A 280,678-nucleotide genomic window follows, 5' to 3' on the forward strand; every position below is an offset into this window, starting at 1 on the left:
CATCTGGCTGGGTTTCCCCAGCCACCCTGGGTGGCTCATATAAATGTTAAATGTTAAATAGCATCGGGGCAAGATGAAATCCAGTGGGACAGACACCACAGGACACCTCCCATCATGCCTGACTGTAGGCCCCCCCCTATTTACTTTCTGGAATCAGCTCTAGAGGTAGTAGTGCAACCAGTAAAGCACAGTGCCCTCAAGCCCCACCTCCTCCCTGAGATGCTCCAGAAGGATACCATGGTTAATAGTATCAAAAGCCACTGAGAGATTGAGAATGAGCAGGGTCATACTCCCCTCACATCTCTCTCCTGACAAATGTCATAAACCAGGAGTGATCAAAGCAGCTTAAGTGCCACAAGCAGACCTAAAGCCAGACTTGAATGTTTCCAAGTAATCAGTTTCCTCCAAGCAGGCCTGAAAGTAGACTGCCAACTCTCTATTCTCCATGGCAATAACGGTTAACACTTCTGGGTCCAGGGAGGTCTCCTTAAGGATGGGACAAACCACTGCCTCCTTCATCTACCCCTTCTCAAGTGAAGTATTAATCAGTCCCTGAACCCACCCAGTCTGCTCCCTATGACTAGCTCTAAGAAACCAAGATGGACAAGGCACAAGGAGGCAGGTGGTTGGCTGCACTTTTTAAAGCAACTTGTCCACATCCTCAGGCTGCAGTAATGTAAACTAATCCAGTATAGATGGAACAGACAGTACTGTACTCTAGACATCCTCATTGGACTTGCTCAAATTGTGGTATCCAATTTGTCCAAATCTGAGCAATTCTGCCTCTAAACAGCAACAATAACTCTTCAAATGCTGGTGACTGATCCCATCTCCCAAGATCCCGCTTGTTTGCCACAAATTTTGGTCTCCACAACCAATCCATGGGTAGCATTCTGCTTACTATTTAGGGTCATTCTGCTTACTATTTAGGGTAGCCCGCAATTTATTTGTCTGTTTAGGTGTATATTACATCCTACATACCTATTCATTATGCAAAAAGGCAGACTCATTCATTAGGCAGTCTAAGAGTCTGACTGGTGGTAAATCTGGAGCATACAGTACTAGATTTGGCAATCTTTTAGTACATTTTCCTTACTAGAAGCAGGTGCAAATTTGGCAGCGAGGAGGAAACACCTATTTGCATGCAATGCAGATACAGCACCAACTTGGAAGTCTTCCTTAATCACAGCTAGAGAGAGGCTAACCATATGCACTTGTGTAGGGTTGAGAAAGACACAGCCAACTCAGCGTTATCACCTTGCAAATTCTAGATTAAACTACTGAGTTCTTACTTTATTGAATATGACTGCCTGATAAGGCTAGTGCCATTTTTAAGGTGCTCAAAACATGAATAGTGAAGCCGTTCTACCTATGTAACAATATATAGCTTTCTCCACTTTTTATTCTGTTTACTCTAAATTGCTAAGGGCTGTCCATTTATCTTTAAGCATAGGGGTACCCTAGGTACAATTAAGGTGTATTCAGCATGCATAAAGACATGCATAATTTGAGCAGTAGGCTCACTCTGGAAACTCACTCACTAACTTTTGTTCTGTGAAAGGTACAATTTTCACTCCCAGATCAAGCTCAAAGAAAATTCATCATTGTTGTACTCTCCTGGGTTAAGGGAGGTCTTCTTGAGGAAGGAGTACAGCACTGCCTCTTCCAAAGCAGTTGGCACATTCCCTTCCTGAAAAATGGGAATTAGCCACCCACAGTCATTCCCCCTTGACTAGCTCTCACAAGCCAAGTGCAAGGGTTGAGATTTCAGGTGGTAGGCCAAACACTTTAAAGTATCTTGTCAACAAACTTGAGCCTCATAAAGGGAAACTCATCCCAAACCAGACAAGAGCAATCTGGATCAGTAGTCTAGACCTTTTCAGGCCCAGGACCCAATTTAAACCCAACATGCATTTGGGGACCCATTTCGTAATCTTGCACCATATATTTGCATGGTGGTAGAGTGCTCCTGCTGCAACCCACCTTGGAACAGGTTGAAGACCAGTGCTCTAGACACACCACTAGACCTGTCATAAGCTCAGCCCAGATGTGAGCAACTTTGCCACCAAATGCCTAGCAAACCTGTCTCAACAGGAGTCAAAGGGTTCCAGTCTATTGCCCTTCAGGGAAGTTCCCACCAACCCCATCACCTCTAAGAAAAGTTCTGTTGGACAACTTCTCAAGGACACAGTAGTATCAGAGAAGTAGGCCTCCTTCACTGCTATGTGGTAGGCATGATTATGCAATCTTGCATCTGCTTGGTTGCATTTTATACAATATTTGTACCACCTTAGCCACCATCCTGCCCTTTTTAATTGTCAGAGCTCCCCCACACTGCTGGAGAGGGCACCCTCATGAGCAACTATGTTAATGTTTCTCTTACCATTACACAGCAAGACCAGGGCCAGTCATGGAGAATCCTCCCATAGCATTCAGCAATCCCTTGGCTTCCACAAGTTTCTGGGAGCAGCCAATCCTCCACACTGCAAGGGGGAACTGCTGCCATCAGTCCAAAACTTACTAGGAAATAGTCGGTCTATGACACCAAGGTAAAACTTGTGGTAGAGCACCCAACAGCTGCAAAAGTGAAATACAGTATACAACTCCCAGCCCACCTGTTCCTCTGAACCTCAGGTGAAGATGGTTTTCAAAGCTATGGTTTTCAAAAGCTATAACTTTTGAGTTATGGGAGGAGAGGATGCACCCAGCCTACACCTGTCCTTCCCAGGGAGAAGTGGAATTGGCTTCCTCTGCAGTTCTGCTGTGACAGGTGTGCAAAGCTTGAGACCAAAGTGATCCAGGCACAGTGAAGGGAGAAAAAACAATCTCCCCTGAGCTGTCACAAATGCACACCAGACCCCAGCAGTCAATTTAAGAGTGTTTAATATTAATCAGGTCTAAGCGAATCAGGGGTGGGGGTGGGGGGGAGCCTATTGCATGAAAGAAAAAAAAAACATTTAAAATCTCTATCCCAATGCAAACAGAAATGAATACGACACAGCACTGGGAATAACACTAGCTGAATAAGCTAGCTCTGGGGTTCGGCAGTGGGTGCAAGCTTTCCACCCAGAGTCTCTCTGGATGTAGGATTCAAATCAAAACACTGTGTGACATTTCCTCCTGTAGAATAATGCGGAAGGAGCAGTTAGTTCAGGTGCACTTCTTGGTGGAGGGCATGTAAATGCCATCCTTTGCCCTGCTTGAGTTACTGGTGTACTTGCAATGTACAATGATAGGGGTTTTTTTTGGTAGGGGTCACCCCTCTAGGGGAGGAAGCAAGCCCCTCGCTCTTCTTTCTCCTGCCTCAGCATGATAAAGAAGTGGAAGATGACTCAATTTTTCATCTTCATCTTCTGGTTATCTAAGTCTTGGAACATCTGAGGGAAAATACAAGTCCCTGGGTCCCTCTCCCATCCCAAGGAACAGTATGTGGTGGAAGAAACAGCAGTCCAGTCTTAGTCCCAAGACCCTTTGGACTGATTGCTTTATGAACAGCAACAAGTAGAATCTCAGCAGCAAGGTTTGGAACAACACAGATCTCTGGGTTTTCTTTGTTTCTCAGCCCTGCGAGAGTCGGAAGGACCAGCACAGTCTGTATCAGATGCTTTATTATCATCCCTTTGCTCCGTAGCAACAAAAACTTGATCAGTAGCAGATTTGGGAGTCACATGAATTGGGATCTATTAATGAAGGGGACATTTAACCTTTAAACTTAATTTTGCTTAGATAGAAGAAAATTTTGAAGCGTAAGATAAAATGACTATAACAAAACATAATTACGACATGCAAAATTATCAACAATTTCAACTTTTCAGCTCTTCTTTGACTTACCACCTAGCACTTCCACCTTTCCAAACTAGTTATGAGCTTTGCTATGCTATGGCTCTACAGTAACTTACCCTAAATAGCAAGGAAAGAATTAAAAAATGAATTTTAAGGCTACCAACCAAGCAGAGGTTCAAAGGAACAGGTTTCTGTGGACTCGGAGGAGTGTTAAGAGATAAATTCTAGATACTTTGATAGGATCTAGATGAATCTTTTTTTTTGGAGGGAAAAGGTGAATAATAAAATGTTTATGTTTAAACCTCACCAGTCAATAAGCAAAAATAAAATAAGAAAATTGTGTATATAAAGCTTAAGACGGTTCATAAACCAAAGCCCCAGCCTCAAAGGACTAGTTTAGAAGGTAAATGGCCACAAGCAGCTCCGAGCCTGAAGAAGGGACAAATTTAAAGCAAGAAATCCCTTTTCTTAAAGAGAAGGCAAAATAGTAAATGAAAGGTCATGGGGCAGACACCTGCAGAAACAGGTTTCCATTGTTCTGAGGAACTGGCATGTCTTCGAGCCTTATCAAGGCACAAGGAGACTTGTGAAGGTCACTCAGAGCTGGTAGCTGCAACTGAGTAAAAAATATTGTAACTTCTTCACAATGGTGTATTTTCTTAATTTGACTAAGGCCTTGTCAGCAATTTCTATTTCTTAACATTGCAGAAAACAGGCAGAGGACATTTCTGCCCTTAAGACAAAAAAAAAATAAAAAAAATAGGCCTGCTTAAACCATGAACCAGAGTTTTCTTGACCAAGTTTTGCCTCTACTACACAGCTTTTGGGAAAATGTTGGGATAAGGCCTGACTGGAATCCTAAAGAGATAAACCACAACATTTTAAAAAGAGGTCCCACTACTTATTTAGGAACTTCATAGAAAAGAATGAACACTGTAAAGGAAAAATTAGTATTATATATTATAAGACATCAAATATTATGCTAAATATAAGATTTTTAATCGGACTCATAGACTATATTGTTTTAAAGAAATGTAATCTGAATCCTGATATACTGTTCATCGGGGGAGGGGCAATTTATATTTATATTTATACTATAATCAATATTACTTTTGTAACACAGTTTGGTTGGGAGAATTAAATTATTAAATAAAAAATATTTAGGAACTTCTATCAGTCAGAATTGTATCACCACAACAGTAAAACTGAGGTGTGGAGGGAGGGAAAGAGCTTGACTAGTTAGTTAGTTAGTTAGTTAATTAATTAATATTTATCCTGCCTTTCCTCCAAGGAGCTCAGGATGGTGTCTGTGTTCCCCCTACTCCACTCATGTAATCTTTACAACAATCCTGTGAGGTAGGTCACCCAATGATGGCTTCGTGAGTTCTTCCACAGTTAGCTGAGAAGCAAGAGAAGGTTATTAGCCCCCTTCAGCATTGGCAGATTCAGAAAGAGACAGGAGTTAGCCAGGATCTTGCCCTCTAATTGCTGCAGAAGGGTCAATAGGGTTTGTGCACTATCTGGTTCCATAGAGACTTTTAGAGGCCTTGCTGCTGTAGAAAATGTAATTCTTAATCATGGAAGTCAGTAACTCTGCAGAAGTTCAGTTAGGGTGGGCTAGACTCTTTTTTTTTGTCCTGAAGGCAACACAGAGTGACAGCATGAAGAAATACAGCAGGCAGTTTTGGCAGCAGCAAGTAGAAAGCTAGTCTATTAATCAGTAAAATAACCCTGCAAGGCTTCTTTGTTGGAGAGAACCCAACAGAGCAAGCAATAGAGAGAAAGGGACCTGGGAGGCAAGTGGGACTAAAACAGCTCAAGTCTGAACCATCAGCTTATAGTGGCTCCAGCCCCAAACCTCTCCATGGGCCCTTGGTTTGAGTTATTTTCATGGCAAAAGAAAATGTTAGAAAGTGTGCACAGGAGTTTGCTGTGTTGGATTTCAGTGTACAAGGGAAGGAACTCTGTTAACTCCTGAAAAGGCTTCTGTTTAGAATATGCTATCTTTGTTAAAAGATGCTAAATATTCAGTACTTACCTTCCTCTCTTGGGTGCACAATCTCCTATCTCAGACTCTGGGGCAGCTCTTCTAACGTTAGGCAATTATCTAAGCCTACCCACCCCTTTCATTGATATTTGGTTTCCCCACTTCCATCTCTTAATAAAAACGCTGGAACAATATGGAAGGAAAGGTGTATGAGGAAAGGCTGGAATGCTAAGCCTCATGCACAATGTTCACAAACGCTGCAGCCAAAGAAAAAACTGTTTGGGCCTTGTTGCACCATGTAACTACTACAACACAAAGGTAACACAACTGGCATTCTTTGCTCTTGGCCCCGGGGCCATCAACAGAAATTTGGGAGTATAGCTAGTCTACCTTCATATTTCACTGTTTCCTCAACCTTGAGCTTCCTACTTAGGTTTCTGCACCCCAAAACTTTCCTTGATAAGGAAACCATCTCAATTCCTACAAGCCAGTTTAATGCTGTTTCTTCCTTACCTGGTATATATACACAAGCACACACCATTCACTCTGAAGGGAGCTAGTTTACAGACATATCCACACTATACATTTAAAGAACATGGCTTCCATCAAAGAATTCTGAGAACTGTAGTTTAGCTCTCATACAGCTACAGCACCCTTAACAAACTACCATTCCCAAGATTTTTTGGATGAAGCTATGTGCTATAAATGTGTGGTGTTGTGACCTGGAAAATGGTGTTGGTGCTTGGATACAGTAACAGTGGACATTATAGAGAAGAGGGAACCAATTGCATTATCATTACATAATCAGCTGCAGGCTGGACAATAGGTTTGGGAATAGATGCAAATACTATGCACTTGAATAGGTCGCTAGATAGGAACAACAGATCTCTCTCTCTCTCTCTCTCTCACACACACACACACACACACACACACCTCTGAATAACTATTTGTATCTGCAGATTAAGCTTCCTCAAGCAGTTTAGCATTTTGCAACAGTCCTCCATCTCATTTATCCTACCCAACCATCTCTCTTCCTATCTGATTTGTTATAATTGGACATGGAGTGCTGTGTGGTTAAGGGGGAGGGAGCTGAGGCAGATTGGTCAAGTTTGTGGGGTACCATCTCCATGGAGACTGCATTCTTTGTTTAATGCTTCTGACACACTTCAAAGGGCTTTGGGTTTGGAGCAGGCCCTGCTATGGCTCTCGAGATGTGGGAGGGGAAGATGTTCATGTGCATATCGGTGCAGCTGGAGTCAGAATAGCAACATGTGGAACAGGCTCCATGGAAGCTCGCTGGTGCTAACTTTGAGAAACAGGGAGTCTGACCTAACTTGGGATAATAAGAGGGGCTGGGGCATGTATACCCCCACCCATGCTTAACCAGATCCATGAGGACTGAGCTTTGCAGTTACCTGGCAACTGTAATACACATTCCCTTGCTGGACAGCACAGCTTCAGAAGTCAGTGACAGTCAGGACAAGGAAGGTGTGTGTGTGTGTGTGTGTGTGTGTGTGTGTGTGTGTAGAACTGGGAAGAGTAGAGACCTAAAGCTGAGGATGGGTGCAGAGCTATTTTTCCTCCAGGGCATTTAATCCTCTCAGGCAAGCCCTGTCAGATGCTCAGGACTACTATACTCCCCACAGTGGATCTATGAACTATTCCTGCCTTACTGATTATGGTGGGTGTCCCTGTCTGTTCCAACCAGAATAAAAGAAGAAGGGGGGGTCACTGAGGATTTCAGGGTTGAAAGTAGGAATGTCAGGAAAGCAAAAAGCAAGCTGAAAATAAGAGGCTACTCTAACCTCCACTTTCAATCAGAACAACAAGCTGCTCATATTGAGATGCGGCCAATGGATTTCCATTCATTTATTTTGAAATTTTACATCCCGCTCTTGGTCAGAAGATCTCAGAGCAGGTTACAACACTAACAAATAAGAATGAATGAATTTATTATTTCAGTCACAGACCAGTTCCAGCCCACATCACTAACATATAACCTAAAATTACCATTTAAGGCCTTAATCATTATGATAGTACAGCTTGTTCCCTAAGTTTTATGCCAATCGCACAGAATTTGGCTACCCTTAACGTGATTTCAGGATCCTTGTCCTCTACCAGGGATTTTAGACATTGAAGTTCGGATTCATTTGGAGATTTTTGAATAGCAGGGGTAATAAATACCGAGTGTATATCCCCGTAGATTATTGCTCTAGCTTTCTCACAACCTACAGCTATCAGGGCCTGTGGGGAAAACCCCAAGCCTCTTAGCTTTTCATGCAGTGTAGCTTTCCATTTGGATTGGTAGGAATCCAGTAGGGTTAAGGGTGCCAACCCAACAGGGAAAAAGATAAGTTTTAACCAATAATGGATCTTCAGAATCCATATCTGAGCGCTAACAGGGATTTGCCCAACCTCCAGGCAGACAGCTATGTTAAACACACAAGAAGGGATCCCTAGCAGGCAGCGATAGAACTTAGTTTGGAATGATTCTAAAGGAGCAAGGTTTAAGAAGCTGCAGATCTGAGAGCCATATGTCAGTTGTGTTAATATTTTTGCAGCAAAGACCTGGGAGGCTGCTGGAATATATTGGCCCCCCTTTTCCATAGAAAAACCTTATAATAGCTTTGGTAGATCTTTGGGCATTTGCAATAGTATTTTTAACCTGATAATGCCATGAGCCCTTTTCCTGGAAGGTTATACCAAGGTATTTAAAAGACGATACCTGTTCAATAGGTTGATTGTCAATTCTCCACTTGTGTCTCATTCTTTTTTTAGAGAACACCATAACTTTGGATTTGCGATAGTTAATTGTTCGGCATTACAATAGACAGTGAGAGATCTTAGAAGTTTTCTTAGGCCTACACAGAAGGAAATAAGAACTGCGTCATCCGCATATAAGAGAACCGGGAGAGGTGTACCAGCCAATTTAGAGGGGTGGGCATTTTCTTTCTCAATGTTTCCTACTAAGGAGTTAATATAGAAGTTGAATAAAGTAGGCGCAAGGATGCAACCTTGTTTAACACCATGTTAGATTTGGATTTCCTTGGATAAATGGCCCTGTCAGTCACACCTAACCTGGACCCGAGTGTTTTCGTATAAACTGCGGATGAGACGCAGTAGATGTTTGTCTATGTTTGAGGCGCTTAGTTTTTCCCCAAAGCCTATCTCGTGATATTAAATTGAAGGCAGATTTAAAGTCTATGAAAGCTGCGTAGAGAGATCCTCCTTTTCTTGAGGTATATTTTTCCACAAGATGTTGGAGTACTAGGCCTTGGTCTAAAGTTGACCGGTTTGCAATGAAACCAGCTTGTGCTTCTGTAAGGACATGTTCTCGCTCCATCCAATCAGTGGGCAGCATATAGTTTACTGATAATGCTTAGGAGACTAATTGGCCTATAATTAGCAGGGTCCGATCTGCTCCCTTTCTTGTATATTGGGATGATGATTGCTAGTCCCCAATCCTCTGGGATGGTAGCCGATTAATCTATGCTGGTGAACAAGGTAGCAAGCACTGGGGCCCACTAATCAACAGTTTAGGGGAGTTAGAACAATAAAACAATGAGATAAAACAATAAATTAAAACAACAAAATGAAGCACTAAAAGAAGTTAAGAAGTAAAATGGAAGAGAGGATAAAAACAAATGCTAAGGGTTGGTTATAGAGCAGAAACTTGCCTTAGAGTTGGCCTTAGAGCTCAAAACCCTGCTTCAAGCATTCAGCAGCCATCTTCCTTCCAAACTATCAGAAAACTATAGACCAACAACTTATTAATGACTTTAATAGGCTTTTGGGTTAGTAAGTGAAATTGAGCTTTTTGTCTATCAGTTACCAATTTTGGATTGGATTATTACAATGTAACTGGAAACGCCTTCTGTAGAAAAGCCAGCAAGCCCTGCCAGCTCAGAGAGAGGTCTGGCTACCATTCACTGCACATACTGCACATTTTTCCACTAGGCTAATCCATCATTGCTTCCTCATGTTCAACTTTCAACATGCATAACAAGTGGATCACAAAACCTCTGCTTGTGATGCTTCATCTGGAGATAATGAAGACCAAGATCCAAAAGTTGCTGAATAACAGTATTAGTATCAAATAGCTCACATGCAGATAGATTAGACACAAGTAGAACTGAAAGTCACACAACACAGCACATGTTTTCTACAGTAATGTACCTGGCTGTAGATCACCAAGTCTTGATTGTAGCTATAGACAAGTGGCTTGTTACTGATTTTTTTAAACTCATGATTGAAATGTCTTTGCCACTAGATGGTCTTTGTGAAAGAATTAAGATTTGCTAACCTTTCAGTGTTTTCTGATGCAGGAAGTTTGGCAATAGCAACACACAGATGCAAGCTTAACCAAATAGTTAAGTATTTAGTTGGCGTGGGGTGGTGGAATAGTTTGAGTGCTGGACTAGGTCTGGGAAGATCCGGTTTCAAATTCCCATTCACCCAAAAAGCAGATTGGATGACCCTGGACAAGTCACTAGCTATCTCTCAACTTAACCTACCTCCAGGGTTGTTGTGAAAATAAAATGTGTAGGGAGAGGCACTGAGCAACTTGGAAGGATAGAATAAAAGTGTCAAAAGCAATTATCATATGGAACTAGATCCTAATGAAAATGAATGTAATGAAATTAATATGACACACCTAGTTTGAACAAATGAGATTATTTTGAAAATAGTGTGTTTTGGAAGACCAATTTAATGCTAGAGAGAGTAAATGTAAGGGCAGATTTCAGACAAGTTCTTTCTCAAATGTATTGTGTACTGTGCCTTGCCTTGCTTTTTCATTTGCTTCACGCAAGACCAGGTACCTGGATCTGTATTGATTGATCAAATCCTTTATTCTCCCACAAGACTAACATAATTCAAAGAGATCCTCAAAAGCTCTGAGCCCATTTTCCCCGTCCCACCAGTCATTATCCACACATTTACCCCTTAGTGAAACCAGGCACCTCCTCAATTGCTTTTTATGACAGAAGCAGAACCTTGCTTTCATATTCAACTAGGGAAGTTCATTATTCCTCTCATGTTCCTGGCGGAGGCACAACAATTAAATTTTTCACAAATTCTAGTTCTCTTCATAATTTATTATAGAAATCTCTTCCCACCATTCCTTTCCTACAAAGTCTCTTTATAGAAGTTTGAGATGTGTCATTACAGGACTATAATTTGATTGCTGCCTTAATGGAATACATCAGGTTCTACATTATATGCCATTAGGAAAGTAATTTCAACAATCATTACTGCTATTCATTTTTTGTCTTGTTACACCAGCACCCTCTTGAGGCTGGCAAAATTATTGCACACAACGTTCTCCATAAAGCATGGGAGCCCTCCAGGTGTTGTTGGACTATGAGCCCCCACCAGCAGAGGCAATGATCAAGAATCATGGGAGCTGTAGTCCAACAACATCATGAGCGCCACCCCTGCCATAAAGAGATACGGAGATGGAATTGTAGCCACAGCATCCAAGATGGATTCTGAAAGTCTCTCTCCTGATGAAACAACAATGACTGAGAAAACTCAATGAAAGGTGTGGCTCAAAGTCCTCTCTTTATTTGCAAGGCCCCCTATCATAAGTTCTTTGTGTAAAAGGTGATCTCCAAAAACTTTGACTTACAGCTACTAACGCAGAGAACCAGAAGATGTCAAGGAAAAGCATCTCTGAGCACTTGTAAGCAGCATGGTATGTGTGAGAAGGAAGACCAAATAAAAGGGGCTAGAAAAAGCAGGACTTACCTGAGACAGGGATCAGTTCTAGAGTCTTTTTTCCAGTCCTAGGCCAAGCCTTGGAACATGTGGCTAAAACACAAAATGAGTGCTGTACTTGCAGGATAATTTCTCTCATCACCCTGAGCTCAGATATAAACAAGACTTCCAGCTCAGAATGTGCAGCTTCCACAGCTCTTGTTCACACTGACAAACATGTTTTAGCTACCACATGAACCTCTTTGCTTTATGGCTATAAGGTGTGGCATATTGTGTACCCATGAGAAATGCAGAGGAAGAAAAGTAGGTAATAAATAGCAGAAAGGCTCTGGGCGGCCCTAGAATTTGGAACCCCTTTCCAAGTGAGACCCATCTTGCCTCCTTTCCAATGGCCTCTAACCACTACGGGAAGACTTCCTTTCTAGCATTTGGCCTGCTGTGCTCTTCATTTCCAGGTTAACTGGGCTCAAAGCCTGTATGGTTGCCACAACTCCAGAACAACTTCTAGAAGTAATTGTCGTAAAAAACGGGCCGATTCAGTGTCAGACTAGTAATATTTGAGAACACCAGTTAGTCAAGTCACAAAGCCTGAAGACCACTCCTGCCATTTCCTTAACTTACAGGGCTCTACCCAAGACTTATTGCCTTGATATAAGAGCAGCCCTCATGCAAGTGGGCCATGACAATTATTGCACTCCTGTTTTGGGGATAATGTTGCTACCAATGCTAATTATTAATGTTTACATGGCAATACAGGCAAAAAAGGCATAGATTTGTTCGTGTCCTGCTGGTTTCAGAGACAGGCAGAGAGTACATTTTTTGAAATATTACTCATTTCCAGCCATTGGTTGCTGATTCAACATGGTGGCCAACAACATGTGTAAGTGTGGAGGTGGAATTTACATATGCCCTCGAAAGGTAGATTAAAAGCATTCATAGTAGCTGCTAAATACTTGGATTTCCGTCACCTTTAGTTCTGATATTGTCAAGTCAGAGGACACACAATACCTCCCCCTTCCAATATGGCTTTATTCCAGCCTTTAAAGCCATCCAGAGTTCCATAATGCAGCACATTTTTGGTTACAACGGAAGCCTATTTTGGTCGTAGCTTATGGGATTTGTTATTCGGTCCTACCAAGGGCTTTCACAGTTGTTTGGGTAATTGACTGTAGCAGTCTCCCAGCCCAGAGAAAGTATTTATTTGTAATCTTGATTCTTAGTTTATTTCCTACGGGCAAAAGGAAAGATCCCACCACTTGGGTGGCTCAGGAAACTGGCTTCAACTGCAGGTACGTGGACTTGAGATGGTTATTGTCCTGGAACCCTCAGAGACTCTTATTACAATAGCTTTCCTAACAGATGCTGCAGAATGTGCCAGCTATTCCCCCACCGCATTCTAGCCATCGTTTACACAAAATGGATCAAATTCCACACACATGTGACAAATTTGTGGGAATTTGGTTACTGTTCCATGTAGAATCTCGAAGCCAGAGACCCTGTTTGTACTCACTGTTACACTTTCTTCCTCTCTCTCCCTTTACTTGGAGAAATTCATTATCCCTCCTCGGGGAAAGAGTGGGATAATTTACTGCTTATTAGGCTAACTTTCCACTTGCTGTTGCCAAGTATGTCTGGCATATTTCTCCATAGTGTCAAACACTGCAGTTTTACTGCAATAAACTCATGCCTCTTTGGAGAGGACTTGGTTCCCAAGGGTTTTTCCTGATTGCCTTGGCTCCCGGAAGGAGGCAGGAAGGATTCAAAAGGAAGTACACTGGGCATTGCATTGCTTCTCTTCAACTCCATTTGATTTTCCTTTGGATAGAGCCCACCAAACCCTTTCCCTGGCCCGACAAGAGAGGGAGGCATAATAGTGGTCCTGTCCTGCTTTATTGATAGAGATGCCAAGGAGTTGTCTTCTCTGTATTTATGGCTAGCTAGAAGGTGGTCCTGGGATGGGAGTCATTAATAACTGCTACAGGGCTGTTGTGTTTCATCTGCATCAGGAACTGCATTACAGCATGTCATCGGGTTGGTGTGTGGGCCCCATTTTGCTAGGCTTGAGGAATCTGGAGCAGTTTGCAGTTTGTATCAAGTGAAGGCAATGGAGAAAATAAATCACAGGGCCCCATCTGCTAAAACAGAGAAAACTGGCCAAATCAAGAATGAGAATAGCAATCCATCACCTCTCATGTCACAATCCCTTTCACCTACCAGCTGATCATGCTAAGGTGCGTAGACAGGAAATCACAAGGCATGGATGATCAAATAGCTCCCTCTTGTGGCTCTGTAGCAGAAGTTTTTTCCTCTCTTTCCCAAGAATAAAGTGCAGTTTGCTTGGATTTTAATATCGGAGAAAGGGAATTGGCAGATGAGTATCAGGTCCTCCCACCCAGTTATAGACAGACACTTGATTGCATGGGAAGGCAACCAGGTTTCACACCCTATCATCACTGTTGCCGTGACTTTTCAAACTGTCACAGAATTTCATTTTCCAGGAAAAATAGCTTTGGGACCTTTCCCAAGGTCAGTCTCCAGGGAAATAGTTTGAGTTCAGGATCTCTCTGATTCCCTCAGTTTTGACTATCAGCACATGGCAACAAATAACTTCTTTGGGTTTTAGCAATGTTAATGCTTCAGAAGTAGCATTGCCTACATGGGTTGGCAGAAGGTAGTTATTAGTAGCTTGCTGGATGATTGCAAGGCATAGCCTCTTCCCCATCACTTTGTTCTGAAATAACTTGGATGTAGATTGGTATTTCTATGCACAGGTTATCCCAAGGCATGGCACATTAAGCAGTTTGCAATTCAGAGCTGATTGGGAGCTGCCTTGAGCCAGAGAAATGGTGCAGCTAGTCCAGCATTGTCTAGGCTGACTGGCAGTGGCTCTCCAGGGGTTTTCAACAGGGGTCAATGCCAGCAGGAAGCCTAACTATGCCTTCCCCTCTAATTAAGGCTTATGGAGAAGTGGGGTGGATTCTGACTGCATTGCTGTCTTGGTTCTCTACTCCATTAACTCAGTCCATGGGAAGAACCTTCTTTCCATAGTGATCATCTAACACAGGCTCCCTCTTTTCCCAAATGTCTTTTCAGATGCCCTTCTACAGCAGAGATGGGAAACCAGTGACCCTTTAGCTGTTAGTGGACCACCATGCCCACCATCCCTGACCACGGGCTGTGCTGGCTAGAGCAGATGAGAGTAGTCCTCCAATAACAGAATGGAGGGCCACAAGTCTGTCCATCCATTTTACAATGTCTATGAGGACTAGTGTGATGCCTACTTTCTATATCATTGTGTAATGCTGGGCCAGTAATGGGAAGAATACAGAATCATGGGAAAGAGCAAGAGGAAAAGAAGTGGGTTGCTGATAGTTGGAAGGGGACGGGCACAGGAGTCCCCTGGTCAAGCCCAGCTCCAGAAGCACACACTTTTAAAGTCATTATACTTATGTCACAGACTCTCCATCTCTTAAATCCGATCTCCATTCTGCATAAAAAATAAAATTAACCAAGAGCCTGTTAAGAAGGCACCAATAACCACCAGTATTTAATGTAGGATTTTCACATTAACAGAGGGCAATACACCACAAGAAACAACATATTATTTTACTTACCGGTACATTACTACATTGCATAAATAAGTAAAGGTTGTCCACATACGGATAATTTAAGAGAACAGTAAAACATGAAAAAACAATGGGGGCAGTCCTGCTTTCACTTACAATACCACTAAGATTTGAATGACCCAGGCTTAAGATCTAGAGTAGCTGAAACTGGTTTTGCCCACTATGATTGCTTCCCCTGACATTTATTTATTTTTTGGCACTTTTCAGTCTTGCCTATGACCTCCCAAGTGTTAGCAGCTTTCTACTTCTTTGGCTGAAGCTACATACCAGCTTGGGGGTTGGGGAGATGAGGAACATAGAAGCAGCTAACCTGTGAGTCTCCAGGTGTGGTGGGACCCCAAACTCTTTATCAGCTCCAGACCATATGGCTACTTGTGGGTGACAAGAGGTCGAGTTGAACAACACCTGGAAAGCCACAGGTTCCCCGTACCTGCTTTAACAGGGGTATATACATCTCTACACATCAGAAGGCCATTTGACAGGGTCCCTGACACAGATTTAGGACTATCTTTTAGAATAATAAAAAGAAGCTCAATCCTCGTATATTTAGGAAATTCAAATATACCGTGCCTTTGCAAAAGCCTTTGAGCCAAATCTCTCTGAGACTAAGGCAGAAGCCAGTTATCAAGAATAGTAAGTGGCCTTCCAGATGTTGTTCAACTCAGCCACATTAGCTGGGGCTGATGAAAGTGTACTGGTAACAGGTGGGAGTTTTAATAGGCATTTTGTCCAACACAACTTGGAGGGCCACAGGTTCACCACCCCTGACCCAGACAGACACTTGTTCCTTTAGGTGCAGGGGATAGCTTAGCAAATACAGAGCTGCAAATAGCAGTATTGCTATAACCTTGCACCACCCTCCCACCTGCCCTCTTCTCGTTGATGGAAAGAAACAGGAACATTTCTTTTATTCATCTTGACAGCCTCTCCTCCTTTCCAGGGAGCGAGTCAGTTAGCCTTCTGCATTTGCAAGTTCCTCTCTTTCAGTGCATTTTCAGCAGATTGTTAGTCATTAAACTGTCATCCCCCTGTCCTGCCTGAGCAACATACATCAGAGCCTGGGCCACAGACAATGGGAATGTGACAGGCAGGGGGCAGTGAAACAGACTCCATCAGGCAGAGCCTCAGCCAAAACGCTGTCTTGGCTATCAGCGCTGATGGAAGAATAATCGTAGCAGGCGGAAGGCAAGTGTCTGTGGCAACAGAACTGGCGGCCTTTTGAGGGAAGAAAGATGTAATCACATTGCAGGTGATTCACCAGACATGCTAGAATTCAGCCACGGCTCTATTCAGACTTGGGCTCTATTTTTTTAAAGGGGCAGTTTGCAGAAATTATTTCCTGCTACCGCTGCTCTTAAATGAGGGAACTGTGGCCTTCCAGATATTGCTGGACTACAACTCCCAATCATCTCCGAGAATAGGACATGCTGGCTGGGGTAACTGGAGACTGAATCCAACAAGATCTGGAGTGCCACAGGCTCCCCGCATCCCTGGTTTAAGATGTCTAAGTTCGGATACTTCCGACATTGGGATTTGTGACAGATGAGCCACAGGCCTGAGAGAGATCCCTGCAATCTGGGAGATGCAGCTAAGAGCACAGCTACTTCTCAAATCCCATCAGTAACCACAACAGAGAGACTTCCATACAAAGAGATGCCGAGATGAGCCTAGCTGCCAAGGGGATCTGAAAGCTTGACTCTACTGTGGATGCTAATGGGAATTGCAGAGGTAAAAGAAACAGTGTGCGTACACACAGCCAAAATCAAAAAACAAACACCAGTCACAAAACAGGACAGTGTAAGCCAAGTCCCAAAGAATTGTTAGAAAGATGGACAGCTGAGAGAACAAGGCATACAAAGCAACCTCTCCAAAGAGAGGTTATACTGCAGATAATGTCCAGTCCATTCTCAGGCTAGACAAGTGGTTGAATAGTGGTTTCCTCATGTTCAATGGAAGAGTCTGTTATTCTGGCAGACACACAGTTGTAGGCCAGGCTCCAATAAGTGAGGTTAGAGGGATAAGCGAGTCCTGACTCACAGCTTGGGAGTAGCAGGCATTATCCACAGAGCTGCAAGTCTTTGCTGTGTGTATATATATATTTATATAAAGAGAGAGACCGACCATTGAGTGGATCTTCAAATGGAAGACTCCTTCGTCAAGGAACCATGGAATCGAGTATATTTACGGGAGTCCTGTACCAGAAGGAGAATAATTAGTACATTTGTACTGAGCTGTGCTTGCAAGCATTAGGAAAGAACAGGAAGCCACAGATACATTCCGCCACATTACACCTCTACGTCCTGTTGAGAAAACGTTGAGAAGACCATATTTAAGGCTAAGGATCATTTTAACCCAGTCTTCTAGCTTAGTTGCTTCTCTGCACATCTTCCTTTCATTCAAAGATGCTGCCAACAGAAATAGCCTACTCAAGGCAGTTTGAGGACTAACATTAACACTTTAACTCTATTCACTAGTTTTATCTGCCAGATAAAAGTTAACCATCCTGACAGCAGCTTCTTGGTCAATTCTTGGCAATGATTTTAGGCATCAAGCTATAGACACACATCACACACTAAAAAAGAATCTTTGCAGCCTCTGTGGCGCAATGGGTCAATGTGTCTGGATGTTAATCAGAGGGTTGATGGTTCAAGCCCACCCAGGGGTTGCTGTGGGCAGGATGCCTGCATTGCATGGAGCTGGACCAGATGACCCCTTGGGATTCCTTCGCACTCTACAATTCTATGATTCTAAAAGGCAGGTCTGTAAGTCCATAGGCTTCATACCAAAAAGGAGATTGCAAGCTGCTGCTGCTGCTTATACATGGTAATGTATACATATAGAATTGAACTCCCCTTTCCTGTCCTCAAGGGACCTAAGACTTGCTCAAATCACATTGATGGCTGGAGAGGAAGCAGGTTTCTGTAACTAGGGAAGATGAGAAAACTCTAACCTCTGAACCTTGCTGTCACTCTCTAAGATAAGATGATTCAGTTGCCAGCAACTGGCCTGCCTAAATTCAAGTCAACTCCTAACATGATCTTACTCATGCTGCATAGATTTACTAGCCTGCTGTGTCACACACTTCTCTGCCAAACTTCTGGAAATTAAGCTGCTCCAGAAAAAAACACGGAGCCTGAATTCAGAAGAAAGGAGCATCCAAATGCAAAAATGGCCATCAGCCAATAGGGGCAGAGGCATCAAGTTCAATTCCCCAGATTTGGAAAGGAAAGAAACAGCCTTTCGTTACACTGGGAAAGAAATAGTTCAACTACCTAAGAGCAACAGGGCAGATGGGCTTAGGGCTCAGTCATACACTGGCTCAGGGGTTACAGGATTCAGTTGAAAACCTGCTGCACTGGAAGAATGCCACATGTGTCATTGCCACAACAGATATGCTGGCAGAACACTCAGCCAGTGACATATCTGGAAGGCGTCACAGCTATGGGCAACAGAGACACTTATGCTGGATCCCATACCTCTTCAATACACATCCATGTCAACATCATCAACAGTACATCTTTATATCAAACATGGCACAGAAAATTTCCCTTCCAGTTGCTCCTCTGTAGGGTTGGCCACTCAGCTCAAAAACCTTGCTGGGATGACTGGTCAGTAACCATGTACATGCCTCTTTCTCTTTTCAGATCCACTCTATCGGGTGCCATTCAATAAAAAACATCAATGTTCCATAAGTGTTGAATCAGGTTCAAGTGGCCTTAGGATGCAACTCTTGGAAGGAGGGTGGGTAGGGAGGTTGGATGTGACTTGGGTTCCCCCACTTCCTGTTTCCTCTGGCTCCACAAATGGATCACTGAGAATGCACCAGGTGGCTGAGTATTGCTGCCAGGGGAAATGAGGCAGTCAGTGAGGGATGGGATGCTACCCAGAAGGCAGAGGCCATCAGGCACAGGGTGGTTGGGGTTTGGTTCTATGGGCTACCAGGGATCTGAGGCTGGTGTGCAACTATGTGGGGTAGGGTATTTGAGATGCTGGATCCCTTCCTTATAAGGCTGCCTGGGGCCTCTTGGGAGCTGTGCTACTGAGGCTTACATGTTGGGATGCTGTGTATTGAGGAAGCATGGTGGTAGCTAGCATGGCTCCACTCAAAAGTCAGCCAGTGTGGTTTGGCTCCCTTTGTTTCTGGGCAACGTGGGAGGTATCATTTCTACCACATTCTGGAACTGGTGGACAACAGTAGTGTTTCCAAGGAAGTTGGGGTCATGGCTGGTGTGTCGCCCCTCCATTACCCACTCATGTCCAGGGTTGAGCATGTACTGCATTTAGTAGCCATTCCACTCACATAGTAATGACATATTCCAGGCCCCAGCATCAACACAGCTTAGGGCTGCTCCATTAGCCATGCGAGTGATGCATCTAGAGCTTTGGGCTTGTTCCCAGACTTCCTGTTGTGCTCACGATAATTTAGGAAGCCACATCAGTGCAGACAGATATGAACTGCAGGCAACCCCCTTCATGAACCAACCCCATTATGAGTGCACGGTGACTGTTCTTCCAGCTGGCCTTACCATGCTAACATTCTCCTTGCTGCCGTGCTTCTGCTCTTTCACGCCCGCCGATTCCAAAACTGCATCCTTCCCTTTTTTATCCAAGGACCCTTGACTCCCCAGCACCTTACGCTGTATGAAAAAAAGGAAAACACTGGGGCTGTGACTGGGGGAGGGAAAGAAAAAGGCAACAGAACAAGAATAGGGCTTATTTATGGAAGCCTGAATACCATCATGCCACCAGAAAGCTTATGCATCTGGACAGCAGACAATATGCCCGATATGTACACCGGCAAGAAGTAACGAGCAGCACCACTGCAGCAGAAGTTAATGCTAATGGTAGAAAAATCCTTACCTTGATTAAGCCACTGAAGGAACGAGTGCGAGCCCGCTTCTGGGTCCGGGGTGTGGGTGCACCTGCCTGAGGAGTGAGAGCTTCAGGGTGCTTCTGAAACTAGAACACACACTTTATAGCATGATTAGTTCTGCAGCATTGCCCATCCATCCCAAAGATTGATCCTGGTTCCCATTCCAAGCAAACAGCCCCATTCATGCCTCTTTGCTCCAGTCAATTACTCAAGTTCTACCTGTTGAATGAGCTTCTTTTTCTTGGCAGAGTCTGGCATATTATGAACATGGTGGAAGAGCTCTTTCAGTGCTTCTTCTGTATGTTGCTGTGTGTCTTCTTGGTGGGCAGAGGGATCCACCAGTCCTCGCTTCTTGAATTTCAGAAGCTGGAAGTCTTTGAAATTCCGGGGCACAGGCAAGTCCAAGTCATCCTGCAAAAATTCAGAAGAACACTCTGCACTTCAGGCTGTTTTGTCCTATAAAGACCATTAGCACCCCACACCCAATGATAGCTATCTTGCCTTTCATCACACTAATAAAGGTAGTCTGAGCTTCATATCCAGTAGCAAAGCCAGACCTGGGTACACAGCCGAGGGCCTGATCTTTTCCTCTCTCCCCAAAATATGCATGTGCTATACTAAATGTTGTCCTATTTTTGACAGTTAAATGAGAATTTGTTCCGTTCTCTAGAATTTTAGCATAACTAGAACACATTTTATTAGAAGGGATATGTACCATCCAAGTAGCAAATCTGGGGTCTAATTAACGTCTTTTCTGTCTTCCTAAGGAATGGATTCCCCCCAAAGAATCCCTTATTGGAATTTCTCATGAACAAGACTGTTTTAGTCATCAGTTTGCTGACCTGCTGGTGCCCATGTGGAGTGCTCCCTTCCACGACCAATGTCATGGACTGCTCTTACCTTTGAGGCATGTGTTCTGGAATCCAAGTAATGCAGCCTTGCACATTCCCGGATATATGAGGGAGCCTTGGAAGGAGAGTGAAACAGAAGGAGTCAGACACAATTAAGCCGAAGTCTCCCCAACTATGAGGTTCCATTCTACAGCAGTTGCTCCAGGCACTCACCCCACCAGACCAGCAACTTCATCTTAGAATGTAATTCATGCAAAATCTTCTGAAGCGTGCTTCCTTTATAGGTAGGAGGGTCACCCAGGGCAAACATTCAGTCCTTTATCCTCTCAGATATGTTGCATGCTACCAGATGCATTAGGGGTCTTACTTTTTGACAATCAAATGTGAACTTGCCTAGTTTTCTAGATATTTTAGCCATTCATAGGGAGGTTTATTAAACCAAATGGCAAAGAGGGACAGAGAGCAGCCTCAGAGGCTATGATAGCAACTGATCAGGAAAGGGACACTGTCTGGTTAAGGAAGAGTTTGGCACAGTAACTACAAGGACACTCACATGTGCAGGATATCTTGCCGTTTAGAATAGGAGGCCTTGTTTTCTCACATCAGTGCCACTTGTGATCTACCCAGCAAGGGGAGCAGGCACAGTACATAGCACCTCCAAGGAAGTAATAGATTTTTTATCATCTTTGACATCTTTTTGTCAGACTTGACAGTGTTAGGACTGTGCACAAAACATATTTCCCCCCAGGAGGGGACAGCCTGAGACATTTACTAAGCAGATACTGAAAGAGAAAGATTGTCCCTTCTTTCTGAAGCACCTACCTTGAAAAGCTTCTGTGAGTGCTTGATCATAAAAGCCATCCCGTTATTTAGCTTGGGAATGTTTTCCTGTAGGTCACTGGCAGTCACCTGGCAATAGTGGGAAACACCAAAGCAGGATCGTTAGGAGAGTGTAGGTAAGATGCAAGCTCCCTGGTAGAGGCAGGTTTATTTTCAGGAGTCAGGACACAGTAGCCAAGCTGGAATAGGACAGATGAACTCCTTCCCAGCTTAGTTTTTTGTACTGCTGCCTAAAAATCTAACACCACTTACATTCCGAGGCCACAAAATGTGAGGTGAAAACATAAGAGCCAGGTTATGAGCTGACATCTTGTTCCTGTCCTGCTTTTTGGCTGTCTGATAAAGCAGATCCAACAGCAATTTGAGCAGGCTGCGATTGGGGGCTGGTAGGATCAAGAAGAGGAGCTGCAGTGCTTCAATCTGACGCTGCTTATCGGGTATGTTGGTCTTGTTGCCCTTGTCATCAAACTGCATCAGATCTACGGTATTAACAGGAAAACATCTCAAGAAACTTCAGCTGCACACATATTTCAGGAAACTATACACTATTTAATCAACTGCCCCTTCCCAACTTGCCATCACACTCCTTTGCACTCTTCTCTTCCTCAGCACAATCAGAAATCCCAAAGGTTTCTTGCTTATATATTCCTATTATGACATGGACAGAGAAAGTAGGCCTTTCCCTGATCTTAACCCAATAGCTTTACCACTGAACAAGACAAACCCCACGTTATTGATGCTAACATCCTGTGGGCCGGTTCCCACTTCCCTCCAAGGCTGACTCACCTGAAATTTTGAGGTGTGCATGGAAATGTTTATGGGTCAACAAAGGCTCTGGTAATTCGCCCAAGAACATTTTCAGCAGAGTGGCCACATCATTGGAGTGAAACTCCCCTGAATCCAAGTCAATTTCTGTCCCACTGTTCAAGGCTTCTTTCAGGGTCTGCTGCCTGGTACTGTTTCCTGGCACTCGGAACAAGCCTTCCACCCGCAGATCTGCACCATGGGAAGAAAGACAAAAGGGGTATCAAGAATATGTTAGATAAAATGTTGTCCTTTTCTAGTATATTGACAAAGCTTCTTAGCCTTTTTATACTTTCCTTTTCTTCCTGCCACATTATCTGAACACCCTACAGAAGTCTAGTACAAAAAAAATCACTAAACATTTGATATTGGGTGGGGTGGGGTGGCAGGAAAAGGTTAGTGTCTAGAATCACATACCTCCTAGGACTTCCTCAGCTCAGAAGTGAGTTAAATCTGTGCCCCCAGACCAGCCCACTATCCTTGACTAAACACAGACAGAAAGGAAACCACAAATCACTTACTCTTATGCAGATATTCTATCAGTTGAGATATTTGAGCAATACCTTCTTCAGTCAGTGGAGTTCCAAAAACCACCCCTTTCTCTAGAGATGAAAAGGAGGAGATAATGAGTAGCCAACATCATCAACTGTTGTGAGACCCAGAAATGTGCAAGCATTTCCATACTATACTGAAAAGACAGAATTAAAAAGCCCCAGTTCACACTGTGTGTTCACTTAGACCCTTTCTCTTGCAAATGCAACTCCTCATCTCCTCAGGTTAAAAAAAAAAGCTAACAAAAAACTCTTATTGTGATCTGGAAAGGAAAGTATGCTGTAAAACAGATACTTGGGTTTTCTAAACTTGGATCTGTTTCAAAGGAACAGATTCCACAGAAGGATAGGCAATATATAAAAACTAACTTCCTGGAGCAAACCCAAAGTCCATCTTGACAAGCATTCTGTTTCCAGCAGGCCTAATTGAACATTTCATAACAATTATGGTCTTCCCTATTTGTCTCCATCATCTGGAATTCATAGGTACACAGCCTCAGCACATGGAACTCCATTTAGATACCTGTAGGCTGATATGTTTCTGCTATCAGCTCTAAGCCAATGTTTCAGCTTTAGCCAAATGTAGGGCATCCTGAGTCAGCTAAGTGCAACACGCCAGCTTCAGGCCATCTCTTGATGCCTGGTCCTTTGCCAAAGGCAGCATATAATCCCACAAGTTGCCCAGCTATAAGTTTTCAGCTACATAAAGGATTGCATCACACCTTCTTCCTCCATACTGGTTGGAGTGGCTGCAATATTTACTTCTGCAAAACCCAATGTCTGTACATGAGAAAAAGGTAAAAAAAAAAACTTGTCCCTTAGACCCAGGTTTCACAATTAACCCACAGCCCAATATCTGGAAACTCCTATGAAGCAGAAGAGCACATTGAGCTGTGCAGAATACTAGTAAGTATTTTTGTAAGCTTGTAGAGGCTTGCTGTATTCAGCCAAATTTATTATTTGTTCAGGGGGAATCCTAAAGCAGCATCTGCAGAAGCCAAGGAGGTGTATAATCAGACAATTAACAAGATTGAGCTGCAATAACAAATATACTTAAGTGAGGTGAGATGAGAGGTAGAGGGATGCAGGCACCACATAACTGCTGTGTTATCTGGGCTTCATGTTTTGCTGATATATTTCATGAGCTACATCATGAAAGCAGAGCGCATACTCGGCTTATATCTTTAAACACTGTGTGAATGAATCCTGTGAATCTAGGAGCACAATGATTTATTATTACTGAAGTTACTGATCAGCTCCTGAAAATAATTGTGTGTGTGCACACACACACACACACACAAACATCATGCCATGGCTTTCTAAGAAGGTAATTGCCAGGCCAATCGGAACCATCAAAAAACTGAAAATACAGGATTCAACTATGAGAAAAAAAGGACAAGATCTTAGACATTTGTTGTAGAATACACTCTAACTGGCTACATTAGATATGCCAAAGGTCCTGTCACAAGTGCAGAGTTGAAATCTGAATATCTGCCCAAGCCAGACACAGCAAGCAACTCCTGTTAACCAAGAAATTAACTGCAATCAGGACTGACTTTATTGTTTTCCTCCTCATAGTATTGGTTCCCTCCACCTCTCATCTCCCCGCAGTTGAATATTTTACTCTTGCTCTTCAAGCACATTAACCACCAGCTCTATTACCTTATAACATGAATATTCAATAAAACCTGTCAGTTACAAACCAGCTTTAATTGAGCATTGCTTTTCTTAGTGTTCCATTTACTTCTCACCCCACCTCCTCTCACTTTCCCAAATCCATGCTGGTTTCAATAGCAACTTGAGCTCTTATGAGTTTTAAAAACTAAAGTCTAGCTTGCTGTTTTTGTATCACTAAGTATCTTAAGATTTAGTGTCAGGAGTATAACGTATTCCTGGACACCGCAGAGTTAGACGCAGACTTTTCTGGAAGCTTCTGGCTGTTGTGTAATTGACTGGACAGCTCAACGCAGGAACTCAGCAACTCACTGGATAACTATATACAGTATTTATTGATTGAAGCAACTAGCATCCATAAGTTACTATTTACAGACTATACAGAATAAAAGAAACAAAACATAAAATCTTTTCCTCTCCGTCTCTCTCTCTCTCTATACTGACCACTTTCTCCACCAACACCTGCACCACACACTAACCACACACTAACCAGCTCTCACACAGAGCTCACTCTTAAGGAACTCATTGACCAATCACAGGTCGTTGCTAAGGGTCTGAGAGAGAGCAGATCTGGGCTTTCTGCCAACTAGTTAATTGCTTAATTGCTTGGAGATAGACAGCACGTAGGCAATTTGCAATCTCTAACAAAGTATATGTATTGTTACAAAGTTACCTGAAACTTCATACATCTAGGCTGAAGCTATTATTCTTTAAGGCATACTATTCGTTGCAAAATTAGAGTAACACTATGTCAAGTGATTTAAAAGAAATCATTTAAATGAGGGCCAGCCAACACTTTTTCCAAATAAACGTTTATTGCTGATAATTGATTCAAGCTGATCAAAAGCAAAATAAATAAGTTTGTTGGATAGAATCCAACATAGCGCTAAGGCAATTGTTCATTCATCACAAGGATTTTTGCTTGTACAACACACTATTCTCCCCCTCTTCTCTCCTCACATGCCCCAAATTCTGTTCAATGTATTCCCTCAATTCTCTGAAGCAGTTCTGGGGAGGGTGTGGGGAGCATATGGTGGAGAGGTGGGAGGATGCATTAGCAGAATACTGCCATATACATTTAGCAGCTTTAAAGAGGAATGGAAAAACATGGTAACTTCCAATATGTGATTGACATTAAAGTCAAAATGAGTTTTGATACATGGCCACAAAGGGAATCAATTTGACAGTCCCATGACATTCTTCCTGCACAAGGAGCTAGACAAGAAGGAACTGGAGGGGTCACCCTCCCACTGGAAGGTATGAGCTACCTCATTTGAATAATTCTGCCCAGTGGAGCAAGTGGGAGGGACAAGCTATCCAAGGATTCCCCCCCCCCTTGCAGGAAAATACCCCAGAACAGGGTGGCTAACTTTATTTGGCATTGAGGGCTGTGCACCCCTTCAAGGGCCACATGACATCTGCGCACATCCAGTTACACACCATGCAAAATTACTGCTCATATCTAAAATCCTTCTTCCACCCAAATCTTTATCATTCACCTTCCAGTAATCTCCTCCAAATTCATCCCTCTTCTCTCCAGCATTATACATCACCCTGCCTGTTTCCATCCCCCCAACCCGAAAGATCTTCAGTCTTTCATTAAATCTACTCCCTCCCACCCCAATATTCCTAGGGCATAGAACATCTGTAGAAAAACTACATCTTAGATATTTGGGCTGGTATTTGTAGTCATATTTAGGCAGGTAAAGGATTGTTCAAGCAATCTCACATTTCACCCTTTAAATGTGATGCTAATTACCTTGTTGCCAGGGCAAGATGGAAACCTTTGTAAGTTATAGTGCAGTGGGAAATAAGGGCTGCATATTTTAATTCAGTTTGGAAAGAATATGTCCCTAGATGATGATGAATAGATAAGAAGAAGAAGAAGAAGAAGAAGAAGAAGAAGAAGAAGAAGAAGAAGAAGAAGAAGCCACCCATCTGACTGGGTTGCCCCAGCCACTCTGATCATCTTCCAGCAAAATTAATTTGCCAGAAAAGAAACAAGTAGAAAAGCAGGTTGAGAGTCCAAGGCTGGTTGTCTACCAGATCAATAGAAGCAATTTCTCCCAACTTAAGTGTTTCCTTGTTCAGCATCTCTAAGCAACACCATGGGAACATTGCTCTTAGCAGCTACATAGGTCTAGTTAAGACTTTGAAGAGGAGATACAAATAAGGTTATCTTCAAAGGGAACAGAGACTAAGAGCCAGCTGAAACAGGAGAGTTTAGCTATAGGAATCCTCTTGCCTGCTAGTAGCACAGAATGACCAGCTGACCAAAGAATTAAACAGAAATGTTTTACAAGTATGGGTGGGAGCACAACATTCATCCAAACCTGGCACACCCAAAAGTGTAGGCAGCACAATGGGAGGAAGAGGGTACACCAGTTTACAGCTGAACTAGTGATTGCTTCTCTAGGGGAGATATAAGGCATAGACTACACTGCTCAGACTATTTGCTCATCTAGATCAGAGTAGACTATTTGTCTGGCTGGCAGCAGCCGTCCAGGATCTCAGGCAAACATTTTTCACATTACTTTTAACTGTAGATGTCAGGGATTATATGTGGAACCTTCCAAATGCAAAGCGCATGCTCTGCCACTAAGCTAAGGTCTCTCCCCAGCTCTCCTATTATAGATGAAACAAGAGGCACAGGCCATTACTATTGCAGCTGTATGTGGTAAACTACCCCCAAAAGTGGATCTCATGTTGTGGGCAGGCATCTTTACATACCACACCCTCCTCACTCTCTGCTGCTTTCCACCTCTTCTTCCCACCCTCCATAGGAGCACACACCCATGCAGTTTTTCCCTTTCTGTTTTTTTTTTTTAACCACCTGCTTTAAAAAAAAACCATAAAGATGCATATACTACCTTCTAGCATGGGTGGTATCATTTTGGCTACCAAAACAACAGCTTTGTCCTCTATAAGAATGGAATTGAAAGGGATTATAAAGAAAGCCAGGGGTGGAGAACCTGTGGCCTTCCAAATATTGATGACTACAATTCCCATCACCCCTGATTATCACTGGCCATGCTGGCTGAGACTGATGGGACCTTGAGTCTAGGAGCATCTTAGGGCCACAGGTTTCCCACCCCTTGTGTAAATCAAGTATTTAAATAAACATTGTCATTGTCTTACAGGCAATGACCAATTTAGCAGTGTCCGAATGACGCATGATCATGCACACAGCGCCAAACCCAGAAGTAGCCCTGAAGCATCATAAAGATGTCCTGAAAAGGGGCAGAATGGGGGTGGAACGGGGTGGGGTAGAGTGGGCTTATGCATGCTCTGCCAACATGTGCAGGGGTCCAGAACTGAACCCCTGTGTAAAATGAGAATTGCCTGTACTGCCCTTCTTATTTTCTTTTAATAAGGGTCTGGTCTGCACTGTACTTGGACCAGAAAAGTTTTCACATGCTTTCTTGGAGTTGTTGTCACATATGTGGGACAATTAGCAGAGGCTGTACCCAGGATACCAAGGCTTAACATCAAAAAAAATTAAGGGGAAAATGTTAGCCAACACATCAGGCTCACCTTTGCGTTTCAGAGACATCAGGGAACGGAAAAACCCTGAGGATGTGCCAGGCAACTGAGGGTCCTCCTGTCCCATCAGCTGGGCTAGCTCCGCTCCAGGCAGGTCAATCAGCCGGGTGATGTTACTGACCACAAGCTCTGTGAATGCCTCAGGTTTCTCATGTCGCAGCTTCTCCACAAAGAAGTCTGGATTGAAGATGAACTGATGCCGCTGAAGGGAGGAGTCATTGCAGATAACTAAACTGCAAATGGCATCACTAGGGAGAGAAACAAAGATACATTACTTTGGGAGACATACCTGAACACAAACTAAAATTCAGCTACGCAGGAGCTACCTGCACATCTGGAGTGGGGAACCTATTTCAGCCTGAGGACAGCATTCCCTCATGCACAGTCTTCTTGGGAGCCACATACCAGTGGAGGGTAGAGCCAGAGGCAGGTATGTGACTTTTTATACAATAAGGTACAACCACCACGTAAAAGTTTCTAAAACACACACACAATGCCCTGCAGCAAGACAAGAAAGTGATGTTAAAATAATTAAGAATAGGTTCAACCCAGATAAAAGCACTTGAGGATGCAGGGCTGGTGACGGGCTTTGGCAGTCCTGAGAGCTGAATAGAGAGGCTTGGAGGGCCACATTTGGTCCCCGGGCCTGAGGCTTCTTATCCTTGCTGTAGATACAAACACAACATGTATAAATCAAGTCAGGTGGGCCTGACCGGATAGCACATCATCTAGCAATCAATCAATTACAACCTGCAGATAGTCCTTCAGCATGGTCTATTAACTGTTTGAGGGATGCACTCACCTGTCATATTACACATTAGACCCTACAGATGGCCAGACCTTATAACTGGCCAAAGTTTCCTATTAAGATCCTAATCAAAATACTTACCGGTAACAAAAGACTAACAATTTAACTTACATTCCAAATTACTAAGCATTTATGAAAATAACCTAGAACAGATTTGAGGTAGAGATTGCATCATCTTCTGAGATGTGACATTCTGTGCCAGGTTTATCTCTATGCAAAGAGAGCAAATTTCCATTTTATGAGGGTGTTCAGTTGGACTCAACAAATATAATTATCTGTTTTCTTAGAGGTGAAGTATTATGAAAAATTTGTTGCAAGTCAAACATTTAAAGGCATTTCTGAGAGAATGTACCCAACACACAGGAAGACAGGCTGTCACATGAATTTAACCAAATTATCTCTTATGCACTTGAATGCGGTGATGCAGTGGAATATTTTTACCAAGATTACCTGAAAGCCACCCACTGGTAGGTAATACCCTGCTGCGGTGCCAGCCTAGGGGTGAGTTGTAACTGGACAGTAGGTTCTGAATAATTGGAGCAATTACGTTGACAAAATCACTCCAAAAGCAGCAAAGAAGTACCACTTTCTCCAGCCACTTGGTGAGTTGGCTGCCAAGTGCAGTCTGATTCCAGTGCTGCTCAGTAGACTTCCCTGCAGTTTGACGTGCTTAACAAGCCGAGGACAAGATGGAGCAGTTCAGCTCAAGCAGCTGGGAATGACTGTCGATTGACCTCCCACTTGCAGCACATTCTGCTGTCTTATGCATGTCAGCCCAGGCCAGCTCCACCACTAAGTACGTTTTGTCCAAAACACATTGTAATCTAATTAGATCCAACTTCTCTCTACTTGCCTAATGCAGTAGTTACCATCTTCACCCAAGAAAACTGATCACTCCACAGAATAGCTATGCCAGTTATTCACCCTTCCCTCCCCAGTGTCCCAGTCATGATCTAGACATTAAGGAAAATCCACTGAACTAAATCTGTCATTCATGCAATACCTGCCTATTTGTGGGGTTTCAAATCTAAACTTCTAGGAAATCTGATAGCCCCTATTACTTAATAAACACAGAAAGTCAGATCACTTACACAAGTGCAGAAAGCTTCTGATGAGGCATTGGGAAGCAGAGACACAGCAAGAAGAACTTGCTCCTTGTTTTCAGAAACAGATCTGCCTGCTCCAGCACAGCCTATGCAAATTCCATGCACACTAAACAACACAAAGACTCATTTATTAGCCCTCTTGGCACAAATGCATCAACCCTGATATGGAGCCAAAGCAGAACTCAGGCTAACCAACTTCTTCTCCACTTTTCCTACCCCATGGAAAGTGACAGATGGAACGCTAGGCATGTCACCTGCATCAGACTTGAACACTGAATGGAGTAAAGTGTCCTTGTCATATTCATTGACAGACTTTGCCCATGGTTTTAAACAATTACTTTTAAGATTTCTTCAATTTTAAGCAAACCCTCACAATAGTTTAGACATCGCATTTGAAAATAGCTCTTGGACTCATGCTGGTACATTCCCCTCATTCATGTCCAGTATATTCTGTGTGTGTGTGTGTGTGTGTTCACACTATATATAAACTCTCATCTCTACAGACTTTTCTGCATAAAATTCTTGCCTTTGCCTTAGTGTCTTCATGACTGTGCCCTACCTACCCTACCTGGGGGATCTGATGTCACTCACTGCTGGAGACTTCCAAAAGCTTGCAACCTTAGCACTTAACTGCAAAATATTTTACTTCTTTCATTGACTTCACCCATTCCCAGTTACTAGAAACCTTTCACACATCATATCCGTCCAGACTTAGCACACATCTACTTTTCTTTAAAGAAGTCTTATCACCAAAGAATTGATGCTTTTGAATTATGGTGCTGGAGGAGACTCTTGAGAATCCCATGGACTGCAAAAAGATCAAACTTATCCATCCTTAAAGAAATCAGCCCTGAGTGCTTACTGGAAGGGCAGATCCTGAAGTTGAGGCTCCAGTACTTTGGCCACCTCATGAGAAGAGAAGACTCCCTGGAAAAGACCCTGATGTTGGGAAAGATGGAGGGCACAAGGAGAAGGGGATGACAGCGGATGAGATGGTTGGACAATGTTCTCGAAGCGACTGGCATGAGTTTGGCCGAACTGCGGGAGCCAGTGGAGGATAGGGGTGCCTGGCGTGCTCTGGTCCATGGGGTCACGAAGAGTCAGACACGACTAAACGATTGAACAACAACAACTTTTCTTTATGCAGGCCTTTGGTTGAGTGGATATCCTCCATCCTCTTCAATTACTATCCTGTGCTGTTGTTTTGTCAATTGCATTACTGATAAATTTTGTGGTTATATTTTTTGAGGTTTTAATACAATTGTACTCTTTTAGCTGTGATATTTTTTCTAACCTGCCCTGTTTAGAAGGGCTGGTGAAAGGCTGGCTACAAGTAAATAACAATATAATTAATGAAAAGAAATATTTTTAAAATCTCCCCCTTTCATTTTTTTCACTCCCCAGTGTGTAACTACATTTGATGTAGGCTACATTGCATAAGATCATGGGGCAGCCCGCCTCCATCATTTGTTGTCTTTCCTCCCCCCCCCCCCGCCCGCGCACAATTTTTTAATTTTATTTTAAGTACTCTCAAAAACCTAACAATCAAAAGAAAACAATACCATAAATAATTAGAGGTTACATTCCATCTCTTCTTGTTGCCTTTTTCTCATCTGAAACCAGCCTGAAGGATCTTTGGAGTACAGCTTTCACCATGTTTTAATTCTTTAATCCCCCATGCATTTGGAGCATACTGTAACAAAGAAATGGGCTTGCAGGCCATTTATTGTCTTGCCCTGACAACTAAAATCCAACCCAATTTTATTAGAGACCTCACAGTTGGAAACAGCCCTAAAACCCTTTAATCCGTGCTACATTTTACTGGGCTTTGTAATTTTGAAAGGTCACTTTATCAGCAACACTCCCCCGCACAAAAATATGCCTGCCTATTATTAACGCTAATGAAATGGAAATGTGAGACAGCACATACAATCAGAACCCTTCTCAGACAGCCCAATCGTGCACAATAGAAAAAGCCCTGTACTGCAGCCATGTTAAAGGAGAAGGAGGATGTGTACAGCCCACTCCCCCAGTTTGCATAATATTAGAAAAGAGCAGCTACTGGTGTGGGTAGGGGGAGCAATCTTGTTTGCTTTGCAGCTTGGATTCTCTGCTTTTATCACCACAGTATTGCAATCACCAGTGCAATAACCTTCAGTGTTGCTGCTTTACCCCCTCTCTATTCTTTCCTTCCAATTAGAAAGCAGGTGTCCAGGAGAAGGAAGAAAATATTATTTGGTTTTTGTTACCAAGATTGAAGAAAAACCAAATTAGCAAGGGCAATGTTTTGCTCATGAAGGGGTTGGGGCGGCGGGGGGGGGGGGAGGAGGAAGGATGAGTGACAATGACAGGAGTGAGAAGACTTTTGTGAATGGAATACAATCATCAAGGACTTTAATCTAGTGCCATAGCAATACAAAGGGGAGCTGGGCTCAATAGAAAGATTAATGGAATTATGTGATCGCTTTAATTGAAACAACATCTAGGCATCTTTTAGTAGCATATAATATTTTTTCAGTCATGCACAAGGCTGAGCCTCTGACAGCTTCCAGAACTTTTAACTTGGTGCTTAGGACCCTATGCATAAGTACCTAATACTTGGAGCTGAAATATCTGAAGAGCACCTCTAGTACGTACTGACTCACCTGGGTGTTAAGGTCTGCAGTGTACCGGTAGGTCCTAGAGGTGGTTTGGGCCATGACAGAGTGTGGGAGGGCCTTCTCTGCTGTGGCCCCCAGCTTGTGCAATGCTTTTCCTCTAAGATGCATCTGGCTGTATTATTGTAACTACATTGTCAGTGGGTCAAGACACACTTCTTTGCACAGGATTAGTTAAGAATATGCATTCCACTGCAGTCTTGTTACTGATGTTGCTTGCTTTGATAGGCTTCAATTTATGGCAAGGCATGTTACTTATATGTAATTCAACCTGGGATTACAGGGTGGAGTAGGCTATAAAATACTTATAAATAAATATAAATAAGGTGAAGAACACCCACATGCATTCGAGGTACGGCCACACAGTAGAAGATGATTGTTCAGTCATGGCAGGTACAGAGGGATATTAATAAGTAGAACACTTAATTTAACTATAAAAGATATTGCAAGGAGCAATTGGCCTAGGGGAAAAATATTGATAAGAATTGATTAAGCACAGAACAGTGTCTGCTTAACATATAAAATATTGACAAATTGTAATCTGTGGTTTGAACCATGGTATATTTTTATCAGTGCTAGGATGCTTGTGCTATAATCAACTACTGTTTGGAGAATGAGAGGCTAATAATTATTATTGTTCATACTTTTTGCATTTCATTTTCCTCTGATTTTAATCCTCACCAACCATGTGTACATATACCTGCAACTCTGGATAACACATCATGCATCTGAAGGATTGCACCCCTTTAAGGTTATGCCATAAAATAAGTGTTAAGAAAACTTTCCTCCTGTAATCTCCAACTTCTAGAGGGTCAATATCAGAGCCTTGTAGCACCATAAAACTATTTCAAGGAATAAAGGCATTAAAATGATTGCAAAGAAAGTCCTTTTAACAGTGAAAAGTGGTCAGAAAATAAACTATGGAGGAACCAACTGCTTAATAAAACATGCCTGTTGTGAAGAAATGAATACTGAGCATTCATTTTGGCATTTCTTACAAACAGAGCCGTAGTCATGCTGTCTGTATCAAAGGCCTAAGCTAATGGATGACTTTGAAGATTACATTGTAAGATCAAACATAATTGCTGCAACTGCAGCTCCTAAAAAAAGAAATGGTGCTCCCTGAAAAATACAGCAGAAAATAAACTATTAACTCTACAGCAGACTCCATCAAGCTTGAGCAAAGAAGCCATTTAACCTACAGGATGCGAATAAACATGCTGAAGCCCTGAAAAAAATCAAAAGGTCACAAAGCAAGGAGGATGTTTCTAGAATAGAAACTTTATTTTATTACACAAGGAACTTACCACCTTTCTTCTAGTAGTGGTACAACTACTCATAGCAAGCAAGCAAACAAGCAAACAAACAAACAACTTGATCATCTACACACCACACAATGGAAACAGAATATGTATGTGGACACTTGCTTTATCTGAGAAACTAACTAAGACTACACGACCTGAATGATGCAACCAATATTTTGTTGCGATATGGCATCCCATTATAAAATATTAAAATAAATGCCCTGATGACTGACACCCACCAATTATGCATATAGATTTATGGGGAAATTTGATACATTAGTATTCTATTCTGGGCGAGTGGGGAACCAATTGTTTTGAAAATGTCTTCTGGAAAATTAATAAAATGTATTTTAAAAAAGAAATTTTATTCTGACTTATTTCTTGCATAGTATTGAAATTTATCCTTCCAATAATGGCTGAAGTAACAACGGTTGTATTATTAACCCGTTAACACATTGCTTTTATTTCTTGATATATTTACATCCCACATTTTCTGCAAGGAGCTAAAGATGGCATACATACTTCTTCCTTTCCCCATTTTATCATCACAACAAGCCTATGAGTAGGTTAGTGCTGAGAGAGGTTGACTGGCCCACAGTCACCCAGTGAGTCAAGCAGATATATGAAGCCTGGTCTCTCAGATTCTAGTCCTACACGAACCAGTACACCACATTAGCTCTGTATTAACACATTCCTTTGAAATTAGGGCAGAAAACCACTTTGTACTTTAGGCTGGCACACTGGCACATGGAAAGACAGTGTGGCATAGTGGCTAGTGTCACACAAGAACCTAGGAAACCAAGGGTTCAATTCCTCACACAGTCATTAAGCTCAATGGGTGACATTGGTCCAGTCACTGTCTCTCAGCACTAACCTACTTATAGGCTTCTTGTGAGGATAAAATGAGGAAGGGGAAGAACCACATACATCACCCTGAGCTCCTTGGAGAAAAAACTGGTACTGTATATAAATGCAATAAATAAAACAAATATCTAGAAGAACCACATGTCAACTGGATTGGAACTTTGACATCCTCTGCATCTCTCTTTCATCCCACCCAACAACCACCCCAAAACCTTTCCCAGTCCCAAATCACTAGGATTTCCCTTCATAAGAACATAAGATGAGCCTGCTGGATCTAGTCCAGCATCCTGTTCTCACAGTGGGAAACCACTGTGAGCTGAGCACAAGAGTAGTCTCGCCTCCTGAAGTTTCCAGCAACTGCTATTTGGAACCATTGCTGCCTCCAGCTGCGGAGGTATTGCACAACCACATCATGGCTAGCAGTCATTGACAGCTCTCTCCTCCATGAATTTGTCTAATTCTCTTTTAAAGCCGTCCAGGTTAGTGCCCATCACTGCCTCATGGCAATCTGACCAAGTGCCTCGTCTTTCATCTGTCCTACATCTTCCAACATTCAGCTATATTGGATGCCCACGCGCTCTAGTGTTATGAGAGAGGGAGAAAACCTTCCTCTATTATGCCACCCGTAATGTTATCAGATTCTTCTGTCAATGTATTCGCCACTTACTCACTCCCGTCTCTGCTCCACCCCAGACTTCCTCCTCGCCCAGGCGCGTCTAGAGGGAGAAGGGAGAACCCCCCCCCCCACTCCTTAGCCCCTGGGCAAAGAGCAAGAGCAGACGGGGTGCTTCAGAGCATTGCACCTGCGCTCTATGAAACAGCTTGCCCTGGAGGCAGGACCACAGGCCTCACGTCCCATGGCGGCTGGCCACACAAATGCTTCAGGCACCACAGCGAAAGGCTCGTATTCCTTGTGTCTTGTTTCTGTCTCAGACCAGCAGCTTTTCACTGAAAGCGGGCCGCGATTCCCTAATGCAGGCACCCCCCCCACTTCGGCCCTCCAGATGTTTAGGGACTACAATTCCCATAATCCCTGACCACTGGTCCTGTTAGCTAGGGGTGAGGGAGTTGTAGTCCCAAAATATCTGGAGGGCCGAGTTTGGGGGTGCCAGCCCTAATGCTAGCACAGCCCGTGCCATCCCCGCCCAAAGCACGCTGGCGGGCAACTCTCCCTCTACAGCCCATCTCCAACCCCACCCTCACCTGACCCACTTCAAGCTTCTCAGAGACTTCTCGGCCCGGCCGACCTACCTGGCCACTCGTTTCTCTCCTCCTCTTCCCCTCAGAGCCGACTCCGCCGCCATCTCATATCTGCCGCCTTGCCTTCCGATTGGTCGCTTCAACTGTAAAAGCCTATTGGCTGTTTACAACATAGTCCCGCCCGCCGCCGCCTCGTGGCCGCGCAGCCATTGGCCTGTTCGAACACGGCAAACGCCTAACGACCATCAGGTTTGGAAACCGAGATCAGAGGAGGAGAAATACCCCACAGAGACAAGTGGGCGGGGGTGGCGGGGAAGCCAACCCAGTATGGGACGATAAGCTTTCCGGGGCTTGTATTCTCGGCGACATTTCCAACGCCTTCTTGACAGCTACGGTTTTATGCTGTGACCCGGTAGGCGAAAGGAAGCGTTTTCAACCCTTAGAAGGGACAGCTCTCTCCCTGCCCCTCGTATATTTCCTGCGCCCTTAACGAAATACTTGTCGCCATGGCAGGGAGATGCAGAGCTGGTGTGGCAAAAGGTCCACTTCTGTGCGAGCTCTCTGCCCTTCCAAGTTGGTAGGTTTAATAAGGTTGCCAACTAACCATTAAAATAAGCAGACCAGGACTGCTCTTACGCCTTCCCTAGTAAGTCCAGACACAGAAATCAGCTGAGAAAGCACAGCTACATAGACCTGTTCAATAAATTTGTATTCTACCAGAGTTACGGTCTTTCTCCCAAAAGCTGAACATATTTTAAAACTCTGTGCAGTGCAAACCTATTGCTACTTGCACTATAAAAAGGAAGAGGTTCTCCGCCCCAAAGATATTTACAACTCCACATCAGCTAGCAGTGTATTTGAAAAAATAACAAAATAGCACTAGTTAATTTGATTTCAAATGCCTGGGGAGGGGAAAAATTGTGTTTGCTGAATGCATTTGTAGAAGATGTAACTTAAATGGCAAAAAAATTACCATGTGCTGCTAGTTAAGGCCTACTGAAGACTCATCTTTTACCCAAACATTAGAATTAAAATAGTGTAAACTGGTGTGCTTGTTTCTGTAATGCCACTGGAACTATTCCAGGGTTTTATCTTTATAGTATAGCTTTTAGGATTAATTCTTTCATAGAATCATAGAATTATACAGTTGGAAGGGACCCGGAGAATCATCTAGTTCAACCCCCTGCAATACAGAGATCTCAAAGCATCCACTACAAGCTTCTACAAAAAGGAGGGATTCTCTCCTCAGCCCTCACACCAAATCTGCCTGGCTCTGCCTGCTTTGAAAAATGCATTGTCTTAAATGAAATGTCACTGTTGCAAACTAGATGTTAAATGGCAACCCCATCCCTGACTCACATGCATCAAAAATAGTTTGGTGCATTATGGTTTTTGTAGATCTTGTCAACCTTTGAAATAAGAAAGGGTTGAGTGATTATTGCTCTCGTGAGTGACTCATGAACTGCCATGCAAACTTTTGCTGAGGTTTTTCTCCTGACATCTGCCTTGCCAGTGTACTCACAGTCCACCCTCAGCTTATATTGACAGCTTGTAGATAAGGAGGTAATGGTTCCTGTTGCTTTGTCCCTGCTGCCGCCAATCCAGCAGTTCGAAAGCATACTAGCTCGAGTAGATAAATAGTAGCAGTTTAGTCATGCTGGCCACATGACCCGGAAAAGCTGGCTGTGGACAAACGCTGGCTCCCTTGTCCCAAAAGAGGAGATGAGCATCACATCCCATAGTCTAATTCAACTGGACTTAACCATCCAGAAGTCCTTTATCTTACCTTTACCTAATCAGTGAAGTTAAGGATGTTCTGTGCTTTGTGTTTTGTTGATCAATAAGACTTGTGAGTAGCAGGTGGGGATTCAAACTCACTGTGTGTGTGTTGCTGCCTGAGCAACTGGGACTGATTACAGGAACTATGGCATGATTTTGCATGTGTGTGGGGTGGGCATTCTCCTCATTATGGATTCATTGGCTCTGTCCCTGTGCATGTGTTGTGACTGGTACACTCCTTGACTGGGGTGTATGTAGCAAGAGAACATATAAAATGGGCACATAGAATTTGGTTCAGAATTTCTCATAGCTTTCTGCCTCTGACTATAATACTACTATTTTCTAATTTTCACAAATACCAACCAGTCGCTTTCCTCATAGAATAAATCCTGAAATGCAGAGAAATATTAAATTTTCTAGAATGTTTAGCATAGTTCCCAAAAGCACAACTATGTTGCTAGTTCTGGCACTTTTCAAGCCAGAAAAAGTAGACAGATGGGGACAGCAGCTTTTACACAACCAACTTCCATTGGTTGCATTTATTACTCGGAAGTTCATTACACTTCTCTCTCTTGCACCAAGTTCAAGGCTAGATGAAGAACACATAGTTGTGCAAAAAAACATGGCAGTAGCATCTGGTGAGAAGAGCCCTACTGCGAAGCTCCATAAATAGTAGAAGGGAGTCTTGGCTAGAATACACATCTTCACCATTTTTTAGCTGAGAAAAGTATACACTGCAACTGTGTGGAATTAGTGGTCTCATTCCACTTCCAAAGAGCAGCTCAGGTTGTGATGTGGCAGCAACCAGATCCAGAGTCAGGTTGCCTTGACAGGATCTGCAGCCCAGAGGAATTTCGAGGGGATCTGTCTTCTTCAGACATGGGGCTGCTTCTTACGATGCCTCTTGCCTGCCTGGGCACCACGCTGGGCCCCCTTCATCAGGCCCTTATACTGTCCCTGAAGTTTTGCATTTTTCCTGCCAGAAAGAGAAAGAAGAGGTTAGAATGAGTACTGCCACAAGCACAGCAGGTACATGTGTAGTTCTCCTATAGAGGCATTTACCGTATTTTTCGCTCCATAACATGCACTTTTTTCTCCTAAAAAGTAAGGGGAAATATCTGTGTGTCTTATGGAGCGAATGGTGGTCCCTGGAGCTGAATTGCCCAGGGGCCAAAAGCAGATTCTGCTTTTTATTTTACAAAGAGAAAAGGGGGTGTTGAAAGGATCCCGCTCAGCAGCTGATCAGCAAGAGATCGGGAGAGAGATAAGAGTCCTCGGCTTCCTTTCAGCCCCACCCTCCTTTGTTGAATGTGCTGCAGAGGGAGGTTGTTTGTTTCCCCAGCTACATGTGACTGGCTGATTAGATTATCTATCTGGAAATTGTAGAAAAGGCTCCCTTTCCTTTAGAAGCTGCAGAAATGTGAGTTGAACCCCATAAAAACAGAACTTTTCCTCTTTGCTTTTCCCCCTTTGCAAAAAAGCTGCAAAACTTTTAGCTGATCCTCAAAAAACAGGGCTTTTCCCTTTGCAAAAAAGCTGCAAAACTTTTAGCTGATCCTCAAAAAAACAAGGCTTTTCCCTTTGCAAAAAAAGCTGCAAAACCTTTAGCTGATCCTCAAAAAAACAGGGCTTTTAGAGGAGGAAAACCAGAAAAAAATTTTTTTCTTGTTTCCTCCTCTAAAAACGAGGTGCGCCCTATGGAGCGAAAAATACGGTAGGTGCCCTGCTTCTGCAGCAAAAGCAGGTCTGGGATACCAGTGAAAAAGGAAGCTTCAAATCTGAAGAATATCCAGCAGAGTGCTTGAGATAAGAGAACATAGCTGGTTTCAAGCACACACAACTCCATGGCAGCATTTTACAGATAGAGGGAAATCCTGAACAGTGACACTGAGTTGCATCAAGTTAAGTTCTACTCTTAGTAGACCTATTGAAATTATGGGCCTAAGTTAGACAAGGCCATTAATTTCAATGTGTCCACGCCAAGCAGAACTAACAATGGATGCAACCCATAACCAGCACAACTGAATGTCTCCACATTCCACTTTCCTCCTGGCTAGGGATCAATCCAAGTGATAGAGGACATGATCTGCCTGCAGAAGGTGCCAGATTCAGTGCTTGACATCTCCAACCAGGTAGCAAGTGATGGCAAAGACCACCCTGAAGAGCTGTGATTGGTCATTGTGGTAATAGTCAGCCATTTAAACGAGCAGTATGGCCTAGTATAAGCAGCTTCCTATGCTCTCCCCACAGCATCCCCATATCATACCTTCTGTTAAGTTTGGCTCTGTTCAGTGGGATGTAGGCATAAGGATCCAGGCGGCCCTTCTTGATATCACCTTTGCCTTTCTGTAGAAACAGAAGAGAATCAGTGCTTAGTGACTGGAAGCAAGACATGGAAAAATGTAGACTTCTGCCAAAATGGGCATTCACATCAGCTATCACAACATCTATCAATGCCTCACATTCAGATCAATTATTCAAAACCGGATCTAGCTTAGAGATACAGAGATTTGTCTTTAAAATGTAGCCAGCATGCAGCCCTGTGTTTAGGGTGGGAGTTAACAGAATGCTGTGCTATGTAGAAGACTGCAATAAGTAAGTCAAGGAAATTTCCTGATAGGAGACAAGAAATCTTCAATGTCTGTACCAAGACATCTTTTAACATACTTTGATACTGTGAATCTGTACTTGAGTTGCTTGGTAAGTCCAATAAACAAGGCTTCTTATGATGTGGGAAAAGTGGCTCTATACAAATAATCAACTTCTGGGATTTATGACAATGCCAGGTCCTAACTATTCACATCACAATCTTACCTTTGCCTTGTATGCTTGCCTAGGTGCTGCATTCTTGCCAATAGGCCGATGGATTCCAACACCTCCAGCTGTGAAGAACAAACAATAATGGAATAGTTTCTAGGCTTCTCTCAACTATACAAAAAGGTTTCTGCCCAGTCTGCCATTGGACTGTAGGCTTCTTGTAGCCAACAATGCTTGAAGTGCAGCCAGCCTGTTTTAAACACTTCCCCCACCACATTATTGTGCTTCAGCAGCACGAGAAAGCATACTGTGGATGGGCTATCTGTGTTAAGGTTTAACTGGGAGCAAGACATAGCACTGAGTGGTTTTGTAGAATAAGCACAACACGTTATCCCATGTTTCAGAGGCCCAACTGGACTTGAGTAGAAGTTGGCCATGGTGTGGAATTCTTCCAGCGAAGATTTGGCAGGTATCCTTGCTTTTGACTTTCAGGCATCTCTCAAAGACCTACTTATGCCAGCAGGCCTATACAGCTGATTGAAATGATTGTTTTGTACTCTTTTTGATGGTGTTTTATGTAAACATTTCATTGTATACCATCCTGAAATTTTCAGAGATGGTGGTATATAAATTAACCTTAAGCAGCATCTCATTCTCTTTACCTTCCCTATTACAGGGATATGTATCCAATGTGATAAGGCAGCTAAGTGCACACCACCAGCCAAGAAAAAAGCACTTACCCTTATACTGTGGTTTTGCATCAGTGCCCAGATCAACTGCTTCTTCCCAGAATCTGCGCTTTTGAGCCTTTTTCTGCAATGAAGTTTCCAAGCATCAGCACTTGCTACATAAATTAGGCTTCTCACTAGGGTCCGAGGCCTTTTCCCTTTCCTGCATTATCTGCTTGGTAACAAGAACTGTATTTGACAGTGAAGCTCAGTTTCCTTTTGATTTCAACAAGCAATTCACCTTGGCAACTGTGTGGGCCTTTAAAGAAAATACTTAAAATTCCTATTTCCCCCCTCCTGCCATGTCTCAGTACAGTGATACCCTGGGTTACGTAAGCGATCCATTCCGAGTCGCAGTACGTAACGCAGGCGTGCGTATCATGAACACACGGGAAAAAACAAAAAAAAACAGAAGAAGCACGATTTGAGCGCTTCTGTGCAAGCGTGAAGTGCGCAGAACGCTTCTGCGCACCCAGGGGTTGCACGTGCTCCTTAAACACTTCAGGGTTGCGGGCGTTCGCAACTCGAATGTCCGCAACACGGGGGTACGTAACCCGGGGTTCCACTGTACTTACACTTCGGATCCCGACTTCCTGCATAAGATCTGCCATCTCTTCATCCACTCCTGTAACAGAGAACAAAATTCAGCGTGAGAACAATACATAAAACATCTTTGTAAAATCAGTTGCATTTATAGTTAAAAGTATGCATTTCAGCTGTTCAATATGTTTTTACACGTTGAAATGATAAAACTTTAATCAGAAGCAAACACCAGTGTTCAAAGGAGCTTACTCCCAGAAGAGTATGGACAGGACTGCAATCATGCCACAAGCACACCAGAACACTCTTTGAAAAACTGCTAGTGCTTCATTTTTGTAATAATCCACACGCATTTTGGTTGCTCTTTTTTATTACCAGGAAACAATGTAAGCTGTGTTAACATTTAACAGCTGGTAAGCCCTGAGCAACATATTCTAGATGTTCCTTTAATATATTTGGAGGAGGTGCTGCTGATTTGTGTTGCATCCTATGGAACTAACTCCATTTGTGATTACATGGAAGAGTGCTTTCTCTGTGGTGGCACCTACATTGTATTGTATGTTTGATGTTTTATTGGACTGCTTTATGTTTCCAGTAAATTATTATATTATTACATTATAATTATTAAATTATTTTAATGGAAGGGCAGTATAAAAATAGTTTGAAATAAATATATATTTAAGCACATTATAATTTTATGTGAAGACAGTGAACAGTCTTAATTTGAAAGGGCTAAAAGTGTCAAAAGCCCTGGAGTGAATCACATGTTGAAAGTAAAACAAATAAATCACATGTTCACCAGCCTACATAAAGCCCTAGTTATCTAACTTCAAACAATTCCATCAAACAGTATCGGGATTAATAAACGTATACAATGTTGATATTATCATAGTGGAACTCGACTTCACAGCTGGTTAACAGAAACTATTGCTTGGATACCAAGCCCAGGCATAGTTTGTAGACCACCAATGGCCAGTTTTCAGCTGAATATATTAGGCCATCCACCAGTACCTTTAGCCCCTTCTTCTTCCTCCTCCTCCTCTTCACATATAATGAGACGACCATCAGCTGATACCTTGAAGTCATGGCTGGTTTTAGCAGCCTGGCCCGTGCCTGGTTTGGTAGCTGCATAAAAGAAGATCACAAAAGACTTACAAGGAGATAGGACAGCCCCTCTATCCCAGCATAAATGATCTCTCACTTTCCCCAAACTGAAAAGGCAGATTGTGCCACTGTCAAACTGCTCCTTACCCAGAACCCTTTGTGACACATTAGGGTCCAAGAAGTTGAGGGGCTCATCGCCTTCTCCCTCCTTAAGCCAAGCCTGGCTTTGTTGCCGTAGCACTTTCCTGGTTTCTTTTCCTTTGTGCTGCTTGATGTCACCTTCAAGGTCAGAGTCAGAGTCTGCCAGGACCTCCTCCATACTGTAAACAAGAAGGCAGGAGGCAATGCAAGTAGTACTTACTGAGGGTGCAGAGGAACAAAAAGAACACTTCACCTTCTAATGCACTTGCCATGGCAGACATCCCTCCTGCTCTAGCCTTGAAAAACGGTAGCTTTTAGGTTCAACAATGGCATGACATGAAGACAAAAGACTAGCACTACATCAGTACCTCTCCCCCATGGGTCGTTGCGATGGTCCTCCTTCTTCTACAGAAGTGGCTGCTGCCCGTTTCAAAGCTTGCCGCTTGCGGTTCCTTGCCTCAGCCTTGCGGATATTCAACAGCACCTTGCGATACGACTCAGGAAGCAAAGCCTGCAAAGGCTCAAACCTGGGAAGTAAAGATGGAAGGCCAGTGTCACAGAAATCAGTTTCTCGCGTATCCCCCCACTACCAGTCATAGAAGTCAGACAGGCATTAGACCAGGGCTTAACCTGTGGCCTTCCAACTGCTGGGACTAAAATTCCAGCTAATCCCAGACCTTTGGCCATATTGGTTAGAGCTAATGTCAGCTGGAGTCCAGCAACATCTGGACTACTATCAAGTGCTTGGTCATCACTCTCAAGATATGTTTTGTGTGCATGAAGCTGTATCCAAGATGGCACATTTCAGGACAAGCACATCTAGGAAGCAAGTGCTTTGAGTGAGCAGTGTATGAGCAAAGTGATATAACTGTAGATCTTAGAACTTTTCCTTCTTGAGCATCACAACACAGGATCTCCCCGGTCCTCCCTCTAACCCCAGAACTAACCCAAATTTGCGGATCATTTTGGAGAGGAGGTTTCGCAGCTTCATGCGGAAATGGCGTCTCATGTCGTCTGTCAATCCTCCTATGGCTTCTAACTGTAAGCAGAGCACAAGCTTTAGAATTTTGATGCCCCCCCTCCAACCACATCTCCAACCACACCTTGCATGAAATAAATTCCCTTGGTTCTCTCTCTCTTGCATGTGTGCAAACCTGCCCCCCTCCCCGGGCTCCTATTGCTTCCCAACAGCACTAGAAGTGGCACAACACCTCACCAAAGCTGGGAAAAGAGTGGATCATTAATTCCAATATATAACCATGAACTGTTGAGTCAGGAACTAGACCAGGGGTCCCCAATCTAAGGCCCAGGGGCCTGATGCGGCCAAACCGCCTTCTAAATGCGGCCCGCAGGCGGTCTGGGAATCAGTGTGTTTTTACATGAGTGCATCTCTGGGTTATTTGTGGGGCGTAGGAATTTTTTCATATTTTTTTTTCAAAATACAGTCTGGCCCCCCACAAGGTCTGAGGGACAGTGGACTGGCCCCCTGCTGAAAAAGTTTGCTGACCCCTGAACTAGACAGACAGCAGGCAGAAAAAGTTCCAACAATTCAGGCACCTTTCTGCGTCACTCCCTTTAAGTTACGCAAACTAGGCTACTCTTATTCTCAGAACCTTCCTTCCTACAGGCTGCCCTAGTGCATTTCCTCTTCTCACCATGGTCTCCAAGTGCCGACTCAACAATGCTGTGTCCAGGAGCAAGAGTGCGACCTTGAGGAAGCCCAAAGCTGACTTGACGACATCCCGCGTCCGTGAGCCTACCATGAGGCACACATGCTGCATGAGCTGCTCCAGGGCATCTGACCCAACGTGTTCTGCAGTAGAGTAAAGCTAATCTTAGACATACTTCAATTCTTCTGATAGCCAGACAACAGAGGCCTCTGATTACTTTCAGCAAATTTCCTGCTCAGCAGCAATGCAGCACAGGCCTCAGTGCTTACACCTGGTGTGGTGATTGGAACCCCAAGGGCACAGAGCTCTCTGCTCAGGATAGTGAATACAACCATTCATGTCACCCTTAGACATATTTATTAGCATGCCCATCCATGCAATAAGCTCAGTTCAAATGGCAGTCTCCAAATGCTGTTTGGTGCCTCCCAACTTTTGGTGCCTGCAAATTGCAGGAGAATTCTGTACTAAACTACTGAGGCTATCAACATCATCTGGCAAGTTTTTGGCATTCAGATCTCTCACCTTTGAACTCAAAGAGCAAACGGGCAAGAGCGAGCACCGTGCAACTGATCATGGTGACTGAACCGGTCAAGCCCGCATAGACCAGGAGGAGATAACGCTGCATTCCATCTGGAGGGAATAAATGCTGGGGGTTATTACACCGAAACTGCTAAAAGTAAGATACCAACTATACCACACAGGTGGCATTGGGGCTGAAGAGGCTCCCCCAGAAAATGACTACAATGATGCAGAAAACCCAATGTAAATGAAAGGTTTTCAAAAGAGGAACCCAGGCACTATGGAGACAATGCTAACATCCAGGTCTCTGAGTAAACTGGAATATCAGAGACAAAAAAGACAAGAGTACAGATATCAATAGTAGACAGGCAATATTGGGAAGTGAACAGGCAAGTGTTATAAGACACTGAATTAGGAAGGACAGAAAAGCCCTCATGTTCTGACTACTGAAAACCCTTCTTCTGAAAGCAGGTACCAATCTGAAATGTTAAATATGTTCTGCTTTATACAGTGCAAGGGTAGAAGACTGGGGTATTCAAAGCCTCAGGCTGGGCTAAGAGAATCCTGCATTTCTTTAATTAGTGTGGAATTTAATATCAGTTGCCAAATTCTAGTACTGTACTTATGATTCAAGCATAATCTGAAAAATTTGTAGGCATTGCCTGATGAGATCTCTGAAACAGGAGATTAAGGAGGATTTCTAGTAGTCAGGTGGTTAGACTTCAGTACCCTGCATAGATTGCCCTTTGCTAAACAGAATTACACAAAAAAATCAATATGTACAGATTTTCAGTTTGCACAAAGTTCATCCAGGTCTCAATTCAGCAATTAAATGCAAAATTTGGCTAATTTGGAAAAACTCAGAAGAGGTTATATGGACCAGTGATAAGAGGAGAGTTGACTAAAATTACTGGAATAAATGAAGCAGAGATGGAAAGCAATGTAAGGTAGTCAAAAATAGAAGGGGCGCACATAGGAGCCAAACACAGCTTTTGACAGAAAGATAGGAGGCACAGGGTAAAAAGGTCCATCTCTTTTTGGTAACAGCCCAATGTGGGCAAACCAGGACTCACCGTTTGGTGTGGGGCCAAAGCGCAGGAAAGCATGACCAATCTCTACAAGTAAGTTGTAAGCGTTCTTGCGGGCACCCACCGACACCTCCTTGGTGCAGAGTATGACCTAAGTACAAAGGTACCTGTCATCATCCCATACCACCTCTGCCCCACAGTTTTCAACATCACTGTATTATCAGCATCAGCTTTCAGAGAGAACTGAAATATAAGCCAATGGTGTAAAATGTATTACCACATCAGAGCTCCAGCCAATCTATGACTTTCCCAAGCACAAAAACTACAGCCATCAAATTGACTTTTTTTTAAACGTGTGACAACAGACAAAACACTTTCAGCAGTAGGGAACTTCTTGTTCTGAAGATTCCACAAAGACACTCACTATCTAATCCAGATTCAAGGAGGGAGAAAACATTTCTAGTTCATTGCTTTTTTAAAAAAGAGAGCAAATCAGGTGAACCTGAAGATGGAGCACTGCAGAGCAGGCAGGTCAGAAACTGACAGTAAGTGCCAACTGTCAGGGACTAAGGCAAAACTGCATAAACCCCGCCTGTCGGAGTAAGTGGGAGAAGCAATCCACTACAGGGCATCATCCTCCACTGATGGGAGAATATATTTATTCCCTCATTGCAAGGTAGGAGAATCAAAATTCCTAATTCTGAATTACAACAGCTTATTCACAGCATGAGAACAAGATGTTTGTAATGCAAAAGAAACAAGGCAAGCAAGGAATGAGAGGATTACCATGCTGCATAGCTACATTTGCTAATGGGCTTGAGTTTGTTTGCAGCACGCAGGAGAGAAGTAAATTCCATTTATGGGCCAGAAAGATGTGGGGATTCAGAATATAGCGGAACTTGTACCGTAACTTGGCTCTGTTTGGAGATGAAGATTTAGTTCCATGCATGCTCCCATGTCTAGCCCCAGAAGTACTATTTCTCCCCATCTTCTGCGCACATAATGCCCACCTACTTTCCCCATTCCTTCAGCACCCTGCCTGCCACTGCCTTTTCTGCTCACCTCTGGCACCAGGGCAGTAACGAAATCCTCATGCTCCACTGCGAGCTGCTTGACAACATGGAAGAGGCACTTCAAACGGGGCTGGGAACAAAGAATGGGAGTGTGGAGTTAAGAGACAGGCAGGCAGAGCAATCTCTTATTTCTATCACCACCCGTGCTTCAGCACCCTACCCACTACAGGGGGGGAAAGCAACAAGTGTCTTCTCCCCAGACACCTTCCTTACCCTCTTGGCAGGTGAGGTGGCACTGGGCAAAGAGCCTAGTAGGGCACTCTGTAGCTCCTCCAGATGACTTCTAACAAAGTTCTGACAGGCAGGCCTGTCAGAGGCACATATTTCCTCCAGCACCCGATAAGCCTTCTTCTGTATCCTGTGGTCTTTGTTCTAGGATTATTATACCAGACAAATGAGTTAGCAAAAACAAACCGCATGCACACATGAACAGAGGATCTCAGCCTGCACAATATGGAAGTGGGCCACATCTATAGAATCATAGAATTACAAAGTTGGAAGGGACCTGAGGACCATCTAGTCCCTTTTAGATATTTTAGTTGCATAGGAGCTGAATATCTGTCAGTGGTTTCCATGTGGTTGAGAGACTGTTTAAATGTCACAAGCGTATGGAACATGAGGGTCAATTACATGAGTCTTTCCCACAGAATCAGCCTCAGTTGGATCATCTGAACATTCTCCTTGCTGCACAGAAAATGTTCAAGGATAAGCAGCTCCCACACAGCTGGGAAAACACCTAGGAGGTTACCCCGGTGGCCACAAAAATGCAAGAGGATAGGCACTCAACATGAAACAAGGACCATAGGGTTGCCCAAAGCAGATAGCTAAGTTATTATCTGATTATGCCTGACTGGGATAGCAATGGATCATAGACAAGCATGCCCTACTGCTTCCACACAACTGTGGGGAGCAGAAGCCAAGTAATATGGATAAGGTCAAACAACTCTGCAGCCTCCTTCTGAACAGATTAAGACACTGTCTCCCTAAATGTAATAGCTAAACTGATTTTAAGGATGTCAATATGGCACTCTCAGGAAGAGCAGGGATTGTGGTAGTCAAATCTAGCAGGCCTGGAGCTTGCGGTGTTCCACAGCATACACTCCAATAGCCAACTGAAAGGCAGCTCACCTGTAAGGAGGACTGGATGGTGCTATAGAGATCGTGCAGAGATGGCTCATCTGCATAAGGGGCCATGGCTACAACAAGGTCCAACACAGAAAGCCTGCAACAGGGAAGGCACAGTTAGCAAGCATGAACACAAAAGCTAATCTTTAAGACTCTGCTTCTCCCTGGGAATAGTACAAAGCCAACTACTTATTAGTGCAAACCTACCAGATTCCACAAACCTACCAGATTACTGGGGCCAGGAATAGAAAAGCAATGTGCACCCCACTCTCTCCGCCTTCTCTGACTTGCAGGGAGAGGGGAGCACCTGGGAGGAACAGGGGGGAAATCAGGCCTCCAATGAGGTGCTCTGGAGCTTAACAGGTGTGGGACAGAGAGGGGCTTACTCCACAGACAGATGAAAATAATACTGATTTACATAGGCCTATGTGACAGAAAAGTGGGCAGCACAACCCATCTGAGGATACTCTTCTCCACTGTATGGAAAAAGATGGATCCAAACTCTGGGGTGTCCTTACCTAGTGAACTCTGAACTATCAGAGCTGATCAGTTTCTCACTAGCTTTCTCTAGGAAAGCACGCACCATCTGCAAGAGAGATACAGAGTGTCATCCCCAGAGCTTCCCTTTTGTACCACACATACATTGTTTTATTTGTACGCTGCCTTTCCATAGTTCAAACCACAGGCAAGGCAGCTCACAGCATGGGAAAACACATAATTACAAACATAACCAAACGTAGTCATAAATAATAAATAAAACATCAAAAAGTACACAAATGGAACAATTTCCACATAAATCATAATAAAATCTTTAAAAGGATACAAAAAAAATCAGTATCAAGAACAGTAGCACCCTGCCCCAACAAAAACCACTAAACTGAGCAGCCTCAGTTTTTGTAGGTGTAATCAGTCAGGGCCGCATTCTCCTAGGCCTGATGGGGGAAAGGCCTGCCCCCCCCAATGTTTGAGATCCATCCAGCTACAGACACCTCCCCCCCTCTCTCCTAGCACTGGCAGACCTTAGAGATGTGACCAGCTTGTATCCAGTTGGTCTGAAGCAAGCAGAAGTGCAACCATATTGGATCTGACAAGGCCTAAGAGAACCCGGCTATAAAACCTCCTGCGTGAACACTTCAGGGTTAAATAGTATTTTGACTTGTGCTTTCGGAAGCCATGCTAGCAAACACTGCAGTCTTTCAGTTCCCTTGAAGAGTGAACACTCCAAAGCAGCAGATGAGAAGCCTTTCTAGCAAAGGGCTTTTCATTCTGAGCTGATAGTCAGTGTTCTGCACACCCACCCACCTGCTTTTATATTAATATGTGGGACTTTTAACAGAAAAGGGAAATGTCTTTTATGTGTATAGACTGTTGCCCATCGATCCATCCTGTTCTATCACTACAAAAATATATTAATTACTAGTGGTTTAAGCCCATTAAGATAATGGGCGCTAGAACATATGTGGTAAACATGCATGCTTACTCAGGAGTAAACAATAGGACTTAACTGCAGGTAAGCATACATGGGATTTTCTATTACGCAGTGCCTGCAAACCTATGCACACTTACAAAGGAGTAAGCCTCATTTGAACGCACTGGGATTTCCGAGGAAGCCTGCATATGAGCAGACTGCAGCGCTATGAAATTTTGTATTTACCGGTAATTACCAGCTGAGCAATATGCCTCCCTTGAGGGCGCAGCGACCCACCCAACCACCTTTGAATGCAAAAAAGGGCTCCCCATTGTTGGATGTTAATTCAAGGTTCATTATTGTTCCACAGGGATATCTCTTTAAGAGAATGAAAGAAGTAAATTGACCTAGTTTTCCAGCTGTGGGACAGTGCAGCAGGTGATGCTGAGTTTGTCTTGATTTGGGCGTGCCAGTAATCGGGTACGGTATATAAGGAGGTCTGCGTACCTTCCTCAGTGCCCTGGGTGGTGGGTCACCGTATGGGTCATGTTTCTGTAATGTAATGTAATGTTAGCTGATGTAATTTCTGTTATTTTTGCTTTTCATTAAACCACTCCTAGTTTTGCTCTACAGTCTCCTCAACCTTCTTGTTGTGCAGCTGCTCTGCTCAGCTTAATATGCCAACATCTGGTTATGGGCCCAGCCATTGAGTTGATGACTGTAGAGTTTTGGAGTTGGAGAATAGCTTAAGAAAGGTTTTTTTCTTTTTGCTGCTGCTGTTGCGGTCCTGTGCGTTTGAGAAGAATGGTGGACCGGGTTTCTGAAGTTGAGAAGGCTTTGACGTTTCCACAACTTACTGATGATAATTATAGTTTGTGGTCATTTCGGGTGGAGGCGCTCCTAACTTCGCGAGATGTTTGGAAGTATGTAGCTGAAAGCCCTCCTGACCCTATGACTGATGCCTGGTCAAAAGGAGATGCAAAAGCCAGAGCATTAATTAACTTGGCTGTGAGTGACCAGCAGGTAGTCTATATAAGAAGCAAGAAAACTGCTAAGGAGATGTGGAACAGCCTTGCAGCAGTTCATGTCAGAAAGGAGTCAGCGTCTGCCTTAACATTCTTTAAGCAGCTGTACCAGACAAAGTTGCAGCCTGGTGGTGATTTGGCAGCACACTTGAGGCGTCTGGAGGCGATACGTGGCGAATTAATCCAAAGAGACATGGTAATACCTGACATTCAATATGTGTTTATTATTCTCTGTTCGCTTAACAAAGACTTTGATGCTATAGCTAGCCAGATATCTGCCGTTCCACCGGCACAACTAACTGTGGAAGGGGTAACGGCAAGATTAATGGGCGAGCTGGACAGAAGGGAGGCTTGTGAGATAAGCACTCCTATTTCTGGAGATAATGAGGAACGCCGTGGGCAAGTTTGTGGAGATTCAGCTGCGTTTAAAGCTGGCAAGCGTTGCTGGGTCTGCAATAAGCGTGGCCATGTTGCCAAGAACTGCAGATCTAAAAGGAAGCAAAATGCTCCCAGGACTGTTTCAGGTCGTAATTCACAGGCAACGCCCCAGCAGTCAGCAGCGTATCGTAAAGATGGACACGAGCCCCAAGCCTTTCATGCTCGGACTACTGGTCATAAAAGAGTTAAAGGGGCCACGTGGAGTTCTTTTGTTGTCGACTCGGGAGCGACGACCCATCTCTGTAATGACCGGAGCCTGTTTATGTCTTTTGAAGAGGAGATTGGCAAGATACATTTAGCTAACTCTGACGTTATGCAGTCATTTGGCAGAGGTACTGTGAAACTTGACTCTCTAAACATTACCATAGCAAATTGCACTTACTGCCCTTCAGTGGACAATTTATTATCAGTAAGTTGCTTTGCTCGACAAGGCATAACTGTGCGTTTCACTAAGAAAATATGTGAGTTTTTCAAAGGAAATGAACGTGTGTTATATGCCCGGGAGTCTGGGGGTTTATATAGACTGTATTTCCAAAAGTATTCACAACCACCTGTAAATTGCAAGGTAATACAGCCAAAACAGGGGTTGAAAAATGTAAAACCACATTCTGGATGTATTCATGAAGCGCACAGACTTCTAGGACATTTGAACTTTACTGATGTGCTTAAGACAAAAGATATTGTTGATGGACTAAACTTGAAGCCATGTAAATACTATATGCAATGTATATCCTGCTGTAAGAATAAGATAAAAGTTGCACGCAAGGGTAAATACTCAGACAGAAAAGTAACGGACGTTTTTGAGCGTTTGCATGCTGATTTGGTCGGGCCACTCCCTAAATCATTGGGATTTTCACGATACTGGCTCACTTTGATTGACCAATTTAGTAAATATGTTTGGATTTTTACAATTGCTGATAAATCCCAAGCATTTGAGAAGTACAAAGTTTTTTGCAACTGGGTAAAAACCCACTTTAACAAACCTATAAAAAACCTATTTTCTGATAGAGGAGGGGAATTTATTTCTGAGGATTTTGAGAATTTCCTGGAAGCGCAGGGGACTACTCATGAGTTATCCTGTCCCCGAAGTCCCTGGCAAAATGGGCTTGTTGAAGTAGCACAGCGTGATTTGCAGGCAGGTGTTAAAACTTACCTGCATGATGCTAATTTGCCTAAAGAATTTTGGGCTGAAGCACTCCATGCATATTGTTATGTCAGAAATCGCTCTTATCATTCTGGTCTAAATGTCACTCCCTATGAAATGTTGTTTAAAAAGCGCCCTAATCTAAAATATCTACGAATTTGGGGTTCAGATGTAATTATGCACTATCCTGCTAAGCATAAACTGGATGAGCGAAGTGTTCAAGGAAAATTAATGGGCTACCAGCAGGGGGCGTACAGAGTTTATATACCAGCAACTGGCAAGTTTCATATAACCAGAAGCATGATACAAACTGTAAAATGGAATAGAGTTGCTGTTTTTCAAGATGATGATGGTAGAGATGATACTGAGGAGGAAGCAGCAGATGAAGAAATAGAACCTGCAACAGGGGATAGTGGTGAATTTGAAGATGAAATGCCTACTGGGTCTAGTGATTTATTTGAAAATTTAAAGTCACAGACACCTGAGAAAAAATTAAGCTCTTTTGAATTTCCTGATAGTAAGCAAAGTCCACAGGAGCTTTCTCAGTCTGACGATAATAATTTAAAGTCAGAAGCTAGAAGCCCAATTAGTTCCACTGATTCTGAAGGGTCTAGCTCTTCTTCAGGACTGAGACGTTCCCATAGAAAGAGACAGGAGCCAAAACGGTTTTCAAAAGAACAGTTTAACACTGTGTATGCCAATAAGGCAATTTTTGAACCTAAAAGCTACAATGATGTTCAGAAGTTACCTAAGCATGAAGCTGTGAATTGGTACAAAGCCATGGATTCTGAGATAGCTTCTTTAAAAGAGCATAACACTTGGTCTCTTGTACCACAAACCCCAGAGATGAGAGTCATTGATTCTAAATGGGTTTATAAAGTGAAAATGAATGACAAGAATGAAGTTGCAAGGTACAAGGCTAGATTAGTAGCCAGAGGTTTTCAGCAAGTTCCAGGTGAAGATTATGATTTGTGTTATTCACCAAGTGTAAAGTATGAAACTGTTAAGCTTTTGTTGAAAGATGCATCCCAACGTGGACATTCTGTTTATCATCTAGATATAAAAACTGCCTACTTGTTTGCAGATTTAAAGGAACAGATTTTCATGCGTGTTCCTGATGGTGTATTGGCTACTGAAGGATTAGTATGCAAACTGAATAAGTCCCTTTACGGTTTGCGGCAAAGTGGTAGAAACTGGCATCAGACTTTGGCGAAAGAATTGTTGAATTTTGGTTTTTCACAAGGAAAGGCAGATAACTGTGTGTTTATAAAAGAAAATGTAAATTCTGTAACAAAAATATGTGTATTTGTAGATGATATATTAATTTCTACAAAAACTAAACGTGAATATAACCAAATAGTGTCATACCTACAGAAAAAGTTTGATGTGGTAGAATTAGGCAAAGCTAAAAATTACCTATCCATGCAAATTGAAGAAGGCAAGAATGGTTCTTTTCTGATTCATCAAACTGTGAAAATTGATGATCTTATTGAAATGTTATGCTTAGAAAATGCAAATGGGAAAGAAACACCCATGGTGTGTGGTTTCACTTTTACAGACAAGGATAAACCATTCCTTAACAAAACCTTGTATCATTCTGCCATAGGCAAGCTTAATTTCATTCAAAGAATTTCAAGACCAGATGTAACGTACGCTTTTCATTTTCTGGCAAAATTTGTAGAAGAGCCTACTACCCAATGCTTCGCTGCTCTCAAAAGAGTGGTGATGTACCTTAAACATACCAGACATTATAGGTTGGAGATTACACCATCTATTGAGAAAGGTTTAGAAATATATTGTGATGCATCTCATGCAGTAGAACAAAATAGTTACAGAGGTGTATCTGGTATAATTATGTGTTATAATGGATGCCCTTTTGAATGGAAGTCACAGAACCAAACAATTGTTTGTCTCTCCACAACAGAGAGTGAGTTGTGCGCATGCACTCAGGCCATTCGTGATGTAGAATGGTATCTACAAATATTTGCAGATTTGCAAATGCAAGTCACACTCCCAGTAAAGGTTTTCCTTGATTCCCAGAGTGGACTTGCTATTCTGTGTTCAGAGACTAATACACAACGTACTAGAGTCTTAAGATTACGTTTACAGTTTGTAAAAGATTTGATTGCTGATAAAACAATTGAGTTTCAGTATGTTCCAGGTGACCATCAAATGGCGGACATTTTTACTAAGGCACTCCCGAAGGTCACGCATGAAAGACATGTACGAAATATATTGAATGTTTGTGTTTCACACTAATGAACCGCAGGGGATATGTTGGATGTTAATTCAAGGTTCATTATTGTTCCACAGGGATATCTCTTTAAGAGAATGAAAGAAGTAAATTGACCTAGTTTTCCAGCTGTGGGACAGTGCAGCAGGTGATGCTGAGTTTGTCTTGATTTGGGCGTGCCAGTAATCGGGTACGGTATATAAGGAGGTCTGCGTACCTTCCTCAGTGCCCTGGGTGGTGGGTCACCGTATGGGTCATGTTTCTGTAATGTAATGTAATGTTAGCTGATGTAATTTCTGTTATTTTTGCTTTTCATTAAACCACTCCTAGTTTTGCTCTACAGTCTCCTCAACCTTCTTGTTGTGCAGCTGCTCTGCTCAGCTTAATATGCCAACACCCATATGCCTTTCAATTCGAGAACTACAGCCCCACAACCCCTTGCGCCAGCGTGGAACGCTTCGGGAGGCCGGGGTCCTCCACTCCCATGGCTTTCCCACCGTGGCTGCCCGTGGTGCCGCCTGCTTCCCTTTCCCTTCATGTCCTCTCCAAAACAGCCTCCAGCGCAGGCAACAATCTCCATGTAAGAGGGGTCGGGGGAATACTTCGTTTTTAAATTCATATTTAACCCAGGAGCAAAAATGAGTGCTTGTTCAGCATAGAACAACCCCCTACACCCCCTCAAAAAAGATTATTACATGATCCACTGAGATTCCCTGCAATGTTTTGCGTTTGTGTTGGAACCCTCGCCCCTTGGTGAGGTCTTGATGCAACCCCTCCCCGGCCTCCCATTAGTTGCCAACGTTTTAACCAGCCCCTGCTCCTGTGCCTTAATTTAAACGGCAGCTTGAATACCAAGAGCCTGCCGGGGAGTTTTCTTTCTTTCTTCACAACATGGAGATCCATCAAGGGCAGGATGATCCTCAGACATTGACAGATCTCCACGCTGTCGAAAACTTCCCGAGCTGTTTTCTGTGTACTGCTGCCGCCGAAGGCACTAAAAGCAGGAAAGGCTGTTCAGTTGACGACGCAAAATAATCTCGTACCGTGTGGTCACCGGACAGAATCCTATATTATATACAGTATATTTTTCTCTTTCCCCACCCCCAGTAAAAACCAACCATCAGCACCCCTAAACACGCGCCACATTCTTTCTAACCTTACCGAGATCCTGCACGCAATTCTGCCTCCTTCCACTGGCCAGTTCAAATCTCCTGGCCACGCCCCTTCGCCCGCTTCCCATTGGTGGACTGGCCTACCACGCGCGCCTCTGGACTTCTCCTAATTGACTGTTCCTAGAGGCGGGCGGCCTTTCGCTATGCATGGTGGGAGTAGTAGTTCCGGTTAGACTTTCGGGTTATGCAAGGGAACTACTGAAGCTGGCTTTTCGCTGCAACCCGTAGAAAAACAGTAGCACAGAACCTGGTCCCTCCCGGCTCCCGTAGCGCGGCGGTGGCGGCTGCAACGTCGCCCTCTGCTCGCTCCCCCCTTACCATCTCCGAGCAGCCGAGTCCTCCCCCGCCAGCTCTGGGCCTCAGCCGGGGCCTGGCCGCCCCCCACCCCCACCCCTTCCCTCCTCCCTCCCTCAACGCAAGGCCGCAGCCACCGTAGTCAGGCAAGAAACCTCAATTTTCTTCCGCCTCAGGTAAGTGGGAAATGTAGTCCTCGGACCGTCTTTTTGCTACCCCCTCCCTTGGCGGCTGCAGCAGCTGCGGGAGTGCGGCATCCCTCCTCGTCCTCTGGAGCGTCGGCGCTCCGCAGGGCGGGCTGCTCTGGGCCGCTCCCGGGCCGCTAGGCCTCGGGGCTCTCGTAGCGGTGGCAGCAGCAGCGTGACCTCCTTCATCGGCCTCCCCTCTCTTGTGGAGCGCCGACGTTCCATTTCAACCGCCCCGCTTCCTGGCCCGATCTCTCTGCTCCAATCCCTGTGTCCCTGGGGCACATGCGCAGTAGCGCAAACCCAGAGACACACGGACTGGACGCAGAGACACTTGCATTTTATATATATAGATATTAAGAGGCTAAAATAAGGAGAATGGCCCTTGTCTGAGGTCCAGCTTCGAGGGCCTTCTGGCAGTTCCCTCCCTGCAAGAAGTAAAGTTGCAGGGAACCAGCAGAGGGCCTTCTTGGTAGTGGTGCCAGCCCTGTGGAATACCCTCTCATCAGATGTCAAGGAAATAAACAACTATTTGACTTTCAGAAGACATTTGAAAGCAGCCTTGTACAGGGAAGTTTTTTAAGGATTGATGTTTTACTGTGGTTTTATAATTTGTTGGAAGCTGCCCAGAGTGGGTGGGGCACCCAGTCAGATGGGCAGCATACAAATTATTATTATTATTATTATTATTATTATTATTATTATTATTATTATTCCTGGCAAAGCTGTTCACTTATAGAGCCGGCCCACATGAGATTATTGTTAATTATTGCTATTACAATCTGTTACTCACCCTTCATTCCAAGGTCCCGGGCAGGTTACAACAATTAAAACACAATATTAAAGAAAGTTTAAAATAAGCCCTGAAAATCAAGTCTTGAGAATTTGGAAACTAGTAACCCTGCTGGCATCCTACTTTCTAGAGGAAAGGTTGCCACTCAGGTAGAATGACAAAGCAATTGGTGATGATCTCAGAAGTCTGGTCTCATTCAGAGAGCTTTGCTCACCTCTGGCTCTGTCACAGTCAAGTAGGCCCGGATAGTGTCCAACACAGAGCGCCGCTGTACAGGGCTTTCGCTGGCTCCACCCTCCTGGCTATAGGCATTGAAAAGAATGGGCAGGAAGTTCTTTGCAAAACGGCCAACTTCAGCACGCTCGGCCTCTGCAAAGAGAAGCAAACAATACATATGTGGTGGCAGTGTGAGGAAATTAAGAAGTTCTGGTCAATAGTGAACGAAGAAATGAAGAAGATGCTGAAAATATCAATAATAAAAAGATCAGAGGCATATCTACTCAGATTAATAGATGAAGAAATACCCTCTCGGTAGGAAAAGAATCTTTCTCTATGCAAGCATAGCCGCTAGAGTAGTAATAGCCACAAATTGGAAAACACAGAGGGTTCCATCAAAGGAAGAATGGATTTGTAAATTAAATGACTATCTAACCTTGGCAAAATTAACTGCTATAAGAAGAAACCAGTCAAATTAAAAATTAAAAAGTGAATGGAAATGCTACAAGGACTATATGGTAAAACGCTGCTCAAAGAAAGATATGCTATTATGTCCAGATTAAAATTATGAAGTATACAATATAAAATATAAATAAAATAATTCAGTAAAGAAATATAGAATCAATAATGTAAGTGAGGAGATATTTGGAATGCAAGATCATTGTAATATAGATATTAGAAGGAAGTCGAGTTGGAGGCGGAGGGAAGTAAGTCGGTGAAAATTAATCAATGGAGTTAGAAAGTATTAGAAATGAAGGAGAAATGGGAACTGGTGGTGGGACAAAGGGATAAGATTGTGAAATGAGTAATACAATGTATTATACGGAAATAAGGTGTAATATGTAATGTAATACAAAATTAAAAAGAAAAAAAAGGAAAAAAGGGAAAAAAGGGAACAAATATAGAGAATGGAAAGAAAGAAAGAAAGAAAGAGAAAAAAAGAGAAAGATGCTGCTGGTGAAGCATGCTTCAAAATGTTGGAATCGATAGCATGGCTCCTGCCAGGCTTTCCACCCCTCTTTCTCCATTCTTGCATCCTCAGCAAGAAGCAGAACTAGTGCAGAAACAGCTCCAGCCACAGTGACTTGGCTAGAGTAAACTGAGCAAGGGTCACTTCCACAGACAGATCTTACCTGTTTGACAGCCTTTGTTAATTAGCCTGCGCAAAGCTTGGCACACGACGAGCCGCAGATCAGGGCGATTGCTGATGGCCATGCCCAAAGTACGTGCCAGTCCTTTGAAGGAGGATACCACATCGGTAGGCTGGCTACAGAAACCAGGCAGAAGGGTCCAGATCTGAAAGACAGAGAAAGGAGCATTGCTACGAACCACACAGTTACACTCCAAACCTTATAAGCAGAGGGTCCCAGTCCTAGATGCAGAAAACAAGCAAAGCAAAACTTGTAGGGGTGCTGCCTCACCTGCCACTGCAGTGTATCGTAGATCTTGGCTTCTAAGTGCCGTTTAGCCTCAGCAAGCTCTGTGGCTGGAGAAAGGTAAGAGAGAGGTCTGTGACTGTAGCTTAGTATATATGAAGAAGTTAAGCTAAGGGGAAAATCAATACACTCTGCCTGTAGGACACCTGGAGTTTGCATGTTATACAAAATCTCATGAAATTATCAGGCAACTGCTGTCATGATGTACTCCATACAATAGTTGACCCATATATTTGTGCAGATCTAATCCGTATCCAAAGCCACAATGGGTGCAGACCCAAAGGATGAATTTCTGCTTGCTGAATGCAAACAGTACTGTTGTGCAGCAATAGACTATAACTAAATCCCAAGACTGAGACTTCAAATGTGGAGCTTTAACATCTGTATTTTTCCATTCTGTATGCTCAAATACCCCAAATCTGATACTTGCTGAGGGGTAGGGGAAATCTCATTAGAAGCTGGATTTTGTTTTGGGAGTCTGGTATAGTAGATTTTCTGATGGATTCTCCAGGCGGAATGTACCACAGCTCTACTGCAATCTTAAACCCTGGAGATGGAGCTGTTGTTGTGCTCTTTTAAGGTCCAACACTCAGGTCTGCTTGTACGTGCTCATGGTCTTGCCCATCTACACTGTCAGTTACCTCTGTGTTTTAGAGTGGCAGCCAGTGGCAGGAAGTAACTGGAGAAGAAGGCAAGGGGTGCATCTCGGATACTGTCTCGGAGTACAGGAAGGAGCCAGCTACGGGGGAAATCCAGTGTCTCCCTTGTGGAGGAAGCAGAAGAGAGAACAAATGACAAAATTAAGATGATTGGGGAAGCAATGTACCTGGGTATGCTGGATTTTGGTGCCAATGTGCCTTTGCGAGTACTTTCAGCCACAACAATGCTGTAAGATAGTGGAGATGTGAAAGGCCCAAGTAGTAAACACCCAGTTCAGCCTACAATCCTGTCCAAGAAATCCTGGTCTTGGAGCATCCAACTAAATGGCAAAGGCAGATTCAAATGCGATTTTGCTAACCCCTTCTAACAGTGTTTGCAACATGCAACAGTGTTCCTAATAAATGGAAGTGTATGGGATCCCAACTTTTTTTTCCATATGAACCCTGATGCAGATGTCTATTCAGACAGTCACATTTCTATCCTATTCAGGTGGTAGCGAAGTCTGATTTGAATCTGCCTATGGCCACTGTGAGAATAGGATGTTGAACTAGATGGCTTGATCCAGCTGGGCTTGTCTTATAAGAAGGTATAGAAACACCAGAAAGGCAGAGATTATACTCACTCTGTGCCATCAATATCTAGGGGCACAGCCTGTAGAACAACCTCGGGGCCCATAGTGGTCACTGCAGCTCCTAGAGTCTGGTCGAGCAGCACGGTGTGAGGAAAGTGTGGGGAGCCACGCAAATCAGCTAAGGACTGTAAGCACTGCAGAAAAAGTAAAACGAAAGAGAGCATCACACAAGTAAGCATGTGTTATAAAACAGCCTACCCTCTTATAATGACTCCTTTCACTGACTTCTTTATATCCAAAGTATAACACACATTTATGCATCCAGAAATCTCCAGCTCACGATCCTAAGAGCTCTAGAAAAGTTTAGCAACAATGCATCTCAGAAGTTTGCAGGGCCTCAGTGTCCAAATGTTCTTTTGCCATGGAGATCCCTTCCTGTCTCTTGTGGAACAGGGCTCAGTCACCACAGAAACTCCTTTACCTTACACATGGTGAGGTGGCACTGATGCCCACACACTTCAAAGAAAGTCTTCAGAACCTGCAACACGGAGGCCCATGCCGCATGGAACCGGTATGTCAAGCCCTCTTCCACTGCCCTACAAGGAGAAAAGCAAATAGCTATTCAACACGCAGCCTTTCAAAACCAGGATTCTGACCTCTTTCCCTCAACCCACTGGGCCACTTCTTCTACCTGAACATCTTGCAGACGTGCGCAGCTGGTCCAGAGGGGGTGGCAGAGGAAACCAGCCCCAGCTCTGCCATGTGGGGGCCCACGCATTCATTGAGCAAGACCTACAACAAGAGGAAAACACACACACATTGAGCTTTAGCACTAGCCCACTATCCTTACAGAAGGGGTGGGCAAAGTCCAGCATGTGTCCCAACTGGGCCCACGAGGCAGTTTTCCTCAAACCATGCCCTCTTGCCCACACGGTGACATAGATGCCAAACAATCAGGAGCATTAAAGTGCTCCAGTTATTCCTTGTCAAGAGAAACTTGCTGTCAGCTGACTGGCTATGCAGCAAGCCTGCAGTGATGGACTGCGCTAAGGAGTCCCCCACCAGCACAGCCGATGCCTGCTTCAAGCAGGATTTCAGTGAGTGCCAATCAGTGCTTGCAGCAAGCTGGCTGTAGGTCCAAGTATCCTGTTACATCACGGGGTTGAACTGAAGCTGGCAATGCAAAAGTTCCCTGTAGGTGTGTATTCACAAAGAGGACTTTTGGGGAGAGTCGGGTCGCTTACTTTCACTGAAATGCCAAACAAATCTTTATTTCAGCAGCACACAATTCTTGACAGCTCTACATGGTACACTTGGGAGTAAAGATAGGACAGTACCTTTAGGGTTTGAGCAGACGCCGCCGCCACCTGTGTGTGAGGAGAAAGGAAGCAGTTCATTGCCGCACTGAAGAGGCGGGAAAGGTGAGCCCAGCAAAGATCCCACTGCAGCCTAGAGAATGGAGAGACCTTTTGTTATGGACCAGCTGGGGCGTAGACCCAACACCACCCATCCATCTTTCCCACTACTCTCCTCCTTACTTTGCCAGATTGACATGTGCCCGCTCCATGACAGATAGCCAGGCCAGCAGAGGCTGCAGGTCATTTTCACTGGGTAAATAGTCATATAGGGCCTGGTAAAGCGGAATAGATAGCGTTATTGGTTGTTTACTGAATCTGCATTGTTAGCTTGTGAATTGCTTTGAGAAGGGTTTTTGCCTTGAAAAGTAGGATATATATGTACCAAAATGAATAGCTAAGTATTTGAGCCTCCAGGGCTGGTTATGCACCCCCCCCCCACTCGTCTAGTCTGACTCTTACAGTACTCACCATGATGATCTGGGCATTGAGTTCAGCTGGCAGGCAGGATGGGGGCGGCTGTGTAACCAAGAGGCTGTGGAAAGCTTTCATAGCACATGCTGTTACTAGCTGTGGGGTGGAGAGAAGATGTGTAAAAATAAGTTCTTTTAAAAGCACCAGACACAATGGCTCTCCCACAAAAGCCAGTGTGCCAAATATGGTAATGAAGTGTCCCTCCTAAAGTGACACGGCAATTATTTCCCATCCTCAAGAGGGACTTTAGGTACATAGGTAATTCATACCAAGCCCTCGTTGGTAACAAACAAAGACTATTCATGCTTTCATTCTTACTGAAGCATGTTGGCTCTCCCCACTGGGCGGTGTGGCATCCCCAGAGCAGAGGCAGCACCACAGAGCCACTGTTAACCAACGGAAGAGAGCTCACCACATGGCTGAGGGTCATAACTCGAAGGAGGGTCTCACAGCAAGATTTGACAGATGGGGCAGGCAGGCAGGGCAGCAAGTCGCGCAGCAGAGTGAGTACATGAAGAGTGGTTGTGGCCTCTTTGGCACCTGGAAAACCAAAGAGGTCTAGCACTGCTACCTTCTCCTACACAGTTTATTATTATAAAACTCACAGCCCACCCTGTCCCAGAGCAGCTATGCAAATATTAATAAAACACAACTCATGAATTTCCCGTCTCCAATACCTCCAGCTTTCTCAATCTCTTGCACACAGAACTTGGCAGCAGAAGATGCAGCTGGGTGATGCAAGGGAGCCCCATCCCCAAAGAGGAATTCGCTACCTCTCAGGATGGAGCAAACACCATGCTGAGCAGCCTTGCGAACCTGCAACCGAGGAAAGGGGAGGGAGAGAGAGTGGTGAGATGGGCTGTACTTCATGCCCAATTCCAAGCAGTTACATACTGGAAATGAGTGACATCTCTTATGATACTTTATTGTTAGCCCCCATAGGCATTCCACATGGAAAGGTGGGACATACATAGAACAGACAAAACAAAAGCAAAAGTTACTCTGGCAGCGTTGGTGTGCATGCTGCCAAGTGCAGTGAAACTGACTGGTTTGTGCTGAGCAGGGTAGGTGATGTGAACTTACCTTGGGCTTGACATGGACAGTAAAGCTGAGAATGCCATGAAAAACTTGCATCGTCACAGGGTAATTCCAAGCTACCAGGTTCTGTCTTCGCAGCAATGTAGCTAGGCAGGAGAGCACCTGAAAGGAGACAGATTAAGGATGGACATAGACTGCTATCACTATGCCAAGAAACATCCTTACATATACACTAGTGAGTCCTTAAGCCAGGGGTTCAGTTTAAAATTTCTGATGCATCTGACACCACTACCTACGCCCTTTATCTTTGAGCCTATCAACAGGATTTATTCAACCCAGCACTGCTCCACACACCTTGCTTGTGGGGGTGATGGGGTGAGAAGCAATAAACCAAGAAGCTATGTAGAATGGCCCCTGACTCCTGGACATGCATCCCCCCCTTTCTGCATTATTTCCCATGAAGCATCTCAAAGGGATTTCACAATACAATCACAATTGCACATCACACTACATAAAGGGTTCCATTAATCACAAGAGCTGCCCACACTCAATATCCAGATGTCCCTCCTGCCCCACGGTTAGTCCTCTCCTGAAACACTTACCCAGCGAAGGGCCGAGGTGGAGTCTCCACAGGCTTGGGAGCCTAAGATCCCCATAAAGGCCTTTGATGTATCAGAGAACTTCTTGATCAGCACAGGACCTGGTACCCTATTTGGGAGTTAAGAGATAGGAGGAGGCATCAATGTGAGACAGAAACAATAGCAAGTACAGTCGTACCTTGGAAGTCGAACGGAATCCGTTCCGGAAGTCCGTTCAACTTCCAAAATGTTCGGAAACCAAAGTGCGGCTTCTGATTGGCTGCAGGAAGCTCCTGCAGCCAATCGGAAGCCACGGAATCCCCGTTGTACGTTCGGCTTCCAAAAGAACGTTTGAAAACCGGAACACTCACTTCTGGGTTTTGATTGTTCGAGTGCCAATTTGTTCGGGAGCCAAGGCCTTCAAGAACGAAGGTATGACTATATTCCACTACCCTTTGCTTCCAAGGAACTTTACTCTCTTGCAGCTAGGCTTAGTTTGGTAGCACCCTGTACTTCTAATCTCCCAGTCCATGAATCACCCACTCTGTTTCAAAAGACAAGAGAGTCACCAAAGGCCCAGAGCAGCTCTTGCACTTGCACCACTTGCACAGTTATCCATTGTCAAGTGTAAGAACAACATCCACACTTGGGTCATGGTGGGGAGTTCCAGTCATCTTATCTAAACAGAGATATAGTGAAGTGGTAAATGTACACAGAAGTGCTTGAGTGATCAGGGCTGCAGAAAAGATACCAGAAAACAAATGTCTAAAAGATTCAAGATTATTTTTTTTTAGCATAAAGGACAGTTTAAAAGGTCAGGTGCAAAAAAATGCTAGGGAACTTTTATTTCAGTAACACATCATATGAATGTGTCAATCGGTTAAACAGCAACATAAAGAGGAAGGATATTTATCTTGGGGACTCATTGCCAAAATACAAGAAAAAAGAGGCCAAGAGTGTAAATGGATTCACAACAGAGAACAGAGCCCAGCACATTCAATAGCTACATCCTGATCAGCCTTTGTCCGGGAAATAGTAAAGATAGCATTGAAGGTTATGCTTGCATCCTCAGTTGTTCTAATCCTTTTCTAAAGCATCCTGACGTGGGCCACTGGCCTGGTCCAGAAGTACTTTTCTCATGTTCTTAGAACTCACCTCTTCAACACCAGATTCAGCAGGTAAGCAACAGCAGCCAGGGACTCTGGAGATTCCACAGCTTCCAGCGTAGTCATCTGAGGAGACATAGTATGGTGCAGGGAAGTAATCAGAAAGGATGTTGGACTCCTTGCGATTGCATCTTGAAGTCTAAAGGAGCACCTTTAGGTTATTGGTTTGTTTTTCCTCTTATTATGTTTCGATTATGTACTTTGTGGTTTTATTCTGTATTTTTATGCTATGAACCACCCTAAGATCTTGAGATGAAGGGCAGTATCCAAATTTAATTAAATAATAATAATGGCAACAACAACCTGGCCATATGCTGGTTCATGTGACAATCTTCCCCCACCTCCCATATTGTTATGATAAAATGCAGGATATGCTGCAAGGAGACCCAATCATAGCACGCTACCACCAGTATATGCATGTCAGAAATATAGAGGGCTGTGTTGTGGGGCTCAATTGTTATCATGAGTTCATTGACTCCCTCTGCAGTTGCTACCATGGGTGAGCTATGGATGCACCATTTCGCAATTTTCTTAGTGGTTTAGTTCCCTGTTCCCTTGGCTGAGTGCATATCAAGTGGAACCTTCTTCTCACCACCATCACTCCAACTGGTGTATGGAATTGTTTCATCCAGTGGGATTGGTGTTGGTTGTGCTTACTAAGCTTCTCTGGAAATTTTCCTTGAAGGGCAAGATGTAAATGTGGTAAAAAAAAAAAAATTAAGTAAAAAGCATGAAGGGAAGCAAGATAAACTGTTCATGCAAATGCTACAAGGTCTTAACATTACTTCCTGTCTGCTATTTGCCCTATGACGGTCAAGTCTGTCTGTTTATTGGGATTACTGACGGGTACTGCAATCACAGCAGTTGTTGGTAACCACACTCAACTGTACATATCAGTGACCTGAAACCTGCCTGCCTCATTTCACAGTACTGGTACTTACCAATGCACCAAAATACTCTGTCTCACTCTCTACGCCACCCTGTGCTCGGATCACCTCGGTGACAGCAGCCAATACTGCACATATCTATCAAAGAATCCAAGTGTGAGAGTTAAGATTAAAGCCCACCTAATAAATTTAACATTCCCTCACAACATGCCACCCCAATGCCTACATGTAAGTATTGTTGTCCATCCCTATGAATGCTTCCTGGAGAGACTGAAAACTCCACCAGTGATTACTGGTCAGCATGATTTCAACATAGATAAGCAAATAGCTGGAAGAGCAGACCAGCTATCTATACCCACTGTGCTGGGCTTTCAGCATCTCTTGAGCTGACATGAGAGTAGGAGGGTTGTGTCTGAACTAGAGATCCAGGGAGATGAGCGGTAGATTGACATTCATTTCACTTGCTCCTTCAATCTGGAGATGAAGGCACAATGCCCACTTTTCTCATTCTTGCAATCTAAGTATGAATTCAAGTTCTGCTTTAAATTTCCAAAATGGCATAGCAAGTCTTTCTCCATTTCTCTCAGAACAATGAAGGCGTCAAAGTGCCCCCAATATGTAGCAGGAAGCCAGTGCATTCATAATGTGCCTCTGAGGATCCATCTCTTACATTATTACCAGACAGCCATCAACTACAAACGGTTCAATCCTGAATAACAAATATAGTGCACACAGTTCTCAGTTATGAACGGAGAGAGGCAGACTGGCAACTCTTATGAATATGATTATTACTTATTAATATTGTAGCTTTAGGGCAATTAACAATAAGCTAACAACATAACTGCTGCTTATGTGACACATTGTCAGTTGACTGCTGTTACTTCTTTTAATCTATCACTTTGGTTGCTTGGTATCCACTTTTCTCCGTTCCTTCTAATGTATTGTTTACGCACTTTCTTCTCTGCTGACCTCTCTTCCATTCCAACTCCTCTCACAGTCACAAACTGACTTTTTCCTCTGCATGCTTTCCTCCAATATTCTATGCCCCTCCCTTTCACTGCCCTTGTGACTTCTTAGGAATTGGCATTCAAATACCTCCTTGTGAGCAGCAGAGTTGGACTCCCAGAAACGTTGCACTTTACTGAAGGTGAGGCTGGTGCAGTCACTCAGTCCACTCAGGAAAGTGGCTGAAGATCTGTGGGTCTTAGCAGTTTCGGCATTGTCATCCTCCTCCATGCGCAGCTGACTCCCTTCCCCATCCCGTAAGGCAGGCAGGGGTCCTGATGACTGCAGTTCATTGTGCAGTTTCAAAGCACCCTCAGTAAGGTTACTGTTTTCTGTAAGGGAAAGACAAACCTTCAATCAACACTGGGGAGGGAACACACTTCATAACAGATTGCTATGAGGTTTCTGTCCATATAAGGCCTACCAAGAGAGTCGCAAATGATAAGCCAAGTTGTTTCCAGGCAATCCAGAAAGGAGATTAATCCACAACAGGCTGGCCACGGCTTTAGATAGCTACTCACTGGCTTGGTATCAAAGTTTGCACAAGTATCCTTCCACAACTATTACTTATTCCAATTTAACCATCAATGAACAAGCACTACGGGCAGCAGTACTTGACCCATAGCAACAAGGGTCGCTGTGGAAAATGAAATGTCACACTTAATAGGAGAAAAGATATACTTCTTGTATTTTGTATTGTGTTACAGGGCACATAAGATGCTGACACCAGCTATATCACACAGGGTGGGTACAGGAATTCATTCATGCCGGGACAGTTCCATGGTTTTAACGTTCAATAAGGTAGGATAACTAAACAAAGTACATTTCTCCGGGTGAAGAATGCTTTTCTTCAACCCCATGACGCTATAAGCCCTTGTAGCAGATTTCACTCTCTCTGAAGCCCTTCTATTCCGATCCCCCCGCCTTCTATAAGTGCATTCTATTTCCCCACTTATCCTGGCCGCACATACCGGATCGGGGAGCGAGCAAGCGACCCCGGGCAGCCAGGCGGTAGCGTCTCCCCTCCGGGTTACTGTCGCTGCTATGCCCCTTGCGCCAGCGCTTGAGTTTACTGGCAGAGCCAGACCGCAGCTTGCCCGAACGCCCCATTCCGAACGGAACAGGCCACGAGAAATCACACGTGCAGCTCCTCAGTTCCGCCTTGTTTTCCAAGTACTTCCGGTTATCCGCCTCCGTGAGGAGAATCAACTTCCGGATTACCTCAACGTCTTCCGCCGCTATCCAAAGAGGTAAAGAAAAAAAAATACAACATCCACTTCCGACCCCGTTAATAACCCATATGCGACGAAAGGGTAGTGGACGTAAAAGGCCGAGAATAGAATCATAATGTTGCCACAGTCCTTTACTCACTAGATGAGTCTATTTGTCTGTTATGGCAGCAGAAGGTGTTTTCTTTCTTTTTTTAAGGTGATTAAATTGTTCACGAGCGTGGTGAGGATTTATAGCAAAAAGTAGATATAAAGCAGATTTCGAACTTGTTTTTTTTTTTAATTAACTAAGAGGTAAGAACTAGTGTTTAATGCGTACCCGTTGATCCAATTCCTCCTTGACAATTATTCGCAGAGAGGCATGGGTTTCAACTCCATCTCTGCCACGTATTGGTGTATTGACTACAAACCCCCAAATTTAGAATCCCCTCCATACCAGTGCCAATGTTTTGCAATCGTTTTGCAGTTTTTCAGCCCAAACCTTACGTTTTGCAGTGGCCCCCAAAGTGAGAAATTGATACATCAAACCTGGGGTCATGGGTGTCACCCCAAAACCCAATGTTGTCCAATACTCTCCAAACCAGTGCCAAAGTTTTGCAGTCGTTTGGCAGCAGAAACCCCAAGATTTGCAGCACTTCCCCAAAAGCATAGTAAGAGACACCAAACTCTGGTTCCTAGTTAACATCACTCAAAATCCCACCTTGTCCAATTTAAGGCATATGGATAGTTTGACGTATCAGTTTAACAGTTTGGGGGATGCGGCAAAATGCCTGAATAACGTAGGCACCAGTTTGGAGGGGATTCCAAGTTTTGGGGTTCATGGTTAATGAAGCTAGATGTAGCACTTTTGAGTTTTGGGTAACCTGGAGGCACAGTTCCTTAGGCAGCATTGATTAGTGCCAACACTGTGACCATGTGCCTTGGAGGCCATTTATGGAAGAGTGTGCCTTTGGGGATAAAGTCAAACTATTGGAGAGTTACATCACCTGCTGTGTCTGTAGATACCAATATAGGAAATACATGTTTTATTGCAGGTGGGGCAAAGGAAGCAGGAGTGCCAACTTGGACCTGTGACCATGGGTGCCCGGGGCCATGTGATTGCTTGAGATTGTTCCCTCCAAAATGTATCCTTTCTAGCCAGTCTTCTGTCCCTATAAATGTAGCTTCCCTCTCAGTTCCCCAGTCTTGTTTGCCTGAATAAAGAGTGTTACATGAAGAAGCTGTCTCCTGCCTGCTATGTCAGAGAGCTGAAATCACTTGCTGAAATCATTATCCCCATGCTACAACATTCACAACCTGTCTGTCTATCTCCAGGCACTGTGATCGTCTGCAAGGGATTCCCACACTGCAAGATTAATGTTGTCCTGCCTGGCTGGTCATGTGTACATGACCAAGGTTGCTAAGACAGAAGTGCAAATAGGCTGGGAATGTGGGCTTGGGAGAGCACATATTTCTTTGAGACTCTGTCCTGCCATGTGATGCCCAAAATCTTCCTAACGCAGCACATATGGAAGACATTGGGGTGTCACTCCTGCCCACGATTCACTTCCACAAAGCAGCACACTCAACATGCAAGCCTAGAAGACCTTCATTTTGGTATTGGTTGTTAGCATCACATTCTCTCATACACTTTTGTGAAGATTTTTTCAGGCCAGTATCACTTTAGCTGGGGGGGGGGGGGGGTGTCAGATATCTGTCCTGCTTTGAGCACAATAGGAAGAAAATAAAGTGGGACTTTCATTCATTTACACTCTAGTTTTCTAGAGGCAGAATCCCCTGCCACACAAGAGGAACATTCAAGCATGCAAAGTTGCAAACCCCTGTTGTGTGAACTGGCTATGAGCCTGTGCTATAGGCGTTAAGTGTCTACTGTTCACTAGTATGTGGCGGTTCTAAGGCATTCATCCTAAGTAAGCTGGTGCTCATTTTGAAGGATCCAATCTGTAATTTATGGCTCCCCTTATGATACAACTCTAACCTGCCCAGTCTGGCTCATTAGGGATCTATCCTCCTTGCTGTGTTAAATAACATCTTGAATTAAGGGTGAAATTTAAAAACAGAGCAGTCCACGGGGATGAAGGGGTAGCACCAGATAAAACTGAGGTGAGGGGGGCAGAAAAGGAGCAAAGTATATTTCTGGATGAGCAAGTTGTGTCCCCACGTTAAGATCTCTGGCAGAAAAACTACAGTAGTGTTAATGACAGGTGTGTAGCAGCTGAAGGGCGAGGGCGAGCTCATTAATTAGGGGGGCACTTTTCCCCCCTGCGCCCCCTCTAGCACCGCCCGTGTGGGATGCCCAGACACTTTGCAATGGTGACCATCCCAGCGGATGAAGGTCGCGTTGCCCTTCGCGTGCGCTTCGTGAGCGCCGTGCCGGAGGGAGCGACCAGACGCCTCCTTCTGGACGCATGCGCCAAACCTTCATAGTTCCTCCTAAAAAACGCACGTATGAATTCCAGTTTCAGACACAGATGGCCGGACCGAAAATCAGAGCATGCGCAATACTGAATCCGGAGGGAGGGGTTGAGTGGGGCTAGAATGCCCATAGAGATTGTTAAGGTACAGACTCATAATTCAAATATCTGGAGGCAAACTTCCTGGCTCCTTTAGAAGTAGTTTTAGTTTCTCCTGGGTCGGAAGAACTGCTCAGAGAAATCAGTGAATGGAGACATTCAGAATTTTTATGTAGCGTGCTCCTTTGTAATCCAGATCTTATTTGGTGTAGCAGGTGCTATTTAACATAGTTTCAATACACTGACAAATTGCTCGGCCATTAGCCAGTTATTTCATATAACCCCTTAGGAGCCCACTTGCAAACTAGAGATGGACCTGAGCCTGGTTTCCAACCAAAAAAAGCCCCATAGAAAACACTCTTAAAGGTTGCCACAAATATACAGTACTTAAATTATCCCCTCCTCGGACTTGTTTACAGCCGAAATCGGCGATGCGGTGCGTAAAGATGACTTTCACACGAAAAGTTCTGCACACCTATCTTGGTTGCTGCGTTTGGCGAGAGGGAGCTCTGCTGCCCAATCACAACTAAGCCGAAACCTTAGATTTCTTTCTTTTTTTGATGGTCAACTCTCATTTCTCTTGGGTAGAAAAACGTTATGCGAAAAGCGAGCCCGGAATTTGTCCGCTGCCTGTCTGTGGGGGATGGCTAAGCTGCTCCAACACGTCTTTAGGCGCACGCCCCTTGCCTGGCCGAGAGTCTCCCGGTCGGTGGCGTCGCAGTGTGCAGAGTGTATCCGCCGCGTTTGCATCGCATCCCAAGCTTCTCGGTTCCCATCATCATGGCTGCTGCTTACAGGCTAGTTTTGGTTCGGCACGGCGAGAGCGCCTGGAACCTCGAGAACCGCTTCAGCGGCTGGTACGATGCAGACCTGAGCCCGGCGGGGCAGGAGGAAGCGCGGCGCGGCGGAGAAGCGCTGAGAGGTGAAGGGGACCGGGGTGCGGCACGGGGGCTAGGGAGCCGGGAGGCTGCAGCAGGCGGAGCGCGATGGGGATGCTTGGAGGCTCTCATCTCGGGGGAAACGGGGAGGCGGACCAGAACTCAGAGTCAGCGCAGAGGTCGGGAAGGTATCCGAGCAAGGCCAGAAGATCTTGCGGGTAATCTTTGGACCACGGAGGGTCCCAGTAGCGGGCTATGAAAGAGGTTTGGGAATGCGGGTTCCCGTTCTCCTGCTTTAGCCACGTGGTGAGCTTCCGCGGTCTCTCCGCTCAAGAAGTGGGTGCCTTGCATTTTTCTGGGACGGGTCTCCCGCTAGATGCCTAACCACGTCTACTCGGAAGTAAGCCCCGCTGAATTCCGTTTCACTGGCTCTCCAGTAAGCGTGCATGGAATTGCCAAGGATGCTCTCTCCCCCCGCCGTGGGGGGGGGGCTTACTCATGTTGGGAGGGGAATGGAAGGCCAGAATGGTTTCTGGGGTTTCGAAGCGAAACGGGGAGTTGGACACGTTTCTGGAGGCACACGTGTGTTCTCGGGCTTTTGAACGGCAAGTCTCTCGCTCGGAAAGATGTAAAGTAGGACAAAGGAGGGGTTTCCTGAAGCTCGTGCATCGGTCTCCCCGCTGAAGAATCGAAACGCAGCTCTCTTCCGCCGGTACTGAAGCGTGGGGCGGGGGCGTCCTAGGCTAGCCGGAACCCCGGCCTTACTCCTCTCAGAGTTTGTGACGCCTCTTGGCCCCGAATAGCCTCGGGCTAAATCTGTGCCAAGCATAACACAGATTGCATCTGACTCCTCTGGGCGGCAGGATGAATTGACTGAAAACGTGCCGCTTGTTCACTCGCCAAAGGCGTCACGGCCTACATACCGGTAGAGAAGGTGGCATAGGCTACTCTCCCGCTGTGAAAAGGGGGCAGCTGCCTCTCCAGCTATGTTCCCCCCACCCCACCCCACCCCGCTCTGGCTGTGCGACCTTGGCTAGGTCACTTTGCACATTTTGGGGTCACTGTTTCGGGCTGGATCAAGGCATGCCCCCCCATTGCCTCTCAAGGAAATCTCCACACAAAGCTCATACCAAGAACAAACTTAGTTGGTCCCTAAGGTGCTACTGGAAGGAATTTTTTAAATTTTTTATTTTGTTTTGACTATGGCAGACCAACACGGCTACCTACCTGTAATTGTTTGTTTAATTTCATCTAATAATTGCTTCTCATGGAACATCTCAAAGCAATAAAATTACTTTAAAGCAATAAAATTACAGCAATTTAAAATGCCAATTAAAAAAAAAAATTACGGGTCTGATACAGAGTGATACAGAGTGGGATAAAGATAAAAGGCTTGCTGGAAATGGGAGAAGCCTTAATATGGCATGAGAGTATCCCTTCCCTGCATTCCTTGCACATGCACCCTGCGCTTGGCCATCCTGCAGGATTGCATTGGCAATCTTGTTGGGCCTTTGATATGGAAATATAACAGGAGCAGCTGAGTCATTCTGTCTTGCTGAGAGAGAGAGCTTGTGCCCATTCTTGTTACAGGAAATGTTGCGGGGGGGGGGGGGGGTTAGCTCCAGGAAGCAACTAGGGACCGCATGTCTTTGCAGGCTCAAAAAACAGCCCTCCCAGTTCCAGTTTTTGTGCATTATCTGTCTGGGTGTAAGGAAAGAGAACAGAGTTCTGCCCTTCTCTGAGAATTGCGTAGAGCGTTTGATGTAAGCTAGCAGAATAAAAAGCCCTGCATTAAAAAGTGTCCGTTATTGTTCATTTCTAATGCTGTTATTGTTCATTTCTGATTCCCTCTTAAGGGGTCATCTTGGGTTGGGTGGGTGTTATTTGCATAAAATACATTTGCATGCAATGGTGCATGGCTTGCCCTTTGCTTGCCTTTGTCCCTTTTCATCTTCCGTGTTGCACAATTACTGTTTTCCCCACCCTGACATTGGTTGGCATTATTGCACAGAACCTCTCTTCCTTTCTACAGAATGGGGCAATTGGGCACATGGGAGCAGACAAATGATTGTAAGGATGTGTTGTTAAGGCTATACTACAACATAACCTCTCTTTTTTTTAAGATAGAGGTGACTGGTTGTTTCCTCTCCTCTTGGTGAGTGGAGACAGCGGCTGCTGTTCAGATTCCTCCCCCGCCCCAATGATTACATAAGCATTTCATCTTTCCACTCTACTGGGTTTCAATGTAGCTGGCCAAAACGAGCCAGCTACATTGTAAAGTGGAAGATGTGGTGCCTAATATTTAGCGGAGTTTGCTGCCAATTTCAGCACTGGAACTTGGTAATGGTAACCTCAGGGCTTTCAGCATATGAATAGTAAACGTACCTGTTTCATTAGAGTTTGTTTTGTTACCCCTGCTATTTCATCTTCACTTTGTCGGGGGAGCATTTGCTGGATTCTCCCCCCCACCACCACCTGGATTTGGTAGGTGACTACCTATGTCAGTGAAATATTGAGTGAACAGATGCCGGAAGGTGGGGCTTCCACACGAAGGCGTTAATGTGTTACGGAGCATTTGGGATAAAGCATGTTTAAAATCAAATGAACAAGCATTGTACTCTCTGGGCCCTTCCAGATGCTGGTTATGAGTTCGACATCTGCTTCACATCTGTGCAGAAGAGGGCAATCCGCACCCTCTGGACTGTGCTGGATGTCATTGATCAGATGTGGCTACCTGTAGTGAGGACCTGGCGCCTCAATGAGAGGCACTACGGTGGCCTGACAGGCCTTAACAAGGCTGAGACGGCAGCTAAACATGGTGAGGCCCAGGTGAAGATCTGGAGGCGTTCCTTCGACATACCGCCACCTCCAATGGAGCCTGATCACCCTTTCTACAGTACCATCAGCAAGGTGAGCTGAGAGACTCTCTAGACCATTAGTGGCGTGTGGGGCAAGGGGGGTGGGTCATTTGGAAGTTGTCAGGCAGCAGTACCCTGTGACCAGGGTGTAACTTCCACACTACCTTCCTGTTTCTGCCCATTGTTGCCCCAAAGTCATGGATTCATTGGACTCCCATTTTCATCCAACTCCATGCATTACTTGGACTTCTGCCCTTACATTACTCTCCCTTTGTCCAGTTATTTTGGGAGTCCTACAGTTGTCCTTGCTAATTGCTGGTTTTATATGGGATGTCACTCCTGCGCTGTTTTGGCAATTTAATAGAACTTGCCCCTTTCATGCAATTAATCATTTACATTGTGCCCTTTCATGGATGTTTGTACTGCATGGTGACAACAGTCAAGGTTATTCATGGAGGGGCTGGAATCTTCCATCTATACAACAACATGTTTGTTAATGGTTTTACCATGTGAGATGGTCAGATCATAGGCTATAGAACTTGTTTCTTCTGATCACAGTAGTGTGGATTTTAATACCATATGCAGGCATTGAAAAGCTAAAACAGCTGAGTATAATAGGTAATGAAATTGGTCTGATTCATTTCATTGCTTATTTTCAATCAGGTTTAGTACAATATGCAATGAAATTGTGATTATGGCTGTTAAAGTGGCAACTTCTGTAGAACAGGTTGCTGAAGAGCACAAGCCGTTTGACATTGCAACAGTTTGCTATGGGGAAGTGCTTGATTTGCATACCCTGGAGGCATTTAAGCAGAGGCTGGATGGCCATTTGCCAGAGATACTGTAGTTGTATCATATATTGCAGATGCTGCAGTGAGCAAGAACTAGATGTACCCTCCAGCTTGGGCCCTGCAGGAGGCAGTGAAAGATAGGGGTGCCTGGCGTGCTCAGGTCCATGGGGTCACGAAGAGTCAGACACAACTGAACGACTGAACAACAATAGTTTCATACCACACTTGGGAGGACGAATAGAAAATGTTGGTTTGGGCAAACAATTATTATTTAAAGCCTAGCATGCTGTTGATATGAGAGGTAAGGAAGGGCCACTGACCAGAGCCCAGAGGAAAAACAAATGCTTAGATAAGACTCCTGTAAAGTGCCTATTTTAAAATGTCCAGTAACACAGGCAACCAGCGAGCATGGTTCACAGCTGGAGCATGTGGTAGCACAGGCCAAAGAACCAATTCTTCCAAAGCGAAGGTGCTTCATTGATCTCCCTAGGTAGGTGACTCTGAGCATCTCCAGGAAGCAGAAATCATGTCTTAAAAGGTCACTCCATATTCTTCCGCAGGATCGCCGCTATGCTGACCTCACTGAAGATCAATTGCCTACATGTGAGAGCCTGAAAGATACCATTGCTCGGGCCCTGCCCTTCTGGAATGAGGAAATTGTTCCTCAGATCAAGGAAGGCAAGCGTGTGCTCATTGCTGCCCATGGCAACAGTCTCCGAGGCATTGTCAAGCATCTAGAAGGTGAGTCTGCTTGTGACTTGAGACACCCAAGGCAGCACAAGCCTGGTCAAGTCTAAAGGCAAGCTCCAAGAGGGTTGCCTTCTAATAGTCCTTGGTAAGGGCACTATAATCAAGCTCCTGGTGTGATTCACCCCTTTGCTCTTTGCAGGAATGTCTGAGGCAGCAATCATGGAACTGAACCTGCCCACTGGAATCCCCATTGTCTATGAGCTGGACAAAAATCTGAAGCCCATCAAGCCCATGCAGTTCCTTGGGGATGAGGAGACTGTCCGCAAGGCCATGGAAGCTGTGGCTGCCCAGGGCAAGGTCAAGAAGTGAAGGCAAAGCCACGTACTCAGTAGATGATCTCCCCCTCCCTCATCCCTTCCCTTCCCAGCACATGCCTGCCACAGCCTGAGGGACTGGGCAGACAAGCCAAAGGAGGTGAAGCTTCCTGGGGCCACGTTCTTTCCTTCAAGACCAACGTCCTTCCACATTCACTTTCCCCCCAGCAGGATATGGCTAGATACACTAGGGATGTGGACCACAGTCCAGCACAGGGGTCTGGCAGATGAGGAAACCCTAGCGCCATGGGATGTGATGCTGCTAAAGTGAAGGGGGAATCCCCAAGCATTCCGAAGAGAGAGCCCCTCCTGCCTTCTTTCCATTTTATGTGGCAGCTGTAGTAGTATTGCTCGATTTGGTTTGGTCACTCATGATTAAGGCTAGCTAGGGGTGCTTCAGACAGCACAACAGGGATGCTCAAGGACCATTTATTTTTATGGGTCTTTTTAAAGAGAGCATATAATTTTGCTGGAGTCTTTTTTTATTTTTAGTTGTCCCTGGAGTTACGTCTGATTCTGTATTAGGTAACAATAGCCAGCTCGTTACTTCATTGCCTTCAAAACGATTGTAGGAAGGAGTGAAGCTAGGGGAAGAGAAAAGGGAACAGCACCCACCCTGGAATCTCCAGCTGCGATCCCGTAACTTTGCTGTGTAGTGCCAGTAAGCCCAGATACTGTGTATCATCATGTGTTGCTTTTCTGCCCCACAGTCTGTGTGGTATCCCTGCCTGATTTAGGGCAGGTTTACACTGGAGCTCACTTCACTGTACAATGGCTGCATTTGCCCTAATCTCAGTAAAAATAAAGGAATTATGTGCAATAGCTGCTGTGTCTGTACAATCTTATTGATTCCAAGAAAGTGTTACTGTACTTGTTGCCCCCTATGCTGACTCTTCCATCTCTCCTTTCCCATTTAGTCACAGTATCCACTCCAAGTGGGTCTGAAAAGTAATAGTAATAATTTATTATTTGTACCCCGTCTATCTGGCTGGGCTTCCCCAGCCACCCTGGGCTGCTTCCAACAAATGTTAAAATACATTAAAATGTCACAGATTAAAAACTTCCCTAAACAGGGCTACCTTCAGGTATTTTCTAAAAGTCAGGTCGTTGCTTATCTCTTTGACCTCTGATGGGAGGGCGTTCCACAGGGCAGGAGCCACTACCGAGAAGGCCCTCTGCCTGGTCCCCTGTAGCTTTGCTTCTTGCAGTGAGGGAACCACCAGAAGGCCCTCGGTGCTAGATCTCATTGTCCAGGCTGAACGATGGGTGTGGAGAGTGGAGACGCTCCTTCAGGTATACAGGACCAAGGCCGTTTAGGGCTTTAAAGGTCAGCACCAACACTTTGAATTGTGCTTGGAAACGTACTGGGTCTGAAAAGGACCCAGGCATCTTTTGTTCCATCTTAAAACTACTGGCTGTGGAGCCCAAGTAGGTAAAGTCTATATAAGGACAAGTCTTATGTTCGACTCTAGCTGATCCCCAAACCACTCACAAGGTGAGCATTGCAGGTGGTTGGGGTCCCTGTTGGCTTACACACACACAACTACTACAGATCAACAGAGAAATACAGTTCCCAAGTATGGGACTCCTCTTCCACGTGGCCCTGCTGGCAAAGAGAGGGATTCAAACCATTATGTTTTCAGATTTGGTAACTAGTTTACATGGGAATGTCAAAACATTGCAACACTGTGGATACTAAACATAAGCCAGTACTGTATACATCAAATGTGAACACAAGAGTAAGAGGAGGGAACACAAAGGTTATTCCTGGTTTACTTACACTCAAACATTTATGTTTAGATAGGAACAATATCAAATTTACTTTGTTTGTGACTAGGCATTCATTCTTTTGGTTCTCCCCCTCGAGTGCCTCGGAGCTATCTACTTCAGAGCTTGGGCACTGCCTGGGATCCTGCACACCTCATCACCACCCTTGCTTCTCCAATAACATATCCTCCAACAAGGGCAGGGGGGTCACTAGATCAAACTATCTAGGACTCAATGCACCCAAGTTCAAAGGAGGAAGTTAACATTCTCTAGAGAAAAACTATTATATCGCCTATAGGTGGTATTCCTTAAAGATAAAAAACAGTACTACTTATAGCTCAGAAAGGAAGAATGGAAGGCAGTTTTATTTGTCATTTACCAGGTGTTAAGATTAAAATCAGGCAGAAAAGACAGGGACAACAGGGAAGAGTTGGTTGGTTTATAAAACAGTACAACAGCAATATAAAGTTAAGAGGAATCGGGAGTTGTCATCAACTTTTCTTTCCCAGACCATTCCAGAAGCCAAAGTGGCCCAGCTCTGTTTTGCACAATCATAAGGTCCATTCACAGCAACAGCAAAAGAGGCTGCTTCCATGCCCCTCTAAGCTTGCAAGCTGTAGCAAAGCCTTTCATGTACTTGCTGTGCATCTTTTGGCATACATCAGTAACTACGTCTGCAGAAACTGGGGCTGTACTCTGGCTACCTTGCGCAGTTCCTTGCTATGTGTACTGGGGCACTGCATTTCACACCAGCTGATTGGCACCATCTGTACTCCTGAAATCAGAACAGAAATCCATAGTTACACAGACACCCTTCCCAGGGAAAGAAAGATTCCTCCACTCATTAAAGGTGCCTTGCGACCACCCTGAGACCCCCAGATATAGGGCGGTATATTAAATAAATAACCACTACCTGGCTCTGAAATTTAGCTACTGCATCCATAAACTGCCCTTTTCACTTTACACAGTTAAGGTAGAATAACACCTAAGTGGATATTCTATATTATAGAATGTCTCCCCTCAACAGTGATGTTACTAATGCTTCTTCCTTAATCCCACATTTAAGAGGTCCAGAGGCACGTTCAGTAGATTTCAGCATTATGTACAACCTGCTTGGAACGGGACTGGTCTTACCTGCTTCACTATGAGCCACCACTACCCCCAGCTCATTTTCTGCTGTTGTCAGCAAATAGTTGGACTGTGCATCACCCAGAGAGATCTAGCCCCACAGGTTGAGTTAAGGTGTAATGCCTAAAGAGTTCTCTTCCAGCTAGCACATACATACATACACAGCACACGGAAGGCAGAAACAAGAAAAGGATACAACTTTGGCCAAAACAATATCTCCTGGGCGGAAACTCTTGTAAACCTCTACCTGTCACCATGCATGAGGTGGGAAGGAAAGAGAAAGGGTGAAAAGCAAAATGCTGAGACAACTTCAAGGGAAAGTGTGCAGCGAAACAAGGCCAATTTGAACACGAAGAGGACATCCATCAGATCTTGTGCTCAGATATCCTTTATCCAGAAATCACAAGCCTTTTCTTCAACAAACGTACAACAACAACAACAACAATAATAATATTATTTGTACCCCGCCCATCTGCCACAAAAAGAGGCATTGCTAAATGTCCTCTTGCCCCCTACAAGGTTTTGCTCTTCCTCAGTTTCCCCAAGAGCAGTAATGATTTTATTATTATTATTATCGCACCGTTTTCTCCAATGAGCTCAAGGTGGGAAACCCACTTGTCCCCCTCTCCGTACTGTCTTCACAGCATCCCTGTGAGGTAGGTTAGGCAGAGACGTGGTGACTAGCCCAAGGTCACCCAGTGGGCTTCAAAGTCTCCCATGTCCTAGTCCGCCACACACATGTATGTTTCGTGCCAGGAAGAAATGCTCCTGGCTATGCACATTAGGTATACTACCTATTCCCATCACATGTAACCAAAATGTTTATTCCACTGACCTTGTCTTTCTCTGTAGCTCTGACATCTTCTCTCCTGCAGCAGGAGAAGAGAAGGTAAGAGTTAACCCTAGTCCTCCTCTCCCTCCCCTAAAAGAAAACTGACTATACTGAACCGGCTATGAGCGATTGCCAAAGAAGAAGAAGCTTTTAGAGGAAGGGTTATCTAGTTTAGATGAAAAACCAAGAAGTCTGAACATGAGGCCAAGCACTTTACTGAACGAAGTAGATCTGGGTCTTGCTAGTGCCCAGATGGATGACTGCCTGGGATCCAAACACTGCCTTGGGTTCCACAACAAAATTATATAAATGAAAGGAACATAAATATAATAAAGCAATTCCCACTAGCGCTCAAGTGCTAATGATGAGAGTAAAACAAAATATTTATAAGGGCTGGCCTTATCGCCTCTCTAAAAGGGCAGACATCCAACACCTCAGAAGAAGCCCCCACAACCAAGTTGTCTTCCTACCGGATAGTTCCACGGAATGGGGATTTTAATGGCGTAGAGCCAACATACAAGATGTGCACCTTGGCAAAACGAGAGTTAATGCTGCAAACCTGGGTGGGAATATTGGGGGTGGGAAAAAGGGGGAGAGAAAACCATAATGGAATTTCAGACTAAACAAATCGAACAGAGTAATCACGGAACAGTAACTTCAATGCCTCAGCAATTCCCCCTCCCCGCTTTTTCTAAGTAACAGAAGTAATTTTAGGATTGAAGTCGGTGATGCTTTCTGCTCTGCGGAGGAGAAAAATCAAAGCTAGTTTTTGAGATGAAGTGTGTGCTTCTTCCTTTCCATCAACAACACTTTGTTCTAGCGAGGGCAATGCTTGCAGGGTTTATACTGGACCTGCTAATGAAGGAACTTGGGCTCTGGTATTCGGGGGCTGAACAGACCAAGAGCCCTGATATTTATTACTAGGGGCTGAGCTCCTGCTCACTGCACTTGCCAGCTACACCCACCCACTAGTCAACCCCTCTCCTCTTATGCCTCACCAAGTCAACCCCTCCCATTAGAGCACATCAAACCACCATTTCCTGCTCCCATTAGTTTGCCATCAGCTCACCTAGGCTTCCCACCTGTCTCCCTCCTCCAATTCTGTTATCCTCTGAAGTTGCTAAGGCTGAAATGGTGTCACTGGAGAGACAGGCAGCAGCAGAGCAGGATGGTTGCTGGGCTGCTGCCTAGCTCTTCCTGGCCATTCTTCCATGGTTCAACTGGGCCAGACACGTACCTCCATCTCTCTCCTCCTACCACCTTTGGCTCATCCCCCAACACTGCTGTGATGGGCAAGTAGCTCTCAGAAGTCTGTTGTCACACTGTAGTTTGCAGTGCCACCAGCCAAGCAAACTGCTGCGTGAAAACATCCATACCATTTTATTATATATCAAGACATCTCTATCCCACTTTTCCCCGCAAAGCTAGTCAAGGTGGCAAACATGGTTCTCCTCTCCATATTATCCTCATAAGAAACCAATGAGATAAGGGAGGCCAGGAGTAGATGAATGAAATACAATTTTACTGTGCCAAGATAGAAATGAGGTTACCTTGCACGTCACTGTAGCTCCCACATCAGGAAGAAGCTGAGATTCCACGTCCCGCATCACAGAAACCACTGGGAGCTAAAGAGAAGCAAAAAAGACTAGTCATGATTTATTTGGTGCATTGCTTTAGAGTGGTGCTTATCAACCATGGGTCCTCAGGCGTGGATGGACTAAACTCCTATCAACCCCATCCAGTTTAGCCAATGGCTAGGGATAATAGGTGTAGTTCAACAAATCTGGGGGACTCATGGTTGAAAACTACTGTCTTACAAGTGTTAAGATGACACTATAAGACAGGCATAGGCAAACTCAGCCCTCCAGATATTTTGGGACTACAACTCACATCCACTGGCGTAGGAAGGGCGGGGCACCCCAGGCAGCGCGATCCCGGTAGGGTTCCATCTTGGCTGCCCCCCACCCGCGCCCCACCCCCAGAACGCGCACCACGCTCCTGTGGGTGGCGCGCCATGCCCCCGAATGTGCGCCCTGCATCCGCCTGCTTCCCGCCCCTGGTGCTGGAGTATGAAGCTCCGCCACTGCTCCCATCATTCCTCACCACTGGTCCTATCAGCTAGGGATGATGGGAGTTGTAGTCCTAAAACATCTGGAGGGCTGAGTTTGCCTATGCCTGCTATAAGATAACCATGTCTCAAAACTTCTTCTGGATTACCAGCTGATCATACACTTGTTGTTAATATTTATTAAATTTGTATACTGCCCTATACCCACAGGTCTCAGGGCGATTCACAGGATAATATAAATGTAAGCATCTAATCACTACAGGTGCCGCAGGATACATTTCAGGCTTTATAGGGTGTCATGATTATGCACCATCCAGTTCACATGACATGAAGCTCACCTGCCTTCTTGCACAGACCCACCTCCAGTCAAGAATCTGTGAGACCCAGAACAGCTCCACAGCTATTCACAGAATCATACTGTAGAGTTGGAAAGGACCCCAAGGATCATCTAGTCCAACCCCCTGCAATGCAGGAATATGCAGCTGTCCCATACGGAGATCGAACCTGTAACCTTGCCATTATCAGCACCATGCTCTAACAAACTGAGCTATGTTGACTCATCCAAGGTCACAGTTATGCACTCTCCACCTCTCTAAATCTGTGACTTGGTTCCTCACTTAGTCCTACACTATGAACTAGCACTGCTCACATCAAAGCATTCAGTCCTTGCAATTCCCACTACACCACCCCCTCATACTGTTGCCCAGAGGTTGCTTCAATCTCACCATGCCATTCTCACTTTTCTTCATGAGACTGCCAGCCAAGGAGGCATAGATCGAACCATGACGGGTATAGGTGCCGCTTCCGGGGGTTCCTTCCTCTAAGCTGCAGAGTCTCTCTCCTGCAAGACAGAATGCAAGTCAAACATCTCATTGCCTAGAGTTGTCTGTCCTCTCAGACAGTACAGTGGTACCTTGACTTATGAGCGACTCGACTTCCGCATTTTATGACTTCCGAATGACCTCCGGAAGCGAAAAAATGGCCGCCGCTTCCGAAATTTTCGACTTCCAAAGTGAAAGCAGCGGCACAATATCTCGACTTACGAAGATTTTAATGCACTTTTTTCAAGGTACAAATTTCTTTTCCGTTCCGAGATGGCGGCTTTGACTTGCAAAGATTTCCACTTATGAGCGCGCCTTCAGAATGGATTAACTTCGTAAGTCAAGGTACCACTGTAATAGACACAGCAGGAGAAGCTGTCGACCAACTCATTTATTGACTCTCATCATGCTGTTAACAAGTGCATATCAAACATTAAAAACTTTCCTATGGTTTAAAATGGGGGCAGGAGGAAAAGGAGGCACAAATCCTAACATTACCCAGCTGTGGAACTCCGTTGCAGTTTGCCACTGCTGCTATCCTGAACACGGACTGTCTAGATACCTCTCCCGTTGAGCTACCTGGAGTTATAAACATGGACCACTTATAAACGCCATCTCCAACTCCTCAAAAGATTCCATCAATGGTATCTCTGAAAATTTTTACACATCATTTGGGAAGACAGGCGAACTAATGCCAGTGTACTGGAAGAAGCAAAGATCACCAGTGTCAAAGCAATGATTCTTCAACATCAACTTCGTTGGACTGGTCATGTTGTTCGGATGCCTGATTATCATCTTCCAAAGCAACTGCTCTATTCCGAACTTAAAAATGGAAAGCGTAATGCTGCCTGATCAACAAAAGAGGTTTAAAGACTCTCTCAAGCCAAATCTTAAAAAAAAGGTAGTATAAACACCGACAACTGGGAAACACTGGTCTGCGATCAATCCAAATGGAGAACAGCCTTTACCCAAGGTGTCCTGGTTCGAAATCAGGACGAAAGGGAGAACCGTGCTAACCCTCACATTGATCAACTCCCGCCTGGAAACATATGTCCCCACTGTGAAAGGACGTGTGGATCCAGAATTGGCCTCCGCGGTCACTTACGGACTCACTGTTAAGACCGTGTTCATGGAAGACAATCCTACTCGGCTACGAGTGATCGCCAAAGAACTTCAATAGCGCGACTTCGTTTTTGCACCCAGCCATGACGGCTCCCTCCTCCCGCCCCAGCTCTCCCAGTCACCCACCAGGGACGCAGTACCGCGCGGGAGCCATCCTGCTCCGGGCGAGTCTGTGCGGCTACCTCCCTCCCTCGCGGGAAACGCGCCTTCCGAAGCAAGTCTCCCCCACCGAAAACAGGGCGCTGAGCCGCTGTCTCATTGGCCAGCTCTGCTGTCACATGACTTCCTCCCCGCGCGCATGCTTTCCTCCCTGGGCGTGGGGGGCACACATAGGGATAACCATAGGCAGACGGCGCGAGGAGACCATGCGAAGCGACGCGCAGTGGGTGACGGGAATCGTAGTTCCGCTTAGCTCTCGCGGCGTGGAGTCGCGCATGCGCAACGGTGAGAGTAGTCAAAGACAGGGAGCAGGATGCCTCGGTGGATGCGGTAACGCGGGGAGCGGGTTGTAGTCTCGGTATGACTACACCCTGATCATGGCAGTACCAGGTAAGGCGAGGGGGATCCCTCTGACGCGCGGTGGTCCTGCGGTGCATGCTGGGGAAGACCTCGTTTCCCCTGTACGCTTCGGGAGAGCCTGTGCTCCTTCGCCGCCGGGTAGCTTTCTCTTCTCCATTGCTGCTTAAGGGCTTTGCCTGCTTGCTAAAGCTCCCGTGCCCTGTCTGTGCAACAAAGCTGGCGCTAGGTGCTCTTCGCTTTCCCAGATATTGCTTAGCAGCGTCTCGAATGACTGCATCCTTGGAATGCACGTTGGAATGCCTAGAGCAGGCAAGCTGGGGCTCACGCGGAGGTGTAGTTTTAACCTCAACTGATCTCCTTTATCTTAGAAAATATAGTGGAGACAAAATCCCTTCCCCCCACGCCACTGGGGGCCCATTGACTCACCCACGCAGGTCCCGCTGTCTGATAACCATCTCAGTGGTTAATCTTACCTTGTGTGACTTCTGCTGTTGCTGCCATCTGCTAGACTAGAGGGGCAATGCTGCCTTCAGAAATCACCCTTAATCCGTGCTCAGGAAGGATGCCAGCTCTGCTCAACTGGCAGAGAATGGGCCGAGTTCTGGGTGCATGTGATTACTGGCAGAGACAATGTCTCTTTCTCTCTCCCTCTTTCTCTGTGTTATTTTCAGCTGTAATGTCAACACAGATGGGCTGCTGTGTGTGAACACTTTTATCATCTAGCTGCATATGAGCTGGTATACTTTGCCTGAAAGCTCTAATTTTGTCTCTAAATATATTGCCTCATGAAAACGAATTATGTGATATTATTATTATTATTATTATTATTAAATAAATCTCAAAGTGGTTTGCAACAACGCATTCTGTTAGGAACCAAGTAAAATAATCTGTTTGCTTTGGGGGTGGGGGAGAGACTTGGAGGTGTTCTTGCTATTTATTTGGCTACTGGGTAGAGCGCTGCAGGAATTCTGCAATGTGTTGCCCAATTTTACCAAAGTTTCTACATCAGCAGAATTAAGAAGACCCAGAACTATGCTGAAACACAATAAAAAAATAAAAAAATTCCTTCCAGTAGCACCTTAGAGACCAGCTAAGCTTGTTGTTGGTATGAGCTTTCGTGTGCATGCACACTTCTTCAGAGCCAGTGTGGTGTAGTGGTTAAGAGTGGTAGACTCATAATCTGGGGAACCGGGTTCGCGTCTCTGCTCCTCCACATGCAGCTGCTGGGTGACCTTGGGCTAGTCACACTTCTTTGATGTCTCTCAGCCCCACTCACCTCACAGAGTGTTTGCTGTGGGGGAGGAAGGGAAAGGAGAATGTTAGCCACTTTGAGACTCCTTCGGGTAGTGATAAAGCGGGATACCAAATCCAAACTCCTCCTCCTCCTCCTCCTCTTCTTCTTCTTCTTCTTCTGGTATCTGAAGAAGTGTGCATGCACACAAAAGCTCATACCAAGAGCAAACTTAGTTAGTCTCTAAGGTGCTACTGGAAGGATTTTTACTTTATTTTATTGTGTTTCGACTATGGCAGTCCAACACGGCTACCTACCTGTAACCAGAACTATTCTGGCCCTCTCCCGTCCCATCCCTGTGAAAATACATTCATGTGTGAGAGCCTGTGAGGTATTATTATCCCTGCTAAATGTGCAGCTATAACTTACCCTTAGATGAACCAAAATAGGGTCACTAGGTTTGTGTTCAGACTAACTACAAGGAATGTACTCTGCTGAGAGCACCAGGACACCTTTTCGAGGCAAGTAGAATTTGAGTGGGGTGAGAGGTTGCTGGTACAGCAAGATGTAAGTGGAGATTGGGCATAATGGTTGCTGCAGAGTCAGCCATAGGCCTACTTCCCTAAGTTTCCATACGCTAAAAAAAATAATTTGATCTCTCGACAGTGGTGCCAAATTCCTTTTTAGGTCTCTTTGTTTCATTTCTGCACCCCCTTACTAAGTTCCACCTTGCTGGTACTGTCACCACCCCTGAGGGGTTCATAGGGTCACATTCTTGGTTAATATTAATTGGCCAAGATCAGCTTTCTCCAGAGCTGGCCTAGCTCAGGTTCCCTCTTGCTCTTAGATTAGCTGCAGCTTGATGCTGGAGTTCTGCGAGCAGGTAAGTGCCATCATTTTGTTCCTCCTCTTTTATCATTTTGGCCTCCTTAGCCCTGCTATCTTTAGTAGACAGGTCTAAATTGGATATTTTCCGCAACTGAGGTAGAAATGTCAAGGGGACACGCTGAACTCTCTCAAGACCAGGACTAGGTTTGGGAAGGTATCACTGTTGGTTCCCCACCCCACCCCTCTCGCCAGTCAATTCTTTCCCAACCCAGAAATATTTTGCAGAGATGAAAGGATGCATGGGAGCAAGGATTCAATCCTCTCCCTCCCTGCATGTCAGCTCTCTAAATCTCATAGGTGCTCAGCTCTATATGGGCTTGTCTTCTGTTTTGGAAGGGTCCATCCCTAACTCAAGGTATCCGCCCTACCCTAAAAATTCTGGACTACACCACAGCAAACAACTTTGGGGAAAGGCACTGTATCCCCGCCACTCATGAGATGCCTGGTTTCCTCAGTCATTCTTTCTCTCCCTTTGCTATGAGAGCTGAAGTTAGGAACCTGCTGGATCAGGCAATGACCTGTCTAGTCCACCATCCTGTTCTTACAGAGGCCAACCAGATGCATGGGAGGAACCTGCAAGCAGGACCTGAGCACAGAAGCACTCTCCCCTTCTGCCCTTCTGCAGTTTCCAGCAACTGGGATTCAGAAGCTCCCAACCTTGGAGGCAGAGCATAGCCATCCTGGCTAGTAGCCACTGATAGCCGTTTTCTCCATTATGTTGCAGTGACAATTGGGAAAGGAAATCCCAATGCAAACTTCATAGATGTGGCTCTTTGGCATTTGGGGTGATGTGTGTGCTCTGGGCAATCTCTTGCCCTTTGAACTCAGTGTATATACATTCACGCAAGGAGCCTGGGTATTCCATTTCGGAAGACAGGCAGGAGAATTGGCAGAGCCACAGAGGGGACACTTTCAGCTCTGGGTGCATTCTACTCGCTCACACGGACAGCAGTGGGTGAGCAAAACCTTTCCACCGATGCTACACTGGAGTCGTCTGAAGTGAGAGTGACTCCTCACCCTCAACACTATCCTATGATCAGCCGTGACTCTTCCACCTTCCTACACCCATTAGCATCGTGATGCTGGAGCAGTAGACACAACCGCTGAATATTTGGCACCAAGACTTTGTCCAGTATCTACTTAACACTGCTTCCTCTCTCCACAGGCTCTGAGCGGCAGGGATGAGGAGCCGCCAGAGGATGTACTCCGCTGTCATGCGCTTCTTCCTGAAATGCCTGCGGATAGGTCAGCGGCGCCGGTTCTGGCTGACTAAGCATGTGGGGCAGCTCTGGCTGTACGGGCGCCTCTGTTTGCGCTCCCTGGTGTACAACTCCTTTGCTAACGGCGACACTGCTCTCGACGCCCTCTTTGAGCCCATCTACTGGCTGGTGGATCACGTCACCCGCTGGTTTGGGGTGGTGAGTATCTCGGGAGGAAAGGCAGTGGAGTGCAGCTTCAGGCCCGCTGGAGACATGTTCAGCTCTAGGAATTCAAGAGCTTGAGCCCCGGGCTTCAAGCCACCATCAAACATCTAAGCTGGGCAAGAAGATACATGACCTTGCAGATGTGGGAGGAGATGGCGCTGATGCTTCACTGAATTCTTTGGTGGTCCCCCAGCGCTGCTGTTTTCTTCAGACTATGGGGAGACCAAGTTGGGTTTAGCGTGGGGATCCATCCACCGGAGACATTCCTCCATCGAAAGGGCTGAGACTTGTCTGCAGTGTGTTGGTGGCTCAGACCCTTCCCTCTTCCCCCTCAACAGGTGTTTGTGGCTCTGGTGATCACTCTGACCAGCTCAGTGGTGGCCATAGTGTATGTCTGCCTCTTGCCACTTGTCTTGCGAACCTACCCCCTTCCTTGGATCTTCTGGCATTTCATCTATGGTCACTGGAACCTCGTCATGATTGTCTTCCACTACTATATGGCCATCACTACTCAGCCCGGTTTTCCTCCACAGGTAGGGTAGAGGCACCGATATCTCTAATTTCACTTTTATTAAGTTTATTTTTTAACACCGAGATCCATGGTAGGACATGATTTCCTACCACTTCTTGTCACTGGTGACTCTTACACAGAACGTTACGGACAAAGGGCTGATCTTGAGTTGCCGCTGTGTGCAAGCTCCAGAGGGCCCATGCCCAAATATGCTTGACCCAGTGTAATTTGGGTTTGTGTAAGGGCAATGGCACTCTTGCAACCATGCTAAGGGCTATCGATGTTCCTTCCAGCAGCAGTTGAAGAGCGATGTCGCTGCTGTCTCCATCTGCAGGAAATGTATTGCCCCGAAGCCTGCCCGGACCCACCACTGCAGCATCTGCAACAGGTGGGCATTCCCCTTGTATCAGACCAGTGTCATGTATGAAAACCTGAACCCTTTAAAGATGCTTTATGGGCAGGCAGATAAGCAGGGTCATTTGTCTTTACATTGTATGTGAGCATGAAATGTCTTGTGGTAGCTGGTGTAGAATCCTGTGTCTGGCAAAGACTCCTGAGAATTTTAGAAAGCTTTCTGAACTCCATGTTCCCCTTTTGGCATATACTTCTCGTGATTCTCTTATATTTTCCCCAAATATCCAAATATTTGTTTCAGAATAAAGCATGAGAATGCAGGAAGCATACCGTAACTACTTGATTCATTGCACACTTTTGTGATCTTCATAATTTTGGATATGGCGTGAGAGTTTCCTCTGATGCAGAATTGAGAATGACAATAATAATCTGGACATAGATGAATTGTTGCCTGTTTCTCATGCTGAAGTCCTGGAGTCCCTCTAACTCTTTCAGCTGAGATATAACCTGTAAGAACATCAACATAGTTTCTCGGCACTGAAAAAGAAAGTACAGTAAATAGAGGAAGGGCGGCATGGGAGGGGGTTTTTAATAAATTAGGCAAATATGTTCAGTCTGCATATGTCTGTTTTGCATAATGTCTGCTACCTGTGGGATTAGGGACTATGTAGGACTATGTAGAACATCAGAGCTTTGGAAATGCTGCTCAGTCCTCCTCCTCTTTGAATTTTCTTTGCTTTCTCCACTCACTTTAAACCTTTGGTTTTATTTCCCAAGCCATAAAGGTTAGAAACTTGCCCTTTTTTAATGAAAGGAAACATGCTCAAGAAGCTAAATTCTGCCAAATGCTGTGTAGCCTTGGGGTGCATCTGCGTATCTATAGACTATATGCATCTCTACCTTTAGGAACACCTGCAAGTTTGTGCAGAAGTCTCCTTACACTAAGGTAACATTGTCAAAGACGGCAGAGGGCTTTGTATTAAGGCCAGTGAGCAGCCAGTACCCAGCTCTCGCCAAGCAGCCTTCAGCCGGTCTCTTGCTTGCATGCACATTAAGGGATCGAATGGTGACTTGTTCTTGTTTTTCTTGCCTTGTGTTGCTGCACCGTGTCATGTTCCATAGCTGCATCATTTCCTTACTATTTAAGCTGTGCTGCACTGTCTCCTTCTGTCTCACCTCCAGTGTGCAATAGTGCCCTAATGCAAATGCTATTTCCCTTCCACAGGTGTGTGTTGAAGATGGACCATCACTGCCGTATCCTTCTGCAGGCCCATAGCTGGACTGACTTGGGGGGTCTCCTGTAAGGTCACTTGTCCCAGGAACGTGATGATATATGCGAAGTGATAATATGTATCTCCAGGGAAAGTAAAGAATGTCTTGAGATTAACTGGTCCAAGGGGGTAAACTTGCAACATCGAAGAGGAAAAGGAAAAGTATTTGTGCAGATCTCCTGTAAGGCATGTCTCAGTAAATGTTTTAGGAACAATCAGCTGCATTTCAGAGGCGGCATTCCTGTTTCAGCACCAAAGCAAAATGGTTCTTAGGCCAGAACTGCTATTCCTCCTATGTGAAGCATCATCCCCTGTTCTCCTTGCCTGCTGGGTTATGGCTTTATTAAAGTGTGTCCTGAGTAAACAGATCTCCTCACTCCCCCAAATTGAAAGGAGCAGCAAAATTGGAAGGAGCCCCAACAGGTGGCATGGCATTAGGTGGATCATTTAAATCGCCAGTACGGTTTGGTTGGGAGCTCCAGAATTGGCTATCCCGTTACAGGGTGAGGAGGGTTGGAGATTTTTGCCTGTTTTTACAGACCTTTAACCCCAAGGGACAGCATGGCTGAACAACTGCGTGGGGCACTTCAACCACCGCTACTTCTTCTCCTTTATGCTGTTCATGACCATGGGCTGCATCTACAGCAGCGTCAGCGGCTGGGACCTATTCTGGGAGGCCTACGCTGCCATTGAGGTGAGGTTTCTGGCTGAACTGGGGTCTGTCTGGGCACATGGTGGCATGGGAGGGGGGGTGCTTTCTCAATGGAGGGGGAGGGGCTCTTCCTCCTGGCCTGGATAACTGCACGAGGAGTTACATAGGCCGAGGAGAACTGAGTGTGTGTAACTGGCAGCCTCTTTTCCATCCGATAGAAAATGAAACTGCTTGACAAGGGGAGACTGCACGTGACAGCCAATCAGGTGGGGTACCTGCTGCTCCGCTGCTCAAGTCAGGGACAGGGACAGGGCAGAGCATGGCAGGGGGAGCTTGCTGCTCTGCCCCAGGAATTGACTCTACAGCCGTGGCTGTGACTGCTCAGATTCCCTTTCCTGGGTAGAATCACTCCTTCCCTTCTTCCCCCTAAGGGAGCCCGAGCCCATTCAGCTGCAGTTGGTTGTGCCATGGAGGGGAGGAATTGTTTGCACAACTGGCTTCCAAAAGATAATGTATGTAAATGGGGAGTAAGGGAAGTGAGTATTGAACCCCAGTACCCATGCTCTGCCCCATCGCTGATTCATGATCAAGACCCTTGCCTCTCAGGAGGTGTCTGTCTTGTGCTGTGCTGTGCTGTCCGTCCACCCATTTGTCCTTGAAAGACCTCCACATCTCATTGGTTTGGGGTCACAGCATCCTCCGCTGCATCCTCGCATCCCTGGCCACCGCAACATCTGCTTTTTCCTTGCAGACTTACTCTCAGACACCGCCACCCACCTTCTCCTTCCGCCAGCGAGCTTTCCACAAGAGTATAGTGTATGCCTGGGTCCTCTGCAGGTAACTGATCTGGTTGTTTGGTGCTCATGGGGAAGAGGAGGGGCAAGTCTCTCCGGAATGCTTTGAGAAAGCTGCCAAGTCAGCCTCCGGAGTACACAGCTTTCTAGCTGTCTTATTCTCTGCTCTCTGCAAAAGCCTCATCCAGCTGTCAGTGAGAGATAATAAGCGACTTGCTCCAGCTATTTCAGCTACTTGGTGTCTGCCCATCCGCTGCAACATTCCTCTGTTCATTTCCCTGCAGTTCAGTAGCCTTGGCACTGGGCGCTCTCATGCTCTGGCATTCTGTCCTCATCACTCGTGGTGAGACCAGCATTGAAAGGCACATAAACCGCAAAGAAAGAAAGAGACTCCGATTGAAGGGCAAGGTGAGGAGGGCAAGGCTCAACCTTCAATGGGGTGGGGGAGAAAATGGAGGCAGAACAGCTGCGCTCACCTATTTGCTTGATGTGTGTGTCACGCTAGATTTCCATCAGTTCAGGGTGTTTAGTTAGAAAAATAGCTAAAACAGGGCCTTTTCTCTTGCAGCCCCTTCCTCTTGAGTTGACTCTGTTATTCTCCGGCTTCCAGAAAACACAAAACTATTTTTAATCAGGCATGCATTTGAATATACTTTTTTCTTTTAAAATTTTATTTGAATTAATTTTAATACAGGGAGACTTTTTTCTTTTAAGGGTATGATTCCGTCGCACTTATTTTTGACCATCTGAATAATTCTGAAGTTTGACCATAGCCAGATTTCCCCAAGAGGGGTTGCTATGCAGAATGGAAGAATGAATGAATATGCTAGAACCACCTAGCAGAATTTCATGCTACTTTTCCATTGGCTCTAGGTCTTCCAAAACCCATACAACTATGGTCCTTTGGGAAATTGGAAGGTTTTCCTGGGTGTGGAGACACAGAGGTGAGAACGGGAAATGTGCAACTGGTATACTCTGCCCTGTCTTTTGGATAATAGGGTGGCTGGGATTGGCTGGATCTTGACGAAGCAAGGTACTATTAGCACAGCTGAAGCTGCTTATTTTGCATTCCACAGTAATGCTGTAGCCCTCTAGGTTCTCTGTAATCTGGAAAATGCTTGGGCGGAATATACTAGCAAGCCTGTAAATGTCTTCCTGTGTTCCATTTATTCATTGAAAGATGTTCTCTTTTCTAGGCACTGGGTCACCCGAGTTCTACTACCCTCCACACACACCCCCTATGGATCTGGCCTGAGTTGGGAGACTCCACCCTGCATTGTGGAACAGAAGACTCCTCTCTTGACAATTTGAGTTCGATAAAGGGCAGAGTTGACCAGCTGCCGGAAGACTGGAAACCACAGGCTGCTCTCAGGGGGCAGCATAATGGACAGCTCAGTTCCCCGAGGTGCTGGTGACCTCACATGCCACAATTGTACCAGCTGCAGCAAACTGCTCCAGCAGTCTTAGGATGAAGGTGGAAGAGCCCCCCCAGCTGCAGGCAGCTGCGGTGAGACAGCAATGTCTTGCCCACATAATCCAGCCTATGTAGGATGAAGTATTGGTATTCCTGGTAGTGGAGGAAGGAGCAATATGACCCCCTCACCTCAGGGTCTTGTTACTCTTCCACTATGTAGGCAGGGATTTTTTAAACGAAAATAAAAATCATTTTAATATGGTGTGGCATCCGTTCCTCTTTAGCAGAAGAGAAGGGACAATGGTGGCAATATCTTAAGAAACTGATTGATCTCCCTGTAGCTCACAACTGTCTTTTCATAACAGATTCCAGGCAGTGTACAAGACAATGCTGCTTTTACAGATAGCTGTAGGTCTTAAGAGATTTTGTTGGTCCCGGCCATTAGGCCTTGGGTTGAAGTCTAAAAGTATCTTTCAAAGGCCACAGATTGTCCCTACTCTTGTATATGCACCATTGCCAATTTTTCCACTCTGCTGACCTCTCACCAAACTGCAGATTTCTGTAACCCTTTCAAAGCAGCAACATGAGAAGCTGACACTACCTCTCAGTGTTCCGCCCTTCCATGTTTGTACAAATCATTTATGAGTAGTCCAGAGCTAGTGGTACATAGTAGGATTAAGGGGGATGGGGTGCTATGCAGGACTGGTTTTGTTTGACTACCTGAAACTCAGCTATGGAGCATGTATGAAAAGCAGCTCTGAGAAGTGTATGGTGAGGGGTTCCGTTATAATAGCCATGGGACATATGCCATTAAGCACTGCTTTCTTTGCAACCATTTATTAATAGGAATAATTAGGCCTTCAACACAGCCCCAGGCCCCACCATTAATTCAAGTTAAGGTGTGGTCAATGGCTAGACCAGTGTTTCTCAAACCTGAATCCCAACTGTTGTTGGACTACAATTCCCATCATCCCTGACCATTGAGCCTGCTAGCTAGGGATGATGGGAGTTGTAGTCCAACAACAGTTGGGATTCAGGTTTGAGAAACGCTATTCAACAGTAGGCACCTTGCCAGCATAAGTCTTACACCCAGGAAGGGTAAAGCATGGACTCTCTACTACTGAGGCTTAGCAGGTACAACAGTCTATGTCATGGCCAGTCATGTACTTTCATCGATTTTCAACCTCGGGTTGCACACGCTTCAGGTTAGACTCCGCTAACCCAGAAATAGTACCTCAGGTTAAGAACTTTGCTTCAGGAGAACAGAAATCGTGTGGCGGCGGCATGGCAGCAGCGGGAGGCCCCATTAGCTAAAGTACCTCAGGTTAAGAACAGTTTCAGGTTAAGAACGGACCTCCAGAACGAATTAAGTTCTTAACCCGAGGTACCACTGTATGTTCATTAATGAGGGTTGCCACTGCAAAGACACAGCAGAGGAACTAGGGAGCTGTAGCCTTTAATGCCATGTATAAAATTCAGATGGGCAGTAGTGGCACTCTTTAAAAACTTTATTTGTAGAACACTTTCCAGACAAGCAAACTACCACCTCATTGCAGAATGCCACACAGGGGCCCAGGTGGATTTCTAAACTCATTTTACTGCCAAGGCAGCTGCAGCTTCACCAATTTAATACTAGTGGCTGATAATCAAGAAAGTAAACCACCAGCAGCCTGCACTTACAGAAAAAGGCATACCAGATCAGTCAGTATCTTCCTATGCTAGTTTGCTAGATTTCTCCAGCAGGTATCACATCAGACAGAATGTTCCTAGACTCAGCTCTTGCAACTTGTATTCAGAAATATTCTGTATTAAAGTAATTCACTGTATGATCTTTGCATGAGAAGTGCTAAGTTCATGCAGTAGGCTTTAGTTCTATTAGCACATGAAAAATCTCTCTGTACACAGACACCATTATGGCAGGAAGGTGGGGAAGCTGGACTTAATATAAGGTGAAGGCAAGGCCCTTATTTCTACTACTTCCCCACAAGAAGCACTTTTGCCAGAGGCTGTTAGCAAACAAGTTTTTATTCTTCTGGCCCCATACATACATAATATACGGGGGTCCTGCCACCTCCACTCACTACTGCGCTGCAGCAGGAACAGGGGCCGGCTGTTCCTTCCTACTGAACGCTGATGTTGTCGTTAGGAAAGGGCAGTCTACAAAAAAGTCCTCTTCTGCCCAGAGCCTTGCTGCTTTGCATGGAAATCTAGGCCCCAGGACATCAAGGCCGACAGCTTACCAGGTGAGTGGGGGCAGGTGAGATTGTCAGTCAGGATTTGCAGTGTGAACCTTCACCTGGCAGGTGTCCCAAGCAGAAACCTGAAGAAAAAGAACACCACAGCGGGCTTTAGCAGCAGCAAGGCTTGAACAAAAGGAACCCTTTATTTATTTATAAATAAATAAATATTTATTTATTTATAATTACCATTTTCATTTTTTTGCAAATTTAAACACTTTACATCCAAATACAAAACCTACGTTTATCATTGACTTCCCTCCCCCCATCCCCGGTTCATTTTATTAACTCTTTTCTGCTACATATTCTATCCCCCCCCCCCCAATTCTCGTTTTCCCGGTTTTATATCAAAATATTTCTTACTGCTGAATTTATTCCATTGCTGTTAACATTTTAATGTGTTTACAATAATTCAGATATTCTACATTTCTTTTCCAGTCTTCCTTATACATTTCTTCCCATCCTGATTGCTTAGTCAGAACCCAAGTTATTAATCCAAACCTCTACGCTCAATCAAAATGACTTCATCACATCTGTACAAGGATGTGTTAACCTACCTCCAATTTAATTACAGTGAGCCTCAAGGACAGCCAAGTCGAGCAACTACAGTGTATTGAAGTTGGGACTGTTTTTTTCTACACTGTTCCCCCAAGAGAAAGGGTCCTGCTCACCATTCTCCTCGTGCTGCCACAGCTTCCTTCCGCACCAGCCGCTTCTTGTCGTCCAAGGGTTTGGCCAGGGCTCGAATCACGCGTGGCTTGTAAGGTATCACCTGGTAGCAAGCAGAAGCCACCATCAATGAGGTCCCCACAGTTCCCATGGAGGTCTTAATAGCTGTTTGTGCTAGCAACAGGAGACAAGTAGATCTTGGCACAAGTAAGGCAGATGAACTACCCAGTTGGAGCATCTGGCAAGCTATCGGGCAGATCCATTACTTACCACCGGAGTGGGGAGGGAGACAAGTGCATGGAGGCACTGTAGCGCAGCAATGCGGATTGCCTGCAATATAAACGGTACGTTTAGTCTTCCACTGACCATCCAGGAGGAAACTGGGAGTATCCAGCTGCATAAAAGAGGCTACCCAGTACTCACCATAGCAGGGTTGTCTGTCAGGCTGATAAATTTGCCCACGAGTGTGTCGATGTGCAGGCTCATGACGTGTGGCGCCTCGAGCAACAGCGGCTGTAGGCAGTGCAAAGTTGAGAGCTGCACCACAAGGTCAGGACACGACAGAGCTTCCAGCAGGAGAGGTAGCAACTGGGGGATAAGAGGGTAGAGTCATGGAATCAACAGAACTGAAGAGTTGAAAGTGACCCTAAGGATCATTTAGTCCAACTCCCTGCAATGCAGCTGTCCCATACAAGGATTGAGCCTGCGACCTTGGCATCATCAGCACCATACTCCACCCAACTGAGCTATCCTAGCTGAAAGAGGGGGGCATCATTCTTCTCCATAATGCGCCCCACCCACAAAATAATTCCCAAGAGTTCTTAGGGCCTGGTGCTCAGCACTGCTGCACACTCACCGTAGGCAGCTCTGTCACTAGCACTGGTTTGGGCAGGTGGTTCAGTATGTGAGACAGGCCTTTCAGGTAATTCGCCTTCACATCTAGGAAGAACAGAAGGGCAAGGCTTAATCCTGTGGCTCCGAGGAGACTCATCTGAAAAGGTTATGACCGTTTAGAAATTGAATAGCAAATGACCTCCACAGAGCCTACAGTGAAGACCACCTCTTGCCAGCAAAGAAAAGCCATTTGTTTAATCCCATTTCTCATGGAAAAGTAACAGGCACAGTAGGCGAGCTCACAGTTTAGAGCTCTCCTACCCAAAATCATCTCCAGAAACTCCGAGGGGTCCGGGAAGAGGAAGAAAAAGGCGAGAGGCTCGGACTGCTCCTCTTGTTGTCGAGGGTTCAGAAGCTCCTACTGTCCAAAGAGGGCTACAAAAGGCAGGTCATGCAAGGAGTCCACAATTTCTGCAGACAAAAAAAATGCTAAAATGCTGCAGTAGCTTCCCCATTTCAATTTGACCATTATTCCAACTGTGCTCCTCCTGTTAATTCAGATGCTTTCTGTAAGGAATGGGACAGAGGAAATTCTTACCAGGAGCTGCTGTGTGGAAACCCTGCACCAACTGCGGCACACACTCTGTAAAGAAGCGCTGGCGAAACATGAGGCGCACCTCAGCGTGGCAGCTCTTGCCCAGCACATCTGGGGAGTCGGCCATGAGCAAGGCAAGGCCATCGCCCACCGCAGGGCCAAGGACCGTGTCCCCCAAAAGCACGAGGAGCTGCAGGGTAAAGGACAGGAGCCATTCAATGTGGTAAGGGCACAGTGGCCTCCCTGAGGGTCCCAGGCCTTTCCCAGAAGCTCACCTTGTCCGTCAGGTGTGTGGTTAGCGGGTGGTAGCGTAGCAACAAAGCCTTACTCACCTGCAGGGCAAAAAGAAAGGCACATTGAGCTCTGTTTCTGGCAGAGACGGGAGGGATGGGGGATGGCAGAAACTCACCCACAGCAGCAGAGTGAGGGCCTGGCTTTGATGAGGACCCTCATTCAGGCCATGCTCCAACTTGTTCATGGCCAACTCCAACAGCTCATCTAATTGAGGCCCTGGATAGGGTAAAGAGACTTGACTGTTGTTCCATGTAACTTCTTGCATAAGTCAAGCAGGGCATCACTTAACACAGCCCAGCTCTGAGGTTTCACGAGCCTCTGATCAACACCCCGAGCCCTTCAGTCCTAGTACTCCGTCGGTTACCTGCTGGGTGCTTGTTAACCAGTCCTGCAAAGCATTTGGCAGCAGCTGTGGCAGTGAAAGGGCAGTCACAGGAGCAGCTCAGGGCTAGCAGTTCACGTAGCAAGCGGTCTTGCTGAGGAATTGGAACCTGAAAGGAAGCCAGAGCGTGGGGAGGCATGGAGGCAACAGCAGAGCTTTCAAGCTGCTGGCTCCCAGCATCACTTGCCTAGCGATCAGGCACACAAGGCAGGATGGGCAGATCCATTCTCTCAGCCATGAGGCAACCTCCCCCCGCCCCCAAAATCTTTCCCAGGACTCACATTCCTTGGCAGTGAGCAGACAAAGGCCATGAGGAGTGCAACAAGCCTTCTCTGGGCTGCCATCAGACACTGCCCATCCTGTAAAGGAAAAGAAATATTGTTTCCACTACCAAAGTCTCTGGCCACATTTCCCCATATGCAGCAGCAGCAGTAGCGCCTCACTGATACAAGATACCTGGAAGGGCTGGAAAGTGCTGGGAAAGGTGTTTCCAGGTTGGAAGGAAAGCTCTCCATCCAAGAAGAGGGGAACCACTTTGGAGACACTCTGGGCAGCCTGCCTGCCAAGAAGAAGAAACAAGAACACTGGTTTACAGCACATAATAATATAACAATTCATTATTTATATGCTGCCCATCTGATTGCGTTGCCCCAGCCACTCTGGGCAGCTTCCAACAAATTAAAACATCAAACATTAAAAACTTCCCTATACAGGGCCTCCTTCAGATGTCTTCTGAAAGTCAAGATATCTATTTCATTTTCTTGACATCAGACAGTAGTATAAAAGCACCAAGGAGGGGAAGGGGAGACTGCCTGCACTTCTGTTCGCGGAGGCATGCTAGAACCTGACCTTATCCAAAAGCACAAAGATTATGCATCACTACTTGTCAACTCTGCAAGGACAGAGATCACAGGATGGCAACAGCTGCTACTCACTCTGGTCTTAAGTGTGTACACGCACTGCTGATGACCGATACCATGGCTGATAAGGCTTCTTCCTTCAGCAGCACACTGCTTGGCAATGTATGGGAATTCTCTGAAAATAGTCATGAAAAATGGGGGGGAGGGGTAAATGTGAGGGGGTGGAGACAGTTCCTGGAATCCCATCAGCTCCAAGGTTTGCCTTTCAGTTTGCCACCTGCATAATGGACACCTGACAGTGACACAGAGATTGGACCCAAGTGGGTAAAGGCCAGCCCAGCATAAGGGAAAGGTCCCTCCCTTTCTCTCAAGGTTTCAAAGTATACAGAATCCCACCTGAGCTATGGGTACTGGCCTGGTTCGGAGAGCACAGGGTCTGTGCTCATCTCCCCACCTTACCTTGCATTGCAGCCTTGACTGCTAAGCCCACCAAGCAGGGCACCACAGCCTGGTGGAAGTACCAGTAACTCTGAGCATCTTGCTGGCACTGGAATGCCACCTGCTGCAGACTTTGGCACACGGACACCACAGAGTGGGTATCTGCAGGTATACTCTCTGCAAAATAAAATTTAAAAAAGTCAAAAGAGCATTCAGGGTGGAGACTACCAGTTCCAAGGTGTTTTTCTTTTTAAAAAAATTACTAATACATTATCACCATGGCCATTTAAAGGCATCACATTGTGTCAGAAATGGGTTATGGGCCAAAACAGTCAAAGACTGATGGTCCTAGGCTTCCAACAGCAAGCTGTACTTCTCCCACTAATGATAGAATTATGGGACTGTAGGCACCTAAAGGTTACCAAGGCTGAGCCTCTGCCCCGAGGAAGGTTGTGTACAAACAGCTCTCTACTAACCCCTTCCATAGGAACAAGGAAGCTCTGCCTTACAAGGAGTCAGGCCCCTGGGTCCACCTAACTCAGAGCTGTCTACACTGACTGGCAGTGGCTCTTCAGTGTTTCAGACAGGAAGTCATGGAAACATAAACTGTAGGGTTGGAAGGGACCCTGGGGACCATCTAGTTCAACCCCCTGCAATGCAGGAATACGCAGCTGTCCCATTCAGGGATCGAACATGCAACCTTGCCATTATCAGCATCACACTTTAACCAACTGAGCTATCCAGTCTTTTCTGGAGATGCCAGGGATTGAACCTGGGGCCTTCTCCATGTTTAGCAGACACTCTACTACTGAGTTCCAGCCCCTCCCAATCTTACACATTCTATTAATGACACACAGATGCTGAGCCCTTCTGTTATTGCTGTCCCAAGCACTGGGCTAGGTTCCTCGCTTACGAAGTATCAATAGTTTATCGCATACAATTCTTACACTACCTTGCTGAATCTGCTGGAAGTGCTGCAGGAGGACTGGAACTGTTTCCCTCACTATACTAGGGTGTGTGGACACAGCTGCTAGAGCCTGCAGGCGACGTTCCTGCTGGGATGGATTGCTGTCCTCCTGAAGCTCTGAAACAGCACACAGAACACAACAGCCAGTCAAGTAATTTGTCCCTAGGGACAGGGCCATGGAGCTCCCACCTTCTAGCCCTCCACATGATTTGGGAATGGTTGATTCTTGGACCTGGAGCTAACCTAACAGTCTGCCCATTTGGCCTTACTCACGTTCCTCAAGGCACAGAGACTGCGCAGATTCAAGTCAAAGCCCCCTGCAACAGCTCTGCCTACAATGCAGCTAACACTCAGGGATAGACGCTGTGAACTTCTCCACAAATGCTTAGTAAAGGCAGCATAAGAGAGGACACCCACTTCCCCACAACCCGCCCAACTTGCATGCTGTACCTGATTGCAGCCCTTCTGAGAACTTCTGAACCAAGCACTTGCTGAAGGCTTGTGGATAGAGGGGAGCCAGGCGTCCAGCCGCCTCCATAGCTACCATGCTGCAGGGATAAAGGAGTGTGCAAGGATGGATGAACTTGTTGGTCACTCAATACCCTAAAGCAACTCGCAGCTCTTTCCATGGTAATCTAATTTTATAATTGTAATATCGAGCTGTGTGTGCACTACATTTTATAAAAATGTTCCCTTGATTACAGGAGCTCTTCTGACAAGAACGCAGGTTAAACAGCGATGCAGACTGCCCAGGTTTTGTTAAGCTCACTCTACCTGGGTTCATCTAAGAACTTATCAGAAGAGGGTGGGATTCTCACATCACTATAGAAACTATGAAAAGGTATCACTGGATCTGTTTGGGAACTGTCCTGTGACTGGCAGGTTTGGATGCACAGCACACTGAATAGGAAGTGCAGGCCAGAGGAAAAGATACAGCGCTTGAAATCTTAAAACAAACAACAGGATGCTACCAAGCTAGACATTTTTTAAAAAGGATTTAGAGACTATTACACTACGAGGGCCATTTTTTCGGAAGAATGTTTAACTACACTATTAGGTTCAGACTGAAATGAATCTGTGCTAAGAGAATGAGGATATGAGCTCTATTCGCACATTAGAACAAAGCATGATAAACCAAAGGATGTTTTAGTACAAAACTTAAGGTTGAAAAAAGATCTTAAAAGCAGTATTAGTAAAGCCCTTTTCTTAATTAATACACAAGCAAACCTTAACAGATCAGAGTAAGACAACACCAAACAGAAGCAGAATTTTGGATTAAGAAATGAGTAATTCATGAGACTGTATTAGAAACCTTGTCATTTGCCATTTAAAGGTAGCGAACTAAAAGAATGTAAACATTTTCAATACTGTATTTAGAAAGAGATAAGCCCAAAGACAATTCTGGGAAGTTCAACAATGCCTGCTGTTTCCCTTGCACCCACAGGGTCCAGCCTTGTTTCTACCCCTCACCTGGTCTGGGAATCATCCTCATGCAAGATTAACTTTGTAAGGTGATCCACAAACATCTCCACATCTGAGAGGGTCAGGAGCCCTGAAACAGAAGAGAGACTGAAGTCCAAAGCCTTTCCTTTCCCTGGTAGTAACACTCTGCTATCAGTGCCAGTTTTACTATATTGCATTCCACTTCCTAGAGGCTGCCTGCAGCCCATATAGTCCAAGTTATGCAAGGTTGGGTGGGACAGTACCTAATCTGATTCAAGTCCAGCTGTCTGGCTGCACACACATGTTGGAAACAGCTCTGTGTGCACGCTAGATTGATTGGATCTGTAAAGGAATGCACACCAAGGGAAAAATCTCTAAACAAGCCGTAATTCTTCCCCGACTTCTGGGGGTAACCCACAGATCAACACATACCTTGCAGTGATCCTAGAAAGGTCAGAACCCGGATGCCAACCAACTGAAGTTGCACACTGGACTCAGAAAGTGCAGAGAACACCACGGAACACAGGGCATCTTTGAAGCAAAGCAGTGGACTCTTGTCTGCAAGGGAGAGAAACAGGCACACAGGCAGTGTCATTAGACTGATCATCCTGGGCACGAATCGCTAGAAATTACAAAGTCCTTGGTAGGGGTCTGAGAGGATTGTGATCAGAATTTAGATAGTGAAACATGAGAAACTTCCTAAAATTCTGAGTGGTCAGCAATGGTACCTGGATAAGAAAAAAACACAGATGGCTTGCAGTCATCCACCAGGGTTATTCAACTGCAGCCACCATGTCATCCTGCAAAAAGCATTTCTACTTGGTCACTGAAAGCCATGCTCAAAGAAGCTTTGGTTCTGGAATATTTGGCTGGGGTTCCAACTGCATTGCATTTAAAGCATTTTCATACCACTTTAAACAGTCATGGCTTCTTACCCCAAAGAATCCTGGGAACCTTAGTTTGTTAAGGGTGCTGAGAGTTGTTAGAACAGGGATTGATTGTTAAACCACTCTGGGAATTGTAGCTCTGTGAGGAAAATATTGGTCTCCAAACAACTATCTGTTGTTTAAGGTGATATGATACTGCTTTAAATGTGTGCTGTAGTTGGAGCCCAACACTTTTGCGAACATTTTCTAAGACTTCTCTCACCGACCACAAGGGCTAGATTTTTTTCTAGGAAGCTATCCTGTCAAACTCTTTGTTTTTCAATTCTGTTGTCTCCGCATTTCTCTTCTCCCTATTACTGCACCCATCTCACTGCCCGCCCCCCCCCCTTCCCAAACAGGCCATTGCTAAATCCCATATATTAAGGCGACTCTTCTCTGCCAACAACTGCTCTGGGCAAGACAGGAACATTGGAAGCCCAGGATGCTTCAGAAGGGCAGCCTTGCTAGCAGGAAACAAGAAGAATGGAGAACCATCTCACCGTCTTCCTCAGGCCCCCACTGTTGCCGCAGCTCCAAGAAACCAAGCAGCACTTCCAAGATTGTCCTGTGCTGGCTACTCTACAAGAGATCAAAAAGGGCAGAGGATGGGTTGAAGGGACTAAGACACAGAAGGAGAGACAAGATCTGCAGGCCATTGTCCTACATGGAATTTGAGCCCAAGCATATGCCTGGGGCACAAGTTTATGCCACTAAACATCCCTTAATATGAGACTGCAGTCACCTAAGCCCATTTCACTACTCTCCATCACAAGCATATTCCACTCCCATTTGTCCTCACCTGCTCATGTTTGGTGTACTGTTCCACCAGCAAGGGAAGGACACTGTATGTGATCCGGTAATAGGCTCGCAAAGAGGCCCCTGCAGCCGCCTGCAAGAGTTTGGCACTTGGCCACACCAGCTTCATGTCAGGCTCACACAGATGGTGTCTGCAATCTGAAACAGGTAAGAGCGCTTGGGAGAAACAGTATCACTCCCAATGCCACTGCAGAAATCCCACTACTGAATTCCACCAGCTTGCAAACAATTTCAAAGCTTAGTGGAGAACTTGCTGCCTTCCCACAAGTCAGCTCCAGTTTCCACCCCTTCCCTCCAGTCCTGTAAACCAAATCATGGCTGCAACAGCATGACGAGATTTTTTCCCTTGGGGAAGTAGTCATTTCCTCCAAGCAGCAGTTTATGAATGAGAAATGGAAGGTCTTTCACAGGATTGGAAAGATGCTAGAAATGGGAAGTTGCTCCAAAGGTTACCTTGCAGAATGCTTGTAAGGAAAGAATCTAAAAGATCCTCATCATCGGAACTGAGCACCAAGCGGGACAGACATGTTGACAGAGCACGCAAAGCAGACAGACCTTCTGCTTCAATCTTCTCGCTTGCTGTCTGGAACACCTGTTGAGGAACAGGGAGGAGAATCAGCTGTACAGTGCAGACAATCCTGCAAATAATCCAGTCAGTGATCCCGCAATCCAGCAAGTAATCCAGTGATCCAGCCAGTGATCATAATGAATGGGAGGGGGGAGAAAGGGGGGTTATTTGCTTCTTTACAGGTCCGTCAAATATTACAACAGCCTGATAATTCACTGTAATAAAACTACTGTATTGGCCTGAATATAAGCCGCACACGACTATAAGCCTCACCTTTAAAATTCAAGGGAGGGGGAAAAGGAAGGGGGGGAAATACCCAAATATAAGCCGCTCCCTTAAAATTCCACAGGCACTCACACCCGTTCCGTTTTACCGTATATCTGTTTCAGCAGCAATATCGTAAAAGCCAATTTTTCTAAGGTCGTGAATTTAAATTTAAACAACACTTTAACTTTTCACAGTCAGAATTTGGGGAAAAAAGATGAGGCTTATATATTCAGGCCAGTACAGTATATAATGTTTCAAGCAGTCCCCAGATACAGAGAGCAGGAACAATGTAATGGATGCACTTTCACAGGACACCAGAACCACCTCGCTTTGGGAATCCTCGCTCCTCTCACCTCCCTGCGCAGGGATGACCAAAGGCTGGGTAGGAACTCCTTCAGCTCCTTCTCCCCATAGATCATGCAGGCAGCATTCTGCAAAAGAAAAAAAGGTGTGGGGGAGGGAGGGGAAAGAGCCAGACATGAGTCATCTGGGGTGTGTTGTTAATTTGCAGTCAAGATGCTGCATTATCTAGAAGCAGCACCAGAGCTGCTGCCACCCCTTAAATCAGCTTGAAGGGCACATAAATCCCAATGCAGGGGAAAGAGAAAACTGCATGCTTGCTTTGAGGAAAGCTGCAGGAGCAGAGAGGGCTGCATGGCAACCTACTGCGGAGCCTTGATACCTTTGCTCAGTGCTCTTACCAAGGTTTGCAGGGAGTCCAGCTTGGCACTTTGTACATCAGAGTCCATTTTCTCAATGAGCAACGGGATCAGGAACTGTAAGGAGAGAAGATCCTGGAAATCTCAATATATTTTGCTCAGCATACCAGTAATTTGGGGTTATAACATACCTCAGAAGATCAGACCAGAGCCCAAACCAGCAGGCCTCACAAAACAACGTAAAACCCATATAAAGAGTACAGTGCAATACTCCCCACCGACACTACCTTGGTGGTGACTGGGTATTTGTGTTAGAATACTGCACAGTCTGCTATCATCTTAGCCAAAGTGTGCTGCTATTTGTGTGAGTGGGAGGGGAGTGTCCATCACTGTAGAGGGCCTAGGTTCACTCATGCAGGCAGGAAGCCACCACTGGTGGTTTTGCTGGCTCTGAGAGGATCACCAGGCTCTCAGCTGCACCTGCCTGGAGCTAATGTAGCAAAAAACCAGGAAAAAACACTCCCCACCTTTTGCCTGGCAGTGCTTTGGATATGATGCTCAGGTGCTTCAGCTCTGCCCACTGCTCTGGCAGTTTCATAACTTCTTGACTTTATTCTATGATGGACAAAATATACCTACCATGGCAGCAATTTGTGTAGCATATGAGCCATTTCAGAGAGCCATTAATCCCAGCTTTTTTATTTCAAAAAAGCAAATATTTATTTATATCTATAAATCAAGCTCTCTGTCCAAAGTCTGATGGTAGCAGCAGTTTGAAATATCAGTGTTGGGAAATGCAAAAGGACCCGAGTGTAAATTTACTCCCCAACTCATATCTGCAATAGACTGAACTCTCAAAGTTAAGGGTAAAATTATCTCTACAATATGCTTGTTCTGAGATTAAATGCATTGGCTTATCTTAACAAAGGCTCTGACAATGTGATGCTCCTATCAAGAGAAGAAGGAATTTTCACCTTGCAACCTCTTTGCCCTTCAAAAATGTTGTGCAGAGCAACCTGAGAGGTGGTGCAAGGGGGAGGGAAGATCTGCAATCGATGTTCCCTTCCCCAACACCTATATATTCTCCCCCCCCCCCCAATTTTATTTCCAAAACTTATATCAATTACAAATCATCAAATAAAGTTTCAAACAATCTCAAACAGTCCCCAAATCCACAAAGAATACAATTAACATATATCCTAATCTCCCCCCTCCCTCCCTCTGCTTCCCCTCACCGAGTGTGATTTAATATTTTAATTTCATTTCTTAATACTTTCCAGTTGCTTAATTATAATACATCATTTCACAACACTTTCCAGTTGCTTAATTACAATAAATAAATCTATTTTGTTTCAATATGTTTCTTGTCTTTTTTTCGCGCGCTTTTGACTTCCCTTATTCCCATTGTTTTAAATCGGGGCAGTGCTTTCCCATATATTCTATAAGTCCTTCCCATTCTTTAATTAATTCTTGATTTGAACGACCCCTAATAATAGCTGACAATTTAGCCATTTCAACAAATTCTACCAGTTTACATCTCCACTCTATTATAGTAGGGATCTTATCACCTTTCCAATTTCTTGCGATCAACAATCTTGCTGCCGCTGTAGCATACAGCAGAATATTTTTCTTGTCCTTAGGAATATTTTCCGGTATTAACCCTAACAAAAATAAATCAGGCTTTCCCCCCAACACCTATATATTCATAGAGGGCTTTTTAGGATCCAAATTGTTGTGCACTACTACAGGATAAACTATTACAAATGGCTGCATCATGGGCCCCAGTAAGGGAAGTTTTTAATGTTTGATGTTTTATTATGCTTTTAATTCTGTTGGGAGCCGCTCACAGTGGCAGAGGAAACTCAGCCAGATGGGCAGGGTATGTATGTATGTATGAACCCCAACTCTGTCAATGGATTATTGCTCAACATGGTATATCAGGATGGGAACCAACTCTGCTACAGGGTCTCAGGAAGAACCCACAGGGCACAGAAAACAGACTTCAGCCATGATACACAACAGCCCTACCTCAGCAAAAATGGGAGTGGAGGTCAGCACTGCCCGCAGGCTGATGATCAAGTCTTCTCTCTGGATTCCATGAGGATCATTGGAGGGCTGGAAGAGAAGCAAAATCGAAAGATTTAGACATGATTGTGCTGAATAAACCCGTCTCCATATGGACACCCCAGTTCCAGGCATTACACAAACTATCCTGCTCCAATACCCATATCCAAGCATTGTGAAGGAGGGACAAAGCACCAGATTTACTCACTCACAGGGGTAAAGTCGATGGGGAAGTAGCAAGAAGTCACCTCAAACAACTCCTCTGCAAAGGGCCCTGAGAAGTGAAGACAGCAGTATGAGTTCTTCGGGTGACCAAAACAACCAGTCACAAGTCTGGACATGGACTATTTATTTGTATCCTATTTAGTGCTACCATTCTCACAGGCCACAAATTGAGAGAGAGAAAGGGAGAGAGAGAGAGTAGACCATGGCCTCGACAGCAGGTATAACCTGTGGTTCTATGTTCAATGATTCCAAAGCTATGCACGCTTTAACAAGCTCCCCATGCAGCCTGCATCCTCACACACCGCAGGCATAAGAAGTTAAACCAACCAACCCACCGCTGCCAACATGGGCTTCCCCACACTGACAAGGACTTGGACATACCCAATGCATAGCCTTTCACAATGATGTCTCGTACAATCTGGAAAGCTAGTAACAGGTTGCGTGGGTCCTTCTCTCCATCCATCACCTGGATGAACCCGAAGGTGAAATCGGCACCCAGACCTTTCAGTTCTGCAGGAAGAAGCGGCAGGTAAGGAAATTCCCAGGGTTTTCCAGTAGGGTGTCCAACTCAGCCCCTTCCACAGCCATCCATCTCACCTGCCTCTCGACTGCTCATGAAGTTAGTAATGATACTGTAGATTGTATGGCGATCCGCTTGCAGCAAAGACTGGAAGATAAGAAAAACATAGCTGGGAAATAAAGCAGTATTACATGAACTTGTTCCAAGCCTTAGAGATTTATGTTTTTGTTATGATCCTCTCCAGTTCATGTTATCATACTCTGTTGTATAGATTTGGGTGCCTAATTTGCCAGAAAGACAATTAAGATACTGCAGGCAAGTCAGAAATTTACACACACCCAGCTGAAGGCCAGGACCTTCCATAACATCCTCTCTACCTTTCTTTTTAGTCTTGCTGAGAGTAGCTCCAATTTCCTTAATGTTCCATGTGAAAATCAAGATACTGTATACACATTCACATCGGAACTAGAGACATTTCACAGCAGAATTTGCATACATTACCACACACAAAGGATACATGTGTCCACTCCTTTTATATATAATTACTCAAGGCTCAGAGAAGTTGCCACAATTTCATATTGTCCACCCACCCAACTACTCTTTCAAATAAGGTTATTAATAAGGGCAGTGAGGAGTAGGGAAAGAATGGCAGCTAATATAGTTACTTGCCAAAGGCAACTTAACAAGTCATGATAAACTTGAACCTATATCCAGCTCCGGTGCACTATTCCCCCAGGCCGTGTTTCATAGTTTTATTTATTTTTTAAAGAACTATTTCTAGCCTGCCTAGAAATGGCCATCCAAGATGACTTACAACCAAGGCCCATTACAAAATATCAGTAATACAACCATAAAACAATCAAGTCTCAGATTTCCTAATATTGTTTGGACAGTGTCAAAGAGCAGGGGAGATGATTCTCAGAACTTCTGCCATGACCCAGTGCTTCAATTCTCTTGACAACAAGAAAATATTGATGAGCAGGTCTTAGCCAAGAGAACTGCTGTCTATTGTCCACCAAGCGGGACCACAGGAGGTACAGGATACTTCAGGAACTAGTTTAATAATAATGAGAACAGAAAGGCTGAAGCATGGATGTGGAACACAAAGGCCAAATTAGAGAGTCTATCAGGGCTTCTCATACTTACCTGGACATGAACCTCCTGGAAAATGGCTTTGAGAACAGACACTGCCAGGCCTGGAGCCAACGCCGCACACATACTCTAGAGACAAGGAAAGTAATGGTGACAACTCAGTACCCATCTACATGTAAGGATGGCTACTGGTTAGCATGCTTAAGGCCTCAGACTGCCCTGTATGGCATATTATCAGTCAGTGCAATGGAAACAAACAAAAGGAGCCCATCATTTAATCAGTGTGACAGTGACCCAATCATTAAGAGAGAAAGGGGGAGAATTCACTGTTAACTAATCCCTATAAATCCCAAGTACCGGTATATTGAGAAAAGATTCTTTCTACACCAGCACCTACTACCTTAATCAGCCTGTCTTGTAGCAGCTTTCACTGGTCTCAGTTAAATGAGCCAGAGCGGTCAATCTGCTATCCTAGGGGCACCCCAATTTTCTACCACTGAGCAGATGAATAGAGACTGTCCCCAGTTTTGCCACAGATTGCTATCACTTGATTATTTCTTCAAGGCTTCTTATGAAAATTGTTTGCTTTTTTGTAATAATCTTATCAGGTGATCCACTCTGTATTTCTGTTTCTTTAATATATTTTGCTCCGATTTTATTGTGTTATGATGTTTTGGTTTTAACCAAGATCTAGGGCACCACATACATATACTTTTATATTAAGTTGCAACACAGAAATGAATAAACAAGAATGACTACCATGAAAACAATTCTCACCAGAGCTTTGAGTCCCTGCAGTACAGAAGAAATGACTAGGTGATGATCTTTCAGCCGGTTCTCATAGAACAAGACCAGGTGGGACACTGGAACAGACAAGCATTATCAGAAACTAGGGCTATGGTGGTAGTTGGGCTTAGCTACCACAAATAGAGATATCCATGGGGCAAATTGGCATCCACATCAGCCTCAGCAGATTTGAAAGGATGAAGGAAAATGCAGAATCATTACAGGTCACTTGGCAATACAGGCATTCTCCCCCTACTCTTGGCTCCTCAGACCTATTTTTAAAAATTCATCTGACGACCGATAAGTGGTTGCACACACAAACACAAAATGCCTAACACTATGACCAAAGAAACAGCAAGAGGATATTCTTAAAGGGAAACTGCACAGTAACTGAACACTTAAGATCTCCCATCTCATAGGACATTCTTTGGTGCAGAACCATAGCTCAGACCGCCTCTGATCATGTGTTCTTGGGATTGCAGATATTATTATGATTATTGAAAGTTAACAATGAATATGCTGCCCACATAGCTCTGGACCACAGCATGGTAAGGAGGTTCCTGTGAAGCCACTCAGTGATGGGCACTGCCAAGGGTCTGAAACTAGCTTATACACATCTGGGAAAACTCAGGCAGGAGTCTCAGTATTCCAGGAGAGTCATACCATTTGCGTGTCGAGACCCCAAAGCCACCCTCCCGGGAATGAAATAAAAACACCAGGACACAGAATATAAGGTTAATGTGATTGGGTAAAAATTTGGCCACAACTTTATTGGTTACAGCATGTGAGCGGTATTGGCTTAGGCATTGAGTGGACCTGACTATATCTGACTCCTGCCCGCAGAGCAGGAAGTCCAGTAAGGGTAAACCACTGATAAGGGGAGCCCCGTCGATTCAGACCAACTCGAGTTCCCCTTGGGTTCCAATGGGGTCGTGGCATGGCCCTAGCCCCGCCCCGGGCTTCGGACAAGATCCCACACCCCCGGATTCCTTTAACGGACTACCCTTAAGCTTGGAGGGGCAGGCGATGGCCCGGCCTCCCCTCCCCCAACATTAGGTCACTCAATGCCTAACCGCCACCTTACAAAGTTGTGACGATTGCTAAGTGGTAGGCGAAAACCAAATGGCCCAGCCAATCTGCCAAGTGGAAAAATTCCTACCAGGCCCCCGACAAGGGCAGGCGACCAACCGAAGTCCAAAGCAAGGCCATAGGGTGAAACCTGCCTACAGGGAAGGGAGGGAGGGTGGGAGATCCGAGGAAGCGAGCCGAAAGGAGGTCTCTCGGCTCGCGCCTCTCCTTTTGAAAGGGAGCCCCCGGCCACGCCCCCAGCCGGCTGATTGGCCGGTTGCCTGCTGACACGGCCGGGGACTCCTCCGAGCAGCGAGGGACGAAGTCCCCCGCCCACAGGAAGTGTGGAGAGCGGCTCTGCGGTCCACCGCAACTCCTCCCCACGAGGAGGTGGAGCGGATTAAGTCAATCCCTCCCTCTCTGTGTCACCCTAAAATCCATAATCCTCTTGAAAGTACAAAATACATTACTCCTCACTGCTTCAGTAAGGCATTGCCTTCCGTCTTCACTCTCTTCCAAACATTTAACCGCTTTCTAACGGAAAGTTAAGAGCTTTCAATAAACCTGAGTTCACCCTAGTCACTCAGCAAAGAAGCATATGGCATGTCAAAAACCACTGAGTCATGGAATCCTGCCGGCCTAACCTCCTGCTGCTAATCACTACCTCGGGCATGATCCCTTGAATGCTGAGGCCAGCTCCTGAAGCAGCACTCTCCATGGTTGCAAAAGAGCGAGGACTGAGCCCATATGCCCTACCTTCCTGCTCTTGAAGGAGGGAGTAGCATTGCAGGAGGACTTCAGAAAGCGTTTGGATGCCCTGTGCACGCATTCGAGGATCTGCATTCTTAAGAGGAGACCTGTATTTATAGACACAAAATGAAGGTTTTGCAGGCCACAGAAGGAAGAGAAGACAATGAAATATGTTTTAGCAAATTTGTTGGGGGGGGGCAAAAGAGAGACAATATTCTGATTTAATTTGACGATTCAGTTAAGTGATCAGTTTCCCTTCCTTTTGCTCATTATGGGCCAACATAAAAGTGATTAGGAGAAAGGCTGTAGCTCAGTGGAAGAGCACTTGCTGTGCAAGCAGAAGGTCCCAGGTTCAATCCCCGGCTTCTCCAGGTAATGCTGGGTAAAACTCCCTGCCTGAAACCCCAGAAAGCCAATGCCAGTCACTGTCAACAAAACTGGGCTAGATGGACCAATGATCTGACTCTGTCCAAGGCAGATTCCTATGCCCCTACATTATGTGTTTGGCTTCTTCCCTTTTGTCCAGGGCATCATGATTGATTGGCTGGTTTGGGCTAGTTTAGCGTTAGGGAAATGGAGCCTAGGCCCCACCAGGCTCACATGCTCCATCATCTGACCACCGTCTGGGCAACAGGAGTTCAGAAGCTTTGGCTTCTCTTCTTGATTAACTACAAGCGTGCTGCACCACTTAAACCTTGACAAACTGTGGTTAATCTACACTGTGAGAAGTGGAAACAAGCCAGCTTCAAATCACAGTTAATGAAGTTGGCTTGTTTTCACTATTAAGACTAACTACAGTTTTGGGTTCACATGACATACTAAACCATGATTAATCTAAAACCAAGTGGTGACTGTGCTGAATGAGGCATGGGGGGGGCAGGTAGTGTGAAATTTGTGGGGAGACTAGGCTCAATCTAAATTGATTTGCTTATTTATTTTTAATTTGTACTTATAGCCATTCACCGAATGGCCCCAAAAGTATCGCAATTAAAGCAATATATGAATGCAACCTATGACTTGGATTTTGTAGCCAACCACTTTGTCATGGTAGCCTGTGCTGATGTCTAACCCTGCCACAATATGCTCAGCATCAGCTACTGGCACATTACTGCCGATGGAAGACTGCTATACAGTTTAAGAGTGCCCTGCAGTTTATCTGGTTGGCTAAATGGAGGCGCTAGAAACTGCTCTGCCAACAAAATGTACACCTAACTACCATGGAGGTACTCTCCTCCCAGACTGCTAGGGAAATACTAGGAAGACCTGAAAGCATGTAGCCCCAAACCTTGAGTTATGCAATGCAGCTGAAATTCATCCCAATATCAGGGTAGCAAAATGCTACACGTTATCACCACCAAACCCACAATGCTATTCCAAATTTTCAGGATACCCTAATCATGCAAGTCATTTTATCAGAATGGAATTTTGCCCAGCATGGACAAAGGGCACCCATCAGGCAGGCATTAAGCACTGAACAACAGAATTCTAATGTTGTTGCAAAGTCATCCTGGACACCGGCACACATACATCCCAGAGAAGTAAGCTGTTGCACAATCTTCTACTTACCCCAAGTTTTCAACAACATCTAAGATGGTGCAGGTCCCAGCTTTTACTCCTAAGAAAAAGGAAGTATCAAAAGGTTAAATCATGATAGGTAGATTGTTACACCAAACTAAGCAGCACTTCTTAAAACAAATTTAGACATGGGAATCCATGTTTCAGGTACAGTGAAACTTGCCTTTCTTGTTTGCCCAGCTCAGAGGCAGAGCACATGATCTGCATACAGAAGGTCCAATTTTTCCTTCCAGTTAAATGGAGCTTTTGCTTGAGACCTGCGCTCAGAGTATGGAGCAATGACTCAATTGGTATAAGGCAGTTTCTTATACTTCTCTATCACAAATTGAAAAGCATTTAATCTACAGGAAAAGGAGTGGGAAGCTGCATTTGCCCTCCACATCTCTGCTTCCCCACTGCAGTGCTCTTCCCCCACCATGAGCAAGCAACACAGTGCTAGTCTGTCTGTCCTAGTCTTTTGAAAATGGAAGGGTTAACTAAGATTCCTTGCAGTGCTTCTTCCAGCCAGGAAAATGATAGCCAAGAAGCATACTGCCTCTCTAGGCTAGCGGTAGATAACCATGTGGTCTCCAAATGTTCTAGACTAAAATTCCCATCACCCCTAACCATTAGGCATGCTGGATGGGACAGATGGAATCCAGAAATTTTAGGAAGTGTCAGGGTGCCTACCCCTGCTCTAGGCCCTTAGTGAGACAGGCAACCTTTCCCAACTATTTGTAAAGAGGTCTAACTGCAAAAGTGAATGGCAAAGGAACATCAGTTCTCAAGCTAGTACTGACACATCTCTGATATACTGTGCAGTTCATTTAGTTTATATGCCTTGGATCAAGTAAGACTTTAATTAAGCAGGTGCTCATACAGCTACTTAAAAGCTTATTGAGTGCTACAGAAATCACAAAGACAGCATACAGAAGCAGAGCAACAGCTGCCAGCAGTGAGCAAGGCACAGTTGACTTAGTTAGCTTTTCGTCTGGGGATGGTGCATTCTCCAGGGAAAGTAGCCTGCCAGATCACTATTCAAACAACCTCTTACACAAGCAAAAATGCATGTATTTGTATACAGCTGTTTGAAAGACTGGGATACACAGGTGACTCATGGCAAACACTGCTTAACCCTGTCCCCAACCCTAAACAGTGGCATAATATACTTTCTTTTTACACCAAAGGAAAAAGCACTGGTCAGCTTCTGTCCTAATCAACCTTGTGATTAGCAGTTCATGGGTGGCTGCCCTCCTTTGCTCAATTCACTTGAGCACTCACCTGCATTCCCAGTGACAAAGAGGAACTGGCACCTGTCATTATACTGCACTGTGTTGCTGCATCCCTGCTGGCAACTCCAAACACAAGGACTTTGCATCCCTGCAGGAGTCCAGGAGCAGTGAGTTGACCACATCGGGAGAGCCCTTATCGCAAAGGGCTGTAATGAGCCTGAAAAGGCAGTGGCTGCTTGGGTCTGTGGAGCTGTATGTCTTTGCCACTTGAGTGCTCACTTAAGGACAACAGTGGCTTTACCTCAGATTATGGCTGTGATGATAAACACACTTATTAGGAAGTAAACCCCAAAGAGTCTAATGAGACTTATTTCTGAGTAAGTTTGCTTAAAATTACCCTATATAGCCAATACATTTTATATCTAAAGGTTCCCCAAATTTCAAATGACTTTAGTCATCTGCTCCCCTAGTGACACCATGTATGTATGTATGTATGGACCATTTGCCTATGTTGCACAGACAGCTTAATTTGTAGAGTTGCACAATACATTTTAAATGATGCAAAATTTCATCCAGATGCAGAAGATTTATTTATTTCATAACATTTATATACCACTTGATGGCAGAAAAATCTCAAAGTGGTTTACAAAAAGAAGTTCTACCACTGAAATTTAAACTGCCACCCACATTTAACAAATTTCAATGTTTAAATTGAATTTTGAAAACTTATTTTAAGTTATTCCAAAGTTCAAGTTCAGAAACTGCAAATCAAGAAGCCAGTGGCAACCATCCCATCCCTGCTGAGCAGTTCTCAAATTACCTAATTAGCAGTGGGGAGAGCTGTCCAGCAGCCTCCTTCATTTTCCCTAGATAAAGGTATGAAACAACCTGTCGCCTGAAAATACTATCTCTCTTACAATTAGAATGGGGAGGTGGGAGGAGACAGCATGGGAGTGCAGAATATCTTCAATCAAGTTTGGCACAATTTGTTAAAACAGCTGATAAGAGTACTGAAAGAGCAGCGTGAATGAACCAATTATAAATCCTGCATTCTATTCTTTTTATCAGCATCTCACTCTCTAAAGTACAAGGCGTACTAATTAAAGGGCTGCAAGATTTATTTTCTTAGGAAGCCGTTCTGAAAGCCAGGAGAACCATATTTCCAAGAACACATCTATACAGTACTTTAAGGCTGGTCCAAAACCTAATTTGGAGCCTGTGTTGCTTAAAAGGTTGTTTAAAAGTTACTGCACTCCTGTCCTCTTCTCAGCTGTTCCTGGGGCAAGTTCAGATGTGTTAATTATGTTCAGTATATCATTATTCCCATTAGTAAAGTTGGTGTCCCATATGCATACACATTGGATGCCAAAATGAGCCCAAAGAGAAGGCAGTGACAGGTTCTTATAGACTGGGGGACCCTGAGATATGAAGGCCAATACTGGGTTTGTCTTTAGAGATCCTCAGCTCTTCCAAAACACAAGCAGGGTTCAAGGGCTGCACATGCACACTGCCCTCATGCTGCTCTGCAACAGTGGCAACAGAAAGCAGCACATAGAAACACAATGCCCTCAAGCCTCTGGAGTTAGAAGTTAACTGAAGATCTATCTGTGCAAGCATAATTTCCTGGTTCATGAAGTTGGAATAAATAGTACAAACATCTAAATGCAGATGACATCTATATGTGGATGTCATTTCATTCACACAGTCCCTGGTCCAGTGAGAGTTAGAGATATCCATGTGGATCATTGTTTCCATACACAGATCTCCTTAAGTCAGGATGATGAAGCATGGTTGATTGACAAGAGAAAAGTTTAAAACTTCACTCTTTGTCCTTCCATCTTCCATTTCCATGAATGTTTTTCAGAAGGCCACAGTGAATATTTAAATGAAAATGTGTTGAGTTTGTTTTTTGGTCCCTATTTATATTACATGCCTTACCATAAATCATCAAATTTTGTTGCAGGTCTACACTTGCAATACCTATTATGAACCTCACCAATGCTGCTAAAGTTTGCAGCATTGGCAAAAGCTGTAGCTGTGATACAAACAGCCTTACAAGTACAAATAAAGTGAAGCCATTTTCAACAGCACATCAGAAACTAACACCCACCCACTCCTCAGAAATCTAGGTGTCTTGAGTTCCAAAACTCAAAGTTATATGGGTTAACTTGCCTTCATGTGGAAACATGGTAAAACAGCTCTTCATGATGAATTCCTAAGTGGCTACCACATCATAAATAGTCATCTGAATTATGACACCTGATAAACATTAAGTAAACAAGCCGATGTTTCCAGGAAGAAAAGTATGCCTCTTCATGATGATGGAAACTCAAGAACACTTCAAAACCCTTTAACAGTCTTTAAATGATTCGTTCTTCTCTTGTATTTTTAAGGTAGCTTGGGTGATTAAGGGTTAGGTTTCCCTATCTTTTCATAGTTTTACAGTACAGGCAAAGGAAATAGATTAATGAATGGCAGAAAAGAACAGATCAGGGAAACAGGAAATTATATTGGGTATGCCCAGGTGCATAGGCTCTCTGTTGATCTGATCCCCTGGAAAAGTACATTCCTGCAAACACACATATGGTTTTATCTCTAGCCAGCCTTGCCCACAGCAGCCTCCTCATAACCAACCTCAACACACGCGTCCAGCTCATCATCGTCTCTGAAATAATCTTCAGGAGGCGAAACAGCTCGTTACTTTGCCCCTAATTAATGCCGTGCGTCACACTGCCTCGCCCGATCAACACCCTGCATGCGTCCACCGTTACCGCATGCCCTACTAGCCCTAATTAATGCCAGTACGCCTTATCTCGATGTGGGTGGATGGAATGAAGTTAGGCAGAGGCACTCTGCACACGCCCAGAGAATCTCGTTTGCATTCCTTTACACACTCCCCCCCGAATGAATTCCGACAGTGAATTCCGATCCTGGGCACAAATCCAACTGGGCGATCTTTCTCCCTGACACCTAAGCTCTCCTCCTCCTCCCCCCTCCGTCCCCGCAGGCTCCTGACCACCCCTCGAAACGCCGCTTCGGTTCCCCTCTCGCCCAGCCCGCGGCACTGCCGGAGCCCGCCGCCTGCTCCCCGGCCCTGGCCTCTGCCCCCATCCCCACACGCACCTTCCGCCGCCTCTCTGGCCGCGCCTTCCCGCTCCCAGCCCGGCAACAGGGACGCGTCCGCCCCCACGTCCACCTCAGCCCCTCCGGCCGCCATGATAAAGCGGAGAATAGCAAGGCAGGCGAGAAGCGCACAGCGCGCGTGCGCGTCCCCTCTGTCACGTGTGGAAACGACAGGGGCAAAGTGGGCATCACGTGGCAAGAGGCCACTCTAGCGACGGGCGCAGTTCGCGGGGAGGGCCGCGAAAAAGCAGGGGCGCAGCCCGAAGAGAGGCGGCGGGCAGGCCTCTCAAAGGTCAGGGCGGGAGCCTTAGGCCGGGTCACGGAAGGGGTGGGTTTTGCTTTGCGTTAAGAGGGCGCGCAACACGCGGGAAGCGCAGAAGTGAAGCTCGATGCGGCTTCACACAACCATTTCTCCGATGCGAACAGGCTTCCACGCGCTCGAAGGAGGGGGAGGAGAGCGCTGCGTTGCGTCTGTTGGAGACTACTGTGTAGAGGCTCTTCCTTCTCGGAATGCCATCCCCGGATATACAAAGAATGCCACCCGCACTTTATGATTTTGTTATTAGAAACGGCGCTTAGTGCCAAGATGCAGAATTGTTTTCCATTTCCTTTAGGAGGCCTAAAAATACCAGGCAATTGGGCAAAACACGTGCATCCAAGGAAGGAAACACTCAGACCTCTGGTTTCTATGAGGAAATCGTTTCAGCGATCCACGCTCCAAGTATCAATTATGGCAGCGGTTCTCACATGTATCCGCCCACCTACCCGCGAACTGCAATGCACTTGGAGGAGGAGGAGGAGGAATGCAGTGATCATCAGGACAGGGATAAATGTGGTTTGGTGTTAGTGGTGGAATGAATAGATCTCAGCACCCCACTCCACCTATTTATCTTTCAGAAGTCTGCTGTCTTTGCTGGTTATCATTTTGTACTTTTGTTATACAATTCAACTTTCAATGCTATATCTGATTATGGATTGTTATTATCTGTTTTCTGGTCTTTGACAGTAATAAAGATATTTGATTTGATTTGCTGGTCATCATTGCCACCTTCATAAAGAAGTCTCATCTCCAGTGCTAAAGAATGAACAATTACTGTACATTTCCAGTACAGTACATTTAACGCTTACAGTGTGCAAATGGTTAGGTTATTTTTCAGTAGGATAAATATGCACATCTAATCTTTTTCCCCTGAGCAAAGGTCAGAGAAAGCTTGCCCTCTGAACTAATAGAAAGCACCAACACTAATGTTGTCTCTGCATTTACAAAAAACTAATTAATTTTCTCAGGCCTTTGTTGGCTATTTATATATGTCGGTTTTATTTTAAAGTTATGTCTGCCCTGGCCTATCAACTGCTGCTTTATTTTATATTGTAATGTATTTTTCATGTATTTTTTAAAAAATACACACCATCTTGTGGTTTCAAATTAAAAGCAGCATGTAAAGATTTTAAATAAATAAGGACATTTGTTGCTTTTAAAATACATTATCCTTTTCTACAACAAAACAGTGCTGATGCAAATGTATTCTGCATCAGGGCAACACTGTATTCCTATAGTTATGATGGTGCTATGATTTAAGTACTCAAGTTTTCAAAAAGCAAAACTCTGCATTCTCTTTTTTGTTTCTTTTTAGTATCTGGATTAGCAAAGTTTTCTCTCTCTTGCTTCAACATCATAGCAGTTATAAGGCACTGGTGGCAGTTGGGGTGAGAAGCATGTTAATTGTGTACTTCAACTGAGGTACACACAACTATCTAAACCACACACACACAACTCACACATACTCCAGAAAGGTCATTAAGTCCAAAAGGTCTAAAATTACCTAGCTGCACCACTCACCAACGCAGCATCACCTTCAAAGGAAGAGTTATGAGATAAGAGATATAATGGCAGAAGTAGGATAGGTATGACATATCCAACACTCTTGATGGGACTAACAGCCTGAAAAAGCCACACCTGGATTTGAATGTGTGTGACCCCATTTGGGGTTGGCCAGAATGGTAATTGACACCAGAAGATCAGAACAAAATCCTGAACTTGCCATGTCCTCTCTTCATAGCATCCAGCATTATGATGTAACCATGGTCAAAACAAAATAAAAAATAAGAAAATTCCTTCCAGTAGCACCTTAGAGACCAACTAAGTTTGTTCTTGGTATTATGAGCTTTTGTGTGCATGCACACTTCTTCAGCTAACTACCTGTATATGTAACCATGGTCAGCTTTCCCAGTGGACACCTCTGCCGCACTAAGGTGGCTTCCCAGTGATAATCAAGGACTAAGACTGACAGGTCTGAGAGAGTATTAGTTCTATCATAACCCCTCAAAATCAGATACACAGAACCTCTCCCCCGCCAGGCTGTAGCTATCTAAATTGTTCAACTAATACTAAATTATCGTTAATATGTACATCAATACAACACACTGCTTTACAGAGTAATAAAAGTAAAGGTGCACTCTTGACTGAAGTATTTCCCCAGCCCCATCATAGTAAATAGGGGACTGAGGGCTGAAAAGCTTCATGAAAAAGGCAGGTCTTTTTAAAACAAAAACAGCGGAGGGACTGGAAGGAAGGAAGGTGACTCCCTTTCATGTTTTGAAAGGGAGTCTTATGCATGCAGGGCAAAGGCAAGGCTCTTCCACTGCCCATAGGGTAGACTGCCATGTCAAGTCTTGCTAAATCCAACTCCATTTCAGTACAACATCGCCTGTTACAGATTATTGCTGGGCAAACCAGCTCCCCTGCAAGGTAACAGGACTTGGGGATGCCAACCCCAGGAGGGCCATCCGACTGCTCTGGCATTTGTTGGCATATAAAGAGCCAGCCTTTGCAAATTATTATTATTATTATTATTAATTTCATTTCTATGCTGCTTTATATTTTTAAGAAAAATCTCAAAGCGGTTTACAGAATATTAAAACATCAATAAAACAATCTGGAGAAAGTCAAATATAGAGTACACAGTCAAAGCAACATAATTATCAGAAAACTAAAATATTATCCTAAAGGTTTCAAAATAAAACATTACAAATCTGGCTGCCCTAAATTGGGCCTGGAAGTCGCGCCTCGTGAGAGTTCTAGGAGGCGACTGAGGAGCAAGTGAGCGGGTGGCGACGGCTAGCAGCCGTGCGCTACGAGCCCAGGCCAGCTCCCGCTGCTCCCGCTGTCGGGGGCGCTCGCCCTGCTCGCTTTCTCCCGCCCCCGCCCCCGCCCCCTGCAGAGTGGTAGCCCGGGTCACGGACGATCCTCTTCCTGGGGCTGGCAGAGAGAGGGCGGAGTGGAGGCCGGGCTCCTGCCGCCGAGTCACATGCTCACCTGGAGAAGGAGGAGGAGCGCGAAGTGTCTCCCAGGGCCGGGGGATCCTCCCCGGCTCAGATCCCCAGCTCTTCGTGGAGTAGCGGCTGCGGCAGCGGCGGCGGCGGCAGACATTGGAGCCGCTGGGCCGGCCTGGGCTGGATCCAACCTGAGAGGGCAGCAGACCTTAATCGGCGCCTCCCGTTCCGCAAGACTCCAAAGCCCCGTCTGGAGGGAGGCGGAGGCGGCAGCCGCGCCGCACAAAGTTTGCGTGCTCGTCCGGAGGGCGGATTGGGGATCCGGCCCCATGCGGAGCGGCAGAGCCCGGAGCCGGGCTCAGGCGGGTAGATCCATCGCAATCGCAGCCTGGGGTTGTCGCCATGGGCAGCTGCGTGGGGAGGCAACACCGAGAGCGGCCGACCACCCCGGGGCACCCGCGCAAGCGAGCAGGTGAGCGCCGCCGGTCAGGCACCCTCTCGGTGCCGTGGCAGACGGAACGGGCAAGGGAATCTGGGCCGCTGGAAACACAACCGGGCTTGGGCCCCTGCAGACACTCCCCTGGGGGCTCTTTGCTGGAGAATTAACTTGTTTCAGATCCTCCACTCCCAACTCCCACCATAATCGGGCACCGAGACCACTGCCAAGACTGGGAATAGGGTACCACTCTGTGATTGTCTTGAGTGGGCATCTGATGATCTTTCAGGATTGGGCCCGGATAAGGGCATAGGGGAGCGGACGGTAGTCTATGTGCTTCCCCTCCTGTTAGCGATGGGAAGATTCGGTTTGGGGGATTTTTAAATGACCTGGATCTACTGGGTGGTCTGTACTTCCTCGGAGGAGCGTGTGGGATGTGTGTTGGTAAATGTATTGGTGGGTTAAGGCTCCCTGGAGCAATCTGGGTTTCTACTGATCCCTTAACTCCGTGTTTAGGAAGAGTGTGTGGGATGTCCCAGAAACTCGCCTACCGGATTTATGTAAGAGCCAGTCCCGCCCGTCTCACCAGATGGGTTGGAAGTGCAAACTACTGTTTCCCCACTGGCTCAGAAGTACAAGTTTGGGCTTGGGGCTGCTCTGAGGTCAGTGGGCTGCCACCTCAGGTTTCAAATCAGAGTAATTTTATTTATTATTACAGATTTACTAAAAGCACTTTTATGCAGCTTTATGTGCTGTTGCGGAAACAAGTAGTGCACAAATAGTAATAAGATGCATTGTAAGCCATACAAAAATAAAAGAGCAATATAAAATCCAGATGATACAGTGTGCAAACTTGTCCTGCAAACCATCATCAGGTACTCTGGTCCATGTGTGAGCTCCAGGACAGACACCTTCACAGCATGTGCTAAAGCCACATTTGCTGCTAGAGAGATTGCAGCCTTCTCTAAACCTAGGTGCAGAAATCCATGGTCATTTCCAGGTTCAAGGGCCCTCCCTGCTAAGTCTTCTGCAAAATGATAAGAATTGAGCTAGCTTAGGCTTTGCTGCCTGAGTCTGTGCATGTGACCCTGTGTGGTGTGTGCCCATGTGCGCAAGACCTGCCCTGACTTTTCTTAGTCCAGGTCAGTCAAGAGCACAATTGGTTCCCACCCCAGACGGCTCAGATCAGTCTCACTCTGCTGGAGCTGCATTAGTTGGATCAATAGCAGAAACCGCTTTAACCCAACAAGCTCATCAGCAGTATTTGGCATCGGCGGCTGTGCACACACACACTGATGCAGAGTTTCTGGAGACAGAACAGTCGACTTCTCAGCAAGAGAGAGGCCTTTGTGGACATGAGAGCATCTAAGGTACAGTCTCTGTGTATGGCTGTTGATTATGGTTTTTCATAAACTTGCAGATTATTGGTGGTGCTAGAGCCCTGATTTAAAACCATGCGCTTGCACTGCCTAAAGTGATAGGCGACACCTCCTCACATGCTTCCTATAAATGGGTATTTTGGGAGGTGTTGTTTAGGGGCTCCCAGGCAGCCACTCTGCGGTTGCTACTCTGATTTCACAAAGAATTGTGTCCTGAGGTGTCCCTACATGAAGCAGTGAGACTGGATTTAACTTTGCTGAGCCCTGCATATACACCGAGACCGGAACCCACCAGCAGCACACACTGTCTGCGCTGATCTATAGCCCATGGTTGTCTGAACAGGGTATGCATCTCTGCATGTTCCCCCTGGAGAACTTGACCCACTCTAATAGAGATTGGGTTAATAGGACTCCTTGGCAGAAACCCTGAAATGCTTTGGCACCATAGTGGCTATTTCAAGGTTCATACTTGACACCCTGCTTTATATGATACTTGAAGTGCTCACTTCATGCCTTGGGTATAGGAAGCTGTTGTCTATGAAAGCACAATAAGCTAGTCTTGAAAGTGCCATGGCACTATATATATATATATATATATATATATATATATACACACACACACACACATACACACATATCAGTGCTACTGACCTAAATGCTTCCAACTACACTTCTGGAATTTATTTCTTGGAAGACCTGAGCATGTACTTTAAAACCAAAAGTAAACACTTGGCACAGTTTGTAAGCCTTTCTTGGCAAATCGCTCTGGGCAGGAATGCCTAGCTTGTGCTTGTGGGGAGCACTGGCTGGAATCTCTATTGCTGTTGGGCTGGGTTGTGAGAAACAGGAAACACTAGCTTCCTTGTAGAGCTCATGTTTTGCATGTAGAAGGTCCCAGGATCAATCCCTGCTATCTCCACAAAGAGCTGGGAAAGCCCTCTGCATGAAATCCTGGAGAACATCTGACAGTAAGTGTAGACAATAGTGAACTTGATGGAGCAGTGCCTTGACTTAATACTTAGCTCCATGCTGGGAAAAGGATTTAAGATTTTGTTAGTCTAATATCTTATTCAGCAGGGAGCTGGCACCAGGAAGCAGTGTATCTGGAAGAAGTGTATCTGGGAAAGGATACACTTTTCAAAAATAATAAAGTTTACCCTAATGCATTTAGTCCTTTTATTTAACTGTTTTTGCAAGCATGTCGGACTCCTGCTTTTGTTGGGCTGCAGTCCTACACACTCTTACCAGGGAGTAATCCATACTGAGCACACATTGGGACTTGCTTTGAAGCGAAAATGCACAGAATTGTGATCGTTAGGGAGCAGGCTATCTATCTCCCTGCTGCAGAAATCTTGAGCTGCTCTGAGGCTTTGTGGTGGTGTTTACCTTAAGTGCTTATGAAAAGTTGGGCTGGCACTGCTGGTGATGTATTGCTGGCATTTTGCAAACGCAGGCAGTGTGAGCGCAGCTGAGTCTTCAAGAAACAGCAAAAACATGTCCCTGATCTACTCATCCAAGAGTGTGAACTGGAAACTGTGCAGTCAAGTGCAGTGCAAGCGTTTTGGCTGATGGGATCTGCTGAGTTCTGGACTAAGCAAGTGTGGAGTTTAAAAATATTTGGGGGTGTGAGACCAACAAAGGGAAGCTCTTACAGAAGGACTCTTCTTTCACTAGAGAAAAATAAAAGGAAAAAGCCCTGATTGGGTTAAGGGCATTGAAGATCCCATGGAACTATGGAAATAATTTTGAGTACTGATACCATTGCTGAACTCCAGCACAAGAATGACTTTTTGTCTCCAATTGTGACATAGTGTCAACTTAAAATGCTATTATCTTGGCTTCCGGTCCTAAATTATGGGTCCGTTACTGTAAGTCAGTCACTGCACTTCATCCCAACAGTGGGCTGGGTGGAGTGATACTTCAGTTTCCCTATCCCAACTCTCTGAGGCTCAGGATGTTTTGGACACTATGTTCTTGCAGCTTCAGGGTTGTTTCTTGTGTCTGCATGCATGGGTAAACATAATACTGTATGTAAATTGCTAACACATGGACCTGCTTTACTGATAGGCCTACGAAATCCCATGATGGTTTGGGAATTCTGGTTTTCACAGGTCTTTTTGATGAGTCAGGCCCATATGTAACCAATTTACACATTCGATTTGCCCATGCATGCACATGACGTCACTGAAATGATTCCTACATATGCCACACAAATGTAGCGTGTGAACCTATCCTGGAAGAAACTCATCAGCTGGTTTGGGTGTTGTGCAATGTGCAGTCGCCTGGCATGCTTCTTTCTCCGAGTACACCCTATCATAATCAGAAACTGGCCCCACCAAGGGACTGCAGGACTGACTCATGCCTTTGCTCTGCTCATGCAGCCACGGATTGCAACTGCCTGCGTGTTGCTCCCTGCAATAATTACTGTTTTGTAGGAGGCAGAGAAAGGGAAACAGGAAATGGGGAGGGCTGGGTAAGTGGGTTGAGAGCAACACTTGCAAGTTACACCTTCCCAAAGAGGAGGCTGACTGCATCTGATCCATAAAGAACAAGCAGGGGGGTTGGATATCATATGTAGAGGGAGAGGGGACTTCAGAGAATCATAGGGCTGGAGGAGAGATGGGCTTATATGCCATCGGGTCTAATCCCTGCTTGAAGACCCCACCACCACCACCACCTTCCTTGATGAGAATTATTCCTTCTGTCACCACAAGCGTATTGTTGTTGAATCTCTTTTTGCTGGCCCCTGCTTGCCCTGCCTCTGTTGATGTTATTGACTGATTTGCTTTGATGCTGTAGGTAGGCAGGGAGTTGACCTGTGTGGTCTGGGAGGTCATACCTGCCATGGCAGCCATTGGCTTAGCTACTCTGATGTCACAATGAGGCTTGCCTGGCTTGATTGTTTGCCGAGGCCTTGGAATCTGTTCAGTTCTGTGGACTGCAAGCATCCTACGTGAAACCGAACTGCTTTTCTGTGGCGAGATGGTCTTACACATGATACCATGTGGGTTCTGAGTCAGATCTGTTGAGCCATCTTGGGGCTTTTGAGAAAGAGGGACGTAGTTTCTAAGGTAAGGGAAAGCTAGAATGTTAAATACATGTGATTGACTCTCGTGTGACCGCTTATATGTGTGGTGCCGGGAAATAATTAAATCGTTCAATTCAAACTTGGAAATGGTGGGAGAGAGCTGGAGAGTCCTCGTGGCTCATGAGGAGACCCTCCCTGGAGCCTGAAAAGGACGACAGTGAAGGCGGAGGAAGCCCCAATGAGACTGGAGGTGCAGTGGGGCTTTGTTTACACTTCTCAACCTCCCCACCTAACAGCTGGTGTGTGGAGTAGTGCAGCAGCAGCTGCTTTCCGCATGTCTTCCAGCCTCCTACTGGTCCCAGAGTTTCAATTCTAGTTGTGGATATTTCTGGTATGGATTGAAGAAAAAGTGGCAGAGAGGGTGTTTATGCGATTTCACTTCTGCACACGAGGGCCCAGAACGTAACCCCCACATAAGTGAGGGGGATGACTGTACTGAACTATGCTATGGTGGTACAGTGTTTTAGAATAAATGGCACTGTAATGACCCTACCAGCCCTGCTGGGGTAGGACAATGGATTAGTAGACTGGGAAGTTTTTCCAAACTGGCTGAAATTATGATATTGGTACCAACATAGTGTGAGCTGACCAATGTGTTCTGATAGGGCCCAGCCCCTAGGTAAGCAGGTATTCTGGATTACTGTCTGCCTTTTTCATTTGTGTGATTAAATTCCCTGTTTTGGATTGAGCTTTGGTTTGGACTTACTGCCTGGTTCAGTTGAAGGATGGGTGCAGGCCTATGATCCTGGTTACCTTTGTGTCCCACAGGTCAGATTTTAACCCCTTGGTTATTTAGTGGAAGTCCCACTCTGTCTGTCTCTATTACTACAAGAGCATCTTGCAAAGTTGGAAGCTGTGCGTCGCCCACCCTCTTTCTTCTTTGGCATGCTTCAGGTTTTCAGTAAGCTAGTCCTGTTACCTGCATGCAACAGTTCCTCTGGCAGGCTTTAATCTGTGCCCAGCCCCCAGCTCCCAGGCCTGATTGTTTGCTTAGCTCAGAAGGTGTTGCCCAGATGCCTCCCTGCAAAGCAGCCTAGGCAGGAATTCACACCTGGGAGCCTAAGTTTACACTTACTGCTGCTTGAGGGTGTGGCATCGCCATTGGCCTTCAGAACCATCAGAGAACAGATGTGCACAGGCTGTAAGTTTAAAGGGGCAGATATAGGGTATCTTATTGCAATGCCCCCTGCCTTGTGATTCATTCCTGTCCTGCTGCATCCTCACTGTTGGTGAAAGACAAGATTGCCTGCAGCTGAGCCCGTTCTGTGTTGACCAGATCAAAATAGGACAGGATTTCTGCACCTTTAATAGTTGTGTAGAGGAGGAAATTTTGATGGCTACAGCTTGTCACATTGCAGAGCTGAGAGAAACTGCACCCAGTAGAATTCTCCTTTCTGCTCAACTGTTTTGGGGCCATATCCTGAGCTGCGTTTGGTTAGCCTAGCTGACTCACAAAGCTGGGGTCCTTATTTCCTGACAGGCTGGCGCGCCACTGCCTGTTCATTGCGTTCGTAACCCTCCCCTCTTCTGCACCATGTGGTGCCTCCCCAGAGTGCAGAGTGAAGTGGCACAGGAAGAGCAGTGCCAACATGACTTCAGTTAATGTGGCTTTTTCAGCAGACTTCTTTCTTTCTTTCTTTCTTTCTTTCTTTCTTTCTTCTGCTATTTGGGCCCTGGAGTCAGTTTTGCGAGGCTGGTGCTGAGAGACTGCTCTGGCTTTGCCCAGTCAAAACTGCAATACAGTTCTCAGGGAAAGAAATGCCCTTTGTGACATAACCCAGCATGGCTCGTAAGAACATAACTAGAGCCTGCTAGATCAGGCCAACAGTCCATCCAGCGTCCTGTTCTCACACTGGTCAAACAGATCACTGTGGGAAACACACAAGCAAGACCCGAGCACACCAGCACCCTGCCCACCTGCAGTTCCCAACAACTGGTATTCAGAGACTTGCTGCTTCTGGCAAAGGAGGTGCTACCTAGTTACTGTGGCTAGTAGCCATCAATTTGCCGTCTCCTCCATGAATTTGTCTAATCTTTTAAAACCATCCAAGTTGCTGACCATCGCTGCCTCCTGCGGGAATGAGTTCCACCGTTTAACTGTGTGCTGCTTGAAGAAGTACTTTCTCTTATCTGTCCTGAATCTTTCAATATTAATTGTATGCCAATGAGTTCTAGTGTTGTGAGAGAGGGTGGAAAAAAATTTCTCCATCCACCTTCTCCACACTGTGCATAATTCTATGTCGCCTCCCACATACCTTTCTCTAAACAAAAAGTTCTGGATGGCCTCAAAAACAAAAACCAAAAAAACCCTTGGATGATCCTTCAGCCAACTCTGACATTTTCCAGCACCATGTAACATAATTCAGTGGGCAGGACTTTCCTTGGCTAATGTATCATGCATTTACCAATCCTGGTGGTGGTTCCCTTCAGAAAATGCTGATCCCTTCTGTTTTCTTGCAGAATGCCTCTTTTGTGCACAGGCAGTTTGTCATCCAAGGGTTCATGCAGGGCAGAAGGGAGAAAGAGAGTGGGCACAGCTGTGTCTGAAGGGCATGTCCAGGCAAGAAACGACGGAGCAGTGTTAACACAATGCATGGGAGCATCTTGCTTCCAGCAACACAAAAAACAAAATGCTTATGCCCTATGTGTATCCCCTTCTGTGACCACAGGTGCTACGTTTATGCTGTGTTGTCCCCAAATGACTTCTGGATGTGCCGTATTCCAGCCTCCTCTGTTCCTGTCAGGGTGCTTATTAATGTGTGTTGCTAAGGAGCTGTGCCTACCCACTGGCAGATTCCCGATGTTGGGCAGTTGAGGAGTTGTGATTTACTGCATTCACACAAAACAGACAACACTTGTAGGGAGAGATATTCGGGATCTTGAGGCTTAGTCGTCATCTTCTGCATACCTGGTTCTCTGCCTTGTCCTGGCAGGAACTCTTTCGTACCCAACTCATTTCCGTATTTGCCACAGGTGGTTTTATGAGGTTCCTAAATCATCCCTCGCTCTCCGTCTTTCTCTGTGAAACCTCCTCGCCGGGGCCTAACAGTCTGTTACTGATTGCAGGCTGCACACCAGTCTTCAAGTCTATTGGCCTTTCTCCCTGCCTTCTGCTTTTGGTGCAGGAATTGCTCTCGTTTCCTTCCTATGCTACGTGAGGGCACACATGAAGCATTTTGAAAACAGTAGCGTACTATATGGAAACCATTGCCGTTATGCATATTTCCAGCTCATGAATATCAAGGGCTCAAGAATGGCAGGAGGATTAACGTTCAATGTGTGTTATCACATGCAGACTACCTTCATAAGGATGTAATAAGATGCCTGCTAAGTCAGACCTAAGGCATCTTTAGCCCAGCATCCTGTTTCCCACACTGGCCAACCAGGTGCTTATGGGAAGGAATCCCACAAGAAGGACATGAGAACAATAGTCCTTTCCCACTGTCGTTTCCCCGCAACTGGTGTTCAGAGGAACCAGAAGCACTATATCCTGGTGTAGCAAGCAGCCATCACGACTGGTAGACTGTGAGAAGAAGCCATTAATTTATTAACACTCCTTTTAAAGATTTTCAGCTAGTAACCATCACCACAAGCATCAGGAAACTAGATTCAGGTAGGTAGCCATGTTGGTCTGACGCAGTCGAAGTAAAACTAATAAATAAATAAAAAATTGTCCAGTAGCACCTTACAGACCAACTAAGTTTGTTCTGGTATAAGCTTTCGTGTGCATGCATATCGTGTGCATTGGTATCTGTGCATTGGTATTTTGTGTGCATTGGTAACTGAAGTGTGCATTCACATGAAAGCTTATACCAGAACAAACTTAGTTGGTCTGTAAGGTGCTACTGGACAATTTTTTATTTATTTTTTATTTTTACTCTGGAAACTAGAGTTTCCTAGGTTCTGCCAGTGGCATCCACAAGGGATCCTAACATTGGCTTTGAGGGTTTTGGCAATGATACATGGTACACCCTGAAGCAGTAGAGAGCATGTTGCATGATAATGGCCCACTGGGCTGAGGATCATAGCTGTCAACTTTTCCCTTTCCTTGCGAGGAATCCTATTCGGAATAAGGGGATTTCCTTTTTAAAAAGGGAAAAGTTGACAGCTATGCTGAGGATAAATCCTGAGCTCGGCCTTGCCTGTCCTCTCCTTGCTTCCTGTCCTGCCCATATCTTTGTGGCCTTGGTGTTAAACAGCTGGTTCCTATTCTGTGCTGTCACCTTCCTGATTCAGATATTTCAGCTGGATCCAGCATGTGTACATTCCCTTTAATAGTTTGCTCTTGCTTCTGGGTACTTGGTTTCCAAAGGAATTAAGAATAACATGTTCCTATATTGAAGCAGACACCACCTGACTCAGGAGAGGCAATGGCAGGAAGACCATCATAAGGTGCCTTGTGTTGTTCAGACTGGCTACATGGTTCCTTCTTTTTTCAGCTTGCCTGATTTAGAATGAGATTTATATCCCACATTGCCAATGCTCAGTTTCAGAGGGGTAGTCAGGTCAGTCTATATTGCAGCAAAAGCACCAAAGAGTCCTTTTTGTGACTGTTGCCTGCATATTTGGTAAGAGTCTGCCTCAGTTTTGTGTATTTTATGGTTACAATAGCAGGTACATGACTATTTAAATATTTTCTGACCCAAGATCCTTAGTCCAACAGACCACAAACATTCATTTCTTCCCAGTGACTTTTGTTTCTTGATTCACCTGCACAGAGGAAGACTTTTAAAACAGTGTGTGTGTGTGTGTGTGTGTGTGTGTGTGTGTTCGTGTCCCCAGCATGAACTTAGTGTGGCTTGTCTCTTTCCTGTGTGCCATTTTCACACAGAGATCCCATAAATCTAATATAATGGTTGTCTTGATAAACGATCAAATGTTTTAATTCTTCTTTGTGAGGCTAGCATAGGAGAGTCACTTTATCAAGTCGTGAGCTGTTCCTTCCTGTCTCAAAAAGGTAGCTGAAGTCATTTTTTAAATGCCATGGTAAAACCAGTCTAGCAACTTGAAACCTGACTTCCCCTCACCCACATAGGAACACCTTGCTTCTGTAGTCAGCTACTGAACCTTTCTCTAATGATTAGAGTCCATTGCTTCCTAAGACAGTCCTAAAGCCTAATTCTTCATGTACTGTATACGTTTTACATTTGGCTCCCTCCATCCCACAGTCTTTGGGGTCACACCCTCCCATAATCTGAGTAACGTTAGACATGCCATCATTTGTTTTGTGCTAACAGGATGAACCATTTTAACATCATACCCCCCAAGTAACCCAGAAATCAACATGTTTTCTTTGTAGCGTGTAATTATGTCCCTAATTTTGCTCTTGTTTGCCACGGAGATGACTGGGCCAGGTGCAAACATAAGTCCGGGGTTCTCTAGGTATAAAGCAGGACTGTCAGGCTTGAGGGTGCTGAGTTAGAAACATGGCAGATTGGAGATCTGATTCCCTTCTGGCATGTTGCAAACACAGTGCATATGCTGCCTGTACAGGTGAGCTCCCGACTGTAGAGCTAGAGATTGTGTTTCTGGGGAATAAAGAAGAAAGTGCATTGAAGTGGCGATCAGGGGCTTAGGTTAGGCTTGGCAGAGCAGGAGGGGATCACAGACCATTGTTCTCTGGAGAGGGAGACAGCTGGCTTGCAGGATGCTGGAGAGAGGGAGGCAGCCCATCCCTATTTAAGCTGGAGAGAGGGAAGTTTGGGGTGGAATGGGGGGTGGGTACAGACTCAGGTCAACATGTGATAATGTGTCACTTATCTGAAAACACCTGATCAGAGTTGGTGCGAAGGGTGTGTGTGTGCGTGTGCGTGTGCGTGTGTGTGTGTGTGTGTGTGTGTGCGTGCAGTCAGTGCCCTCCTGCCTTGGTGAAGGAGCCCCAGTTCCTTTGAGACTTGATAGTGATAGACAAGCAGGCTCTGCTGTGGGGAATAGAAGCTTATTACAGGGCAGAGAGAGAGAATCTGACCCACTGCTGGCAATTTCAGTTATCAGCTTGGCGAACTTGATCTTTCCACACTGCACAAGTGCTGGCTGGGCCTAGCAACGTCCTTAGTCTTCTTTAAAAATGTGGTTAGTTTTGCAGTACAACAGGTTCTGCAGAGTGACAATTCCTTAGCATGTTTTGTAAACCTGTTGTCTGTTGATCTCCTCGGATGCCTCCCAGCTCTTATGGTTATGATTATGAGATAATAATAGTTGCCTCCACAGGGCTGATTGCAAGTGGAAGTTAGGTAATGGGGGGAGGGGCAGATCTTGTTGTCTCTTCACCTGGGTTTGAAAAGGACCCGAATATTTCATTAAAGAAAACCAATAAATGGCTGCTGGCACAGATGGGATGATGCTTTTCCTGAGAGTCCCTAGGTTCCCAAGAAGTTGCGGGTGGTGCCTATGCACTTCTGCTGGAAATGGTGATGAAATATTTGGCTGGCTGGATCCATAACCTGATACAATAAGGCTTTGGATACACTCCTCTCTGTAATGTTGCTGCAACAGCCATGACTCAGTGGTAGAGCACTTGTTTTGCATGTTAGAAAGTCCCAGGTTCAATTCCCTGGCATCTCCACACAGGGCTGGGTTTGTTCTCTGTCTTAAACCCTGGACAGTCAGCAGACAATGCTGAGCTTGATGGTCCAGTAGTGTGACACTGTGTAAGGCAGCCGTTTCCTGTGTCCTTGTGCCTTCTAGGAGAAGACACCCCAGGTGGGATATTTTCTCCCCAGACTCATCAAATCTGGTACTTAGAGAAAGGAGGAAGGGGATTTCACACCACACCTTCCACACATAACTGCAGTGTCAGGAATGAGTGGTCCGTCTTGAGCTATTGTGGGATTTTGGGGGAGCAAAAACCTACATAACACAAAAGGAACATCTTGCAGCAGGGTAAGGTGTCTAGAACCTGTGGCTGAACTGGCTTGACTTTGGTGGCAGCATCATTAAATAGCAGCAGCTTGGCACTTGCTACCTAAGGTTGGTAGTGGCTGCTGCTCACGACTTCCCTCTCTGCTTTCTGATCATGGATTCAGAGGCTGAAAGCAGCTGTTTGAGACAGATTCCTGTGCACCTTCTGCCTGGTTCTTGAGCTGTCATGAAAGACAAAGCAGGGGTCCTGGTTTTGGAAGTAAACTGGATATCTCCTAGCTCCTTCTCTGAATCAGAGAAGGGCAGACCCAACCTTTCTTAACGTGGAAGCTCCTTCCAATAGGGACCACAAAGCTGCCTATCACTTTAAGAGCTTGGAGAAAGCAAGAGAGCCTGTGCCAGGCAGTGACAGTGCTTCCTGGGCAGGGGGACCATTGCTGCACATTCTCACTGCCTTCTGTCTTTTAAAGTAGCAGGCAGAATGGCCAGAGTTGTTCTGATTAGTGTCTGATTGGCAGGTAGACCTAGAAGCTGTCTCAGGGTTGTCCAATGGGGACCCAGCCTCCTCTGAAAGCAGCCTTTGTACCTCTTCAGTCAAAGACCACTTGCTCTCTGTGCTGAGTTGCCTGGAGCCAAAGGAATGGTGTCTCTTGTCTATCGAGGTGGCTGCTGCCTGCCTCTTCCTCTGCCTACTACAGTACTGAGCTAATTGTTCCCAACCTAATCTCCTTGAGAAGCTTAACTTAGCTGGGGGCTGGGAGAAGCCAGGAGACTCTACCTATGGCCTGGTAATGCCAGCAGCTTGCTGTGGAAAGCAGGTGGCCAAAATAAGTTCTGATTTTGCAGTGCAAGTAGAAGTTATTTCCCTTTGCCTCCTGTATTACAAGGTGCATAAAGGGAACTGTTTGCCCTTGGGATTCAATTAACTCCAGCAGGGGGCCTTGCTAGCTCCCCCATCCTTCATTGCAGAAGTTGTCTGCTAAAGATGCCACATAACTCATTTTAAACAGGCCTGACCTGTTTTTACTTGCCATCTGTCCAGGTTTTTGTTTTAATTCAGCTTTAATGCTGGGCACCAGGCCATTAAAAAGCAATTTACGCATTAAAATGGCGCAACTACAATAGTTCATATGCAAATAAGCCACAGCTCGTTTTGACTGTGTAAATGTGGGAAGTGGGAACCCTATTGCCAGGCCTGCCTCATGTGCTCCTCCTGCTCTTCTAACCAAAAGTATCCTGGTCCCTTAGTCGTGATGGCAACACCCCCCCCCCTTTCCGATCCGGGGGGCAGCCATAAAAGGTTGCTGCCACCTGTAAGCTATCGGTGGAGCCATCCTCAATGATGCAATGGCCATGTTTGGAGACAAGGGAAGGGCCGCCCAAGTTTGGGACTTGACTTGTCTCTTGCTTTTTCCAGCTTTGTTCTCTCTTTCTGAGAACATGTCTTGCCCCTGGCTTTTCTCTTCATCTACCCACCCTAATTAGACTTAAACCTGAAGCACAAGCTTCTTATACAGCTGAATTGAAGCTAAATCCCCTTGCAGAGCCAGCCTGGGCAGGGTCAGCTCAGGAAGCTGGCCTTCTGCTTCCTCCACACAGAGAGCGCTGAGCAATGCACCTCTGTGAAATGCATGAGGGGCAAGTGGTGTGGGGAGGCATCCCCTCTGTGCGCCCCTTGAATCTGGAGGGCATTTTCCAGGGGGATGAAAGGACCACAACAGCATTTGGGGCAGGGCGAGAAGAATTATTGTCTGGGAAAACGATGTTTACTCTGTGTGCCTATGATTTCATCTTGCTTGCACTCATGGAATCCGTCACAGAATTTGGCACCCATAAATTCTCCATTTTCCTTTTAAAACCACACATCTGTTGCTGTTATGGCTGTGAACAAAGGCTGGGACACGTGGGCAGTGTTGGGCAAATTCCTCGACGCCAGAGGACCCTGTGCAAGACTTCCGGCTTCAGGGGCGGGTGTGGGGAACAGGGACAGGAAGGTGTTTGGGTCTTTCCTTGGATGTGTTCTCCCTTGCGTCTGACCATTCCCCAGATCAACTCATTTGAACGTTTCGATCTTGGAAGCAGAAGACAGTATGCGCACACACAAAAAAAGCAAAATACGTGCATATTTTGCACGATTTCCATAATTTATTCAGGTCACCGAATTTGAACCTCCTTGGTGCAGAAATATACACAGCCCTCATTGTTCGTCTTTCCTCCCAAGTACCAAGGAGAGGTTGTTGCGAGATAAGAGTCAAACAATATTGCATTGATTTTTCCAAAACAATTAGTCTCTATGATCTCTTCTGCTGCAGATAGTGACCCCACAACCCATGAGCAGCTGCTCCATAAAACTTACTTCCTGGCAACCTAGTGGTGATAGTTACAGATTCTGTGCTGTGGTGGTTTTGGAGTGGGTGGGAGGAGTCAGCTGGGAATGAGATGGGAGCAGAGAGTCAGTATTTGACTTTGTTCCAATGGGATCCATGCAGGACATGCTGCCTTTGGAAACTGCTAACGTGGCACGTTTATCCAGGATGGAAGGGGGTAGCTTTTACTTTCCCAGCTATTTAGTGGTCTTATGAATATTGCATGAGAATTACGGGATCCTAAGAAGGGAAATGGCTCTATATTTCACTCCCTGTTCCTTGGGAGCCCAGGGTAGTGGCTAGCTGTCCATTCTGGGATTCAAGGGCAGCCATTTCCCCCAGCAGTGTGTGTGACTTTCGGACCTGTTCGAGGGTTGTTATTGGCTAGCAAACTCCGTACAGGTTTTATTTCTGCAAATGGTACTGAAGCACTGCTCTTTCTCAATGCTCCCATTAAACTGCAGCTACTTACCCCAATCGATGTCTTCCTGGCCATCTCTAGTACCCCTAGAGATTGTGGCTGGTTAATTGCTTACATCCTGGCGGCAGATATTCCAGTCACCGCATCTCGTGGGGTTGGGCTGGATCAGAATGCTTGCTTCCCGCACATCTCCCCCTCTCCCTCCACTTTCTCCAGACTGAACATTGCAAGGAGGCTGAAATCTACAGTGAAAGGGACACCAAAGTCTACAGCAAGCGGCAGCATTCTGAGGGCTGCTTGGGAAGCAGAGGAAGCTTTGCAGTGAAATCAAAACTTTGTTCCATCTGGCTCAGAATTACCGAGGCTGATTAGCAGTGACTCTCCAGGATTTGAGGGCCAAACTGCACATGGCACTGAATGCGTCACTTGGAATCGTGTCAGGGTTGTTATTGTTTATTTAATATTGGTGCAGGGCCCTAGTTTTCATCAGGACCACAGTGCAAGGGGTGGGGAGGTTGAACCCAGTTAACACACACACACACACACACACACACACACCACTGTTGTTAGCCTAGTAACAACCAAGGGTTGGGGGGGGGGGTTCATTGGGGATGTGGGGAGGGAAGGAGCCTTCTTGCACTTTACAGCCCTGATAAAAATCAAGCCTCCTTGTGCCTGCTTTTAAAAAAAACAACCACCACAAAGTGTTTCCAAGTGATGCATTTGGCATCACATGTAGTTTGGCCCTTTGACAAGGAATGTTTCCCAGCCCTTCCTGCAGATGCCAGGAGCTGAACCTGGGACCTCCTGCAGGAAAAGCATGGGCTCTGCAACTTGAGCTGCAGCTCTTCTGAGGTCCTGTGCCAAAGAAAACCTCAGGAGACCTTGCTCAGGGCTGCCCTCTGGTTGTATCTAAGATCCGTTTCCTGCTGCTTCATGGGACCCATTATGGATATGACGTCTGACTGTTCACCCATGAGTGTAAGACTCCTAAGGACGTGCAAGGCAGGCCTGCTCAGTTGGATCTTGTATTGTGCTCAGCCTTTGACCCCTGGTCTTATTTGTCATACATAAACTTTGGTCTCCGGCAGTTTGGGACTACAACTCCCATCACCCCTAGCTAGCAGGATGATGGGAGTTGTAGTCCAAAACAGCTTGCAACCCAAGTTTGGGAAACCCTGATATTCACTATTGCAGGCACGAGGAACATAGGATACTGTCTTACACTCAGTCAGACAAATGGTTTACACAGCTTCGTATTGCCTTGTTTGTTTGTACTTTGCCCACCTGACTGGGTTTCCCCAGCCACTCTGGGTGGCTTCCAAAATATGTATAAAAACATGGTAAGACATTAAACCTTAAACAGCTTCACTATACAAGGCTGCCTTCAGATGTCTTCTAAAGTTTATATAGTTACTCATCTCCTTGACATCTGATGGGAGGGTGCTCCACAGGGTCTACCCTGGCTGGCCATGGCTCTCTGGGTTTTTAGGCAGGGGTCTAACCTGGCCCTACCTGGAGATACCAGGAATCAAACCCAGAACCTTCAGCATGCAAAGCAGATGCTCTACCGCTGAGCCAAGGTCTTTCTTTCCCTGTAGAACCTTTGGCTCTCCAGATTTTGCTGAACTACAGCTCCCATCAGCCCCAGCAAGCGTGGTCAATGACCAGGGAAGATGGGCCTTGTGAAACATCTGGAGGGCCAAAGGTTCCCCATATCTGCCCACCTGAAAAGATGTTTTTACGATTCAGGAGGCAGCCTCTTGCTTGGATTATCTGTCAGACCATCGTGGGGTGTTTGAGGTGCTCTGTCTCCCTTCACTGCCAGCCCCCCCCCCCCCGCCCATTGAATACCTACCAGGCTTCTTGTTTCAAGACCAGTTGGCAAGCAGTATTTTGAACAAATGCAAGGGACTCAGCAGGCATGTAAGAACAGCTGCCCTGTGCGAGAGAGGAAGGAGAGGGAGGCAAGCAAAGCCTTCACATCACAGGCCTCTTGCTGCATCAGCCAGACTGGGCCTTCCCTCACCACAGCTGCCCATGAGCCCCAACGGCCTTGTGGTGGAGAAGCAAAGGTAGATGCCATCACAGAACTGCTCCTGGATTAACATCTCCCCCATTAAAGCATTTATAACCCTCTTTTTTCTCCAAGGAGCTCAAGGTTCTCCTCCCCCTCCACAACAACCCTGTGAGGTAGGTTAAGCAGAGAGGCAGTGACTGGCCCAAAGTCACCCAGTGAACTTCCTGGCCAAGTAGGGATATGAACCCAGATCTCCCAAGTCTTAGTCTGACACTCTAACCCAGCCTTTCTCAACCTTGGGTCCCTGGGTGTTCTTGTACCACAACTCCTATCATCCTGAGCACTGGCCGTGCTGGCTAGGAATGATGGGAGTTGTAGTCCAACAACATCCAGGGAACTAAGGTTGAGAAAGGCTGCTCTAACCACTACACCACACTGACTTAAAAATAAAAATCAGCATTTTAAAATTCTGCATTTTTTAAACTGTTCCCCTCTCCTTTTCTCACCCTCCTGCCCTGCCTCACTCCATTCTCTCATGTGCCCACTGTAGCAACTGTAGCCAACAAGGTGGGTGCAAATATAATGACAACAACAACAACTACTACTACTACTACTACTACTACTACTCTGAGGCATGCTTGAGTTGGGGACTTTGTCTGAATGCACTGCCATGTGACAGATTGTCATGTGACATGGCATTTTTAAAGGTTCTCTCTATATTTCCCTCATACTCTGGAGCACAGAACATGACTCACAATTCCATCTCTCCCCCCACTAATTACGCTCTTAATGTTAGTGCTCCTTGGCCCCATCATTATACTCAGTGGCGGGTGACATTCACTGGGTTGTTTTGCAGAGCGCCAGTTATATCCTGAGTCTCCAGTGTAGTATTCTTATTTGTGGTTTCTGTTTAGACCCACCCTTGGGCTATGTGCCTCTGCTCATGAGAGCTATGGAAGTCTGTAGAGCAGGGGATTCCCAAACAGTGGTCCATGGTCTGCAAGCTTCATTCAGGGGGCTCACGGTGTGTCTGTGGATTTGGGCTGGAGACAGGAGCTGGCCCACCCATCACATAAAACATTGGCATTGATTTTTAATTGTATCTTATTGCTTTTTTATTGCAGTGGTTCCCAATTAGATACCGGTAAGTACTGCAGGCCCCCTGTATTTCAAAAGCCAAGCCATGGACCCCCTACTTTTAAAAATGTTGGCATCTCTATGGTAGTTTTTGTTACATGAATGGTGCCATGGATCCCCTGGGTGGGTTACGAACCACCAACTGGGAATCACTGCTTTATTGCATTATCCTTTGAATTCTATGGAATTCTAATTGAAATACCGTCGACTTGCAACTTACGTGCATTTAACTTGTGCAATCCCAGCTTTAAGTGGTTGGCTCCCAAAAGGCAGGGGGGCAGCAGAATCAGGGGGGGGGAACCTTTGGCAACCCGCACAGCACTTTGGGAGAGCCGTTCAGAGGTGCAGGGAGAATGCTGTGCTGTGCAATTTATTGTTTTAAAATGTTGTTTTGACTATGCACAATTTATGCGCTATCCCCCAGAATGTAACTCCCGCATAAATTGAGAGTCAACTGTGCAATAAAATGCTTTGTATAAGAGATTAACCTTCAACATTGCACTGTTATCCTCCATCAGTGTAACCATTTCTGGATAATCTTCCCTCTCTTCCTCCTTCCTCTGATTCTCCAGAGCAGATTTAGGGGAGGTGCAGGGGGCCTGTGGAAGGAGGAAGGAAACCCCCATCATGCTCGTGGGATCATTTGCAATTTGGGCTAGAGGGTTGTATTCAACTAAGTCTTACTCAAAGTTGAGCCACTGAAATGAATGAACCTACCGTAAGTTAGTCATGTCCATTAACTTCAGTGTGTCTGCTGTGAGTAGGACTAGTATTGAATGCAACCCCAAAGAAGCAATAAAAACCATACAGCACCTAGCACAGCACATTTGCTGCAACAGGCGAAAATAATAATTTAAGTGCTGTGCCACGACCCTCAGCAATTTCGAAGTGGTCTCTGGGGGGACATAAGATGAGCCTTCCGGATCAGACCAATGGCTCTTCTAGTCTAGCATCCTGTTTTCACAGTGGCCAAACAGATGCCTGTGGGAAGCCTGCAAGATGGACTGTTCCAGAAAATGAGCTGAGGAAAGGATGTGCCTGCCTCTCGGAACATGCTGCAAGGGGTGTAGCAAACACCTTCCTGTGTAGCCCAGAACATACCTAACAATTTCACATCTAGCCCAGTAATTAAGCTCATAATATTGGTATTGTTTGCCACACCATTATACCCAATAGTAGGTTGCAATCCCCGTATTATTTTGCAGAGCAACTGTTATGACCTTCCTGAGCTTGGCTATGTTTGTTAATATCTGACATGGCATTAGCTTTTTGTGCCAAATCGTCTCAAAAGGTGGCTCATGTTTAGTTTGTTATTCTGTACACACACACCAAGACTATCCACACAATGCTGCTTTTGCAGGTTCTCTCTTCTTTATAGATGTACGTTCTTGCAAATCTTTCCTGTGTTATGCTCCATATGTATCCTATTAAATTGAATCGGTTTGTGTTCTCGGCACAGATCTGCGGTGTATTGAGAGCCAAAAGAAAGCTTGTCCTCTCCTCTGTGGGGCTTTTAGCCCCCTCCAATTCTATACTCAATTAAAAGAAAATGTTTCATAGCCTTCTCTGTTTAATGCCGAGTTATTATTTCTCGAGACAGCTTTCCACTCAAATTGTGAGGCTCCCTGCTTTGTATTAGCTGTTCCTCAACTTGGTTGCGTGCACAGTTTTCGGATGACACATTTAGAAAATATTTGGAAGGCCAAAACAAAAGCTAAGATGGAGAATACAAGATTTTGTGCAGAGATAAAAAAATGAAGGAAATGTGCCTATTCGGAGTGGGAGATTGAGGAGAGACATGGGAAGTATTGAAATGTTCCCCTTTTAAATCACTGTTAAGAAAAACGAATTTCCTTTAGAAGGGAGGTATAGGGGTGTTTGTCGGCAGATATGCACCCGCTGGCTTTGCTTTGGGGTGCCTCGTGGATCCTGCACCTGGTAAAGGAGCAGGACTTGAATAAGATGTTCAAGAATCCATGCCACGATTAGGAAGAGAACCCTGATGAACTGAACTCTTCCTTTGCCAGCCTTGCAACTCACCAGACTCCAGCTCCCTGGCTTATTCTCTGGCTAATTCCTTGTGCTATAAATACTGCCTGGGGTGACAAACTCCCTAAGGCTCCGGTCAGGGCGGTGGCCGCACAGGGAAGCTCTGCCGGCGGCTACGTGACTCGTGCCAGGCTGTGAAAAGGGTGGGCCAACGGCTGGCAGAGGAAAGAGTCTGGCTAGGGTGAATCTCTAGCTTTGGGACCCCCCATTTGAAGCCTCCCTCTCCCTCTGTAGGTCGCAATGAACCTTTGAAGAAAGACCGTCCCAAGTGGAAGAGCGACTACCCCATGACCGATGGGCAGCTGCGGAGCAAACGGGACGAGTTCTGGGACACGGCGCCGGCCTTCGAGGGCCGCAAGGAGATCTGGGATGCTCTCAAGGCTGCTGCCTATGCAGTGGAGGCGAATGACCACGGGCTAGCACAGGCCATCATTGACGGTGCTGGAGTGACCTTGCCCCACGGTATGTGATGCGGGACGGGAAGGGGGCAAGAGAAGAAACAGCCTTATCTCTTGCCAGAGGTAGAAATCACGCCCTGTGCTGTGAGCATAAAATGGGAACTTCTATCCAGGCAAAAATCGTAAAGCAGGAATAGGCAATCGGTGCTCTTCTCCATGTTCGTTAGACTGCAATCCCATAATCCTTGCATGACTGTTGGCCATGTTGGCTGGGCTGATAGGAACTGGAAGCTGGTGGGCCAGAGATTCTCCCACCCCTGTCTTAGGGCCTGAAATCCCTGTTTGAACCCATTGCCTGCTTGCCACAATACAAGCACACATGCGCACATGCTAACCCAAGATAGCAGCAAATGTGTGTTTATCACCATGCATATTATACAGGTTAGACACACACAGAAGTAATAATTGGCCATGCCTCATTGCTACTTGTTGCCACTGTGAGAAATGTGTTTACTGCCACAAAATATATGAAGTGTCCTCAGAGCTGGTACTTCCAGGAGTCCTGAGCTCTTTTGACCCCTTCTATACACATTTGTTTAGCTGGGACCCAGGTGGCGCTGTGGGTTAAACCACAGCCTAGGGCTTGCTGATCAGAAGGTCGGCGGTTCGGAAGGTCGGTGGTTCGAATCCCTGCGATGGGGTGAGCTCCTGTTGCTCGGTCCCAGCTCCTGCCCACCTAGCAGTTCGAAAGCACGTCAAAGTGCAAGTAGATAAATAGGTACCGCTCCGGCGGGAAGGTAAACGGCATTTCTGTGCACTGCTCTGGTTCACCAGAAGCGGCTTTGTCATGCTGGCCACATTACCCGAAAGCTGTATGCCAGCTCCCTTGGCCAGTAACGCGAGATGAGCACCGCAACCCCAGAGTCGGACATGACTGGACCTAATGGTCAGGGGTCCCTTTACCTTTATACACATTTGTTTCTGGAATAAGGACAACATTCTCCCAAGACCTGAACAAACTGAGACAGCTTTGCACTCTAACTGCCACTTCACCTTCAGGAGGAAAGAGAAAAAGTGCAAACTTCATCCCTGTTACCCTGTGTTTGTCTCCCTATGGATGAAGCGTTTGTTTGTTTGTTTGTTTGTTTGTTTGTTTGTTAACATTATTAACTCTTCCTCCCAATGGGGCAAACATCAAAATGTTAAAACAATACAATCTTAAAAACAAAAATCACACATGTACAACTTTTTGAAACAATTTAAAACTGTCTAAACACATTTAAAAGCAGTCACATACCCTCACAGTTACCAAAGAGAAGGCCCTGCCATGGGTCAAAACACCAACAGGGCAGCAGCCAGAGTTGGTATGACCAACAGGGCCTCACCTGCCAATCATAGGGCCTGGGGTGCTTAATGTTGCGGGATATGCTCCTTTAAATACTTGGTTCCCAAGCCATTTAGGGCTTTGTACACCAGCACTTACATCTTGAATTGGGCTCAGTAACTTGCTGGCAGCTCACTGGCAGCTGGGGTGTGATAGGTGGCTGGGTAAGGTTGTTTGGTTAGAGAGTTGGACTAGGACCTGGGTTCAAATCCCCGCTTGGCCATGAGTTCACTGGGTGAGCTTGGGCCAGTCACTTCTCTCAGCCTAGCCTACCTCACAGGGTTGCTGTGCGGATTGAATGAGGAGGTGGAGAACCACGTGCGCCACCTTGAGCTCCTTGGAGAGAGAAAAGGGAAATATAAATAAATAAGGAGAGGAAATGGAAAGCTTGCATTTGGTTTGGTTTAGAATCGAGGGGAAGAGACTGGGTTCCGTTCCCCCTCTGTAAGCCTCTCACGCCCCCTGCTGGCGCTTTCTTTCTCCTGCAGGCTCCCTGACTGAGTGCTATGACGAATTGGGTAACCGCTACCAGCTTCCAGTCTACTGCCTGGCCCCCCCTGTCAACCTGATCATGGAGCGGAGCGAGGAGGAGGGCGTGGAGCCCCCCGAGCCAACGCCCAACACCCGGCGCGAATTCCCCCTCAAAGTCCGCCTCTCCACGGGCAAGGACCTGCGCCTGAGCGCCAGCATGACAGACACTATCGGGCAGCTGAAGAAGCAGCTGTATGCCCAGGAAGGACTGGAGCCCACCTGGCAGCGCTGGTTTTTCTCGGGCAAGCTCCTGACGGACAGGAGCCGCCTGCAGGAGACCAAGATCCAGAAGGACTTTGTCATCCAGGTCATCATCAACCAGCCGCCTGCGCCGAGGAACTGAGCTGGAGGCGGGTGGTGCGGCGCCCGGCCTTCAACCCAGGGACTGAGATTGCAGGAGGCTGCTCTTGCGTCTGGAGGGGGGGGCCAGCAGGTGGCGCCCTCGGAACCAGGGCCGGAAGATTCCCCAGTGGCCCCTGAGAAATTGCACACACTCACTCACTGCAAGAGGCAGCAGACTGAGTTGACAGCGCAGGTGGGCAACGTTGAAAGTGGTTTCTCCCCGTGGTTTGCCTCTCGGGGCCCTTTTGGGCCAGTTTTTTTTTAAAACTTCCCAGAACCCCAAGGATCGGACCTCCCCCCTCCCAAATCACCCAGGCTCTGGGCTCGGCTGGCACCGAAACACATGCCTCCCCCCTTCCCCTCTTGCTCAGCTCCAGTCCGGGCGGAGCTGCCTGCACTTGAACCTATATGACGGATTGTGGGCGCAGTCTCCTTCAGGGGCTGGGCACAGCTCTTGCCGCTTGGGCACTGAGAAGCTGGAGACCAAAGCGTCCCTGACATGAGGGACCAGGCTGGGCCCAGGGCTGCACTACGTGGGTCAGAAGACCCTGCCGGTTCTGGCTCCCCATTTCCAGGCCACTGAATGAGACCTTGGGTAATATTGAGGTTGGCCCTCTTTGCACAATTTCATGGGATGAGCCCAGCGAGGCAGCTGCTGCTCATCCTGGTTTTATGGGCAGCCCCTCAACCAGATAAGGTGCGATATGGGGGGGGGGGGATGGTTTGTATGTATAGGTATCAGTGTAATTTATCAATAAAAGCCTTTTCCAACTAGCCTGGAGCCTGATTTCAGCCGGGAACTTGCTTTTGGTGCCTTCACTTTCTGCAAGCATCGAATGACTTAAAGAACCAGGCTTATTATGAACTTGGTAAGCTGGATTTGCTTTTGAAGAAAGAGGTTGTCAGGCTGACCTTTGCAATGCAATGCCTGAGCATCTCCAGAAGGGCAATAGGCAATTTGCATGAGGCAAACCAGGTAGGAAAGGCTGTAGCTCAGTGGTAGAGCAATTGCCTTCATGTGGAAGGTCTCAAGATTAACCCCAAGTGGGGCTGGGAGGGATTACTTCCTGCAGCCCTGGAGAGCCTGTCAGTGTAGACAAGGCTAAGTGAAGTAGACCAATGGTCTGTCTCGGTATAAGGCAGCAAGTGAAGTAGACCAATGGTCTGTCTTGATATAAGGCAGCTTCCTGTCTCCCTAGGAACCTGGAACTCAAGTGAAATCCAAATTTCAATGTGGAACTAGAAGTTGCCTGGAGTAATGTGGCTGTTAACCAGAAGGTTGGTGGTTCAAGCCTACCCAGGGATAGCTGTGCACATGATTCCTGCATTGCAGGGAAGGGTTGGACTAGATGGCCCTCAGAGTCCCTTCCAACTTACAATTCTGTGATTCTGTGAACTACATAGTGACCACGATAACAAAAATGGGCTGATGCAACATGTGGGGGAACCCTCTGCAGATGAGAGGAATGGCTGCTTGTTTCCTCCTGTGCTTCTCCGTTCCAGGCCTTTTTCTTTCCTTCTTACCTTCAGCCGGTCTTGTTTCCCTTTTCACAGCCTGGCTGGAAAGGGGAGAAATAGACACTGCCTGCACAGAGGCATTTGCATAGAAGAGGACCAGGCAGCGAAGGTTTGTGCACCACTTGTGCCCTTAGCAAGGGGAGGGAAATGTGGGTTGGGAGCCCCCAGGCTCCCCTTGTAAGGTCTAGCTTGGCCTTCTGGCCCAAGTACTCTGGCCACATCTAGTCAAGAGGTTTTTGAGACGAATACGTTGAAAAATGGTACCACTAACACGTCTTAAGCTTATCTTATTGCTACAGTGGTCTTTCTGTTGTTAAAAAGGATGCACGCCCTCTGTGCACAGGTGCTAATTGCCCAGCTGCAAAGCACAAAGGAGAGAGGGGAGGGCAAGGGAAATGAAAAGAGCAGAATCTGTGTGAAAGATCCACTTGGCCAATCTCTGCTTGATGGAAGGTCAAGCATGGAGAGAAGTGCTCAGCAGTTCACATGACATGTGTACAGCACTGCTTCTGAACATTTACACATGTGGTCCTCTGCATTACTATTTAATACTATTATTACTATAATCTGTAGATCTCATGACAATTTATATTATTATTATTATTATTATTATTATTATTATTTGTATACCGCCCTATTCCCGCAGGTCTCGGGGGGGGGGGGTTCACAACATAAATATAAAGAATACAGAATGCATAATAAAAATAGGAACAACAACGAACCCCAAATCCCCCCTGTTATTCAAAGGCAAAGGTAGTGATGGCCACCAACATGAATGGCTTGGGAAGAGGATTAGACAAATTCATAGAGGATGAGACTATTATAGTCACTAGCCCTGGCAGCTATGTTCTTCCTTCACTGCCAGAGAAAGTGTGCCTCAATACCAGTACTTAACAGTTTCTCCAAAGCAGCATACAAGATTTCGTGTGAACCAGCATCCACATCTAGTTATTAAGCGACCATCAGTTCCCATCAGATTCATACACTGGTTTTGTTCCGTGGCACTCGTACAGCTGCCATTCTTTAAAAACAACGTGTGACTAAAATAATATGTTTACATGCTCTCCTTATAGGTTGGTTTGGGGTCAGGACTGTCTAATGAAACAGGGCTGGTGACAGAAAGGGCACCCACGGATTTGTAAGATGGACCAGGATATATTTGGACAGGTCCTCCCCCCCCCCCCCCCGCTTGACTGCTGTGTCTCATCCTGGCCTCTTACCACCTCGGAAGCTGCCTTGTAGGCTTGGAAGGCGTCCCACGTCATTAATTCTCAGACTGGTTATTGGGAAATGGGATGTTATCTCCATCCTGTTGTGCAGAAGGGCACCCTGGAGCTCAGGAACGACTGAAGTAGCACTGCTGTCACGGTACAATTGGGGGCTATGAGACTGAGAGGGATAGACCGATGTGTCTGTTGCCATAAATAACTTCCAGCTCATCCCTTCCTGGTGCCCTCTCACCTGCCCCCACCCTCCCCAGTTCACCCGATGTTATTCATCCTGTTCCACCACACTTTCTGTTCCAGGCTTTGTGCCTATGTTAGCTGCTTGGCAGGTTAGTAAGCTGTTTCCTGGCAGAGCCCAGTGGCTTGGGCCAGTGCCCTCGTGAGCAGGCCCCTCTGGAGATTTTGGCACCAGCAGCAGAGGGCAAAAATGCCCTTAGGGTATATCATGTGTCTCACCACAGAGGCAGGAGTTCTATTGCTGGGGGAGCAGCAGCCACCAAGGCTAGCGATGGAAGCCTTTTAGAAGAAGGTTGGTTGGTTGACTTGGTTTATTTACATGCTGCCTTCATACAATGAGCCATGCCCAAAGCGACTTACAAGTTACAACAAACACTCACTTTTCAAAATACAAAGCACTGGGGTGGGGGGGGGAGAAAGGCCAGTTTACAAAATGTATTGATAAATTCAAATACCTCTATTCCCAGGTAGCACTTTAAAAAAGGGGAGTTGTCCTTGATTCCAGAAGCTCATAGTAATCGCAGGATGGATGCCCCTAGTTTTCACACTGGAATATTTATCGTTTATTGCATTTATATACCACCTTTGTCTTCCAAGGATTTCAAGGTGGTGTACATGGTTCTCATCATCACAACAACCCTGTGAGGTAGGCTGGGCTAAGAGATGGTGACTGGCCCAGGTTCACCCAGTGAGCTTCATGGCTGAGCAGGGATTTGAACCCTGTCCTCCTAGGTCCCAGTCCAACACTCTAACCATTACGCCACACTGAACAGAAGGTGGTGGACTCGCCTCTGCCAGAAGTTTTAAAGCAGTGGCTGGATGGTCACCTGTTTCAGGGACGTTGCTGGAGTGGTTTCCCTGCATTGACAGGTGGCTGAACTAGATGAACTTTGGAGATCCCTCCCAACCTGATGGTTTTATTACGGCCATATTTCAGATGCTACAGCTTTTGAAATTATGATCGGCAGCTCTGTGGCCGGGTCCACCACTTTTGGAAACTCCATGTGTACGTGGAGATTCTGGGATGTATGTACGCATGACAATACAAATCTCCCTGGAGTGACTCATAGGACAACTTGGGATGCTTGCAGCTGGGCACGGAGCCACAATCCCTGTCCCCAATCTATCCAGGAGAAGGACATCAGCCTATATGGAATGGACAAATCTTCCCCAGGAGTCGGGGAAAACTCAGTGCGCACCTCCCTATTGGGAGGGAGTCTCTGGCTACTAATGGGTCATTTTTAGGAAGGTGAGCTGTGTGCAGTTGGAAAAGGAGAGATTGCGACAAGCTGAGCTCATGACAAAGGCGTTTGGAGTGGGGAATGTGAACAGGGTCACTTGGGCAGGACACACATCAGGTCTTTTAAGTCAGCGGCTGCGAGAGGACAGGAGCAGGTCCACAGAGTCCTGCATAAAGCTTGGGAAGAGAGCAGAACCAGGATCAGGGGGAGTGTTGGGGAGGACTCACAACTCCAGGATAATGGCAGAGAAGATGGCTGTGGACCAGGGGGTGAAATGGGCAACAGACCTGATTGAACAGAAGCTGGCACTGGAGGAGGAGGAGGAACAGGTGAGTCTTGGGGGTGCATTCCTGGGACTCAGGAGGCAGACCCAGCAGCTGTACTGGATGGGGCGTGGATTCCTGGATATCCACGGGAGGGAGACTTGACCCACGGAGAAGGGTCTCATGTTTTTGCCAACCACAGGAGATGGAACAGCTTTACTATGAAGTGTTGTGAAACGGTTGTTTCGAAGCAGCCGATCTGTTTCCTGTAACCTCCTTTCCATGTAATTAGAAAATAATATATCGGAAAGGGGGGTCACCATTTTGAGTGTTTGAGTAAGGGGTGTTTAAGGCTGGCGCTGCTATCTCTGCCCCCAGTGAAAATGTGGCTTATTTATTTGGTTGTATTTATTTCATGTGCTTTAGACAGTTTGCTGTAGGCAGCTAAGAAATTATGCAGTGGTTATTCTGGACAGCTTCAGAGAGATGCCCCACCAGAGATCATGGGGAGAAGAAGAGGGAAATAAGGATAACGCCGGATGATAAACTACCGGTACCTCTAGGGCACCAGAAGAGACTGATGTGGAACATGGATGGCTCTGGGAGAGACCATTTTGAGGCTGACAGCAATTTGCAGGAAAGGGTCTCTCATGAAAACTGGTCTTGCATAGTCTGCTTATCATAGAATACATCTAATTTTTTAAAGATGTGTGGAAAGAGAAACCACAGCTCACTACACGGTCAAAAGAAAAGAGGTGTGGGATGTTGCAATGCTTTCCTTGTCTCCTGTTTGCTTCACCCAGAAACACCGTTCCTGCCCTCCTGCAGAACCGCCAGTTGTGGCCCGGCTAGATACCCCACTTCTGGAGGATGAGAAGAAGCACGGGCCTCTCAACAAAGGTCTTGAGGGGCTTAAGGTGAGAGAGGCTGCAGCACTCAGTGAGGCTCTTGTATCCTACTCTGTTGGGCACAAAGCTTTATAATGTATGAATTTATAATACTCTTGGGGGTATCATCCAGGATCTCTCAGTCCAGTAGTCAGGCGTCTTAAGTTGTCTTTCCTGGCATTATAAGCCATTGCCATGTTAACGGCCCTTCCAGTGTAGTGTAATGGTTAGCGTAAAGGACCAAGGTTGAGTGAGGCCCGGGTTCAAATCCCCGCTTAGCTCACTGGGTGATTCTTTGGCAGTCACTCACTCTGTGCCTAATCTGCCTCCTCACAGGGCTCTTGTGAGGATAAGGTGGAAAGAGAAAGAGACAGCCTAAGCTCCTTGGAGGAAAGGTGGAATAAAAATACTAACAGATAATACACAGTCAAGAAAGACCCATTATCAGAGTATGCCTGTTTATGGTCTCTCTCCCTATTCCTGGGCGTACATTTAAATGTATTTTAATATTTGATGGAAGCCGCCCAGAGTGGCTGGGGAGACCCAGCCAGATGGGCGGGGTACAAATAATAAATTATTATTATTATTATTATTATTATTATTATTATTATTATTATTATTATTATTTTATTACATTCCAGATGAATTCCCAAGTGCCTTTTCTGCCCTCTAGTGGCTAAATACTTAGATAATAATCAGTGCTTCCCCCCCCAAAAAAGAATATATTTAGGGGTACTCTCATTTTCCTACTCATATTGAAATACTGTCTCTCAATGAGGCCAAATTTAGATTCACAAAATGTTTAGGGGTATGTGTACCCCTGCGTCCCCCCCCCATAAAAAAGCACTGATAATAATAGCCTTCCTGCATACAATGCCCCTATCCTGACTCTAGCCAGGGCTGGCCCATCTGCGAGGTAAAAGGGGGTGACCGCCTTGGGAAGCAGGACCTACAGGGGTGGTGGATCCAGCCTCTGTTGGCTTATCTAGATCAGTACTGTCTACATTGACTGGCAGCGGCTCTGCAGGATTTCAGAGAGGATGAATCTTTCCCAGCCCTACCTAGAGATGCCAGGGATTGAACCCGAGGCTTTCTGTGTGCAAAGCAAAACACCCTTCCACCAAGCTATGGTCCTACCATAAATCTCTGTATCAGTACGACTTGGGTCTCTTCAAGCTCAAGTCAGACCATCAGCCGTATATTGTGGCCTGCCCACCAGCTGCTTGACAGCCCCCCTCCTCGATTTCTGCAGTTCCCTGACAGGCAGCAAAGCCAGGAGATTTACAGAGCCCCGATGGGCTGTCATTCAAGATCGATGGACGGCCAGCATGCAGCTTGGCAGGGCACAAGCTACGCTGAGTGTTTTTTTCAGTGCAGTACTAAAAATAAACCCAACACAGTAATATAGTAAAAACAGTACATAAAAGTAACGGCGTTTGATCTGGCACTAGAGCAGGAAAGTTAATGTTCTGATAGCTACATAGGAAGTTCTGGGCTACATGCGCCGTTATTAGGTACAAATTCTGCACACACCACCAACAAGCCCCACATGGTAAGAGAAAAGTCGTGGATATTCCTTTTATAATCTCCATTGCCTGCAGGAAGTTTCATTTCATAGTGAGACAGCTGGGACTCCAGTTGGTTTGGGAACCCAGTTCTCTCATGCCTTTGGGGGACAAAGGAAACACACCCTGCATATGCTCAGATATGCTCTTGCATGCTCTAGGGCTGAGCTCTGTCATTAAAAAGGGCTGGACCCATTGGCTCTATTGCAGAATGCTGCTGTTCCCAGACTCAACTGAACTCTGCTCCACTGTCCTTAGCCTAGCAGGATATATTGCTGGGCATTCGAAGGAAGTTGCTCTCTTGGTGAGTGAAAGGAGAGAAGCCAACATGAGTCAGCAGGAGTTTACGTTGCTCATCACAGTGCCAATTTTAAATGTGAACAAAGACAAAAATATTCCATTTGATCATCAAGCCCTTGGTTACAACAAGCTGGCCGAGCCCGGCCCTACCATTAGGCAAAGGGAGCATTGTTGCCTTGGACAGGAAGCAGCGGAAGGCAGAGCTGCGCTGATGACATTGCCTACCCTGCACCTCCTAAGCTCCTCGGCCATGTTGGGAGCAAGATCAAAATTACCATCCACTTGGTGGCTGCACATGGAAAGAGGGACACCATCTCATCCTTGGCCTCTGGGCAGGGCCTCCTGGGCCAGCCCTAGCTGGAAAGCAAAAGAAAGGGGTAGGCAGAGTGGATTTTCTGCTAAGCGGGGAAATAAAAACAGGGATTTAGTCCTAAGCAAGAGCTTTTCTGTATAAATCTCTCTCCCACAGGGCCAGGAAAGGGTGCGGAAGAGCTCTTTGGACCTGAGACGAGAGATCATCCAAGTTGGTGGCACACAATACCTCTTCGAGCTGCGCAAAAAGCCTAAGAAGAAAAAAGAGGAGGAGAAACCAGAGCCTGAGCCAGAGGAGATTGTAAGGGGTGGGGGAACTTCTATAAGTGGGGAGGGGGAGGAGGGACTAAGGAGGTGGCGCCAGGGAGCCTGAGATTCACCCAGGAGCAGCCTCTGGGAAGCAGAAGCAAGATGGCATATTTCCAGTATAAGGGAGTTGCCTTATATTGAGTGGGCTTGTTGGTCCACCTAGTTCAGTATTCACCTACTCTGACTGGCAGCATCCTTCCCAAGTTTCAGACGGGGGGACATTCCTGGTCCTGCTTGGAGATACCAGGTGCTCAACAGCTCTTCCCCCAGGGAAGAGACCTTGGGCAAGGTACCATGAGTGGGGCCCACTTTGCTGCCACTGTTGTTGCCTCTGCCCATTTGCTTTGTCCTCTCCTTTTGGCTACCATCTACCCAACTGCCTGGAGGGGGATGGCAGAGTGAGGTGGGCCTCTGGCTCTTTCCTCCTTGCTCTTATCCCTGCTCACTTGCATAGAGGGGCCAGGTGAACTGGCAGCGTCGGTAAGGAGGAAGAGGAGCAACAGCCACAGAGCCCAGGGTCTTCAGCAGTTGCGGGTGATGAAGGAAGCCCTGCTGGGGGGTGGGCAGGTGCCCAAGGACCCCAATCCCTGATGCTCACCCTGCAGAGAGCTAATTGCGCTCCCGGAGCCCTCTCGAAATGCATACCCCCATCCACTGTGGGGGGGGGGATCAGGGATAGCTATGCCCCTGCTCCTTTTTTTGGAAAAGACTTTGTGATGAAATTTTATTCATTTTTATGATTAGTTTTCTACAATTTATATGCCGCTTGATTGTTTTAAAAAAGAAGCCTCTAAAGTGGTCCAAGCCCCTCGCCGTGGACTTTCAGAGCTTTTGAAACACCCACTGAAGCGTCAACCCTTTCCCCTACAGATGGGCCCTGTGACGGAAGAGGACTTCTTGAAAGCAGCTGTGCAAGGCAAGGTGCATGTGGTGGACAAGTTCCTGGCAGACGGGGGATCCCCAAACACCTGTGATGAGGTATGACGCAAGGGAGCAGCGCTTGTTCTCTGTGATCTTTCCTTTTCATGAAATGCCTTCGTATGCCATCACCCTATTCGGAGAACCAACCATCTCCACACTTGGGATAAGGCTTACAGCAGAGCATTGGTATTGGGGTGTGTGTGTGTGTGTGTGTGTGTGTGTGTGTGTGTGTGTGTGGCTTCTGCAAGCAAATCAGGATGAACGCTCAATCACTATGTCATGTGAAGAAGCCCTAATTCTGTCCTTCACTTAGTTCCGCAGGACAGCATTGCACCGTGCCTCACTTGAGGGGTACACGGAGATTGCAGAGAAGCTTTTGGCCCATGGAGCCACTGTCGATTTCAGAGATCGAGTAAGATAACCCTTCATTGCATCATTCTGTATCTATGCCTGCTCATTCCCCCCACCACCACCCCGCTATCTCCAGCTATGCCCATCAGTGCTGTCAAGTATCCTGTTTCCCCCGGGAATCTCCCTTATTTCAAGCAGTTTCCCGCTGCCATCCCTTATTTTTTATATCCCTTTAATTTCCTGTTTTTTCAAAGGAAGCAGCTCCTCTCCCTCCCCCTGCTGGCCAGGGACTGGGAAGACCTCGCCTCCTTGCAGCCTCAAAGCAAGCGGGAGCCATTTCCCGCACTTACAGGGGGGGCGTATTTGGCCCCCTGCATCAGCCCATATCAGCTGCCGCCGAGCCCCTCAGCTAGACAATAGGGTTAGCTGGGGGGGGGGGAGCCTGGCTGCCTTTGAAAACGGGCGGCTGTTGCTTTGAAACGTTACAATATGATGGAGCGGCGCGCGCTTTGTAACTTTTTATCCGGAGCTCGCTGAGCAGCCGAGGCATCGTAGCCCACAGGCAGCGTTTCCAAAATACAGTAAGTCTACTGCGTGCGTTCACACCAGTGCCGCCCACTTTTGCTTTTGGCTCCGCCCACCACTGCCATGTGACTGTCCCTGGGATAGGTGAGGCTGCTGATCCCTTATTTTCAAATCCGAAACTTGACAGCTATGATGCCCATATATGCTTCTTCTAAGCCACTACTATCAGTTTCCTCTCTCTGGTACAGGGGTAGCATTTACTGGGTGCTCCAGGTTGTTTAAAAAAAAAAAAAAGACTGGCTTTGTTATTTTAAGTAATGCAGGGAGATGCAGTTGCATGAATCTCAAAAGGGTTTGGGGCAGGGAAGGAAGGGGGCGAACATAGGTGCAGGGGGCAGAGATTCTCCTCTTCTGATGGATGTGTACTGCTTGCCGACAGCTGGACTCCACAGCCATGCACTGGGCCTGCCGAGGAGGACATCTGGAGGTGGTGAAGCTGCTGCAGGAGAAAGGATCCAATCTCAATGTCAAGGACAAGGTGAGGAAGGTGGAGAGTCCAGGATTTGGTTCATGGTGGGAGAACAGCACTGCAGGAGGAACTTGACAAGCAGACAGTGGTGGGGGGGGTGGAGATTTGCGCGGGAGGAGTGGAAAGAAGGAGGTTTTAAGGCACTGTGGGATCTTGCAGCTATTCTGGGTTAACAGGAAGGTGGTTCTGTTGTGGAGCAATCCAAGGTCCTTCCAAGAAGAACGTGATGAAGCACGTGATGGAAGCAGGGGCACTAACGTGAAATCGTGTTTCCCCTTTCTTGCTCCCGTCTTCACCACCTGCCCAAATTCAGCTTCTCAGCACCCCACTGCATGTGGCCACCCGTACTGGCATGGCAGAGATTGTGGAGCACCTGATAAACAATGGAGTGGATGTCAATTCCCGTGACCGGGTAAGAGGCACATGGTGTGGTTGCTTATTGCAGTGCACCCTGCTCATCTAATTCCAGCAACTTAATGTGAGTCTAGGAAGTAATTGTACGCACGCACAGGTTTGTGTAGGAATCACACCAATCTGTGGAAGGGCAGATAATATAACACACAATACTGTACATGGATACACAAAGTCCTTTCTATAGGGAGGTGCATGCATGCACACAAAACAAAACAAAAGGTAAAAGAAAATATCAAATTTTAAAAGGTGGTATATTGATTCAATAATGTCAATAATCTCCCCTTCCTTACTGCCTTCAATTCCTGAGTCCTAGTCCTAGTCCTAGTTTCTCTTCTTTTCATTGAAGGCTGAGCTGCCCTGTATACCAACGGTTCTATACCTCTCTAGTAATTTTTAGCTAGGGATGCACAAACCGAGAGATCATCCATGGATATTCCCTAATCCCCAGTTAGTACCTTCCATCCATTAGAATGGGGAAATTGCAGCCCACTCTGTCGATGGCACACAGAAAGGCTTTACGTTCAGCTGGCTTAAGTCTTTCGTGGTACAGTATTTGCCATGCTCTTCTCTCTTTAGCTCACCAACTGATCTCTGCCCACAAAGCTATCTATATTCAGTGCACCCAGACCCTTGTTTCGAAGCACTTGATCGATCTGAACTGGATGAGCAGGCGGATAAACTAACAATTTCTGCTAGTCTTATGAGCAGTGAGCATAAGAGTTCTGGTGCCTGCCTGTCCTTGCCTTACACACATAGTGGTGCTGCCATGTCTGTTGCAGGAGGGAGACAGTGCCCTGCACGATGCTGTGCGGCTCAATCGCTACAAGATCATTAAGATGCTGATTCTGCATGGGGCAGACATGATGGCCAAAAACCTGGTGAGTGTTGCCCCCTTGTGGCCTATGCATGGAATAACAATGCAAAGTACTAGATTCAGGTAGGTAGCCGTGTTGGTCTGATGCAGTCGAAGTAAATTAAAAAATTAAGAAATTACCCAGAACAAACTTAGTTAGTCTCTAAGGTGCTACTGGACAATTTTTTAATTTAATGCAAAGTACTGTATGCTGTGGGTTAAACCACAGAGCCTAGGGCTTGCTGATCAGAAGGTTGGCAGTTCGAATCCCCGCGATGGCGTGAGCTCCTGTTGCTCGGTCCCAGTTCTTGCCCACCTAGCAGTTCGAAAACACGTCAAAAGTGCAAGTAGATAAATAGGTACCGCTCCGGCGGGAAGGTAAACGGCGTTTCCGTGCACTGCTCTGGTTCGCCAGAAGCGGCTTTGTCATGCTGGCCACATGACCCAGAAGCTGTACGCCAGCTCCCTCGGCCAGTAACACGAGATGAGCGCCGCAACCCCAGAGTCGGACACAACTGGACCTAATGGTCAAGGGTCCCTTTACCTTTACCTTTACTGTACGCTGTGGGATAAACCACAGAACCTAGGGGCTTGCTGATCAGGTTGGTGGTTCAAATCCCCGCAATGTGGTGAGCTCCCGTTGCTCGGTCCCAGCTCCTGCCCACCTAGCAATTCAAAAACACGTCAAAAGTGCAAGTAGATAAATAGGTACCGCTCCAGTGGGAAGGTAAACGGCATTTCCGTGCACTGCTCTGGTTCACCAGAAGCGGCTTTGCCATGCTGGCCACATGACCCAGAAGCTGTACGCCAGCTCCCTCGGCCAGTAACATGAGATGAGCACCGCAACCCCAGAGTCGGACATGACTGGACCTAATGGTTAGGGGTCCCGTTACCTTTACCTTTACTGTACATCTGCTTCCCAATATGTCCTTTTGATTCATCATGGTTTGTGTCCAGGCATAGGAAAACTCAGCCCTCCAGATGTTTTGCGACTACAACTCCCATCATCCCTAGCTAACAGGACCAGTGGTCAGGGATGATGGGAGTTGTAGTCCCAAAGCATCTGGAGGGCCAAGTTTGCCTATGCCTGGTTTGTGCTCTTGATGTTATATGTGATCCCACTTTCAATTCTGCTTTTGCCTGCAGAAGTTTTGGGGCAGTCATACGGCTTTGTTTCCAGTTGGTGCATGTCTCATGGTCGGTCTCCTGCTATACCACAGTTGCTCTTGGTTTAGTGCTTCCCCCCTGCTTTCGTTGTGCTATAGTGCAAGGGTGCCCTCCCAGCGGCAATGTGATATCATTGTGGAAGCATTGCAGAACAACTACAGTAATAAAGTGGAATGATGTACGGTAGATGCTTCAGAATAAATACACCACTAAGGCACTATTATTGTGTCAATGACATGCTTCAGACTGCATTTGCAAAATAAAAAATAAAAATAAATCTGTCTGGAGGAGCCCCCAGAAGCATGCTTTCTTAATTTCAGGTGCTGCCTACTTGACATTTTAGAAGGCAGCTAGTTCATCTGCCAGTTCTGAGGTGGGGGAGGTCCCCTGTGTCAGTTTTTTTTTTTGCAGTCAGTTAGAAGCTGCAGTTTTGTGACCCAAGGATGCTGATCTTTCCACAGGCTGGGAAGACACCCACTGACCTGGTGCAGCTGTGGCAGGCAGACACGCGGGAAGTGCTGGAGAAGCAAGAGTCCGAGGCAACAGAGTTGCCAGCATGAGCAAATGGACAAAAGATGGTTCTGGACTTGGGAGAGGCTGTGCCATTAACACTCAATAAAGAACCAAGCAAACGAAAAACCCATGGGAGTCTGGTGTCCTCTTTGGGTTGCTGTAAAGCAGGAGGTGACTAACTTGGCTCTGCACATGCTCTGGGGCTCCAAGGCCCATCAGCCCCAGCCAGCATAACTATGGAAAGTGGAGTTCAACAACTTCTGGAGGGATGAAGGTGATCCACTCCTTTAGAAGTGCATAATGGGCAGAAATTCAACACAAGCCGTTGCTCCTATCAGCCTCATGTGTGACATTTTTGCCAGGCCCACAGCTGTTACAGGAGCAGGGACTTTCTTAGGTAAACAAGTGCTAATTTTATATCCACTAGTTCCAACGGAGCTGAGCTACCCACAATGCCTATTTGACCCAGCTCCATATTATTCAGGCAGGTGCATGATGGCAAATTTGCCCATGAGATGCTACAGACCAAAACTGTTTACACTCTGTTGCATGGGAGTCGGGGGGGGGGTTGAGCATATGTGGCGGTCAAGATTCAAAGCATCTCCTAGGGATTCTAATGTAACAGTGCATCTTTCCTCAAGTAGTGGGAAAGGCTCGCAGCCTGAAGAACAGCAAAATGCCTGACCTCAGCGTGGGCCTGACCTGAGCTGCTGTGATTGAGTGATTGGAGATGAATACTGGCTGCAAATCAAAAGCTATTCCAGGAAGGAAGGAATGGTGAAAGAATCAATGGAGGCCCGGCAGGCTCATATAACTGTTTGCATGCAGATCTTTGCAGAGTCTTTCATTGTCTATACCCAGAACCTCCTTCCTGTGTATCTACTCGCTAACTACAGTAGCTGGCAATAATATATCTGCCCCAAACCCCATCTCCTCTAGCTGGCACACATGCAATACAAACATAAAGGTAAAGGTAAAGGGACCCCTGACCATTAGGTCCAGTTGCGGATGACTCTGGGGTTGCGGCGCTCATTTCGCTCTATAGGCCAAGAGAGCCAGTGTTTGACCGCAGACAGCTTCTGGGTCATGTGGCCAGCATGACTAAGCCGCTTCTGGCGAACCAGAGCAGCGCATGGAAACGTCGTTTACCTTCCCGTGGGAGCGGTACCTATTTATCTACTTGCACTTGACATGCTTTTGAACTGCTAGGTGGGCAAGAGCTGGGACTGAGCAACGGGAGCTCGCTCTGTCGCGGGGATTCGAACTGCCGACCTTCCGATCGGCAAGCCCTAGGCTCTGTGGTTTAACCCACAGCGCCACCCGCATCTCTTTTGGCACATTAAATACCAACATCTGGATCTCGGGTGAACAGGGCAACTAACAGCAAACTGGCTCAGCAAATGGAGATAAGATCTGCTGTTCAAGGTATAGAAATTCCAAGTGCCTAATAGATATAACACCACATTTCATAAAGCCGAAACAGCGCATTAACGGCATAGTCCTATGCATGTCTACTCAGAAGTCTTAGAGTGTATAATGAGGCTTTCTCCCCAATAAGTATGTTTAGGCTTGCAATCTAAAACGTTCAAACAGATGGATCAATTACCAAAACCAGAATTCCCAACAAACCCACAGCCCTGCCCCAACCCTTCACCCCTGTTAGCTGAAAAGCAGATTGGTGGGGGGGGGGGTATTTGTGGCCCCTCCAAACATCCTTTTATTATGCATTTATGCTCAGGGTGGCATCATGGGGCAGTAATGAACAACTCCACTCTCCATACTGTCTGCACCTGCAAAGTCTGGGAACAGCAGGGCATAAGACTTGGCTTCCTATCAGAATCCAGTTGACGGAGAAGCTGCAAACCAGCGAGCCTCCTCCAGGGTTTCATGGTGCGGCGAGGCCGATCTGCTTGGACGGGGCGGACCCGTCCAAGCAGGGGGGCGGACTTCGTCAACTCTCCCCGCCCCCGATCAAGCGTTGTGCAGCTCCCACAGGGCGCAGCGCTACGCCGCGAGAGAGCCATGGTGCAGGTGGCTGTAGCTGCGCGGCTCCTGCGCCTGCAGTGGCAGAAAGGCCCTCGCCTGCGCCCCGCGGAGATTGGGGCGGGCAGCGCGCCCAGGAGGTTTGCCGCGGGGGCCTCGGCGGCGGCGACACCCTCCCGGCGCCTCGACCTGCGGGGCATCTACCCGCCCCTGGCCACCCCGTTCACCTCGCAGGGAGAGGTGGATTACAGCCGGCTGGAGGAGAACCTGCGCCTCTACGCCGGGATTCCCTTCCGAGGTAGGGTCGGCAGGCGGGGCAGAGCACCGGGCGGAGAGTGGAGAGGGCGGATGCTGCAGCAACTTTGTACTTTCTGGAGACGGGTGTGGGTCGCAGTTTGATAATGTGGGGTTCCGGGGGCGTTGGCAACGCTGTTGACTACACATCCACACCATTCATTTAAAGCGCTAGGATGCCACTTGGAACAGTCATCGTTCCCCCCAAATAGTGAGAGCTGTAGTTGGCTAGAGGTGCAGAGAGTGATGGGCAGCGCATCCCATTTAGTCATGATTTGAGGCGAAAGGAGACATGCTGCCCTACCCTGCTGCCACCTGCCCTCCCATCCCCACTGGAGCAGCGCTGGATTCCCCCACACAGGGTGCTGAGCCTAGGGGGTGCAAAACCGAGAAAACCCATAATTGAGAAGATCCATTTTGGGGCACCAAATTTAGGCCTCACACAGAGTACCATATTACGAAAGATTACTCAAGTCTGCCGCTGGCTGGAGAAATGGTGCTGGCATTGGCACCAATTTTGGGCGAAGTCGTGCCAATTTCCAGCGAGATCTGGCAAAAATGGTATGAGATCTCACACAATTTCAGCGAGATCTTGCCTGAAATCTGTGCAATGTCCCCCAAAGTCTGCACTGGTGTTGGTGCCACTTTACTGGCGGATGGTGGTAGGACAGACCCACAAAGATCCTGCCTCTGGGCTTCCACCGCCTGAGGCAGTGACCTCACCCTACCCAATGGCTGTGCAGGCCTTCCTAAGAGTAGTTAGGAGACCCCTGTTCTGTTCCCCTCCCAGAGCTACTGTTTCCAGAATGGTTTAAGACAAATCCCTCTTCATGGGGGAGCTCTGCAAAGTGTAGCTCTTTGAGAGGAATTGCTCTTCATTCAATGGTAAGGTAGCTAGGGATAAGGACCCCATTCTTGGAATATCCTCCCCAAACAGATTTGTGGTGATCTTGTTGCATCCTGGAAGGCAGGTTCACAGTGAACTAGGGCCACCTTCTCCATAATTCTGGAAAGAGAAACAAAAAAACCCCTCAATGCCTTTAAGAGCTATCTGATACACAGAAATGCATGTGTCTTGCTAGACCTTCTGCCCTGAAGCTTATAAAGGCACAGAATGTTTTGCAGGAAAAATGGATAAGCAAGTGGTTTCACTGTATTGTAAGCACAGTTATTCCCAGCCAGCTGGAGGTGGGTGTGTGTGTGTGTGTGTGTGCTGGATGCACACACTGTGCTGAAAGGTCTTTCAGAGCTAGCACTGCTACTTCTCCAGTGGTGACAATTTAACAGAGCAAAACCAAGCCTTTCATTTACTTGTTTCATCCAGTTGGACCTTTTCCAGTACAGGGATTGTCAACAATGCTATTTCTTCAAGGACACACATGGCTGCCCACACGAACTTTGGCCTTCGTCCGCCGCTCTGCAGGAGATGGGGCAGGAACCTGCATTTTTTGGTGTATTTTTCCTTTCCCTCCCCCCAATTATGCTATCCTGGTCTTCACTAGCAGAGGACAACTTTGCATGGTTACCCCACCAGTAACCGGCTGCCATACTTCCTGGATTCCGCATGCCCAGGCATTCTATCCTGAGTAGTATGGCCGTAGACAGGGCCGTCTTGCCATAGGGGCTGTGTGGTGCGGCGTGCCATGGCACCGGGCCCCCCAGGGGCGCCCCCGCGAGCCCGCCGGCATACCGGGCGCCCCCTCCCCAAACCGCCCCTGCCCTCATGGGCGGGCCGGCTGCAAGCCGGGCGCCCTCCGGAGCCCCAGCTGGAGCGCTGGGAAGGGCGCGCAAAGCCCCAGGCTGCTCCAGCGCCACGCCCCTCATCCCCCGCTCGCCCACCCCCCTCCCGAGGGGCGGCCAGCGCGGGAGGGAGGCGGGCGGAGAGGCGGCACGCCGGGGGTGCCGAGGGATCGCCGTGCCACGGCAGCCAATCCCTCTAAGACGGCCCTGGCTGTAGACTGTCCAATTACAGTGACTGCTCTTTTCCAAGTGTAGTTACTATGTTGCTGACAGTTCCCCATCCCTGCTTTTGTAGCCTTACCTGTTGGATTTCTGTCTGAAATGCAGCTGCTAAAGGCACAGGAGCCCTGCCAGGAAGAAGTCAGTAATGCTGCCCAACATGATTTTCTTCTCCTGGGGGTTTGGACATGGTTTGGCAGGCAAGAATAGAAAGCTTCTGTAACTCAACTCTTGTTATAGCTGTGAGACAGGAGTCTTCATTTGGTTGGCTACTTACCACCTTCTTGACTTTGTGGCCAAGCCCACTGTTAGATCACCAGACTCTAGCTATTGGTGCTCCGGTAACATCCTGGTTAGACTACTGTCATTTGCTCGATGTGGGGCTGTCTTTGAAGACTTCATCAAATCTTCAATAGGCTCAAATTACAGCAGCTAGGAGGAAGCAGTTACAAGTTACCAGTCTCTGCAGCCACAGCAGGCGCTGTGATTCTCCAGTGGTTTGACTTTACCCCCGGAGGCACACTTCATGAACTAGACTGTTGCCTGGAACATGTTCCTATGAACATACCTTTCCCATTTTAAAAGTTCAGCACTGGCTACCAGTAAAATTCCAGGCACAATTCCCTGTCATGACGGTGTTGACATTTAAATCTGTAAATAGCCTGGAACCAGGGTGCCAGATAATACATGATTTTAATATTGGCTGCATGGGACTTTCTCTGGGTGCCCTTGCCATTAGAGGTACAGCAGTTGGGGAGAGAGACCTCTGTGTTGGCACCCTCCCCAAGCAGATTTATGGAGTCCTTTTTGCACAATTATTGTTTAGATTCCAGGTTAACACTTTTTTTAAAATTCATCAGGTTTCCTACTGCATTCCTAGTTCTTCTAGTTTTATTCACTGCTGCTTTATTGTTTTCTACTGCTATTTGGACTTGTTTTGTTCATGCTCATTTGTTTTACATTTTATAATGTTATCTATCTATCTATCTATCTATCTTATCTATCTATCTATCATTATACAGTATAGCTCAGGGGTCTGCAACCTTTAAGACCAAAAGAGCCACTTGGACCCGTTTCCGAAGGGGGAAAAAAACTGGGAGCCGCAAAACCATTGCGACATTTAAAACAAATATAACACTGCATTTTATTTTTAAAAATCCAATTTAAATTTAAAAAAATCTGATCTAAATAAAAAAAATCCGATTTAAATATAAAAAATCCATTAAAAAAAAATCATTCATTTTTATCCACCCTGGGGACCACTACCAGGTCACAGCCTGATCCAAGGTGGGTTGCAACAGCATACAAATATTTGATTTGTTGTTGTTTTTTTTTTAAAAAAATGAGTCCTCAACTGCACACTTGTGTTAAATGTTTGTCCCATGTCTAATTGAAGACTGCTGGCTTTTACAATAATCTTAGTGTCTTTTACCCTTAATATTCCAGACCAGAGGCTATGTTCACCTCTTCCAACCTCCTCTCTTGCTAAATAAAGCACAGAATTGCACCAGAGAAGCCTGTGATGTTTGTGCTGACTTGCATACAGGTGGCTGTAGTAGTTCGTAGTGTTCAAACCTTTTTAGGGGAGTTCCCTGCCCCCTTAATGACAATGGCGATAGATTTTGCACATGAACACAGATCCAAGTTAGGACTCCTCTCTTCCACGCCAACAGGTGCTTTGTCAAGGCTCCCCTAACACACACTCAGGACAGAGGAAAAACTGCAAAACGTCCCGGCCTTGCTCCGGGGTGGAGAGAGACGCGCGCCCGCGAGAGCACGGTCTGAGGCTGCGAGCGGAACCAGGAGTGAAGGAGGCAGCGGCAGGGAAACAGGCGCCGCTTCCTCAACCATTTTTAAAAAGAGGGCTTCCCCCCTCGCCCGCCACCCGCCGCCCCTGGCCCAGCCCGCAGCTGCCTACCTCGTCGTCGCCTCGACGCAGCAGCCAGCAGCCTTCCGAGAGGAACCGCGGCCAGCCCTCCCCCGCGGTCCCACGACCCAGCCGAGGAGTCCTGGCCTCCAGTGCCCGTGCGGGGACGCGTCTGAAGGCCCCCTTCCGGCCCCCATCCCGTCCCGCCTCCCAGCTGCCTCTGGATGCCGCGGGGTCCCACATACCCGCCGACCCTGGAGCTCCCCTGTCCGCCCCAAGGCCGCCTCCCATGCTAGGAAGACTCCTGGAGCTGGGCAGGGTTGGTCCCGCCAGGCAGGCTCGGGGGGCGGCCTCTCCCATGGGCGCCTGCTTCGGAGGCGGAGGCGGGGTCTTCAAAGTTCCCCCTCCCGCTCACCCAGCTCCATCTCTTCCCGAAGGAGCGTGCGCGCCTCAAGCACGCTCCCCGCCAGAGCCCTCGGCTGAGCTGCGCCACCTCTACTGCGTCCCCACCGCCTCCGAGCCCCGCTGCCCCGCTGTTCAAGGCCAGGTGATCCTGGGTACGCCCCTGAGCAGCGCCCTTAGCCTCCGGAGGGCGGGCCGCTGGCCAGCTGGAGGGCAGTCGCTACCAGCTGGAGAAGTGGGCGGGCGTATCCGCCCCGGAGCCGCAGCAGCCGTGTAAAAGAGCCGCATGCGGCTCCGGAGCCGCAGGTTGCTGACCCCCGGTATAGCTATATAGCTATCTACACCGGGGGGGGGGGGCTTTTTTCCAGCCAGAATTAGCCAGAACTCAGTTGGCTGCCATCACCATTATAAGAGAAAGAGAACAAGGGCAGAACATAAACTCTTGAAATGAAAATGGCTGAGTTCCATGATGGAAACAGAAACCCATTGCCAACTCTCTCTCTCTCTTGCAGGTTTTGTGGTGCAGGGTTCCAATGGGGAATTTCCCTACCTGACTCAACAAGAACGCCTGGAAGTGGTGAGACGGGTGCGCGAAGCTATGCCCGAGGATAAGCTCCTGCTGGCTGGGACCGGATGTGAATGTGAGCAGCATGCAGGGGATGGGGCCAGAGGATGCCATTCTCCAGCCGCACCAAATCCTCAATTAAGATGCCAGAGCTGAGCAATGAACCTATATAGGCACTTTCTGTCCCCTGCTTCCATCTCTGGTTCTCAGAGCCTCTTAATCTCACTGAGCCCATCCTTTGGTCCCACAGGCCTCTTAAAAGCCTTTTATTATTTTTGTCCATTTATCCTCTTTGTCCTCCTTCCTTTAGCAACTCGGGGCACCATTGAGATGACAGCACAAATGGCTGATAAGGGCGCAGACGCTGCCCTCGTGGTGACGCCTTGCTACTTCCGGGGAAGCATGACCAATGCAGCCTTGATTCATCATTACAAACAGGTGAAGGATGGGGCGCAGGCATCTCCCTGGTCAGAGCCGCAGGGACTTGGGGGGAAGGCTGAGATGGTACCAAGATGATGTTAGCTTGTATTACAGGTTGGTTGATGTTGCAGCCATGAGTGGATTTTCAATAGAAATGCAATTAAAATAAACACCTTTAATTCTGAATTCAAGTGCAACTTCTCCCTAAGGTGCTTAGGGGTTTATTGCAGGCACCAGTGTTTGCCTGGATTGAAAAGTATTTATTCAGAAAATAAAAAGCTTATTTGAGAAAGTAAAAGATGTGGGTTTGAAAAGAGAGTGCCTTTGGTCTCTAGCTACCTTGAATTTTAGAACAAAGATCTGTATATTAAATAATCTTTCTCTGTGTCTAATTCAGATCAGTGATGATTCATTTGCAGGGTTCAGTGTAGCATTAAGCATGTGCTATATCTCCACAGCTACTGGGCAGGGTACCCATAAATCAAAATGAATAAACACTTGAATTGCTTCTTCTAGGTCCTGTTCCCTTTCATTATCAAGATGTTCTTCCTTGGAATGAGACTGACCTTTGAGTACTAGTTATTTACCTTGTGTATGAGAAGTTATTTTTTTAATTTCATAAAATTTATACACCACATGGTTGTAAAAAAAAAAAATGGTTTCCAAAAAGATTTTTAAAAAACCAAGAAAGGTTTACAGCCATGCTTTAAAACATACAAAAGTTAAAATACTAAAGCAGATTAAAATTACCTCAACTTTCTAAGCACCTGGGTAGACTTATCTAAACAAGAATGTTTTTAGCAGGTGCTGAAAAGAGTTAAATGGTTCCCCAAGTCCAAAGATGCTGGCAGACGCTTAGGGCCGCCTGGGAGCCATTGGCTGGCATATTAGGGCTGCAAGACTTGTTGAACATTGCTGTGTTGGAAGAGTGGAGAAACATAGCCCAGAAAAATGAGCATTTTGTTGCAGGGATGATGAAACCTGTGTCGCCACTTCAACTCCCATCATCCCCAGCCAGCATGGCCCAATGGTCAGGGATGATGGGAGTTGTAGTCCTGCATCATCTGCATGGCCGCAGGTTTGTTGTATTGCTTCACTCTCTGCATGACTGAGAATTTAAAAAACCCAGACCTGTCCAGTCCCAGTGAAAACATTGGCTAATAAGTGTAACAGCACACACAGTAAGTGTATCTATACAAGATCTTCCACAGCAAGGGGATGACTGGGGTTGACATGGATTTTTCTATGTGAAAGGAAGCATGTGAATCAGTCTTTGAATGGTAACTTGCTGTGTGGAGGCTTCTCGTGGTCTGCATGTGAGTTTCCCCATGTGCCACTATCATGCTATTTTGTGTCCTCCTCAGGTAGCTGAAGCATCTCCAATCCCTGTGATACTCTACAGTGTCCCGGCCAATACGAATCTGGAGCTGCCCACCAATGTGGTCCTCAGCCTAGCACAGCACCCCAACATAGTGGGGATCAAGGACAGTGGTGGCAATGTGAGTGAAGGGGGAAGGCCAGGTGCTGAGACAAGGCGGGTTGCGATTGCATCTTGAGGGGCTGGCAAGAGTCTGAGTTGGAGGGCCTGTCAGTATTGGTCCTCTTAAGCAAGCTAATGGCCCACCGGGGGGGGGGGGTCTGGAGACCTGCCAACATGCCCCTCCTCCTAGAGTATTGAAAGATTAACTTTGAAGTAATCATTTCCTACAGCTTAGAAAAGGCTGTTTTCCATGTCAGGGCACAGCCAGGTGGCAGTTTCCCCACACTCTTACTTTTCAATAGCTTCATTAATGTGTAACCCCAAAAATTTGGATCCCCTCCAAACCGATGTGAAAATTTTGTGCTCTCTTTAATAACCCTAAACGCTTAAACACTCACATGCAGACACTTTCAAACTGTGGTCCATCCTGCCAGTGGGGCTATGGAATCAGCAGTTACAGTAATAAAACAGCTCAGGATATATGTGACTGGAAATCGGCTGTGATCTCTGTCGAACCCAGACCTTCAACAGTGGCTCTACCAGTGTATTTCCCCTCCTTTTGGTATCGCAATATTTCTGTTTCCCAAAAGTTCAGCCCCACCTTTGTGGGCCTCTCGTCTACCCAGGAATTTGGCATGCTGTGTGTTAACGTGACAGCACCATGTGACCTTAGACCAGGGGTCTGCAACCTTTAAGACACAAAGAGCCACTTGGACCCGTTTCCAAAGGGGAAAAAACAACTGGGAGCCGCAAAACCATTGCGACATTTAAAACAAATATAACGCTGCATATATTGTTTCTTACCTTAATGCAATAATAATAAATAACGTATAGGAGCCAATGCAAAGTATAATTAGTAAAAACAACAAGAATAAGTTATTACTTTTTTGCATTGACTCAGGGGCGTACCCAGGATCAAAACTGGGGGGGGGGGGCAAGCCATGGTCGTTCAGGTTGTGACATTTCAGCACGGAAAGGCGAATGAAACCAAAATTTTAGGGAAATTATATATAATGATAGCAGTGCTTTATTACAGTAGTTATTACAATTATTTGCTTGGTTTTTTTAAATTTTTATTCTAGTTACATGTCTTATACCAGGGGTGGCCAACTCCCAAGAAACTGTGATCTACTTTCAGCAGTGATCTACCCCCGTTTTTTGGGGTTCAGCTCAAAGTTGTTTTTTGGGGGGTGTGGTGGGTGGGAGAGAGGGCTTCCCCCTCTAAGATAGGTTGGCAAGCGAACTAATAAAGAAAGAAAAAGGGGGGGTGGGAATGGAAAAGTGGGGTGGAAAAATATAAATTGGGGGTAGGGTGGGGTGGGGAGAATATCTATTAAAATATGTAGTAGTTTAAAAAATAAAAATAAAGGGGGAAAATCTTTTTCTTCTTTTTCCTTTTTTTGAAAACAAAAACAAAAGGGGAAGAGAAAAGAAAAAGGGGGGATAGAGGGAGAAAAGGGTAATAATAAAAATTCAAATAGAGTGGCCGCAGCAGCTGTGGGGGGTGTTGGTTTGTTTTTCGTTTGTTTGTTTGTTTTAAAAATGGGATTTCTCCCCTTGGATTAAAAAAGGAGGGGAGGAAGAAAAAGAGAGGGGGGTGGGAGAGCAAGCCAAAAAGCAAAAAAGCAAAAAACAGTTTTTTTGGGGGGGGGGAATCACGCCAGGCACTGCAGTGCGCCGGCCTCGGGGCTCCGGGCCCCCGAGCCGCCCTTGGGGCCGTCTTGAGCATGTACACCGCCCGCAGCGAGCGCTGGCGAAGCACCGGTTGGCGGAGGTTTCAGAAGCAGCCTGGACGTTTTCGCCGCCGCCGCCCCAAAGCAGCTCTACTTCATCTTGTCAGCGACCATCACCGCCCTCCCGTCACGGCGACGCCTGGCCCGCTTGCTCCGCCCTCCGCGCGGCCGCTTTGAAAAGGATTCCGCCCGACAGGGGCCGCTCAGAACAGGGGCCGCTCCAATCGCCGCCACCACCTCCCGCCGCCTTTATTATCCCGACTCTTTTCTCTCTCTCTCTCGATAACTCGCAAAGCCCAGATCCTTCTTCTCCCCGCCCTAACGCCACCCTCATTGGCATGTTCCCCTCAAACAGGAACAGGCATCCCGGCGGCTGATTGGCCGGACGAAGCATCGCTCTCCCATGCCCACCTCCCGCCTTCATCCTCAGTGGCTACCTCGGCGGTAAGGCCCTGGCTCCGAGCCTATGCGCCAAGGCGGGCGATCTGTCCTGCCAATCGGCACGCCGAGGTGGTAAAAGCTCAGCCCTCCCCACACGCTTATTGGTGTGAAGAAGTCGCTTCCTCTCTCTGGGAGTGGTCAAGGTGGACATCAATCTTGGGTCTGTCCTCGGGAACCCCGAGAGGGCTGAGAAAGACCACCCAGCTGTTCAACGTTGATGCGGATTATTCATGTTTTTTTTGGCCCTTTTTTGCCAATAACCATTTAATTATTATTGAAAGGGCATTGAAAGGGGGCATGCCGGAGCCGCGAGAGACCTGTCAGAGAGCCGCATGCGGCTCCGGAGCCGCAGGTTGCTGACCCCCGCCTTAGACTACTGCCCTCTGCTTAGTAGCATAGTCCATCCATCCCTCCCCCCTTGATGTTGAGATCGCCCATTGTAGGTAGAGCATTAGATAAGTGAAGCAGAAAGAGGGGAGTTGCTGTAGGGGCTGATGCTCTTCTTTAAAGGCCAGGAACTGCCTGGTAGCTTAAAGGGGGAAGTTGCAGAACTGATAAAGCCAGCTTTGCACAAGAAAGGGGACATGAAGAAAGCAATGGCAGAGCAGCGTTTTCATTGTCAGCGTCAACTGCTGCCCCCTCATTTTGATGGATGCCTACTGCTGTCCTCCCCTATCAAGCGATCCCATCTCTTGCCAGATCACCCGCCTCGGACTCCTTGTCCACAGGACCCAGCATGAGGACTTCCAGGTACTGGCAGGATCAGCTGGTTTTCTGCTGGCCAGTTACATTGTAGGTAGGTGATATTGGGAGCTGATGTCCATACGGGGCAGTTCTGGAGAGAGTGGCTAGCTGGCTGTTTCAGGACATGGGGAAGGGTTACAAAGTAGCCTAGGGTGTGCATTGTAACATTTGTCAAGAGATTTTAAAAAGCATTTTCCAACTTTGTTACCCTTGAGCAGAGATAGATAGATAGATAGATAGATAGATAGATAGATAGATAGATATATTTATTTATTTATTTATTTATTTATTTATTTATTTATTTCTGGGAAGTAGCGGTTGGAAGCTGCTACAGGGAGACCAACATTTGGTCCAGGCTTTGCTGGTTTGAAACAAGCAGAGAGAGAAAGAATGCTGGGGAAGTGGTCTGAATGGTGCAAAGATGCCTGTTTCACTGCCTAGGTGCTCCACTCTTTTTTTTTTGACGGAACTGTGTTCCTTGCTCCAGGTGCTGCTGGAGGGATTTGTGCCCTTGCCAACGTGCTTGGGTCTCCAGTCTGTCAGCTTGAGCAACTGTGCTGTGCTGAAAGCTGGGATGAGGCCCGTGCACTGCAGCACCGACTCATTGAACCTAACATTGCGGTAAGAGGCAGAAAACGGGAGGAAAGTGGGACGTAAGAAGTGGGAACACCCAACTTCCTTGGGAATGTATGGGGAGGGGAAAAGGCAATGCTTTGGTGGAGCTGCCAACAGAACAATACATGGTTGTTGCTCATGGTCTGGAACACAGGCTGTGGGTCAAGTCCTATCCTTCCCCATCCTTTGCAAACCATATTCCCTGAAGCAGATGTTATCTGCACCTTAGTACCAGATCAGCAGCATGACCAAGCAATTGTGTTTTATCGCTTGCCCTTTGGTCTTACATTTCTCCCCCTTTGGCCTGTCTTATTCTGCGTGAGCGTGTGTTCTGAGCCATCTCAGCATTCCATTTTTATTTTTGTGACCATTTTGGGAATGTCAGCCAAGCTTTTGAGTTTTTCATTGCAAAACCTGTGACTTATTCACACCACAATTTTCTAGATATTGCAAATGCATGATATGCAACTGTGAATTTTTTTTATTTTGGGGGGGGCAGTTTCATTTCGGCTCCATTGAATAATTTCAGAAACATATGTGGGGCTTGTAATTCCAGTACTAATCCTCTGGAGCCCTTGCGCCTCCCTCCCAAAGCTTGATAAGCAAAGAAAACCTGCTGGGTGCACGGGTGGGGGAAATAAATAAATGAAGAGCAGAGAGGAGTTTCCCCAGTTCTCCATGTATTAATTTATTTCCCCACCGCCACCTCTGTAAAATTGCGATCGCATAAGTAAAGCGAGCACAAGTTGCAAGCTTACTGTATATCCTTGTACTAGTAAAACTTTCTTAGACCTCATGTAGTCTAAGAATTAACCAACCGCTTCTTCAAATTTACATACACTGTTGACTTCAAATGTTCACGCTTAGTATGATCTGCACCATTACCTCCTTGCCTGAGTTGATTAAGTGTCAAACAGGAATTCCTGGGTCATAACACTTGCCCATGTCTAATGTTCTGGACATTCTGTGACCACAGACAAGTCCTTGATGGTGCAATTCTTCATTTTCTTCTGAATTCTGCAGGCCTAGAGCTGAGTGATGCTTGTAGGAAAAGGGAGTTCGCATACACCTCTGCCACACTGTTGGCCACAGAGCAGTTCTGAGTGCCCCGCACTGTTTCTCTTTCCACAGGTAACAAGCAAGTTTGGAGTCCCAGGCCTCAAACAGGCCATGGAATGGTTTGGTTTAAATGGGGGCTTCTGTCGCTCCCCCTTGCTCCCGCTGAGCGAGGCACAAGTGAGGGAGCTGCACCAGGATTTCAGCTCCAATGGATGGCTCTGAAAGACGAAGCTGTTGCAGGCAATGGTTGGAACCTTGAAATGGGCAGCAGGCATATTGCCATCCAGTTAAGCCTCGAATTTCATATTCTGCAGCATACTAAAATACAGCTCATTCAACCTACACTGTTCATTGGCATGTTTGAAAACCAAAGTATTATTACAAGGGAAACAGCATAATGAAGATGCCAGAAAGGTTTTCAAATGGGCAAGTAAGCCCTTTTCATGGCAGTAGCTCTGAATTCCTTTTCCCATAGAGGTTCTAACCCTTCCTGCTTGGAATCGCCAAATTTGTCCTTAGCTGGGGTATTTATCTATTGTACCTGTACAAGGGTTGCTGACCATTTGGGGCCCATTTAACATTTGAGTGCCTGAGGCACTATCCTTTCAGGTTGACTTCCTTTCCCCTGCTTCCCCAGCTGACGAAGAGAAAGAAAGTAGACCCCATGTCCTATGGATAACAGCTGGAGCCAGCAAAATTAAAACTACCATGGTCTGCCAATGGACAGAGTTGCAGTCCAACAATATCTGGAAGGAAATAGGTGCCTCATTCTCCTACCCCCCATCATCACAATCTTCCAAGGTGATGTCAAAGGAGTTTGCTGCATGACTACGTGGCCTACTTCCATAAGTCAGTAGGTGTCAAATTCACAAGGTGTGTAAGAATGGAAGAGGGTGGAGCCATATTTGTTTGATCCATAGATTCATGGTACTGACTGGTGTTAGCTCACCAACTAGGAAGCACCTTTTAACAGGGAAGATGCTTTATTTGCAAGGGCTGAGTCTCTTGCCCTCAGTGACAAAGATAGCATGGAGTGGAATTAATCTTTAGAAAAGTATGTTCTCCAGGTAAAAATGCTTTGCCCCGTCTACTATCTCAGTAATGGTACACTCTGCTTGAAAAGGGGAAATAGAGTGACTGAAAAGATGGTGAAACCAGCACAATTTCAGGCCAGAGCTGTGTGTTGAGCCAAAGGAGGGAAGCATGGATTGTCTGCACAAAACAAAAGCAGCATACAGAGCTGAGTGTGCCTGCTGCTGTATTGCTCGCATAAAGATGATTAGAAAGGCTATTACAGCATGCACACAGCCCCCCTTGCTGATATGTTACATCCTTCCAATGGGGGAAAAAACAACAACATGGAGGCAGAGATTCAGCAACTCTTTATTTGGCCAAGGCCCTTACATGGGCAGAGACACAAAAGGCACGAGGGTGGCATTGACACGCAGACATTCAGTGTGGAGGTGGGCTGGTAACAAGAGGCTCCAGCATGGCACTTAGGGACACACACCATGCAGGTCAATGCTTGGCTAAGAACACCCCCCAGTCTCGAAACAATCCCATGTTTACTTTCAGTGCACAGAAACACAAAGTGGCTGGGTAGAAACTAAGTCGCTCTTCAAAGGCCACTCAGTCCCAACTCAACCCGCCCCCCCAGCCCATCATTTTCACAGGCTGATATCCCACAGCTAGCTTTCCCCTTCTACTAGCCCAGCCCTATATTTCCATTCAGCCTGCGAAGAGCCTACCAGGAGCTGTTTCTTTCTTCTACGTCATTGCCCCAGCTTAGCATGCAAATGTATTAGGGATGCCCTGCACACTCTCTAGTTTTTGAAGGCTCTAGTGCTCACTTACTTTCCCTACCAAAATGCTCCTAAAGAGCTACACAGCATTACCAGATCTCAGTGCAACCACCTCTTTGGACCTAGTGGACAAAATTGGGATGGACACCACTTCTTTTGGGTATCTACAGGGCTGTGTGTATGTCATTTCTCTGTGACTGCATTCAGCAGTATTGGACACAGCAGTCAGCATCATGAGACTCGGTTGTATTTTTATTTTAAAGCAAATTTCTAGCCATTAAGGCAGCAAAAGATAGGCTTAAAAGCATTCAGGCAATGCCTGATAAAATCTCAGAAACTGGAAAAGAGAGTTAGGGGATGCACAAGTGTTCTAGAGATATGGCATTAGTGCTCTCCAAAGCACTTTTGCCTTTTCCTATTACTAGCAAAAGCAGAAATCATGCAAAACAAATAATTATATGCCAATTGTTTCTGCGTAATTTATACATGTTGCAGAATTCAGCTTTTCTTTGTACAGAATTGTCATTTTTGAAGGGCAGAATACACGCAGCCCTGTGTCTATGGCACTATGGTGCATGGATGCCATGCAACAGCTCTGGAAGATCTCTCCCTCTGGGTCAAGGAGCACAGACCTTATATAAGGGAGAAGAGCTGACTTTCACCCAAGAGGCAATCCAAATACTCACAGTGAGAATGGCCCAAGTGAACTGGATAAAGCATCAGAAAGCAGTGGCAGTGTGTCCCAGATATACTCTAGAGCCTAAAGGATGGCAGGCATTGCAGCTCAGGTCTCCTTCTTTGGGCTGATGTACAACATTGGGGAAAGGCACATTCAGAAGGTCTAGAATTCTGCAGTATATAAATTTTCCATTTTTGCATTATAAATAAATAAATAAATAAATAAATAAATAAATAAATAAATAAAAGGAACGAAGAACCCCATGGAAGTGACAAGAGAGAGAACCAGAGGTTTAGGGCCGTGGAGGGCGACAGGAAGCTGCGCTAAATGAAAGTTCCAACTTCTCCCTTGAACAATGAAGACCAACCCATCTAATCTCATGAACTCTCAGCTGTACTAGTCTCAAGCTAAGAAAAAGGTAAAATGATGTCTATGCATTAATGAGGCACTCCTTGTGCCTCTAAGGTGGTGGTGGGAGCAGTAACACACACACACACACACACACACACACACACGCCCCACCGTTCCCACCGCAACTGGGGCTATAGCACTAGAAGACTGTCCTATGGAGAACGCTCTTGACAAAGGAATGCCACAGCCTCAGGAGTGACAGACTCTCTGTTTGGCAGGGGACATAAGTTGAGGTTTGGCACCGGATTACACTGTGGGGGTCAGGCTGTTTTAAGGAAGTAACTCAGGTAGGCCGCCCACCTGATCAGGGCTGATTTGGGATCATCTACCTCCTAGAGATGGTGTCTGTCTCTGTGACTCCTGCACTCCACACTCCTGCCAACCCCCAGGTTGAGCTGCAGTTTCATGGGAGAGTCCTGGGGTAGGGTGCTTTAGAGCTTGCACCCATCATGCTGTGAGGCCATGCGCCAATTTAGAGGCACTCTGAGCACGCTGGACCACTGCCTGGCACTTCTCCCGTCGCAAGAGTTTGTTGTTCTCAAAGAAGCCTTCATTGCGGGGGATTCCGTGAGAGCCATCAGGAAAAGTCAGAAGCCCTTTGGAAGAAAACAAAACATTATTATTCAGCAGGGCTGCAGGGCTAAAGGTGGAGGATCAGACTTGCAAGACTTCAGCTCAGGAGAGTTGAGAATGCAGAGCTGTGAATCAAGATGAGGCACTGGGGTATATGTCAGCCTATACTGTGCTTTGGAGGATGGTGTTTGCCCAGTTCTCACTTGTCCCCATCCCACACTGCAGCCGTCCTTCCAAAATTGATTTAGCCCTAGAAGATCAGTGTTGCTGCTTGGCTACTCCAAACAAGGAGTTTGCAGCACTCACCAAAGCCATCAACATGTCCACCCTTGAATTCTCCCTCGAAGGTCATGTTGTCATACCGTGTGAAGACTCCAACGCCGTTGAATTTTCCCTGTACAAACTCCCCTTCATACCTACAGCAATAATAGGATTGTGTAAGGATAACGTACTATGGCATATAGCCAGAAAGGAACACAGTATTCTGGACAGAAGGCAAAGAGCCAAAGAGGCATCACTAAGGAGCTCTTTAAACATGAGTCTGTAGTAATCACACTAACTACAGAGAACCTAGGATGAGGATGGTGTAACAGCCAAGACAAAGAAGTGCTTGCTTATGGTTCTGAATCACAGAGGCATGCTCACATACAAAAAGGTCTTCATGCTAGGCATAGCAATGCATAGACATTCTTCCAAGTCCAACAACACAGCAGAGCAGCCTGCTCCACAGAGCATCCTTTTACTCTTATTTACTTGGGGCTGCTTAGGTCATGCACATGCACCAAATGCAAGCCTAGAACAGTGTGTGCCCCCAGCCCTGTACCCACCTGGAGCCATCTGCAAAAGTGAGCACCCCACAGCCATTGAAGAGACCATTCTCAAAGTGTCCCAGGTAAATGCTGCCATCAGCAAATGTCAACTGCCCAACACCATGCCGGCGCCCTAGGCAGGGAGAACAAGCAGTATTGCTCTTTCGTCAGTTGTCAAAAAGGGAACCATGGTGCCCATTAAGCAACATATCAATGAAATCTATGGTGACACTTTTAATTTCAAAAAAGGGACAAAAGGAATAGGATGTGGGCAGTGGTAGAGGTCATGCTGGCTAATATGTCTTACAGAGCAAGAATGTAACAGACCCCTGCTGTTGCTTGTTCCTTCTACCATCCACAAGGCATGCTGGAGCTTAGTATGCATTCATACAGAGACTCACAGTGCAGACACAATACTGTTCCTAAAGGGCTTTGTGGACCTCAAGGTTGCTAAGTTTGATTGTGCAGCCAGTGAAGGATCGCAGAGTCTCCAATATATCACATGCATGCCCCTAAAGAACAAGTTTTGCCATCCACCACCACACATAAACAACTGCCAGCCAATGGGATACAGTGGCCAAGAAGAGGTTCCTTGTTCTCTCCATATCTTGATGGGAGCACTTGTGGGACCACAGCAGAGAGCACTACCTGGGATAGGAGCTGGGGCCACAACAGGGTATAAGGAGCTCTAGTTCCTTCCCCACATGCTATGGTCCCAGTCCAGATAAGGCCCCCTGCACTTAAAGGCACAGCCATATAGGTCATGTAGTGTGTAGTTTGGCCCCTAGAGAGGAAGTTATATGCAGTCCGCCAAGAACAGACACCGTCCCCTGTATCTTGGCTCAATGAGGGGACCCCACCCTGCACTTGGCCAGCCTCACTCACCTTCCTTCCACTCCCCACAATATTCCTCCCCGCTGGAGTAGGTGAAGGAGCCCTTGGTCAAGGTCATGGTGCCAGCTTTCAAGAAGGCAGGACAACAGCTGCAAGAAAAGATGCAGGAGTTTGAAAGCAAGATAAGATGCCTATGGGGAGGAAGGACACTTCAGGGAGAAGTACAGCAAGCAGAGGAGACAGGAAAGCCACATCCACCAGTTTTGGATGCATGCAGTATGAGCAACATGCATGTGAAAAACTTTCTGACAGTAAGAGCTGTTTGGCAGGTGAATGGTCTCCCTAGGGAGGTTGTGGACTCTCCTTCCTTGGCCACCAGTAGAACTCTGAACAGTCTATACTGTACTGGCATATTTATTACAAGGTAATATATTCCCTTTTGTTATCACCAATCCAATAAGGAACTCTTTACGTTTTTATCCTGCCTTTCCTGCAAGAGACTTGGGACAGCATGTCTCCTGCCCCCCCCCCCCCGAATACTCACAACAATCCTGTAAGGTAGGTTAAACAGAGAGAGAGAGAGAGAAATTAATGGGCTGAAGTCACCCAATGAGTTTCATGGGCTGAGCCAAGATTGGAATTTAGGTATTCCTAGTCCTTGTCTGATACTCTAACTACTACACAACACACCTCAGTATGCAGGAGCAAAACTCTCAAACATATGTTCCCCCCAAAACAGGGTATCCTACCTTAGTAGGGAGGACACACAAGGCTTAAGCCACAGGAGCTCAGCTCCAAGAGCTGACCTGGCATATATGTGTTTTGCAGACTCCTGCCCTATTTCTCCACATCAGTGCCACACAGAGCAATTTCCTGCCTCCACCAGACAAGCGTATCCATTCTTTCCACAGGAAATTCAAGCCTTATGGCTCGTGTTGCTGTTTCTTCTTGGGTTTTTTTCACCAGACTAGACTCAAATGCAGCTCTAGCACAAAGGGCTCTACCTCAATGAAACATTGATGTGCGGAGCCCAGATGGGGACCCAGCCTGGTGCTTCCTATCTCAGAGGCTTAGTCAGACAGTTTGCAGCATTAAACTCTGCTATCTCCCCCTTCCTACTATCAGCAAGAGACTGGTAGAACTGCAAAGTGCCCAGACCCCTTTGTACTACATGTTTACTACATGCAGATGGATGGTGGGTATTTTATGTATGTCATCTCCCCATCTATTTACTGTTTGACAGGTCCTAAAGCAACTAGCAGAACCTACATGTTGAATTCCCTGCTTAGTATTCCAAACACCCGCTAGAACTCTCCATGGCTTGGCAAGGGCAGAAACCTTTCTGCCAGGCAAGGATAGCCAGAAGGAAAGTTTACTGTTCAAATCCATCTACACTTGGCCCTGTCTTGGAGAACAAGTTACATTTAGAAAAATGTAAGGAGCTTTCAAGGGAAGGGGAGGGACTGCATAATAAAATCATTACCATGTTGCTCTAAACTGCCTTGAGGTGTTTGGTTTTTTTGCAATCAAGTGGTGAATAAATTTTATAAAATAAAGTAAGAAAGATATAAAATGACATTGTTATTATTATCATCACCGATTTATTAATCTTCATCTAAACAAAAATCCCAAAGCACTAAAACCCCTGATCTGAGTTACTGTGCAGTGGGCTTCTGAAATCATTGGAACTTACAGAAGACCTACGGAAGACCTCCCACAGACCACAGCAACCTACTGGGTGTGCAAGGGATGAGGCGGTTGCTCAAGTAACCTGGTCCTGAGCCGCATAGGGCCTCATAGATCAGAAGCAATACCTTGATCTTTGTCCAATAGCAGACTGGCATCCAAAGCAAATTGCACAAGTAGGGAGTTATATTCAGGTGGTAGTTTGCCCCAGCAATCTAGCCGTCTCATTCTGCCTCAGCTGCAGCCTCTGAAGCAACCCCCAAGGGTAGCCTCACATAGATTGCATTGCAGTAATCTAACTGTGACATTACCAATGCATGGAAAACTGTGGTCAAGGTATCCTGGTGCAGGAATGGCACTACTGACCTGCAGACACCTATACCTCCAGAGACAGAGCTGGATCTATGAGAATTCCCAAACTACACCCCTCCTTCAGGAAGACGTGAAATGTTGAAACACTGGAGGTTGTGCTTCTAACCCAAACAGACAGAACCTTTCTTTCTTTCTTTCTTTCTTTCTTTCTTTCTTTCTTTCTTTCTTTCTCTCTCTCTTTCTTTCCTTCTCTTTCTTTAGAGGCATGCAAGTTAGTAGGCATTATAGAATCCTGTGGCAATGAATTCCATATTGTATAGAGCTAGTTTTAAACGTAGTCTTAAATATGGGACCCGGGTGGCGCTGTGGTCTAAACCACAGAGCCTAGGGCTTGCCGATCAGAAGGTCGGCAGTTTGAATCCCTGCAACAGGTTGTTTGGTCCCTGCTCCTGCCCACCTAGCAGTTCAAAAGCACATCAAAGTGCAAGTAGGTACCGGTAAATAGGTACCGCTCTGGCAGGAAGGTAAACGGCGTTTCCGTGCACTGCTGTGGTTCGCCAGAAGTGGCTTAGTCATGCTGGCCACATGATCCGGAAGCTGTCTGCAGACAAACGCTGGCTCCCTCCACCTATAGAGCGAGATGAGTGTGCAACCCCAGAGTTGTCTGCAACTGGACCTAACAGTCAGGGGTACCTTTACCTTTACCTTTTAGTCTTAAATCAAAAGTGTTGTGTATCAATTTCAACCCAATCATAACTCTGAGGATTCCACACAGACAACATTCAGAACAATGGACAAAACAGCTGTGTATTAGTGTCTTTGTAATTGGAACACACAACTGGCAAGGAAAAGAGAAAGGAGCCCCTTGGGCAAGGAAGGATGTACACTACATCAATGAGCTCACAACAGGCAATGTCATGAGCTGCCTGGAATCTCTGTGGGATAGAGGAAAGCAATGAGAAATGGGAAACGTGTGCAATTTGTATTACTGGAAGACAGAAATGCAACCACCTAAGATAATGCCTACCTTTTGGGGAGACAGCAAGTAGGGTTGGTATTGAACTTAGGTTTACTCAGAGTAGGTACATTGAAGTTAATAGACTCAACTTAATCATGTTCATTAATTTCATTGGGTCTTTCAATTAATTTCATTGAGTAAAACTTATGTTTGATTTTAGATGAAAAGGGAGATGCTGCAGCGCTAGAACCCAGACCTCTCCAAATAGAAACACCATACCCTAGCAGGGGCAGCAGACAGGTGGAATCTAGAGTCAACTAATTTTAGTTTTGCCCCCATCTTCCTCCCTGCTGAATACTACAGGGGCAGCACTGAGACCAGGGAGGAGGAAGCTGATGGCCCTGGACTGGTGGTAAGTAGGAAGGCAGGCAGGTGGGGCCTGGCTGAGGGCAGATAGAGGTTGGTGGGGTAGTGCCCCATTAGCCCCAATGGACCAGCCTCCATGGTCCTACCCATACAGCTAGAAGAGTATACCGTAAATGAAAGCATCTCATGATGAGGCCTTTGCTGTCTCTGCGGGGCTTAGCCAATGACATTGCCCTCCCTCCTGCACCTTATGCTTATCACCCAGAGATGCCAACCATATACCGTATTTTTCTGTGTATAAGACGCCCCCATGTATAACACAACCCCTATTTTTTGAGCCCAAAATTAAGAAATAAATAATTTGCAACATTCCGTGTATAAGACAGCCCCCAATTTTAAACTTTAAAAATTTGCGGGGAAATATAGTCTTATACACAGAAAAAATACAGTAACTCAGTACTGGAGTGGCCTTATGTGAAGCAGCACAAATAAAAGTATGCTGGGTGGGAGGGCAACAGAGGAGGACCTTTGCCATCATGAAGTGTTTGTGTGGGCTACTTCGAAGCATCCAACTTGGCACTGGTTGGTAGACTAGATGGACCCTTGGACTGATTCAGCAGGACCCTTGCTTTCTTACTTTAAGAGCATTCGCTGGGGTTATTTTCTGTACCTATAAATATAGCACAATTATCAACACAGATCCAAGAGTCATCCTTCTATGAAACAAATATATATTTGGCATGTATAGGTAGTATATAGGTCCACTTATTTGTTGAAAACTATAGTCATTCAGCATGTTGGCCAGAGCTATAAGAATTCCTAAGGAATCACATGCAGACTGAAACACAGGGGGTGACACTGTTCACTTCCCAAACAGCATCTTTTGATTCATATTTAAAGTCTCCCCCTTGTTCATTAGCACCTAGTTCTGGATATAAAGAATGGTTAATTTATTTTCAAAGTCTACAGTGAATGATAGCAAATCAATACATGGTAGTGCTCACCTACCAAACGACTGCTAGGAAACTAGCATCACTACAATCTGAGCCCAGATTTGAGGCTAGCCTTAGCCTTGAAGTCATGTAATAGTGCAGTTAACCTGTTACAAGTCCAGGAGACAGAAGAAGATATAAGATGTTCAAGGTGCATTAAATGTCAAGATGTAAATAATTACTACTCTTTTCACCACAAATTACCAAGACACTCAAACCAACAAAAATAAATGGAGCAAAAAGTCATCCTCATGAAAATACAACTGTTTGGAAGGCAAGATATACTTAAGAATCTTCTTGTTAATGACCAACGCTGCCTGGAGGGCTACAGAAGAGGAGTTGAGGTTCGCCTACTCTCCAAGGGACCACGCAATGACTGTTGCTTCCCTGGAAACAATTACAACAGATTGCTGGAGCAGAACGATCCCAGCTGCTCGGCAGCAGCAAACCAGGCGTGTGTAACAGTTTCTCAAGCTGTGAAGAGGGACACCCCAACCCACTCGGAAACCAGCAGAATTTGGCAGTAACCATCAGGTCGTCTTACCGGGCAGCGGGAGCCTGGCATGAGTCAATTAAAACAGAAAGGCAGCTACAAAGAGAGAAGTGTGTGTGTCGCTATTATGCCTCTGCTCCAGCTCTTCAAGCCGCGGCAAAATGCCTTTCACGCAGCCTCAACACTCCCGAGTCACCACGGTGCCAAATCACAATTGCCAAACAAACGAAACAAAACCCCACAACTCTCACAGCTTCGCCCCTGAAATCGGGTCCTTGCAGGATGCTGAAGTCACGCCATGCCGCCCGGCGAAGCCACGCCCATCCCCTAGTGCCACTCCTGCTACTACGGCCACCCGACTATAGGTACCAAACTCCCTAGGGCCCTGGGTGCCCGAGGAGCAGCACCCACAAAATTCCCCATGAAAGGGATGGGCACCCACAAATTTCAGCGTCGGGGTCATGCACGGTGCATGGCACCCACGGTCGCGGAGCCAAGCCGGCCCTCGTGCACCCGCTGCAGGCAGCCCCCGCCGCGACCACCCTTCGCCACGCAGCCCTTGTCGGCGCTCTCCTCCGCCGCGGTACCCCAAAGCCCCCGTATCCCACCCACCCCAGCAGCCTCCGCACAGCGGCTCCCAGCCCAGGCACCGCTTCCCCTCAGCCCTCCTGGGCTGCATCCCCGACGGCCGCGCCCCTCACCTGCGCTCCGAGCTTCTCCGCAGCTGCCACCAGCCCCACACCCCTTCGGTCTCCCCCCATCGGCCGCCGCCTCCTCCTCCTCCCTCCTCTCCTTTCGCTCCGTCAGTTATGCCAGGCTTCCCTCACACCCACCACCCAGAGCAACAGCCTACCAGGAACCATCCACGCACGCCGTTGGCTGTTGCCCTGGCAACCCGCAGTAACGCGCCTCTTCATTGCCCAGCCTCCTTGCTGAGCTCCCCCGCCCTTCCCACAGCAGCCTTCTTTGTGAAGGGCGAGGAGGGTTTCCCCCCTCCTTTTTCTATTTTTTACAGGCGGCCATCTTTGAGAGGGGCAAGAGTGCTCTCTTTCCTTCCTACCACAAGCTAGAGGCTGCCATATTGAGGCCTTCCTGTACTCGTTTCCTTTGAGGGCAAGTTCCTGTTGCTGTCCTCAAAATACATAATTCATGGCTAAAAAAGGGAAAATGTGAAGAAGCAGATTCTAATTTGAAAAGAAAAAGACATTTCTGAAATCAGGGGAGTGTATGTTGCTTGTGTCATTTGTTTATTGTAATGTAACAAAGAATGACATAATTTAAAATGTTTGTTTGGTGGGTTGTTTTTTGCTATGTCACAATTTTATTCACTTGGAATGTGTCATCTCTAAATGTATGGTGCTGCTTTCACAAGTCAGGTACTCTTGATCTGTCTATTCAAGTGGGAGCTTAATATCCACTCCCACAGCAGACAATAAACCACAACTCTCTTAGTACTAAAGCATAGTAGGATTTTATTTCAAGCTCATATGTTTGATGCAATTCCATAAAAGGGAATAGTAAAGCAGTCTTAAAAAGAAGGGGGGGGGGAAGATGCTGACATTGCTGGTGTGTTCCACCTTAGGTTGTGACATGACCTAGTTGTGGGTCACAACCCACCGGGTGGACTAAAGGAAACTTACTATGATTGCTGGTACTGGAGGAGCCTGAGATCTGTTACCACTGGAAAACTTATTACACAGGCCAGACAAATATCATGGTGGGAAATCAAAGTCTTAAACTCATTTTCAGCTTCCTATTGACCTAGAATTAACAGTATAGGTAGCCAGACTAACAAGCTATGGGTCACTTCTGTCTGTACCACACAATCCAGGGAGCAGCCAGTAGTGTAAGAATAAGCAAGGGGACCACTTTGTTTTGCTCTCTGTATAAATACTGCTTTTCCATGCTGGGTGTGTGAGACTTGGAATCATGGAATGTGTGCTGCCCAGATTAGTTCTGGCTGTTTTTCTGTTCAGTGCATTATACCTAACACACTGGCCACAAAGGCTAAAAGGAATAAAACATTAAATGGATACAAAGTATTGGAATAACTTTTAGTTGAATAATTATTTGAAGCTGTTAAGCTTTCATATAGCTAACCAACCTAGCATGGTAAAAGAAAATACATTTCTTCCACTCTATAACTCCTTATTTTAGTTATACAACCAGACAAGGATAAGTGACACTACCCTATCCCCATGTGTTACTAATTTTTTTTTATGTTAAATACCTTAGATAATTAGAATGCAAAGGCTCTATCTTTTCACACTTTCTTCAAAGAACAGCTTGATAACCACCACTGTTGCTCTGTTGTTCACACAAAGAGAAAAAGAGAGGGCGAGAGAGAGCAGTATACAGCCCATAACTGCATTGTTGTAATGTCAAATTAACACATATTGTTGAGAAGTCAGCAGACTACATACTTATGCAAAGGCATCCAAACTGTACAAAACCCCCGTTGTTGTTTTTTAAAGACGCAGCCATTCCATCTTCATGTTTAAACATCAGAAAAACATTAAGTAGAACCTGCTGGATCAGGCCAACCTGATCTTGTTCTCACAGTGGGCAACCAGTTGCCTATGGGAAACCTGCAAGCAGGACCCAAGCACAACAGTACTCCCTCCACCTGCAGTGCCCAGTAACTGGTATTGAGAAGCATACTGCCTTTGAAAGTATAGGTAGTTTTTACCTCCCCAGGTGGTGGTAGTTCAAATGGTGTTTGGCAGATGGTGATGGCCATTCTTTCCCAACATGTCAGAATGGCAGGTGTCATTGTTAAAATGATCCACTCTGCCATTATCTCAACTTTAGAATACTGTATCTTAAAACAGGAAGGGCAGCAGAGGATTACAACAGTCAGGTGACCCAAGGGACCACTTCAACAGGTCAGGAGGACAAATTCTTACAGCTGCTCCTGCCTTACAATTGGAGTTTGTCATTTGTCTATTCTACATCTGAATAAAGTGAGCTGGGTGAATTCACAGAGACCATGAATATACAGATGATGCAATACAATTTTTATGCATCCATTCAGCTTCCCATTGTGAAGATGGTTTGCAAGGTTTGAAGAGTTTCCACATGACTTAAAAGTACCCCTTTGCTGCCTACCAGGATTTATAAATCTGTTTGTCTTCAAAGGCCATAAGATAGTGCTGGGTTTTGTTTGTCTGTTTTGCTGCAAGTCAACAGGAGAAATCTCCCAGGATCTGTGCAGTCCACCTGGGACTACTGGAGTCGTTTATAACAAAATAATAATAATCCTTCCAATAGCACCTTAAGAGACCAACTAAGCTCATACCAAGAACAAACTTAGCTGGTCTCTTAAGGTGCTACTGGAAGGATTGTTTGTTTGTTTGTTTGTTTCGACTACGGCAGACCAACACGGCTGCCTACCTGTAACTAGGGTCGTTTATAGTGCACACGGTGGGACGTGCATTGAGTCCCTATTGAAGGGATAGGTTACTAAGAGGCGTACGGTGAGAGCACCCGATATGGCAAACCTTTCTCCGTGTGCTTTTTAAAAAGTCACGGATAGTGACAATGCAGTGAAAGGAGTTAACAGACCACTGAGGGATGGTCAGTGCAGTGCACGTGGGCGTGTCTTTGCAATGGAGAAGTGGGACGGAGGAGATCCTTTCAGCACAATGAAAGGCGACCCTTACAAATGTTATGCAGTGTGCCATGTGGGCTGTGCTGGGGAACCAGCGTCGATGACGGCAGGCAGGGGCCTAAAGGAAAAGCACGGATTTGAAAGGCAAGGAGGAGTGGGAAGAAGAGCTGCTCATCATCTCCATGCACATTCTTCATTCCAAACGCATGACTTAGCAATGCGGTGGGAGGGAGCACGCGCGACACAACGAAGGGGCGTGGCCGCGGGAGCCACGGGGCGGGGCTTCCGGGCGCCCTGTAAACAGGGGGCGTGATTGGCTGGTGCCGCTCTGGCGGAAACGGCGGTGGCCGCGGGGCCGGTGTCAGGTGATCCGAACTGAGCGGCGCTGAGTCGCAGAGCGCGGCAGTGCCTTGGTCTGTGCGCGCAAGTGCCCGGAGTTGCATCCGCGCCTCGCTCGGGCTCGGCCTCTATGGATGAGACGAGCCCCTTGGTGTCTCCGGAGCGCGGGCCGGCCGCAGGGTATGGGGTGCCTGGAGGTGCCGTGCGCTCCCCGCCCTGCCCCGCCACCCCCAGCGCCCCGTCCGCGCCGCCGCCCTGCCCTTGCCCCTGCCCCTCGCCGCCGGGCTCTCCCGCAGGTGGCCGCGACCGGGAGCGCCAGCCCCTCCTGGATCGGGGCGCGGGCGCAGAGCGTGGGGCGCGCGGGGCGGTAGGGTCGGCCGGGTCGGCGCAGGTCCAAGTTCCAGTTGGGTTGGGGGCAGCGGCTGCCGTGGCCCGCGGGGAGCGGGAGCCCCGGAACGAATTCCCCGACGACCCAGAATTCGCCGAGGTGGTGCGGCAGTCGGAGCTGGCGAGCGAGCGCGGCATCTACCCGGAGCGCATCTACCAGGGCTCTAGCGGCAGCTATTTCGTCAAGGACCCGCAGGGGGTGAGAAGATTAGGGCTGGGGTGTGTGTGGAGACTATTCAGCCCAGGGTGTGGGGGAGCGAGGGGGTCTGGGTGCCCGAAAGGTGGCTACTTGATGTTGGCAAGTGGTCGCCCTGCGTTGTACTAAGATAACGGGGGCCGGGGAGTCTCAGCTGGGAACTCTTTAGCTGGCCTTTGACTGACTTTACAAGGATCGCAATAATGCATGTGAAGTGCACTGAACACTTGAAAGCGCTAAACAAGTTTAAGAATTAGTATCATAGGTAACGTTAAGATGATGATGGTAGGATAGTGTGTATGTCTTTGCCACATCTGTGACCAGTTCTCTGAAGTGTAGGGTGGTCTTTCTTTGTTCCAAGACACTCCTGCCTGCTAGTAGGTGCCTAGAAAAGACCCTGATGTTGGGAAAGATGGAGGGCGCAAGGAGAAGGGGACGACAGAGGATGAGATGGTTGGACAGTGTTCTGGAAGCTACTAACATGAGTTTGGCCAAACTGCGAGAGGCAGTGAAGGATAGGCGTGCCTGGCGTGCTCTGGTCCATGGGGTCACGAAGAGTCGGACACAACTGAACAACAACAAATCTCTAGCTCCTCACCTTTCCTTAATTCTGCTATTGCTTGCACTCTCCCTTTCCCCCTTCTCTGGAGTAGATGTGGCCAAAGGACAGTGCTCAATATAGCCCATAAAGTACAGCTGATCTGTCAGCTGTGCCATTCTCCCCTTCGTGAAACAGCCAAGTGTAGGCCTTATTCTTAAACAGAATCAGTTTTATTATTGTAAATATAATATAAACAGGTATGGTCTTACTCTTTAGCATCTCACAGTTCCAATGTTTGTTTCATAGTGTTGCTGTCAGTGTAATACTAAGGTTATTGGGGAATAATACAAAATATAAAGCTAGAAGCTTTAGCCCTTCTTGCCCAATGAGGAGGCACAGGACTGCTTGACATGTTGAGGTGTTTTGTTGTAATTGGGTAAAGTTATCTTGGACTTGGTGTGTATCGGTTGGCTGTTTCCAGAGGCCAGCATAACTTTGTCCAGTTAAAGGCTTTAGTAGCTGGTATTCTGGTGTCAATTGCTGTCCTGGATTATTAGTTCTGTTCAGTTGTCTGGGTTGGGGAGGATACCAGTTGTTTGTTACCCATTCTTGGCATTTAGTTTGGCCTTCATAATGTGTTTCTTTAGTTGGATCTGTCTCTTTCTGATCTTGAATAAGGAGGCAGGTGGCCCGACTGCCCTAGGTGGTATTACTGGCACAGGATTCTTCTTGGTAAGCTTCTAGAATATGGGTAGGCAAACTAAGGCCAGATCCGGCCCAATCGCCTTCTAAATCCGGCCCGCAGGCGGTCCGGGAATCAGCGTGTTTTTACATGAGTAGAATGTGTGCTTTTATTTAAAATGCATCTCTGGGTTATTTGTGGGGCATAGGAATTCATTCATCCCCCCAAAAAAATATAGTCTGCCCCCCCACAAGGTCTGAGGGACAGTGGACCGCCCCCCTGCTGAAAAAGTTTGCTGACCCCTGTTCTAGAGTATACCATACAGTTCTTGTACTTGGGGGCATATGGATAGGAATTAGATTGACATAGATACTTTGGTAACTATCTTTAGTGTGGCAAGGGGTGCCAACTTAAATAAAATATTTTGGGGGGGTGTAAGCTCTGCCCCACATAATTGATCACATGACATGAGACACACACCCACATACACACCACTTGAATGGCAATGCCCATCAACTTTGGGGAGCCCTGGCCCCTCAAATATTTTATTGGGTGGCCAAAGGTACCTTGGTCTCTAGGAGTTGGCTCCTATGAGTGTGGCTGGACATTGTAAACTCCTTGCTGATTTCCCCAGTGTTCAGATAGGTTTGGAGCAGGGGTTCTATGGTATTGTTTTGTTATTGTGAGTGTGCAGTTTAACCAAAAGTTACTCAACTAATACTGCTTCCAGCTTGCGGCTCCACTTTACAAGTGGCTCAAGAAACCTAGCTCATTTGAATATGACCCCAATAGAGGGAGAGCTTAACAAATTCACTTGAAGTTCTTGTGTGCTTGCTGATGCAACAGCTGTATGCTTGTAAGGCAGATAGTCCCTTTTGTAGAGAATGATCGTTGGTGTATGAGAGCAGCTCATGGGCATAGTCAAGGGGGGACAGGGAGGGGCAGCTGCCCCCCAAAGCAATAAAAATACATAGTTAACTGAGATTCTGCCCCCCCCCAAATCCATGGAGCAGCTGATCAGCTTCCCTTCCTGTTTGTGCTTCCTGAACCTTTTGGCCTTTTGGATAAAACTGGCATTGAAACTTCTGTTCTTTAAGCTCATGCTCATCTCTGCATTTTAAACATCTGTAGAAGCTGGTTATTTTGGGAGAAAAGCTGAAAGAACTATACATGCCTAATTTGTAGAAGAATGTTCAGACTGGCCTCTTTCAAATTTCAGGTTATGTACTCTACTCTTTGCCCTTTGCTATGAAGAATTCCAGGTCACCACTGCTAATATTTACACAGTCTACTTTCTAATCTTTGAATACCATATGTTGCTTTGGGTATTCCCCCATTAGCAGACATCAATGACTTTTTATCTAGTGACATACCGTAATTCTTCCCGTTTGATCAAGAGGGGATAAAAAAAATCTATTAAAAATGGTAGATCAACTACTTTGTGCCTATTTTGGATGGCAAACTCCTTGAAACAAGATTTTTTTCTTGTTGCACTCTAAAATGACATGCATGCTAGTAGCAGTGCTATGTAAATAGTGGAATTAAGGGCACAATAATGGGTTTTGAATGTGTTAAGCCTTCCATGCAGTAAACATACTTGGGCTGTCCTGGGAAACACTGACTTTCATGTCATTGGAAGTTTTAAAAAATCAGATGGAGTCCTTTTATTCAGTCTGTTAATTCTAGTAATGGAGAGATAAGATTACCTGCAACTCATACCTTGTTGTGGCCTGAGGTCCTCATCAGGTGAGTTAGGTAGGTGTGGGATGTGCATGGTGTACTACGAAATCTGATCTTTTCTTGTTTTGTATCAGACATTTCTTTTATTGCTGTTACCAGCATGTGTATTTTTTAAAGCAATACTACTGTTTTTTAAGCATATTTGGGTAAGCATGTATTGAATGAAAGCAAGATGTATGCATCCATGCTTGATCATGTCTTAAGAGACATCTCTTAGATTCACTAGCATTCCCCTTTTTAAGTTCTAGCCCATTATTTTCTTGTTTGCTCCATTCCCTTGCCTGCTTCCAGGAAGAGAAGACTGCTTCTCTCATGGACTGAGTGAGGTCCAGCTTCTGAGCCCTACTCCCTTGCCTTAGGATTTCCATGGGAGCTGCTGCTTGGTATGACACTTGATATGAACATGAAAAAGGCAGGGAACATTGCCTGAATAATCATGGTTATATAGGGGCACTGTGTCATTTCTGTTCCTGTACTAGAATAGAGTGTGATTTTATCTTCTGTAAGCCATCTTGAGAGCCTGTGAGACTATAAAGCAGGCTATAAGTATTGTAAATGAATAAATCTAAGGAGAGAATAATCCTGAGGCTTTGCTTTCTCCTCTGGCTTGCTGTATCACTGTACTTACAAGGAACTGGGCATGTCTGTCTTGTGTTGGGTTCTGTGGGCTGAGTTCTTGAATAACTGATCCTACTATATAAATGGATTAGCATGTGCTGTGGTTCCGGTCAGCCGCAGTGTATTCTTCATGCCTATGTGAGGATTGACTGTGTGCGTGGCCATGTGGCTCTCCTTGTGACCCATCATAACTAACCAGATTAGTTTAGCTTCCTCTTTCTGAGTTGCATGTCTTGATTGTATGAAAAGCATGACTTATTTGCTGGCCATGCCAGTTTTTGTTATAGTGATCCAGCTCCTTCTTCCTGTCTGGTTTGGGTTTTGGATTCACTTCCCTTTTAGCTGAGTTTGTGGGAGATTCCGCCAGGATGAGTCAGCCTGGTCTTTGTGCTGCTGCCCTAGGTGGATGGAAGGCAAATGGATCGATGCAGCACTACTTCCGTCAGTTTTGTTTGTTCATTAGAAAGGAGCCATTTCAGTCAGATGTTTGTGGGGGAGGCTATGGTTTCTGGGTTAGTTGCTGCCAATTAGACCTGACCTCTTTATATGTGTGTATGTGTGTGCCACTGGTAGATGGTTGGATATTACTGTTGTATGTGTGGCTGGAGATACGCTGTTGACCCTGCCTTTCTACTAACTCTGATGGCAACTCTGTGTCCTCTCCACCCCATGGTTAAAAAAGTCAACTCTTGGTACATGGCTTTTTGTTGTTCAGTCGTGTCCGACTCTTCGTGACCCCATGGACCAGAGCACGCCAGGCACCCCTATCCTCCACTGCCTCCCGCAGTTTGGCCAAACTCATGCCAGTCGCTTCAACAACACTGGGTACATGGCTAGGAGAGAGAATTATCTAACATCTAGTATGGAACTGACCAGCTAGAAGACATGGCTTCCTCAGCGGTGCAGCTGCCTAGAGAGGGAAAGTGAGAGCAGCCAGCATACATGATAATCAGGGGTATCAGGAAAGAGGAATTTTGATTCTGGTAGATTGCCAGGGTTTCCCCACCCAAGTAAACAGACATGTTTAATGGCATCTTCCAAAGCATAGGCCTGGCCCAGCTCTATGTGGCATTTGAATATATAGTATCCAGGAGCCTGGCTGGCTTATTACATATTACATTCTCCCCCCCCCCCTGGTTTCTATGCCAGCCACAATGCTCCCATCCTTCTTAACTCTTAGCTCTCCTTTACTAAGAGCCTTGAATGTAATTGGTATATCTAGAATTGTGTGCTGAAGCTCCAACATTCCGTTACTGTACAATCCATAACTTAGGAGAAAACCGTGCCAATTTTGCTTTTGCGTTGCATGTGTTTCATGTGCATATCTGTCCTTTTTTTGGTCACAAATTAGAAGATTCTGATTACAGAGCCATATGAGTGAAAAGGCCGTGGGTGGGAGGGAGCTGTTGACTGAAGGAACGCTACTCCTTGTAATTGATTTTCAAACTTTTAGTAGAAATTCCCGTTGTACCTTCAGAGGCGTCTCCTGCAGTCGTGAGGCCTAGTATGTTCTGTTAAAAAACAAATGCTCATAAATTTTTTAATGAAGCATCTTCTGTGGAAGGTAGCCTCCTATGTTGACTTATGTCATGCAGTTTCAGCCATCCAGAATCCAGGACCTGCTGGTGGTGCACTCATTTGAATAGGCCAGGCTATAGTGTAGGCAGCAAATGGCCTGGTGCTTGTAAGTGGCAAGTACCGGTAATCAACTAGTGTCCCATCTAGTGGTTGCACGCATGCATCTGCTCCTTCCTTAAATCAGTGCCCTGGGCTGGAACTAGACACATCAAAGAAACGTTTCGGTTAAACGCGTTGCAGAATTTGTATGACAAATCGGGTTAGCGAAAACGGAACTCCACAGCACCATCTGGTGTCACAGTGTTACAATACATAAACAAAGCATATAGTGTTTTTTCTTTGCCAATGTAGCTGAGTCCCCAGAAGCTGTTCCAGAGTTCTCAGTGTGAACCTTTCCTAAGCTTTGTGCCTGTCGCTTTGGTAACCTTGTATGGCATGCTAGTATTGTTGTTGGTGTGGGGACAGAGAAGGGGTGGAGAACCTGTAGCCCTCCAGTGGCTGCTTGACTACAGATTTTCATATTATTGGCCATGCCAACTGGGGCTGATGGGTGTTGTAGTCCAACATCTTAGAGGGCCACAGATTCTCTATCTGTGGAGCACAGGGAGGCTGTGGAGGGGCGGGAAGAGTCTTTGCTAACATGTGGCACTCTGTACACTTTACTTCCTTTCTGGAGTTCCCCAGGATCTTTGTCTCCTGTCTGAGCATCATCCTGCTAGAATCATCCTGAGATGAGAAGCAGCAGCTGCTTGACTTGTTTGCATCTCACTGTTGTAAAAAATGACACGGCAATCTTCCTCTGAGGCCCAAGGGTAGGATTCTATAGAGAACCCAAAAGGACTTGTAGTAGGAAAGGCTGGATATTTGTGCCACAGTAATTTCTCTGTGTGCTCCCTAGCTAAAGAGAGCACTAACAATGGGGTTGAATGGGCTTAGAAGTTGGGGGGGGGGTAAGTAAGTTTTAGAAGGGAACCGGAACTCCAAAGGTTTGAGACATTGCTTTACGATGGAAGGCCCATTGCCCTGTCGCCAATGCAGCAGCTAACTGTAGCTCTCAGTCCCAGTGCTTTAAATTGCATGCTATGTGGACCGGGAAGTGAAACTTCCTAATAAATTTCCCAATTAGAGATGCCATAAACTTTGTTATACCTACCCAGCCAGTGAGGTGTAGCCGATCAGTCCTAGGAGGAGGAACTGATCAGTCTGCTTGACTAATTATTTAGGTCATTGTTCCCCTGGATTATAGAATCATAGAACTAGAGAGTTGGAAGGGACTCCAAGGGTCATCTAGTAGTTCAACCTCCTGCAGTGCAGGAATCTCAGCTAAAGCGTCCATGACAGATGGCCATCCAACCTCTGCTTAAAAACCTCCAAAGAAGGAGAGTCTACCACCTCTCGTGGGAACCTGTTCCACTGTTGAACAACTATTACTGTCAGAAAATTCTTCCTGATGTTTAGTCAGAATCTCCTGTCTTGTAACTTGGATCCATTAGTTCGGCTTCTAGCCTCTGGAGCAGGCGAAAACAAGGTGGACTTGCTCCATCTTCCATGTGGCAGCCCTTTAGATATTGGAAGATGGCGATCATATGTCCTCTCAGTCTCCTCTTTTCCATGCTAAAGAGATTAATTTTACTAGTTTTTATTTTTGGAATTATTTGATTAAGACAGGGTAGGGAACCTGTAGCCTTCCATATGTTGTTGGACTCCAGCTCCCATCATTCCTGATCACTGGCTGTGCTGGCTGGGGCTGATAGGAGTTGGGTCCAACAACCCATCAAGGGTCACAGATTTCCCCACTGCAGTTAAGAGCTGTTGTCCTAGGTAATATGTTTGTTCAGAGAATGTGCACTCAGCTTGGCTGCCTGAACTCTTGGGAGTGAAAAATGAGAACTATTGGTTGAAGGTCTGCTCTTGAAAAGTGGGGCACCAGGTCCCTTGTGACGGATGTGTGTGTTTTAACTGGAAGCATTCTTGTAAATGTGTAGCTCTTAGCAAAGAAGACCTCTAACCCCTTCTCTTTCTACAATATCGATCTGTTTGGCAAGAGCCTGGTACTTTGCCATGTGTTGTGGGGGTTGGCTGCCCTTGCCTTGTCCAGCTTGAATTAACCAACTTCCCATTTCTGTCCGTCTCAGAAAATCATCGGTGTATTCAAACCCAAGAATGAGGAACCTTATGGGCAGCTGAACCCTAAGTGGACAAAGTGGCTGCAGAAACTGTGCTGCCCCTGTTGTTTTGGAAGGGACTGCCTTGTTCTTAACCAGGGATACTTATCTGAGGCTGGTGCTAGCCTTGTTGACCAGAAGCTGGAACTGAACATTGTTCCCCGCACAAAGGTGAGCCTGGGACAGAGGAGGAAGCAGACAGCAGGATTTAATAGTGGATAGGATGCCTGTGTGCTTCTATGTGAGATCCCCAGTACCTACTTCCTAAATAATAAAATCCTGCCTTTCATCCAGCCTCCACTTCTGTCTCTTACCTTAATGGTTTGTTCCTATATATCTATTGATATTTCACACTCCTAGCCCAGTGAGGACTTCTGGCTTTGGATTAGAAGCAGGGAGAACAGCAATTGAGGGAAGAAGCAACTGGGAGTAGTCCCAGAATTATTATATTCCATTCATTCATTCATTCATAAATTTGCCCTTTGCCAAGTGTGGTGAGTTGCTGGTTTTTACATTAATTTGGTTACTGCATTCTTGAGATTGATCTGCATATTTGAGTTTTGGGGTAGGAACTACATGTAGAAGTAGTTAGAAGAACGTGACTACAGATGAAGAAAAGTTCTAACCACAAGCATGGAATGTTTATACAGTATCACTTTTAAACTTTACTTTACTTTTTAACAAAGCTGCTAGAGGGTATAGGGTTGATGCTTGTCTTTTACTCTCCCCAATCCATTGTAATTTTTCAGGTCAATAAATTACACTTGGACTTTGAGATGTGTAGGTTTTTTGGGTTTTTTTTTAATGAAGTAGGCAGACCTGGATATGCCTAGATTTTTACCATGTTCTGTAAATAGCAGAGTGTGGCATTTATGGATTATGCTTTTTAAAAGTCATCTCTTTTCCATGCCCACAGGTGGTGTACTTGGCCAGTGAGACATTTAACTACAGCGCCATTGACAGAGTGAAGTCCCGGGGCAAACGCCTGGCCCTGGAGAAAGTGCCAAAAGTGGGGCAGAGGTTTCACCGAATTGGGCTTCCTCCAAAGGTAGGGGTGGTTTAAGGTGCCCAGAAATGTTTTGTGCCACTGAGCCAGGCCTTGTTCCCTTAACCCACCTGCCTCTTGCTCTCAGGTGGGCTCCTTCCAGCTCTTTGTGGAAGGCTACAAGGATGCAGATTATTGGCTACGTCGCTTTGAGGCTGAGCCCCTCCCAGAGAATACTAACCGCCAATTGCTGCTGCAGTTTGAGAGGCTTGTGGTGCTGGACTACATCATTCGCAATACGGGTAGGTTCTGTGCCAGCTCTTAGCGCTTAGGGTGGGAGTACTGCCGACTGAGGAATCTGATGGGAGAGATGTTAATTGTTGGGAAGCCTTATGAAGAGGGAAGTGTATTTTGCTCTGCTATTCTGAATGTAGCCCTTGCTCAATGCACGTATTCCCTGGTATGCTACTTCAGAAACTCCTTGGCCCTCTCATGTTCCACAATGTTGTCAGTGGGTCGGATCATAAGAAAATGAAATGACAATCATTCTCCAATTTTGTTTTTGAAGAGGTATGCAACATGATACAGTCCTGGAGATCTCATCAATTACCGGTACTATTTATAGTAATTGGGGGAAATGCCTTGTTTTCTACACAGTGCTTCTGTGTTCTGCACACATATACTTGCGCATGTTTTTATTCATGTTTCAATAATTTATATTCTATTGTCATTTGGGTTCCTGCGACCTTGTCTTCTTGTCATTTATATTTGGGGACTTCCTCCTCTATTTGAGGGGAATAATAGGAAACTGCCTTTTACTAAGTCGGATGGTTGGTCCACCTTAACTTCGAATCTCTACTTCGATTGTTCAAAAACCTTTTCCAGCCCTATCTGTAGATGTCAGGGATTGAACCTGGAAATTCCTACATATGGAGCATGTGCTCTTCCACTAACCTAGAGCCCTACATAGCTGCGTGCTGGTGCTCCTTGGTTCTTGGGGCAAACCATTGTGTCCAAGATGTGATGGATAGCCTGCACGTGATTTATGTGGAGTTTCCAACCTGGAGCCCTGCTGTAGCCATAGGTAGTCTTACTGTCCTAAAATCCTCGTAGAGTTGGGATACTCTTACCTGAAGGCTGTACAGCCTCTTCTCAAGCCTAGGATGCAGGATCTCTAGCTTCCACTTCCCCTGAAGGAAGGATAGTAGGCGATTGCCTTACTGTTTTGCATGGGAAATTCTTCTGTGGCTAGACAAACCAGGAGCAGCAATGACAAGGCTGGGATAAGGTTGCATCCTCCAAATAATAGGGGGTGAATGACTGAAAGATTGTAAGATGCCAGATTACGTAGTCTAATGGTGTGTCTTACTTCTTCTTCCCCCACTGCCACTTCTTAATACTACAATGTGGATCTTGCTATCTGTGGTGAGATTTCTCTGTCTTATCAATGCATTTCCCTTCTTTCACAGACCGGGGAAATGACAACTGGCTTATCAAGTATGACTGTCCTCTGGACAGCACAAGCGTGCGGGTGAGTAGGGCCCATGCTGTTCTGGTGGTTCCACTTGGGGATCTACCTTGCGTTCTACAGCAGCAGGCAGTATGGGACTGGAAGGAACTGGTATGCAGCATTGAGGAAGGGCCAAATTTAAGGGAATGTCTCTAATCAGGCACCATAGCTGCTGAACACGTCTTAGGCACAGCTAGACTAGGTGACAACATGCTGCTTGTAGAGTGATATAGAAAGTTGGTCTTCAGTGTATAGCCTGGCACCAAGACATGGGAGAGTCCAGAAGTTGCTGAGCCCTTTCCAGTGAGTGCCAGAAAAGAGAAATCTGGCATCATGGCTCTAGCAAGCTTACAGAGGGGCAAAAGTGGCAGGGAGAAGGTAGTGTCAGAGGAGTGCTAGACTTGCTATGCCCATTAGCAATGCTTGGACTCCCTTTGGGCCTTGGGGGGGGGGGGAAGAGGGCAGAGAGGATTTGAGGTAGGGCTTGGTCAGAACTTTTGGTAGTATAAGCAGTGCCCATTGTGTTGCTTTTGGGATGGTGAGTCTTGGATTGCCCCTCTCGGCTATTCTGGAATTATACTTGGGAGTATATCCCAGTAACCTCAAGGACTGCCTCTCACCACATGAATCTTGCATTCATTATCTAAGGTCGCCTCCAAGGAAGGTGTGGACTTATTCTTGCTGTACTAAAACCTTGCCACTCCCCCCGTTTTTCCCCATGCTCTTGCTTTATTTAAACATCTGCCATTGTTTAAAACATATCTTTTCCTTTCAGTATTTCTCCCTTCTCCCTGTACTCAAACCTCTGCCTCTTCCATTCCTCAGCAACCTCATGTAAGAAAGATTAAGGATGTGGAGCCCTAAAATATTCCATAGTACCTTCACACAACGTATTCCACTCCTGGTACCATGTACGATATTCATCATGAAGTTCCAGATTCAACTTAGTTACTTAGAACAGATTTAGCTGCTTATTAATAAAACAAGCAAACAGCCATTTTTGCAAAACTGAACAAGCTAACTGACAAACTTGCTCTTAAGATTCTATTCATCCTAAAGATACAGTTATATATATAATCACTGGGTATGTGTGTGTGTGCAAAGGGCTACCAAATAGGAGAGGAGAGGCTTGGAAATGGGGGTGGTCTGTGTGCAAGGAGGAGATAAAAAAAGGAAGCTGGCGGAGGGAGGAAAAAGGGAGTGAAGGTGTAAAGAGGGGTTGCAAAAAAAGGCATGGAAATTAAGGTGAAGAGCAAACCAGAGGCACAAAAGGGGCTGCAGAATAGGAGTGGGCGGTGGCTTCATAATTGGGTGGAAGCTGCAAAGGTGCTTGGTAGTTGCAATATGTGGGAAGAGGAAGATGCAGGAGCTTACCAGGGGAGCGGTCTGTGTGCAGAGGTGGGGTGCTGCACAAAAGGAGAGGGAGGGAGGCATGGAGGTGGGGGTGAGGGTGAAAACGAGTACAAAGCGGAGCTGCAGAATAGAAGAGACAAGTGGCTTCAAAAATTAGTTTGGGAAGGTAAAAAGGGGGATTAAGTAGCTGCACGGGGTGGGAAGGGGAATCTGTAGAGGGTTAATGTGGGAAGAGCAATGGAGTTGCGGTTGGTAAACAGTGAGCAGTGGGGCAGAGCACTCGTGTGTGTGTGTGTGTGTGTGTGTGTGTGTGTGTGTGTACGAACATTTTAGGATATTGTTTTACGTTTATTGTTTCCATGCTTTGAAACATTTTCCTGTAAAAAGTAACAAATACAACAGTACCCTTTTCTGGTTCAACATTCTTCCCTCTCTGTAGGACTCAGAATGGGTAGTGGTGAAGGAGCCTATAATTAAACTGGCTGCCATTGACAATGGCCTGGCTTTCCCTCTCAAGCATCCAGATTCTTGGAGAGCATGTAAGTACCGGTAGTCCCAAGCACTAGATTCCCAGTAAGCAAGTGTTTCTGGCTGGTCCAGGGTGCTCTTTAAGGGCTAACTGCCTTGTGTTGTTTCCATGTGGAGTCCAGGATGTTCAGGGCCTCCGGTGCTAAGATTGAGGAATCTTCAGTCTCCTTTATGGGATGTTGCCCTTGTAACAAGCCTGTTAACATTTGCTTTTTGTTTCTCCCCACCTCTCCAAAGACCCTTTCTACTGGGCATGGCTGCCCCAGGCCAAGGTGCCCTTTTCCCAGGAGATCAAGGATCTGATACTGCCAAAGATTTCAGACCCTAATTTTATCAAGGATTTAGAAGAAGACCTCTATGAACTCTTCAAGGTAACCACAGGCACCAGGGCAAGTACACCTGTGATTCTGTTCATTCTGCTCATGAGCAAATAATTTGTGTGGATGCTGTGGGAGGGTAACTGCACCTATTCCTCTCCATAAGAACAGAAGACAACAAGAGATTTGTACGCAGCACCCACCCTAATCGTGTCTGTCTATCTGTTGCTGTCTCTTTTGTAGAAAGATCCAGGCTTTGACAGGGGCCAGTTCCACAAGCAGATTGCCGTCATGCGTGGCCAGGTATGCTGCTTGCTGCCATTGGAGGAATGGGATCTGTGCTGGGCACTGGGCTGTCTTGACTCCCTTTACAATTGGGTTCCTGCTGACTTCGGTCATTCAGGTTTCCCCTCTCTTCTCTTCCTAGATCCTGAATTTGACCCAGGCCTTGAAAGATGGGAAGAGCCCCCTTCACCTGGTCCAGATGCCCCCTGTAATTGTAGAGACAGCTCGCTCCCACCAGCGCTCTGCCAGTGAGTCGTACACGCAAAGCTTCCAGAGCCGCAAGCCCTTCTTTTCCTGGTGGTAGCAGAGGCCTCTGCGACTCATCGAGGAACCTGAGTTATCACTTGACAGTGGGCAGCCAATCCTCCAGACTGAGGCCGCTGTGCTGCTGCCAGTGGGAGATGTAAGCAGGCGCTACCAGCCAGCCTCAACTCTGCACATTCCCAGCAGGAAGGGAGGCCCTTCCTTAGACCTGACTGCTCCCCCCCTCTTGCTGCGGGCTGGAAATGCCCGTCTGCTCCCCAGCCTGAGCATGGCAGCATCTCCCAGCAGGTGCCTGCATGCAGCATCCTTTGGTTTCAAGCCGTCCCTCTAATGTCCATCTGGGTGGAGATCACCCCAGGGTCCTCTGCCTGGGAAGGCTGGCAATGAAGGGGGATGATCTGAGTTGGATAGAAGTGCTCTTGCTATGTGCAACTCCCAGCCTTGATATTCCTCCTTCCCTCCCTGCACCCTGTTTTATCCTGCAGTGGAGGGGGAGGACCCTGCTCCACTAGGCTTGCTCTGTTATCCGTGGTCCTACAGAGCTCCTCCTAGTGCTGTAGGCACCAGTCATGTCTTGGGGCCATCCATAAGGAGCACAGCTGCCACCGACTGCTCCTGGGAGGATGCACGTTGGGATAGAGAGGAAAGAAGAACTTAAGGGTCGGACTAGAGCCTGTTGGTGCAGCTTTTGTCTGCCTGGGGTAACGGTAAATATTAGAAGGTAGGTCCTGCAAGAGTATAACTGCTGTGCTTCCTTCCCTTCCTTCTGCAAGGGAGTAAATGCCTCAAATAGTAGATTTTAACATTGGTTTTAAATAATTGAACCCAAGTGCATACACTTGTTCTCCATGTAGTCCCGGAGCAACTGAGAGGATGACTATATCCTAGCACTGTTAGCCTTAGGCTAGTATTTCACACCCATCTAGTCTGATCCCTAGGGGAAGTAATAGCTGTGCCTCTTCTCTGCCGGTGCTGGGGTAAGCGGGAGGCAGAAAAGAGGCCGCTGCCAGAGGTAGGATCCTCCCTTGGGCTGCATTTGGGCATTGACAATCGGGAGGGGGGAGGAGGTTCTCTGGGTGGGGTTGCCTGCTGCCATGGGGGAAATGTCCTCACTGCATCCTCATAAGGGGAAGCACTCACATTAGGATCACTACCATACCGAGGCCCTTTACACCCCGTGTGCAATGGAATGGTACAGTGAATGCTGCTTTTCTGAAAGCCACTGTGCTAAATCCCTGGCATTAAGTTACCCTCTGAAATTGTCAATATAAGTGTCTTGATTTCTCCTTGGGTGTTGCTGATTTGGCTGCCACCCAGGCCTGCGAGGAGAAGTCTTGCATCGAGTCCAGCTTCTCTGCTGTTTAGAGCAGGCGCCTGGTTCCCTGTATGTGGGGGTGGGGTCTGCCTCTTTTTCACTTGGGGGGACAATTCCCTGCTGTATGCCTGAGGTGCCAGGCTGAAGCTGATGTACTTGATGCCAGGCACGGGTTCTTTTCCTTTTTGCCAGCCTGAACTGAAATGTATCGTTCTTATGCACTGTAGAAATGTATGTAATATATTTAAATCAATGCAAGTATCTTCATAACAGATCTGCAGTTGCAGAGCCAGTCTCTTGCGTGTTTTTTTTTTTTTTTTGTCTGCTTGTGTTAATGGGAACTGAATTTTCTCCCTGCTCTCCCCATTGCAACAGTGCTGCTGCTTGCAATTGTGTCATGGCTCACACTTGCTCTCTACTTCCCCTGCAGTATGAATATTCCCCACTAGGTGAAGCTTACACTGCATACATATTGGGAAGTCCTTCCTTGTGTTTGACTGTTTTGTATTGTAAAGCATGGGATGGGAAGCTGGCCTGCACCCATGGGCTTTTTAGTGCAGGGCTGGGGAAGCTGTGGCCTGCCTGCCTGCCTGATGTTCCAGGCTATAAATTCCACTATCCCCATGCTAGCTGGGGCTGACTGGAGGTAAGAGTCTAAAAACATCTGAAGGACCACATATTCTCTACCCCTTTACCACCTGCAGAAAAAACCTTCCCGATCCTTTTATAGCCTTTAGGAAAAAGAATCATGCATTTCATCCTGTTAGCTTGGGTGGCCCTGGCTCAAAGTGATATTTAATACAACATATATCCTTTCATTGCCTTAATGTGTTAGTATTCACTTCTATTTTGGTAAAATAAAATCTGTACAGCTAAAAGGAAAAACAAGTTGCCCAACTTCTGCACCAAGTATGAAGCTGATTGTGCGCAAGACCTCCTTCTTGCCTTGAGAGAGCTATTACAGCTAGGCACCCAAATGGGCAGACTTCTGGTTGTTCAACAGGTGTATGTGAGTACATATAGGCAGAAGACTGTTTAAACATAATGGAGCCTTAGTTCCTGTTCTTTTTTGGAATTACCAGGACTGCGTATGTCCCCACACTCCATCTCACAACTTTTTCGAACACTTCGTTTTTCAAAGGACTGACCTCCTGTATAATAGCAGTATGGGAACTACTCCCCAGTCAATGTGATCACACCTACAGTGTGAAAGAGCATTATACTTGCCCTGCCCCGTGACTATTCTTTGTATAGGATGAAGTGACCACCCTCACAACCAGGTGGGTAAAGAGTTAAGACAGCTAGTCTTGCAGAAAGTGAGACTTTCTAAGGCTATCACTGTAGATGGAGCTTTTGGTGCAAACCCAGACCCTTAATAATCCATTCCCCAACCCCCATACTTGACTCGCCTCAGATTTAGAAGAAGCAAGTGACACGTTGGCATAATCAGGAAATCCACTTCAAGACGTGACTCTAGCTGATCTTAAAAGGAGGCTAGACAAACTCATGAGGGACAGCCCTCTCTCCAGCTACTTACACGAAGGTGCCACATAGTTTTCATGCAGCTGGGTCAGCCTCCCTCCAAATACAAATTACTGAGTGGGAGCCAACAAGAAAGCTGTTACCTTCATGCAGCCTCCTTGTCGACTTTTCAGAAGCATCTGATTATACAAAATACAGTGCTGAGCTAGAGACATTGGTGCAATTTAAGCGATTAATACTTGCATTCACATAAAGGGCTTTCATAGAGGGGACTGTATAATAAGCTTTATTAAATATGACCAGGTACATTCAGTTTGTAGTGTTTGTGCTTCATCATAGCCAGATGTAGTCAAGTCAGAGAACCAGAACAGGTAGTGCTTGAAGGAGGAGGGTTGGTTTCAAGTTTCTCCGCCATGTTTGCCAGCGTGAAGGACACAGGATATTATACGAAAACATTTTGCTATGAGAGAAGTGCATCTTCCATACGGACCCCCCTTGGGTTCAGGCTACTCCTGTTCTGTACAGTGACATTTAACTACAACTGTTGCCATAAGGTTCAGTTGCTCACCGACGGAGCTGGTGCAGGTAGTCTGCAGTTCCCATTCCACTTTTTTTCTTCCTGTAGTGGGAAGCAGTGTAGTGGCTGGTTTGATCAGCTGCATCTATCTCCTTATCACTATTGCTGCAGCCATCAACATCAGCACATGATGTGGTGCGGTCTTCAATCCTATAGGAGAACAAAGGCACCCATTAAGAAATGGAGTAGTATGTTATCTCTTCTGGAGAAGTAAGCAATATGTACAGGCAATAAGAAGAGAACTGCTATGCTGGCTTTCTACAAGTAAAGGAGGAAAGAATTTACAGGTGTGGCTATTCCTGCACTTGGAAGTTCTCTTGCTAGTTTGTGAGAAGCACACTTGCTCTCCTTTTCATCTAGATCAGCAATAGCAAAACTGATCCGCCCAATTCTCAGCCCCAGCCATATGAGCAACGATCAGAAGTGATGAAAGCTATAGTCTAGCAACATCTGGTTGGCCACAGGTTCGCAAACCCTGCTGATCTAGCTGTCTTTGTATCCTCCATGTTTAAAGAATTTAAAATTCTGTTGAAAGGGAGAATAAAGTGTGTGAACTGTACAAATAATGCAAATGAATTACATTTACATGTTTACTTACTCTGCATACATAAATTCTGCTTCTGTTAATGAGGAGTAGAGGGCAGGAGCTAGAGAAAGCTTTGCCCCTCTGGTTTCTGAAACTGCATGTTACCCACACACTTTTTCATCTATATTTTCAGCTATAACGTACATAAGCTGAAAGCTGAGGTTGGTAAGAGGCTAAACTCTGTACCTGTCAGCAGATTCTGTTTACATGCTATGCCTGAGTACAATACAAAGCACACTTGCTCCAGTTTTGAACACACTGCAATATAACCAATGAACACGGTTTTAAGCAAAGGATGCTCTAAGAGACCACTGTTGATGACATATGGCCATAACTATTTTACATCTGCACAACAGCATTAGGAACAGGTAACACCAGTTGCTTAGGAAGAGCTCTGAGCCTGAGGCTGCATTCACACTATAAAGTGGAATCCTAGTGCTTTAAATGTAAACAGTCATGTCTCCACCCCCCCCCAATTTTTTTTTTATAGGAACTGCACTTTACTAAGGGTGCTGAGAGTTGTAAGGAAGTCCCTGTGTTTCCCCCCCTCAGAGCAGTTTAACAAGCAATCCCTTGTCACGGAGAACTCCTGAGAACTATAGTTCTGTAAAGGGAAAAGGGACCTCTAACAACTCTCAGCATCCTTAAACTACAACTCCCAGAATTCTTTGGTGGAAGCCATGACTGCTTAAAGTAGTACCATAGGGCTTTATGCCATGAATGTGACCTGACTTGAGGTACAGCAGCTGGTCAAAAGTATACAAACCAGCAATTTATAGAATATATCTGTAAAGGTGGGCAGGTAGGAAGTTACTGGTTTTAGGTAGAGATCATCTGCTTACTCCAGGAGTTGAGCACCTGAAGTCCTCCAGATGTTGCTGAAGAAAACCCGTTCTCTCTTATCATTGGCCATGCTAGCTAAGACAAATGGAAGTTAAGAGTCCAATGAGATTTGAAGGGCCATTGCTGGCCTACAACCTGCTGCTGAAGAAACAGCAGGGGAGAGCGGATCTATGTGGCTTTATTGTTAGATGGCAAGTGCAAGAGCTGTAGAAGCAGGTTGGCATGAACATGGGAGACCATACCGTAAGCGGCTGAAGTGTTGGAGCTCTAGGAGTCTGGCGCCACCACTCATTTCTGAAGGAGGTCTCAGGTGTGATCTCAGCCTCAGCCTTCTCTGCCTCCTTCGGAGCTGTTGCAAGGCGTGAGCAATGCACCGGCTCCCTGCACAATCCCAGACCAGCTGGGCCCTCTCCTCGGCTTGAGCATCCCCACTGCTGTGGAAGAGGCGGCGCAACTGCAACAGCCCCACCCCCTGAAAGATGTTGGCAGATGCTCTCTTGCGAGTGCAGGCTTTGGGGGTCTGGTGCTGTGGCAAGTCACAGGCAATAGAGGCTGGGGTTCCCATGATGCTAGGATCCCTCCACTCTGTAGCTGAAGGTAGTTCTGTGAAAAGAGGAGAAATAGGGTGAAACAGCAGAATGACTAATCCTGCCAGTCATTGCTATTCCCCTGCCACCCTCATCTTCACTTTTGCCTGCCTAGCTGAGAGCAGATGTGTAAGAGACAACCTTTCCATAGCCATGCCTCAAGGCATCCATCCTTTTTGCCAACCCAACTTATCTACCGCCACCTCCTACAGAACAAAACTGGTTCCTTCCCCACTGAAGGAATTGGGATTCCTATTTTGCAGCTGACTCCTGGCCCTTGGGGATGTGCAGGCCATCAGAAAGAGAGCACCTCCATTTTCCTAAGCAAGCTGCTGAGCTGCCCCAACACCATCCAGATGGTGGTGTTAATTCTCTGGCAGCAGAATATTAAGCCAGGCCTCTGCTTGTTCAGTACAGGTGTGCTCAAGTTGGGAGGAGTTACATACCAGGAAACAGCTCCAGGCTAAAAGCCGGTTTGCATGCATTGAAATTCCACAGAAGCTGGGATGAGTGCCAGGGTGGGGCCATATGGGGCAACAGCTCACATTCTTACACTCAAGCAAAAGGGCTGGCATTTGTCTTCTCCCAGCAGCCTCCCATGCCTTGATGTATGTCTCTTATGGTAGAGAAAGCCTAGGAACAACACTTAATTCCCAAAGAGAGTGTTCAAACCATGAGATGGGCACGCGGGAGCCGAAGAGACGAGCCAATACATCAGTTCCCGGGAGCTAAGGGTGCACTTTTATATCGCTCCGAAAATGGCATTAAACATATGCAGCACGCATATTTGTCCCTCAGCCCGGTTGCTGTGCAGGAACCGATATTGGGACTGGATGGAAAGAGAGAGCTGATGTTGACTTGAACCACGGGGAGACGCAGAATTGAATCTCCGTGCTCAGCAAGGAGATAACTAACTGCGTGACAAGGGGCCAGGGTCTTAGCCTATGCTACCTTACCGGGATGTTGGAAGGATAACTCCCAAGTATGCACCCCTCAGCTCGTTTGCATTACAGTATTATTATCTCCAAATAATAATCCACGCGGGGCCCTGGGAGATCTAGGGCAAGTTACACTGTCCATCTAACCTTCCCCACATTGTCGTTCTGAACTTCTTCGAGCAAAAGCATGATGTCAAGGGAACAGAAAGGAGCCCAGCAAAAAATTATTCTGGTTCGTGCTGCCCCGAGATACTGGCAAGAATTGTTCGCTCTCCAGGCGAGCGAGGAACCACGTCCCTTCCCCCACTCGGGGGAATATTGCATTTTACAACAACAGATCGAGGCCGATGCCCAGACCTGAGTGGATTCGGGCTCCTCGGACAGGTAAGTCACAGACCTGGCGGCTGCTGTCGTCCTTGAGGCCACGGGTCTCTCGAAGGCTCCTGGAGACCCGCCAGGGCGGGCGGTTCCCCTGCTCTCGCCTTGCCTCTCCCCAAGCCGATTCCCGTCATTCGCAGGCTCACGCGGTGAAGATTCCTTTGTCCATTGAAGAGCGCAGGCAACCTGCATCTCAGCCAATCGGCTTCATCTGCCTCTTAACTCCAAGGTTCTAAATCCGAACTCCGAAGATAACCAAGTCAGCCAATCGGGTTGGGAGGAGGCGGGGCTCCGCTGTCCCTGCTGGTAACGCGTGGCAGGCGGCGTTCTTGACGTCACTGGGAAGGGCGTTAGCCTGCAAGGAGAAAGAGGGGCGTTGCTTTTTCCTGCTGTGGTTGACTGAAAGGGACGGCGGGGTGTGTTTGTGTGTTTTGTCCAAAGGCAGAGAGGCTTCTCCCTTTCCTTAGTCTGAACCTAATTCCAGCAAAGAGTTAATTGGCCCACTGAGAAACCCGATCGTGCCATGTCACCGGCGTGGAGGGGGCATCTTTATCCTATCCCCTCCCCATTCCCACTTTATTTTCTGCTTGTTTTCCTTCAGTGGCTCGCGCCGAATTCTCTCTTTGCAAATAAAGGGTCAGGACGGAGTATCTGGTTCTGGCAGGGCAGAGATTGGAGGTCCGCAGGGGAGCGAAGCACGATCGGCCTCCCTGACAGCAACCTGAAAAATAGGACTTGCTGCTGGAAAGAATCGCTAGCCTGACCCCGTAACGTCTGGCTTCTCAGACCACTTCGACAACCTGCTCGCCTTTGCTTGTCAGGGCAATTACGGGCCTGTTTGGCAAGGCAGCGGGCGGGAAAGGGTTTGGAGGAGCGTGCCCATGGGCGTAGCCAGGATTTTTGTTAGGGGGAGGTAGGCCTTTTGTTGCGGGGGGGGGGGGTTTCAACCTAAGTTAGCTAGGTATTTTTATTGGTGGGAGGGGGCATCTGCCCCTCCGTGCCCCCCCCCTTGGCTACGCCCATGAACGTGCCTATTCCGCTCCACTGAGCCACGCAAAGTAGTCGCAGCCAGACACGTGCTATTGGTCGACGTGGAGGGAAGGCGCGGGCTCCCCAGCCAGCTCCTGCTGCGTGCCAGGAAGCCAGAACCCTCAGGCACGAATTTTTGCCGCCGTGTTCTCTGGGAAGTATGTAGAAAGATGCCATGAGATTTGACTTGCCTTTTGATCCCCAAGAAGACGCACACTGAGATGTAATTTGGCAAACTTGTCATAGAGAAAAAAAGGATCAGGGTTAAAGGAATGCCCTATTTTCATTTAGATCTCTGCACCCCTTTCTAGGGACATTTGCATCCACTCTATAAACAGGGGAAATTGTCTACATTGTCACATGTGAATTGCACAAGTGTGTATCTTGCCGTAGTTCCAAGCTGAAGTGCGTCAGCACAAGCAAGAGCTTCCAAATATGCAACAGTAGAAAAAAACATATTTAAAAGAATTTTTAAAAAACAAATAACTGAGTGCAATGCAAACTTTTTTCTGGAGAATACCATGTGAGAAGTGGTGCCGTGAAACTTAAAATCCTGCATGTCACACAGAAATCATTGCCTGCAGCATCTTATGAAAGTCAAGAGACCCACTAAGATCAAAATTAGAATGATTTCAAGAATGGATCCTTTATATATGCGAGTTGACAACCTCCTTTTGGAACATTCAACCCTGCTAGAGGACAAGCTGGTTTGAACCTGTTTAGGAGAGACTTATTGATTCATTCATGTACGACATATCTTTGTCACCTATTCATCCTGTCCTCTGGGCAGCTCATGGCAGTTTTAAAATAAAGCCATGTCTCTAAAGACAGAGAGTGAAGTTCACAGGCACAGGCACCAGATAAGGAAACAGTTTATCCATTTAAGTTTTTTTTATTTTTATATTCACAAGTTAAATCAGAAGTGTGGAAAGAAATACAACTGTTTTTTTCCCTACTCTTCTCTGCCTCTTTAGAACATGGAAATAAAATTGACCTAAGTTCCGACATCCAAGATGAGAGCAGGCTGGAGTTTGTTTGCACCATCTAGTGGTGCTGGCCAGGACCTGGGCTACCTACCAGAAGAGTCAATACAATGCAAAGTTTTGAGGCTGCGTACATGCCATACACTTCAAGCACTTTACCCCCTTCTGAATCCTGGGATTCTGGGAACTGTGGCTGAGAATGGAACTTTGTATCCTGAGAATTGTAGCTCTGTGAAACTATAGTTCCCAATCACCTTATTGGGGGTGGGGAGGAAATGTGCTTTAAAAATGCATGATGTGCTTTGAATGTATGAAGCCTATGCAGCCAATGTGCCCAAACCCATCTCCTGCAAGGGAGAGGCAAAACTCTGTGCCTGCAGGGCCCACATGCTGAGGCAACCTTTCTGCTTAGGAAGAACTTTTGGCTGAAGCAGTACATAGTGTGTAGCTGAGGAAACTGTGATGCTAAAGCAGCCAGCTTTAATGGGTGTTTTGAGAGCTCTCAGCTTGGGACTGCAGGGGCGTGAAGGAGAGAGGAGTTAGCAGAAGGATGGAGAAAGAGAACCACCCAGAGAAGAGGAGGGGCAAGGGGGGAACAGGGAGGGACAGAGCCGGGAAGCTGAGAGGCCCCTGCACAGGAAAGTCCATTGAGCTGCAGATGTTTGGCAGCTGCAGACAGAGGAAGTGCCTGAGAGGGGGGTGAATTTCGCTGGGCTCCAGAAGGCAGAACTGGACGGGACAGAAGTGCCTGGAGGCCGCAGTCTTGCAGCATGGCTCTTCCACCACCTCCGTCCTCCCCTCCACCGCCTTGCCCGCAGTCTAGAGAGACTCTGAGTCTGAACAGGCCCTTCCTGAGAAGTCTGCTGGGAGTGCTGCGCATTGCCCAGCTGCTGACGGGGGCTGTCTGCTGGGTGACTTTAGCAGCGCACAAGTATGAAGGAGCCACCTACTTTGCAGTCTTTGCAGCGGTCCTGCTGTGGTTGCTCACCTTGGCGTTATTTGGGCTCAGCCTGCTGGGCCGCTGGTCTCTTGTGCCGGTGCTGGGGACCCGCTGGCTTATGACGAACCTAATGCACGATCTGTTGCTTGGGGTTATTCTGTCTGCAGCTGCTGCAGGCATCCTAAGCCAGAAGACACAGAGTTTCAGCTACTGCAACCTGCCAGGCTACATGTGGTCCTGCAGTTACAAAGCCTACCTGACTGCTGCCGTCTTTGCTGGTATCACTGCCTTCTTTTACCTAATTTCAGGACTCCACTGCCTTGTACGACATTTCCAGGGGCACCAAGATATCTGAGAGATGCAAGAAGGTAGGCTGATGGGCAGGGATGGACAGTCACAGACCCTTCTTCAACCAGACGGACAAGCCTTGCACACATACAGTCCCCACAGACTGTTCCTTGTTCCAGACTCATCGTTGCCTTCCTGATGGAGAGAAAAAAAATTCAGTAGACTTTATTGGGAGAGGGGGAATAATCCCCTATGTCCATGGTACTGATGGATGCTCTATACCCTTCATCAACGGATGGATGCATGATTTCATGACCCAGAAGCTAGAAATGGTGTATCCTTCAGATTAAACGTGGGAGCCAGATTGTGGGACTTCCCTGTTTCTTTTCTTGCTTCATTTGGCAGGTGGGTTTCTGTGGATTCTAGAAAGGTTTGGCCTGGTCTATGATTCCAGAATATGTGGTTGACATAAGGTGCCCTGGAAGCCCTTGATCATTCAGTGTTATTCATAATCCTTATAGGAGCAGATTTAATTTAGTTTGTAGTGTTTGTCCATATGTTTTTATGCCATATACATAAGATCTCATCCTCTCACATTTAATTAATGTTTTGTAATACTGAATATCCACCCTTTAGGGTGCTCTGTTGGTATATTATTAATATTATCCCATTTCAGAAGTTATATAAGGATAAGCTTAGGAACCAACCCCAAAAGCTTCCATTACATTCTTTTCTCCCTCCATAGCATTCTGTTTTTTAATCAGATATTTATAAATGATGGTTCTTAGTAACTTTTTATTTTAGATATGACCCTGATGTCGACATTGTGACATTTATAGCATAGCATAACCCCAGTAACCAGTTTTTACTTTTTAAAAATGGATGTGTTGAGGCTCATGTATTTTGGATATTTGCACTCCCTAACCTGGATCTCCTAAATGTGGGGCATTGGCTTTGCCGATTAAAGCAAGAGGCACATTCTCTTTGCTTTTGCACAGATGAAGTTTCTTTGTTCTTACTATTAGATATGTAAGCTAAATACTGACACCAACAATGGGATCCAGAGCTGAGCTCATGAGTCCATTTCTGAGCCCTAGCAATCCCTAGCTCAAATTACACACTGTGCCCGTAAACGTTGCTCTTGTAACTTCCTGAATTAATTAATGCTTCAGTTCCTTGAAATCTTCTTGAGACATTGCCTCGTATTTGAGGAAGCCACCCCACAAACCAATTGGTCATAAATAGTAGGCAACATCGGAGAGTTCTGCAACAGGTTAGGTAGTGACGGAACAAAAGAGACCAGAGAGCAGGGCCCTCTCACAGAAATTGGAGTGAGGTGCTGGTCATCATCTGAGGCCAGGATTGGAATCCAGGTGGATCATAGAAGTGGATCTACCCAGTATGGCTCTATATGAGGTTGGGGCCAAACCTTGATATTTGGTATCTTTAGGAGGCAAGTAGTTGGATATTAGGGACGCAGGTGGTGCTGTGGTCTAAACCACTGAGCCTCGGATAGTAGTTCTGTGATCTGCAAAGACTTCCTAAAGATACCCAAATTCAGGTTCCTACTGAAGAAGACTAATAGTGTGTGTGTGTGAGAGAGAGAGCTACCAGATTCCAGACTGTTCTTAGCCCCTTTTATGGCAGGGTCTGTATCCTCCTGCTCCCATCATATTCCAGAGAAGGAGGGATATTTTATTCTGCACAAAGCATCAAGATAAATCCTACCCTGGGTGGAAGAAAGAATTGAAAGAGAACCCCAGGGTAAAAATTTGCAAACAGGCACTGCAGCTGAATGGTCGACAGTGGAGGAAATGTAATTACTGCGAAAGCTGGCTCTGGGCCGGAGAAGGGGAAGAAAATATTCCTATGGCAACTGTGAAGAGAAACAGTTACATCACATGGAAGACTTCTAACAGGGTCAGGGTGCAGAGTGCCCAAATTTCCCTGTGCCTAGCAGGGAAACAGGATCCAGTGCTGTCTGGTACTACTCCCGCATATCTCATGACTTTATAACGAAATATAAGAATGTGACAGCACTGACCATACAAACCTTGGAACTAGGATCAACCCCCAGTTGCTACCATGTAAACTGAAGGCTTCATCATGCTCACGGATTGTCAAAAATTGGATTTCCCCACCACTGGATTTCTGTCTTTGAAATACAGATGTGCCTTGGATAAGAGACCCCTGCACCCCTTTGACTTCTACTGTTTGTCTAATTGTGCTAAACTCCCAGAGCAGCTACCACAGCTATCTTTTGCTAAGATGCTACATTTAATGTGCCTATATATCCCCATCTTTTTTCAAATGGTAGGAATAGGATCGTTCTTGTTGGAGTCTCTTTTCCCCACGATAAATGGACCCTCTTCCAGCAACACCAAATGGGGAAGCCCACTTCAACCATGCTTAAGACATCATATCTCAGAGTGGACTGCAGGGGTTTCCAAAAAAACTTTGCCTCCATCCTCTGGACATTCCTGACTTTCTTCCTTCTATTCTACACGTAATAAAAACCTTGCTCCCCAGCTGTTTTCATCTTCTTTATTGTACTCAGCCAAGTGTATTTACTGATCATTTATCTGCTTGCACAAAGCTTACACAGAGGTTATACATTCCCAAATTTGTTTGTAGGAAGGTCATGACAATGAGCATCCTATCTGTTTTGGTTGCATGGAAATTATGTGTGGTATTCAATGAAGTTTTATGCAGAGTAGACCCATTGGAATTAATGGACCTACTTTGCCATGTTCATTAATTTCATTGGGTCAACTCTGAATAAAACTGAAATAACACCCTATGTCTTCTCATCAATCATTATCTCGTACTTTTTAATGCATTTTCCTGTTGCTTTCCCAGCCACAGAAGTTTTGTTTTTTTAAGTGGATTTGTTGTGCCAGATCCCTTTAATTGCACAAACCTCAATTTATGGTGTGTATTTTTCTCCAAAATAGTGAGACCAATACTTTATCTAGCTCAGCATTCAATCTGACAAAAGTGGCTAATGAATAGCATAGGGGCATTCATAAACAAAGTGTAATTGTGATATCCATCACCTATTCTATGGCTCCCTGCAGCATCAGAATAGAAAATATCCCCTGTGTCTTCCCCCTTTTCCTATTCTCTCTGGATTTGAAGGTTGTGGGTTTTTCTCCTTTTCACTTCTCACTGCTGATCCTTGCTTGCTCAACCTTACACCTATCACATGCCCTGCCCTTTGTCTGTGTTCCAGGCACCACAAGATACCAAGACAGAAATCTCATTTGGAAATTATCGGTACATGAAAATGATCCATGTTGCTCCCGTGGGAGTTCCCTGCCAATCTTTCATCATATGCCATTATGCCTGCAACTCTGACTGCCAACAGTTATCACAGCAGCCTCTTAAGCCTCCCTCCCTCTATGTTAGTCATGTTCACATGTTAACACCTAGAATCTGGCATGCAGGTGGCAAACTATTTCTGAAATGGAGGGTGTACTTTTGACAGCCATGGTGACTAGATGCCAATTTACAGACCTATCCTTCATGCATGCATCAAATCTCCCCTCTTTTTTTGGGAAGCTATTACAAACAAAAACCTGACTCAGGTGAGTTCAGTCTATTGCTCTCAGACCTGACCATGGCAAGGACAAGGAGAAATCTGTCTTAAAGGGTCGTCAAACTGGAGTTTCATTGTCACCAACCCAGCTATGTGTGTATGTGTGTGTTTTAAGAAAGCCATCAGAGCAAACCTGGAGATGTGCCGCAGTGAATTTCACAACTCTTGCTACTAATTTACTCAGACATATTGATTTTCTTCTTATCTCTGTTACTCCATTTTAAGCAAGCAAAAGACAATTATTCCATTGATGCTGTGCTATCGTCATCTGTCAAGATGACATCAGGGACCTTTTGAATATGAAACTGTCACATAATATGTACGGTAAGTTATAGGTACAGTACCAGAGGCTCTGGCTGCTAGCCAGTCATGAACATGGAAGGTTATTCTATGTATCTAAAGCAGGGGTGTGTGTGTGTGTGGACAGATGTTGTTGGACTTGCCTCCCATCAGTGCTAGCCAAAGTATGGCTGATGGTCAGGGTTGATAGCTTGGTAGTCCAAAAACAGCCACAGATTCTCCATCCTTGATCTAAAGGGTTGATACAGTATATGGTTTCCTACAAATTCAGGGCATTCATTACTCTTGAAATGATTTTTTTTTAAAGAGGTGGGAGTTTGGAACATTAAGAAAGAGAATCCCTATCTCACTCCCTATCTCCCAACTCTCATCCTCAACCCTATCTCTCAACTCAAATCAAGGCTTAACTCTCATCTCAAATGAAGGCCTCTCTAAGTCTCTCCCTCAGAAACCGCTCCTTTTATTCTCCCTCCCTAAGTGCTGCTCCTCTCCCCTCTGTGGCTAGCTGACTTTGTAGTCAATCAGTGAGAGGCTCCAGCAATCTGGTGGAATTTCCGAGGGACTGCATCGCCAGACTCTGGTTTGGTTCTGCTGTCTGTCACAGAAAGGAACAGCTTGCCGGAGCCACAGTGGGGCATTATTTGGTTCCATATGCCAGTTGCTATATTGGGATATGAGACTGGACAAGCAGATAATGGAACAGCAGCCCTGGTTTGGATTATCTATCCACCTCACAGTCAACCATCATTTCTGGCAATAGGTGCTCTCTATGGGCAGTTCTGAGTCACACCAGCCTATGCTGATGCAGCGGCAGAAGTCCATGATGTAAGACCCCTCATCATCTCAAAACAAGCACGAGCTGGTTATGAGCCAATATGAGGTCAGGTCTGTATCCTGGCGCTTCCAGGAATCCACAGACCTGTAATGACTCTGCTGATTACCTGCCAGCCAGTTTAAAGAAGAATGGGGATTTTTTGAATTTGAGAATAGAGAAGCAGGGCAGCCTGTGAGTCAAAACAGGGAATGAGTAGTCCTAAATACAGGGCATTGTATCTCCCTCAGCTGTTTGATACTCAGGATGTAATTGCATCCCTTTTGGGGGTAGATAGAGGGAAACACTGAGATGTGAAGGGGTATAAGGCAGGAAAGGTGTTGGCTGTTTATTGGATCAATTTTTGGAGCAGTGTCTACAATTGTTTTTGCTTTAGAGAGCCTTACAGATCAGGTTTCTGGAGTCAAAGTCATTCTCTGAATAAAATTCTGTGAATGCTGGAACAAGAGGTTGCAGTCAGGGTAACAGCCTTATTAAAGAAATCATGCAATTGGCAGCTACTAAGGTTGTATCCACAATCCTCTATACTCCCAGTAGCAAAGCAGAAAACAAAACAGTAACACAAAGAGTAACACAGAACAGTAACACAAAACAGAAACCAAAGGTAGCATAGCAACAGCAACTCATCAATCACAGCATTGTGCATCAATGCCTCACATTACTCACACATGGAAGGCACCAATCAACACATAGCAATGGCAGAACAATTTCATGGCATTGCCCTAATCATTGTACACTCTCACTATACACTACCATAGTCGTCCATGGAGATAGCACTAGGTCACTGCTACCTCATCAGGTACCGTGGCACAATGAAGAGGAGTGTAGAGACAAATACATACAGCCACAAGCTTCAGACTTGCCCCCCAGAGAGCAGTTTGCATCCTACTCACAGTAACCCGTCTTTTGCTAGGCAAACAGACAGGCCCAGACATGGAAAGGCTGACATTCCGATCCCAACAGTCAGCCAGTTCCCTGGTCAATTCAGTAGCAAACATGCATTGAGAACCCACAGGCGCCCCAGGAAAAGGGATTTCAGTCTCACAGAGAGCCAATTGCTCCCACCTAGAGAATCCTCTGAACACTATGGATAGCATAGTTGGAGGAGGAGAAGCCAGGACTCATGGTGTTTTGTTCGGGAACCATAGCCCCTGACTCCCAAACATGGGTTTCTCATGTGTAAGTTCAAACCCTGGATGAAGTATCTCAATAGGCATTAAGTGCCAACTTTTAAATGCCTGCTGATTTTTTTTTTTTTATTCTGCCAGGCCTATGCAGGCAATTAATAATATACCTTTCAATAAAGGTTAACTTTTGTCTCTTGTTAACTTGTTAAAATGGTTTTTATTGTTTAGTTTTACATTTGATTGCACATTGTAAGATAGTGCATGCCACCCCTGGTATTATATGTAACATTAGTAGAAATAACCACAATGAGTTTCTTTCTTTCATTAAAAAAATTGCTACCCAATTAATCAGGTGCACATTTTAACTGATTACCGCATTTTTATAAGTTTAGCTAACTAATCTACCAAACCTGGCAGCATTAGTGTGATGCCCTTCTGATGGTAAACACACCCACTGCTACTGAAAACTGGCTATGTTACAAGGTAAACTGGCAATCCAATCCCTGATTTTGACACCCATTATACACCAAGCTTGCCTCCTACCTACCTACGGGAAGTGCCAACTGGCTAAATCCCAGATCCAACTCCTTTTCCAAGCACTTCAAAACTTGTGCCTATGCTGATCAGTTCCTGTTGCTAGACCAGGGGTCCCCAAACTAAGGCCCAGGGGCCGGATGCGGTCCAATCGCCTTCTAAATGTGGCCCGCGGACGGTCTGGGAATCAGCGTGTTTTTACATGAGTAGAATGTGTCCTTTTATTTAAAATGCATCTCTGGGTTATTTGTGGGGCATAGGAATTCGTTCATTCCCCCCCCCCCCCCAAATATAGTCCGGCCCCCTACAAGGTCTAAGGGACAGTGGACCGGCCCCCTGCTTAAAAAGTTTGCTGACCCCTGTGCTAGACAGCAAGAACATTTTCCACACAAAGCAACAAGTTTGCTTCAGATCAATAACACTCCTTAGCCACACAGCACTTTAGTTCAACTGTGACAAAACATATTCATACTGCAAATGTAAAGTGCTTAAAACCAGTTCCCTCAAAGAACAGTAGTTCCTAGATTCTATACAAAAATGTGAAACCAGCTTTAAATTTGTGGTGCAGGCATATTTTGCTTCTCTTCTAGTTGCAGGAGGAAGCCTGAGAAGCCCCACCCCAAACCACTGGAAATCCTTTTGAGATTTCACCAGACTTGTTTTCAAGCCTACTTTGTGAACTTCCAAGTCTAAAACATCCTTTTTACAATGGCCATTGTGCTCAAGATGCTAAATTCTGCAGCCAAAGCATCTTCTGCACTTGTGCAATGTAATCATGCAGTAACACATGCTCATAAATGTCTGCCTCTAGTTCAATAGTAGAGCCATGCTGGATAAATGCACGCAGTGAATACAAAACTGAAAAGCACTGTGGGGAGAAAGCAGTAGCAGACTGGCATTAGTGTGTGAGTGTGTGTGTGTGTGTGAGAGAGCGAGCGAGCAAGAGAACGTATTGTAAAGAAATAACTTGAGGGAGGCAGTGTATTCTTATGTAGTTTCAGATGCTCTCAGCTCAAAGCTGTAGATTTATTTTTGCATAAGCAGAATCCCACTTAGGTGTGAGCAGCTCCCTATTCTTGTTGTCATCTTAGCAGAGATCAGTTATTGGATCTGGACAGCCACCTTGTGGGTTTTGAGTGAAATTGCAGTTGAGAATGAGCATTAATTTGAGTTCCTTTTGTCCTCGTTTTGCACCTAAAGAATAATGTACGAATGGGACAAATATATGCAACTTTATAGAATTTGTGTACATATACAATTAGAAGGTAAAGAGTAATAAGCAGCCTGAAGAATTTGCCTGAATGAAATTTCTTAGGACTCCATAAATATGTTGCATTAGTTTTTATTCAAGGTAGGCCACTTATTTCACTTGACAAAAAAGAATGGATGGGATGCATTGTCAAAGTGTTTTAGCATAAGCTTTATGTAGAGAATTAATCAGGTTTCTTCTTGGTGTATGGTACTGTCTCCTGCAGGTCGTTGATAGCTGGCTTGAGGCTACCCAATTTTACAAGTGTTTAATCCATTTCCATTCTTTTGCTGGTGCAGATGTTTGCTTTTAGCTTCATACTTGAATTTGCAGTTCCTCCCTCCTTGAACCATGAGTGTAGCTGGGGTGGGACAGCTGCCTCCCTAAATCAAATAAATCAATAAAAATACTTAACTGAGATTCTGCCTCCCCTAACATAAAGCCTTCCCTCCCTAACATAAATGCTGGCTACGGCCATGTCTTGGACCACTGAAGCTTGCTTTGTGCCCCACAAATCTGATCACAAAAATCACACCCTGTCACTGCACCATCTCTCCCGGGCATGTACAAAGCCATGCCATAGGCTCCCTGGGATACCATAACCTTCAGTGAATATTATGACCTACTGAAGCTCTTTTGAGACTTCAGGGCTTGTTAGTGCTACCGGTAGTTTCTGGACTTCAGCAAGTTCCTCTGGGAAGATTCAGGTCAGCCCAAGACATTTTGCTGTCTGAAGTGGAACAGCAATTGATCCCCACACCCAGACCAAAGTGCATAGCATCCAAGGCAGGTCAAATTACAGAAGGGCCGTAGCTCAATGGTAGAGCATCTGCTTTGCATGCAGAAAGTCCCAGGTTCAATCCCTGGCATCTCAAGGTAGGGCTGGGAAAAGCTCCCTGCCTCAAATCCTAGAAAGGCACTGCCAGTCAGTGTGGGCAGCACGGCTGGCGGAAAAAGCGATTCAGGGACGAATCACTGAGCCTATAAAAAGCGGCCCGCGGCGAATAAGAAGTACGAAGGCTCCCATAGGCTGGCGGCGGGCGGCTCTTGCCCAATAGGAGCTGCAGCCTTTCCAGCGGAGGACGCGCGCCGCGGCGGCCGCTTCCCGCGCTTCTGATTGGCCGGCTGCCTCAGGTGGGTGGGTCAAGCCGCCGCTTCCAGGAAGCGTGCGCTGCGCAGCGGAGCTGAGGCACAGCCGGGTCCTTCTGCCCAGGAAGTGTTGGCGGCCGCGGTGGTGTAGGCGAGACGGGTGAGGTCGAGGTTGGACGTGGAAGGGGAGGCTCCGCCCTTTCGCCCTATTTGGGGCCGTAGGGCTTGTGGGCCGCTTGTGTAGAGGTAGGTGGGACGAGCCGGCGGCGCCTCCTCCTCCTCCGGCGCAGCTCTGTGGCTGCCCCGCAAACGGAGCGCTTGTTCCGCCGGAGCCTCCGGGGTCCAGCTCGTCAAGAGCTGAATTCCGTTTTTCTTTTCTTTTCCGGGAAGGGGTTGCTGTGCCGCGATGTGCGGAAGTGCAGCAGATGAAGCTTACCCTACGTGGGCTGGGCGGATCTGATAGAGAGCGCTTCACCTGCTGGGTTTCTGCCTGCCATGGCGCAGAAGCCCCTTGGGGGAAGAGAGAAGAGGCTGGTCATTTTAACCCCCTTGTCTGGAGGAAGACATTTTGCCTGCCTCCCAACTGCTGAGCTAGCAGGCCAGAGCATCCCTTGCTGCCTTGTTTCCCCCCTTTTGATTCATCCGGCGTGCCAATATCAAATAAGTTGCAGAATATGATCTGGCCATTCCTCTCTCTACCTGAACGTGTTCCTCTTGTGTCGGCAGATGCACTCCACATTCTTGGATGTTGTGTTCTGAGTATCACTTATTGTGGGCCGCTTGTCCCTTGTCACCCTGGACCTGCCCTGCCAGAGTAGCTAAAGAGGATTACAAGAATGGATTCTCTCTGTGCCTTTGATGCATGTTTATGAATAGATATTTTAATACGTGCTTGCAATTGTGGGTGTATAAAATAAATTATTAGGCCAGATTAATTAGCACAGACTGTCTGCATGCTTTTTGATGTGTATGGCATAGGGTTACAGGGGATGTTTCCCCACCCTGACTCCCAGGTGGCTGCTGTTGTTGTTGTTTGCAAAAGGAGGAGATGCTTTTGAGGAGCTCTCCCATGGCTCTGCAGTTCTTGGGGCATTCTGAGATTTGTGTGTTGGCTCTCCCTTTCATGCAGGTTCTGGAGCCTCAGTGGGGCAAAGGTGACACCAGTTGTAGGTATCTTTGTTTCTCATGACTTGCCCAGTCATAGTGAATGCAGTTCCTTTGCATGGGGGGATGTCGACACTGCTGTTCCCAAAGGTCATCTCTGTTGTTTCCTTCACACTAGGGGTGGGGAAGAGTTGACTGTTTTGATTGTTCATTGTTGTGTGTTCCTCTTGACCTTCACTTCTACAGTATGCAGGTTCCAGAGCGCGAGGGTGGAGCGACCACAGGGAATGGACTGGACAGCCCCACGGCTTCCGATTCCCAGCCAGGTTCTCCTTTGCCACCCAAGCCCCCTTCCTTGGATCTCTTCAATCTAGTAGTATCCTACAAGCGACTGGAGCTGTACTTGGAACCACTTCAGGATATTGCGGAAGGGGTGTGGTTCCTCCTCAGGTTGGTGCCCAACTACTTAGTTGTACCTTGTGGGTGATGGTTGTGGTGGAGCTAGAGAAAAAAAATATTTGTTGTCTCCTGCCATGTTGGGGGGCAGAAAAACACTGGCTCTTTGGGAGTCTCACTTTTGCAAGTGGGAGAAAAAAGAGAGAAGAGGAGTCCTCCTGGCCAAATACTTAATTTTACTTGTTCTAAGAGACACCAAGCATTCAGCATGGGAAACACTGTGTGCAGTTGGGCTTAAACAAGATACGCTGCTGCATTTGTGACTTGGCTAGTGTCTGTGGCTGATTGCAACATTACCCCCCCCCCCTTTAAAAAAAATACCCTACCCTTACTTTGCTTTTGTCTTCATTCAATCTAATTTGATTTCTTATTTATATACCGTTTTTCTGTGTTACTGTGCTCAAGGCAAGTTAATGTACTCCATGACCTGAGACTTAAACTTAGGCTTGCCCTATCCATCCCCACCATTCTCATGTTCATACCTCATTTGTACAACTAAATATCCTTTTGGAGTGGCGATAAATGCTTGATCATGTATGTTTCACAGCTGGCAGATGCCTCTCTGCTCCCTCATTACTTGCCTGGGCCTCAACTTTCTGCTGCTGACTCTTAGTGAAGGTGAGAAATGTTGGACCTTTGTGCTGGGGACCCAATAGGCCTCCTTTCAGGTATGATGTGAGCCATGGGGGAATGATTCTGTGGGGAGTAGAATATGTTATTGGGGGCAGATTATGAGGGCTAGCAGTACCAATTGTGAGAGGTAGTAAGGAAATGGAGTGTCTGGCAGGCAGATGGAACTCCTTTCAGGTGGTTTATGGGGTAGTACATAGGAAGCTGCCTTATATCAAGTCAGATCATTGGTATGTCAAGCTCATTATTGTTGACAGTGACTGGCAGCAGTTTTCCAGGTGTTGAGAAAGAAGACATTCCCTGTCCTACCTGGAGATACCAGGGATACCAGAGATACCTTCTCTGTTCAAAACAAACATTCTACCACTGAGCTATAGGTGATAGTGGTACAGGTGTGTTGTGACTGGCCAAACAGTGGGGTGGTCAAATGATCTCTGCATCTTTTCCACCTTTCATTCCAGCTGCATGGTATGGGCTTTGTGTCCTACTGATCTCGGTGCCAGCCATGCTGGGCTACCTGCAGGAGACATGCCGCATCCGTCTGAGCGAAGAAGAGCTGGCACGTCGTAGGTACCACAGTGTGCGGCGTGAGGATGTGAGGAAAGTTCAGCTCGCACGACATGAGGCTGTGGCTGAAGTGAAGGGCTTGTAAGTGCTCTTAGGGAAGGATGGAGAAAATGAGTTGTCCCGTAGTTGGATCCCTTTGAAGTACAGTGGTACCTCGGGTTAAGTACGCTTCAGGTTAAGAACTCCGCTTAAGAACAGAAATCGTGCTCTGGCGGCGCAGCAGCAGCAGGAGGTCCCGTTAGCTAAAGTGGTGCTTCAGGTTAAGTACGCTTCAGGTTAAGAATGGACCTCCGGAACAAATTAAGTACTTAACCCGAGGTACTACTGTATGTGATTGGAGGGATGCTTCTTGGGCTTGTTCATGCTACACATTTTTTTCCTGATGGTGAATATTGCACTCGTTCTGAATCCACTGGGCTTAATAGTCAACCCACTGCAAGATCGAGATTTCCACCTCTTCATTGTGTTTTTCTCTTGTTTGATTTTTGTAACTATTTTTCTGTATATTGTGTGAATATTTCCATTGTAGATAAGTAATGTGCAATTGTTACCCTGAATAGTGGGAGCAATTAAGCCTGCAGAACTAATTTAGTGACCTTTCTGTGTCACAATTTGTGTGGTATTCCACCATTCGCCTTCTTTTGTCTTCTGTGATTTCAGCCTCTTCACTTACTAATTTTTTCATCTATTTTTGACCAGCTGATTTTTCCTTTTGAGTTTTTATTTCTCCCAATCATTTGTGTGTGTGTTTTTTTACACAAGGATATTTCAGGTGCACAACTACATAGCACTGAAGCTGTGCCCAGTAGGGCACAATAATCCATTTCTTCTTCTTCTGCTTCTGCTTCTTCAACCATGCACTTGTGCAGTTGAAGAGCTGTGCACAACTGCACAGAGTTGATCTTTTAATGTTTAAGTAAACAGTTGCACCGGCCGGTATGTGTGATGGAGGCTTTTTTCGGGGTGGGCAGACAGTGTCTTCCCAAATGGACTCTATCATGGATACTGCCCACAGCATTCTAACAAATGCATTACACAGTTGGACAGCAACACAGGCGTTTGTGTCAATTCTTAGTGGTCAAGGGGGAAGGTTGGGACTGTTTAAGGATAGTCCATATGATATTGCAGGTGCTACCCTTTTCAGCATGGCTGTGGGGGAAGAATTGTGTCATGACTCTGGGGAATATAATTGCACAGTAACATTGCGTGTGTGGAAGATAGTGGTGACCCCACTTTTAAGAAACTCTGGGAGAGCAGTGCTGACTCCTCCTCTAGATTAGCTACCTTTCCAAGGTGCCTTATTGCAATAATGCCGTTCACCCTTTGGGGGCACTGCACACCCTTGCTAGTTGGGAGTGTGGCTCTAGGAGGAAGAGTTACTAAGCATTTACATGACTCTCCTGCCCATGCCGCAAAGCACTTCCTCCTTCCAGGACAGTGGATCGATTTCAATCACCAGGCAAGAAGCCTCATTTTTAAATCATTGATTTTAATCAACTTTTCCATTTGTACAGTTATTTTCCCCAAGAATTGGGTGTTTTTGCTGCTCGATAGAGCTATTAAAACATATTGATTCACAACTAAATGCAACCGTTACTTCAGATTTACTACATTTATTACCTACTTATGAGGAAGACACACTACTGGTGCATCCTTTTGTTTAAGAAGTAATGGATTTTGATTATTATTTTTTAAAAATAGATTTTTTATTAGCATATTGTATTACTTCAGCGTGTCTGTACAGACAAGGATTTGCAAGTCAAATTTTAGAAGACATCAGAATTTTCCTAAGCCAAGGACTGACTGTTAACTGCTCTGATCAATGTTTTATCAGGACATAACAGTTTATCAGAGTGCTGTGAATTCAGAAAGCGGCTCATTTTTTTGAGACCTGCAACTTAGATAGGGAGAAGCAGCTGGAATCCAAGGGCAAGTTCTCCTTTTTCCTATTACTTCCCTACCCAAAGCTGACCATGCCAGTAGGCACTTTGCCAGCATTTTGCACAAGGCATTGGAGCCTGATAGCCAACCCATCCATCATATGACTCACTGTGTTGTAGCCAGTGAACTCAAATCTCTTTCTTTATGGGAGTCTGCATTCTTTCACCTAAAAGTTAAGACCAGAGGTGCCATGTTACTACATGCCCCTTTAGTATATAGGGTCCAGGCAAGCCGTGGTTAGGATTGCACTGTTAGTTTTGCAGCAACTCTGAAGTTAGTTGTCATTATTCAGATTTGTGGCTATAGGAAAGAGATGCCCAAGATTGCCTCCGCAGTGGATGTGAACCCAGGGTCTCCTATACTCCACAGACAGAGTGCTAGACTCCAAATCATGCTGGCCTTTATCCCTCTTGTTAAACTTACACAGTTGCTTACTGTATCCAACTTGCCTGCCTGGAGCTAGCTGGCTTAGGAGGTTCATCCTATGCAGGGCTCATCCTAACTATTCACTGTGTGGATGAGGGAATCTTCTTTTGCACTTCAACCCTTTCTCTGCAATTGTCTTGAATTGAATGAGGTGTTGGGGATCACTTTTCTCCATTTGTGATGCAGTTTGGGCATAGGTTGCTGCAGCGCCTGTGAGGAACACGTTTAACTCTGCTGTGATCTCCTTTTCCAGCTTAATCCAATTAGAGGCCCTCTTGAGCCGGCTGTGTGGCAGATGTGAGGCTGTCTATCGCGTCATCTACTGGGAGAACCATTCTCTTTCTTCACAGTGAGTGTTGCCTTAGGAATACAGTACTTTGTGGGAGCTAGGTGTCATGGGCTGGTTGGATGCAGAGGAATGGTGGGAGGAACCATCCGGGGAAGCCGCAAGGGAAGAAGGTTCAGAGCCCTGGGATTGGTGGTGGGATGATGATGATGATGATGAGTGGTCAGAGGGAGGAGGAGGTGTCGGAAGCTGAACAGGTAACAGGGCTTAGTGAGCTGGGAGAGTCTGTAACAAACAGACATCCAGAATCGGGCAGAAGCTGAAACAGGAGAGGAGGGAAGCCAAGAGGCAGAGAGAGTCTGGCTGGGGAAGGTGGCCTGAGTGTCTCCCCCTCCTGCTGTGACAAGCTCCCCTCCCCCCTGGTCTCCCAGAAAGTGGTATGAAAAGGGTGGAGGAGAAGTTAGTTTTGTGCTGGTGCAGTCTCAGATTGCTTGGGGAAAACCCTGGAAAGGAAAGAACTAAGGCAGCTGTGAGCAGTCTTAGCAACTGCTTCATGGGGGCAAGACCAGCCGGAGATGAGTTGCATTGCTCATTAGGCAGATCCTGCTTTTGCTAATAAAGAGTTAACTCCAATTTGTTTGGTTTTACTGCCAGCTCGCTCCTGTCACTGGGACATTGCTGCCTTGCTGCTTTGGGGGGTCTGCAGGCTTGGTTACTGGGTCACTTCACAGGGGTCCGGGGTCCCTGCCTTCCCTCTCATATTGGGCAGGTGTCCATGCCCATATATATCGTGGCTGGTGTTCATGGGGAAGCTATCTGGCTGCATCTGGCTGGACAGGTTTGTCCAGATTGAGGGGACAAACCTGCCTTGAAAGGTAGGCAAAGGGAGGTGATGTCATCATCATCATCATCATTTTATTTGTATGCTGCCTTTCCACATTTAAAACAATGCTCAAAGCGGCTTACAATATGAAAAGATTTACATAGCTACAAACATAGCAAAGTAGTCATAAAAATGAATAAATAAAACATCAAAAACTACATAACCAAACTGAACAATTTCCACATAAAAATAAAGATACAAAAAATTAATATCAATAACAGTAAAAACTCTGGACAAAACTTTCCCCAAAATGCCCCAGTTTTTGCTGGGCAGCAGCAGCAGCAGCAGTAGTTATGAAGCCTGTAAGGTCCCGCTCTAGGACAGGTGGAGAGAGGCAGGAACGGAGCCCTTACGCTCCCAGCAGGTGCTCTCTGTTCCATATCCAAGAGTGATGGGGGCCTGGACAGGCTTGAGGTGCTCTCAAGGCACCTGGCTGTCATCCTGATGCCTAGGTGTGTGTCATGCCCTTTCTGCTCCTTTTTTTGCCCAGGTTTTATGGGATGCTGATGGCTTCCGTTTGTGCTCTCTACCTGCTGCCCTTATGTTGGGTCTTTGTGCTGCTCAATAATGCTCTTTTCTTGGGTAACGTGGCATTTTATCAAGGTAAGAGATTGCTCTTCTCTCCTGTAACTTTCTGTTCCATTGGAACCTTGGGGAAGTAAGCTGCAGCAGCTGACTGGAGACAGGGTGCCCAGGGTCAAGGCTTTCTTTGCTGTAGATCTGTGCAAGGCAGGGATCTGTGTTGCACCCACCGCTGCTGCTACCCTATCTTATTCCAAATTAGGGCAACAGTGTGTAGCTGCTAGCTGCCCCAGTCCCATAAACAAGCTCTTTAGCATTCAAGAGACCCGAGTAGTCACTCTGTTCCTTGGGCACAGCTTAGTAGTGGAAGCTTTTTCCATTTAGAGGTGTCCCAGCGGGGAAGCAGTTCTTGGGATGCTAAGGATAAACTGCCTGCTGCAGAAAACTGGGGATTATCACAAGGGAGACAGTCCCTTGCTGGAAAACAGTTTTGGTGTGTGTTGCGAACATTTGCCCTCTGAATGCATCTCCTTCTGGAATTTTGTTTGCGTGGGATGGTGGCAGGGAAGAGTGAAAACAGGCACGAACCTATTCAGAGCACAGCTCTTTTCACAGTGCCCACTCAGAGTGAAGGCACTGCTTCCTGGCCTCACTTTGAATAGGCTTTGTGAGGATGCTGGATCAGTGGCCAAGGGGCTGTGAATATCAGCAAACTGTTGCAACCCACCCCCAAACAACACAAATAAGTAAATCTGGGTGGGGAGATTGGGGTTGGGGGGTTCAGGGAACACTCCTGTCTCCTGAGTTTTGTGTTGAAAATCTGTGGTGGAGAATATTTACTGCGGTGGTAGACAGCCTTTCCCCCCATCTACTGAGGAGCTATGGGGTTATGGACAGTTCTGTCTGGGAGTGAGATTAGTGCTAGGGAACTGTGGGGGCTTCAGGTAGGCCTACTAGTATTTTAAATACCATTAGCTACATTGGACATTGGTCACTGGTGTGCCAGTATCTACTTCTTGGGTGTTTGGGTTGGAGATAGGCTTGAATGCCATGCTGTTCCTCCAGTGCGGAAAGCCTGTGCTGTTTACTGCAAGGCTTTCCTGAGCTTCTAATGAATGTCCAACCATTACCCTTTTCCTCTCCCTCCCTAGTGTTGCTGGAGCTGAAGTCTGCTGTAGAGCAGCGTTTGGGCCTCAAGCCCGTTGCTAGGACTCCAGAGCCAGTGGAGCTGGACACTGGAGAAGTCGGATCTGGATCCCTGCCGGACCGGACACCTACGCCCACTAGTACCGAGGTAAGGCATGGTAGAAGAATAGACGGGTCTGTGTTGCCCACTTCCAAAGTGCCCAGAGAGTGTTGCTTTATCTTTTGGAAATGCCTGAGGTCATAGTTCATCCTGGCCTGCATAACAGTCTTATCAGCTGGTGGCTTCGTAGTTGATTCCACATCTACAGTCCTAGGAAATGTGTCCCAGGCCAGAGCACAGAAGACAAACTTCCATCTTGCTTCTGTTGCTTGTGGTTCCATGTATCTCTCCGCCACCCCTCCCAGTCTTCTGTAGGATATGGAATGATGGAAACTGCGGCCCTCCATATGTTGTTGGACTCCTATCCCCACCAGCTTCAGCTGGCCTGGTCAGTGATGTCGTCCAACAACACTTGGAGGACCACAAGCCGTAGTGTGCAAAGTAAGGTCCCGATGGGAGTGGCAGAGAAATTTTTGAAAGGGGTAAAGCTATGCATTGTGGATGAAAACCTCCCAGACCCTGTTCCCAATCTTGGCCCTGGAGAAGTAGGGCCTCAGCTTTGTCTACACAGGCATGTCTCTTTAGGGCAGCTGCCATCCTTGTTCTGTCCCCTCCTTGCTACTTTTCAGAGTTCCCAAACTTTTTAGTCGCAGCTGGTTATGGGGGAGGTGCACCTGGAACCTACTGTTGAAATGTGGAGCCTCAAAAATTGTGCCTGGCTTAATTTTCTCCAGTTTGGTGCTTAAAAGTATAGTAATGTTTTCAGCTTGTTTTAAACAGCTTAGCTAAGTTTACATGAAAATGTAAAAGGGCGATGCCCTTATTCTCCCTTCACACAGCCTTCAGGCAGCCTTCACTTGCTTGTCCCTGTGTTTTCCCTTGGTGCTGCCCATTAAGGCATTTCGGGATCTGCATACCAGCATTGTTTGGGGTCTTTGTGTATTACAAACTGCCATGGTAATAAATAACTATGTCCAGGCAGGAGGGGAAGTGCATCCTTGTAGCTTCCACGTTACTCTTGCATTTGGGTAGCTGGAATGGGATGGGGCCATCTGTGTAGCACCCCTCTTGGATTCATTTACCACTGTTACAAGGACTGGTGGGCCTTGCTTCCTTAGTCTTGTAACATCAGAACAGCCTCCTGGATCAGGCCAATGGCCCATCTAGTCCGGCATCCTGTTCTCACAGTGGCCAACCAGATGACTGTGGGAAGCCAGCAAGCAGGATTTGAGCAGAAGAGCATTTGCCCCTCCTGTGGTTTCCAGCAACTTTCATTCAGAAGCACTGCTGCCTCCAACTGTAACGTTGTTTGTTTCCCCCATAGGATTTGACCCCCGGCAGTGTGGAGGAAGCAGAGGAGGCAGAGCCTGATGATGAATTCAAGGATGCTATTGAGGTATGTGCCCTGAGAGAGCCTCCTAGGGCTTGCACTGATCTGTGCTGTGGTGGAGTCAGGTGATGTTGCTAGGCCAGCAAGTTTAAGGGGGCGCCCTTCATCCTGTCACTTAAGGGCCGCAAGTGGCAGCACATCAGAGTCCATGCCTGTGATGCAGTGAACATTTTGGTATGGGAAAGAGGGAGAAATAGGGGACTTTAGACAGTGTGCTTTTCTAGATATGGGTACACCATAAAAGGTGAAGGCTAGCTTGGGCTGGGCTCTTCTGGACACCCTCTCTTGTCTTTTCCCTTTGCTGCGGGAGCAGGAGACCCAGCTGCTAGTAATGGTGAGTGTGGGAGCTGGGCTACCCTGCCTTTGAGCCAAAACTCACTTCAGTTGCTCATGCAAAGCTGATGTCTTTGCTATGTTCTGTGTCCTGATGGGGCCCACCTTCCCAAGCGGGAAACCTGGCTGCAACCCTTCCACCAGCTCGGCATTTTGTGTGTTGCCCACGGTTAGCCCAGCCTTTCCTTGTCTTCAGCGCTTTGTCTGTGGGCGGTGCCCCCCAGTGCGCCCTTCTCCTCCTGCCCCAGAGTAGGCACTGTGTGAACCCGGCTGCTCCGTGACAAGCTTCCCTCTCCCCCTTCCCAGGAGGATGACGACGTCTCCCACTGCTCAGCGGAATTTGACATGGGCCTTCCTGACAACCCCTTCATGATGAGCAAGAACGAGGTGATTCGCAGCAGGGTGTCACGGCTGACGGAGCGGCTGCGGAAGCGCTACCCAACCAACAATCTCGGTACAGGATTTGGGAGGGTGTGTGGAAGTGGCAAGAGTGGATGGTGCCGTGGGACACGGGTCTTGTTGGGACTGAAGCAGGAACTGTGTAGATGAGCTTTCCTCAACCTGGTGCCCTTCAGATGCTTTAGCCTGCAGCTCCAACCAGCATGGTCTTCTTGGTTAGGGCTAATGGTGCTGTAGTCCAAAACATGGGGGGGGGGGGGCGCCAGGTTGTGGAAGGGGGGGTGGAGAAGATTGGCAGAATGGGAAGACCCTGGCCCAGTTGCTGCCACAGAGGAGGCCTGCCTGATGTTAGATGCCAGAAACATGCCAGGGCTGTATGTCCTTGGTGCTTTAAAAATATGTGTGCTGAGGTCACTTCTGATTGTGAAATATTGTTACAGAGGAATCATTTTATAGGCAAGGTGTGGGTGGGGTTAAGCACTAACATTTTTACAAATAGCCCCTTAACTCCCTTTTCTTCATTACCCCTGGAAACTGGACTTGTGAGTTCCTACTTGCCAGTGTAACATGTCATTCTGCCCTGAGAGAGATATGAGCAAGTGAAGCTGAGTGGTTATTTGTACCAGGCCCAAGTCTTTGTTCCTGTTCCAAGTCTAGCACTTGATCACTTATGCCACACTGGAATCTCATCCTGATGATGCCAAATTCCACATTTATACGGGTTACGGCCATCTCTGCTCTTGGCACAACTTTGCAGAGTGGAGGATTGACATCACCTGGGAGGTGCCGTGTGCGGCAGACCCATTTCAAATCTCCTCGGATCAAGGGTCCTGAAGACAGCCCTCAGTGGGATGCCCTCTTGGCACGTGGTCCCACCTGGATGAGCCTCCTGGACTGCCTAGTGGGGCAGAAGGTTGTGTTGGGGCTTTTAGTAGGAAAGGACTGTGGGCAGAAGTTGGGGCAGGGCAATATTTCTATGCAATTTGGTGGAAGAAGAGGCACCAGGTTTGACCGTTACATGTTTCTTCTCTGATTTTCCGCAGGGAACTGTGCAAGCTGTTCAGCCACTTTCTCTGTGTTAAAGAAGAGGGTGAGTCTCTGGCCCAGCATGCCCCCAGCTACTCCTTTCCCATTTCCTGCTCCCTTGCCTTGTGGATCTCAAGCCTGACCTCTGGTCAGCAGTGACTGACCTTCTTGAATCCTTGCATTTGAAGGAATAGCTTCCTGGGACTTTGTTCCTATAGCTGTGTTTGTCTCTCCTTTCCTCCAGCGGAGCTGCAGCAACTGTGGGAACAGTTTCTGCTCCAGGTGCTGTTCCTTCAAAGTTCCCAAGAGCTACATGGGGGCTACAGGTGAGTGAGGAGTGGGAGAGCGAGAGATGGCCTTTCTGGCAGGCAGCTTGGGAGTTGGCTCCTCCTCCTTTGTGTGCTTGCTGTTTCCCTTCTGGGGGAATGGCTTGGTGTAATTCTCACTGTTTCTAATTCTAATACAGTGGGGAGGTAGCAGAGGACAGAGGCTTCCTCTCTCTTGGGGTGTGTGTCTGAGGGCAAGTGAAGTGCTTGTTGGGTTCCGTGGGTGGAAAGCTGCACAGTCCCCTTGGTGGGCCCTGCGTCTCTGATTGGTGCTTTCTACCGCAGCCCCTGATGCCCAGCGGGAGACCGTCTTTGTCTGCGGGCAGTGCAACCAAGCGCTCGTCAAGTGAGAAGCTGATCTGGAGCCCTGCCCTCTGCGGAATTCGCTCTGCGTCTCACCCCGTATTTGCTGATACTTGGCGGGGAGCGAAGCAACAGCACCGTGCACTCCTTCCACTCTTCCCTGTACATCTAATAGGAAAGGGGCTGGTGCAGCTGCCACGTGTGCCCCCTCCCTCTGTGAGCAGCTGGCGAGAGGTCCTGCACTCATGATTAACTGCATAGTAGGAGACTCGTGCACTAGACTACTGTAGACTCTCCCTCCTTCCTCGACCTTGAAGCAAAAAAGTCCTTCGCCCCCATTTTCCCTAGCAGGAAGCTGGCCTTCCTCACTTCGCAAGGTGGCTCATGGTATCTGGACTGCCAGGCATCTGTGTCTTGTGTTTCACTACTGAGCGAGGTGCTGCGTGTTTGGAAGGGGAAGCTGGGTCTTCCTCTGGGTGGCACCTGTAAGTTGGCTCTGCTGTGTAAAGAAGGCAGACGTGTGTTGCCCCAAGCGGGGCTGATTGTGTTAATGCAGCTGGACCTGTTTCCTATCCCTGTGTTAGATACGGATGGCATCTCTTCCCTCCCCACCATCGACTTCGCTCTTTCTAGATAGCTTTTAGCCAAAGCTCTTCAGTCTGGCCCAACCTGGAACTGGCATTCTCCTTCCCTTTGACGCTTTGCTGTGTTGGAGGGAGCAGAAGCTACTACAGCCAACGGGAGTTCCATCACAAAGCCCAGCTGGAGGATTGAGGCAATTGCCTTGTGATGTGGATCTTTCTACAGGAGAAGAGAGGTTCTTTTGTTTTTATTTTTGCTGCTCTCTAGCAGACCTACCCACACGCACACATGCATATATAAATATATATATATATATATATGACCAATAAATAGCGTCCTTGGCAAGTGGAGCCAGTGCTCCTAGTGTCTGAAATGGCTTTTGGTGTGATGAAGGCGGAATGGGCAACAGGGGTCCTAGTTATGCATAAAGCTTGCTGTGGAAATGAGACTTAGGAGGGAATCTGCAAGGTGAGATAATCAAATCCAGGGGTGCTAGATGGAGCAGAATAGATGAGGCATCTGGGGGCAGCAGGGCAGAAGAAGGGAGACTGGAACATACAAGATGTCAGGATCTCAAAAAAGAAAAAAAGGGGGAAAGCAGACCACTGTGTTTTGAGAAATACAGGCTATAATCTATCGAGGCAGGTGGGATGGAGAGCTGTAGAGGAGGCATGGATGTTGGCCTAGTTCCCGCACAATGTGTAAAGATGGACTAATGTTGCAAACTGGACCACAGTAAGTGGGAAGGTGTACTGGGAGTGCATGGTCACTCATTTTCCAGCTCTTTGGAGTGAAGCATTTTTAATTGGAGGTGGGGGGCAGGAACACACACGATACAAAACCAAACTGGAAATGGATTCAGGCCAAATTAAAGGTACTTTCCCACATAATATAGAATACAGCTCCTGGAATTCATCACTAAGAGATGTGATGGCCGATAGCTTAAATAGCTTTAAAATTGTGCAGGGAGGCTCTGCAAGTACAGGGGTCTCCCCACATCAGATGTCCACCCTCCGTGTGAGTGATGGGCCTTGGCTCACTTTCCCTAGGAATGAAGGAGAAGTTCAGTTCAGTATGTATCTGAAGCCAAATGGTATCAAATCCACACTTTCCAAAACAATTCGTGAACTGAAAGACAGCGATCCTTTGAAATTCACAGTTACAGGTGGGTAGCCGTGTTGGTCTGCCATAGTCAAAACAAAATCGAAAATTCTTTCTAGTAGCACCTTAGAGACCAACTGAGTTTGTTCCTGGTATGAGCTTTCGTGTGCATGCTGAAGAAGTGTGCATGCACACGAAAGCTCATACCAGGAACAAACTCAGTTGGTCTCTAAGGTGCTACTAGAAAGAATTTTCGATTTTGTTTTGAAATTCACACTTAGCCGAATTTTGTGATGCAGTTCTCCAGCCAAGCAATGTTTACAGAAATGCACATATTTGGGGGTTTGTGTGTGTGTGAAAAATGAAGTTATTTGTGAAAATAGCATACAAAATTACATTATGTTAGGGGAAATTGCTTGCAAAAATGTGTACGTAAGTCAAAATTGCATATAACACGTCTATTAAGAGAAATGTGCACTAAAAGGCTGATGAATTTTCATGAGGATTTTAAAAAATTGCAAATTGCTGCAATGCGAAGAACTGAATTTAAGATAGGAAAAAAGAGAAACTGAGAGAATGAAATTGACAGATCCTTATCTCTCTACTGCTTGCTGGTTGGTTTTATATGTAAGCAGAGCACGTGTAGGGAACTATGGTGCTTCTTTCAGGTAATCTGTAAAGGGAGGTTAAAACAGCATTCTCTTGCGGATGGTTTTGAATATTGAGTTGTGGTGTAGCCTCTGCTTTCCCCTGAACCATCTTAGCAGGAAAAAGCATGGGCAGACTCCTCAGTGCCATGTCACAGCTTGCTGGTGCTTGAATCTGGGGCTGAAATGTCACTGATGATTTATTTGAATTCTAGTATGAAATAAACCATCCTTGGCAAACGAACACAGTCGCTGCTCTTGGAAATAACCTTAGGGAAAAGGTCAGGTTCTGTCATGGGTACAATGAGTGAGGAGAAAGGATTATAGAAAGAGAGAACAAGGCTGCCTTGTTAGCTAAAGTTCACACAATGTCCCCTGTGTTTAGAATCACATCCTCCTTGGTTCCCTTCTGGTACTTACAGCAAGGCTTGAGATTCTATAGCTTACTCCCAAAGGCCGGATCTCGGCGGCATTTTACACAGGTATAACACGGATTGGGATGACTTGTTTTATTTTATATTTTGGCACGGCGGCTCCTTGTAGAGTTACAAAGTGCAACCACACATGGAGAGCTGGTCCTCCATGTTGCCTGGTCATAGCATGTGGCTGCCACCTCTCCGTCATAAGGTTGGAAACGTGCAAGAGGACAAAGCGCCACATAGCAGGATGCTAACCGCTCGTTGGCTCTTGCACAATTGAGAAGCCACCCTCCTGCAACTGGTGAACTTGGTCTTCAGCCTGTTGGTAAACACTCATGAGCAGGATGATTCTTCAGGAGCAATTAGCCTACCTGGTGCAGCTGTATTAACAACTTTATAAATTGCTTGTTAACATGTATCTCAAGGCAGTTCACAGACATACAGTAAAAACAGCAGTACAAAAAACCCAACTCGGGTCCAAAATATAAAATTGTGGAGATGGTACTCCCAATACTCGCTCAATAAACAGTATTTCTTAAAATTTCCTGCATTGTTAGCGCAGTGTGACATTTGAAGCTTCGCTGGATGGCGGTTTTCATACAGAACTGAGCATAGGATAAGGAGTGCAGCGGCTGTGGCTCAGTATGCAGCTTCCGGTATATTGAGAGATCTTGGCACACTCTCCCGCTAAGATAATGCAAAAGCTTTTGTTCTATTTATTGCCGTGTGATCGCAGATGTAAGGAAGTGGCAGTGCTGCAAGTGAGACCCAAGAACCACTGTGCTGCTGTGGGGGGAACTCTTAACAGGGCCTGTATGGACATGGCAGTGAGGGAAGTGAAGAGGGGAGTTGAGTGCTGCAATGAAATCGGACGTTAAAGTTGCAGGTGATTTCCTGTGGCTTATTAGCATTTCTGCATCAAAAATAAGTGTCATTTCAAATTAAATTATGAAGGGCGCTTCTGAAAAAAATTAATATTAATTTGATAAACCCAGTGCCTTTTTTAAAAAATCCACAAGTATCCATAAATAATAATGTTGAGATAAAAGTCAAATGAGCAGAATGTATAAGTTGGTTTTTGCAAGCAAATTTGAGGCAGAAGAACTTGCTTAGCTTTCTCATTGATTATCTGTTGATTAGGGGAACTGAAAATGGAGTGCTACATTCATGATTCAAGCCTGCCGTTACCAGAATGATAATGACAGTACTCTAAACACAACAATGATGCCAGAATTCAGTGTCACTGATGACTTTGACATGAAATAAATGCAGTGTGAATCCAGCATATGACTTAAAACATTGAGGCTGCGCCAGACCTAGTTCCCACTGAAATCAATGGGGCAAGTTAGTTATGATATCAATGGGAATTAATTTTGAATTTGGATCTGCCATAAGCAGAAAATAAATATTTTATGAATACTTGGCTGAGCTGGAAGTGCTATGCAGATGCCACAACACGAGTGCTCCAGCTTCATTTTGTGAAAGATTCATTTTTTTTATTATTTTTTAAAAAGCACCTCATAAAATGAAGCTGGAACACTTTTTAAATGAAAGACTTGAAAATAATGAAAAAATGAAAAAAAAATCCTGAATGATAGAGAACCCAGCAAGAGCTGTCTTAAGTTCTGCATGCATGTCCCCGAGATGAAACGAGACTCAATGAAAATTTCAGCTAAATGGTGGCGAAACCAAACAGGCAAGATGGTGATCAGGACAAGTTCTATGGGATTTATTAGAGTGGATATTGGACAGGATAGAAGATGGAAGACCTGTTGTTGTTTTTAAAAGGGCCAAATTTAATAGTTTAAAATGGCATTTTCAGTGAAGAAAACTGAATGCAGATGACTGCATCCCCAGGTATGGTATTTTAAATAAAAGGCTGCTCTGTGAACAAAAGCAACTCTTGAGTGACACCAAGCTAGGGATACTCCTACTCAGTGGACATGGGTCAGTAAAGAAATATTTCAGGTTGCTAAGGCCTTGAGGACTTGTCCCATGTGAATGTTGACCAGGTGGGCACTTTCTTTTCTACCTAATTTGCTAATTGGATGTAGCACGGAATTCTTGGACAAAAGTAAGTGCACTGTTAATCCCTCTCTATGATCTGATGCAAAGAAGTGGAAAGTGTTCCTTTTGTAAGTCACAGAAGGGTATTTACGGAGCTAGCGGTGTTTGCATTCTTCCCCTGAAGTCAAGCAATGATGGCTGTCAGGTGCCATGAGAATCTGTCAGTGCCCAAGTGATGTGCAGGCTATATAAACCAAAAGGAAGAACAGTGGGGAATGGCGTAGCTTGTAAGGATATGTTTTCAAGCTGAAGGGGATTGAAGTCCTAGTGGGAACAAAATAGCTCAGATTTTTGAGGGGACTGTGAGCAGTTACCAGCCCAGTCATTTTTCCTCAGCGTCCTCCAGCGGGATGGCAAGTTTTCTGTGACAAAAGGCAAGGCTTGCCAAAGACACTTAGCGGTTTGAGGCAAAGGACAAGATGGCAACACCTGACCACCACTTCAGTGTACAAAACCGATCAAACTGGTGGTTGAATCTTCAACAACATCCTCTCAGTAGTGTGCAGGGAAAAGTGAGTCATGACACGCAGTTGTGGCCCAAAACCATGAACTCAATAGTAAGTTGTGTGTGTGACATGCTGTATGATTTTCAAAGCAGCTCTTCTGGAAAATCCGAGGGCGGAGGATTCCCTGAGTGGAAGAGAGGTTCTTTCAAGAGCTCCTTAGCTACTACCCTCTCTTCCTCAACAAACTTTGGCCGGGAATGAGCCCCTGTGAAAAACCCCTCTGTGTGTGGGAGCTAGGCTCAATTCCTACAGCTTGCTTTGTGTTGGGCAGCCCCCACTCCCCCACAGCTGGTGTGGGGAGTGGTGAAACTGGCAGTGCTGATGCTATAAATATTCGCTCTAGGATTAACTTGCCAGCTGGTCTTGACCATTCAGGAGTCTGGAAAACTGCCAGATGGAAGGGCCCCAGGGAGACACATTCATCCTGTGTTTGCCATCTGTCGGGCAGGCTCAGTTGGTGGTCTGGCATCCCGTGTGGTGGACACAGCCACCTGGCAGGCCCAGTTGGTGCTTTGGTTCCTCACTGGTGCACGCACAGGTCTGATGTGCTCCTCTAGGGTTGGCGCACTAACCTACTTGGTATAGTCATGATATTTCTACAAGCCATAGGCAAGTAAACATGGAGAGGGGAAGGAGACAGAATTGGTGATGGGCATATTTTTCAGTGAAACTTCACATAAACGGTGTTAGGAACAGTTCCAAGTCACTGCTTCATACCTCGCTTGGTATTGCCACAAGCAGATGCCCACCATACATTCAAAGCACATTCAGTGCACGTTTAAAGCACATGACCTCCCCCGAATAGTCATGGGAATCATTGTTTCACCCTCATACAGCTACAATTCCCAGTCCCCTTACCAAACTAAAGTTCCTAGGACTTTTTTTTTGGGGGGGGGGAGGAAGACATGTGCTGAAGAATGTGTTCAAAATCTATGGGGTGAGTCTGCCCCACAATGTTTAAGGATGCTGTAAAGATCTCCACCTCAAAATATGCCGATGCAATCATGACCATGACGGAAGAACTGGCCTTTTTAGTTGAGGGGTGTCACCCGCCTTCAAACATCATCATCATCATAATCATATAACAGACCAGCAGCCTCCTGCAACCTGGACAACAACTCTCATCAGCCCCAGCGAGAGCAGTAGCCAATGGTCGTGCGAGCTGGAAATTGGGGGAGGCTTATAGGGAGGCCTTGCTTAGTGTCAGCTTAAGGTTCTACATGGTCTGAGAAGATGCTATGCAGAACCTAGGAGATGAAGCCAGAACTGGGGATTGTCAGTCCAGTGAAGTATTAGTTGGGACATTGTAGCTTGTACAATGCATCTGGTGTCTGGCAGTCTGAGATGTTTAGAGCTTCATACTGCATCTGGCCAACTCTTACTAAGTCTTGGATGGGATGGGGACCTTAGACTCTCCAGATGTTGCTGGACCACAGCACTCATTATTCCTGCCCATTAGGTTTGCTAGCTGGGGACGTGGGATTTGGAGTCTGACAATATCTAGTGGGCTGCAGGTTTCCCATCCCTGTAACTAAGTAGTTCAATGCACTGTGAAAATGAAGGGTTGCAATTGGAAAGTATTGGTCGCCCTGCTCATGATGTTTCAAAATCTTTGGCTTCTTACCAGTAGGAATTAAGAACGGACTGGGATTTTTCTTAAATGTTCCACTAAAGGTTGCAACTAAAATTCTGTGTGATTCAGCCTCTATTGGAGCTTGGGTATACTGGGATTGATAAGAGATGTTTGCTTGCAGGGGCTAAGACTTATTCTTCTAGTGAAGGTGTGTTGGGAATGAGGTGGATTTCTGCATGTTCTCCAAAGCATCCAAGATGGGCAGAACTCTGATCTGGAACTTAACGGAGCTGGTCCTAATGGATTTTGTGCTTTAGAAGAAAGAGTCCTGTTGCAGGGATGTGCTCCCAACAGTATGTGGCTTTGTGTAGGCCAGCCCATATAAAAAAGGGTATTGTGTGGACTAGGAGTGGGGAACCAAAAGTGTGGGGAGTGCTGTGAAGAAGAGTGAGCAGGGTTCTTGGAATGAGTGGGGATTCAGTGAGGGTCTGCCCCATAGAAGAAGGGGTAGTGCATGGAACAAGGGTAGGAGAACATGAATTTGACAGCAAATTTCATCTCCTTATTCTTCTTCTCCCAGCGGTAAATGGCCAAGACTAGCAACCGCCCACCCACCTTTCTCCCCATCACCAGAAAGCTGCCACTGAGGTCGTCAAGCTGGGGGCAGGGGCAGGCACCTGCGTTCTTCATGTGCAGCACCAGCTTCTTGGTGTCCTTGCGCTTCAATGGCCCCACTTTGAGCAGCTTTTTCTTCTTCTGTGCAGCCACCAATCGCCTCTCCCCATTCTCTTTCTTGATCTCCTTGATGCGCATCTTCACCACTGTAGGGGGAAATGGGAAGCAGATTGTACTAGGAGCTTACAGACAATTGGGTGAAGTGAAGGAACAAGAAGAGGGGTGTGTGAGTTCATAAGGACAGGGATTAGGAGGACTAGTTTGTTTGACAGCTACGCATTTGGCCCTGTTAAAAAAAAAGTCACCAAGGGGAGATGAGGAGTCGGTAATAGAGTTGGGTCACACAGACTGTCGGGATCTGGTTTGTCTCCTCTGACTGAATGAGAGGTCATGGAATTCCTCTTCAACTTCCTATTGAGTATATTGGTTTGTAAATGACAGATTTGTATTTGACAAAAACACAAGCCACCATCTATTAAGCTTTGGGCACACTGGTTCTCTATAAACCCATCACAAGTTCATTGGAGAAAGAAAATATCTCTGACCGTATGCCACAAATAAACAACACAAAAATCAAGGTTAAAAAAAGCTATAAATAAATAATATACAGTAGTGTATTTTCCACCTTTCTATAATGTCAACATAATAACTATAGGGCCAAAAAACACATTTGCAATATTTATGCAAGCATGTGATAATAATAGAATTTGACCTTATAAAACATTTGAAAACAAGGTTACAACAATCTAAAAGCTTAAGAAGCACAACCTTGCACAGAACCTGTGCAATTAAAAAACTTCAGATGGCCGAATCCACGATTGTAGTAAGAGTCATATGGCAACAACATGTAGAAAAACATGGAGAAACTCAGTGCAATGAATAAAATATAATCAATATTATTCAGTGAAGTTCTGTGACCCCCTTGAATCCCAAATGCCTCTCAACTTGGTCAGCTGCAGTGGCATATATTCTTGTACAGAAGTTCCTTATGCAGGAGTTATAAATACCATTTTAAAATAAATTAAAATCTAACCATATGTCTTCGATTGCTATGAACTGATGGTTGTATTTTCTAAGCTTTTAGGGTTGTTGTTTTTTTGCATCCTTGTTTTTAATCTGTGTGTTTAGGATAAGGTCAAATTCTATTCTTATCACATGCCTGTATACATATAGTGCCAGTAATGGATTTACAATAGCAAGTAGGTCAGCTTCATAAAAAGGTGGAAAATGCAGTATATTTTAATAGCTTTTTTGGGGAAGTACAGGGTTAGTTACATCAAGGATCAATTTTGTTGACTACAGCAGGACTTTGCAGCCACTGCATCATCGTGGAAATCACTGTTATTGTATCCATGCACTGGTTTTCTGTGCGAAGAGGATCCTATGGATGGCTGGGAGCCATATAATATGTAGGGGAAATATCTCATGTGAAGTGGTTTTCAGCCTCCCACACACCATGCACTGGATACATAATAGCTGATGATCCAAATTGCCTGGTCTTGTGTGTTGAGAAAAAGTGGTGTTCTACCCTGGAACAACTTGCCACCAGCACGAATGATGTGTGTCAAGGAGAGAAGTTAAAGGTGTTGATTTCTGACCATTTTCTGGACAGTTCTCTCCTGTGTATATCTTGTTAGCACCAGTATAAATTGCCTTACTGGTCATGCTGAAATCTGAAGCAAAAAAAGCTACTGGGTGGATACTGCACTGTTTTGTTTTAACTTTTGTTTTGTTTTTTAAACCACACTGTGTCAGCCTGAACCCTCTTTGCCATGGTCAACTGGGAACATCGCTGTTGAAGCCAAGAGTTCATCAAAGAGGTGGATGCCTCAAAGGGGAGTTGCTGGGAGAGAGATCTGACAATCCTCTCTGATCACTGCCTCCTATTTTCAGCATTTAACTGTTTTTCTGGGATTATCATCTGAAGTAGCAGGCCGGCCTCCTTTCTTCTGGAATGAGGCACATCACGTTTTATTTTTATGATGATTTGTTTTAAAAATGTGTATGTTGATTTTCCAGTATAAACAGTCTTCGGGGCAATGAACAAATTCTGCATTGTGTTAGGCCCAATTAAGCCAAAATTAACATAGATTTTAAAAATACAGATGATAAAAAACACCAGCAGAGATAATACTGATGAAATAGTTACAACTAGTTAATAGCTTAAGCCAACAGACAAGCAGGCTCGACATGCTTTCTTTGCTTATTTTGCATGTTTATCCATGTTTCCTACTAGGAACACAAGTCCATGTGTAATTGTGTATGTCTCTCTCTCTCCCCCCCACCCTCCTGCCCTCACAATAACCCTATAAAGTTAGTTGGACTAGGCTAAGGTCACCCAGTGAGTTCTATGGCCAAGTGGGGATTTGTACCTTGGTTTCTTCAGACCTGGAGCCCCGCCTCCAGAATGCTGGTCTTAACTTTTATTTATATACTTCTGCAACACGTCATTCGCACAATAATAGTGCATTAATTATGGGTTTAGACCGGACCACTCACACATTATTCCACTTTACTAATTGTTCTGCAATGCTTCCTCGAGGTTACCACATTATTGCCATCTGCAGGGATACCTTGCGCGATAGTGCAAAACAAACCAACCAACACTTGAAACTTTGCTGCGTGGAAAGTTACAGGAGCTCAGCAGGAAGCTACAGGACATTCATGGATTGGCAAGTAAACTGTATACATAGGTGCCCTAAAACCTTCGTATGCACAGACACTATTGAAAGTGGGACCCACCATAACCACCTAAATAACATAATGGGAACAAATCAAGATTGCACAATTAAATAGATGTGTGGAGTCCTAGTTCAACACTCTAATCACAGGCCTACCGTCTAAAAGATATTGTTTGTGCCAAGCTAATCTATGTGGGGAGGCAATCCACATCCGGGGTCTTTCCACCTAAAAGGGCCTCTTCCCTAATTTCCAGGTGTGGAAGTACTCAAAGGGTCTTGCATAGCATGCAAGTTCAGATGGGGGTTCTTCAAATACCTTGGACTCAGTCTGCTCCAAAACATAAGAAGCTGCCTTACACTGAGTCATACTAACAGTTCAATATGGTCTACACACCAGGGGTGACTAACCACGTGGCCCCTCAGATGTTGGACTCAAACTCTCATCAGCCTTGGCCAGTTATCAGGGATGATGGAGTCCAACAATATCTGGAGCAACACGGGCCTTAGCCACTCCTCATTGACAGTGGTAGGGAACCTTGAATCCCAGCAAGTTATTGAAGATAGGGGAATGCAAGTGAAGAATTTGCAACACATTCTCTACTGTTGTTCTGCGGAGCTTCAGCTTCACTCTCAGATGCCCCAAGTGGAGACTCCCCAATCCCTGCTGCTTTGAACGGACGACTCACCAAAGTCACTGGAACACATTTGCTCCATGATGCCATCTGCCTTGTGCTCCATCTCGCATTGGGTGCAGATCTTTGACACTGCAAGATGGAAAAAGAGTGAGTCCTCACCTGCCAAATGTTTGGGACGTTGCTCACAGCTCTGGCCCTGCAACTTCCTGGCTGTATTCTCATGGGCAGCCCACATCTCATAGTGATTATTCTCAATCCCAGTTCATCTGCCTCGTCACGAACTTTCTTTGGCCTGTCATGAAGTATCTTGAACTAACAGAAGGTTTGGGAGTTTGGCTCACCCAAACAGGAAGCCCGTAATCCTTATTGGAAAGCCTTTTGAACAGCTGGATAAGACTTCCTTTTTTTTTTTGAGGGGGGAATACTTGTTCCTCATTTAACTGATTCTTGATCCACCTCTTAATTTTCCCCATTATACAAACATCTATCCTTGCCCCAGTTAAATAACATTCCATTTAATTTTACTATCTTCCCGCCCCCCCCCCAAAAGTGTGTTTGAGTGAGGGTTAAAATGATATAAATCAAAGGAGACGTTTGATGGGAGAGGATGAGGAAAACCAAGGCTCTGTGTTGTATAACACGAACCTGTCAGTCAAGGGCAAAAAGACATTCTGGTGGTCTGGGCTGACTGGAGGGAATAGCCTGAAGTGTAGGCTAAGCCAGTGATGCTCAAACGTTTCTCCCCATGGACCACTTGAAAATTGCTGAGGGTCTTGGCAGACCAGTTAATGTTTTTTGTGCTTGTAGCAATTGTGCTGTGCTGGGCTATATGCTGCATGGTTTTGTATAGTACGGTATTTTGTATTGCTTCTTTTTTTTATATTGTGCTACAATTTGAATTCTATGGAATAATAAGTATAATAACTTACAATACAATAAATAAAAGAAGCCATAAAAATACAATTAAAATGGCTGTGAGCATTTAATATGAACATGCCACGGATCACCTGAATGAATCTTGGGGGCTTCTGATGGTCCATGAGCCATAGTTGGGAATCCCTTGGGCTAAGAATGGTCATGCCGTGACTACAGCAGTGATGAATGAAGCTGAGGACCAGGCTTCTCCTTGGACTTACAGCTATGTATTGAGGGGAATGCTTACTATTAATCCAGGCAGATGAAATGCTCCATGGGAAGCTATGGAGCCTCTTTGGCTACCCATCCTGGTGGAATGTATGAGGACATGGTGGGACCCACTCCTGGGACATTCTGTGTCCTAAGGTAAAAGTAAAGGGACCCCTGACCGTTAGGTCCAGTCGCGGATGACTCTGGGGTTGCAGCACTCATCTCCCACGGGCCGAGGGAGCCGGCATACAGCTTCTGGGTCATGTGGCCAGCATGACTAAGCTGCTTCTGTCGAACCAGAGCAGTGCACGGAAATGCCGTTTACCTTCCTGCCGGAGTGGTACCTATTTATCTACTTGCACTTTTTGACGTGCTTTTGAACTGCTAGGGTGGCAGGAGCAGGGACCGAGCAACGGGAGCTCACCCCGTCACGGGGATTCGAACCACTGACCTTCTGATCAGCAAGCCCTAGGCTCTGTGGTTTAACCCACAGCGCCATCCGTGGGTTAAATGAGATGTAGCACCACCCTGCTTCTCTTCGGAGAAGAAGAAAGACAGAAAAGCAGAGAGAAGGAGTAAGGAGACAAGGTGTAAAGAAGGACAGAGCTCCTTTATCTTTTAATAGTTAGGTAGAAAAGGTATTTTTTGTGTGAAGCTGATCCTTATGAGGTCCCAGCTTTATACCAACATTAAAAGTACAAGACCTCTGACATCCTTTGCCTACAGTTACCCCCAGCATATATATATGCTACAAAAAACTGAAAGTATTGAAAGGTGAGTGTGACCTGACATTTGCATGAAGACATTGTTTCTTTAGCCTTTTCAAACTTGCCCCTAACTTTATAGGACACACAACCCAGTCATCTGCTCTATAGGTGAGCATGTTGAGATCCTTACTCAGATAGGAGAGTCTGTAAGTTGGGTCACTAATTTAAAACTGGCATGAAACAAGTAATAGAACAGGACATCTCTGGTGCCCTCCTGAAGCCGCACACAGAGAAATGTCATTATAACAAGTTAGTAGGTGTTCCTTAGCATCCCAGATCTGGTACGGATGATCAATCTTTGGGGGTGCCATCGCTTTTCATTTCAACAAGTTATCGCTTAGCACTGTAATGTCTAACCAGTGTGTTGTGAAACTATAAAATGATAAAATTGTGAAAATTAACCATAAAACCAGCAAGCCAGTAAAGCTCTTAAAATGCCCGCCTTAGGCTCTATTGCTGTTTTAGACTTTGCATCCCTTCGCCAAGGGTCTCACACCCCCACCAGCTATCCTACAGTTTTGAGAGTCAAGCCCATAGGACTTCACTGGAGATCAGAGACAGGGTTGTTTAGGAGGGCAATTTTTCAATGGATGGTGTTAAGTTAGATGCTGGAAGTGAGGACTAGGAAGAAGCAGGAAGTGTGCTTGGAGCTTGCTAGACTTTGGATTCCAAGGTCTGTGCTAACAGGCAATATTTGTGCTACTCCTGGTTCTCTGCCTGTTCATTTGTAAATAAACAGATTTTCGCAGCCGCACCATAAATCTCTGCCACTCGCTCCTCCAAGCAGCGATCCTCCTAGGAAAATGATCCTGCAAAGGCTCCTCTGAATTTCCCACTTGTTTGGGGAGTGAAATAATATCCTGTGCCTCCAAGGATACTCCTGAATTCAAAATGAGCCTGATGGAAACTCATCCATGAAAAATGTTGCTCATCAAACCAGGAGAGGAGTGTTGAAATATGTGACCATGAATTTTGGGAGATTCCCTCCACCCCACCCAGTGTGCACAAAACAAGGTTGCCATATGCACTTAAAGTGGGGATTTGTAACTTACCCTATTCCACTGACTAGTAGGATAAGCTATAGAGAAGTCATGGATTCTGGCTCCGGTCTCCAATCTTACCAAGTGCCTTGTCCTATGCTATACATCTCTTTGGATGTTGTTCTCTGTTCACTTGGACACTGCCTCCCAGTGGTTGCTCTGTACTAAAGAATTTTGCTATTGATTGCACATTGGTAGATATGTATGTTTGCTGCACTTGCTCCTCCATTGCATCCTTTCCCTGTAGCCTGCTTCTGACCCACGAAATTAGAGTTCTAGCAGTGTGCTTTCAGGACCCACCCTATTCCCATGACTGTAACCTGGTTTAATCCAATTAAGGATTATTTTTACAGATTTGAAATCTTCAGCAGAGGCTGTCCTAGAAACTGATAGGAAGCTGTCCCGCTGCGAGAGTGCTGTTTAGAAGGCTGTGCCTCTGCAAGGGAACGGATACAGGGCAAATATGGTCAGGTGGATGGTTCGCCCTATGTTGGGATGCTGCTGCTTTTGTAAAGATGGTGCTTATGAAAAGGGACTTTTGGAGGTGGTATCTCAAGGACAAGGAAAGCCCTATATAGAGCAGGGTGGGGAACCTGTGGCCCTTCAGGCGTTATTGGACTCCTACTCCCATCACCCCCTACTCAGCAGAGTCAATGGGTAGAGATGATGGGAGTTGTAATTTAAGACCACAGGTTCCCTATCCCTGCCATATAGCAGCATTCAAGCTGGCAGGAAGAATCAAAAGATCAACATACGCATCAAGCTCATCATTGCAGTATGCTATTTCAGCATAATGAAATGGGAAATTATGTAAACTTCACGAAAGGAGGAGGATAAACACCACAAATATTCTTTCCAGTAGCACCTTAGAGACCAACGATGTTTGTTCTTGGTATGAGCTTTCGTGTGCATGCACACGAAAGCTCATACCAAGAACAAACTTCGTTGGTCTCTAAGGTGCTACTGGAAAGAATTTTTTATTTTATTTTGTTTTGACTATGGCAGACCAACACGGCTACCCACCTGTAACCACAAATATTGTGTGTTGAGAAAGCCACTTACTACTCTCATTTCGCAACTGTGACAGGATATTTTCTCAGAGTCTCGAGTACTGTAGAATGTCTGTCTCACAGCAAACATAATGAGAAACTGCCTGGTCTTGGGGCATGAAGAGAAAGGAGAGATGATTTTCAGCTTCGAAGCCACTTGCCACTACCAGATCAGGAAAAGGCTTGGATGAGCAATGAACATGAGGACAAACTCCAATTCTGGGCCTAGCCTATATGCTTTGTGCTCCACCCACCCTTCTGGACTATGCCCTTATAGACTGGCAGTCTCTTGCACACTTTGCAATACCAGCAGAGCTTTGAACGATAACCTGAGCCAGGAGCATCCAGAGCCCAGCTGGATGCATGTGTGAACCTCTTACCCTAGAACGGAAGCCAAGGTCTAACGGGCTCCTACCCTTATCCAGTGCCTAGTTGGCTGTATGCCTGAGCCTCTTACCCTAGGAGCCAAGGTCTAATGGGCAGGATGAGTGTGGGGTTCTGTAAGAGAGACATTGACTCCCGAACAATCTCTTAGCACAGGTCCTTTTCCCCATCGCAGTCTCCCCATGCGGTTACCTGGTGGCTGAGTTGCCTGGCTGTTTCCAAACTGCACAGCGATGCACAGGTCGTTGTCGAAGGGAAACTTGTTGCAGTTGAGCATGTCAGGCCAAGGGAAGCCGTAGGATTCCATGACAGGAGCGCACGAGTCACGCACCACCTCGCACAGCGATCGGCAAGGGTAGATGGGCCGGTCCAGGCAGACAGGTGCAAAGAGGGAGCACAGGAAAAGCTGTGTGTCGGAATGGCACCGCTTGGCCAGCAGGGGCACCCAGCTGCTGGCTTGCTGCTTTACTTCTGGCATGGATTCGTGCTCCAGCAGGTTAGGGAGACGCATGCGCTTGTAGCCCACGTTGTGGCAGAGCTGCAGGTCCGCCGGGATGTCCACGCACTGGGGCTGCTTAGTGTAGAAGCGTCCATGCTGGAAGTTGTCGGATTGCCAGCTGTAGTAGTCGTACTCCTGACTCACGGACAGCGCCCAGCCCTGCACCAGAACCAGCAGCACAGTGCCTAGGGCATTCCATGGGCAGGGTGACATCATGGCTCAGAGACACTCCCCTCAGGGCTCCCTCGGCTTCAGGGGAGAGAGAGGGAGCGAACGTGGGACTCTGGTTGCCACGAGCGCTGATGGGAGCCAAGCTGAATGGGGGGCACTGCCTGGGCCAAGCCCAGCCAAGGAGCCAACACCTGCCTCTTAGAACGGGTGTGCCTGCGCCTAGGCAAGCAAAAGCATTCTCCCCCAAGGTTGTATCTGGCACTATCGGTGGGATGGAGTGAGCTGAAGCTAGATTAAGTTGAAGTCTCTGCTCTGGGCTGTTTAGCACCACCCCCTCTAGGTTTCCAAAGCAGCCTCTTGGGGGGAACCGGCAGCCAATCTTCACCAGGCATGCTCCCCCCCTCCCAGGATTGAGTTGGGAGCTAGCCACAAGGATGTCCCCACCTCCCAGTCTGGGCCGCTCCTCCAGCCCTCTCTCTTTCTTCCTCCCCCTCCTGCTTTCCAGCTCTCCACCCCCCCCTTCCCATTCCCTGCACACACAGGCATCAGGGCCCAGCTGGCAGGACTATGAAATGCAGTCGGCGTTGGGCAGTAGATTTCAGGAAGGGTGCAATTTTCCTGCCTCATATCTGAAGTGCTCTTAATAACGAACTCCTGTCCAGAGCAGGCTCTCTGCTAAGTGGTGTGCATGTGTGTGCTTGTTTTGCTTCAAGCATAAAAATATCTGTGGCCAGGACTGATAAACACATTTGCAATACCTGCTCATTGCATTCAATAGACTCTCTGAGATGGCTGAATTATATCCAACTCACCACTACTAACTAAATGTTTAAATGATCCTCTATACATGGAAATGACCATCTATTGATTTTGATGACCAGGTTATACAGATGAATGATGTTGGTGTGGAAGCCCAACAATCCCTTTTGCAACTATGGCTTGAGAGAAGCAAATGTCAGAAAAAGAAACTTGAATTTGCCACTGGGCTCTGGTACATTTGTGGGAGGGGATAGGCTTATATGGGAATACAGGGCATTACAAGGGCCAATGTTGGATACCAGGTGGGTGCCCAGTAAATGCCTGAAGTTTAATTGACGAGATGATTTAATGTGGCAAGTATAATGGAACATTATACTTACCACATTAAATCAAACAAATGTCACATTAAATCAAATAAAGTATTCTGGGATGGAGACTCAGAAGCTTCGGCAGAATGCTATCAATGATTCTAAGCTGATGAAGTGAAAAACTTGGATCATTGAAGACTGCCTAGCTATGAACCACATTCTACAACATCATTGGTTGCATGAAGGTTGCAAGTGCATACATCTGCGTACGCTAACATTCAAAACCAAGTCAACAAGATTATGTCTAAAGCTAAAGGAAATTAGGGTTGCCAAATGTCAGGAACCCTCCCCGCATCCTTGCGAGTTATTGTGTCTTTAACAAAAACCTGATCTGCAGAAACCAGCATGAGAAGCTTATTATGGACAGGAGGTGAGGATTGGTACTGGCTAAACTCTAAAGATCAAAGTGCTGTTGAAAGCAGAGAACCAGGAGCAAGTAATACATTTGGTAGCCTTACATGTTGATTACAGGAACAGTATACATATTTGAATGCAGTACACATTCAAAAGACAGAGGCTTTGTGTATTCTAGTGCCAGAACAATCACCAAGTTCCGCTTCAAGCCTTAAGAAAAACGAAGCAGCAGTATTCCAATACAGTCTGTGCTCACCCATCATGGTAAACCATAGTTAATTGTTTACCATGAGTGTGCAGGTGTCTGTCACTTTTCTCCTCCCTAGGGAAAACAACAAACCACAGTCCCTGGCTTAGCTCTGTGAGGGGTCATGGTTTGTTTTGCTCTAAACAAATGACCATGTAACGTCAAGGTTTGTTCTTGGCTTCCTGAATGTGGTTTGCTTGAGCTGTAATCCCTCATAGGACTAAGCCAGGGATTGTGGTTTGTTGTTTCAACTAGTGGAGAAGCAAAGCAGGAAGGATATCTTTGTTCATGGTAAGCCAGTAACTATAGCAGCCTTCACCAACTTGATGCCTTCCAAATGTTATGGACTTCAGTCCCCATCAGTCCCAACTAGCAGGTCCATGTGATGGGTGAATTGGGCCATGGAGTGAAGCAGATTTGAGCTCACTGAAATCCATGAATTTAAACTCTACCATATAAGCACCCCCCAGGATCTGAGATAGACAGTGAAATGCTTTTCTACTGGTCTGTCTATGGCCCCCTCCACATGTCCTTTTTATTGTGCATGCATGATGATTTGTGCTCATGGTGGCATCATGGCAGATAGACGTGATCCCACTTTCATTACTGTTTGCCCCTTGAAGGCACCAGGATTGGACACATACTGCTTCATTTCCATGTCCTGTAACTTCCTACTGAAACCCTGTAACTTTTTTTGGTCCAGCTTTTGTTGCACTCTAGTGCAAGGTACCCTTTCAGATGGCAATAATGCACTAACATTGGAGAACACCATGTAAATCCATCACTAATGCTGCATCAAAGGCATGTTGTAGAATACACCCGCAGAGAAAATGCCCTATGTTTTTCAGCTTGGAAAAGGCAGGGCAGTTCACAAAAGGAGGAGTCATTCCTACCTCATTGTTTTCCTTGTAGTTCTGCAATGGTTGTACATGCCTTTGAGTCCCTGGAAACAGGCTCTGCTGCAACGGGTGCCCCTCCCGAGGGCAAGCACCATTAGAAAGAGATTATTATCCAGGGTTTATCTGGGCTGTCAGTGGCCCAACCCTTGAGAGGGGACCTCTGCTAACTCATGAGTATCAATTAGTCATTTCCCTCCTGCTGCAGACTTTGCCCTGTGTGGGGAGGGGAAGCCTCTAGCTGAGCTTGGAGGTGAGCATTCAGTAATGCTGGGCCTGCTTGGAGACTTAGGGAGGAGGAATTATTCTTGCTCATGATGCAGGTGTGAGGGTCTGGCTTAGCGGGACAAGAGGAAGCAGCCTGGCAAAAGTCCATTTTGATGGGATAGGCTAAGCCAATATTAACATGTGGAGAACATCAGGTTGGGGGGAAGCTGGGTCCATCTCTCATTCCTGGGATCTTTTCTCTGCTTACTTGCAGAGATACATGGAAGTGGAGTAAAAGTCAAAGGATAAGCATGTCCTTTGACTTAACGTTACTACCAGCCTTCTGAACCTTTCTGATCAGTGGCCTTTCCAAGCACAGGGATGCAGTGGATAGGGATCATTTCACTTGTTGCATGTTTGCTTATTCCACATCTCCTAGGAAGGAAAGCATCTAGTTAAGAATAAATCAATCTGGACACTTGACCAGTATGTTTCCGAGCACAATTCAAAGTGTTGGTGCTGACCTTTAAAGCCCTCCCAGTACCGGTATACCTGAAGGAGCATCTCCACCCCCATTGTTCAGCCCAGACACTGAGGTCCAGCGCCGAGGGCCTTCTGGTGATTCCCTCACTGTGAGAAGTTACAGGGAACCAGGCAGAGGGCTTTCTTGGTAGTGGCACCCGCCCTGTGGAATGCCCTCCCATCAGATGTCAAAGAAATAAACAACTATCTCATGTTTAGAAGACATCTGAAGGGGAGCCCTGTTTAGGGACGTTTTTATTGACTGATGTCTTAATGTATTTTTAATCTTTAGTTGGAAGCTGCCCAGAGTGGCTGGGGAAACCCAGCAAGATGGGCGGGGTATAAATATCATCATCATCATCTAAGAGGCAGACTTCCAATAAAAAAGATAAGAGAATCTCTGCTCCTGATGCTCCCAGTGCTTGAGGTAAAGTGAAGCCTTTGCTGTTCACTTAATCACCTAAAGTTAGATTCCTTTTAATCAATTTTAATAAGCTACCGCTGTTACAAATAAAATAGAGGCTTCCCTGTCTTTGAAGAAGTGTTGGAGGTTACCCAGTAGCACCTCTTTGGGCTCAGATTAGGCTTTTCTTCTTTGGATTTCCACACCCAGCTGAAGCCACAATTTATTTCTGGGGATACTGGAGGTTTTTCCTTTATGCTCAGTAATGTTTCCCTCCCACACCCTTTATTTTTTTTATTTTTTTATTTTACTTAGCATCTAGTCTAATGAAGAATGTTGATGAAGTCCAAAATCTTATTTGCCTCTCTGTGATATTTGACATTTGGTCCAAATAAAAGTGCTTTGCTACTCTTGCTCTTAGATGACCTATAACTCCTCATCCAATACTATTATCATCATTTTAAGGATGGGGTGCCACAGCAGCCTCCAACCCCTTTGTAGCCCCCTCCCAGCCAGACCAGCAGTGGCAGCTGCAGAGGAGGCCACTCTGCGTGGTGACTATGGCTATGGAGACACCTTTGACATCTCACTACTTGTCACTGGATCAAGAGTGACAACTAGGCAATGGGAACTTGTTTCTGGACCCAACCAAGGGATCCTGCCCCACCCATGAGGACAACATTCAGAAGCTCTCTATGCTCCACATAACACCATAGTTGGGGCATAATGTGACTCTTCTTTGTAGTGTGAGGGAACATTTGTGACATACCTGGGAAGTGAATTGAATAAATTTATTCTGCATTTCAAGTCAAACCACTTGCGACTCTCCCCTCTTGCTGGATATCTGAACGCATTGCATGCTCGTCATGCGGTTGCTGTCACACACAATCCCTCACGTGAACATATCTCTGTCCACATTTAACTTAAGTGTAGACACGTGCCCAGCCTTGTCATTCGTAGCTGCACTGAAGAGACAAGTCGCTCTTTCTCCCTCGGCCCCATTAATCTGCGGCTGCCAATGCAGCTCAGATAAGATAAAGCCATGGCTTTATCAAGCCCACTGGAATGAGGGGAGGTGGCCTGAGGCCCCCAGGTATCACAGGTAGGAACAAGATAAGCTCAGCAGGCTCTGGGACTGACAGAAAATCACTGGCTCCTGATGAATGTGCTGGGATGAATCAGCTCAGTGTTCGGGGAGCGGGTGGAGAGAAGGGGAGACTGGCAGGCCTTGGGGTGTGAGTGTCACGAGGTGAGACTGTGCAAGAGGAATTTATAAGAGTGTGAAGGTGGACGTAAGTGTGTGCGAATCAGCACTGGGTGTGACTCAGAATAGATGGCTGATTCTCCCCCTTTTCTCTTCTGCTTGAAAAAGAACCTGTCAGATATGTGGAAACACCAAACAGATAAGTAGGTGACCCACTCATAGGCAGCAGCATTGCCCAGCTTGCTCTACCTCTTTGAGAACTTCAGAAAAACTTGGTGTGCAAAATTCTCAGGCAAAGATTTGTGTAAGAAGCTGAGCGCATGTTTCTGTGCAGGCCAAGTGCTCTCTGTGTGCAGCAGCACCTCCTATAGGCTTCACTTTCTCCTTCCTTCCTGTTTTCATGCCAAGAAATAACCATTCCCAGATGCTGGGTTGGTGGGAAGGGGAGAAAAGTCCCAGTAAACATGGGCCCAGGGTGTGGAGGAGAGATCCAGGAACAGGCCGTCCTTGGCTTTGCATGCATGCACAAGTGCATGTAATGTATTTCCCAGGCATGCACCCCAAAGTGCCCCCCCTGTGATTGTAAACACAGTTGCATAGGCATGAGTGGAAGCTGATCTCAGTTAAATAACTTTAACCATACTGCTCACTGCAGGAACCAAATCCTTCCAGGACAAAATGTTTCTACAGCCCCTGGATATAGTATGGACATAATTCATGCATAGTCAGAATGAATTGTGGGCCCCCCTAATCTGTTGCTGCTCTGGGGTCTTCCACATCCTGATGCTCCTAATGTCCAGTCCCAATTGCCATGAAACTGAGCAGACGTGTGTACAGGAGCACACAAGGAGGTTGTACATTCACTGGCAGCACCTGTCAACCTAGCAGTTTAAAAGTATACCAATGCAAGTAGATAAATAGGTACTGTTGCGGCGGGAAGGTAAATGGTCACAGTGTCCCATTGCACCAGAAGCAGTTTAGTCATGCTGGCCACATGACCCAGAAAGCTGTCTGTGGACAAATGCCGACTTCCTTGGCCTGACGTGAGATGAGACCTGCACCCCATAGTCGCCTTTGACTGAACTTAACCGTCCAGGGGTCCTTTACCTTTACTTTTTTTTTTACAGTCACTGGGGCTAGGATGTTCACAGCAGTGGAAAAAAGGTGTATGGGGTGGCAGGTAGTTGCTGAGTGGAAGAGGCTGAGAAAGTTGTTTGGAATAGTAGGTCTCACTTGAGGTTGCCAGCTCTCCAGAGTTTCAGCTCCACAGATCTCAGGGCAGGAGAGGAGCCTGGGAAGGAAAAGGTGGCACCTGGCAGATGCGGAGAGACTAGGTGGGCTGGAGTAGGGCCAAAGGATGGCTGTGCCTGACCTGATGACGGGTAGAACTGGATGGACATGGAAAGGGAGCAAAGTGCAAAAGCACCCCTTAAGCCAAGCAGAAAACAGCCTGTCTGCTTTATCACCCTGAATTTTTAGTCCTCTTTGAGACTCTTGAGACGAAATTTCATGTCAAATAACCTTGAGACCTAGCAACTCAGCATCATATTTTGAGTATGGTCCATCAATGCGAGCAGGTGGATTTTCTTCTCTCCTTAACGTGTACAGCTTATGTTATTCAGATTCTGGAATTTTTTCATGGTTTACTTAGTACTCCTCCTACACATTACCTGTGTGTGCTGACTAGCTACTCCTTTTCCAACCTGCAGTGTAAACTGTGGTCAGATTTGCTCTAAATGCTGCTGCTGCTGATTTTAGAAAAAATGAAGATTAAGCTACTGGTATGCTGACCCTCCTGGACCAATGGGTGGTAATACGGGCGACATGCTGTGATGGCCTGTATGTGCATCAAGGTCAGGGTAGAGAGAGTTAATCCTGATCTACTTTCCATGGTGGCTTGTTAGTGGAGACATAGAGTTGGAAGGACCTCAGAGATCACCTATCCCCCCTTGTTCTACTACAGCATCCCTTGCAGATGCCCACCCAGCTTTAATACCTTCCATGTAGGAGAGCCTGCCAAATCTAGAGGCAGCCGGTTCCATTGTTGAACAACAATCACCATTAGGAACGTTCTCCTAATGCTTGCCTGAAATATGTGTCCCTACCATTCCCACCCATTAGTTCTATCCCTGGGCTCTATACACACTATAAAGCACCCCCTGCAAAATTTGGAAACTGTAGTTTGTCAAGGGTGCTGGGAATTGTAGCTCTGTAAGGGCTAATGATAGTTCTTAGAGTTCTTGGGGTGTGTGTGCTTTAAATGCATGGTGCATATGTACCCCTGCTCACTGGATCAACAAAGCACAAGTCTGTTTCATCTTCGGTGTGACAGCCTTTCCGATGTCTGAAGATACCTATCATGCATCCTCTTAATCTTCTCCTCAGGCTAAACATGCACATCTCTTTCAACCAGGGACCACATCCCACTCAAATTCTGGATGCCTTCCTTTAGACATGCTCCAGTTGGTCAGGGATTTTTTTTTTTTTTTAATGTGGCTCTTGGTGCTGTGCCCGCCAGTTGCCATTGGGAGATCTGGGGTTAACCTTTTCCTGCTCTATTTCCAATAGCCTCTGGAAAAGAAAAGGTTAACCTTTTGCTCCAAGCAGAGATGTTAGCATGCCTGGATGCTAGCTGGGAAGGGCAAATTGATTTTCCCCTGGGGTCTTTGTGTTTGCTTTTTTTGCTGGGAGACATTGTTGGAGACAAGATGACGCCTGCTTGGGGGCACTGCTTGGAAAGGGGGAATTGAGGGAATACTGCATATTGACAGTAAGGGACAGGGGCATCTTCACTTATTATTGATTACCTTGCACAAGGCTTATGACTCTCTACTTTCTACCACTTAGATCCTCTGCTCTCCTGTGTACTTCAAGTACTTGGCAAAGGAACCTCTCTGATGCATTTTCTGGGGATAGCATTATATGGCCATTCATTATTGCAGTGGTGTAGTGGCAACATAGGAACTGCAGGAGCTCATCATGGCACCCCCATGGCAACACTCCCAAGGAAAGCCTTGTAGCCCCTAGGGGGGGGGACAGACTCCAAAATGCAAGCAGCAGAGACACACACAGCAGTGCAGCACAATTCTCAATTCAATAGGATCCACATAACTGCAACCCCACTCATGGTTTCCTGGGAATAAACTCAGGTGGACTCAGTGGTGCTGACTTCTGACTTGCACAAGGTTGCAAAACACAGTGAGCACCCATGAAAGATTTTAAGCCAGCCAAAATGCAACCTTGAGCTTTTGGTCAGGAATGCACAGAACAATTTCAAATGCAAATTATGCCAAGAAGTGGTACCCCTTAAATTGCTATTGTTCCGGCAGGTGATGTCATCACTCCTGACAAAAGTCCCAGAGCTGCGCTCTCCCACCACTACATTGTGGGGTTAGAGAGCTGCCATGGCTGTTTACACTGTGGTTTTCACGCCAGAAGGAGCGGCTTATCTGTATCCTCCAGCATGCTGTGAACTGAGCCATTGCCATGCTCTTGCTAGTCTGAAATCTGGGGAAGTGAGGGGAGGGGCTTGAGAACAGTTGGCTCATGGTGCACCTGTTCTGGGGGAGCATGCACACCATTGGGTTTCCATGTATGTTAAGCTGCCATGGCATCAGATATAGACATGTGGTTCAGCCCTGTGTTGCCAAGATCAGATTCTGCCCACTCTGCATCGGTGCAGATTTTGAGTGCCTTACGTTCCTTGCCCAGGCAGTGACATAATACTCCTTCTTACTGAGTCCAATATCTTTCCTCCTAGAATTTCCAGAACCCAGGTGGTTTTTATCATGGACAATTTCCTATGCCTTCAGCAATTCCCTCGGATGCTGCACCACTGCAAGAATGAACAAGATAAACAACTTAAGTGGCTTATTTATGTTTGACCGAATGACCTTTTTTTTTTTTTTGCAAAGCGGCTTGGAAGGGCCTTGCTGAGAAGGTCAGGCCAGAGGCAGAAGAACTCTGAGTTTCCGTTTGGATGTCAATATTATTTTTAATTTCTCCAGCAAATTTACTACAACAGAGTGCTTTTGCTGCTTCTTTTAATTCATCCTCATATGTATGTGAGGTCATGATCTAGGGATTTCAAGGCAAGTGCCAGCCCTAATGCCCCCAAAAGGACTGGGAGCTGTTTCAGCACTGGTGAGATATTCTGCCATTTTGAACAGCCTGAAGTTTTGACAGGCAACCCTGTGCATAACACATAACAGTAATGTAAATCTGGACATTGCCAGAGTAGGGATAATTGACCAAGCCATCCCTATCAAGGATCAGTTGTAGCTGGCACCAGGGGAGCTGCTGGAAGTCACCTTCTCTCTCCAACCTGGTTCTGGTTCTGCTGCTTGGGCCATTAGTGACAAAACTAGATCCACATTGAGCACCCTCAGAAATAAGAAGCTGCTGCTTTAGGGAAAATACAGTCCTGTCCAAGACCTGTTGAGCACCCCCTTGACAACCAGAAGAACCAGCCACCAAATACACCTCCATCTTTATAGGATAAGCTTCACCAACCTAGATGTTTTGGACTAGAACTCCCATCAACTCTAGCCAGTATGGCCCATGTTCAGGGATGATGGGAACTGAAGTCCAAAACATCTAGAGGGAACTAGGTTAGGGAAGGCTGTGGTAAGGGCTAGTGAACAATGATGGCTGGCTCATTGGTTATTTAGCTGGGTGACGAGAAGCAAAGAGCTGACTGTGAGGGTTTATGGTTGGTGCAGGAGAAAAGATATTAGGCACATCTGGTTTCTGGGCACCCTTGTTCAAGAACTGCCTCTCCTCCCAGTTGCTGGATACCTTACATGGGTATATGATGAAACAATCACTTTATTTCCCAAACGTTGTGTGAATCTACTCAACCAGTTTGGACCTACCATTTGGTTCTCAGTGATAGTAATAACCCCAGGGCTGTAAGTTCTCAGTGAGTTCCTCTGAAGGTTCCTTCATTTAACATTGTGATACTGAGATGTTGAGAGCTGGTGTAGTGTAGTGGCTAGAGTGTTGGGCTAGGATCTGGTAGACCAGGGTCCAAATCCCCACTCAGCCATGAAACTCACTGGGTCACCTTGAGCCAGTCACAGTCTCTCCGTATAACCTATCCCACAGGGCTGTTTTGTCATGGTAAAATGGGTAGGAAGAGAACCAAGTATACCACTTTGAACTCCTTGGGGGGGGGGAGATGAGGTGTAAATGTGATTGATAAAAAAATAAATCCTGGGTGGAGAGTGGCTAACACTTGCTACACACACACACACACACACACACACACACACACACACACACACAGCAAACAGAGATACTTCAACAAAACAGCAAATGGCATGCTGTGTTGCTTCAGTGGGAACACTGTATTAAAATATAAGATCTTATTATTCCACCCCACTCAGCATCCCTTAGGCTCTGAGCTGGGGAACTGAGATCCTCCCTTTAATAAGGACGCTGACAATCTGGAGAGAGTTCAGAGGAAACTGAGTTGGGAAGATGATTGGGTTGGAATGCAAGACCTATGAGGTAAGCCCAAAGAACTGGGCCAGATCACTAAGAGAAAATGATGGGAAGCGGGACAACACAAAAACTGCTTTCAAATAAATCAGAGGCTGCTTTGAGCTGGATGATAATTTGAAGGACACCAAGCCTGGGAGTAAGGGAAGGAGTTTCGGAGAAACAGGGAGGAGGGACCTACTTTAAGGAGACTGTAAGAATCGGGCCAACTGGGAGACTCCATCATTGCAAGGCTTTTTTTTTTTTAATTTAAAAAATGTTTGACAAATACGGTTTGGGAAAGGACTGGGTCAGCTTGGTCCAGTTGAGGGATGGGTCTTATGGAGATTTCAAGTCATTTTTTTCCCCTAACATAGTGGTTCAACTGGTTTGTGGAAAGGGGAAGGAGCTGGGTGTTCCTACATAGCCTACACCTAAGAGGGTTCTCATTTGCTTTCCTAGCAGGTATCCTGTGTTTTATCACCAGTGGCATGATAGACAGAAATTCAACAGGTGAAGCCTTGTCTGTATTTCCATGTGGAGAAATTCAGCACTTGTTGAATTTCTGTCTGACGTGCAGCTAACTGCATGGGGGTTCTGTGGTAACCCTACTTGATGCTTGCTCACCCTTTACCCACTAGGAGATATGTCCTCCTGACACCAGGTGTGTTTTCCTGTCCTCTCCCTCTCTATCATAGGGTGCTGTGCCTGAGGTGCTCCTCCCCAGCCTCATTAGTGCCGATCTGCTCCCTGTCTGTCAAAAACCCAGCCGGGCCGAGAGAGTCGCTGCTGCAATTACTGTCTCCTCAGAGAGCTTCAGCAAAGACACCACATGTGCCTGCAGCTCAGCCAGCCACAAGATACAATTAATGTTACTGACTGTGAACAGCATGGCCAAACTCGACTGCTTCCCTCTGGCGCTCCTTCCTGCCAACCCATTCCCCACCCCCCCACCCCCCATGCTGCAGCCTTAGCTTGCAATGGGGAGAGGGTCTTCTCTGCACTCCCTTCCCCAAATCTGTCTCTCCCTCCTTCATGCACCCAGAAAAAACTTATTATGTTTTTAATTCCAACTTTGTGGCTGAATGAGATGACCCATGTCGTAGGGTGCCAGCCTCTAGGGATGAAGACAGCTTTTAAAAGGGGATTAGGCAAATGAACAGAGGATAGAACTATCCATAACTGCTGCTAGTCATGAGAGCTGTGCAATGCCACCAGGATCAGAGGCACCATGCTTCATAATACCTGTTGCTGCCAGGGAATCACAAGCAGGAGAGCAGGGCTCTTGCAGTCGTGCTCTCCTGATGGGCTTCCCATGGGCATCACATTGGGAAAGGGGATGCTGGACCAGATGGGCTTTTCCTGTGTTCTTATGTTCACTTCCTGTGGGAGAAAGGAATCGCTTCCCCCTGAACGAGGGAATCTGCAAAATCAGGGGAGGCCAAGGGTTTATGAGCTTGGTTCCTGCTGTAGTATAATACTAATTTTTTTGGCATATCCAGAGCATAATGTGAAGGGGCCATCCCAGAGAAAGGGAGAGAGGATGATGAGCAGGTTCTGCAGAATATTCAAGAGATCTGAGCACAGTGATAAAAGGCGGATTCATGACGGTGATTCAGAGTGCTGCAAGAAGAAAGCCTCCAAATGAGAATATGGTTCACTATGGTTAGATCCCCCAATGTCACCTTTCCTTAAGGGCTCTTTTATGAGCATCTTACTTTTTGCAAGGAAGTAGTACAGTGCCCTCTAGTGTCACACTGGCAGCACTGGGTGTGTGTGTGGGGGGGTCATCCCTGACTCAAAGGGGAGAATGCCCCCGACTTATCTGCAATCCTCCTGACGGCACAGTACCCTCTCTGCCCTTCAGTTCAACCCAATTATTGATGTTGATTCACGGTCTGGCTTTGCTGTTCTGCTAGGGAAGCCTTGCCAGTCCCATAGGCCAAAGGTGGAGTGCAAACCTGGCCTTGGGTTTGCAAAGATCCTGGAGTGTGAGAGGGGTAACACACACACAAAATCCCCTTTCTCTTGGACGGGGGCACCTCTCCTCCTTTCAGAGGCAAATGGGACTCCCATCTCTATCAGGCTCCAGTTGGCCCCTATGTCTTTGCTCCATGAGACTTGCTCATCTCAGGCTGCCCTGAGCTTCAATCCATTCTGATTGATTGATTGATTGAATGAATGAATGCATGAATTATGCCCCTGAGCTCCACCACCCACCTTCCTGAGGTCCCTGGAATCACTGCAGCAGGTGCCTTTGGACTGTCAGTATTTTGAAAGTGGATTAAAGTGTTTTGTCACTCTAGTGCAGCAAATCCACGGCGGCATTGGTTTTCTGAGGTTTGGAAAGGGGCGGGGAAATGCATTGAAAAGTGTGGGGTGAACAAATGACACCCCACAAGCAAATCAGGATGAATACTCATTGTCATCTAAACAGATCAGAAAGAATGCTTAGTTAAGACGGGACATGAAAGCTTTGTGCAAGCATGTAACCTCCAGGTAAGCTTTGGATAGGTGCTGGATAAAGAGGTCACCTGGAGGACTCCAGAGGCTGGCAGGAATGAAGTCCAAAGACTACAGGGGGATTATGAAAGGCCTGTCTGGGTGGGCTCAGAGCCAGTTGGCCCATCTGCCCTATCTGTCAAGACACCTTCATTACTGCACACCCTCTGATCTCCCGGCACTCCTTGACCTTTGGGAAGAAAGACACATGGGCTCAGCATGCTCCAGCCACTTGCCCCCACTGATCAGGTAGGGCCTCTTTCCTGCTTTTATATCCCACTTTCCCATCCAAATGGACCTGCAAGTTGGCATAAGAGCAATATCAGAACAAAACAGATAAAGAGCAAAATAACACAACAAGGCACTCCCACCTGCAGCAAAGCAAAACAGAGTGAATAAAGACCTAATAACCAGGCCATTGAAACATGGAGGCAGCACTTTCAATTGTTCCAAGAAAGCAGGTGCAGCAAAGTTGGTACTATAATGGGAGTTTTGTGTCTCATGCACCAGTTAACACTGGGATCATCCAAATGGCCTCTTTATTGAACAATCATCTTGATTTGCTTGGAGAAAGCTTACACAAAGGCATAGGAGCCAACTCCTAGGGGCTGAGGTCCCTTCACCCTCCAATAAAATATTTGAGGGGGCCAGGTACCCCCCAAATTTGATGGGCATTGTGTGTTCATGTGTCACATCATGGGATCGATTATACAGGGCAGGGCTTGCCTGCCCCCCCATTCATTTAAGTTGCCACCCTATGCCCCGTCTTTATTGAGCATTTGTTCTGGTTTGCTTGTAGGGAGGTTATATGACAATAGGACAATGAACATTCATCCTGAATTGTTTGTGTGGTTTTCACACACATTCCCATGAATTCTCAACTCTCCCCTCCACACATATCAATGGCAACCTCTTGGTGTGGAGGCTCTGATCCAAAGAGAGCACAGGATTCTGTGCTTCTCTGACAGCTCTCCCTCTCTGTGTGTCGGAGCTCAGCAATGTCTTGAATCCTGGCACTAGCCCTGGAGGAGGAGCTGGCTGGGGTGGATGCATGACCAGGCTGGATGGGCCTGTGGAGCACCTGTGCCTGTCAGTGACATGCCGGGGTCAGCAGAATATCTCAGCCGGGCGGTGGAGGCAGGAAGAGAAACAGAGACTGTGCTTGCAGCTGGCCAATGGGGGCTGGAAGCTCGTCTGAGAATGCGGTGAGACCTCGGCGGAGACAGGGACATCTCTAGCTTTACAGGTACTGAAACAGCATCTCTCTCCTTGTTAGCAGTAAGGCCTCACTCGGCCCCCAAGGCTACTGCAAGAGTTGCTTCCTTTTATAGGGCCAAAGCTGGGTACTGGGAGATTGGAAGGTGCGTGCCACCTCTGAGAAGGTACTGCTTCACTGCCCCTGCTGCTGACTCCAGAATACAGCCTTGGCTTCTTCTTCTCCTGGGTGAATAACCCCCTCATAGGCTGCTAGAGGACTCTTTCTCCATACCCCAGCCTGTTTTGTTTCACGCCGCAGGCTCCGATGCCTCCATGTCCTTGTCGTTTGCTCTCTGCTGCTTAAGATTTATTGAGGTTGTTGGCTACAACTGAGTGCTTTAGAGCTGCAGGCAGCAACGGAGAAAGCGGAAGGCAGCTGTAAGGGGAGAGGGGGGGGGAGTTCATCTAGAACGATGGCGAAATCCCTTTGGCAAGGCAGGGAAGCTACGCAGAAGGGGGTGGTGGAAAGAAAGATATTGCAGGCATAGTTCCAAGTACCCTTGGAAAGAAAGGAACAGGTGATATAGCAGGGTCAGGTTCTGCAGTGGTGCATGCACCGGGGGGGGGGGGGGGATAGAGTTCTGACGTTTAAAGCTAAATGTGATGACAGGGAACTGCGTGGCAGAAAATTGCCTTTCTGTTTATTTGGTGGTGGTGGTTGTTAATTACCCACCTTCCAGCCGAAGATCCCAGGTTGGGTTACAACAATTAAAGCACAATATTAAAAGCAGTTCAAAACAACTTACAATCACAGCAATAAGATGGGTAGTAGTAGTAGTAGTAGTAATAATAATAATAATAATAATTTATTTGTACTCTACCCATCTGACTGGGTTGCCCCAGTCACTCTGGGGCATCTCATGTGTCCAAAGCCATGTATTACTATTAGAGATCATGAATGTGAGTTGCAGACCAGAGGCAACCTCCGTGGGGCTGGCAGGGGGGGCATTGATCAGTGGCACAACCGCATGTGGCTGGGCGCCTCTTAAGTGCTCCTCACAGAGCCCTTTGACTCGAGCCTATGTGCCAATCCCAGTGGCCTCCCACTTCTCCTAGCTCACAGACCCTCCTTCCTCCATGCCACACACTCGCACTCTTGTCCCCAAAGCTGTGGAATGTGTCCTTGGCTGAGGCTCAGCCTGGTTGGTGAGAGGGGAGTGAAATGCATCTGGAGGCCGCCCAGTTAGTGCTGTGCCATGCTGCTGCAGCTCATGCTTCCCATACTAATAAATCCTTCCTGGCTGGTGGAGGCACTGCAGAGATGCTGCCTACCGCATTCCCTTCTGCCCACCCAGGACAGAGTCCCTTCCCTTGGAACAAGGTCAAGGAAGAAGGCTTTGAGCAGCAAGGATCTTTCCTGGCCCGTTGGGGTGTCGGCTGCCCTCCTCCAGCTGCATTCATAATGCTCTCCCTGTTTGTCAGAGCTGGCTGGCTGACGGGGAGGATATGAAATATGAACAGAACAGCTCTTTGTACAGAAGGGAATCCCAGAAGCCACAGTCCAGCAAACTCCTCCAAAGCTCCCTTTTGGGGGGGGGGGATTAGTGGCTGCGCTTAAATGAAGGCCCCTTGACTACCCTCTTGTGCGGACTCAGGTTTGCCCTCCATCACTTGCAGGTCTCTGGCTTCTTTTGGAAGCAATGGCAGCAACCCAGGCAAATTTCTCTCTGGTCCAGCAGAGGATGTACTGGGAACAGCTCAGGAGTTGTGGTGGCAAGTCAGGCAATGTAAGTCGGAGTGATTAGTTGGTTAGAGCCAAGGTTGCAGGTTTGATTCCCATGTGGGACAACTGCATATTCCTGAATTGCAGGGGGTTGGACAAGATGATGCTCAGGGTGCCTACCAACTCTTCAGTTCTATGATTCTATGACATGGGAAATTGCATGCGGAGTCACAGAAGACAAGGATACTGGCCTGGGTGTGAGGGCTGGCGATGGCAGCAGGAATATACAGCCAGGCACCTGAGCAATCAAACTCTTCTCATGTGTCAGAACACAAGAAGAGCCCTGAGGGATCAGACCAAGGGCCTCTTTGGTCCAGCATCTACAATGCCTGTGGGAAGTCTGCAAGCCAGGTGTAAGTGCAGCAGCACTCTCTCGGACTTGTGAATCCCAGCAATCCCAGCATACTGCCTCCAACACAGGTCGTCGTTCATCGTTTCCATGGCTAGTAGTCACTTGTCAGTTTTCCACTTTCTTTTCTCTCACCATCATGCCAGGTTCCTAAAAGAAGTCTTTTAGAGCAGCCTTTCCCCAGATGTTGTTGGACTGCAACTCCCATCGGCCCCAGCCAGCATGGCCCATTGGTCAGGGATGATAGGAATTGTAGTCCAACAACATCTGGGGACCCAAGCTGAGGAAAGGCTGCTCTGAAATACTTTTAAAATATCCCATAATTCTTTGCTGAATCACCTGAGCCAAGAGTCCCAGTAGAATTCTATGTTTTGGGACCAAAATAACTTAACGCTAAGGAGGAAGGGGCCCAAAGAGTGCAAAAGTAACAAAGCTTTCCCCCACATGCATTATAATGTATTATTGTTGCAATATATTGTGTTGCTATCTTCATCAATAACATAAACCTTTCCATAAATTGTTTTTTGTCCTGTTGCCTTTGTTTGTGGAGTTGTTGTTTTTTTTTGGTGTGCCAAGATAACTTGACTAGCCTTGTGGGTGCTATTTGTGGGTGGGTATGGGTGCCATATGCTGTTCCACCTGGCAGCCAAATGTATTGAGCTAGTCCTGCCCACAGCCACCTCTTGCCCAAACCTCCATGCATAGCTCTGATTTTACTCAGAGCAGCTGTGCCCCAGGGTCAGGAAGAGGAGCAAGCTGTTGGGACAAGGGGAGTTGTGGCTGGTGCGATAACAAAGCTCTGAGCATAAAGGTGCCTGGTTTGAGAACGGGTGGTTCCCTCTATGGGAAATCCAGCCAATGCACTCTCTTTAAAATACTATTGGACTTTAAAGGAGGATTGGACAAATTCATGGAGGATGAAGCTATCAGTCTCAACTAGCCAAGATAACTTTGCTCTGCCTCCATGCTTCTGAATACCAGTTGCTGGAAGCCCCAGGAGGGGAGGGGGCTGTTGTGCTCAAATCCTGCCCTACTGATTTCCCACAGGCAACTGGTTGGCCACTGTGAAAGCAGGATGCTGAACTACGTGGAGCTTTGCCCTGAATCTCTGCGCCATACACAAAGAAAGGTGCAGGACTGCAGCCATGTTCTATCAATCTGGCTCTGTCTTATCCTTCGTTGCTCCTATCCTTCGTTCACCTTGTTTCTGCCTTCCTATTCTTTGCCGAAAGGGCTGGCAATTGGTCAGCTCAGATTCTGACCAGACTGGAATAGATATGAAGTGTAAACAAGATGCATAGTTGTAAGTAGCTAGCTCTGGCAGCTTGAAAGTTTTATGTTTGGTCTTCGCAGACCAGACTTTGCAAAAACATAACTCGGCCCTTCAGTCAAGAGGAATTTGAAAATTAATATGCAAAAAAGAGAAAGATCTGGATTGTTGCTGCTGGCTAGTGAAGATGCCGCCAAGCTTAAGAAGCTGCAAGCTGTGCAGCCCCGTGGCACCATTCTATATGGCCGAGTGAGAAATGTAGGCAAAAGCAGACTTCATCTTCCTGCAGTCTCTTCCTGAACAGAGAGTGTTTGTTGGAGTCTGGTTGTATAATTTGTTGATGGTTCTGATCCTGCTGGCCAGATAAAGTTTTGCATCTGTACCAGGACTTCAGGATGGAAAACAGACAGACAGACAGACAGACAGACAGACAGACAGACAAACAAAGGACTGGGTGCTTCCTGGTCCTGATTCAGTTAGGTTCATTCATGATGCTGCTGCAGGGAGAAGAGCAGTTCTAAGCCAAGGGCTTGGTGCTCCAGTTGGTCTGCACGGCTGTTCATCCTTACTCACAAATCATAGCTGCCCCTACCACCCTCTCCCTTCTCAGTGAATTATGATTTTTGCTTGAGTCCCTTTGTCTGCTTGGAGGACCTCAAGTGTGGGAGGGGAGGGGAGGCAGAGGAGATGAAACCTGCTTTAGACTATCCACCAAAAGGTCATGCATCAGAGAGTATCTCCCACGCACAAAGGTACCCTTAGAAACAGTTCTCTGGAGTTTCTCCTTCCTCACGCACCTGGTGCCTTTACAGAAAGGTCAACGCATATCTCCAGTAGCTTCTGCAGTCACCTGGCTTGGCTGCTGTCAGTCTCCATCCTAATGATCCAGTCGGAGTTTGCTTCCTCCCCATCCTTGTTTTGGAGTGCAGCTGACAGGCTCCTAGCTAAACCGCTTGTTCTCTCTGTTACTTTGAAGAGGGCTTGAGCAGGCAGATGATGACAGCCTGGCCATAATGGGTTTAATGAACTGGGGAAGCAGCTGCAGATTGTGATGAAAGCTAACAGGGAGGGGAGTGTGAGCAGGATGAGGGCTTTCAGGTGCCTTCCCTTTTGGTCTTCATAACACGCAAGAAGAAGAAGAAAGCTGACTGTGATGGTCTTGGACGGCAGAACCAGGCCTGGATAGCGCTGTGGGATGGAGAATCATGCAAATTTTTAACGCTAATAGCCAGTATCATCCTTAACTTTCCCATTCTTTTGTGCTTTCGGTTTCACTGCAATTGGAAAATAAAGCATGCTTCAAATGAATGTTGATCTACAGTAAACTGAAAAGCAATGAATGAGTTGTGCCCTGTTTCATGTGGGACACCTAAGAGATATAAGAAGAACCTGCTGGATCAGGCCAATGACCCATCTAGTCTAGCATCCTGCCTTCGCAGTGGCCAACCAGGTGGCTGGGGGAAACCTGCAAGCAGGACCTGAGCACAAGAGCACTTTCCCCTGCTGTGGTTTCCAGCATTTGGTATATAACAACAACAAGCAACAACAACAACAACAATTTATTATTTGTACCCCGCCCATCTGGCTGGGTCTCCCCAGCCACTCTGGGCAGCTTCTAACAAATATTAAAATACATTAAAATATATTTAGGATCATACTGCCTCTGACCATGGTGTAGAGATGCTTAAGTATACAGAATCCTGCTTCAATGCATGAGATGAAATTCCACGTTTCCTTCATCCCAACCATTTAAGGGTTTGTGGATTTGATGTCTACATAGACAGTTGGGTCACGCAATGAAATAGTCCCCCACAACAAATTAAACGAACCCATATAAAACCAGCATATCTGAGAGAAACATGGGTTACAAAAACAATTCTTCCTTTTAAAAAAAGTTTTCTATATGCTTTGCTTTGTATGGAAGAGCATCCAGTCATGTGAGCTCTCATGCTGCAGTGGAACAGCCTAGACTCAGATTTACCAGTACCAATTAGGGGAGAATGCTAAGCTCTTCCATAGGGTTGGGGACCCTGTAGCCTTCCAGATGTTGTTGGACCCCAACTCCCACCAGCCTCAGCCAGCAGAATCAGAGGTCAGAGGTGTTGGGAGCCATAGTCCAGCAACACCCAGAGGGCTGCAGGTTCCTTATCCCTGGCACTCATAATACAATGCTGGCTTGGCACCAGAAATCAGCATGGTTGAGCACCTGTTGACTGTCTCCCCTCAAAAAGAAGAAGTGGCTGCTGCCACCTTTACATATAACCTCTCCTTCACCTCGGTAGAAGGCCAATGACCATGTGGATCATGTCCTGCTGCTCTGCTCTTTCTCCACATTTCCTCCACTTACCTGTCTTCTCCTGCAGAGGGTGGACAAGTGAAGACACTGGCAATTTTGAGGAGGAGCAGTAGAGGAACAGCCACAAACTTTGGGCAGACCTACACCATACATTTAAAACACATGACCCCCCTCCCAAAGGAGGGAACTGTGGTTTGTTAAGGATGCTGGGAACTGTAGCTCTGTGAGAAGGAAAACTACACGGTCACTTTCCCTGCTGAAATCAATCAGGCACCCACAGATCTGATATGTTGCCACATGCAGAAAACATTCTTTTTGGCCCACTTTTTTAAGAGAATGACTTTGATTCAGTGCTGGTCGTTTGTTTCTTACTTTTTCATGCTATGGTTTTATGATGTTTGAATGATTTTTTTGTACACTGTCACAATATTTTTACGAGTAGGCGGTTATTATAAATACATACATAAATAGAACAGCAGCAGCAGCAGCTGCACACTAATGTGCTGCCCCCCTATGGCTACTGGGCTGCCTGTGAGAGGAGAGGATGAACCATGGGCAGGGGCCCTTGCAACCCATAGTTACAGGGGTCCACTAAGGTCCACTTGCATGAAGCCTCCCTGCCCCAACCTTGGAGCTGACCCAGATTCAGTGATCACTAGAGTAGTTGACGAAGGGGTTGATTTCCCCTATGATCCAACTCAAACACCCTATTACTGCCAGCTTTTTAGATCATTTGCTTTTACTAACTACATGGCAGGCAGAAGTTCATTAGCTGAAGTTTTCCCAGCCCTGCATCTCAGAGAGAGGGGCGGGGAGAGGGGGCAATGTTCTGTACACACTGTACTGTATTTTAGGGTACACCTACTTACTTACCCCTTCTGCGCCGTTGTGCATACCATGGCCCCCTAGTTTCCCTCTGTTCCCCGAAGGCGTTCATGCAAACACAGAGCCAGGTACCCTGCCTTGCTAATCATACGTTGCAGAGTAACAGGCGCAGCTATTCTGTTCTTCCTGCTGTGCAGGATTTTCCCATTCCACAACAAAGAGCGAAATGGCTATTATCTCCATAATAATAATAATAATAATAATATTTATTATTTGTACCCCGCCCATCTGGCTGGATTTCCCCAGCCACTCTGGGCGGCTTCCAACAGAAACCAAATACAACAATATCAAACATTAAAAACTTCCCTAAAAAGGGCTGCCTTCAGGTTTTTTCTGAATGTCAGGTAGTTGTTTATTTCCCTGACCTGTGGTGGGAGGGCGTTCCACAGGGCGGGCGCCACTACCGAGAAGGCCCTCTGCCTGGTTCCCTGTAGTTTTGCTTCTCGCAGTGAGGGAACAGACAGAAGGCCCTCGGCGCTGGATCTCAGTGTCCGGGCTGAATGATGGGGGTGGAGACGCTCCTTCAGGTATACAGGACCGAGGCCGTTTAGGGCTTTAAAGGTCAGCACCAACACTTTGAATTGTGCTCGGAAACGTACTGGGAGCCAATGCAGATCTCTCAGGACCGGTGTTATGTGGTCTCGGCCATGCCATGGTCTAAGAAAATAGCCCCTAAACAGAGGAGAACTGAAGGTTCTGAGAGCAGGGGTGGGAAACCTGCGGCCTCAGGGCCACTTCCAGTCTTCGCCTTAATTAATTGTGTGCAGCTCTTCTTGACTACATTTTGCATGGGGGAGGGAGCGGGGAAAGGGAAATGAGAGAGAGAGAGAGAGAGAGAGAGAGAGAGAGAGAGAGAGAGAGAGAGAGAGAGAGAAGGAGAAGAGAAGGTTCTCACTTTTGGCTCTGGCCTGCTCACCACTAGTATGTGCTCCCACAGCAGGTTACTTCAAAGGGAATGTGGCCCTCGATAGAGAAAAGTGTCTCTATTCCTGTCTGAGAGGGATAGGAATTACTTACTACCCCATAGAGAAACACTTAGATCTGCAGTTTGGCTTCCCTCCAGGTGCAGAGCTTACTTAATGCATGGGTTAATTCTCATTGATGTGGCTGTCTTGGCAAAAGTAAATTAGGCAGGGACACCTGGGAAGGAGCACCATCTGCCAGGTGTTTCGAAGCCAGCTCACAGGGTACAAAAAAGAACAGTCTCTTGCCAGCAGAACTGTACAATTCTTCATGGAAGCACGGACTCCCCTTCACTCCAGATTAGGAGACATGTTATGTTTTCTTGTCACAGAATTGTTGGGGGGGGGGGTGAATGTATGTATATCATCAGGTGTGACAAATAGACCCACCCTCCCTCCTTTTCACTGTGGCTGTGTACACACCATGCATTAAAAGCACATTTCCTCTTCCCAAAAGAGAACTGTAGTTTGTTAAAGGTGCTGGAGATTGCTACTCTATGATGGGTAAAATTCCCTAGATTCTTTTTCGGTGGGAGGGGTGTGTGCATTAAATGTATGGTGTGTACTATGCAGCAGGTGTGTACTATGTGCATGCTGTGAAGACACAGGGAATCGCATCTTCCAAGATTGTGCATGAAAAGAAGATACGATCATTGCATGTGACCATCTAGATGGAGATGCCATGCAATTACATAAGCAGAAGCCTTCCCTGTAAGGGGCAAAACATGTAACTGGTGGACTAGAAAGGTGCTTGGTGAAAGTGACCATGGCCAGGAACTTCTAAGGTGTGTTTTTGTTGCTCTAGCAAGGGAAGAATGATGTCATCTCTGTTCCTTTAGGGCCTGCGAAGCTGTGCTAGGAGCAATTTAGTAAGCTCTGAGACTTCTCTAGCATCAGCACATTCTTCCTTCGCTCCTTCCCTCTCCACCTGCTTTGAAGAGCATCCATGTGCTTCTGTGTCCCAGAAGATAGGGAGCTCTTTGAGAGAGAGAGAGAGAGAGAGAGAGAGAGAGAGAGAGAGAGAGAGAGAAGCAGAAGCGACAATATGCTTTTGAGGCCAAACAGGCAGACATGTTTAATTATACACTGTACAGCACAATATATTTTAACTAACTGCTAGCTATTTCCCTAAGTACCCCCTTATCTCCCAGAGCAATATAAAACCTGGGATGGATTATGCTGCAATTCTGGAATCTCTGTATATATTATCGGCTGGGTTTACGGAACACATCCTGCATAAACACTCCACTGAGTCAGAACAGCACCAGGTCTAAAAATAGCTCAGCGCTGTCTAAACCCAACAACCTGTGAACACCCTCTCCCCCACTACATATGGGGTGACAAATTCCAGATCCCTGGCTTGAGAATGATCCAGCCATTCAGAAAGAAGCCGAAGCACGGAGATTAAAGGCAACACAGCTTCTTAGTTTTATCATGGACATGTCCCTATCTTATGAGTGGTGAGGGGGGGATGTCTCATCTGACCTGTCTACCCACAACCCACAGGACTGCTGCTTCCACTAGACTCATACAGTGGTTATACCAAATGAATATAGAGTTGGAAGGGAACCAAAATAGAGTTGGAAGGGGACCAAAGGGTCATCTAGTCCAACCCCCTGTAATGCAGGACTATTACAAAGAAGCTCCTTATATGCCAAGCAAAAGCTCAGTAAACATCAAAATAAATTTCTGGCAAAATGTGTGTGCAATGTATCTTGTTGGCAAGGAGTGAATTGTACTGCGTTGCTGGGGATGCAGGAAAAATGAGGGTTAGCCAGAGTCCAGGTTCCAAATCTGACACTGGTGATGTTTGTGAAGAGGGGTGGGAGTGATGGTCTGTTTGGATTAAATGGCCTTATGCCTTTCCTGCCCCAAAGCCCTGAAAAAAACGTAATTGCTGCACTTCATCAGTACTTTTCCAGTGCCATTTCGTAGTATGCTTAATACTGTGCCCATTTCTGAGCTCTGCCATTTAATAAGGATATTAACAAGCTGGTATGCGCACAGAGAAGGGCAACCAAGATGATCAAGGGTCAGGAAAGCAAGGCAAAGGAAAATTTAATCAAGATGTTTTATAGATGGTATTTAACACCTGCCCAAATAGCTAAGATGTATAAAACGAAAACAAATTTGTGTTGGAGGTGTGGTAAAGCAGAGGGGACACTCATATATGTTTGGTGCACCTGAGAAAAAAATCAAAAGCTTCTGGGACATAGTGTATGATGAACTTAAAAAAAATGTTTCAGTATAACTTTATGAAAAATACAGAAGCCTTCCTATTAGGGATAACGGACACAGGTATAACAAGAGAAGATCAGAAAATATTCTTTTATGCCACAGGCACTGCAAGGACCTTAATTGCCAGAAATTGGAAAAAAGAATTTGTGCCAACAAAAATGGAATGGCAGGATAAATTACTAAAATATATCTAATTGGCTAGATTAACGGAGGCAATTAGGGGACTCCCCAGACAAGAATTTCAAAAAGAATGGGGGAAATGTAAATAATACTTTAGAAAACAATACCCTAAAGTACCGGTACATACCTGGACTTGTTTCGATTAATGTCTGCAGGAGACTTTGTGGTTGTTGTTTTTTAAAATCATAATTTGAAAAAAAAAGTAATAATAATTCATAAAGGAAACATTTTATAAGAAGTAAATAAGGAGGCCATGTAGAGGATAAAGGAAGTCTTTTATTTTGTCGTTTTATGTTTATTTTATGTTATGTTCATGTCTAATGGTGGTGGATCCGTTTATTTGAGTTGTGGTGGATTTATGTTGTAAATAAAATTAATTAAAAAAAGAAAGAAAAGAAAGGCAAAATCACTTGGGGGGGCACAGAAAGGGTCTGGTGAAGGAGGAGGGTGTGGCCTGGGGAGGGGCCGGGTCTGGTTTGGGAATAGCCCAGAAGGCCTTAGAGAGAAGCCTGGAAGGAAGGCCACATTCAAAGCCCTGGCCTGATGTTCCCTACCACTCTGGTTATTTGCATATTTTAATTGAATATTGATTGTTGATTCCTTGTCAGCAACCCTGGGGGATTGTCAAAGGACATGGTAAAAAAATCTCTTAATAAAGCAGGAAAGCAAGCAAGCAAACAGATTTCCCAAATTCTTTGAACGTTCTTAGGGCGTGGCTTCTTCTTCTCTTTGGCGACCCACCAGGTGTTCTTTAGTTCTCCGGTTCTTCTTTGAACTTCAGCCTTAGAGTTGGCATAGGTTTTTTTTTTCTTAGTGGTGCAGTTTCTACCTCTTTGCTAGATCTGAAAGGCCTTCCTTTTCTTGTCAATAATGCATCCAACCTCACTGTCATTCTCATCAAACGAGTGCTGGTGTTTCCTGGTTTGGTATCCAAGTTTGTTCACAGGCTGCAATAATGGATGTTTTTAGCCTGGTCCAGTGTTGTTAGGGTCCTTAAGAGTCTTTTGGAAGCAATCCCACTTAATAGGATCTTGAAGGGCTTGAGTGTTCATTTTGTGCCTTGGTTTCATTCCTTGAAGCCTGCGTTGAGGTATAATCTTGACAGCCATTACGGAGCGTATTAATCGGTGATCTGTCCAGCAATTGTTGGCACTGTCATAGCTCTGGTAAGGAGCATATCACGGTGATTTTCAGCTCGGACAATCACATAGTCTAAGAGGTGCCAGTGTTTCGACCGAGGGTGCCTCCATTATGTTTTAAATTTATTTATTTTTGTCGAAAGAGAGTGTTGGTAATAACAAGGGCGTGTGGCACCCTGCTACTAGTAATGTTAAGAAAAGATGTTTTTAAAGGGATTAAAGAAACAGGATACAATTCAAACTTACTTAATTTTTAAAACATCCCATACCTCAGACCAGCTAAACCTGAAACATAAATCCTTATTCACCATCTGTCATCTTAACCTGCCTCACAGGATTGTTGTGTTAATATGGAGTTAATACGGAGAAGGGAAGAGCCATGGCATGCCCCTTGAGCTCCTTAGAGGAAAGGGGGACTTTAAAAAAGCAAAATAAAATAAAATAAAATAAACAAGCATTCGCTTATACCAGGAGCCCAAACACTGAAATCACTTCCAGTTAATGTGCTGAGACCAGTCTGAGAGGCTGGTAATAAATGATTATTTCAACACACCCCTCCCAAGAGCTGAATGCAGCTTAAAAGACGGAGTAATGCTTAATTCTGTACACTCAGCTCTCTTTTGCCTCTGGTATACAAGTTTAAAGGCTTCTGTTTCACCCCATTAGTGCTTTTGTTCAAACAGGCTTTACAGGTTTTTGAAACAATTAAAAACATTTGCAAGATTTAATCAACTCACAGGAAAAATGGAACAAAGGAAATAAGCATGTAAGCCATAGGTGCTGACATCTCTCTCTCTCAAACCACTTTAAACTCTTGTCTCTTTCTCTCCAGCTACCTGAATTTCTTCTACTAGCATTGCAAAAGCATGGTTGAGACTGTTTTCACAAGTTATTATTTCTGGCTATGGTGCCTCCTTGCATTCTGAACTCCATACCCCAAGCTCAGTGGATCATCTCACCTCAGATAATTACATCTCTCCTTTCCTTCCGTAAACTCTTCAAGACATTTACACTTATCTTCAACCATCATGTCCTCTGTCTTGGCTTTTAGGAAAGGTACATAGATGGATTTGCTCTCTTGAAGGTATCAGGAAGGAAATCAGATTGTGTCCGATGGAATCCACATTGCTGGTTACATAAGGCAGTGGGAATTTGCCTTTGCCTTTGCTCAGCCCCTCAGCTCATTTCCACTCTCTGGGCAACTTGGCAGCCCTGAACAGAAGGGGGTCATTAGGCATTGCTAGTGAGATGTGCCAGTCAGGAGCATCCTTTAAGGACAGTGTCTGACACTGGTACATTGTGAGTCTTTGCCATGGGTTTCCGTATCTGTCTAGCAGATGGATGGGGAGTGGGGAGGGGAACTTGTGAGCAATAGCTGAATGAGTGTCTTGGTCAATCTGTCTCTGGAGGCTTGACCAAGACTCCTTCTGTTCACTCTGATGAATGGGTCTTGCAATGGACTGCTGTGTTAGGGTAGGGAGGGTCCCTCATATATTTGTGGCTCATTTTCACATCACCCTGCTGCCCTGTGTGTCTTGATAAGTGATGAGCCCACGGCACAGTAGTGGAATCAATAATGCACAAAACAGCTTCGCTGGCTCCATCCCAGCCCTATACAAGACCTGACTCTTGCTGGCTTCTCTGTGCCTGGGGTAAGTGATGGATGGAGCAATGCAGCGGAGTGATAGCTCTGGGCAGGAGGCAAGGGCACACATAGGCCTGGGAGAGCCCAGAAGGGCTTTTTCTCGGGGAAGATTCATTGCTGACTATCCTGCTCTTTTCATTTAATGCAATCATGTTTCACAGACTTGGAGATCATACTCTGCCAAAACAGATTGTATCTGATCTAAGGCTCGAGGGGGAAGTTAGTAAGTAGGTGTAGGTGAACAAATGCTCCACTCATTCCTCCATTCCAACTTTGGGAAAGGTTGGGTTGGGGTGTTTCTAGGAAACCACAGAATGAGATGTTGCCAGATGATCTACTTCAGCAAAATGCAGATGTGGTGCGCATGTTGCTGGATTTCAACTCTCATCGTCCCTGACTGTTGGCCATGCTGACTGGGGCTAATGGGAGTTGTTGGGCCCCACAATTTCTGGAGTGCCACAAGCTCCCCATCCATGGTCTACAGCACTCTGTTAGCAGAACAAATAAGAAAGCTGAATGCAGGCCAATAAGGAAGTTGAGTGCAAGGTTGAATGAAACCAATAAGATCAGGTTGGGCTTGTGTATTTGTGTTTAGGACCTAGTCTCCTATGCCCGATGACTGTCAGGTTCTGGGAGACTCCAAAATCTAGAAACATCTCAAATTTCAGATGGTGCCTATTTCCCAGGGGTGCACAACTGAGAGGATCGGACACATGTCAATAGCAGAGCATATATGCCTTGCCTGCAGAAAGTGTGAGAGCCCTGGGATCTCCATAGAAAACAACAACTCTCATGTCACTGGGAAAAGCCTCAGCTAGCTTGTGTAGGGTGTATTGACTTATGTGGCCCACTTTGTAACAAGAAGCTCGATATCCTCATTTGCACTTCCCTGCTTCCTGTAGACCCAATACAGGCTTCTAATCCGCTGACTGAATATTCATGAGCTTTTGCCGGATCTGCTGGAAAGCTCTCCTCCCCTAAAACAACGCCTTAAGGAGGCAGCATAGATTCTGCTTGGAATTGGAGTTTGGGGGCACCCTCAGTCGTTCAATGTTATTTACAGAGATGTTTGCTTTTGGGAAGCCCAGTAGTGGGGGTATAGGCTTGAGGTTCAATTAAGCCCTTTTCCTGCACAGTCCTGCCTGTGTTAAGGACAAGCTCAAATGCAGCAGCTGCTTTGGTTTCCTGAGGTGTCATCACCACTGTGCTAAAAGAGAGAGAGAGAGAGAGCAGCTAAGATGTGAATACAGAGGGCATGATGTTTATGTGGGTGCCGTTTCCCCCTCTGCAGAAAAAGAATTGAAGGATTCAATGGCAAAACTGTTAAGCCCTTTACTTCTGCTGCAAGAAAGGAGTGGCAGACCACAGTGAATGTGTGAGTGTGAATTTTTTTTAAATTCATACATACAAAGGCAGAAGTGTTGCCATAGAAACACAGCACATCCTTTTTGCCAGCTGGGGGAGATGGCTCCTGGTTGACGTCATAGAGAGGATGACACACACGTGGCACAGAAAGGTGTGGACATTGGAACTATTATGGGGAAACACGAAAGGGGAGCATAGGAGCCAATTCCTAGGGCCCGAAGTCCCTCTGGCCCCCCCCAATAAAATATTTGAAGGGGCCAGGCTCCCGCAAAGTTGATGGGCATTGCCATGCAAATGGTTTGTGTGTGCGTGTGCTGCATCTTTGTGACCAATGATGTGGGACAGGGCTATCCTGCCCCCTCCAATATTTTATTTGAGTTGGCAACCTTGAAGGGGAGCACCAGGAGGTTCTGAATGGGAACCCCAATCTAGTATGTAAATTATGTGTCAATCTGTCCCAGTGCAGTGAGTGGTGGTTGATGCCCATTGGGACTGGTGGGGCAGAAGAGAGGCAGACCCAACAATAGGTGGAACCAGATCTAAATGAAAGGCAAACCCACTAGTTGTAAATAAGAAAGCAGGCAGACAGAGAGTTGGTTGATGGTAGACTGAGGTTGGTGGTGCGGTGTCCAATTCGCCCATGCAATGGATGGAGTGAGGATAGCAGGTAGTCCTGCTGAAAAGAGAATACTTAAAACTTGTGGACAAGGCAATTCCTACCCCCTTTTGTTTGCCCTGATATTCTGGCACTTGCCAGAAGGCAGCATCTGATTTGTGACACACAACCTCACTGGACTGCATCTTTCCTGCATCACCTGATTTCACTAATTTTGAAGGCTACAACCAGGTTCTGTCTGATGCATCCGTGGGTGATTGCTGTGGGCAATGGCTGCCATGCCATGCTGGAACGGAGAAGCTTGGCATTCTCTGAAACAAAGTAAGTATCTTAATATGAAACATTGCATACAGTCATCAGTTCCAAGAGTGAATGTCAGTAAAATAAAATGAATAAAGAAATCAAATGACTGGTAGAGAAAATAAAAGCTGATCACATCCCAAAGCTGAATATCACAGGGTTAGGATCCCTGTGGTGTGCAGGCAAATTCTCCACCTACCCAGTTAGAGAAGATGACACAGTTTAAAAAAAATCATAGATGGTTTATGAAAGATACTCGGAGTCGAGTGTGAATTTCATGCTCTTTATTCAGCTCATAGTAGTGAGGAATGCAGTTCCCCCAAAACGTTTGCTTTATATACACTATTTACACAATGGGCCCCACGTGATTGGCTAATTCCGGGATACTCCTGTATGCCAATCAGAGTGTGGATTCACTTCCACCTGGAGCTGGATTGGGTGGCTCCTGCAGACCAATCAGACTGCTGCAATCTCAATCCTATTGTTCTGGGACCAGTCAGACTGCTGCAATCTCAATCCTATTGTTCTGGGACCAGTCAGACTGCTGCAATCTCAATCCTATTGTTCTAGGACCAATCAGACTGCTGCAGTTTGGATCCTATTCAGCTCAGTACATAACACCCCTCCCCTCTAAGTTCCAGTCCTGCCTGGGAGGTTGCATCCATAGTCCTCAAGGTACGCTGGCCGCCTACGTGTGCGTTGCGGCCTGGGCTGTTCCCTGGTCAGGGGTTCTGGTTCAGGCTCGTGTTCCAAGGCTGCTGGTTGTGATGGGGCTGTTTGGTCTGGCGCAACCAGCTCGCTCTGTCGTGGCTCTGGTTCCGGTGCCCTTTCGGCCTCACGGGTCCTCTCAGTATTTACTGATTCTGCCTCCCCTGCCGGCCCCTCCTGCTCTACAGGTCTCAATGCCTCACTGTTCCCTTGGGACTCCTCTGACCTGTCCTCCTCCTGGTTTTCTCCTGGGAATCGCCGCCGTAGCTGGTCGCAGTGGCAGCGCCAGCATTGCCCCTCCTCTGTTAGCACCTCGTATGACACGGGGCCCGTCACCCTGGTGACTGTGGCGGGTACCCATGCTGGGCCTGCCCCAAAATTCTTTGCGTACACTGGATCCTGGGCCACAAAGGTCCGGGGGTTCCTGCCTTCACCCACCACTACCTCATCCTGAGCTCTGTCGGGGTGGAGGCGGTCCAGTCTGATTGCGAGGCGCCGGCCCATTAGTAGTTCAGCGGGGCTCCGGCCAGTCGTTGAGCTGGGGGTGCTGTGCTGTGCTAGAAGGAATGTGGCAAGGCGGTACTCCCAGTCCCCTTGCGTCATGCGGCGTAGGGTGTCCTTGGTGGTCCGCACCATGCGCTCTGCTTGGCCATTGGTGGCAGGGTGGAATGGTGCTGAGCGGATGTGGCGGATGGCATTCTGCGCTGTGAAGGTCTGGAATTCTTCTGACGTAAATGCGGTTCCGTTGTCTGAGACGAGAGTGTCAGGGAGTCCATGGGTTGCAAACAGCCTGCGTAGTACCCGGATGGCTGCGGACGTAGAAGTGGATGGTACCAGTGCGACTTCCAGCCATTTGGTGTAGGAGTCCACCACTATGAAGAATGTTTTCCCCTGGAAGGGGCCAGCAAAGTCCATGTGCAGGCGTGACCATGGTGCTCGGGCGGACTCCCAGGACTGCACTGGGGACCTTGGGGGATCTGGGCGGGATTCTTGGCAGGCCTGGCAGTGTTTGACCCAGGTCTCTATCTCTCCGTCAATCCCTGGCCACCATACATAACTCCTGGCGAGGGCCTTCATTCTCACTACCCCTGGGTGTGTCTCGTGTAGGGCTGCAAGGACCCTTTTGCGAAGGGGCTCAGGAACGACGACCCTGCTTCCCCATAACAGGCACCCCTTGTGGGCCGACAGTTCATGTTTACGGGTTGTGTAGCCAGCGAATTCTGGCCCGGGGCTGCTGCTGGGCCATCCCCTCCACACCCAGTCCAGGACCCGGGAGATGACCCTATCTTTCTTGGAATGGTGTGCAACTTCTTGTGCCTGAATAGGGTGGTCGGGAAGCAGCTCCAGGCTCATAACCTCTTGTGCGGGTGCTGGGTCGGGGCCTGTTTCTGGTAGTGGTAGCCTGCTGAGGGCGTCTGCGTGGCCCATCGCTTTCCCCGGGCGATGAATCAGTGCATACTGGTAGCCGGCAAGGAAAATTGACCACCTGAGGACGCGAGGAGACAGCACTTGGGGGGTCTGCTTTTCGGGGGCAAACAAACCAAGCAACGGCTTGTGATCAGTCACCACAGTAAAGGGCCGCCCGTACAAGAAATCATGGAATTTTTTTACTCCCTTCACGATTGCCAGACCTTCCTTGTCGATTTGCGAGTAGTTCCGCTCGGCTGCAGTGAGTGTCTGGGAAAAGTATGCCACTGGCACCTCTCTTCCATCTGGGAGTCGGTGTCCAAGGACAGCGCCGATGCCGTAGGGTGAGGCGTCGCATGCTAGCACCACCGGCAGCCTCTCGTCGAAGTGTGCCAAGACCGAGTTTGAGACGAGCAAGTCCTTGACTGCCTGGAATGCGGCCTCCTGGCGCTGGCCCCACACCCAAGGGGCCCGCTTGTCCAGGAGTCTGTGTAGGGGCTCTGCTACTGCTGCCTTATGGGGAAGGAAGGCATGGTAAAAGTTCAATAGCCCCAAGAAGGCCTGAAGTTCAGTCTTGCCCTTGGGCGCTGGGGCATCACAAATGGCCCGTACCTTGTCCCCAGTGGGGTGGACCCCTTCTGCATCCACCATAAATCCCAGAAAGTCCACCTGAGGCACTCCTAGTAGACACTTTTCCCGCTTCACCTTGAGACCCGCCGTCTGGAAACGGTGCAGAACGGTGCGAAGGCGGTCCAAAAACTCCTCTGCCGTGGGCCCGGCAATCAACACATCATCGAAGAAGGGGGTGACGCCAGGAATCCCTTTAAGCAGCGAGTCCATTAGATTCTGGAATATGCCTGGTGCCACGCTGACACCGAATTGCAGCCGCTTTACCTTGAATGCTCCCCTGTGCGTCACAATCGTCTGTGCCTCTGCTGTGGCTTCATCTACTGGCAGCTGTTGATAGGCTTGGGCCAAGTCCAGCTTGCCAAAAATTTTTGACCCAGCCAGGGTGGCGAGGACATGGCTGACCACTGGCACTGGGTATGCGTGGGCCATGAGGGCCTTGTTTATGGTACATTTGTAGTCTGCGCAGATGCGGACCGAACCATTAGGCTTGACGGGTGTGACGATCGGGGTTTCCCAGGTGGCATTAGGCACAGGCTCCAGCACTCCTTGCTCCACAAGCTGGTCCAATTCCTCGTCTATACGGGGTTTCAGGGCGAACGGGACCCGGCGGGCCTTGAGCCTGACAGGTCGTACTGCGGGGTCCAGCTGTAGGGCAATGGGGGGGCCCGTATACTGTCCCAATTTCCCATCGAAAACTGCCGGAAACTCCTTGCATATGGCGTCCACATCCACTTGTAAGCTAGTGCGGTTCACCCCGGTGACGGCTAGCCCCAGTGGTCCAAACCATGCCAATCCCAGTAAGCTAACGTAGGAGCCCTTGACCACGAGCAAGTCCAGTTGCCGCGTCCGCCCTCGATATTGCACCCTGAAGGTCCCCACCCCCATTGTGGGGACCTTACGTTTCTGGAAGTCCCGGAGGGTGAATGGGGCCGGCCTGAGTTTGGGACCCCCACTAGGGCACAGTTTCCTTAAAGTCCGTGCCGAGATTATGGATAGGGTTGAACCTGTGTCCAGCTCCATGCGGCATGGGGCCCCCTCTATCTGTACCTCTACATAAATTTTCTCTATGTTGGGGTGGGGCAACTGGTATACCTGGTAGTCCGTGGTCTCCGTCGAGTTGCCTTGGTGCGTTGGGCCCCGGGACCTGGGGCTCTTGAGGCGGTCATCTGATGCCTGGCGTTGGATGGGCCGAGCCCGACACACCCGGGCGATGTGGCCTGATTTTCTGCACTGCCTGCACTTAGCATTGCGGAAACGGCAGGTCCTCCTCTCGTGATTCTCCCCGCAGCTTGCGCAGTTCCCTCCTTCTGGTCGAGGCAGCTGTGGTGTGTGCACGGCTTGAGTGCGCTGCTGTACTCTGTGCACCTCCTCCCTGTCTGATCCTGAATCGTCGATGAGGTCCTCCTGGTGGACCCTTGGTTGGGACGGCACGCTCGGCCGTGCCTCTTGCATCGACCTCTCGGCGGCTTCTGTTGCCAGGGCCTCCTCCAGAGCGACCTGGAACGTTAGGTCCTTCTTGGCATAGAGGCGTCGTTGCAGCTTCTCGTCCCTCAGGCCACCGACGAGGCGGTCACGCAGCATGTTCTCCAACTCTGAGAAGTTGCAGAACCGAGCGGCTTGGCGGAGGGAGGTCACAAACCCCGTTATGGTTTCCCCCGGGGCTTGCCGCTTTGCATAGAAGGCATTTCGACGAGCCACCACCGAGGGCTGTGGCGAGAAGTGCCCCTTCAGCCGTTCCACTATTGTTTTGTAAGGAACGGTAGCGACATCATCAGGCGCAAGGAGAGCCCGGGCGATTTCGAATGTCTCCTCTCCGCAGACGCTGAAGAATATCGCCCTCTTCTTGGCATCGTTGGTGACCCCTTTAGCTTCTAGAAGAAAGGTGAAACGGGTGGCGTATCCTTCCCAGTCTCCTGATGCTGGGTTGAACGGCGAGAAGCTGCTGTCCGTTGCCATCTTGAGTTCCTTGGGACCCGGAGCTGAAGCCTGGATACACGGTGCGAGGCAGCTGTGCGGCAGGTGGTGTTGCTGCGGTGCTGTGTGTGGCAGTCAGCTCAGCGGGATCCCATCCTCGTCGCCAGTGAAAGATACTCGGAGTCGAGTGTGAATTTCATGCTCTTTATTCAGCTCATAGTAGTGAGGAATGCAGTTCCCCCAAAACGTTTGCTTTATATACACTATTTACACAATGGGCCCCACGTGATTGGCTAATTCCGGGATACTCCTGTATGCCAATCAGAGTGTGGATTCACTTCCACCTGGAGCTGGATTGGGTGGCTCCTGCAGACCAATCAGACTGCTGCAATCTCAATCCTATTGTTCTGGGACCAGTCAGACTGCTGCAATCTCAATCCTATTGTTCTGGGACCAGTCAGACTGCTGCAATCTCAATCCTATTGTTCTAGGACCAATCAGACTGCTGCAGTTTGGATCCTATTCAGCTCAGTACATAACAGTTTATTTTTAGATTCAGAACATTTCTTTCCTATCGGACTAGTTCTCTTGTGATTCTAGGCATCTGGGTGGTGTTGGTTCTTATTATTGCTTCTTTTACTGGCTTCTCTCCATCAGGGGTGACTGATCCCCTAGAACACTGATGCCACATACATGTGTGTGGTCTTGTTGAGAAGTTGGCATTTTCTGGACAGATAAAGGTTTTTTTTTTTTTACTTCCTTGGTAGTGCATATAGTACTATGATTGAAACACAGATAGTATCAGCTGGCTCCAAACTTCTATCTAGCCTTTGTAAGGAGCAGGAAAATGTCCGTGTTCGTTGCTGGTTTGCCACTTGTCTTAGGGCTCTTCCAGACTTTTGCTGTTTTGGGGTGGGTGGGATTCAATTACATACCAGTGAGTCCATCTTTTGCACCGCAAACCCACTTCCTCCTCCCCAAAGCTGGTTCTTGTGACAATGAGAGTGATGGGGAAATGCCCCAGAAAGTGTGGAATAATACTTGCTTGACACAACTATCACATAACTTTCCCACAAACAATTCAGGATAGTCTTGTTCTTGCAAACTTGTGCAAACAAGGCAGCATGAATGCTCAAGAAACAGGTCATCTGCAAGTGACCTTAGCTAAATGATAATGCATCTCAGGAAGCTTGTGCCAATACATCAGAGTCCTTGCCACTGGCTCTCTAATATGGACTGAACAAACTGCTTTTATCCTGCCAACTGCAGGTTCTTAAGTCAGCTTTTGGACTGCTCTGACCCATAGGGGAAGCAGTCCCAGGCTAGCTGCATGCATCTTCAGGCCTACAACCTTTGTTATTATTTTCCCTGCCTGCTGTATTATTTCCATTAGTACATTTTTTAAAAAATGCAGTGCAGAGAAGTAGCTAGGTCAGCATTGCCTCCCATTGCTTTTCCAATTGAGATAAAAGCCAGGCCACTCATACCACATGCAAACTAAATAGGGCTGATAGTGGCCATATCAGTAGCAGGCAGAATTATGAGCTTCAGTCAATTTTCTTGGTAAATTAATCAACTAAAGCTTCTGCTGCAGTTTAATTAGTAGCGATAATAGTGAAAGGGAGCCACACTGCAGACTCCAGGCACATGCCAGCTCCTCCTTCCTTAGAAAAAAAACAGAAATGCATGGAGACGTTCTCTTCCAGTTCAGGGCTAAAACAAGTGCATACTTTGCATTTCAGAGAACTCAGGTGGACAGTGCTCAAATGAAACCAGTGTCAAAAATGATGCAGTTTAGGTACTTCACAATACAAACATGTAAAGTTGCTTAGTTATACCAGCATGTTCTGCATGCATGAGTACACAGAGAAATACAGGATGAAGATGCCCCTTGTTGTTCATTCCCCTTATTCCCCCACCCCCACCCCGGTCACTGTAGTTCCTCCATGAAATTCAGTGCAATTTGCTGACAGTCACTCCCCTTCCATGGCAAGACACAGCATGTCTGACTGCAGCAATTATGACCTAAAAGGACTGACTTGAGTCCATTAGGCAGTAGGCACAATTACTCCTTGCCATAAAGCACCGGTGTTGGCAGATTCCTCTCTCCACTGAGTACCATGAGTGATTTGTGAGGCGTGCTTCTTTCCCAAAGGCAGCTCATGTCCTGCAGGGAAACTTATTTTTAGAACACCATGGAAAAGTCCCATTGTCCTCCCAGTGATCTGAGGTGCAAGGAGATTCAGTCCCAACCCAGGACATAATGGAGTGCTCCAAGTTCTTCAGGGTTTCCTCACCTCTTCCTAGAAGCATTCTATAGATATTACACATGCCTATAGATTGAGGCTGCACACACATCATATGTTTAAAGCACACAACTTCCCCCCAGGAATCCTGGGAAGTGTAGCTTGGCAAGGGTGCTGGGAATTGTAGCTTTGTGAGGGGTATATGACAGTTGTCAGTAATCTCTGGGGGAAGTCATGTGCTTTAAATCCGTGGTGTGAATGCAGCCAGAGGAGACAACATATATTGTAAGCTCCCTAAAAAAGAGACCTATCATTTTTGCTTATGCTACCCTGCAAAGCTCCAATGCACATTGACTGTGAGGTCTATCTATGATATGCCATAAAAAGCACATGGTGCATATCACATGGTAACACGTCTTCCATCCTTAAATGCATGCTATTTGTCATTTTACTCCAAATGCCATCATCCACCTTCTATCTTGTATGCAAGCAGCAAATACTGTTGCTAATATTACACAAACAGAAAATGTGGCGTCTCCAAGAGCTAGAGAACTGAACCCTTTCGAAGCCATACTGCCTATTCATAATAAATAATACTGCCAGAGACCTCGCCATCATTTCCGTAGACTGAGCACGGATGTGCTTAGCCCAGTCTGCCAGGGCCTTCAATTATTGACTTATGAGTATAAGGCACTGCCTTGACCTAAGACAGTTTCCTAACTTGCTCTCCTTCCCAAGCACGATTCCTTATACTGGATTCAAAGCACCCCAGCTGTGTATCACTCTTCAGCCACCCTCCCACTCTGTTTTCTCCATACTGCAGACCGTGCCAATTGCCTGCATAGGTCTAATGAGCCCAGGCTTTGTTCAATCTTCCAGAAGTTTTGCTCCTCTCGTTGAGCTGTAGCTAATCTTTCAGCCTTTCTTGTTGATGTGATTCTGTGCAGTGATCTCCAATGTGCAAGCCTGAGTTTCCTTTCAAAATCTTCAGTTTTCCTTGGGGGATGGGAGGACACCATGTCTGAAGATCCGTAAATGAAATTTTAGGCTGCACTTTGGGGGAGCACTGCACAGAATGGCAATGAGAGATTCCAAAACATTTCCAGAGCAGAACTCCTCTGCAGATAATTACAGGTTCCAAGCACTAGGCATCATCACTGGCTTTTGGGCCAGGCATGCCAAGCATCTGCTCAGGCCGATGCAGCATTTCTGCTCATGCCAGCAAACAGCTGGATTACCACTGGCTCTCAAACCTCCATTCTGCTGATGAAGTGCTCAACTGCAGGACTGAGAAGCTTCTCAGCAATCCGTATTGCTCCTTTAATTTGCCTGAATGACAAGATCCTTTGAGGAAATTTTCATGTGCCTTTGCACAATGCATCTGACAGGGTCCTGGGTTGTATTAATTGGGAAGAGATGGGAAGAATGGAGGAGGGCCAGAATGACAGGTTTGTCTTCAGGGTGAGGCAGAAGAAGCAAGTGTCCTGGCTTGAGAGTTGGGTGTGGTTCTTCTGCAGGTGTATACAGGGTTGAATTAGGCTTGCAGCTGAT

The 280,678-nt window shown here is 46.4% G+C and overlaps 15 protein-coding genes and 1 non-coding gene across 27 annotated transcripts; 9 read left to right on the plus strand and 7 right to left on the minus strand.

Annotated features, from left to right (window-relative positions):
• Positions 1 to 17,076: 17,076 nt before the first annotated feature.
• ARHGAP19 (Rho GTPase activating protein 19) lies at positions 17,077 to 36,341 on the minus strand. Of its 2 annotated transcripts, none has more exons than XM_033149867.1 (11): positions 36,241 to 36,341; positions 28,242 to 28,498; positions 23,004 to 23,084; positions 22,465 to 22,674; positions 21,931 to 22,157; positions 21,661 to 21,747; positions 20,888 to 20,953; positions 20,207 to 20,398; positions 19,975 to 20,073; positions 19,641 to 19,751; positions 17,077 to 17,306 (listed from the first exon to the last, which is right to left on the minus strand). In XM_033149867.1, exons 1-11 carry the CDS (start codon positions 36,291 to 36,293, stop codon positions 17,250 to 17,252), a joined length of 1,440 nt encoding a protein of 479 aa, XP_033005758.1. In that variant the 5' UTR covers positions 36,294 to 36,341; the 3' UTR covers positions 17,077 to 17,249. The 2 variants fall into 2 exon arrangements, with proteins under 2 accessions (XP_033005758.1, XP_033005759.1); XM_033149868.1 differs by lacking the exon at positions 36,241 to 36,341 and adding an exon at positions 30,150 to 30,261.
• Positions 36,342 to 38,474: 2,133 nt separating this feature from the next.
• Positions 38,475 to 67,881, minus strand: RRP12 (ribosomal RNA processing 12 homolog). The gene is made up of 34 exons (XM_033149869.1): positions 67,703 to 67,881; positions 66,822 to 67,063; positions 65,781 to 65,864; positions 64,829 to 64,905; positions 63,698 to 63,803; positions 63,141 to 63,257; positions 62,735 to 62,873; positions 62,470 to 62,597; positions 62,055 to 62,153; positions 61,767 to 61,858; positions 61,566 to 61,677; positions 60,920 to 61,020; positions 60,710 to 60,824; positions 60,280 to 60,422; positions 59,639 to 59,760; positions 58,983 to 59,047; positions 58,695 to 58,857; positions 57,560 to 57,714; positions 49,172 to 49,239; positions 48,657 to 48,750; positions 47,742 to 47,900; positions 47,518 to 47,598; positions 46,501 to 46,606; positions 45,431 to 45,538; positions 44,894 to 45,051; positions 44,186 to 44,277; positions 43,607 to 43,765; positions 43,245 to 43,417; positions 43,005 to 43,118; positions 42,029 to 42,078; positions 41,466 to 41,538; positions 40,783 to 40,850; positions 40,235 to 40,314; positions 38,475 to 38,944 (listed from the first exon to the last, which is right to left on the minus strand). Exons 1-34 carry the CDS (start codon positions 67,839 to 67,841, stop codon positions 38,842 to 38,844), a joined length of 3,885 nt encoding a protein of 1,294 aa, XP_033005760.1. The 5' UTR covers positions 67,842 to 67,881; the 3' UTR covers positions 38,475 to 38,841.
• A 3,318-nt stretch (positions 67,882 to 71,199) lies between these two features.
• Positions 71,200 to 76,886, plus strand: PGAM1 (phosphoglycerate mutase 1). Its single transcript, XM_033149870.1, has 4 exons — positions 71,200 to 71,395; positions 73,987 to 74,261; positions 75,561 to 75,741; positions 75,890 to 76,886. Exons 1-4 carry the CDS (start codon positions 71,254 to 71,256, stop codon positions 76,057 to 76,059), a joined length of 768 nt encoding a protein of 255 aa, XP_033005761.1. The 5' UTR covers positions 71,200 to 71,253; the 3' UTR covers positions 76,060 to 76,886.
• Positions 76,887 to 78,177: 1,291 nt separating this feature from the next.
• On the minus strand, positions 78,178 to 84,042 carry EXOSC1 (exosome component 1). Its single transcript, XM_033149871.1, has 8 exons — positions 83,929 to 84,042; positions 82,585 to 82,700; positions 81,342 to 81,416; positions 80,262 to 80,350; positions 79,795 to 79,828; positions 79,156 to 79,206; positions 78,966 to 79,050; positions 78,178 to 78,606 (listed from the first exon to the last, which is right to left on the minus strand). The coding sequence occupies exons 1-8, from the start codon at positions 83,954 to 83,956 to the stop codon at positions 78,500 to 78,502; spliced, it is 585 nt and encodes a 194-aa protein (XP_033005762.1). The 5' UTR covers positions 83,957 to 84,042; the 3' UTR covers positions 78,178 to 78,499.
• Positions 84,043 to 84,229: 187 nt separating this feature from the next.
• Positions 84,230 to 93,119, plus strand: ZDHHC16 (zinc finger DHHC-type palmitoyltransferase 16). 6 transcript variants are annotated; one of them, XM_033149872.1, is made up of 11 exons: positions 84,230 to 84,351; positions 87,606 to 87,858; positions 88,203 to 88,397; positions 88,669 to 88,763; positions 89,955 to 89,983; positions 90,555 to 90,694; positions 90,871 to 90,918; positions 91,404 to 91,489; positions 91,731 to 91,854; positions 92,320 to 92,390; positions 92,643 to 93,119. In XM_033149872.1, exons 2-11 carry the CDS (start codon positions 87,622 to 87,624, stop codon positions 92,755 to 92,757), a joined length of 1,140 nt encoding a protein of 379 aa, XP_033005763.1. In that variant the 5' UTR covers positions 84,230 to 84,351; positions 87,606 to 87,621; the 3' UTR covers positions 92,758 to 93,119. The 6 variants fall into 6 exon arrangements, with proteins under 6 accessions (XP_033005763.1, XP_033005765.1, XP_033005764.1 ...); XM_033149874.1 differs by having other exon boundaries at positions 90,561 to 90,694; XM_033149873.1 differs by having other exon boundaries at positions 88,672 to 88,763.
• Positions 93,120 to 94,353: 1,234 nt separating this feature from the next.
• Positions 94,354 to 117,369, minus strand: MMS19 (MMS19 homolog, cytosolic iron-sulfur assembly component). Its single transcript, XM_033149879.1, has 31 exons — positions 117,230 to 117,369; positions 112,887 to 112,935; positions 111,327 to 111,427; positions 109,494 to 109,579; positions 108,771 to 108,845; positions 107,702 to 107,771; positions 107,486 to 107,614; positions 107,092 to 107,153; positions 106,844 to 106,930; positions 104,858 to 104,932; positions 104,510 to 104,587; positions 103,775 to 103,913; positions 103,305 to 103,459; positions 103,006 to 103,084; positions 102,012 to 102,137; positions 101,607 to 101,688; positions 100,587 to 100,684; positions 100,122 to 100,253; positions 99,191 to 99,346; positions 98,807 to 98,906; positions 98,328 to 98,430; positions 98,153 to 98,230; positions 97,854 to 97,980; positions 97,605 to 97,705; positions 97,471 to 97,527; positions 97,199 to 97,385; positions 96,623 to 96,705; positions 96,190 to 96,354; positions 96,037 to 96,096; positions 95,769 to 95,869; positions 94,354 to 95,180 (listed from the first exon to the last, which is right to left on the minus strand). The coding sequence occupies exons 1-31, from the start codon at positions 117,321 to 117,323 to the stop codon at positions 95,153 to 95,155; spliced, it is 3,063 nt and encodes a 1,020-aa protein (XP_033005770.1). The 5' UTR covers positions 117,324 to 117,369; the 3' UTR covers positions 94,354 to 95,152.
• A 3,100-nt stretch (positions 117,370 to 120,469) lies between these two features.
• On the plus strand, positions 120,470 to 143,647 carry UBTD1 (ubiquitin domain containing 1). Its single transcript, XM_033149881.1, has 3 exons — positions 120,470 to 120,974; positions 140,494 to 140,721; positions 142,530 to 143,647. Exons 1-3 carry the CDS (start codon positions 120,905 to 120,907, stop codon positions 142,913 to 142,915), a joined length of 684 nt encoding a protein of 227 aa, XP_033005772.1. The 5' UTR covers positions 120,470 to 120,904; the 3' UTR covers positions 142,916 to 143,647.
• A 3,426-nt stretch (positions 143,648 to 147,073) lies between these two features.
• On the plus strand, positions 147,074 to 156,164 carry ANKRD2 (ankyrin repeat domain 2). Its single transcript, XM_033149882.1, has 9 exons — positions 147,074 to 147,465; positions 148,203 to 148,316; positions 150,621 to 150,764; positions 151,643 to 151,750; positions 152,007 to 152,105; positions 153,009 to 153,107; positions 153,412 to 153,510; positions 154,292 to 154,390; positions 155,994 to 156,164. Exons 1-9 carry the CDS (start codon positions 147,193 to 147,195, stop codon positions 156,090 to 156,092), a joined length of 1,134 nt encoding a protein of 377 aa, XP_033005773.1. The 5' UTR covers positions 147,074 to 147,192; the 3' UTR covers positions 156,093 to 156,164.
• Positions 156,165 to 158,045: 1,881 nt separating this feature from the next.
• On the plus strand, positions 158,046 to 169,949 carry HOGA1 (4-hydroxy-2-oxoglutarate aldolase 1). Its single transcript, XM_033149885.1, has 7 exons — positions 158,046 to 158,326; positions 163,063 to 163,191; positions 163,426 to 163,553; positions 164,900 to 165,034; positions 167,889 to 167,985; positions 168,421 to 168,554; positions 169,680 to 169,949. The coding sequence occupies exons 1-7, from the start codon at positions 158,068 to 158,070 to the stop codon at positions 169,827 to 169,829; spliced, it is 1,032 nt and encodes a 343-aa protein (XP_033005776.1). The 5' UTR covers positions 158,046 to 158,067; the 3' UTR covers positions 169,830 to 169,949.
• Positions 169,950 to 170,973: 1,024 nt separating this feature from the next.
• On the minus strand, positions 170,974 to 180,415 carry MORN4 (MORN repeat containing 4). 2 transcript variants are annotated; one of them, XM_033149887.1, is made up of 5 exons: positions 180,394 to 180,415; positions 174,767 to 174,864; positions 173,900 to 174,014; positions 173,379 to 173,488; positions 170,974 to 173,095 (listed from the first exon to the last, which is right to left on the minus strand). In XM_033149887.1, the coding sequence occupies exons 2-5, from the start codon at positions 174,831 to 174,833 to the stop codon at positions 172,947 to 172,949; spliced, it is 441 nt and encodes a 146-aa protein (XP_033005778.1). In that variant the 5' UTR covers positions 174,834 to 174,864; positions 180,394 to 180,415; the 3' UTR covers positions 170,974 to 172,946. The 2 variants fall into 2 exon arrangements, with proteins under 2 accessions (XP_033005778.1, XP_033005777.1); XM_033149886.1 differs by lacking the exon at positions 180,394 to 180,415 and adding an exon at positions 180,224 to 180,349.
• A 3,055-nt stretch (positions 180,416 to 183,470) lies between these two features.
• Positions 183,471 to 198,223, plus strand: PI4K2A (phosphatidylinositol 4-kinase type 2 alpha). Of its 2 annotated transcripts, none has more exons than XM_033149883.1 (9): positions 183,471 to 184,057; positions 191,349 to 191,549; positions 192,295 to 192,426; positions 192,512 to 192,665; positions 193,833 to 193,894; positions 195,666 to 195,765; positions 195,992 to 196,143; positions 196,315 to 196,374; positions 196,499 to 198,223. In XM_033149883.1, the coding sequence occupies exons 1-9, from the start codon at positions 183,602 to 183,604 to the stop codon at positions 196,658 to 196,660; spliced, it is 1,479 nt and encodes a 492-aa protein (XP_033005774.1). In that variant the 5' UTR covers positions 183,471 to 183,601; the 3' UTR covers positions 196,661 to 198,223. The 2 variants fall into 2 exon arrangements, with proteins under 2 accessions (XP_033005774.1, XP_033005775.1); XM_033149884.1 differs by having other exon boundaries at positions 183,474 to 184,057; positions 195,992 to 196,125.
• Positions 198,224 to 199,680: 1,457 nt separating this feature from the next.
• AVPI1 (arginine vasopressin induced 1) lies at positions 199,681 to 203,572 on the minus strand. Of its 2 annotated transcripts, none has more exons than XM_033149888.1 (3): positions 203,346 to 203,572; positions 201,666 to 202,026; positions 199,681 to 200,144 (listed from the first exon to the last, which is right to left on the minus strand). In XM_033149888.1, the coding sequence occupies exons 1-3, from the start codon at positions 203,458 to 203,460 to the stop codon at positions 199,982 to 199,984; spliced, it is 639 nt and encodes a 212-aa protein (XP_033005779.1). In that variant the 5' UTR covers positions 203,461 to 203,572; the 3' UTR covers positions 199,681 to 199,981. The 2 variants fall into 2 exon arrangements, with proteins under 2 accessions (XP_033005779.1, XP_033005781.1); XM_033149890.1 differs by lacking the exon at positions 203,346 to 203,572 and adding an exon at positions 203,306 to 203,327.
• Positions 203,573 to 205,935: 2,363 nt separating this feature from the next.
• On the plus strand, positions 205,936 to 207,560 carry MARVELD1 (MARVEL domain containing 1). The gene has a single exon (XM_033149891.1). It carries the CDS (start codon positions 206,109 to 206,111, stop codon positions 206,631 to 206,633), a length of 525 nt encoding a protein of 174 aa, XP_033005782.1. The 5' UTR covers positions 205,936 to 206,108; the 3' UTR covers positions 206,634 to 207,560.
• Positions 207,561 to 215,009: 7,449 nt separating this feature from the next.
• On the plus strand, positions 215,010 to 215,081 carry TRNAA-UGC. Its single transcript has one exon. It is a non-coding gene; the product is annotated as a tRNA-Ala (tRNA).
• A 292-nt stretch (positions 215,082 to 215,373) lies between these two features.
• On the plus strand, positions 215,374 to 228,026 carry ZFYVE27 (zinc finger FYVE-type containing 27). 3 transcript variants are annotated; one of them, XM_033149892.1, is made up of 13 exons: positions 215,374 to 215,541; positions 216,646 to 216,849; positions 217,403 to 217,473; positions 217,947 to 218,133; positions 220,673 to 220,768; positions 222,079 to 222,191; positions 223,262 to 223,404; positions 224,681 to 224,752; positions 225,060 to 225,080; positions 225,386 to 225,533; positions 226,522 to 226,568; positions 226,749 to 226,830; positions 227,116 to 228,025. In XM_033149892.1, the coding sequence occupies exons 2-13, from the start codon at positions 216,647 to 216,649 to the stop codon at positions 227,178 to 227,180; spliced, it is 1,248 nt and encodes a 415-aa protein (XP_033005783.1). In that variant the 5' UTR covers positions 215,374 to 215,541; position 216,646; the 3' UTR covers positions 227,181 to 228,025. The 3 variants fall into 3 exon arrangements, with proteins under 3 accessions (XP_033005783.1, XP_033005784.1, XP_033005785.1); XM_033149893.1 differs by lacking the exon at positions 225,060 to 225,080 and having other exon boundaries at positions 215,376 to 215,541; XM_033149894.1 differs by lacking the exon at positions 215,374 to 215,541 and having other exon boundaries at positions 216,773 to 216,849; positions 217,403 to 217,523; positions 227,116 to 228,026.
• Positions 228,027 to 233,509: 5,483 nt separating this feature from the next.
• Positions 233,510 to 245,831, minus strand: SFRP5 (secreted frizzled related protein 5). The gene is made up of 4 exons (XM_033149895.1): positions 245,676 to 245,831; positions 242,577 to 243,132; positions 238,071 to 238,148; positions 233,510 to 234,849 (listed from the first exon to the last, which is right to left on the minus strand). Exons 2-4 carry the CDS (start codon positions 243,097 to 243,099, stop codon positions 234,506 to 234,508), a joined length of 945 nt encoding a protein of 314 aa, XP_033005786.1. The 5' UTR covers positions 243,100 to 243,132; positions 245,676 to 245,831; the 3' UTR covers positions 233,510 to 234,505.
• Between the last annotated feature and the right edge of the window lie 34,847 nt (positions 245,832 to 280,678).

Source organism: Lacerta agilis, chromosome 5, assembly GCF_009819535.1.
Source record: "Lacerta agilis isolate rLacAgi1 chromosome 5, rLacAgi1.pri, whole genome shotgun sequence".
Classification (NCBI taxonomy): Eukaryota; Metazoa; Chordata; class Lepidosauria; order Squamata; family Lacertidae; genus Lacerta; species Lacerta agilis.

Excerpts from the sequence above, each read along its gene's own strand:
- MORN4 (XM_033149887.1), bottom strand. The coding sequence starts at position 174,833 with ATGACCTTGACCAAGGGCTCCTTCACCTACTCCAGCGGGGAGGAATAT. Across the intron at positions 173,489-173,899 it reads ACTTTTGCAGATGGCTCCAG|GTATGAAGGGGAGTTTGTAC; the intron begins GTGGGTACAGGG and ends TTATTGCTGTAG. Across the intron at positions 173,096-173,378 it reads TGGACATGTTGATGGCTTTG|GGCTTCTGACTTTTCCTGAT; the intron begins GTGAGTGCTGCA and ends TTTCTTCCAAAG.
- EXOSC1 (XM_033149871.1), bottom strand. The coding sequence starts at position 83,956 with ATGGCTCCCGCGCGGTACTGCGTCCCTG. Across the intron at positions 79,829-80,261 it reads CCATTCCGTGGAACTATCCG|GAGAGAAGATGTCAGAGCTA; the intron begins GTAGGAAGACAA and ends CTCCTGCTGCAG. Across the intron at positions 79,051-79,155 it reads ATATTGTTTTGGCCAAAGTT|ATCTCTCTGGGTGATGCACA; the intron begins GTATCCTTTTCT and ends CTGTGGGGCTAG.
- ZFYVE27 (XM_033149892.1), top strand. The coding sequence starts at position 216,647 with ATGCAGGTTCCAGAGCGCGAGGGTGGAGCGACCACAGGGAATGGACTG. Across the intron at positions 216,850-217,402 it reads GGGGTGTGGTTCCTCCTCAG|CTGGCAGATGCCTCTCTGCT; the intron begins GTTGGTGCCCAA and ends TATGTTTCACAG. Across the intron at positions 222,192-223,261 it reads TAACGTGGCATTTTATCAAG|TGTTGCTGGAGCTGAAGTCT; the intron begins GTAAGAGATTGC and ends CTCCCTCCCTAG.
- SFRP5 (XM_033149895.1), bottom strand. The coding sequence starts at position 243,099 with ATGATGTCACCCTGCCCATGGAATGCCCTAGGCACTGTGCTGCTGGTT. Across the intron at positions 238,149-242,576 it reads CCAGGCAACTCAGCCACCAG|TGTCAAAGATCTGCACCCAA; the intron begins GTAACCGCATGG and ends TCCATCTTGCAG. Across the intron at positions 234,850-238,070 it reads AATGTGTTCCAGTGACTTTG|TGGTGAAGATGCGCATCAAG; the intron begins GTGAGTCGTCCG and ends TTCCCCCTACAG.
- UBTD1 (XM_033149881.1), top strand. The coding sequence starts at position 120,905 with ATGGGCAGCTGCGTGGGGAGGCAACACCGAGAGCGGCCGACCACCCCG. Across the intron at positions 120,975-140,493 it reads GCACCCGCGCAAGCGAGCAG|GTCGCAATGAACCTTTGAAG; the intron begins GTGAGCGCCGCC and ends CTCCCTCTGTAG. Across the intron at positions 140,722-142,529 it reads TGGAGTGACCTTGCCCCACG|GCTCCCTGACTGAGTGCTAT; the intron begins GTATGTGATGCG and ends TTTCTCCTGCAG.
- PGAM1 (XM_033149870.1), top strand. The coding sequence starts at position 71,254 with ATGGCTGCTGCTTACAGGCTAGTTTTGGTTCGGCACGGCGAGAGCGCC. Across the intron at positions 71,396-73,986 it reads CGGCGGAGAAGCGCTGAGAG|ATGCTGGTTATGAGTTCGAC; the intron begins GTGAAGGGGACC and ends GGGCCCTTCCAG. Across the intron at positions 74,262-75,560 it reads TCTACAGTACCATCAGCAAG|GATCGCCGCTATGCTGACCT; the intron begins GTGAGCTGAGAG and ends ATTCTTCCGCAG.
- ANKRD2 (XM_033149882.1), top strand. The coding sequence starts at position 147,193 with ATGACAAAGGCGTTTGGAGTGGGGAATGTGAACAGGGTCACTTGGGCA. Across the intron at positions 147,466-148,202 it reads TGGAGGAGGAGGAGGAACAG|AAACACCGTTCCTGCCCTCC; the intron begins GTGAGTCTTGGG and ends TGCTTCACCCAG. Across the intron at positions 153,511-154,291 it reads ATGTCAATTCCCGTGACCGG|GAGGGAGACAGTGCCCTGCA; the intron begins GTAAGAGGCACA and ends TGTCTGTTGCAG.
- HOGA1 (XM_033149885.1), top strand. The coding sequence starts at position 158,068 with ATGGTGCAGGTGGCTGTAGCTGCGCGGCTCCTGCGCCTGCAGTGGCAG. Across the intron at positions 165,035-167,888 it reads TCAAGGACAGTGGTGGCAAT|ATCACCCGCCTCGGACTCCT; the intron begins GTGAGTGAAGGG and ends ATCTCTTGCCAG. Across the intron at positions 168,555-169,679 it reads TCATTGAACCTAACATTGCG|GTAACAAGCAAGTTTGGAGT; the intron begins GTAAGAGGCAGA and ends CTCTTTCCACAG.
- MMS19 (XM_033149879.1), bottom strand. The coding sequence starts at position 117,323 with ATGGCGGCCGGAGGGGCTGAGGTGGACGTGGGGGCGGACGCGTCCCTG. Across the intron at positions 97,528-97,604 it reads CCCTCACTCTGCTGCTGTGG|GTGAGTAAGGCTTTGTTGCT; the intron begins GTGAGTTTCTGC and ends TTTGCCCTGCAG. Across the intron at positions 95,181-95,768 it reads GTGGCAGCACGAGGAGAATG|GTTTCTGCTTGGGACACCTG; the intron begins GTGAGCAGGACC and ends CTTTTTCTTCAG.
- RRP12 (XM_033149869.1), bottom strand. The coding sequence starts at position 67,841 with ATGGGGCGTTCGGGCAAGCTGCGGTCTGGCTCTGCCAGTAAACTCAAG. Across the intron at positions 58,858-58,982 it reads ACGATACACTGCAGTGGCAG|ATCTGGACCCTTCTGCCTGG; the intron begins GTGAGGCAGCAC and ends TCTGTCTTTCAG. Across the intron at positions 43,418-43,606 it reads CAACGACCCATGGGGGAGAG|TATGGAGGAGGTCCTGGCAG; the intron begins GTACTGATGTAG and ends TCTTGTTTACAG.
- MARVELD1 (XM_033149891.1), top strand. The coding sequence starts at position 206,109 with ATGGCTCTTCCACCACCTCCGTCCTCCCCTCCACCGCCTTGCCCGCAG.
- AVPI1 (XM_033149888.1), bottom strand. The coding sequence starts at position 203,460 with ATGACGGGAATCGGCTTGGGGAGAGGCAAGGCGAGAGCAGGGGAACCG. Across the intron at positions 202,027-203,345 it reads AGGACGACAGCAGCCGCCAG|AACTACCTTCAGCTACAGAG; the intron begins GTCTGTGACTTA and ends CTCTTTTCACAG. Across the intron at positions 200,145-201,665 it reads CAACACTTCAGCCGCTTACG|GATTGAAGACCGCACCACAT; the intron begins GTATGGTCTCCC and ends GTTCTCCTATAG.
- ZDHHC16 (XM_033149872.1), top strand. The coding sequence starts at position 87,622 with ATGAGGAGCCGCCAGAGGATGTACTCCGCTGTCATGCGCTTCTTCCTG. Across the intron at positions 87,859-88,202 it reads TCACCCGCTGGTTTGGGGTG|GTGTTTGTGGCTCTGGTGAT; the intron begins GTGAGTATCTCG and ends CCCCCTCAACAG. Across the intron at positions 91,855-92,319 it reads GACTCCGATTGAAGGGCAAG|GTCTTCCAAAACCCATACAA; the intron begins GTGAGGAGGGCA and ends CATTGGCTCTAG.
- ARHGAP19 (XM_033149867.1), bottom strand. The coding sequence starts at position 36,293 with ATGGCGGCGGAGTCGGCTCTGAGGGGAAGAGGAGGAGAGAAACGAGTG. Across the intron at positions 23,085-28,241 it reads GATGTCTCTGAAACGCAAAG|AGAAAGGGGTGGTTTTTGGA; the intron begins GTGAGCCTGATG and ends TTTCATCTCTAG. Across the intron at positions 17,307-19,640 it reads GCAAGGAGAATGTTAGCATG|GACTCCCGTAAATATACTCG; the intron begins GTAAGGCCAGCT and ends CTTCTGGTACAG.
- PI4K2A (XM_033149883.1), top strand. The coding sequence starts at position 183,602 with ATGGATGAGACGAGCCCCTTGGTGTCTCCGGAGCGCGGGCCGGCCGCA. Across the intron at positions 191,550-192,294 it reads ACATTGTTCCCCGCACAAAG|GTGGTGTACTTGGCCAGTGA; the intron begins GTGAGCCTGGGA and ends CCATGCCCACAG. Across the intron at positions 193,895-195,665 it reads TGGACAGCACAAGCGTGCGG|GACTCAGAATGGGTAGTGGT; the intron begins GTGAGTAGGGCC and ends CCCTCTCTGTAG.